General features: G+C 37.5%; 3 protein-coding genes across 27 annotated transcripts; 1 reads left to right on the top strand and 2 right to left on the bottom strand.

Moving 5' to 3' along the window:
* Window positions 1–9894: 9894 nt before the first annotated feature.
* On the bottom strand, window positions 9895–21475 carry LOC23687702 (protein SREK1IP1). Its single transcript, XM_011495173.2, has 2 exons — window positions 21184–21475; window positions 9895–10309 (listed from the first exon to the last, which is right to left on the bottom strand). The coding sequence occupies exons 1-2, from the start codon at window positions 21286–21288 to the stop codon at window positions 9965–9967; spliced, it is 450 nt and encodes a 149-aa protein (XP_011493475.2). The 5' UTR covers window positions 21289–21475; the 3' UTR covers window positions 9895–9964.
* A 34741-nt stretch (window positions 21476–56216) lies between these two features.
* On the bottom strand, window positions 56217–275618 carry LOC5571400 (PDF receptor). 25 transcript variants are annotated; one of them, XM_021855699.1, is made up of 13 exons: window positions 275228–275452; window positions 266720–267313; window positions 150749–150969; window positions 103080–103187; window positions 94846–95009; window positions 94627–94730; window positions 94285–94444; window positions 69768–69988; window positions 67542–67611; window positions 67209–67478; window positions 67001–67146; window positions 57156–57254; window positions 56220–56796 (listed from the first exon to the last, which is right to left on the bottom strand). In XM_021855699.1, exons 3-13 carry the CDS (start codon window positions 150852–150854, stop codon window positions 56784–56786), a joined length of 1461 nt encoding a protein of 486 aa, XP_021711391.1. In that variant the 5' UTR covers window positions 150855–150969; window positions 266720–267313; window positions 275228–275452; the 3' UTR covers window positions 56220–56783. The 25 variants fall into 25 exon arrangements, with proteins under 25 accessions (XP_021711390.1, XP_021711391.1, XP_021711371.1 ...); XM_021855698.1 differs by having other exon boundaries at window positions 56217–57254; window positions 94285–94441; window positions 275228–275453; XM_021855679.1 differs by lacking the exon at window positions 275228–275452 and adding an exon at window positions 275472–275618 and having other exon boundaries at window positions 56220–57254.
* Window positions 180866–182852, top strand: LOC5571402 (rRNA methyltransferase 3, mitochondrial). Its single transcript, XM_001653602.2, has 3 exons — window positions 180866–181746; window positions 182150–182582; window positions 182641–182852. Exons 1-3 carry the CDS (start codon window positions 180945–180947, stop codon window positions 182792–182794), a joined length of 1389 nt encoding a protein of 462 aa, XP_001653652.2. The 5' UTR covers window positions 180866–180944; the 3' UTR covers window positions 182795–182852.
* Window positions 275619–275883: the final 265 nt, after the last annotated feature.

Genomic DNA, 275883 nt, shown 5'->3' with positions numbered 1-275883 from the left:
AATTGCAGAGATTATGATTGAAAAATAATCTTTAACTTGTATATTTTGAATCACACGCTTAAGACCTGTGGATATTTTGCAGATCTAATTAAGAAAAATGTTTTGACATATTTAAGTCAAAAATTTCAAATTTCGAGTTATCTAGTTGTAGCATCAAGGGGACGATATGTGGAAGTGCTCAAAAGAAAAATAAGCTGAGAGGCTGGCTTTGTACCAGTTGGGACATAGTGTCAGAAAGAAGACGAAGAAGATCCGGGTATCGTGGTTCACTCGATTACTTTCCCTATATAAGATCTCTTCTTCATGAAAACCCATTTTTTAAGCTGTCACAAGATACTTATAAACCGGTTCAAAAAGTGCCTTATTTAAGCGCAACCGTAATCGAATTCAGAATATTTAAATGGGTCCAAATCCTCTGTTTGACATATGTCATCATGCCTCTTCAATGCAATATGGACCGATATTGGAACATCCTGATATGACCTGTTATTGGTCTATGGCACCATGTCTATTTATCTATAGATGAACAATCTTGAACTTTAAATCGTCGAACGCTATTAATATGAAAAATTCCTTAGGTGTTCCCTTGGATTCCCTATCGTACCAGATGATCATGTGGCCATAGTGGTCCTATATATGGTCTTCAACTGCTCAGGATAATATATTTATATCTAAATGTCCGTCATGTTTTACTCGAAGTTTTAGAGTGATTCAATGTATCTATTGTTGAGTATCCTGTTTTAGCTGCCTTAGTTACCCCACGAGCACTAGGGTAAATCGCCAAATGTTGAACGGTTAAGATAGACGTTTTCCTGCTATTTGATTTTAATGGAAATTCTGATAGAAAGGTTGCTAAAAAAAGCATTCAATACTGTAGGCGATCGTTTAACATTATTCCTGTTACATTTTTTGGCACTTTAATGTCCATTTTAAAATAAAAAAATATATATTTAGAAAGATAGTTCTATACCCAATTGTTGAACGCATACATAAACCATCTTATCCTAATGTTGAACGATTGTCGCCAAATGTTGACCGCTTTACTCCCGCATTCATTCAACTTGCAAGTTCGCGCTCCTCGTCGGTTGTGAGGACAGGGTAAGGTCTACTCTGGGCTGAGACGGAAGTGAATCGTCCCCTTCGGCACTCCATAGACTTTAGCGGCTTCTCCTAATGTACATTACCTTCGACATTACAGCCTCAATCGCGAGATTGAGGTTATACTCCGGATAAATCGGCATGCGATGCGTAATTTCAATCATGATGTAAACAAACAAACGGTGATGACATTGATGCCATAGTGAAGATAGTGAAATTCGAAAAAGATTCAGGATATAGCCAGGGATGCAATTAATTATACTTTACTGCATTGCGTTTTTCATCATTGAAACAGACACCTTTATAGGATTTTTTATAATAATTATTCAACAGATATTTAAAGCAATAAACAATAGTATATTGTGTAATGCAACATTCCATTTGAATATAGGTGTTTGCTACGAAAATTAAAAATCTGGCAATACTGTTGATGAAACCAAGACGGTCATGTCATGCTAGTGTTCAACAAATGGAAAATGTACGTGAAACGAAAGTGCAATTGAAAATGTTTTTATGTAATTAATAGGTACGAGTAAATTGTACGGATGTTTAGAAAATAACTAAAGTATACTTTTACTGATATCGTGAATAGGTGCTTAACCCAATAAACGTAGTATGTTTTACTACACAGCTTATTTCATAGCAGCCCCAGCTTAAGTTTTTTTCTAAGAGAATTGCAATTTTCGTTTCACCTACCGATAACAAAATTTCAATCAATATTTTGTTTAATAAATTAATGTGCTAATTAAATTTATTGTGTGCAATAGTACAGCTAACATACAAAATAATATGTATAATTTATTGAAACTGTTTGAAAATGGTTCAATTTCCTGTTTTAACATGTTTTTTACAGATCGTTCAACATTTGGGTACCGTTCAACAATTAGCGAATTACCCTATTTCAAAACTACGTCAGTTTCAAATATTACTAACAATTTTCTGAGAACTATATTAGATTTATTAACTTATTACGCGTAGTAACACACTTAGATCAAATCACCGAATTCGGTAATCCATTTGCCGAAATCTCAACAGCTGAACGGTCGGTAATCCGTTCGGTAAACGAATAAATTACGGACCTTTCGGTAATTCGCATTTTCGATCTCAGTTGTCAAAACAACAGATTGATCGGTAATAGTTTACCGAAGAATTGTAAACACGGTGCACCGATTTTTGTTCCTCGGAACCCATTTTTCAGATAAAAAAGAACAACGTTGGCAATTTTAGTGAATAAGTTATTGCTTTTTATAAATATTGAGAAATATGTTCCCGGATCCAGCATACTCAATATTTTGATGAGTCAACAGATGTGAGATATGACGTCGGGTATGATGTCACATTTTCAGTTTCCTGGATGCGCCTGGAACAGTGAGAGAGCAGCGGAGGCTGATGGCTGGACTGCAAATAATTATGTTATAGATAGATAAAAAAAATCAGTTCATATTACTCACCTTAATCATAACGAAGTGTCCCTAAAATCTATCGGATGCTGAGAATAATAATCAACCATACATTACAGATAATCGTTGCAACGGGGAAACAAAAATACACAATACGAATTCATGCTGCGCAGCATGTCATTCAGCCAAATTACAGAATTCGGTAACCTTGTAGTCCGTTTACCGAAACATCAGTAAAATGTTTTACAGTTTTCGGTAGCACTAACGATTCACAGATCTTTCGGTAATTTTTTTGACGGATATTCAACAGTTCACCGTAGTTCGGTAATTTTGTTTTTGGCGCGCTGTCAAAAACTGCTTGATTACCGATACATCGGTAATATCGTGAATTACCAATTCGTTTCGGTGATTTCATTTACCGAACTCGCATACTCTGTTTAAGTGTGAAAAATCGATAAATTATGCGTGAAATTATGAAAAAATCCACGTGCTCGGCTGGGATTCGAACCCAGGACTCTTGTATGCTAGACAAGCGCTTACTAACTAAGCTACCGAGCCAATGGTGACCCAATGACTCAGATAATTACAAGTTTCGAATTTGAATCCCCACAGATGACACATATCATTTTCATAACCTATATCCATCCATCTCATGTATACTACACACGCGCGCAGAGCGAGTGCGATTTATTTAGTATTAAAACTGTTTGCTTATCATACCTACATCGCTTCCACAACAACTGTATTGTGTAAGAGTACAGATGCGGAAGGCTATCAACGTGTTGTTCGCATCAGGGTGTCGACTCAATTTTTAAAATAAAATTCCCTGACTTTCCCTGACCTTCCAGACGTTTTCCAGAAAAAAATCCAGACCACTGAGTTGGTTAATTTGAACCGAAATAAGTACAATTTGTACAAGAAGATACATATTCGATGATTTGTATGATGTTTATGCTATAGGTCGTATGAATGAACTGAGCAAAAGCTTTAACTTCACTGAAATATATGTACCTGTCAGAGTCTATGAATGAAGAGTTGCGCGAAGAATGAAACCAAATCTACCTATCGAACTGTCAAACCGTCTACCTATCGAGCAGACCAGCAAAACAGATAGGGACTATTTTCGAAGACGAAGAAGAACAACCATTCAAAGAAGCCTCTTCGCGCAACTCTCCATTCATAGACTCTGGTACCTGTCAGATAACATTCCCAAGCGTTTATTCAAGTTGTTATGATAAAACTGAGCAATTGAAATCCTGTTTCTTGTCCAACTTGAAAATCAGTAAGAACAAAGATGTTCTAAGCTAGCGAACTACCTCTGATCTTATTTCACAAATTTCAAACATAAACGACAATTTTGGACTTCTTCCTGAATTGGATATTTCTTTTTTTCAGTTTAAATTCTAGCCAGAGTCTATGAATGAAGAGTTGCGCAAAGAGAACTGGCAACAAGTTCCCCCATCACAAATCATTTAATTATTCTGGCCACCTATTTTACTGTGTGCGCTTTCCAGTGACTTCACTCAAATGCACTCTCAATTCGAATGTTTTTTTTACAAAGTCGCAAAGAACAAAATTGAAATTGATCTCTGGTTTTGTAATTAAAAGTAATAACAATGAAGTGTTTAGTAGAGAATTGCAACAACACATACGACAAATAGCATGAACTCAAAAACTTGATCTTTTTCGGTTTCCGCGTGACGAGCAACTGAAAAAAAACAGTGAATTTCTTTTCGCCGTTCGCTTCCCCTCTGAGAATAGATCGAAAACAGCCGCATCTGTAGCGTATGTCTGGGTTGAATAAACGTAAACGTTTTCAAACTATCTAATCTTGTATAGTTTATTCAATTTCAGTTGCATTTCAACTATGAAACGGCGTTATATACTTCCACTGATTGAGGGTGATTACCTACATTTCCGTTACATAACATGTTACAAGAAGGGGGTTCATTCACAAATTATAGGCCTTAAAGAGCGATTATTTTGTTACATCATCGTATTACACCGTAACATAAACCGTAGCAGTTTTTTTAATTTCGTCAAAATAACAATAGGGGCGGTCCATTAATTACGTAAGACAAATTTCGGGGTTTTTCAACCCCCCCTCCACCCATGGTAAGATTTTTTGTATGAAAATCAAAAATAAATTGTATGGCGCGTAAGAAATCTCAGTCTGAGAAAGCTCCTGAAGAAAGGCATTATTATCATAATAAACTGTTTTCAGAAAAAAAACCTGAAAAAAATCAGGAAATATTCCATCCATACCCTCATATCTTAAAATTTTATATTTTTGATTTAGTTTCTCATGCTTTAATTTTACATCAAGTATAACAAGAGTGAAACTGTCCAACAATGAAAAAAAATCACCACCAAAAGCACAAATCTAGAAAACCAAACAGTGTTCAGACCTGAAAAAATGATCGATTGATCATCTCCAACGAGTAACCTATCAATCTTTTTTTTTTTTTTGATTCACCAGATGTTACTTTACTTTACTTTTGCTGGCTCTACGTCCTTCAAGACATGACCTGCGCCACAATGTTACGCCAATTAACTCGGTCCATAGCTGCTAACCTCCAATTTCTCGATCGCCCCACACTTCCAAGATCCTGCTCCACTTGGTCAAACCACCTAGCTCGTTGCGCTCCCCTTCGTCGGCCGGATTTGAGGTGAACATCATTTCATAGGGGCCCAGATAGCCGTAGCGGTAAACGCGCAGCTATTTAGCAAGACCAAGCTGAGGGTCGTGGGTTCGAATCCCACCGGTCGAGTATCTTTTCGGGCTGGAAATTTTCTCGACTTCCCAGGGCATAGAGTATCTTCGTACTTGCCACACGATATACGCATGCAAAAATGGTCATTGGCATAGTAAGCTCTCAGTTAATAACTGTGGAAGTGCTCATAAGAACACTAAGCTGAGAAGCAGGCTCTGTCCCAGTGGGGATGTAACGCCAGAAAGAAGAAGATTATTTTTGCGGGATTGTTGTCCGGCATTCTCACAACGTGTCCCGCTTATCGTACCCTTCCAGCTTTGGCGACTTTCTGGATACTGGGTTCACCGTAGAGTTGCGCAAGCTCGTGGTTCAATCTTCTCCTCCATACGCCGTTCTCACACACTCCGCCGAAGATCGTCCTAAGCACACGTCGTTCAAAAACTCCTAGCGCTTGCAGGTCCTCTTCGAGCATTGTCCACGTCTCATGCCCGTAGAGGACTACCGGTCTTATCAGCGTCTTGTACATGGTACACTTAGTACGGAAGTGAAGTTTACTAGACCGCAAGGTCTTGTGGAGTCCGTAGTAAGCACGACTTCCGGCAATGATACGTCTTTGAATTTCTCTGCTGCTGTTGTTATCCGACGTTATCAATGATCCATGGTAGACGAATTCGTCCACCACCTCGAACTCATCCCCGTCGATCATCACGCGTCTGCCAATACGAGCTCTATTGCGCTCGATTCCTCCAGCCAGCAGATATTTCGTCTTCGACGTATTCACCTTCAATCCAACCCGATCTGCTTCACGTTTCAGCCTGGTATACTGTTCAGAAACCACCTGGAACGTTCTTCCGACAATGTCCATGTCGTCAGCAAAGCAGATGAACTGTCTGGATTTATTGAAGATCGTGTCCCGCATGTTGAAGCCCGCCCGTTTCATAACTCCTTCTAGCGCAATATTGAACAGGAGGCAGGAAAGACAATCGCCTTGTCGAAGTCCTTTGCGTGTTTCAAACGGGTCCGACAATGCACCTGATATCTGCACACAGCACTGTACACTATCCATCGTTGCTTTGATCAGTCTAGTCAGTTTCCCGGGAAAACCATTCTCGTCCATAATCTTCCATAGCTCTTCGCGGTCGATGGTATCATAGGCCGCTTCGAAATCGATGAATAGGTGGTGCGTAGGGACTTGATATTCGCGACACTTTTGGAGGATCTGCCGCAACATAAAGATTTGGTCTGTCGTCGATCGCCCATCCACAAAACCGGCTTGATAACTTCCCACAAATCTGCTTGCCAGTGGCGATAGACGGCGGAAGATGATCTGGGAAAGCACTTTATAGGCTGCGTTAAGAATGGTGATCGCTCGATAGTTCTCACATTCTAGCTTGTCATCCTTTTTGTATATTGGGTATATTATTCCTTCCTTCCACTCCTCCGGTACTGATGAAGCCATTCCTCCTCTGCGCCGTTTAGGTGTTCATCGTTGTGCTGCTTCCACCTTTCAATCACCTCACGTTCGTCCGTCAAGATACCTCCATCCTTATCCCGGCACATTTCGGCTCGCGGCACAAAGCCTTTGCGGGATGCATTGAGTTTCTTGTAGAACTTTCGTGTTTCTTGAGAACGATACAGTTGCTCCATCTCTTCGCACTCCAACTCTTCCAGGTGGCGCTTTTTATCCTGGAATAGATGGGTTTGCTGTCTTCGCTTCTGTTTGTATCGTTCCACGTTTTGAAGGGTGCCTTGCTGCAGCATCATTGCCCGCGCTGCATTCTTCTCGTCCAAAACCGTCTGACACTCCTCGTCGAACCAACCGTTCTGTCGATTTCCTTCCACGAACCCAATGGCACGTTCCGCTGCGTTGTTAATGGCTGCTTTCACACTACTCCAGCAGCCCTCAAGAGGGGCTTCGGTGAGCTCTCCCTCTTCCGACAACGCTGCCTCAAGGCTTTGCGCGTATTCAGTTGCGACTTCGGGTAGCTTGAGTCGTTCCAGGTTGTACCGTGACGGGCGTCGGTACCGAATGTTGTTCACAACGAAGAGTCGCTGGCGCACTTTAACCATCACAAGGTAGTGGTCCGAATCGATGTTTGCGCCGCGATAGGTTCTGACGTCGATAATGTCCGAGAAGTGTCTTCCATCAATCAAAACGTGGTCGATTTGCGATTCAGTCTGTTGGGGTGATCTCCAGGTGTACCGATACGGGAGGCTGTGTTGGAAGTAGGGACTACGTATGGCCATGTTCTTGGAGGCGACGAAATCAATCAGTCTAAGGCCGTTTTCGTTCGTAAGCTGGTGAGCGCTGAACTTCCCTATAATCGGTCTAAATTCCTCCTCCTGGCCAACCTGAGCGTTGAGATCTCCGCTAACGATTTTGACATCATGGCTTGGGCAGCCGTCGTATTCACGTTCCAGCTGCGCGTAGAAATCGTCGTTATCGTCATCGTCACTTGCTAGGTGAGGGCTGTGCACGTTGATTATGCTGATATTGAAGAAACGGCCTTTGATCCTCAACTTGCACATTCTGTTGTCGATTGGCCACCACCCAATCACGCGCCTCTGCATTTCGTCCATCACGATAAAAGCTGTGCCCAGCTCATGTGTATTGCCGCAGCTCTGGTAGATGGTATAACCATCCCTATACGTATGTACCGTCGACCCTTTCCAGCAAACCTCTTGCAGCGCTACGCTGTCGAACTTGCGGTCCCTCAATAATTCGGAAAGAATGCGGGTACTTCCCAATAAATTGAGAGACTTACAGTTCCATGGTCCGAGTTTCCAATCGTTAGTCCGTTTTCGATGCCTGGGTCTATGCCGATTGTTCCGGTTCGAATTAACATTGTATGCTTCCTGTATTAATGATTTTTACGGCTGGCTTGTAAGGCCTGCACCAACACCCTGTCTCGCCGGAGGATCATCGTGCACAGCACTGTATAGAGTCCCACGCTGGCACTAGGACGATGATCAGCCGCTCCTAACATGGAGAACAGACGCTGTTTTGGGCCGCCCCTAACATGGAGAACAGACGCTCTGATAAGCTACACCCTCAGAAGAGAGGAGCCCCCTTCCTTGTCGGCATACGACCAAGGTCCCACCAGGGTTGGTTAACCGATCTTCCCTACGGTTACTCGTATCCCAGGCGGCACCACGGGGAGGTAGGGATAGGAGTTACTGGACCAGAGGCTAAGGACCACAAATGGGGTCTATTTTATACCTGCAGGTACGCGAAGTACCTATGGTACGCATTGTCCAGTCATTTATCACCAGATGTGTGCTCTTTAAATTTTGAGATATGGCATCTATTCATCTTCATATTTTAAGCAAACTTGTAAAGATTGGCATGAACTCCAAGTTTTCATGATTACCAAGCTCTGCATGAAAAATCCACGGAATGCGTTTATCTGAAAATATCGATGCACCGTCGCAGTGATAATAAAAATTACCAAATGATTCAGATTTAGCAAATTTGAAACGTTCAAAAGCCCACATAAAATTCACGTTGCATTTGAATTCCGCACATAGCGCGCGTTACCGCCGCTGCTAGATATGGATTTAAAATGAGCGCCGCAATAAAAATGTTGCAAAACAGGGCTAATGATCACTACTTTAAAGACTAGTGCTAGGGACAGTAGAGCTAAACCATAGTAAGAACTTTTCAAATCATGGTGGTTGGTGTTTTGAATTGGTCAAGAGTTTAATCCATTCAATCGAACGTTAAGAGTTTTGTTTTGAAAATATGTATCGCGATTTCGGGACCTTCCTCAACCGCCAGGACCATCTTTATGACATCAGTTTATTGTTTTTGAGCTATTAAATGGCATCTTCAACCTCCCTTAAACAGTGAGCTGGTAGGTTTTCATTATCGCAGTACTGACGTAGACATTTCTCAGCGCCATTCAGGTGTTCATCGAAGTACTGCTTCCACCTTTCGATTACTTTGCATTCGTCCGTTGCTCCCTCTTTTATTTCCGCACATTACGTCTTACGGCCTAACGGTCTTAGGAGCCTTCCTTAGTCGAGTGGTTAGAGTCGGCGGCTACAAAGCAAATTCATGTTGAAGGTGTCTGAGTTCGGCCAGTCCAGGATATTTTCGTAATGGAAATTTCCTTGACTTCCCAGGGCATAAAGTATCATCGTACTTGTCACTCGATTTACGAATTTAACAATGGCAACTTTGCCAAAGAAAGCTATCAGTTGACATCTGTGGAAGTGATCATAAGTACACTAAGCTGAGAAGCAGGCTCTGTCCCAGTTAGGATGTAATGCCAAAAAAGAAGAAGTATTTCGTTCGCTTGTCTATGTTTTTTTTCAAATGGCGCCCGACATAAGTCCAGTTTTGTTCTGTAAAATAAACACCAATCTTATTTTTGCAAAACAATTGAATAAAACGTAAATCCGATGATTTATTCTAGAGTTTAAATGTGCCATACAAAAACCATTTAATTTTTTTGTCTTCCCGTTTCTCAAAAGTTTTTGGCCAAATTTTCCACAGCTCGGAAAATATTTATCAAAGTCTGAATACCCTTTAAAAATGTCTCAGAAAACTTGGTGATTTTATTTTAATATTTTGGATATTTGTTCAATTTGTTAACCAAATGCCGGGAAAATATTTGTGTCGGCTTTATAGTTGTTCTGTTACATGTTTTGGGATAACAAGTCAAAAGATCAGAGGAAAATTACAAGTCTGCCTCAGAATTACATACTTACTTTTTATTTAAGAAAACAACCTTAAATATGTCATAAGAATCAATCACTACTGCTGGAATAAGATCTCCGAGATTTCTTCTTCTTGCTTTTGGTTTTTTTCTGCTTTTCTTTTTTATGCTTCTTAGAAGACTTTTTATGATGTCGACGTTCCGCCTCGGAGTCCTCGCTGGATGAAGTGGATGTTGAATGTTTGCGTTTCAATTTTTTCTTCAGTTTTTTGGCAGCCTTCCTGCGCTCCTTCTCGGCACGTTTTTCCGCTCGAGCGCTCTCTTCCTGCTCTTCTTGGCGTCTGAGTTCTTGCAATGGAGTCAAGTAGTTCAGCTCGGGAGATTCACTGCTGGATTTTTTTTCTTCGGGTACAATGGTTTGGCGGGTTTCATCGATCTGAAGGAAAATTACTAATGTTTTAGTACTTTCAGAATTTTCTGTTACAATGAGAAGTCCTAGGAACTAGATCCACGGATTTTTTTAACTGTTCATAAACTATAGTGTGTAGTGTTCCTACTGTAAAAAATGTGAAGCGTGGTGAAGCTGGCGTATTTCTCTATTCTCTATTAAAAAAAATGATTTTAAGGTGATTATATAATGAAGCCACACCTCAATTTCTTAAGAGCACAAGGCTTGAGAACCAAACAGCGCTCCGCGTTGAAAATTTATCCCATTGATCACCACCAGCAAGCAAGCATTTTGATTGATTTTCAACGCGAACTGTTGACAGATTCTCCAGTCTTGTGCTCTTGAAAATTCAAAGTTTGGCTTCGTTTTATAATCACCTTAAGGTGGGTAAACACTGATATTTCAATTCATATTGTGCATCCCGATAAAATTCAGAAAAAGAAATTTGCTCATTTTCCTCTTCTTTACCAACGAACTTGAGATAACACACGATAGACTCATCGTGGCATCCATGAACAATCTATGTTCAAACTATCGTTGAAAAGAAAATAGCTGTGTTCAACGAGCTGCTCGAACTTGGTTGCAACCACTTGCGAGTCAGCTTTTGGTGTTCATTGAGCCACTCCAACCTACTTCGAGTCGCTCGGGTTTGTGTTCATTGAGCCGAGTCCAACCAACTCCGAGTCACTCGAAACAGGTTGGAAGCTAGAGTCCGAGCTAGTTCAACCAGCTCGCAGTAGCTCGTGTTTTTGACGTTTAAAAACGTAAACATTGAGAAAAAAAGCAAAATTCCGAAGCGATACGGATTGTTAAGTGCACGAATTTTTTTTCACGTGGAATTCCGGTAAATTAGTAAAAATAGTAAAAAGAGCGTTCATTGAGAAAGCAGCTTGGAGTTGCTCGAAGTAGCTTTGACAGTTATTTGTTGACAAAAAATACGAGCTAGTACAACCAACCCCGAGCAAGTTCGATCAAAGTCATTGAACACAGCTAATATTTCTGTTTTATATCATATCGGTCATTCGGTGATCTATCGGATCATATGCTTGCTAACAACACTTTCAGTTCATCTCTGTCCGGTAGAACCGATAGGGTAACGGTCGTATTTTGGACCCCCTAAGGAAGTGATTTTAGTTTTTTGTTCCAATTAATTAATTGTACAGCGTAACCAAGTCAAAGAATACAGTGGGGCTTCGCTCGTTGGGGGTCCGCTACATGGAATGACTCGATGGTTGGATGTTCGCTGGTTGGAAAATATTTCAACTAAAGAGCACTCAAATGTCAACAGAAAATGTCTTTGACGTCTGAGTACTGTCGCATTGAAGTCTCCATATATAGAACTAATGCATATTTATATGCGCGTTTTGTGACGATTTGCTCTCCAGATGCGTTAGTATGGAGCATTTTCACCAGCTGTCAGTCGTTCCAATTAACGGGTCGGATTCGCTAGATGGAAGGCAGTCGTGTTCCAACCAGCGAATCCCCGCTGTATGCTAAAATGTAGAGAAAAACTTCCTCTATGAGATAAAAATGCCCATACGGTCATGGAAAAACCACAAAACATCGAAAATAGTTGAATTACATTACATACCAATACATTTTGGACCCTCAAAGTATATATTTTGGACCCCCGGCATTTTTTATCGTTTGGCGACAAAGTCCACGACACTGGTTGTATAATATGCTTCCCCGTAGTCTAATCAATCGATTGACAATGGAAAACCAAAGAAACTCTACGCTTTTAGTTCAGAAATTTGAAAACAGTTTTTGTTTACATTTGAAAAATTTCAGACGACTTCAATTTCTGTGTGTAACGTGTTGTAACGGTTGCATGGATGAACCGATTAAATTAAATTATTTTCAGATAAAATAAACACATTTTCCATGTACAAACGGTTGATGCAAGTACAGAATAGCCCTATCTTTCCAAATGGCATGCGAACTGAGTTTGTCTTTCGATTCAAACTGGGAAATTTGCAGGAAGACGGCCCAGAGGGTCCAAAATATATAGGGGTCCAAAATATATTGGTTACCCTATCACATCCCCAAAACTACAAAATTGATCATCATTTATGGATAGCAAATAAGCCATTTTACGAAGCCTGGTCAAATGACAGGTGACCTGGGATTTTTCAATCATCGGCGTCAGTTTTCGCGATGATGATGGTTGATGACTGTGCGCATTTCTAGCGTAGCTTTTCATCCAGGCGAAAACTTAAATGGAGAAAAATTATTAAAATATTTCTGATCACAAAAGTGCTTTTTTATGTGCAATATGGGTAACAAAGAGGTAGCTGATACAATAACTAGGTGTAATGTTGCAGTAACGAACACTTTTGGATCTCATTTTTGTCATTTTCTCCATGTCCTCGTTTGGTAAGATGAGGCGTTATTGAAAATCACGCTGGATTTAATCCCAGGTCTCCTGTCAATTGACGCCGTTGCGGCGATCAGCTGTTCCGAAACGTCTCGTAAAATGGCTCATAGTTGCACCTTAAGGCCGCACAGGACGTCATCATAATCACCCTATCCATTTCAAGAAGCAAATCCCAAGAACCACTTTATATATCGATGCGAAAATGTATCACTTGATTATGATTCTATATATGTAGTGCACAACCCAATAAATTCTCAGCTTCATCGGTTCACTAAAACTCGAGTTTGCTTCCACAAAGTTTTGATGATAATTGTTAGAGTGAGACGAAAGATAGGGAAAATAACACGGTCTCCCGTGTCACCTTAAGCACCGCCAACACATAGGCCAGAAGAAGTGGTTCACCCAGAGTGAATTTATAGCAGAGAAAAAGTAGATTTTGTATGAAAATTGACAGGAAAATGAATGACAAGTTCATCCACTTCTCCTGGCCTATCGGAAGGATTTTGGCGCGCTCGAACTGACAAATCCTCCGTTGTAGTGAAACTTCTTCCGTCGACGTTGAACTGTTTTCAAAAACAGTCGAGATAAAAGCCGAGCCGGCAGAGCAATGACCAGGTACATGGCACGGGACGACTTTTAGGACTTTTAGCGTAGTCAACATCTCCATGTGTTTACTCATTTTCGGATAATTTGAATCGAGAGTGTAATCAGAATGCGAAGTTTTGTTTAAGGCGAAGTAGGCCGTCATTGAAATTTGTTCGCGTCGTTGATGATTGTTGCTAATTCATCTCACGATTTGGAATCAAAGAAAATCAGTTAGTTTTGCACTGATACAGCTGAAAAAGTATCAGCATACTTTATGCATGTTAGCACGTACAGTGATACTTTTCAAAGTCAATGTAAACTATCAAGACTGAGTTTTATCACTTTGAAATTCAAGCTGAAAAGTCATCATTGTTGCCAAAACGAATGACGGGCTACTTATCCTTAACGATCAACGCTCCGTCATCGTAATCATCATCATCATCGAAACTTGAAAAGCAGTTTTTCTGTTCAAAACTAAAAACTATTCGATGAAAATGTGTTCACTGTGTTTCGGTAGGGGAACAGAATTCAGTGAACATATTTTCCTGTAAATTTTCTTGATTTTGAACGAAAAAACTGCTTTTGAAAATTTCGAAATCAATGACGGATCCTGCCCCCTTAATGTTTCCCAGGTAACCATAAGCCGTATATCGGGCCCAATCCCATTTATACGGCTCATATAGTGCTATTTAACGGCTTATTGGCATTATATCAGCCGTAAATCAACATTTTGGCCCAATATACGGCTTATTGGTTACCTGGGTTATGATCCATACTCGAGCAAGTGTCGCAATCAAATCACTGATTGCTTGCAGGATGCCTTTTAATGTTTGCTCTCCTTCCAAAACCATCGAAATGTTTAATGTGCTTCAACTTTTTGGCACATAATTAGCTCATTTAACAATATCAAAAATTGATAATTAAACCATAGCAAACAATTAAACAAAACAATGGTCTTTATTTTCACAGTTCTTACAACTGACAGTGGGCGATATTCACTTATCGCCCGGAACATCCTGGCTACGAAGAACATAGTGTATCGATATATGGTTGTCATGGGCCTGGCAATGACAGTGAGTTCGTTCAAAACTTCGCTTCGGAAGCAGGCTTCCCAAATGTACCGCCTCAGAACAGTATTTCGACGGCTGTCATCAACTGCTTCCCCCGACAGCCTTTTGAATGAACTATCTATGACAGCCTACCATAGGCCAGGAGAAGTGGATGAACTTGTCAATCATTTTCCTGTCAATTTTCATACAAAATCTACTTTTTCTCTGCTATAAATTCACTCTGGGTGAACCACTTCCCCTGGCCTATAGGCTAGGAGAAGTGGATGAACAAGGATGAATCTGTCATTCAAATACTTGTCAAATTTCATACAAAATCTACTTTTTCTCAGCGATAAGTTCATCCCTCATTCATGCTAGGTGAACCACTTCCCCTAGCCTATGGACTTATCCACGGTCTTCTTTTATCATTAACTTTCTTTTTCTTTTCTGCTCTAAATGCGGGCAATGTTTACATAAAATGACATCCGGACGACGAATGTTCACCGGATGAACATGAAGTGCAAGGAAATCGTTAATTTTTTGTAAACACGGCCCGCAGTAAAAGGTGCAGAAGCAGCATGACGTCATTGTAAATTAGTTCATGAGGTGGTCATGCGACATGCAACGATGCCGTCTTGTACAGCACACGACAGTTCGATCACATAGGCCTTTTCATGTGACAGGTCCGTCTATGCAGCGGGAAGAAAACCATTACTGCGGGCCGTGTTTACAAAAAATGAACGATTTCGTTGTGCATTCATCCACTTCGTGTTCATCCTGTGAACATTCGTTGTCCGGATGTCATTTAATGTAAACATTGCCCGCATTTAGAGTAGAAAAGAAAAAGAAAGTCGAGGATAAAAGAAGACCGTGGATAAGTTCATAGGCCAGGAGAAGTGGATGAACTTGTCATTCATTTTCCTGTCAAATTCCATACAAAATCGACTTTTTCTCTGCTATAAATTCACTCTAGGTGAACCACTTCCCCTGGCCTATGGACCAATGCACAAGTTCACTATTTGACGTTTGAGCGGTGCCGTGTTATTTATGTGACCATGGAAACGCGTGAACTTGGCACCGCTCAAACGTCAAAATAGTGAACTCATGCATTAGTCCATTGCTTGTTGTGTGTTCGTTTGCCGATGACAAGCTCGGTTGTTCATTCATAACTTGTCTCGTACACCCGAGCGTCACACTGGCAAAATGAATATGCAGTCGGAGCCTCTCGTGTTCTGTATTTCGGGCAATGTAATACGTCACGCTTAAACTGTTTCACACTTATTTTTTTGAATCTTCAAAACGTTTGCCATGCTTTCACTAGACTATGCACTCACAAGACGAACATAGTGTTAAAAATGATCATATTATAAATGCTTTTCAAATCATGCTACTTAAGTAACGTTCATAATCACACTTGTGTACAATATTGTAATCTTATGTGTAAAATGTTTAGCGTGAATTTCAAGTTTCATGACAGCATTTTCGCGACAGTTGGCTCGAGTAGCCGAAGACTGTTACTGCCGTTCGGTGGCTGTAATGTGAAACAGCCCGTTCGGCTCGCTACGGCATGATCACAAATGCTGTCAGCTGAGTTCGTTAGCCAGCGACTGTTCCAATACAGCCAACACATAGGGACTGTCGGTTCGGTATTTTCTGCTGCTGTCGTGTCGTGGCTGTACATTTGGAAAGCCTGTTCGGAAGTCCAACCGGCGAACTCCAGATTGGTGCTGCGAAGTCAATACAATAACAGCTCGTCCCGTAGTAAACTAGTGATCATTTATATGAGAGATTAGCGTAAATAAAATGGAATGATTTGGCAACAGGCCAGCAGTGCTGAGTTCGTTCGGCGTGACTTTCTCATTGCTAAAAAGTGTATTTTGTTTCGTTATAAATCTTTGAGCTACATTTCCAAACTAATAAACAGCAGAAAAAATCACCAACTAAATTTTGCATTGACAAACATTCAAAAAGGTAAGTACTGTTTCATATTTTTGGCTCTATGCAAAACAAACTCAAAAATAAGTTAAAAAAATACTCATATATGAGTTTTCCGTTTTCTCCATTTATAGTAGGTGCCATATGTCTTCAGTTACGGAAGATCACAAATTCAATTTTGTTAACCTGTCTTTCGTGACCATAATACCGGATCTGATGCGAGATAACATGATAGTGTCTAAAGTTTTTAAATGCATATTTTTACAGCATTACAGCATCGCAATAAATTATAACTTGCTTAACCACAACCACGTCCATAGGAAATAAAATGCCACCCATATGCCTAGAAGCGTTGATGCATTGTGGGGCATTGAAAACCATACCACAGTCATGAATCAAAGATAAGACGATTCCGAAAGAAACGCCAAAACGTATGCTTTCACTAACACATCATTCGTTTACCTCTAAGATAAATTGCTGTTATAGTGTTCTGATCCATAATATGAGTAGATTTTATCCATAATACAGAACCTCCTCTCCCACTGATCCACATCTGTGCGACGTTTGAAATTTCGATAGAAATCGACACATTTTGGTAAATAATCGTGAGTTTTGAGGTGTATTCCCAAAATCAACTATATTGTGCAGTGCCCGGTAGGGAATTTTGTTTTGTACAACGTTACTATTTATGATTTTTAACGTTTTTTTTTATTCTGAAAAATGACCCTTAATTGAACCATAATTGTGGGGTGACTGTTTATGTTTATGTAAAGATGTCTGTTTTTTACTTTAATGGTATTCCACATGATTCATAGTACATCACTGTTTAGGTTAATTTATTATTTACAGTCGACTCCCCATAACTCGATATTCAAGGGACCATCGACTTATAGAATTACGGAGTTATAGAATGTACACGGAAAAATATTCCGTGGTTAAAATTACTATTTTAGCTGACTACGCCCATTCTTGAAACTACCATGGAATTTCAGACCAACTTACTATGTTTACGGTACGTCCTACCACATTACTGGTACGTTTGACAGAAATAATTTACAACAATCTGATTTCGACTACAGACATGGTAAAATCAAACGCATTTCTGGTCTGCTGAAAATTGCCGGTGCGAGCGCTTGAGTTAACCTCCTAAAATTGTAGTTTTTACCGCACAATGTGCAAAGAAAAAAATTCTGTATTTCTATTACATAAATGATCACCTCTGCAAGAAAGTAATACAGTAAGGACCCGATTTTGTCAGCCCCTCGATGAATTTTAGGCTGACAAAATCGGGTCATTTTATTTTGTTCCTGTTTTTCAAATTTTTAACGTGTTTCATGGTTACATGGATTTTTAAGAGGGCAATGGACATGGACGTAGCCAGTTTTTTTTTTATCAGGGGCTCCCCCCTTCCTTATATTGGTAATATCGATTTTTTTCACTTTTAATAAAAGGCAGTGCCATTGCCTCCTCTGGCTACGCCCATGCGTGCATGACATCAAACATCATCATTAACTTTAATGTAAACGTTGTAAAACATGACGATTACATTTTTTTGACAAATTTAAAATAGGCTGACAAAATCGGGTCAAAAAGCTGACAAAATCGGGGGCAGACAAAATCGGGAGCTGACAAAACCGGGTCAGTACTGTATTATTTTGTTGATTGTACTCTACAAACTATTGTTTGGAAACTTTTTTCGAAATGCTCGAAAAATCACATTATTTTGACATGTTTTTTTAACTTTTATTAGAACTTGCAAGTATTTTTTCATCTCCAAACCAGAATCAGACCACGTTTCCCCAAATAGAAGAAAAATTTTAAAATAAATATCGAGTTATGGAGAGAAATTTCCCTCTCAAATGACATCGACTAGTGGAGATATCGAGTTATAGAAATATCGACTTATGGAGAGCACGATGTATGGAAATTTGAAGGGACCAAAAAACCATCGAGATATAGAACATCGAGTTGTGGAGAGTCGACTGTATTTCTAACAGTTTTTTTACCTTCCATACACTGAGGAAAGCAAACGTAAGAATGTCATAAGATTTGCTTATGGAATTACGACACAAGAAAAATCTTTGAAATTCATAAGACCATTGTATGGTTTTCGGCAGATGTTGTTTCCATAATACACCTCGAAGGAATTTCGTAAGATGATCTTATGAACCATCATTGACTTGATAACAAAATCCATAGATAGTCTTATGAATTACGTTCTGAACCATTCTTGGTTCCATAAGACTGTCTTGTGTAATTTGAGCTTTAGATTATAAATTTCAATGAATGAATAATACTAATCCGCGTTGAAAAATAGGTTAACCAAATTGGGAAAATCAAATTTTCATCCATTTTGTCACGCCGCAATTCGATCAAAGCACTTTACTGTAAGCATTAGAATCGATTTGCGATACGACAAAATGGATGAAAATTCGATTTTCTCTAGTTGGCTAATCTATTTTGAACGCAAAAAAGTATATCATAGCAGCGAAACATTAAAACAGATAAAAGAAAAGTTGTGAAGAACGCCTGAATTGTTTTTTTTTTTTTTTTTTGTCGGTAGCGATAGGGGTAGTACTGGCACTCTTAATCTGCCCTAAGCTCCTTCCCAGCATTTGCTTTTATAAGCCTCTATTGCGTTCATCACACAGACGTTCCTAAGCAATGTTGCTCAAATGGTCACTGTGTACGCTAGCAGCAATCAGCCCTTGCCGTAGTTTTACAGTCTAGTAGTTCAAAATACTATCAAACTATGATAAGGCCTGAAATGCTACTAGAGTGGTTAAAGTGAAGAACGAAATAGTTTTATTAAAAGGTCTTCATTCCCCATTTCATTTCATCACTCACTATCGTCACTTTTATTTTCGACACTATCACGTATATCATCGATTATCACTCATCAACTTTCGTAATACACTTCAGATATACTTTCTATTATATCACTTTTCACATCACACCATTTTCATATAAATCTGTTAGCATTACCATCTGTTAGCATTACTAAGTAATTTAAAAATATTCAATTTAAATGTATCATTATTTTTGTTGCTGTAGAGTCATTACTATTCAAACTACGATTTAGCACTATGATCAAGAAAGTTACATTAAAAAAATCAATTCGATCCATTCTTCTGCACTCGCTGTCATTATGTATTATACTTTTATCATGCACGTTTGAAGAACTAGGCAATTATGTTTATATTCAGAAAAATGATTGCACAATGTATTATGGCCATTATTAAATTAGTAGAGTTCACATCATTATTATTATATTTTTAACAAAACTATCAGAATCACTTCACCTTAATTTTCAAATTTTCATCACTATAGATTTAATTATAAAATCACTATTAGCACCAACACAATCACTAAATTTAATAACGACGAGTGTAACGCACAGTTCCATCAAACACCCATTCTTATGTTGCATTATAACACGATTGATCACACGTTAGCTTCGAAACTTAACAACCATTACTGATTAGTACAAAGGATGCTACAGCTCGTGGTAAACGAACTGAACCATCAACAACCAGCACTGGTTTATAAGTAACTAATGAGCCCTGGCGGTCCCTCCGTTCGAAGAGGACCTGATAATATGCCGAAACATATTAACAGATCCTCCGCCTGAATGCAGCCGTTTCATGATAGGGTGCCGGTGCCATTAGTGGACTACCTAAGCTATAAAAATCATAACAAAATAACGAAAAGCCCTAACAGAGATCTTTTGGCGTCAACAGAAAGATTTCAAGCTCTATTATATGGGAAAAATATAAAAAGAGTGATAAAACTATTTTTTCAACATAAAATCGCTTGAGCCACTATTGGTACACGTGTTCCAGTAGTTGCGCTAGTGCTCCAGTAGTAGACGTTCGGGAACGATACAAGGAATTTTTAACAAAATGATAAATTTTTACATTGGTTTAACATTTTTCCCTCGGAACAACAACTAATATCTTTCGAATGAATCATAAAGATCATCTCTGGGACTTTTCTTCATTTTTATACATCCATTTTAAAAACTGCTTCCAACCGTTGATCCATTACTGGAACAGGACGGCAACTATTGGTGCAAGGGAGCCAATTTTTTACGTAAACTTTATTATTTATATGACTTTTTGATAAAATAAAAAGCTGAAATTTGGCACATCAACTAAACTAGAGGCGATCTATCCACCAAAAATAGCGCATGCCGTTTTTATCGAAAAATGTACGTTTTATTCCATAGTCCAATCTACTGGTACATTACAACCATTGGTACCGGCACCCTAAATCATGAACCGTTGGAGGTGTGCCAAAGTATTGGGAAGGTGATATGTTTCACAGACGGGTATTATTATGGTGCACCTTCTACTTTGGCACCGTCAAACCCTGTGATCGTGGCCAGGGAGATAAAAGAAAAGTTGTGAAGAACGCCTGAATTGTTGCAGCTTTACGTTAGGGGAGGATTAATGGATGAGGGGGGGTTTGTGATTTCTTACGCGTCATACATATTGTATCGAATTTTCATTCACAAATCTTTTTTGTTTGAATCCAATTCCTTAATCTGTTCGAAAGAAAGTGTTAGTTACAGCGGAATTGATGATAAATAGAAAATATTTACCATTAGAAACGGAGTCAGCCAGCGACAAATCAGCAAACACGTCCATTTCGGAAGCCATATTGAATTTCTGATAGTGAAATGAGAAAATTTGCCTCACGTGGTTCTTCGCAATGATGAGCAATGGGATTCATAAGCGTTCTTATGACATTGACAATTGATTGTTATGAAAAAATTACACTTGTCTTATGAATCTCAATCTCGTCGAATGAAATACACAAGTGTCTTATGAACCAACAAAAAAATAATCAAAAACGCGTTCATTAGTGTGATCTTATGAAAATCATGCGAGATTTTTGCCTCAGTGATAGCTTACCTTCAGATAATTACGGCACTGATACGTCAAGTGACCGGCGTATCCGCACTTTTTGCATGCCGCTCGAACAGTGTTCTTTTGACCTCCCCCAGTGAGAAACTCCATTACATCAACAATACTACAGAGTAAACTATGCACTTTTGAACATTTAAAATTTATGTTTTAGCTTAAAGTTTCAGAGAAATTAAATCAACTTCGATCCCACGATGTTGTTTACAAACATCAAATAAAGCAATTCCAGGGATGTATTCAGTCATCGTTTTATACCAGTTTTGCAACCATAGTTGGTCCGTATACAAGTTGTTTGCTTTTAAATATTACACGGAGAAATATTTTTACCTAATTTTTGAGTTTACTTTACACTGAAATGAATTTTATTGTAGAAACTACTGAATCCATGGTAAAATTAAGAACTGCACCAACGATTTTCAACCGACTACATTAATCTGTTAACTCTACCAAAACATAGTCAACATCACTACACAAGAAAATTTCTTCTGTTGATTTAACCAGAGTTGTAGTATTTTTGACTAGAAACATTCTTGATTTGAGAAGTTTAGCATCATACTTTTGACCACACTGTGTTGTACGGTGGGTGTCACGGATTGAAATACAATGCTCTGTAGTGGATGCTACTATGGACATAGTCAAATTTACTGCATTGCTCAGTGATTTTCACCAGATTATAGCAAACTTAACAGATTTTTGTAGTCGGTTGAAAATCGTTGGTGCAGTTCTTAATTCTACCATGGATTCGGTAGATTATACAACAAAATTTGTTTGCGTGTACCCAAAATTAAGTATATCGATTATAGTTTCAACCCAAAATCTCTCGGTTTTCTCTTTCTCCCACACGAATGTTGTCAAAAATAGAGTGAGCTGCATCTACCCAATGGGGGTACTTTGGCCCAATAAGTCAAATTTGGGTAAATGCAACTTTTCTCATGTTTGGGTCGAAAGAACTCAATTTTGCGTTAAATCAACCCAGAATTGAGTTTATTTTTCTAATGGAATTAAAGCCAAACTACCTAGTGGGGACCTTGGAAAATTAGCCAAAATTGAGTTATTGGGCTCAACTACGGATTTGCGTTGAAACAACCCAAAATTGAGTTGAATTCCGTCTCCGTGTAAATACCTAATTCGTGATCTACACGCTACACGGGAAAAAATTCTGTGGTAAAAATAACTATTTTAGCTGACTACGCCCATTCTTAAAACTACCATGAAAATTCAGACCAATTTACTATACTACGGTACACCCCACCGCATTACTGGTACATTTGACAGAAATAATTTACAACAATCTGATTCCAACTACAGACATGGTAAAATCAAGCGCATTTCTGGTCTGCTGAAAATTGCCGGTGCGAGCGCTTAAGTTAACCCCCTAAAATGGTAGTTTTTACCGCACAATTTTTTTGCGTGTAAGAACAGTCTACCCAAATATGGGTAAAGTTAACCCATAATCGATGAAAAGTACACACACTCATTTTATGGGTAAAGTGGGTTCTACCCATAAATAAGTAAACTCCCAAAACCCATAAACGGGAAAATGATTATTAGCAAAATTATTGGAAAATTACCCAAATATGGGTACTTTATTTTACTTTTCTTTGACGATTTTCAATAATTATATCGATAAAACGAAATAAAATTGTTACAATCATACAAATACAAGTTGTACTGTTTTTATTAAAAATATTATTGTAATAGTTTCTGCATACACATTAAACAATATTCAAAAACGCGTTTTTTAAGTATTTAGGGTTTGTTCACAAATTTCATAACGCCAAAAATGACCATTTTCGACACCCACCCACCCCCTCGTAACGCATTTTGTATGAATATATTTCAGATTTTGCATGAGTTGTAACATCTTAAAGACACCCACCCACCCCCTTTAGCGTTATGAAATATGTGAATGGAGCCTTATATAAGCTGTTGGTGACACAGCCGTTGTTGTTGGTGCTGTTGGACTGCTCCCGTTGAGTGAAAATCACCTTCCAGAAGCTTTCGTTGAACCCCAAGTTGACTAAGTTCAACAATCCAGAATGTATCGTCATAATTAGGTCCTAAAATGTTTAATGAATTCTTGTTTTTATTTAATAATACGAAAGAGCATGTTATTGCAACTACTTTAGCAAGTTTTCCAGCTCAAATAACGGCTATAACATTTTTAAACTTCAATTTTAAAAATGGTTTCGAATATAAACCTTGACACTTGTGATCTTGTTTGACATTCACTTTTTCGACAAAAATGCCACAGGGCATATAGTTTGAACACTGGGGTTGTTCCTATCTGACATTTCGGAAGGGACACGGAAAACAAAATATACCCAACATTTGAGTTTAAACCAAAAGGTGTGACAAAATCATAAAAAAATGTTTTTTGTACTTAAACCAATGAAAATCAATTAAAAATAAACATGTGTTTCTGCCCTAAACTTAAGCGTTTGGTACTAAAATTGAGACAGGGCTTTAGGACCCTATTGTAAACTGAAATAATTAGTAATTTAAGAATAGTAATCCTTGTTCTGTATGTTTCTGTTTTCGCAATATAAATAAAAATATGTACCTACCTTAAACTTATTCAGTTCAATAGCTAAACAGTTGTTGGACAAAGATTTTAAAAAAAACAGCAGGCTATCGTCACGCCGATTATTGCCGATGTTTTATTTTTCATCCAAATATGGGTAAATGACAATACCCATATTTGAGTAAAGCGACTTTACTCAAAATATGAGTGAACTTTACCAATTTTTATTGGTAAATTCTACCCATATTATGGGTTATATATGAAAAACTCATATATGGGCGAATCAACTACCTATTTATGGGTAAACTGATCTTAGCGTGTAACGCAGAGTCTAATGCAGCCCACAGACGCTCAGACGGTTTGACCAACATTGACTCCGCCCCCAAGTTAGTCAAACCGATTTATTGTCGCACCGCCACCAAACCGGATCGCGCCAGTGAGACTCGCGACGCGCCTCAACTCGCGCGATTTTGAAATCAGTTTTTTAGTGTGGCGCTGCATTCTTACGATTTTTATGAACACAGCGCACTATTCACATATTAGCTGCGACGCAAGGGCCCGAGAAAACAATAATTATAAATAAATGTTGGTCTTGATTTCTACCGGATACATAATATGTTGCTGCAACCGTTTGACCAACTGTCAAAGTTTGTTGCAGCAACACCATATTTCTTCTCATGTTTTGAATGCTCTCGGCAAGCCTAGTGAATATGTGATTGTTATTTTTTTTCGATTTCTGTGGCTGTGGGTGAATATTTCTATGGCAATAATCGTTGTGCGAAAGAGCAGAACTTTCAGAATTTAAAAACCGGAAGAAATGGATATTGAGGAGAAATTACAATTACAATTCGCAGAAAGTATTCCGGCAGAACTCTAAAATATGAGGGATCTCTTTCGGTGTTATTCTGAGCAGTCATCGATATGAGAATGGCTAGGGTAATTTCTTAAAAGTTCCGGAGTCTTTAGCGGTTTCCTCTAGTTATTCTACTTTGAAGTCTTTCCAGAACTATTGATTATACTAGGGATTCCACCAGAACGTCTTCCTGAGTTTCTACTAGGAATTTCATCAACAATTCCTCTAGAAATTTATCCACAGATTTACACAGAAATTCCTCCGAGGAAAATTCTTCAGGCTGGCTTTCTTCCAGAGGTTCCTTCAAAGATTCCTCCGCTAATTATTCAGGGTTTCCTCTACTAATTCCTTCAAAGATCAAAAAAATCCTTAAGTGATTTCTTCAGTATTTTTTCAGAGTTTACGTCAAGGCTGACTTCAAGAATTCTTCCGGAGATCGCTATCACAATTTTTCAAAGATTCCTTTATTTTATCTAAAAGTTATATCATTATTCAGGAATCACATAACGAATTATTTCAGATACTTCTCAATAAATTTATAACCAGAAATTCCCATAAGGATTTCACCAGAACTTTTTTCAGGGCTTCTCCTAGGACTCCTCCTTAAATTCAACCATCAGGAATTTCTTCAGCGATTCTTTCTTGTAATTTTCTCTACAGAGTCCTCCAAAGATTTACACAAAAACTTCCGAGGGATTTATTAATTCAATGCTTCTTTCAAGAATTCCTTCAAAATATCCTCCACAGATGTATTTAGGAATTCCTCCATCGAAACTTCAAGAAATTCTATACAGATTATATAAGGTTTTTTTTCCCTGCGCTTTTACTAGGAATTCCTCACGAAATTTTTATAGAGATTGCTCAAGAAATTATTACAGGAATTCCATCAATAATTCCACCAGAAATTTCTCCTATGCATCAAAAACCTTTCCCTAGGAATACCTCCAAAAAATCCTTCAGTGATTAACCCAAACATTCTTCCAGAGATTCCTACGCGATTTTCGCTAGAAATTCTTCAAAAACTGTAGAGATTCACTTCAGGAACTCTTACAGTGATTCCACCCAAAATTTCTCCAAGGATTCATTAAGGAATTCATCTTGAGATTCCATCAGGAAGCTTTTGGGAATTCAGCAAGAAATACTGCAAAAGAATTCAAAACAAATTTCACACACGGGATTTCACCAGGAATTCCGCTTGCAATTTTTCGAGAGAGGAACCTCTTACTTTCAGGGGATTCTTTTAGGGAATCTTCAATAAATTATTTTATGAATTCTTCCAGTGTTTCCTTAAAAGATTTTTCTTTGGATCCCTTAAGGATACAAAGGCATTCGACCTCGGATTTTTGAAGGAATTACTTCAAGAATCTACCGGATATTTCTCCGAGGATTCCTAAAGGAATTTATCCATCAATTCCTTCCAGTATATCTTGGAGGATTTTTTTCCAAGCAATCCACCAGGAATTGCCTTAGAGAATCCTGTAGAAACTCCTTCAGGGATTGCTTTAAAAGTTCTTACGCAGATATATTAAGGAATTTCCCCAGTGAATTTCTCCAGTGTTTTCTTTGGTGATGCCTCCAATGATTTCAGTATAAACTATTCCATGATTTTTTCCAGAAATTTTTCAAAAAATCCTTCAAGGAATTCAACTAGAAATTCAACCCTTCGAGGAATAGCTGGTCGATTCTCTCGCGGTTTTCCAGAAAAAAAAGTCATTTGAACTTGTGGTTTTTTATTGATACCCTAGAGGAATTTCTGATAATCCCGAAAAATTCGAAGAAGGAAAATCCTAGTCAAATCATTGAAGTATTTTCTGGTAGAACTTCTGGCGAAGCTGTATTAGATTTTTCTGGTATAGAATTTCTAGCGAAACTCTATTGATATTCTTAACCCTGGAAGAACTCATGGCGAAATTTCTTAAAAAACACCATTCCGGAAGAAATAGTTAGATAAAATACTGGTGAAATCTCTGAAGGAACCGAAGGGTTTTTTCCAGAATGTTTTGGAAGAACTTTCAGAAGATTTTCTTGAATTTCCGGTGAAATCAACGGAAAAATATTGGCGAAGCTTCTAAAAGAATTTTTAGTGGAACCCCTATGAGAATTTCAGCTCATTCCTTGAAGATTTTCCTGATAGAAATCATGGAGAATTATCTGTGGGGAGGATTCCCTAATTACTTGTGAAATGTTTATAAGAAATTTTTGGTAAAATTGCTGAATTAATTTCTGAAAACCCCCCAGAATCTCTGAAGATATTATGTGAGAAATTCCTTGAGAAATTTCCGATGGAATCTGTAGAGTTATTCCGGTGATAAAATCCTGAGACATTTCCGGAAAAATCTTAGGAGGAATTCCTGATAACCTTTGAGTATCCTTGGAGATATTTATTCCTTGAAGAATTTTTGGAGGCTTTAGTGATTTAGTGGCTTGGAATGATTAGAGTCCGCGGCCACAAAGCAACGCCATGCTGAAGGTGTCTGGGTTCGATTCCTGGTCGGTCCAGGATCTTTTCATAAAGGAAATTTCCTTGACTTCTCTGGGCATAGAGTATAATCATACCTGCCACACGATATACGAATGCGAAAATGGCAACTTTGGAAAAGAAAGCTCTTAGTTAATAACTGTGGAAGTGCTCATAAGAACACTAAGCTGAGAAGCCGGCTACGTCCCAGTGGGGACGTTAATGCCAAGAAGATGAAGAATTCTTGCAGGAACTCCAGATGAAATCATAGGAGGAACTCCTGACGAAATCCCTTGAAGAATTCCCTATGGAATCACTTTAGGAACTCCTGATGAAATCCCTGGAGGAATTCCTGATATAATTCCTGCTGGAACTCCTGATAGAATGCCCAGAGAAATTCCTTATGATATCCCTAGAAGATCCTGATGTTAGTCGTAGGTGACCTCCTGATATAAACTCTGGAGAAACTCCTAATAGAATCTCGGAAGAAATGCTAGCTGGAATCTCTGAAGGAACTCTTGATGGAATTCCTGGATGAACTCGTGATGAAATCCTCAGAAGAACTCTAATGGTAGCCCTAAAGGTACTCCTAACAGAATCCCTATTGGAATTCCTGATAGAATCCCTAGAGGAACTCTTGATGGAATCCTTGGAGGAATCAGTGGCGAATCGTAACCTCATTTTCTACCTGTTCTATGATTCTAAAAATGACTATTTCGACAAATTTAGAATATAAATCAAAAAATAATCGAAGAGTAAATTATTGAAATTGTCCTTTCTAACAACTCTCTGCTCATTGCATGCAAATTTGTTGCTGAAATTCTAGAATTTATATTTGTGGGATAGGTAGATTTGAGGTTAGGGAATCGTTACTGGAGGAATATAAAGAAATTGTAAGAGGAACTCCTGATAGAATCAGGAGTCCCGATGAAATCTCTAGATGAACTCCACATGAAATTTCTGGAGGAATTCCTGATAAGTTTCCTGAAGGAATTCCTGATATAATCTATAGAGGAACTCCTGATAGAATCTCTTGAAGAATTCCGGGTGAAATCTCAGAAGAAACCCTGGAGGAATTTCTTGGAGGAAATCCTAAATATATTATTGAAGGAGCTCCTGATGGAAGAATTTCTGATGAAATTCATAGATTAACTAGTGATGGAATCCCTAGAGGAACCACTGATAGAATCTCTGGAAGAATACCAGGTGGAATCTCTGAAGGAACTGCTGATATAATTGCTGGAGAAACTTCTAATGGAATTGCTAGATATATTCCTGATGGAATCCCTGGAGAAGTTCCAGTTGCAATCGCTGAAGGAACTCCTAATAGAATTCCTGAAGAAATTTCTGATGAAACTCCTGTAAGGATCTAGAAGAATTCTTTATGATATCCCTAGAAGGAGTGGATGGAATTCCTCAAGGAATTCCTGATATAATCTCTGGAGGAAATCCTGATTAAATGTTTGGAGGCAATTCAGGTGGAATCTCTAAAAGAACTCTGGAGGAACTCCTGATGCAATCCCCAGAAGAACTCTGATGGAAGCCCTAAAGGTATTCCTGGTAGTATCCCTATAGGAACTCCTTGGAGGAACTCCTGATGGAATCCTTGGAAGAACTCCTATCTATAGATATTCTTGAAAACACTCCTAATCATTGGAAGGACTTCTGATGGAATCCCTTTAGGAACTCCTTATAAAATCCCTGGTAGAAATCTTGATAAGTTTCCAGATAGAACTCCTGATAGAATCCCTAGAGGAACTCCTCATAATATTTCTAGAAGAAACATTGATGGGATTCCTCGAGGAACATTTGATTTAATCTCTTGAAAAATTCCGGGTGAAATCTCAGAAGGAACTCTTGATGGAATCCCTGGAGGAACTCCCGAAGAAATCTCCAGAAGAACTCTGATGAAAGCCCTAAAGGTACTCCCGATAGAATCCAGATGCAGATACATAAATACAGATAATATAGATACAGGAGCCCCTGATGAAATCCCTGGGGGAACACCTGAAGGAATCCTTGGAAGAATTTGTAAAGATATTCTTGAAGGAACTTTGTATGGAATCTTTGAAGGAATTCCTGTTGAAACCCCGAGAAGAACTCCTAGAACTAGAGCAACGACGGATAGAGTCCATGGAGGAATTCCAGGTGGAATCTCTGAAATATCTCCTGATAGAATCCCTGGAGAAGCTTCTGATGAATAGTTGAGTTCTAGGTGCAACCCCTGAAAGAATTCCTGATCGAATCTCTGGAGGAATTCCAGATGGAATCCCTAAAAGAATTCCTGATGGAATCCCTAGCCGAACATCTGATGATACCCCCAGAAGAATTCTTGATGGTATTCCTACACGCAGAAAATTAAATATACTAGAAAGCTTAAATGTCATACTAAAACCATATTCGGTCTATTCACCCCTTGTAATGCATATATCTAAAATATGCTTTGCTAGTATAAAACTCATTTATATTTGATCATGCTTATTTGGGAATAATCTAAGTGATACATAAAGAGACGAAATTCAATTTATCCATTGAAATGTTTTTGTTTTCATTTTAAAAATAAAAGTAAAATTGAAATTTAATAGTTTCCATCAATTTATTGAAATTGTTACATTTTCACGAAAAACAAATATATGTTATACTCCCTGCAGGAAGATTATTTGCATGGTTGGTGTCTCAGCAGAATTTTTGTCAAACTCACTTGGTGCGGGGAAGACCATTGCAGATTGAAGATCTTCATTGGAAGTTGCGCTTGTAGATCAATAGTGGATCATAGCATGAAGTAGTGCACATTCTACCGGTGGCATTCCCGGAACAGTTTTAGTTTTCACGTTCACGATGGCCTCGGCGATGGTGCTCTTCTCACAAACGAGAACTCCATCAGAACGGGAATGTTTTCTGGGAGAAAATGATGTTGCAGTATTTGGTTCCGCAGCTGGGAAGTGCTATCTTGCGAATAAACTTACCAGGTGTTTTTTTACTTTATGAATTTGTCCGATATGCACAAAGAACTAAATGAATTCTTGACTCGTGCAAGATTTTTTACAATGGCCGACACGTAGCTCGCTACTGATAGAACACGCCTGCAAGTGAGTAACATGCAAAGTCCTCTGAGCAATTATGGATGATCAATATGCTCAGCTGAAAATATTTCTTAATTATGCATTGGAAAGCTTATAATGAATTTGATTTTTAAGCATTTCAATGAATAAAATATTGAAATGATTTCAATCGCATATAAAATATATTAACTAGAATTTTACATTCTCTCCGTGTACATAGTTTATCTTTACAATTTTACTTCTTGGACCATAGGATAAGCAATAGTAGTTTACGCAACAAGTTGCAGAATGACGATTTTTATAGCACGAGTCGTACATTTATTCAACGAGGCTTACCGAGTTGAATAATTACGACGAGTGCTGTAAAAATCGAGTTCTGCAACGAGATACGTACATTAAGGACTGTTCATTTTATAAAGTGGACACCTTGTACGTGCTATATCTTTTTAATTTATTAATAAAATCGCAATCGGTTTTCTGTACATCGTTTGACTTATATTGTACAATATTGTGATAATAAAAAAAGCCACCAAAATAATTAAATTTCACATGAATATGTCACAATGTTTAGAACGGTCGATTTTTGGATGTTATCAAAATCAATGATGATTATTAGAAATTTTCTGGAAAATTTGGCGATCTATATTCTTTATTTTCAAAAACGGCTTGTTCTTCGAAAACATCATCAATTGAAAGCCTGTTGCAAAATATCATTTTTGGAGCAATAATTCAATTTTTTACCGATTTTTTTGAAGAAAAATATTTTAAATTGAAAGGTTACTGGTATGAGTGAAATTTTTAGGTTCAAAGTAAGTTCTGACGGAAAAACAAATATAGTATTTATATGGAAAATAAACTATGCAATCGTACAGTTGTTTATTTAGTCCCCACCTTATATTTAAAGTACAATAGAAGAACAAATGTTTTATCTCCAGAAAACCTCTCAAAGCACAATGACAATCCTTAAAGTTGGCAACTCTGCTGCTAATAAATCGAATTTATTTTCCACGTATTATTTTCATAATATGTCAATCTGAGATTTCCAATAAAAATATTTAGAGAAAAACGCCTAAAATTTGCTGTAGATCGATAAATATGCGAAAATGATTTTAAAAGTATGACATTTTCGAATAAAGTGACTATAAAGAGTAAAATTTATACACAAGAATGCGATTATAACTCACGATTTAACTCTTATTTATACAAATATAGTTTGTTTAGTAAGCTAGGCCAAATTTTAACATGCTTTCTACTTTCCTTTTTTCTGGGAGTAAAAGGATGGTGTATCTGCAAATTTGACCATAAGGGATAAATCCCTAGAGCGATCTAGTGTCAGGGAATGGTGGAATATTTTTTATTTTTTTTTAAGCTCTACCTACATTAGAATAGTTAGGATACCAACACACAATTTGTTCTAAAAATAAGGATTTTTGTTATGCGAAAAACAATGCTTAACTTTGATGAACAGTTTTTCTTAGGAGGTTTTGGAAAAACTTTTCAGTTCTTCAACCAAAAGCATTTTGTGAGATTTTATATTTTCATAGCATTGTAGAATAATAGTTGAACGATGCACAGAAAACCGATTACTATTCTATCAATAAATGAAAAATATATAGCATAAACAAACTGTCCACTTTATAAAATGAACAGTCCTTATCATTATTATTATTGTACATTATCATTATCATTATTGTTTTATTAAAATTGTTATAAGAGGTTTGACTGTATTGTCCAAACCATTCCATATACGCTTTAAAACTATATATGGAGTAGCTAAATCACGACATAACAATAAATCCAATATAACCCAATAATTTAAAGCCTTTTACCCTACTGCACGGTAATAGGAACCATACATATTGAAAAGGGTCCATTCACCGTGCATTTCTGTTTCGAATGAATCATAATAAGGACTGTTCATTTCATAAAGTGGACACCTTGTTTATGCTATATATTTTTTTTATTAATTGATAAAATCGCAATCGGTTTTCTGTGCATCGGTCAACTTTTATTCTACAATCAGTTTAAGTTGGGCACTACTGTGAAACAGTCCTGATATTGTGTGGTGGTTCCGTGCTTCATGCTCTATTTCGTGCAATTATCACAATTTAATAGCAAAATGAAGAGTATTTGATTAAGACGTGTTCGTGGATAAAGAGGGAAGTGAAGGGCTAATGAATAGAGTGAAAATGATATGAAAATAGTGAACTTTTCAAGTGATTCATTTCTGCCTAGCAGCCATTTTTTCGCGTCCAAGTTTTGTGGGAGAGCATGTCGTTTGTGTGTGTGTTTAGTGCTACAGATAATGCCACGCCTTTACATGTATGTCCATTCAAACGAACAGCTGTTACTAAACAAGTGTAGCACAGTAATGCGAACATAAACAGTGCCATCGATCCATGCAACCAAATTACTCTTCATTTCAGTGCTATTCTCTGAATTTCACTGTGCAGTGCACTCTGTGCTAATGTCTCACTCTCAGGGATTGAATCCTGAGAAAATTGAGAGAATCTCTCACGTATCGCTCTCTGTAACTATCATAACATGCTGCACGTTATGAGAGACTGTTTATCGTATACTGCTACAACTTTGATCAGATTGGGGGGATAGTAGTGCATGATAAAACCCCTCTAAACATGCTCCAAGCCTGGGGGACACTATTGCTATTGGAAGTTCGTGGATTGTTTATCGTGCCAGTAAAGAAAAACACCTATCCCCAACGGTAAACAAGCGAGAAAAATGGATTTTATCATCGCTCTCTCGTTGGGGCTCTCGCTCGCTGCTTCCATTTATCAGACTTGTTACACCTTGCGATACAATGACGATCGTGGACCGCAACAGATGGGATGTTTTTCTTTGCTTGCTTTGATCGTGCTTCATACTCAAATGAGAGCGAATCCTGCAATGCCTGCTCACTCTCCTTCGCGTAGTATTTGAAAGCAAAACGCACAGCAAATGTCAACCATTTTATCTCGCGCAAAGCCTCAGTGACGCAACACACAAATATTTTCATCTGTCTCCATTCACACACAATACCTAGGGAGAGTGTACCAGTTATGGCTATGGAGATTCCCTATTTTGTCATATGTGTTTTCTCGAAAACTTTCACATTTGAAAATCTTTAAATGTTTTAACATCAAAGATATAATTGATATCAAAGTTCTTAAACACACCAAATGATTAAAAATTTGAATATAATCAAATCACGTATGGCGAAATAGAGAACCATTAGGTCCATAACTGGTACACTTACCCTACTGTGAAATTCTGCTGCTTTGGTCTCGAGAAATGACTGAATCTGACTTGGTTGTTTATTAGGTTTTGTTAATTGTTAAATGCAAGTAGGTTGTCGGTAGGCATTTGGAATTTTTCCTTAGGGCGAGGTGATTTTTAAGCAAGCGTAACTTCATGTTTGTTGTTTGATAGAGGTCTCCGATCAAGGGTCATTATGTTACATAACGCTTTTTATGCATTGACGTTTATGCACGGCCGTGTGAAATACATCATAGCAAAAGTAGAAAAAAAAATCGAATATTTTGCGTTATAGTATAGACAAACAGACGTAACACAAAAAAATAATCGTTCTGAAGGAAAACGCTTTGTTCCAATGTTTGGTGGTTGACCAACAACTCACGCGTATCGGTTTTATTAGAGTTTGGCATTAGTCCACAATCGCCACATAGTTTCCGGTATGGCAGACAAAATGGTGCTTAATGTCCATGTGCTTTGTTCGTGGATTGTATCCTTGGTTCCGTGCGATACAGATGGCTGATTGATTGTCGCACCGGATGGGAATCGCTCGCACGCCGAAAATCTGCGATTGGAAGTGGTGCCACCAAAGTGCTTCCTGGACCGTGCGAGAAAGCGCAACGTATTCCGCTTCGCACGAGGACAATGCAACTGTTGGTTGCCGTTTTACGTTCCACGACACAGCTCCTCCCATGAACGTGAAGACGTATCCGGTGGTGGACTTCCTGGAATCCGGCTCTCCTCCCCAATCGGCATCTGTGTAGCCAACCAAATCCGCGCAACGTTCCTTGGAGTACGTCAGTCGGCTCGATCGGGTGCCTCGCAGGTACCGCATAATGCGCTTGACAGCATTCCAGTGGGTACGTCCGGGATTCGCGTTGAATTGGCTAACTTGGTTGACCGCGAAACTGATATCCGGCCGCGTCGTTTGCGCCAGATACGTGAGACAGCCCACTGCCTCCTGGTAGGGTACCTCCTTCATTTCGCGCGTCTCTTCCGGTGTCGTCGGGGACATGGACTTGTCCAGCTTAACATTCGCCTCCGCTGGCGTGGAGACTGGGTGGCAGTTCGCCATGTTGAACCGCTGCAAAATGCTGTCGACGTAGTGCTCCTGATCTACCCACAGCTTGCCATTCTTCCTGTCCCGCGTGATCCTCAGTCCCAGGCAGAAATTCGCTTCGTCGAGGTCCTTCATCTTGAAGCAGTTGTGCAGAAACGATTTCAACTTCTGCTTCAGCTTGGCATTGTTGGTGAAGATCATGAAATCGTCCACGTAGATTGTGACGAAAATCATATTCTCACCGTCGATCCGGAAATACAGGCACGGGTCGACCTTCGATTGCTCCAGTCCGAATTTCTTCAAGGCCTGGTCCAGCTGGTTGTTCCAGACACGGCTCGACTGTTTGAGCCCGTAAAGTGCCTTTCGCAACCGACACACTTGCTTCGAGGTGCCAGCAAACCCTCTCGGTAGCTCCATGTAGATGACCTCGTCCGATAGTTCCCCTTGAAGGAACGCAGTGACGGCATCCATCTGCTCCACGTCAAGGTCGTGCTTCACTGCCAGCGCCAGAAGGTATCGAATGGTGGAATACCGTACCACCGGGGAATACACTTCGTCGAAGTCGATGCCTGGCCGTTGTGAGCACCCTTTCACCACCAAGCGCGCCTTGTACCGCTCGATGTCACCGGTTGGTCCTCGCTTCGTCTTGAAGACCCACTTGTTTCGGATGGCCTTCCTGTCACTAGGAAGACTGGTCAGTTCCCAAGTTTCGTTCTCCTCCAAGGCTGCAATCTCCTCACGCATGGCCGCGATCCACTTTTCGCGATCCGGTCCGTTGAGGGCTTCTTCGTAGCTTTGCGGGTTATCGAACGACGTCTTGGGGCACATCGGGGTGGACTGGGGGGAAACAACTTCGCCAGAAAACGAACTATACGTAACGTAATCAGAATACTTGCCTGGGGTTCGGCGCTCCCGGTCGCTGCGCCTAAGCCCTTGCTGCTCAACAGCTGGCCTACCAAGTTGCGACGGGAGCGCAGGCTCATTCTCGGAATCCAGGACGTCCATGAACTCAAGATCACTTGAGCCGCTATCGGATGCAGCCGACTCCTCAGAATCGTCTTCGTCGACATCGTCGTCGCCGACACTCGGTTCCACAACCGGGTGTTGTCCGCCACTTGCGTTCGGCTCGTCGACTGTGTACAGCTCCATGAACTGTATCTGCTGCTGTTCCTCGCTGATTCCGACCAAATTTTGCGGTTCTCCCTCTTGAACCACAATCACGTCACGGCTGATCTGGACTGAACGCTTGACCGGATCGTACACACGGTACCCCTTGGTACCATCGGCATATCCTACGAAAACGGCTTTCTGGGATTTGGCGTCGAACTTCTTCCTTCGTTGCTTCGGGACGTGGACTAGTGCTAGCGACCCGAAAATGCGCAAATGTTGCAAATCCGGCTTCTTACCGGTCCAAGCTTCTTCAGGAGTGGTCTGGAGTGACCTCGTCGGGCTTCGGTTGACGAGGTACGCCGCCGTTGAAACCGCCTCGGCCCAAAATTCTTTTGGCAGGCGCGAATCGTTTAGCATGCTTCTGGCCTTCTCGATGAGTGTCCGGTTCATTCTCTCCGCTACCCCGTTCTGCTCAGGGGTGTACGGACAAGTCTTCTCGTGCCGCACTCCATCTTTCGCCATGCTGGTCCTGAAGGTCTTGTTGACGTATTCGGTCCCGTTGTCCGTTCTCAGAACCTTCAACTTCCTCCCTGTCTGGCGCTCGGTCATGGCCTTGAAATTTTCGTAGGCCCCAAACGCTTCGTTCTTTCGTTCCAGGAAATAGAGGAACACCTTTCGACTCGCATCGTCGATGAACGTCATCACATAACGACTGCCACCGACAGATGGAACTTCGATGGGTCCGACCAGGTCCGAGTGGACTAAATCCAATAGCCCTTCGGCTCGCGACTCGCTGGAAGGAAAAGGATTACGTGCATGCTTACCCTCGATACAAGCGATGCACTCGGGGATGACGTCGTTTGCCAACTCGATGCCGTCTGCCATCGCCATCAGCTTCCGCAAGCTCTGACGATTGAGGTGACCAAGCCGTCGGTGCCAGATACCGGTGCTCGGTGTAAGCATTGCCTGCTCGTGCTTCCGGTTCAGCTTGTACAGGCCGCCTGACTGCGTACCGGATGCGATCACGATCCCATCGTGCTCACGAACCTCACACTTGTCCGCGTCGAAGACCACCTTCAGCCCCTTTTGGCAAATCTTGCTGATGGATAGGAGATTGGTGGCCAGTTCCGGAATCTGCAGCACTTCCTTCACTTCGATCGGGCCTTCCGAGAGATCCAACTTGACCAGACCCTTCGCGACTGACATCATGCTGCCGTTGTTCGCCGTTGCCACCGGGTGCGCCATGCGGTGTTGCTCGACGAAACCATCGCCACTCCGAGACATGTGGCACGTGGCGCCGGAATCGAAATACCACTCTTTATCGCTTACCTCGCCCATCGCAAAAACGCTGCACAAAGCTTTGCCAGCCGTTCTTGGTGAGTTTTGCTTCTGTGGACACTTGGCTGCAAAATGCCCCCGCTTCTTGCAGTTGTGGCACGTGTCATCCTTCTTCGTAGGACCATTGTTGCCACCACGCCGCCTCGATTTTGGGTTCGAGTACAACGCTCCGTCACCGCCGCTGGTCTTGGGTCCACTCGGTAGCTTCACGTCCTGCAAAATTTTTGCCTTCACCGCGTCCGACGTTAACGCAGTCCCCGACGCCTCAAGTCCCATAATCATGGGTTCGTAGTTCTCCGGAAGTCCCATCAGCAACAATGCAGCAAGCCATGTGTCGTCGACCCTGAAGCCGATTCCCACAAGTTTATGCGCTGTGGACATCAGCTCGTCGACGTACGATTCCACGCTGCCGCACTCGTCCAGCCGAATGGATGTGAGCTTCCTCAGCAACCCGATTCTCCTCGTCAGACCGTTGTCCTGGAAAGCGTTCCGCAGCTTATCCCAGGCCTCCTTGGCATCCTTTGCGTCCTGGACGAGACTGTAGTTCGTCGTCTCCAGGCTCAAGCAAATTGTGGCCAACGCACGCAAACTGACCTCATCATCGATAACCTGGCCTTGGGCTGGCGACACCGTGTACCAGGAACCTTCTCGAATGAGCGTCATCTTCATGGCGAACGCCCACGTGGTGTAGTTTTCACGCCCCTTCAGCTTCTCGATGATCGGTAGAGCGACCGCATTGATCCGACCGTTTCCTGCGGCCGGCACTCCGGCTCCGCCTCCAGCGGCCGGCAGTCCTCCGCTTCCAGTGCCCTGCGATCCAGCTCCGCTTCCGTTCACCTGCTGACCGTTCGTCATCTTGAACTAACTTCTTCCACGTGGCTTCACTTCTTGAGAAAAAAAATTTTTTTCTTCTTGGCTATGGCCAATCCTGGGCCCATAACCTCTTGCAGAGTAAAATAAAACTCGACTGTTCTGGTTGAATGTCTAACTAATAATGAAAATTTATTACTAATCAACAACCTACGTTGCTAAGTGTTGCTATGGTATTGCCTAGGAGGCTATGCTATAGTACATAAGAGAGTGGGTACATAAGAAGGTATTCGTTGGTTACAAATTCAAATAATCATGGATTGCTTCGATTGCAACACAAACATAATGTTTTTGGCATTGGGCGTGACTGTTCGATGATTGCGTGACTATTAGATTGATGCAAATTTTGAAGTTTTTGCTCCCCTGTGCTTAAACGATGCCAATTATGATGAGAATGATACTCCCGAGGTTTGGAGTGATTCGGAGGAAGTTTGGTTGTGCACACGCTCTTTGAGGTTTATATGGAGATTGCTATGGAAAGGAAATGCCCAATTAAAAAGAGTGCGGAAAGGATCATTTCAAAATAACAATGTTTCCTTTAAAATATGCATGTTCTTACCAAATAAAATTTTCTTCTAGCAAAAATAACAGAAGAGCAGAAACGGACCAAATCAGAGATATATTATAATGAATTGTGTTATGCTATATAAAATTATGTAATATTTTATTGGATTGTATCATGAAATAGTATATTATAATACATAGGTTATACTATTGTATGTTAAAATATGAAAATATGAAACTAGATCGTACGGTAAACTTTACACTGTTGCAGCGTTTGTGTGATTTTAAGTTCCATCTGTTTCTGTTCCTGCCAGTGTGAGGTCCCAAACATAATGTCAGAATGATTCTTTTTTTACTTTTCAGGTAAATTGACTTTACCAAATCGTTACATACAAAAAGTGTTTCATTATTATTTTACAGCATGATTGTAGTTTACTATATTATCTATTGTATTGTATTGTATTTTACTATATTATCCAACAAACATATTTGTTTTTTTTTCGAGCAGTGAACAGTAAATTATACATCTATTGCAGTTTAATCTGATGAAACTACAGAGTATACTGACCGATACATAACAGAATTCTATTAACACTTGTATGTAAAATTCCAATTTTCAATAAATTAAATTTCAATTCTATTAAACTTTTAGAGAACAAAGTAGGAACAATCGATGGATCGATGTTGGAGCTGAAAAGGGACTAAAGCTGCATATTGCACACGGCCCTCGATTAAGTTATATTTCATAATTTCTTCTCTCTAGGGTAGGTGTACCAGTTATGGACATAATGGTTCCCTATTGTTACTTTCCGCGTGTCTAATTTTACTAGTAATTTCAATATAAATTCAAGAAAAATAAGAAGAAGGAAACTAGACTAAGGAAACTAATACTAAGAAAAAACTTTAAAAAACTTCAATTCAAAACTTAAAAAAAAAACTAATTAACAAGCAAAATTTTCAAAACTATTTACATTTAAGCCCTCTCAGGGTCTATCCGGGAGAATCATTACTGGGGCGGACTCACAACCCACACTTGCTTCGCGACTTTAATTACCACCACGAAAGAGAGAGGAAAAGGGAATTGCGTGTGAAATAATTATGCTTTCAACACTGTATTTTCAGCAAAGAATTCATTTTAAAATTTTATTCAATTTGTTTAATGGTAACAGGGTTGAGGGATCAAGGAAGGAAAATTGAAAGGAAGTGCACTGTACTGCCCATACTCGCAATACAGTCCCATTAGGAAAATCATCATGTCGAGAAAAATGCATCTGAACATTATTGCAACAATTTTCACAACGCCGCTGCAGGCAGCAGAAAATTCTAATGGCACTACTCAACACATCATCACAAGAGTTGAAAAAAATGATCAACTACTGAAATATTGTTAATGCGATTGTTTTCTGTGTACAAATCAAAGATACTTGCAGATGGGACTCGTTATCCGAGTACTTTTCTCATCACATTCAAATATACTCGCATACCAGTCCCATTACTTGGGACTCGCTTACTTTGTTATTGCGCACCTTGACACATTAGTTGCCAAGTTTTTATAGATTCCAAAGCACTTTTCCTTTTCCTATTAGTGCTTTCATCTTTTAATTGCAATAGTATATAATAAAATACTACTTATAAAATATAAAACAATACGGTGCTGATAGTGACAACCCTGAGGACATTTCTGGGTTCGATGGAAGCGTTGCGACTGGTCAATAGAAATTGGATTCAACTAGGTCCGTCCCACTCGGGCTCAGATTGGGTACCACTTCTAGTACTGCATTTGGTCCCTCGGTAGTGCAAAAGGTACCCACGTTTGACAGATCGTAGTACACTTTGAACGGCATTCTAGATTACCTTATGAGCCATAAAATTTTGGGTAACTGCAAGGGACATGGGGGTCTTTAATTTGTCTTTGATTCAACTGCAGCACGTTTGTGTTGGATCTGAATCACATGTACTCAGGCTGGTAAGTTGTGGATAGTTTCGGCAGGGCTGTTGGACATTTTATAGATATCCATAATGCTGCCTTTTTATTTATCAGAATTTGAAGATACCAGTGAAGATGTGCCTTTTCCCATGTTAGCCCAAAAGCTTACCTCTCCATGTCGTTGAAAGCTAAACCTACCGGAGATTTAATTTAAAATTGGCCAGAAGTCGAAAGTTATGACAGCTATAGGTTTGACTTGGAGGGGAGCAGTTTACATTATTTTAAATTTAGACTCTTATAAGGATTAAACATGTTTCTACCACTTTTCTCACCAGAAGCATTGTGAAAAAAAATCAAGTTATGTCAAGCAGAACATATTTTTTATGAAATAAAAATGGTTTAAAACATTGTAATTTGTAGTATGTCTTTTTCTTATGGGATGAACACTATGATGCAAGATTAAATAAATCATAATAGGAATAGGGTTGCTTGAATTTCGTAGTAATCTTCTGGTGGGACTCTTATGCGAGTACTTTCAATATGGGACGCACATGATTTGGTATTTTTTTCGCATTTTGTCCATACAAAGATACAACTTTAAGTGTGATACCATGAAGTACACTAATAATAAACATGATTCATGAAGAAAACTCAAAAGTGATGAAAATTCAAATGGGACTGTTTTGCGAGTATGGGCAGTGTATATCACCTGAATACGCCAGTGGTTCCAACGAGCATTCCGAACTGGGATCGTTCGATCTCGTCGCGCTTCACCGTAGCTGGACTGGAAGCAACACGGTCGTCTGATGGAGTTTCAGCTTCCACTATCGTATCACTTCGACGACAGTTGGCCAATTCGAACGGCGGTTGAACTCCTGTTAGCACTTTAGCGATACTTCGATCCGCTGATCTACGGTGGCCACGGAATTCACTGGAGAACACCTAGTATCCGTACGCACAATCCAAAAGCGGTTTTAACTTGTCACACACGACTCAAGATTCCGTTACAAAAGATCTCTTTCCTTGGCCTGCATATCCTTTTTATACGCTTAGGATGATGCAGCAAAACCCATGGGTGGAACATTTCCCGGGAGGTATTTGTTTCCGCACAGTTGGTACAAGGCGCCATGATGCAGTGCATAAGGAAGGAATAATGGTGTAGGGTTTTATAGGACGGGGATTTGAATTCAAATATTTAAATTATTTTTATTTACAAATTGTTTTTATTTCATTTATTTTTTTAATTCATAGGGATAGGGGGGAAAGGGATTATATTTACATATTAGGATATTTACATTTAAACTAGGGTTAAAGCATAATTATTTACAAATTTACAAAATTATGAAAATATAAACAAAATATGAATATTTACAAAAAAAAAGAAGAAAAATATATATAAAAAAAACAAAAAGAAAAAATACAAAAAAGCAAATCTGAATTGTGACCTATCACATAGGTAACAATTATCCCGGATCGGGTGAAAAAAAAACGAAGTTTTTTTTTATTATTATGGAGTTCTCTATAATCGAGTTATCAGATTACGAAAAAAAAAAGTTCAAGCAAAAGTTCTCTCTTCTTCCAGATTTAATTGATTTGGAGCAATGATTGATCCTATGCGGCAAGTGCTGTTGCTCGAAATCACCTAAATTTGGAAGAATGAGCCTGCTTTTGCATGAATCCGGTTTTTGTTCTCTGCCTCCGACTATAGGATTCCCAGGCGTCCAACTATAAGTTTCGCTACACAACTCTCTGCTCTGCCAATTTTAGTTGATTCTTCGCAATGATTGATCCTGGACGGCAAGTGCTGTTCCGAGGAATCATATAAAATTGGAAGAGTGAGCCTGGTTGTCGCGGAAGTTGTCTTTGTCAAAACATACAATATCCGAATTTTTTTCTTAGAGCTACTATGTGGATAAAATTGCCGTTTATTCTGTACATAGTTCTCTTCTCTTCGAAATTCATATTGATTTGGAGCAATGATTGTTCCTTTGCGGCAAGTGCTGTTCCTCAAAGTCACTTGAATTTGGAAGAGTGAGCCTGCTATGAACAGAAATATAGCAATCCTTTCTGGTCGCTTGAAGGAAAAGAGCCGGAGCTTCCAAGGTCTTTCTTTTAGGTAGAGGGATCTGCGTGTCGAGATTTGGTCAACTATGAAGACCTATTCAACTAGTAGTTCTCTGCTATTTAAAATTCAATTTAATTGAAAGCAATGATTGTTCCTGAGCGTCAAGTGCTGTTGCTCTTAATTACGTGAATTTGAAATAGTGATGCTCACTATCTAGTTGAATACGTACTTCTATGTCGCCATGATCTGGACAGGTGATTTGTCCCGAGGATTAATTAGAATTATTAAATTGTGATCTACAAGCTGCAATTGAAATGCTAGAAATTACAAAACCATATTTCGTCAGAAAAGCTCGCATTTTGCCACTCACAGAACCCACTGAACAAGGCCTAAATTAATTATTTTCCTGTCAACATTGGTTGACAAAATAACTTAGACTATGACTTAGACTTAAACAATGATTACTTCTCTTTTTTTGTTTAATGACGTCACAAGATTTCTCTTGGACCAGATTTTGTTTTCACATACTCACATTCACACATCTTATTCAACAAACATTCATCAAGCCACTCAATCATTTCATTTCCACTCATTCCCATTCATAATTTTCCAGTTATTCATTCACACTTTCCCATTCAGTAATCACATTCATCCTACTTTATTACTACTAAAACATGATTCTAGGGCGCCCTTAATTAATGGTTGTTCCTTAGATAACTCAAGCATCTCTTATTCAAAGAGAACTGGTGATCTTTTTGCAAAACCTTAATTTAATGAACCGATCTCAATGCTGCTTCTTTACTCTCTCGCATGCGAGAAAAAAATGCAAGCAAACATAAAAGGCTTTTAATTACTACAGCGAATGTCGACCATACCAGGTTGAAAAAGCCTTTTACTCAGCCCTGTGTATGTCGACTAAATAAAGAAGGTTCTTGTGTGGGTGTGAAATGTCAAAGTATGTTCACATCTCTCACGAAACAGGAGTTGGATCTTCGTGAATCGGGAAAATATTTCACCTTTTCACGGTTTTCACCACGGTTTGCAGGTGAATATTGATCATACGTATCGCTGGTGCGAAGAAATAAGTTTGTTTTAATATTTTTCTTTCATTTCAGGTACATTGTTGATTTATATTTAAATCCAAAGACGGGAAAATAAAATTGAATGAAAAAGAAAATACGTTGAGTTATTTTGTTTGTGCAGAGAAATGCCTAATGTTTTAGGATTACCGTTCATACAAGTAATTGAAAATTAAGCGTATGATTAAGTTATTATACTGGACATAAAATTGAGTAGAGTAAGGTGGGGCAAAAGTTCGACCTTAGTGGTATAATCAAAGTTTCCTGGAAAACAATAGCAGTTAAAACAAAACAAATACCATACAGTGAACCTTCAACATATTGGCTATAATTTTGCTGAACAAACTTGTGTCAAAATATTTACTCATTTTTAGTTATAACAGTTTCAAAATTGATTGTCTTATTCGAACTTTTGCCCCACCGGTGGGGCAAGAGTTCGAATCTAGTGTGGGGTAAAAGTTCGCTGGCTAAAACACAAAATATTGATACTTTTATGACAGGCATACTTTATACCAGCCGTAAACTTAAGTTTAACGAAAAATACACACTAAATTTTCATCAAAAAATTGCCCAAAACCGGGTTAATTGTAATATACTCAAAAATAGCTGTTTTTCGCAAAACTAAGTGGAAATGTAAAATTTTGGTGACAATTTTCACACGATCAGACATATTTAACTAAATTTGAAGATAATATGTGGGTTTTAGGCAATTTGCAAATTTTTCCGTGATTTTATACGTGTGTCGAACTTTTGCCCCGCTGATTCGAACTTTTGCCCCACTATGGGCCAAAAATTGTTTTCAAGCATTTATGCAAAAACTAATACACCTCAAAGCAACCTTATTATAGGCCTAGAAACGCCCTTACATAAAATATTGAAAAAGATTTTATCTTCAATTGGTTCCATGCAACGAAAGTTTGACCAAAAATTACAATATTCATGTTGAAAAACAACAAATAGCCATAACTTTTGCAAATCTCAATCGATTTTTATGATATTTGGAGTGAAAGTCTCTTACTTAAATAGCATTCGAACCACCATGACATTCATAAGATTATTTTTGAATTGAGCTAGAAATCTTAAAAAGAAACTCTTACCCCACTCGAACTTTTGCCCCACTTTACTCTAAGCTCAAAAATGATTCATGGCTAGATGAATGATGTTATGTTTGTGTAGGTATTGGTTTGCTCTCATGATAAGTAAAGATATGATTTTATGCACTAATTGCGGATTGATGCCGTAGGGCGCTTCGTAGAGCCACAATCTGCACATAAAATGTAGGATGAGCGCTCGCAGTTTCCTACCGGGTGGCCAAAATTGCCACAACTAAAGCATCTGTCTTCAGGTGGGGGGTGGTACGAATCGAAACAGTACTCCTGGGCCGATGATATTTTCCTATGGCATTCAGGATTTGTTGGTTTCAAGGGTTGAAACTTTGAGTAGCATGAATGCAGTTTGGGTGATCGGGGATAATAGGAATATGTTGATTGCTGATTAGAAAATGGGTAGGATGACCGATGCAATAAATTGGACGGATAATCACTGTTCCATGATTTCGAAAAGCATTGTATATTAGGCATGTAAGTCTTGCAAGTCGTTGGTGATTGTGAATTGTCACATTTCAACTGTGATGAAACGTATGGTAGATTCTGGTGTTCATTTAAGTTCATTGTTCCGCTCAAAGAATTAGAATCTATCGCCGTCGGTGGATTCATGTCGGCTTTTTGCATGTCGATTACCGGTTCAGATTCAACAGAACTATATGTGGAATTGCTCGGTACACTGCCGTCGGCAACTGAAATTTGCACAGATGATTCTTCTTCGTTCATTTCGGCAAGTTTACTTTCCAGTTCTTTGACTCGAAATAACAAAGACTCCACAACAGCTTTGTCATCAGCGCTCAGATTCGGGTGTTTTGCAGATAACTGCATGTAGTCAGACAAGAATGTCGAAAACGTAGCCATTGCCATAAGATCAATTCACAAAATAATAAAAATCAAAATGCAGAAAAAGCAATTCACAAAAGAAAAAAATCACACAATAGATTCAATTCACTACACAATCAATTCACAAAAGAAATTCTATTCAATACAAAATCAATTCACTCGTCAGTAAAATGAAAATAATTCTATTCAGGACTGAAACAATGAGCTATAGAATGACACTTAATTGTTCAATGAACAAAGGAAAAAAAAAGCTATTATCATCATCCGAAATGGTTTTATTCTAACACAATCGATTTTGCAATTTGAAAGCACAATTTAGTAATTCTAATTTGAAAAAAATGGAACGAAATTGAAATTTTTCGATTTTGGATTCTCCCGGAGCACAATTCAAAAAAGGTTCTAATTTTGGATATATTAGAAACTTTTTTGTTCACACACTAATTGTGAAAAAAAAAAAATGTGAAATAATTATGCTTTCAACACTGTATTTTCAGCAAAGAATTCATTTTAAAATTTTATTCTATTTGTTTAATGGTAACAGGGTTGAGGGATCAAGGAAGGAAAATTGAAAGGAAGTGCACTGTATATCACCTGAATACGCCAGTGGTTCCAACGAGCATTCCGAACTGGGCTCGTTCGATCTCGTCGCGCTTCACCGTAGCTGGACTGGAAGCAACACGGTCGTCTGATGGAGTTTCAGCTTCCACTATCGTATCACTTCGACGACAGTTGGCCAATTCGAACGGCGGTTGAACTCCTGTTAGCACTTTAGCGATACTTCGATCCGCTGATCTACGGTGGCCACGGAATTCACTGGAGAACACCTAGTATCCGTACGCACAATCCAAAAGCGGTTTTAACTTGTCACACACGACTCAAGATTCCGTTACAAAAGATCTCTTTCCTTGGCCTGCATATCCTTTTTATACGCTTAGGATGATGCAGCAAAACCCATGGGTGGAACATTTCCCGGGAGGTATTTGTTTCCGCACAGTTGGTACAAGGCGCCATGATGCAGTGCATAAGGAAGGAATAATGATGTAGGGTTTTATAGGACGGGGATTTGAATTCAAATATTTAAATTATTTTTATTTACAAATTGTTTTTATTTCATTTATTTTTTTAATCCATTGATTTTATATTAAGGGTAAGTGGTATCGAAGGATAGGGGGGAAAGGGATTATATTTACATATTAGGATATTTACATTTAAACTAGGGTTAAAGCACAATTATTTACAAATTTACAAAATTATGAAAATATAAACAAAATATGAATATTTACAAAACAAAAAGAAGAAAAATATATATAAAAAAACAAAAAGAAAAAATACAAAAAAAGCAAATCTGAATTGTGACCTATCACATAGGTAACACTATTTAGCCATACAAGATAATTTGATTATTTTCATCATTCTGTGTGTTTAAGTAGTTTGATATCAAATGAAAATAATAATGAAAATAATAATTTTCAAATATTTTCATTCCTTATAGCAACTAGTCCAGTGGAGGTGCACGAATTACTTATTTATAATTGGTTTGTTATACTAATTCATTGGCATAATTTACAGAAGCATCATGGAGTCATCGGAGATACTAACATAATCACTGCTATTCATATTTCAGCATGTCGTTCTATTCCGAAAATTGTAATTCGTCCTTATTTTGGAGACTACCTAATGAGGTTAGTTCATCACATTCAAAGAATGGAAATTCTGAAACATCTATATTCATATCATATACAGCTATAAATTCCATTGGATATATTTTATTATAATTATTTCATTTATTATATGCTGGGTATTGGGAGGGTGCATTAGGGCATCAGAGAAGTCACAGATGGCCGGTGTAGTAAGGTGTCAGCCGGAGTATAGGGGAATGTGCCGTAACATCCTTACACTACATGCTGCTACTTGAAAATTAATTAAATGTAATTGTCCTTGTTTACTACAGTAGGCTACAGCGAATGAAACGAAGCGTCGGATGTAATATTATTTTGTTTGTCCTACTTAAACATATGGAAGCTGGAATTTTGTTTTTGATGTATCCGGAAACTTTATTTACACATCGCTGATTTTTTTTATTTTTATTCAAAGTATTTGTTTATTTTTATCAGTCTTCCTTCGACCAGCCTAATATCATCAGTAGGACAAATATTCAAAAGAAAAATATATGTCGGCCGATATAACACTACATGCATTTAGATGCTGTTTCACTGCGTCATATTTTATTGTTACTACCATTTTATTTTCATATTTTATTATCATATTATTATATATATTGTAATCTGTTCTACTATATAACATATCACTATAATTGAATTTATCATGTTTTTGTGAGGGAGGGAGCATCAGGGCATCATTGAATTTACAACTGGGCAATGAAGTGGAGTGCCAATCGGAGTCAGGAGAAAAAGTGTTAGTCGTTCGCGTCTAGTACTTTTCTCTCCAACAGTTGTAAAAGATTTGACGCGTCCTTCTTCTAACAAACCTTTCCGTGGAAAGCTCGACAAGTATTGCAAATTCTAATACTCAATCTGTTGGATCATATGGCTGGAAGGAGATTCTCTATTTCCCGCGGGTTTCGCGTAAGTGTTTCTACTTACGGGTCCGCCACCCCACTTTCGGCCCTTCATACAGCGATATGTTGAATGCAGATTGGTAATAAAATTTGACCTTACTGTTGAGTGGAGCCGCATGCAGAGCAAGACTCAAGCAAGGATTGGTGGCTACCTACATATATATATATATATACATACATCGGTCAACTTTTATTCTACAATGTAATGAAAATATTAAAATTTTCAATATGCTTTTGGTTGAAGAACCAAATAGTTTTTCCAAAAACTTCTAAGAAAAACTGTGCGTCAAAGTTATGCATCATTTTTTGCATGAGAATAATCCTAATTTTTATGAACAAATTGTAGGTTGGTATCCTTTACTTTTCTACTAAAGGTAGAGCATTAAAAACATCATTAATATTCCACCACTCTCTGACACTAGGTCACTTTAGTGATTTATTTATTTTAGTCAAATTTGCTGATACACCATCAATTTACTCTCAGCAAAAAAGTAAAGTTAAAAGCGTGTTAAAAATTGATTTAGATTACTAAAGAAACTATATTTGTATAGAAGAGAGCTAAATCTTGAGTTTTAATTGCATTCTTGGGTACAAATTTTAGTCTTTTTGATCGTTTAATTGAAAAATCTTATACTTTCAAAATCATTTACGCATAGTTATCGATCTACAGCAAAGTGTAGGTGCTTTTCTCATATATTTTTGATCGGATACCTTGGAATAACATATTATGAAAATAATACGTGGAAAATAAATTCAATTTCATTACACCAGTGTTGCCAATTTTGATTATTGTCATTGCGCTTTGAGAGGTATTCTGAAGATATTTTTTTTTTCTATTGTATTTTAAATGTGAGGTGGGGACAAAATAAACAACTCTTTGATGGCATAGATTATTTTCCATATAAATACTATATTTTTTTTATTTTTTTTTTTTATTTAATCATTTATTTAATAGGCTCATGCGCCATTAGGCATTACGGAGCCGAATTTTTTGAAATATATTTACAATTTCAAGCTTGCTTCTTAAGTATAGTGTTAGCTTTGGGGAACCGTAAAACTCGCGGTTTGGTCGAGGTTAGGGGTAACAATCATATATAGGAAGGGATAGGGTAATAGGGCTTGGCGTTGGCAGTCAGCAGCATGAAGTTGAGGCGTATTTGCTGCTGGCCTAACGATGGGTGGACTGTACAACCTGTAACGATGCAGAAGAAAAACAATTTTCAAAGGGGACACAAGGTGGACAAGTGGAACGACAAGACAAGAAATTAAACACTAATTTCAGCTTGCTTGATAAAAACATACACAAGCTTCATATACTCTAGGTCAAGTCTACCCAACACATCTCTAATGTCTTCCTTTTCTGGTTTCCCTTGGGCCCTGAGGGATACACGTAATTTGGATCTGGCAACACCGTGTTCAGGGCAATCCCAAACCACATGATTGGCATCTTGATAGCCTGCACCACAGCTGCAGTGATTGCTGTCTATGAGCCCTATTCTATAGAGATGCGAGCCTAGTGAATAGTGATTGGACATAAGACGACACATTACCTTGATAAAATCTCGGCTTATGTCCAAGTCATTAAACCACGGTTTCTTCGATACCTGCGGGAGAATGGAATGTAACCATCTGCCCATGTCTCCTGCATCCCATTTTTGTTGCCAACTGATCAAAGAGTGCTGACGAGCAATTGTAAAAAATTCATTGAAGGCGATTTGTCTGTCATAAATGTCACCTTCCATAGCGCCCACTTTGGCGAGCGAGTCCGCTTTCTCATTGCCCGGAATCGAGCAATGAGAGGGGACCCAAGCCAAAGTGATAGTATATGATTGATTCGATAAAGCACTCAGAATAGTTCGTATTTCACTAAGGAAATACGGAGAGTGCTTTACCGGCCTCATTGAACGAATAGCCTCTATGGAACTGAGGCTATCAGTAAAAATGAAGTATTGATCAGAGGGAAGAGAGGCAATTCGCTCTAATGCGTAATGTATAGCCGCTAATTCTGCGACATATACGGAACAAGGGTGTTGAAGTTTATGGGCGGCGCTATGAACCTCATTAAATACACCAAAACCAGTGGAATCATTTGTTTTTGACCCGTCGGTGTAAAACCTTTTATCGCAACTAACATGACCAAATTTGCTCGCAAAAATTTTTGGTATGTGCTCCGAGCGAAGCAGATCTGGCATTCCACGGATGTCTTGCCTCATGGACAGATCAAAAACTACAGTGTTATTCATGGAGGCTGGGAAACAACAACGATTGGAAACATTCGAAGAAGGGTTAACCTCCAGAGTCATGTACGAATAGTACAGAGTCATAAATCTTGTTTGAGGATTACGTTCGATTAGCTTTTCAAAATTCTCAATTACCAATGGGTTTGACACTTCACAGCGAATGAGGAACCTCAACGACAATTCCACGAAACGATCTGATAAAGGCATTACTCCTGCTAATACCTCTAAACTCATGGTATGAGTCGAGTTCATGCACCCTAGTGCTACCCGGAGACAGCGGTATTGGATACGCTGTAGCTTCAGGATGTGTGTATTCGCGGCGGATTGAAAACAAAAACTACCGTATTCAAGAACCGACAGAATCGTTGTTCGATAAAGCTTTATCAGATCTTCCGGATGGGCTCCCCACCATGTTCCTGTGAGTGTACGCATGAAGTTGATTCGTTGCTGGCACTTCTGGTACAGATACTTGATGTGCTTTCCCCAGGTGCATTTAGAGTCGAACCAGACCCCTAGATACATATGTGAAAGGCTTTGAGTGAGTTCCTTACCCATGAATTGAAGCTCGATCTCTGCAGGATCACGCTTCCTAGAAAAGACAACCAACTCAGTTTTCTCCGGAGAGAATTCGATACCCAGCTTTACAGCCCAAGTGGACAAATTGTCCAGAGTCTCTTGCAATGGTCCTTGCAGATCGTCCGCCTCTGGTCCTGTAACAGAAACAACGGCGTCATCCGCAAGCTGTCTTAGCGAGCAATTTCCCATGAGACAATCATCGATATCTCTAACGTAAAAGTTGTAAAGGAGGGGGCTTAAGCACGAGCCCTGGGGGAGACCCATGTAACTAATTCGTGAAGTTGTTGAGGTTCCATGAGAGAAATTCATGTGTTTCTCAGACAACAAGTTATACAAATAGTTATTAAGAATCGGGGAAAGACCACATTGGTGGAGTTTGTCTGAAAGGACATCTACGCAAACTGCATCAAAAGCCCCCTTAATATCCAAGAAAACTGAACCCATTTGTTCCTTTCGAGCGTAGGCCAGTTGAATTTCTGTAGAAAGCAGCGCAAGACAGTCGTTCGTTCCCTTGCCTCTGCGGAAACCAAATTGCGTATCTGAAAGAAGGCCATTCGATTCAACCCATTTGTCCAGTCGAAAGAGAATCATCTTCTCTAACAACTTTCGGAGACACGACAACATCGCAATTGGACGGTACGAGTTGTGGTCCGATGCAGGCTTTCCTGGCTTTTGGATAGCAATAACTCTCACTTGTCTCCAATCATCCGGAACAATATTGCTCTCCAAGAAAACATTGAATAAGTTCAACAGGTGCCTCTTCGCGACGTCTGGGAGGTTTTTGAGCAAGTTGAACTTAATCCTATCCAATCCTGGGGCAGAATTGTTACATGAAAGGAGAGCAAGTGAGAATTCTGCCATCGAAAAGGGTAGGTCCATTTCGTTTCGTTCAAGTGGATAGTCACGAATTATCGGTTGCACTTGGACGGAATCCGGGCAAACTTTCTTCGCGAAATCGAATATCCATCGAGAAGAGTTTTCGCGATCTTCATTTACCGGTACCGCGTTCCGCATTCTTCGGCCAACCGTCCAAAGGGTTCGCATCGAGGTTTCTCGTGATAGCCCGTTGACAAAATTTCTCCAATATCCGCGTTTTTTCGCCTTCACGAGATTCTTGAACTTGCGATCAAGAAAAGAATACCGCTCGAAATTATCCCGCGTGCCGCGTTTTCTGTAATCTTTAAACGCGATGGATCGTTCGTGATAGACTCTAGTGCATTCATCATCCCACCACGGAGTAGGAGATCGTCTTCGTACCGAAGACCCCGGGACCGGTTTACGCTGCGCTTGTAGAGCACTGTTTATGATCAACGCGGACCAAAACTGGTATTCTTCCTGCGGAGGAAGTGTACAAGCCGATTGTACACCTACTGAAATCGTTTCGGCATAAAGTTTCCAGTCGATATGCTTCGTAAGGTCATAGGCAACATCGATCTGGTGTGTCTGACGCGAGTTATTGGTAATTGAGATTCTGATAGGCAGGTGATCACTACCGTGGGGATCTTGAATAACTTTCCACATGCAATCCAATGATAGTGAATTCGAACAGATTGAGAGGTCTAACATGCTCGGAGGATCTGGAGGTTTAATTCGTGTTGCTTCCCCAGTGTTTAAAATAGTCAAATTGAAATAGTCACAGAGGTCATATATTAAGGTTGCGCGGTTGTCATCCCTCGGTGACCCCCAGGCTGTACCGTGAGAATTAAAATCTCCTAGGAGCAACCATGGCGCAGGCATAGCTTCGCATATAGCAGCAAGATCTTTGCGAGACATTCTAGCGTTTGGCGGAATGTATACGCTAGCTACGCTGAAGCCTTTACCTCGGACTGTAATATGACATGCAACTACTTCAATGCTTGTCATCGAGGGAAAGTCGATTCTATAAAAGGAGTGGAGCTTGTTGATCCCCAAGAGCACCCCTCCATAACCATCCCCTCGATCCAAACGAATAATATTAAAATCGTGGAAAGTGATATCTTTATCCGAAGTAAGCCATGTTTCACAAAGTGCAAATATATCACAGCTTGTGCTATGAACTAAAAATTTAAACGCCTCAATATTTTTTAGAATGCTTCTGCAATTCCACTGTAGCACTTCGATCATATCCCTGACCTCATTGGATTGATTATCCATCGAAAGATATGAAAGATTCAAGGATCGGCCATTTTGAAGTCAGTTGCTTCAAGAAAGGTTTTACCAAAGAAAGTGCCATATTTATAACATTTCTTGTAGCGGGGGAGACTTCTAACATTTCGAAGATGAAATCCACTAACCCAGAAAGAGTCAGTTTTCCAGTAGCATTAACATGCTCCTGCTGACGAGTTTGTTGATTTTCTGGGCGAGAAATTGGAACAACTGGGGTTTTAGATGTTCCTGGAAGCGACGGAAAGTCTTCTGATGAGAACTTAAAACCAGGAGGTGAAGCCTTTTTGGTGTTTCCGCCACTTCTTGATTTAGCCAGAGGGGTTGGATGATTTTGTTGACCAACAGGAACGTTATGTGAAGCATGCTGTTGCGAGTGCCGTTTTGCAACAGCTCGCTTCCTTTTCGTTCCTGTCTCAATGACGGTATACTCTTCTTCCCCCTCAGTGTCAGAGCCTTGATCCGGCAGGGATGTGAAGATGTTTTTGCTGATAATAGAATGGGTCGATGGAACAACCGTCGGAGCGATTTTTTTTAGCATTTCAGCATAAGATCGCTTCGACCGTTGCTTCAAAGAATTGATTGTATGTTTCTCCCGCTCTAAGTACTTCGGGCATGCGGTAAGCTCGTGAGGAGCCTGGCCACAAGAGATACACTTTGGTTCCGTATTGCAGGAACCACCAGCATGTTGATCACCGCATTTGCTACAACGTGGTTTGTTGCTACAGTAAAGTGCAGTGTGGCCCAACTGCTGACACTTTTCGCAGTGCATTACCGTCGGTACATAGAGACGAACAGGTAAACGAAGACGACCTATCACTAGTACACTTGGTAGAGCTGATCCGGCGAAAGTTACCCGAAAGGAATTTGACGGCTTTTTTGAGCCGTCAGGGAAAGTTTTGTTCATTTGACTAACTTCCAACACCGGAACAAGTGGAACGGCACGATTTTTAAATCCACCAGCTCCGGACATGATGTCAGCACGAGTTAAATTGTGTTCTGTGATCACACCATAGCATTCTACCACGTGACTTGGTATATAGACCTTGTACTCAAGCGAAAAGAGCTCAAAAGAGGCAATCTTGTTCGCCTGGTCGCGATCACTGACTGTGACTCGCAACTTATCACGGCTGGGTGAGTCTATCTCCAGGATGCCGTGAAACCATTTTGCCAGATCTTTCTCGATTTGAAGTTTATTCAATGGTTTTCCATTAGCTTTGGGCCGAAAGAAAACCAGAAAGGGACCCTTAGATCCGGGTGGATAAGCTTTTGGGCGGGGGTTCGCTGAGTTAGGAGATAGGCTGGTAGAAGGGAATGAGAGGGGTTCGTTTGAAAAAACAGGTCGACTACATTTGTCATCCGTTGGGGTTTGAGACGGGTGCCGAGTTTCATCAGTTTCATCAGCAAAAAGGACATCAAGGGGAAAGCCAGTGTCTACGGGCGCTTGGTTGGTCTCCATGATCTCAACAGATTGGGTTTGTAATGATTGCTTACGGGCCTGACCTGCCGTAACTTCATCATCTGATGAAATTAGGTACTCCGGCGAACCCCCGCCTGAATCATGCGGCTCCATTGCACAGCCACAATAAGGAGGCTGTTAGCTCGTGATTAACTAAACGAATTATTCACTTTTCCAATTTGGAGCAAAGAAGTTACTGTATTACAACTTATAAATTGACTACAAACTAAAAAAAAAAAAAATAAAAAAATAACAGTGTTGTCTCAAAAAAAAAAAAAAAAAAAAAGATATTTGCGAAAAAAACACTTAAGGAGAAAAAAAATATATACAAAAAAAAATTATAATAAAAAAAAAAAAAAAAACTTAAGCGTAGTCCTACGTCGAATTAAATTCAGTAGTGCTACTTAAACAACGGGAAAAAAAAATAGCACAAAAAAAAAAAAGCAAAAAAAAAAAAAAAAAATTGGGGACCACTGTAGTTTGTGGACCACTGAACAACGGGAGAGCGGCGAAGAGAGAGAGAGAGCGGATCAAAATAATTACCAACACTCAGCAGTACTATTCGATGACCTTGCCGCCTCTTACTTTCCGTCCTACACAATGCCTGGCTGCACGGCCGATAGGTACACCGATTGTTTGCTGTCCGTATCTGCTCGCCCTTCGAAAGTACGGTGCTTTGTTGGGTTGACTGCGGGTGATCACTTTAGGTGTGACTGCACTGCGCCGATGATGCCGATGACGGGGTGATTTGATGTGGCGTTGTTGGCAAAATGTTTGCACCGCGGATCCAATGGTGGTATAGTCTGATTATAGCTTTGCTATAACCAGCTACTTCCTCCACTAACGATCGATGCTTTGTGATACGCTACCGGTGGGATTTATTACCCGTACAAAAAAAAACTCACTAGGGAGAAAAAAAGAATACACTGTTTTAACTCTCGCGCAAAAAGCAACACGTCCGACTCTGACGAGTGATCGGTGAGGAATGGAAATACTATATTTGTACTTCCGTCAGGATGTATTTTTAACCTAAAAATTACACTCATATCAGTTACTTTTCAATTTAAAATATTTTTCTTCAAAAAAATCGTTGTAAAAATGATTTTATGATATCTGGTAAAATGTTGCTCCAAAAATAACTTGATATGTTCCAGTAGGCTTTTGATTGATGATGCTTTTGAAAAATAAGCCTTTTTTGAAAATAAAAAATATAGATTGTCGAATTTTCCAGAAAAATTCTAATAATCATTGATTTGGATAGCCTAAAAAGTCGACCATTTTGAACATTGTGCGTTATTCGTGTGAAATTTAATTATTTTGGTGGATTTTTTATTATCACAATACTGCACAACATACAGAAAACAGATTGCAATTTCATTAATAAAATAAAAAGATATTGCATGTACAAGGTGTCCACTTTATAAAATGAACAGTCCTTAAACAAAATCTTATTTGCATAAAATCTCATGGTTCATACGATGAAATACATCTTACTAGAAGTATCTACAGTGAAAACATATTGAAATTATGAAAAGTTTGATACTTTAACGTTAAAATGAAATATGTGACTTTTTGGCGTTTCTACTAAGTTTTTTTTTTTAAATCTCATTATTAAACAGAATTCACATGATTTTGATCACACAAACTAGGTTTTCCAAATTGCTTTGTGACAAGAACTACTTCAATTCACCAGTTTTATCTTATTTTGCGGACAAAAGAACAATTTGTGAAAATTGTATGAATATTCTGTAGGAATTTGTATATGTGCACTCAAAACAGTTGCATAATGAGAGAGCGTTGCGTAATGAATCATTACAGCACTAGTTTCAGTTACGTAACACTTCAGTGCAGGAATGTAGGTCGTTTCATGACAGATTGGCGTGTTAAAAACCAGCCTTTTTCGATGAGATATTGCAAAAAATTGCTTAACGATATTTTGCTTATGGCTTTCGGATGTTTGATAGGTAAAGAAAACAATTCATTATTAAAATTGAATGTAAACCTCTTGTAATGGATCAGTGATGAATCGTTGAATTGATCTGTCATTAGGCTAAGCTGAATTTGTCCGCGTTAGAACGATACATCACTGCAATTCCAATTCCAGGATATTTTTACATTTTAAAATATGTGTCCCACGTTTGCGATGCTTAGATTCTGTAAAAGTATGTACATCAAAGTCGACAATAAAGCGCTATAAAGTTATCGCCATAAGCAAATCTCATCATGGTTCGGGATAATTGAATTTACTTGCTGACATTTGGCGTATGTAAAATATACTTTATTAACTGTCCGTTATGTTTCGATTCTCCTATTTATTTAGTCTGCAATCACATTGAGTTGCTAAAAAAGCTACGCGTTCGTTTTTAGTTATTTGGCCTTACAAAAATAACACCTCTCTTACAATCTAACAAGTATAAATTCTCTGTTTTGCATCACGGTTCTTGTAATTACTGCTCTACGAAAGCTCGATGATGTGGTTTGACTGAGTTAGAATTTTGTTTGGTTCGGTAAAGCTATGAGTTAGTATGGGCCATAACCAAAGCAGACATCACACACTTGTCCTGGAACAAAACAATCATTAGTTTAATTTGATACAGCAAAATAAATAAAAAAATCACTCAGAAAACTAGAAGTTTGAACCCAAACAAAATAAAGGTATTAGTAATAAATTAAAGCAAACCAATATGCATTGGCTCTCATTGAATGAATGCCAAAATAATTAGAATACTAATTACTAGTTAAGTTAAATTTTCAAAAAAAAAGATCACATATTTCATCGAGTCCCGTTATTTTTCTTATGTTGGTATAGAATTTTCAGAAGCTTGTTCCAGTATGAGCTCTTTGAAATTGTGATTCTTCCAATTTGGTTCAAACCGAATAGTGTAACTTAAATTAATCTGAAATATCAAATATGACTGACTCGGGTGGTGCAGGCTCAGGTGCCGGTTGACTAGGATCTTTTTGTACTCTAAAGCAGAAGGTTATCCAATTTTTACTGTTGGTTCTGGTGTTGTTGTTTCTAAAAAAGAAAGAAAAAACATACAAGAGTTAGAAAAGAAGTCTAAATATTCAGAAATTTAGAGATTCCCTACTTAACCCAAGAGTGACCCCTACTTAATAAGACACGACTTATATTGCGTACAAGTTTCATGAGAAAGGCCGGATTGCTGTACATAGCGTGATCAAAGTATTTTGGACAGATCGTTATAATTTGGCCATTTGCGGCAAAATAAAATGGAAGTGGCCAAATTATATACGCACCCTAGTTCATTTTCCGTACCAAATGAGAAGCAAGCGATAAGACTCGAATTCACCCTTATGCAGCCCCCAACACGACCCACCCTACTGACGCCTCTGTAATGAAGAGTACCATCGGTAAAAATCAGCACGTTCGATTGAATAGGTTGATCACTTGACTCAATTCAAAACACCAACTTGGGCTTTGAGGCCGTGCGGTAAGCGGCGTCAGTCGTTCAAGCATATTGCGCCACAAAGCGTGGGTTCGATTCCCGCTACAGTCGATGGAAACTTTTCGTCAAACGAAAAATTCATCACTGGACTACTGGGTGTTCCATGTTGTCCATTGCCTAATGTTCGTGATTGTTCAGTCTGTGCAGCCTTTGGTTGAAGACGGATCAAATTGTGTTTATAACCATGATTTGAAAAGTTCTAACTTTGGGTGTGTTCTACTGTTTTTAGCACTAGACTCTGATGTGAAAAGTTGTTGATTTGGAACATCATGTCTTTTGTATGTAAGAAATCATATTGAGATCAATTCAACCACTTTCAAAAGATTTGAGTTGGTGTCGAAGTAAGATTCAGGACTTGCACTCCAAAAGTTGAAGGTTCAATCTTGGGTCAGGCGGAAACGTTTATATTATTTTATTTTTATTTCAAATCAAAACATGCAACATTGAATTTAAGTGCTGTTACCTTGATATTGTCAAGATTTGAGGTGAAGAAGAATCAAAGCCAAACCTCAAATTTTCAAGAGCACAAATCTTGAGAACCGAACACCCGTTTGAGCTGAAAACTTAAACGATTGGTCACAACAAGCAAGTGACCAATCGATTAAGTTTTCAGCTGAAACGGATGTTTGGTTCTCCAGATTTGTGCTCTTGAAAATATGAAGTTTGGCTTCGATTCATCTTCACCTTAACAGTACCGTAATCCGGGGTAACATTGATCAGCGGGGTAACTTTGATCGGTATGACCCATCTCGTGAAAAGGTCGAATCATCATTTATCGATGAGATATTTTCAAATCCTGATTGGTGCCTCTCTTTCTTACATACATAAGCTAATGAAAATTGAGGTTTTTGCGAAAATTGCGTTTCGTTTGTGCGTAATTTTGTCAACTTTTTGAATCAATGATTTTTATCATCATGGATGACACTACCGAAGATTCATGTCTCACACGAGTTCTGCAAATGGTATGAGCAAGCAAAATGCGATTGTTACTAAAAATGACATCGCCAAAAATGATTCCTATGTCAAATCTTTCATATGTTTGTTCAATTAAGCAATAAAAACGAAGTACTATTAAGAATGTAGGGTTTCCTTAGGAAATTGCCTAGCTTTGGGCGTATTGTGCGGTTCAAAGTGATTTTATTTTTGAAATATCTCAAAAAGTTAATGACTTGTAAGAGTTTGGACTTCATTTTCGGCTTCAGGGGCCATGATTTAAGTAAGCAACGATATTTTCAATATTACCGAACGTTATTAACATGGGTGATCAAAGTAACCCCATATCAGCTAAATCAAAAAATCACTTAAAACATTTATTTAAACATACTTAAATCTTTTAAAACCCGAAATACAGTATATAGTCACGAGCGGTGGGTGCCAGTACTTGTTTGAAAAATATAAAACTGGCGACATTTGCATTTTCAAATGAAAATTTTCAAAAATATCCCAAAAACCGATCAATGTTACCCCGGATTACGGTAGTGCAAATCCAAGGGCAGAACTTTTTTTACCCAAATCTGAATCGTTCGTTATGGCGGTACTACTCGGACTAGTTTCCTACGGTGGAACTAGTCTATACCGATGGCAAAATCCCGGCGTTGACAGATCCCTCCGTTATTCTTGCTTCGCTGGTAGCCGATGAAGTCCGAGATTTTTTTTTTAATTTTTTTATTAGTATCATTCCAAACATTACATTCATTTCTTATATCTAGGTGTTCTGTGTTATTAGACAACACTATCATCCTAATTTGGTAAAACAAATTTAAGATTTATTTAACATTTTGTTAACAACATATTACATTTCATTTGCCGTAGCAGTTCAGTTTTTTTACAGGTGAGTTGATTTCACCTGCTAATAAGAGAAAAAAAAAAAACGTTTTTAATATACTTAACCTAACTTAACCTAAACATATAACGCATTAATCGTGGCAATAGAAGATTGTAATGATTTTTGCCTGAAATTATTAATGATTGTATTTGACATTTGTTCCAATGTTTCAACATTGGATATTCTATGTAACTCATTGGTACTAGGGTAACGGTCGTATTTTGGACCCCTTAAGGAAGTCATTTTAGTTTTTTGTCACAATTGATTAATTGCACAGCGTAACCAGTTCAAAGAACATGCCAAAATGAAGAGAAAATCTTCCTCTACGAGATAAAAATACCCATACGGTCATGTAGGATCCAAAAAACGTCGAAAATAATTGAATTGGGAAGCCCTGTTTTTCATTATTTTGGACACACCAATACATTTTGGACCCTCAAAGTATATATTTTGGACCCCCGGCATTTTTTTGTGGTTTGGCGACAAAGTCCACGACACTGATTGTATAATATGCTTGCCCATAGTCTAATCAATCGATTGACAATGGAAAATCGAAGAAATTCTACGCTTTTAGTTTAGAAATTTGAAAAAAGTTTTTGTTTACATTTGAAAAATTTCTGACGCCTTCAATTTCTGTGTGTAACGTGTTGTAACGGTTGCATGGATGAACCGATTAAATTAAATTAATTTCAGACAAAATAAACACATTTTCTATGTACAAACGGTCGATGCATGTGCGGATTAGTCCTATCTATCCAAATGGCATGTGAATTGAGTTGATCTTTCGATTCAAACTGAGAAATTGGCAGGAAAATGGCTCAAAGGGTCCAAAATATATTGGGGTCCAAAATATATTGGTTACTCTATACCAGGGAGGAAGCCTCAGAATCATTTTCAAAATTTTATTTTGAATTCTCTGCAGAGCTTTCTTCCTGGTATTACAACAGCTAGTCCATATTGGTACAGCATACAACATGGCTGGCCTGAAAATTTGTTTGAATATCAAAAGCTTGTTCTTAAGACAAAGTTCTTTTAATAAGGGGATAGAGACATTTTACATATTTATTACATTTGGCTTGAATGCCCTCAATGTGATTTTTGAAAGTTAAATTCTTATCTAGCATGAGCCCTAGATACTTAACTTCATCTGACCAATTTATTGGAACCCCTCTCATCGTGACAACATGTCTACTTGAAGGTTTCAAATAAAGAGCTTTTGGTTTATGTGGGAATATTATTAGTTGAGTTTTGGAAGCATTAGGAGAAATCTTCCATTTTTGCAAGTATGAAGAAAAAATATTCAAACTTTTTTGCAATCGACTACAGATGACACGCAGGCTTCGTCCTTTGGCGGAGAGGCCTGTGTCATCCACAAACAAAGATTTTTGACATCCTTGAGGTAGCTCAGGTAAGTCAGATGTGAAAATATTGTATAATATTGGTCCCAAAATGCTGCCTTGAGGAACACCAGCTCTTACAGGAAGTCTTTCAGATCTGGAGTTCTGATAATTAACCTGAAGTGTACGATTTGACAGATAACTTTGAATTATTCTAACAATGTATGTTGGAAAATTAAAGTTTTTTAATTTTACAATCAAACCTTCATGCCAAACACTGTCGAATGCTTTTTCTATGTCTAGAAGAGCAAGACCAGTAGAATAGCCTTCAGATTTGTTGGAACGGATCAAATTTGTTACACGTAAAAGTTGATGAGTGGTCGAATGTCCATGGCGGAATCCGAACTGTTCATTGGCAAAAAATGAATTTTCGTTGATGTGGGCCATCATTCTGTTCAAAATAACCTTTTCAAAAAGTTTACTGGTGGAGGAAAGCAAACTGATTGGACGATAGCTAGAAGCTTCTGCAGGATTTTTGTCTGGTTTTAAAATTGGAACAACCTTAGCATTTTTCCATTTATCAGGAAAATATGCTAATTGAAAACATTTGTTAAATATACCAACTAAAAATGATAAGCTACTTTCTGGAAGTTTCTTGATGAGGATGTAGAAAATTCCATCATCGCCAGGAGCTTTCATGTTTTTGATTTTTTTAATAATAGTTCTCACTTCTTCCAAATCAGTCTCCCAGGCATTTCCGAAAACGTTCTCTTGATTGAAATATTTTCGAACTCCTGAGTAACTTCATTTTCAATTGGACTAGTAAGTCCTAAATTAAAATTGTGCGCACTTTCAAACTGCATAGCAAGTTTTTGAGTTTTTCGCAATTAGTTAGTAATAATTTGTTTTCCTCTTTCAATGCCGGTATTGGCTTCTGAGGTTTTTACAAGATTTTAGATAATTTCCAAAAGGGCTTAGAGCCAGGGTCCAATTGAGAAATTTTATATTCAAAATTCAATCAATCTTAACCTTTCCTAGTTAGTGCTCTCTTTTCCTTTGCTTCCATTCCTGATTGCTCCCGTGATTTCTTTCCTGAAAGTCAACAACATGATACCTACCCGGGTAGAGGAGAATAGCAAAAGAATAACAAAATTTACCATTAAAATAGAATGTTTGAATAGCAAAATTTGTTCTTTGTTTGTTTGAAATAAGAGATAAAATAACAAAAATAATAACTAAGTTTGTATGGCATAATAACTAAATAATAGCATATTTTGCCATTGTAATAACAAAATAATAGCAAAAATATAAGCAACCGTAAATAACAAAATATGTTATTATTTTGATATTGATAACAAAATAATAACTAAATAAGCTATTCACGAGTAGATCAAAATAACGATACTTTTAGTTATTTGACTTTAATATTTAAATTTAGCATGATTAAAAAATAAACTTTTAGCTCTCTTGCTAAAAAACTTTTGCTTTTTGAATCTTTAATGAATATCATATAAACAGTAAAACGAGCTATTATGGCAAAATTTGATATTGGTTTGTTTTCATAAATTATTTAAATAAAGTTTTCAAATATCAAAATAATGACATATTTTACTATGATGGCGATTTTTGTTATTCTTTAGATATTTAATGTTTTTTAGTATTTTTGTACAAATAACAAATTTTACCATGATAGTATATTTTGTTATTGATTAGTTATTGCATGAATTTCAAGTATAACATATCAATGACAAATTTTGCTATGATAGTATGTTTTGCTATTGATGAGATATTTAATGTCATATATTAATAACATAATAATGGTTAAACTAGATATGATAGCAAAATTTGTTCTTATTTTACCATTATTTTGTTATTCACCTCTACCCGGGTATCCAATAAGAGCTCTCTGTCCTTCCACTCCTTCCTGCAGTTACTCCTTGTATCCTCTCCTAAAAGTTATCAACGAAAAATTATCCATTATGTCTTTGAACGTTCAAAGTCTATGCGCTAGGGATATGACTAAGTTTGATGAACTGCGCCAAATTATGAGTGTATCCAACGTAGATGTTGCATGCGTGAACGAAACATGGTTGAATGACAGAACTGGTATGGGAACTATTAATATCGATGGATACAACATGATAAGGAATGATCGTTGTGGGAAAATTGGTGGTGGCTTTATAATATACTTGAAAAAGTGGTTGAAATACAAAACTATTGAAGCGCCGCAAGTTTTGATTGGAAACCATACCATCGAGTTTATTTTTTGTGAAGTTTTGTGCAACGGTAGTAAGTTATTAATTGGTAATTTTTATAACCATCCAGATTTGGAATGTTCCGATTTAATCAGCCATAAACTAACTGAATTTGGGATACTGTATGATGAAATTATACTGATGGGAGATTTTAACACCAATATTTTGAAACAGTGTGGAAAAACCGATCGGTTTTTGGATACTTTAAACGCGTTTGGTCTTCGGAATGTCGGTCAAGAACCAACTTTTTTTCATTCTCATGGAGCCTCACAGCTTGATTTAATTATCAGTAATAACCCAGATAAAATCCTTAAATTTGGACAAATTAGCGTCCCTCTTATCTCCCATCATGATCTCATCTATGCCTCTGTTGATTTTAACACAACTTCTGAAACAAATGAGTTCTACTATCGTGATTATAAAAATATCAATCCAAACATTGTGATTGCTGAATTCCATGAACTTAATTGGAATATTTTTTATTCGAATACAGATCCCATTACATTAATAAACATATTTAATCAGTACATTAAATCTTTGCACGACAAATGTGTTCCATTGAGACGTGTTAAAAATTCTGTTGCTAGGCACAATCCATGGTTCAATGCAGAAGTTCAAAGAGCAATGATTGATCGGGATCGACAATACAAGAAATGGAAGCGTACAAACGTTGAAGATGATTTTAAGCTATTCAAAAAACTAAGAAATGCTGCAAACACATTGATTTTAAGAGCTAAACGTAATTATTTTAAAAGTCAATTAAATTTTCATAGCAGGATCACGAGTCCGTTGAAATTGCCTTCTCCTCACGTTCTTAAGACGGATCAAGAGTTTAAGATCATCGTCTATAATCACGGATTCAAATTTTACTACACATTTTGGAATTGCAATGCTCCGGGCTTCAACAATGGAATTTGTTAAAGTTTCAAGAGCATTGTCAATATCAAGTTTAGTTTCTAAAGAAATGTTAACATCAAGATTAGAGTCAACATACGTTTCATATATATTCCAGTCGGCTCGTAAATAATTGAAAGTGGAGCTGATAGGATTGAGAATCGCTTCATGGGATTTTTTGAAATGTAACAGGGACATGATCAGAATCAAAATCAGCATGAGTAATCAGTTGGCTACAAAGATGACTAGAGTCGATTAAGACCAAATCAATCGTAGATGGATTTCTAGAAGAGGAAAAACATGTGGGGCTATCAGGGTATTGAATTGAGAAATATCCTGAAGAGCACTCATCAAATAAAATTCTGCCGTTGGAATTACTTTGAGAATTATTCCATGACCTATGTTTGGCATTAAAGTCACCAATGACAAAAAATTTTGACTTATTGCGAGTCAATTTACGCAAGTCAGTTTGGAGCAAATTAACTTGCTGTCCAGAGCATTGAAAAGGCAAATAGGCAGCTATGAAAGTATATTTACCAAACTGTGTTTCAACAGAAACACCTAAAGTTTCAAAAACTTTAGTTTCAAATGATGAAAACAGTTGATGTTTTATACGCCTATGAATGATGATTGCAACTCCCCCGCATGCCCCATCAAGTCGATCATTACGATAAACAAAAAAGTTAGGATCTCTTTTGAGTTTAGATCCAGGTTTTAAATACGTTTCGGTAATAACTGCTATATGCACGTTATTACCCGTAAGAAAATTAAACAGCTCGTCCTCTTTACCATTCAGAGAACGAGCATTCTAATTTAAAATATTTAAATTATTATTTGGATCCATTAGAAAAACGTAATCCAATAACAATTCGACTTGTAAATTTTACACCTACTTAGACTGCTTCAGTCATAGTGGTGGCTTTGAACATTGCATCAATCATTAGATTCAATTGTTCAGTTAGAAAATTAAAATCAGAGGCAGACGTCATGTGATTTTCCATTAGAATTTCCGGTAGACGAAGATGCGGAGTTACCTGTGGCGGTAGGGATTTTTTCCATTTGATTTGAAACAAGTAGAATGGGTACCCATGGATCGAACAGGGGAGGAGTTCGAATTTCCTGCTACGATATCGGCAAAGGGTTTACCGTGGGTAGATACATTCGAAATTGAAAGATTCGAACGGCTACCCGATGGATTAAAATTAGTTTGTGAATGAGCATGATTATGATCTTCCTGATGGGTATGATTCATGATCAATCGATCGTTAACTGAAAAATGAGCATTGTTCGATACTCTACCAGGCAAATTCCGGAAACGACCGTTATCGTAACGGATATTATCTTTCATCTGCCTGGCACGAGCCTCAATGACCCTTTTGCGTGAAGGACAATTCCAAAAATTGGACTTATGGTTAACCCCGCAATTACAGCATATGAATTTGGTGGTATCTTCCTTCACTGGACAGACGTCTTTGGCGTGAGAAGAACCTCCGCAAATCATGCATTTAGCATCCATGCGACAATTTTTTGTACCATGACCCCACTTTTGGCACCGAAGGCACTGAGTGGGGTTCTGGTGATTTCCTCCAGGTTTCTGGAAATGTTCCCATGTCACACGGACATCAAACAAAAGTTTTGATTTTTCTAAAGCTTTAATATTATTTAGTTCTTTTTTGTTATAGTGAACTAAATAAAATTCTTGAGAAAGCCCTTTCCGAACAATGCCAGATTGGGTTCTCTTTTTCATAATGATTACTTGGACTGGGGAAAATCCAAGTATATCATTTATTCCATTTTTGATCTCTTCAGGTGATTTATAGTCACTTGAGAGACCTTTCAAGACAACTTTGAACAAACGTTCAGTTTTGTCGTCATAAGTAAAAAAATTGTGCTTCTTCTCTTCAAGATGTTTGAGAAGAAGTTCGCGATCTTTAAGAGTTTCCGGCAAAACGCGACAGTCTCCTTTCTTTGCGATTTGGAAGGAAACCTTGATTCCCTAATGGAGTTCAAGATCTCCTGCCTAAATCCCGCAAATTCGGAACAACTGACCACGATAGGCGGCACTCTTTGCTTCCTCACTTGAATCAAAGAGCCTGGGCTAGAGGCTGCTTCAATTTGGTGTTCGGAAAATTTGTCTAGAGCATCGAACTGATTGCTCATTTCGATACACTTATTCATTTCACCCTTGGAAGAAAGTTCGCATACCGGGGAAGCGTCCTTTCTTCCATTCTTGCCACGTGTAGTGACAGTTTTAAAACCCACTTTTTTGGAAGGAAGTAGTGAATTCAGAGATTCACCCTTCCTTTTGTTAGTTGTTGATACCATGTTTAGTTAATAAACGAAAGAAGACGTGACCTTTGAGAGGTTTTTTTTCTCAAGACGGTGTCCAAGAAGGATTACCACCGCTAGCTTTCGCCAACGGGTCCAACGAAAAATCGAAGGCACGGGTCCAAACAAGGATCGTAAAGGGATCAATAGTAGAAAAAATAGTACTGAAAAGTACTGTTTTAGTAGCACTGAAAAGTACCGTTTTAATTTTAGCACTGAAAAGTACTGTTTTTGTAGCACTGAAAAGTACTGTTTTATTGCTTTAGGTAGTTTTTAAGAAAACTTCCAAGAGCAGAGATAATTCGTGTACGCACAGCACGAAGGTACGATGCGTACTGATGAAGTCCGAGATGATTTCCGTTTCCGACGGCTTATTACCGATACTACGTTATGCTCGGTCTAGTCTCCGTTGGTGGGCTTAAATTATTCCGATCGTGCACGATGGTCTCCTTTATTTTCTCTCTTCAACAGTCTAACTTGAAAAGCTCCGAGGTCCGTCGTTGGTATATTGTTTGACAAGTATTATGGAACACTATGCCCAAACAGTTTCAATGCAGTGGATCGTAAGCATTTGCCCCAACGGAGCATCTTGAATCAGGTTTTCCTCGAAAACCCCAGATATAGTCTAAAATGGCAATCAAACAAAACTTACTCACCGTTTCAAATCGACTGCATTGGGTCCTTCGGTTTCTGGTGCTGTGCCGTATGCAGCAGAAAACATTGAAGGCCTTCGGACGGGCCAATCATGGTGTCCCCTAATTGAGAGATATACGCTGAGACTTTTCATTAACGCTATTCGGACCTGCAATAGTGTTGTTGAGGTTTAAAATTTCGTAAGATTATTCAACTAGTTTTATATCCAACCTCTCCATTTAGGAAGCAATACAGCAGAGCAATAAAAAATCCCTGGAACGATGTTAGGAAGTGCGTCACGTACGACCAAAGGGCAAACTCCAGCGCTGTTCTATCCAACGGTGCCTCAGTCATGTTGAGTAAATTTGTTATCCCTAATAATGGCACTAGAACAACAGCCGCACGCACCGCTTTTCGCACTTGCTCCACATCGCTTGTGTGACTCTGACGCAGCTTAACGATTAACACTCTTATAATATTCAGTAAAAATATGAAGTTTAACTGGAATTGAAAAAGGAACATTGATCAATTAAAGTTTTGACAAAGAACAGGAGAATTACTAACCAGAACTACAGCTAATCTTGGACCTTCTAGAATCCAGTAATAAGGCGTTAGGTTGTATCCCCACCAGCATCTTTTAGGCCGCAACATCGTGGATGTAACATAATGAAATTAATTAGCTTTTTCAATATATTATTTGACTATTGATTAGATAGACTGAAGTGATGGTAAAATATAAGGCATCATACAAAAATTGTGCTATAAAAAGAATCGGCAAAACATTATTTATCTCATCCAGAAATCTTCAGGAATACCTCCATAAATTTCTTTAAGTAATTCTCTCAGGATATATTCCCTATTTTTTTCCTGAGAATCTTAAGAATTCTTCCAAAATTTTAAGAATAGAAAGTATCTGCAATTTCTATTCAGCGTCTTTAGTAATTCCTCTTGGAGCTTTCGAAGGAAATAGAAGTATTATTCCATAGATTAATATGAATGTTTTCCAGAATTCTTAATGATTTTTTTTTCTGAATAAAAAATGTTGTACACTTGTTGCAGAATTAGATTTTTACAGCACTACTACGAGTGTAAAATGTACGACTCGTGCTGTAAACATAATCATTTTGTTGAAAGCTATTATTCTGTTCACCATTATTTTGCAATCTCAAATTATTGTTGTATTGTAAAACAGTTGCGTAATGACTCTAACGATACTGAATAATTCAGTGCAGGAAAGTAGGCCATTTCATAATAGATTGGTGTGATAAAAAACAGCCTATTGCGATAACAAATGGCAAAAGGTTTTGTCATTAAATATAATGAGAAGCGGCAAACGAAATAACTTTTATTTGAAAGATATTGTTTTTGACTAACGGTCAAGCATTTCTTCAGTTGCATTCCGATGCTATTTAGGAACTGTTATGTATACCTTTCTCAAGTGATATTCCTTATGACTCTGGTACCTTTTACTTATTCGTACCTACGGGATTTCTAAGCTATAAATAATGGCTGCCGTAAGAGCAGAAATATAGACTTCCCGGACTGTGGACTGATTAAAATATTATTTTATTCTTTATTTCCAGGATATAAAAGGAACTATTATAAATGAGTTCATTTATAGTATGTATATATTTATAGCATATATACATAAGTTAATGTGCGTAGCGATTTTGTTTGCTTTTGCTATTTTCGAGAACTTTCTCCGTGTTGGTGATCATGGTTACATTATTGAATAACAACCATGATTTTGAATTTGGAACAAATTTGATTTTGTGTTAAAAGTAACATATTAATCATGGGTTGAAACGGTTACAACAATAATAATTCCCCTGTGTTTGCAATGACAATTTTTCTTGAGATTGTATCTCAATTCCCAAAAGTTGGGATAAACGATTATGAGCGCGCTTGCTTTGTTGGAAGGGATTCTAAAAATAAATAAGGAACAAAAAATTAAAAATGAAAAAAAGCTATTTTTTTGAATTTTTATTTTTAACGATAGTTGTTTAACTTTTCCAATCGTCATATGGATAATTATTTTACCCGGTTTTTACTCTAAAAATTAAAAAAAAACCTAACTGATGTCAAAAAAGTATGAATCTTTTTTTTTCTCCCCTTCAAAATTTTCGGATTTTTGAAGAGGGGGTGACATACAAGAAAATTAATATTTGTATCAGCCTTATATGGAACCGTCTAGCCTCGCTTCAAAATTATATTGATTTTTTTTTAATTATGAGGGTGCAGAAATTAATTATGAAGAACAGCCAATGTTTCAAAGAAGGAAAATCTCTAGAGAGTGGCTTTTTTTTTTGAACATTTTTCTGTTAATAAGAATAAAATAGTTTTTAGGGGTTTTATCTATATAAAGAAAAATGGAGTGGTGTTTGTATGTCATGAAATGGCTTGAAAATGGATGGACGGCCTGACGTAAGTTTTTCACTGATGCACTCGATAAGGGATGCCCGTGGTTGTGCGAGGCCCCTCAGGTGTAAATTTATAGTAAACGTCTCTTGGGCCGATTAAGTTCAGCATTATATTCTATAGAATGCTATATATGCTATTTCTTATTCTTACTATTGGTGGTAGATAATCAATATCAATGAAAACCCAGCATTAGAAAACCCCCTTCCTGACGCAAGGTTAACTATTAAAAAAACCTCAGACTGTAATAGACAGTATATGATGAATGAGCTACCGTGAAATAGTGATGTCGATGATTTTTGCGGTGCGATGATGATGAAGATGATGTGGTTTGTGATGATCCGATGCGGTACCGTTCCTCGTTCTACTCACTTCTGCTGGCCTACGTATTGTGCAGTGGTAACAGCCCAAATGGCGGTCAGTGCCACAGGACCTCCCCATCCGACCATCGCGTACAGTGTGTGTGGAAAGCGGCCCTGGAACACTGTCACGGTGACCACGTTGTGTAAATATAATCCTTCTATGAACATCCACATGAACATGCAGGTCCTGGCGTACTCCAACAATATATATGAGGCCTCGCAAAGGTAAGGCTGAAAGTTGGGAAAAAAGATGAGCATAAAAAAGATGCAGAACGACATTCTAGAGAGTAAAGCATACACATGTTTAGAATGCAATGCGTGAATAAATTTGCATCGGATATGCCGCCGACCGCCGTTGATAAAACGTTTCTTTGGTCTCGAGGGTGCACCATTTATTGGACTCATATCCGTCGTGCATCGATGTGTTTTCAATATTTCGTAAAGCCATAGATGGTGAGAAATGTAGAGCACGACCTACAGTGTTTTATGGGCTCAACATTTACTCAAGTTTTAAGATTTTGACCACTTTTTTCCTTAATGCTCTACCAATTTGACATATGTACCGTAATCCGGGGGCAAATTGATCACTATTTCACAACTTTTTGTCATGTTTTCTTTTGGAATTAAAAAATTGTCAAATTTATTTTGGTAAAATCAGTACTTCATTGATCTCTATTGGTTTATGTAATCGATTTCTTATTTAATAAAATTTAACATTTGAAAAAAATAGTTTTAATGCCAAAAAAATTAAAATGGCACATTGGGGTGAAATTGATCACTATATAATAAAGCATATTTTAGAATGTAAAATCACCCTGTCTACTAAATTTGGGTCTCCTGAATCTGAAAATGATGTCGAAATTCTTACAACTCGTGTATATCATCATTTTATTGCCAAATTAAACTATGTAAATTTGCATAATACGCCTAAATGAATGCAATTTCTCTTGAAATACGATTTCAAAAATGAGTTCAGAACTTCACACTGAAGTTTATATAACATTTTTGAACACTCAAAGGTTACATGCAGGCTTAGCACCAGCGGATTTGTTAGTACCGTCATTTCCAACAGTATTGTTAATACCTTTAAAAACTGTGAAAAAACTGCACACTGCAAACTGCAAAATGCAAAACTGACCTTAATAAAAACGAAATAGTTTAAAATCACCATTAGACATCTATAAACTAGAAAACATGGAATGTCCGTGATGGCAGCAAAGTATTAAGCATTTTTGAAAGGAAATGCTATTTGGTACCGACCTGATCAAATTCACCCCAGTGATCGATTTGCCCCCGAATTACGGTACAGGTATCTTTATATCACATTAATCGAATATTGATTTGTGTTTAGCACACATTGTAATTACATAAAACTGTATTTTGAGCATAGAAAAGGTAATCTCTAATGATAATTTCTAAAACTAATCTTTAAAAAAATATTCATCGAAGGCATGAGCGGCATTTCTAATAGATTTGAATTTATGGAGCCTTTGTTCATTGCCATAAAATGCAAACGGATTGAGCACAGTTGTTGATTTTTTTCACCAGTTTTCGAAAAACTTTCCTATTACAATCCGTGTCGATTGTGATCTTTGGTTAACTGGTTTAGAAGATATTCCGATGTTCATTGGGTCGAAGGATTGACATTTCCCATATAAAATTTTGTTGATTACCATTTTGGTTTAGTTAATTTATCTAGTAAATAAAATATAATTTAGGGTATTGATGAGCGAAAAAAATCGTCAGTCAGTTGAGTTGTGTCCGAGAAATCTGAATTCTAAGTTCCTATGACTCACATAGGGTGAAGCTAGTACCCTAGGGTCAAGATGAGTACCCTAAGGATAAACTCGATTTAAGCCTACTTAAACGTTATTATTTTGGTAATAATACATATCTTTGATATTATTACATTGACCTCCAACCATCAAAAGTTTTTGAAAGTGATAAAAAGATTTCCAAATAACACCTTAAAAATAGTTTTTTTTATCATCGATCAAAAAAATATTCCGGGACAAGATGGGAACCCGCATAAAAAGATAGTATTAGAAAAAAAAATACTTTTAATTAATTTCTGGGACTTATCTTAAACCCAAGGGTACAAACTTATTAATACATTCAAAACAGTTGAAATTATTTGTGAAATTCGGTACAAGTTTTGCTAAAAATTATCTACAAAAGATATCTATAAAATATCACATTTAAGGTTATTATAGAACGAAGCCACACCTCAAATTGTTAAGAGCACAAGACTTGAGAACCAAACCGCGCTTCGCGTTGAAAATCTATCCCATTGATCACCACCAGCAAACAAGTAATTTGATTGATTTTTAACGTGAACTGTCGTTAGATTCTCCAGTCTTCTACAATCACCTTAAATGATCAAATCTAATATGAAAAAATAATTTTTCAGACTACTATGTATTTTGAACAATATTTACATTGTGATCTTGAATCTTAGATGATTATTTGGCCATCATATCAATTTAATGTTATTCATGCATAAATATATGCATTGAAAAACTTCTTTGAGGTGGGGTGCTTACTAGGGCGGTTGAAATTTTAAAAATGTTTGAGAAACCTATCTCCCATATGCTCCTTACCATCCTTACCATAAAAATAGTGTTCTGTGAAATTTTCAGGTTTCTAGGTGGTGATTTAAGGTGATTATAGAACGAAGCCACACCTCAAATTTTCAAGAGCACAAGACTTGAGAACCAAACAGTGCTCCACGTTGAAAATTTATTCCATTGGTCACCACCAGCAAGCAAACAATTTGATTGATTTTCAACGTGAACTGTTGTCAGGTTCTCAAGTCTTGTGCACTTGAAAATTTAAAGTTTGGCTTCGTTTCATAATCACCTTAAAGGTGGCCCAAAGACAATGTAGGTTTATATGGAAATTACTATGGAGAAATGTTGAGAAATGTTCCAAACAAGCTAGTACTATAATGTAAGTACAAACTTTTTATCCCATATTGAAAACTCATTCTTCAAGAGTTTTGTTTGATGTTCCGACCTTGATGCTTGCTCCTGCGGGAGCGAGTGACGAGGGCAGGATCAAACATGTCGCGCGTCGGTCGAGTGAAGTGAAAAAGTGCAGCGATCGGTTAGTTCTATTTGATGTTTCGACCTTGACGCTTGCTTCTGCGAGAGCGGGTGACGAGGGCAGGATTAAACATGTCGTGCGTCGGTCGAGTGAAGTGATAAAGTTCCGCGATCGGTTAGTTCTGTTTGATCTTCGACCTTGACGCTTGCTCCTTGGCAGTGCGTCAAGAAAGCCCGAGCAGTCGTCAGTAGTTTTCCCTCTCGGGTCGTGCGCCTATTTTCTCTGAGTGCTTTTATATAGCCGAGCAAACGAGTTAAGCTGAAAGTGGATTGTTGTTGCTCAGTCAAGGATGACGGATCAATTGGTGACCTCGTTTCATGATACTATTTCTAATCTATAAAATATGTATGACTGCACATTTAATCGATACAACTGTAGGGCGTAAATATGATTTTTCATCAAACTATGAATGGTTCGTCACTGTGAGTGTCGACATAAACTCTAATTCATGAATTATTTATGTTTAACATTTTTTTGTTTTCAAAACACCCCTTTCTTTTTATATTTATTTTTGTAATTAAAAAAAAAACTTTGAATGGTTCGACACTACAAGTGTAGACTTGCGAAAGGTTCACTTTATTCAACAAACTTTGGATGGTTCGCCACAGTAAGTGTCGGCATAAGAATAAGAGTGTTCAATGATGTTCCAGCCAATCGAGTTTTTTGTTTCTTTTCAAATAAGTAAAATATAATAACACATGCTTTCGTCCTGACAGCTGTAGGAATGTTACATTTAGGTATTTGTTTAACAAACTTTGAATGGTTCGTCACCTCAAGTGTCGGCATAATTTTCCTCTACACAGAAATTGTTCATATCAAATGAAAATATTATATTTTCATAAAAGCATATTTATATTTGACAAATAACTATTTATCATGGCCTAATCACTTATCAAAGTGAATCCTGTGACCCAACGATCCTCCCCATTAACAAACATCCCTCCCAGTAACCTTTGTGGAGATGCAGAGGCAAACACGGTCTCCAAATAGCAAAGGTTACACACTAACATTCCTTCCCTCAATCCCACCTGACTGCAAGGACGTGGCCAGCGCCGTTATTGACCTTGTATAAATAGAGGCACTGAATTATGCACACTGAAGAAGATTATGGCTAATCCCAGCCGAACTTCTCGTTGATTCTTTGTGCATTTTCACTGACTTCGGTCGATCCCGGAATAGCAACCATTGATATGTGTAGTCAGTCTAAGCTAAGCATATTGAAAACTCATTCTTCAAACCATAATAAAGAAATTTCCTAAGGAAAAAAACCAATCCGACGGATAGCAGAAGAGACATTCATGAGTTTGTTTGCTATTATTTAGCTTAATATGGGATTATAGCGCAGCGAACATGTACAAAAATCCCAAACAAAATTAGCTCAAAAGGGATTTGTTTCTTCAGCAACACTCTTCATTAAGGTTTAAAGAATGAGTTTTCAATATGGGATGATTAGGTTCTACTTAAATTACAGTACGTGTTTGGAACATTTCTCAAAATTTCTCCATAGTAATTTCCATATAAACCTACATTGTCTTTGGGCCACCTTTAAATCACCACCTAGAAACCTGAAAATTTCGCAGAACACTATTTTAATGGTAAGGATGGTAAGAAGCATATGGGAGACAGGATTTTCAAACATGTTTAAAATTTTAATCGCCCTAGTACTCATCTTGCCCTGCCTACCCCTATATAGTCTGTTAAGAGAACTATAATTCGATTTATATTGTCAAAATTTATGTAATGTTGCATTAACTGATAGCTACTCTTGATTTTCCTAAATTTTGGTTTGACATTGAAGATAATAACGTTAATTTGGTTTATTCTTTAAAGTACAAAATAAAACTGTGGAATTCACCGATTTATCAAAAAAATGTAAGATTTTAAGCATTTGATTGACATTCAGTAAACCCTATCTGTTGCCACACTCCCTGGGCACAACGGTTTGGTGGAGATGACATCCAATACTCGCGATCAACATGACATGTGTCAGTGATGAATAGAACAAAAAAGTAAAATGAAAAGAAAACAAACTAAAACTTGAGCAAAACGTGAACTCCAAATTAAAATATTGATTCAGCATATTACATTATAAATTTGTTATCCTAGGCTAGTTTGTACTCATAGGTGAGTGAAAAAAAAATGAAATTTATTGAATTTGTTATTATAACTATTCCTATGTTTGTAGTAGCTGAACTGCGATCGGTGTCAGAAAACACCAAGAATTTTGTAACCTCAATTAGCGGAAATTGGATACTGAAAAAGTAAGCTATTATACTAAATCTATTACTACTTAAACTAATGGCCAAATAAAATTATAGCTTTGAAGCTGTCGAAACGTAGCTAACAAAACGGTGTCATCATCTTCCGCAACAAAATTCTTCAAAGTTTTTCATTGCAGTAGTATTGCATGAGAAACAGCACAGCGATATGAGTGCAAGTGGACAACACTCTTGTAAAAAATGCTCGAGGAGAGATTCGGCGGACAATATGGTCTGTTGTGACTGCTGCGATGGTTGGGAGCATTACGGATGTGCTGGCGTGACTGACTCTATCAGTGATACAAATCGATCGTTTGTATGCGTCCGTTGCATAGAGGAAGCCCGTGGAACTACGTTGAATACCATTCCCGAGGATGAAATGATGAAAGAGCGAATGGAAGACGTACCTTCAAAAGGAGCCATCCCGAAGAAAAGCGATAAGCAGAAGGGCGAAGAAGCTACAGGTTCTGTTGTCTCGGTAAGCACGTCAGCGTCTAGCAAAAGGTCTCAAAGAATCCAGATGTGTCTAAACCTACTATAAGAGACCAAGAAGGTGAAGATGCGAATGCTGGAAGAAGAGGAAAAATATTTGCAGGCGAAATTTGATTTGTTGTTGAGATTAGGAGATGAAGATGATAATGGAAGCAGGAAGAGTGTGGTGAGCGCACGCACTAAACGAACTAGGCTGGAAAAGTGGTTGAATGACGGTCAAGCAACGCAGGTAACTAATAAATCTGCTAATAGGCCGCCCAAAGAGTTCTCAGATGGCCAGGAGATTAAGGGTGACGCCAATGATTCTGCGCTGCGGGATAAAAAAATCTATGGTTCCTACTTCTAAAACTGAGTCGGTTTTGAAGAGTCTGGAACAAGTTACTCCCATTAGGCCAGCACAAGGAACCTCAACCCCACTGCAAACAGGTCGAGCTGCGATGACGGATTTAATCTCTCCTACTACCATCACATCAACACTTCTACCTAGCTCTATACAGAACCAGTATCCGCATATCTGGCCGCTATCAGAGGGTCACGCCAGGGCTCCAGAATATCTTCGATTAGGTAGGCAAACTGACGCAATACAGTCTAAGAGCAAACTGCTATTCTCTCCAGCGACAAGTGTCGTCGGCCCAGTCGACGAGTTAGCAGGATCTGGAGCCGTGAAAACACCAGCTACATCATACGTGTACTCACAGGTTCCTTTAGGTACAGTGACCGGTCCAGAAGGCGAACATCTAGCAAATACAGCACTTGCGTTTACTTCAAACAACACAGTACATTACCCCACAGCAAACCATCCGTTCAGTAGTCAGTATAATCCGCCTGTAGAGCGTGCAGCAAACTCAGCTCGTATGACGGCAACGAGCTCAGCATTCACATGGGACAACCGAGGTGCACCTTATAGAGATCTAAACGATGTTTGTGTGCGGCCTCAATCGCGATTAACCAGTTTGGCGTAGTGAGTCAAGCTGGCAACGAAACAAACCAGTTTCCCTCGGCAATGACGTCTCAGGTACCAGGCTCTTCGTATGTCACTACAATTGGCAGTAGCTCTAGTGCTCCACCACCGGCAAACAGTCTGTTCGGTGTTCCTAATTATATCCCATCACTACCAACGTTGGGTCCAACCGGATCACAAATGGCTGCTCGTCAAGTGATGCCCCGAGATTTGCCTACGTTTTCGGGAAACCCCGAAGATTGGCCAATCTTTTATAGCTCGTTTCGGAATACTACCGATGTGTGCGGCTACAACGACGCTGAAAACTTAGCCAGATTGCAGCGTTGTTTACGAGGAAGTGCTCTGGAAGCTGTCCGGAGTCGACTGTTACTGCCGGCGTCGGTTCCATTCGTAATTGAGACTCTTCGAAAACTTTATGGAAGACCTGAAGTGCTGATCAACTCGTTGCTGAAAAAGGTCCGTAACACTCCTTCACCGAAGGCCGACAATCTCAATTCGATTGTGACTTTCGGCCTAGCAGTTCAAAATCTCATCGATCACATGGTCATTTCCGACCAACAGTTTCACCTGGCCAATCCCATGCTTCTTCAGGAGCTCGTCGAAAAGTTACCCACAACTCTTAAAATGCAGTGGGGCTACTACAAAAGTGCAGTGCCGAATGCTAATCTGACAACATTTAATGCGTTTATGTCAGGTTTAGTTAATTTGGCTTCAGACCTTTCGTTTAACACAGAAATTAGTCATCGTAACACCGAGAAACGTGGGGATAAGCACAAAGAAAAGCTTTTCATCCACGCTCAAGAGCCACTCAAAGCAGCAGGTCCCTGTGGAATTTCGAAGAAAGACAGCGTCGACAAATCTATGGCTGCTAGAGGGTGTTCGTACTGCGAAAATACGAATCATCAAATATCTACTTGCCCAAAGTTCAATGAGTTGGATATCGACAGCCGTTGGAAAGCGATTCGTCAGAAAAACCTTTGTCGGTCTTGCCTAATACCACATCGTAAATGGCCATGCCGCTCAAATAAGGAATGTGGTAAAGATGATTGCCGTATACGCCACCATCCACTATTGCATACTGGTTCCGTAACGCCGGTAGTATCGTCGGCAAACTCCGCCAATCGTATAGAACATCAGAACCACCACTTCAACAAATCGTTTGCCCTCTTCCGTTATGTACCTGTAACTATTTTCGGCAACGGTAGACAGGTGAATTTATTTGCCTTCTTAGACGAGGGATCCAGTTCTACGCTGCTCGAAGCCAGTATTGCGAATCAGCTTGGAGTGGATGGACCAGTATCTTCTCTTTGGCTTTCATGGACTGGCAACATAAGCAGGGAGGAAAAAGAATCCAGATGTGTGGAAATAACTATTTGTGGCAGTCGACAAAATAAGAAGTTTGCTATCGGAAATGTACAAACGGTTGATGAGTTACAGCTTCCCAAGCAATCCTTCGACTACGAAAGCCTAGTCAAACGATTCCCCTATCTCAAAGGACTTCCTCTGGAAAGTTATTCAGAAGCTACGCCGCGAATGATTATCGGATTGGAGCATGTGCGTCTACTGACTACGTTGAAACTCCGTGAAGGTGGAGATACGGGACCAGTAGCTGTAAAAACGAGACTGGGGTGGTGTGCATATGGAAAGGGGTCAGATACCAACGATTCTAAGGTACAGCAATTGAACTTCCATGGTAGCCAGATTGTGACCAATCAATCGTTACACGATTTGATGAAACGTTTCTTCGTAGCAGAGGAAGCTACAGTCACTCGGAATCTGGAGTCAGACGACGATAGACGAGCTCTTGACATTCTTGAGAAAACAACTATACGCAAAGGAGATCGCTTCGAGACGGGCCTGCTTTGGCGAACCGATCATTTATCATTTCCAGACAGCCTTCCGATGGCTACCAAGAGGTTGCTATCACTGGAAAAACGCCTGGCACGTGATCCGGAACTCAATCAAAAGGTAAAAGAGCAGATAGCAGCGTACGAAGTTAAACAATATGCACACATAGCGTTGAGAGAAGAGTTGGAACAAGCAGATCCTCAACGCGTATGGTATCTTCCTCTTGGAGTGGTCACCAATGAGAAAAAACCCGACAAAATCCGATTGATTTGGGATGCGGCCGCCAAAGTTGGCGGAGTAAGTTTCAACGACTTTCTGCTTAAGGGACCAGATTTGCTTACCTCCTTACACGACGTCCTGCTTCGGTTTCGGGAAAGAAGCGTAGCGATCTGTGGAGACATATGTGAAATGTTCCACCAGATAAGGATTAGGGAACCGGACAAACAATCACAACGTTTTTTGTGGCGGAACAGTTCGGTCGAGCCCATACAGACCTACGTCATGGATGTATCAACCTTCGGCGCCACTTGCTCACCGTGCTCGGCGCAATTTATCAAAAACAAAAACGCTCGCGAATTCTCTGAGGTCTACCCACGTGCGGTGAACGCAATCATTTACAATCATTATGTGGATGATTTCCTCGACTGCACTGATACAGAAGAGGAAGCAATAGAACTAGTGCAAAACGTTAAGGCGATTCACGCCACAGCTGGGTTCGAAATCAGCAAATTCCGTTCGAATTCTGCAGAAGTACTCTCGGCTCTTGGGGAACATTATGGTGGTCAAAACAAACTATTATGCTCTGATAAGCAGGCAACGTCTGAACGCGTGTTAGGATTGACCTGGATTCCTTCCGCCGATGTATTCACGTTTGACACGACGGCCCTGATCCCTCCGCTGATGCAATCTGGAGGCAGTACGCCTACTAAACGACAGGTTCTCCAGACAATCATGAAGCTGTTTGATCCGCTGGGATTGATCTCCCACTTCATCGTCCATGGAAAGATCTTGATGCAGGAGATCTGGAGGTCCGGCACAAATTGGGACGAGCCTATAGCAGAACACTTGCTTGACCAATGGCATCGATGGATTGAGCTGCTTGGCCTTCTCTCTGAGGTAAAGGTGCCACGATGCTTTTTTAAAGGCCAGCCTTCCGATTCGCTTCAGGGTTTGCAATTACACGTGTTGGTTGACGCCAGTGAAGTTTCATACGCCTGCGTGGCGTACTTGCGTCTGAATACTACATACGGGGGACGATGTGTACTTGTCGCTTCGAAGACTAAGGTGGCACCCTTGAAGCCGTTATCAATACCCCGACTGGAACTGCAGGCTGCACTGATCGGAGCGCGCTTATCTCAAGGCATAAAATCTGCCCTTACCCTGTCGATTGAAAGGTCGGATAGGTTTTGTTGGTCGGATAGGTTTTGTTCTCGGTTTCGCGCGTGTTTTCATCGTCGATGGAGAAAAATTTTTCCCCTGTTTTCAAGCGTCTTGCTGGGTAGTGCTTCGTGAAGCCCAAGCAGGATGAATCGTTGTTGCGTCGTCGGATAGGTTTTGTTCTCGGTTTCGCGCGTGTTTTCGTCGATGGAGAATTTTTTTTCCCCTGTTTTCAAGCGTCTTGCTGGGTAGTGCTTCGTGAAGCCCAAGCAGAATGGATCGTTGTTGCGTCGTCGGATAGGTTTTGTTCTCGGTTTCGCGCGTGTTTTCGTCGTCGTCTGAGAAAATTTTTTCCCCTGTTTTCAAGCGTCTTGCTGGGTAGTGCTTCGTGAAGCCCAAGCAGGATGGATCGTTGTTGCGTCGTCGGATAGGTTTTGTTCTCGGTTTCGCGCGTGTTTTCGTCGATGGAGAATTTTTTTCCCCCTGTTTTCAAGCGTCTTGCTGGGTAGTGCTTCGTGAAGCCCAAGAAGGATGGATCGTTGTTGCGTCGTCGGATAGGTTTTGTTCTCGGTTTCGCGCGTGTTTTCGTCGATGGAGAATTTTTTTTCCCCTGTTTTCAAGCGTCTTGCTGGGTAGTGCTTCGTGAAGCCCAAGCAGGATGGATCGTTGTTGCGTCGTCGGATAGGTTTTGTTCTTGGTTTCGCGCGTGTTTTCGTCGATGGAGAATTTTTTTTTCCCCTGTTTTCAAGCGTCTTGCTGGGTAGTGCTTCGTGAAGCCCAAGAAGGATGGATCGTTGTTGCGTCGTCGGATAGGTTTTGTTCTCGGTTTCGCGCGTGTTTTCGTCGTCGTCTGAGAAAATTTTTTCCCCTGTTTTCAAGCGTCTTGCTGGGTAGTGCTTCGTGAAGCCCAAGCAGGATGGATCGTTGTTGCGTCGTCGGATAGGTTTTGTTCTCGGTTTCGCGCGTGTTTTCATCGTCGATGGAGAAAAATTTTTCCCCTGTTTTCAAGCGTCTTGCTGGGTAGTGCTTCGTGAAGCCCAAGCAGGATGAATCGTTGTTGCGTCGTCGGATAGGTTTTGTTCTCGGTTTCGCGCGTGTTTTCGTCGATGGAGAATTTTTTTTTCCCCTGTTTTCAAGCGTCTTGCTGGGTAGTGCTTCGTGAAGCCCAAGAAGGATGGATCGTTGTTGCGTCGTCGGATAGGTTTTGTTCTCGGTTTCGCGCGTGTTTTCGTCGTCGTCTGAGAAAATTTTTTCCCCTGTTTTCAAGCGTCTTGCTGGGTAGTGCTTCGTGAAGCCCAAGCAGGATGGATCGTTGTTGCGTCGTCGGATAGGTTTTGTTCTCGGTTTCGCGCGTGTTTTCGTCGATGGAGAATTTTTTTCCCCCTGTTTTCAAGCGTCTTGCTGGGTAGTGCTTCGTGAAGCCCAAGAAGGATGGATCGTTGTTGCGTCGTCGGATAGGTTTTGTTCTCGGTTTCGCGCGTGTTTTCGTCGATGGAGAATTTTTTTTCCCCTGTTTTCAAGCGTCTTGCTGGGTAGTGCTTCGTGAAGCCCAAGCAGAATGGATCGTTGTTGCGTCGTCGGATAGGTTTTGTTCTCGGTTTCGCGCGTGTTTTCGTCGTCGTCTGAGAAAATTTTTTCCCCTGTTTTCAAGCGTCTTGCTGGGTAGTGCTTCGTGAAGCCCAAGCAGGATGGATCGTTGTTGCGTCGTCGGATAGATTTTGTTCTCGGTTTCGCGCGTGTTTTCGTCGATGGAGAATTTTTTTCCCCCTGTTTTCAAGCGTCTTGCTGGGTAGTGCTTCGTGAAGCCCAAGAAGGATGGATCGTTGTTGCGTCGTCGGATAGGTTTTGTTCTCGGTTTCGCGCGTGTTTTCGTCGATGGAGAATTTTTTTTCCCCTGTTTTCAAGCGTCTTGCTGGGTAGTGCTTCGTGAAGCCCAAGCAGAATGGATCGTTGTTGCGTCGTCGGATAGGTTTTGTTCTCGGTTTCGCGCGTGTTTTCGTCGTCGTCTGAGAAAATTTTTTCCCCTGTTTTCAAGCGTCTTGCTGGGTAGTGCTTCGTGAAGCCCAAGCAGGATGGATCGTTGTTGCGTCGTCGGATAGATTTTGTTCTCGGTTTCGCGCGTGTTTTCGTCGATGGAGAATTTTTTTCCCCCTGTTTTCAAGCGTCTTGCTGGGTAGTGCTTCGTGAAGCCCAAGCAAGATGGATCGTTGTTGCGTCGTCGGATAGGTTTTGTTCTCGGTTTCGCGCGTGTTTTCGTCGATGGAGAATTTTTTTCCCCCTGTTTTCAAGCGTCTTGCTGGGTAGTGCTTCGTGAAGCCCAAGAAGGATGGATCGTTGTTGCGTCGTCGGATAGGTTTTGTTCTCGGTTTCGCGCGTGTTTTCGTCGATGGAGAATTTTTTTTCCCCTGTTTTCAAGCGTCTTGCTGGGTAGTGCTCCGTGAAGCCCAAGCAGGATGGATCGTTGTTGCGTCGACGGATAGGTTTTGTTCTCGGTTTCGCGCGTGTTTTCGTCGTCGGAGAACTTCTTTTTTCCCTGTTTTCGCGCGTCTTGCTGGATAGTGCTTCGTGAAAACGGTTTGTTTTCGGGACGCCAATAAGTTTTTCTGTTCGCACTGTGTTGCGAAGAGATATTTGTGTTCAGTCGAGGATGGATTACCAACTGGTGAGTTCGTTTCATGCTTATGATAACACATTTTTTCTTGAAAGTGTAACTTTTGTGTAATATTAAAACAAACTTTGTTTGGTTCGGCACTTTAAGTGTCGGCATTATGCTTGTTTTACACAATTTCAATATACATATATTTTTCTCTTTTTTACATTATTAAAAATATCTTTTGAAATGTTCGACATTGTGAATGTTGACGTATTTTTTAAAAATTCTACCATCTCGAGACAAAAATGCACAGTAATACTCATATGTAATTTTCAAACAAACTATGTATGGTTCGTCACTACAAGTGTCGGCATTATTGCTGTTTCATGCAGATGCAGAGGTATTCTCGGTCTCTAGAAGCAACAATCATTACACCCTAACATTCCTTCCCCATCCCAACTGACTGTAAGGACTTGGCCGGCGCCGTTATTGATCAATAATATTAGATCTGCTAAAATTGCACTTCGAGAGTAAGCGGAAACTCCCATCTCTTATTCATTTGGATCCCAGTGCAATTCTTACCAGTTACGATCAATCACGGAGTAGCAACCATTGACATGTACAGTCAGTCTATGCTATGCTATGCTATGCTTACCCTGTCGATTGAAAAATGTTATTATTGGTCAGATTCTTCAACAGTATTAGCATGGCTTCGTTCGGATACCAGGCGCTACCACCAATACGTAGCCTTTCGTATAGGTGAAATCCTTTCCATTACCAATGTAGACGACTGGAGATACGTCCCCACGAAGCTGAATGTAGCTGATGAGGCGACCAAATGGGGCCCCGGTCCAAGTTTCGACCCGGAGAGTAGATGGTTTCGCGGACCTTCGTTCTTGTGGGAATCAGAAGTACACTGGCCATCTGAATTGCAAAATTCGTCCACCACCCGCGAAGAATTACGAACCACCTGCCAACATCACAACTGTACTGTGAAGGATCCCCTGATTGATGCTTACCGTTTTTCAAATTGGAACCGCATGGTTAAAGCAATGGCTTACGTTCATCGAGCGGTCGAAATTTGGCGTAAAAGGCTGAACCAGAAACAACGGCACGTAGTTTTACAAAGCGAAGAAATATTGAATGCCGAGCAATCACTTTGTAGAGAAACTCAAGCGCAAGCATTCCCGAATGAATATTTGATTCTGAAAAGAGAAGGCGAGTGTTGTAATATACCGAAAAGCAGCCCATTATTCCGTCTAACTCCCTTCTTAGACGATCAAGGGATAATCCGTTTCCGAAGTAGAATTGAGGCAGCACCCTATGCAGCATATGAAACCAAATATCCCATAATTCTCCCCAACAAACATCGTATAACGTTCTTACTCGTTGATAGTTACCATCGGCGTTTTTTACATGCTAACAACGAGACCGTCTGCAATGAGATCAGACAACGATACTATATCCCGAAGTTACGCACGCTAATCAAATCAGTTTCCAGAAACTGTCAGGCTTGCAAAGTTAACAAGGCCGTTCCTAAACCACCGATTATGGCACCGTTGCCTAAGGTACGCCTGACTCCATTTATTCGTGCATTTACATATGTAGGCGTGGACTACTTTGGTCCACTAGAAGTGAAGGTAGGAAGAGGTGTGGCCAAAAGATGGGTGGCACTCTTCACATGTCTCACTGTCAGAGCTGTTCACCTCGAGCTGACCCACAGTCTGTCTACACAATCTTGTATCATGGCCATCCGGCGATTCGTGGCAAGACGAGGTGCTCCAAGAGAAGTGTATACAGACAATGGTACAAATTTCCATGGAGCTGGCCGACGACTAAATGAAGAGAAGCAGATGCTACAAAAACTTAGTGAACGATGTGCAACGACATTCACCAACGCCAACACTACATGGTACTACAATGTCCCAGCTGCCCCCCACATGGGAGGACCCTGGGAGCGTATGGTCCGCGCGGTTAAGACAGCGATGAAGGCGATCTCCGAATATCCTAGGCACACGAACGATGAGGTCCTGGAAACTGTGCTGTTGGAAGCTGAAAGCGTGGTGAATTCCCGACCACTCACTTACGTACCAGTGGAAGGGATCAATCAAGAATCATTAACCCCGAATCACTTCCTGCTCTATGGGTCAAGTGGGATTAAGCATCCAGCTGGTGCACCCATAGATGCACGTGGCGGTCTTCGTCATAGCTGGGCCATTGCGCAAGACATGATCAACGGCTTCTGGCGCAGATGGATATTAGAATACTTGCCCATGCTGACACGTCGGACAAAATGGTTTGAGAAAGTCAAACCACTTGAACCAGGTGATTTAGTGGTAGTGATCGACGAAAACATCAGAAATTCCTGGGAACGAGGACGAATCACTGAGGTCATTAAGGGCACGGATGGACAAGTACGTCGAGCAACTGTTCAGACTTCTCGAGGCGTTTACTCTAGACCGGCCGTGAAGCTGGCGTTGCTGGATGTGAGCGGAACGAATGAAGAAGCGACTGGTGACCGCGACGGAAATGGGTCATCCCACGGAAGGGGGGATGTTGCCACACTCCCTGGGCACAACGGTTTGGTGGAGATGACATCCAATACTCGCGATCAACATGACATGTGTCAGTGATGAATAGAACAAAAAAGTAAAATGAAAAGAAAACAAACTAAAACTTGAGCAAAACGTGAACTCCAAATTAAAATATTGATTCAGCATATTACATTATAAATTTGTTATCCTAGGCTAGTTTGTACTCATAGGTGAGTGAAAAAAAATGAAATTTATTGAATTTGTTATTATAACTATTCCTATGTTTGTAGTAGCTGAACTGCGATCGGTGTCAGAAAACACCAAGAATTTTGTAACCTCAATTAGTGGAAATTGGATACTGAAAAAGTAAGCTATTATACTAAATCTATTACTACTTAAACTAATGGCCAAATAAAATTATAGCTTTGAAGCTGTCGAAACGTAGCTAACAAAACGGTGTCATCATCTTCCGCAACAAAATTCATTCACATTCAGTTTGCTTTCCGTTGGGTACGCAGTATGTACACCATACGAGTTCTCTGTAGTAAAGAGAAATAGTTAAACTAGCGTAATAGAATTAGTTGGCGCAGGTTAAAAACTAAAAGTACACAGAAATGTAAGTAACCTGTACTACATAGGCTAATAATTTTATTATTAAGCAAATATATTTCCAGCTTTGAAGCTGCCCAGTTTGGCAACTACAGGACTGTGTTTTAATTCTCTAATCTACGCCAACATTCTTCAAAGATTTCTTGTCCAGAGTCGGACAGAAATAATACGACGGGATTCGGAATCATCAAGTCGTTCCAGTTGAGTGAAAACATCAACAAATCGGTGTAGTGAGTTTATTACTGAAGTTTATAAGACTCCGCTGCAGTATGGCCGCCGATAAAGTGAATAACAGTTTGCCGAGAAAACATCTGCCAATCAAATGAGCTTTACAGGGGATCGAAGTACAATACCAGCTACGGATGATGGAGATTAACTATGAGAAGAATTTCTACGCAAAGAAGTTCAAATTGCTTCGGCAGTTGGGAAACAGTAGATCCCGAATAAACCCACAGCGCATCATCAACAACGGATATAAGGTTGACAACAAAACTTTCTGTACTATCAAGTGATCGATCGTCGAAGCTATCCGAAACAGAAACCAAGATTTCGAGTACACAGTGGTCTACAGTGCTACCAAGAACAAAGGATTTATCGATGTATCCGAATGTTTACATCATAGGAATCAAAGTTACGTCTGTATCAAAGCTTGTTCCAAATACACCAACCAATAAGTTTTCGATTGCTAAACAAGATACACTCAACGAAAAACGTTTTTTGTTAAGGCTTGTCGCATCAATGTTCATCTCTTCTTTCAACTGTAATCTGTGGCTATCGACTTCTGCTGAACTATTTAAATTCAATATAGTTTCTCTAAGACAGTTGAAATTCTTATCTAAGATGAAGTACAAAAAAAGAAGGCTACGGTTTAAGAAATCTGTAAGCAGAAGAAAGAAAAGTGAATGGATAGTTCAGGCCGTTTATGGAATCAGAATTTGTCATCAGGATCAGGAGTCAGTAGAAAGCGCTGATTTAGTTGTTCACGGGGAAGGGAATGTTACCGCAACCACTGTGCGCAATAGATAGATGTGGTGAAGCAACCGAAATCAGTTAACTCTTTCTACATTTACATGTACAACTAAGATGGATCTCTCATTGTATCTGGTTGAGGATAGTTTAGAAGCGAAACATTTTGTCAGTATTGACACAGAAATGCATTCACATTCAGTTTGCTTTCCGTTGGGTACGCAGTATGTACACCATACGAGTTCTCTGTAGTAAAGAGAAATAGTTAAACTAGCGTAATAGAATTAGTTGGCGCAGGTTAAAAACTAAAAGTACACAGAAATGTAAGTAACCTGTACTACATAGGCTAATAATTTTATTATTAAGCAAATATATTTCCAGCTTTGAAGCTGCCCAGTTTGGCAACTACAGGACTGTGTTTTAATTCTCTAATCTACGCCAAAACTATCAATAAATATTATCATAAGATATACTAGTGTGACCTTATTTAGCTTAGAATTAAGATACGAATATACTAAACAAACAAGTTGAAGAGAATCTATGTTGCTGAAAATGTCACCAGCTGGTGGGATGCTTTCCTTGAAATTGTAACTATAACATGAAGAATATCGCCATTGGCGAATGCAGGGAAAGCTGAAGAAATCCAACGTAGAAAGAAACAGCAGTTTACTCCAAAACAATAAACAAATCGAAAAAGTGAAAACACATCTGTTTTATCAGTGGAATTGTTTTTTTTTCCTGAGAAAACTGCTTCTTCAGTTTAGTCATTTTCCCCATTTTGGCATGGACTTAAATAATTCAGTTAAAACAACTCCTCTAAGAAACTGGTGCTTCAGGTTACTCGGAGTTCATTATATAAATTTGTAAAACCAAGACAGAAGGGTTTATGTGGTTACGAAACCTACCAATTATCTTGATATTTCAATACAATCCAACGAAACATGTACTGAGAACTTTTAAATGACATTACCATTTTCAATTTGTAACTGCATTTTGAGTGAAATTCGTAAAGAAAATCACAAGCAATTTTCTTGGATGGTTCCTGAAAGAATGACCGCAAGACATTTTGGAAGAGTTTCAGGACAACTTTTTTGCAAAAATTCTTCGAAAGATGTTGTCATAATTTTGGACTCCTATAATAATTTCTGTTTGAATTTCTGGATAAAGAACCAAATTGCTTGGCACGTTATAGGTTGACATTTAAGAAGCAAACTAAGCGGAATTTTTATTAACTGTCAGAAAACGGTGTTAAAAATTAGCTTTACACAGATTTTTGAACAGCCATTACTCTAAAACTAGTCATTCGATTTCAAATTTTCTTTCACAGTCATAAAGCTTGACTGTTCAACTAATAAATAAAAATATTCTACATAGTCGTAGCAAGGGATAAACAGTCTAAAGGGGAGTATGAAAATATGTCTTCCTAAAAAAAGATCGTTAAAATGGTTCAGAGCTCATATCTCAGCAACCAGACAGAAATATTATAATTTTATTTCGCCGTTGGAAACATTCAGGACCAGCAATGCAGGGAAAAATATCAAACAGAGTCGTAGCAAGGCAAATGGAGAATGGGGGGCTCCCATTTGGAATGTATACCAAACCTATAAAAATATATTTTGATTCCACTTTGCAATTAATTTTTGATGATGTTTCACGATTCGACACTTCGAGTATAGATCTTCAATATAAAAATACTTAACATGGTCGTACCTAGAAAAAAAAACAGTAATAAGGGGTTCCATTAAAAAAATGCTCAAAATCTTCAAAAAATCATAACTGTATAATGAACAAACCGATTTTGGATTTTCTTTTATCATTTGAATGCCTAAAGTTACCGTTTTGTTTCAAATTCCGAACAGACTCATATTCCGAACACTCGGTTTTTGTATGGCGATTTGGTTGAAATGTTTCGCTGAAATATGTCACCAAATAACAAGAAAATGGCAGTCAATTGCAATTCAATTTTTATTAGTGATGATTCTCTAGTTTCAGACAAGAAGAACGAGCTTAAGTAAATTTATTTGCGAAATTGTTCATTTCAATACGATTTATTCGTGCTGTTCGGAATTTGAATCAAGGTGTTCGGAATATGAGACAGAATGAACACAGTGTTCGGCATTTGAATCAAAATGCTGTTCCGTACTGTAACGTAAAAAGAATATTAAAACTAATTAAATCAACATTATTATCGGTACACCCAACAGCAAACAGTTAGGTTTTGCGAGGGAATTGAAATTTACACAAATATCTGCCAATTTATGCCAATCAGATGCATTTGAAGTCACTGTTGGTCTTAAGTGTTCGGAATATGAGTCAAAACGGTATATGTATCAGAAAAAAGTAATACTACACATAGTCGTAGTGAGATGTAAGGTGTTTAAGAGGTATGCCTTATTTCTTGGTCCCGTTTGCCTGTAAATCAAAATTTAAAGCAATGACATGTAGTTGTTTCTCCATAAAATTGATTGTAGGAGTCAAATTAATAAATTTGAATAGAGATATACATATTTGAAAACACTCAAAATTTATTTTACCTTAAAACTATGGAAAGCCTCTTTTTTCACCTGTTTGTCTATAGCTCAAAATTCAAAGCAATAGCATGTAATTTTTTTCGACATAAAATTAATTGAAAAATTCAAATGAAGATGTATAAATAAAAAAAGAAACTTCTGATTACACTCAACATTTATTTTACCTAAGAAAGTGTTAAAAACCCATTTCATGAGTCTGTTTGTGTGTAAATCAAAATCCAAAGCAACGACTAGTAGTTATTTTCGGATTTAATTTGCTTATAGAAGTTAATTGAACATGTTTGAGAAGAAATAGGAATTTTCTTATAACACTTCAAATTTATTTAACCTAAGAAACTACGAAAAAAAACGATTTCATGAACTTGTTTGCTTGTAAATCTAAATTCAAAGCGATGGTGCGTAGCCTTTTTCAAATAAACTTACTTGGAGAAGTTTGGAGAACAAGTTAGAGCAGAAATATAAATTTTTGATTATATTCAAAATTTATTTTACCCAAGAAATTACGTAAAACCCTAATTCATGAACTTTGTTAGCTTAGCTTAGCTTAGACTGACTACACATATCAATGGTTGCTATTCCGTGATTGACCGAAGTCAGTGAAAATGCACAAAGAATCAACTAGAAGTTCGGCTGGGATTGGCCATAATCTTCTTCAATGTGCATAATTCAGTGCCTCTATTTATACAGGGTCAATAACGGCGCCGGCCACGTCCTTGCAGTCAGGTGGGATTGGGGGAAGGAATGTTAGTGTGTAACCTTTGCTACTTGGAGACCGTGTTTGCCTCTGCATCTCCACAAAGGTTACTGGGAGGGATGTTTGTTAATGGGGAAGATCGATTGGGTGATTAGGCCATGATAAATAGTTATTTTTCAAATATAAATATGCTTTTATGAAAATATAATATTTTCATTTGATATGAACAATTTCTGTGAAGAGGAAAATTATGCCGACACTTGAGGTGACGAACCATTCAAAGTTTGTTGAACAAATACCTAAATGTAACATTCCTACAGCTGTCAGGACGAAAGCATGTGTTATTATATTTTACTTATTTGAAAAGAAACAAAAAACTCGATTGGCTGGAACATCATTGAACACTCTTATTCTTATGCCGACACTTACTGTGGCGAACCATCCAAAGTTTGTTGAATAAAGTGAACCTTTCGCAAGTCTACACTTGTAGTGTCGAACCATTCAAAGTTTTTTTTTAATTACAAAAATAAAGGTAAAAAGGGGTGTTCTGTTCTGAAACGAGCTCACCAATTGATCCTTTATCCTTCACTGTGCAGCCACAATCCACTCTCAGCCTCACTCGTTTGCTCGGCCATATAAAAGCACTCAGAAAAAATAGGCGCGCGACCCGAAAAGGAAAAAAAAACTTGGCTTTCTTGACGCACTGCCCAGCAGCAAGCGTCAAGGTCAAAGGATCAAAAATCACTCGTAAACCCCTAATTCATGAACTTTGTGAATAAAAATTCAAAGCGATAGTATGTTAGTTTTTTCAACATTACATTGTTCATAGAAGTCAAGCAAATACGCAAATTTTTAATTACACTCAAAAATTATTTTGCCCAAGAAACTACGTAAAACCCTGTTAAACAAATATTTATGTTTGTGAATATATATTCGAAGCGATGATATATTGTTTTTCAAACATCAAATTGATTGTAGAAGTTAAGTTAATTTATGAGATAGGTAATATAAAGCGATGACACTAAGTTTTTCGACATAAATTTCTTTAGAGTCGTTAAATAAACATGTCTGAGGAAATAAATTGTTTTTTTTTTAATTACACTCAAAAATGATTCTACTGAAAAACAATGAAAATCCCAATTTCGTGCCTTACCCTGATATTAACATCTAAAGCAATACGCAGTTTTTTTTATATTGAATTGATTGTAGAAGCCAATTGGATATGTTTGAGTAGAAATAATATGTTTGATTACACTCACAATGTATTTCACTTTAAACTGTGATATTCATAATTTTAAAGTAAAATAATTTTTGTGTGTGATTGAAAATTCCTTTTCTTTTCTTAAACATGTTTCCTCAACTGATTCAAAGAAATTTATCTTGGAAAACCTCAACTTTGAATACATGCAAACAGTCTCATGAAATATTGTTGTTCGTAGTTTCCGAGATAATTTAAATTTTGAGTGTAATCTGTTATATAACTTCTCTTAATAAATTGATAACGAAATAATGTAAGGTGACGATGGATGGTTTTTCTTAGTTTTTTTTCAATGAAATAGTGTAATCACAAATTTCTATTAGTTATTTAACATATTTACTTAACTTCTACTATTAATTTGATGTTAAAAAATATTATTTTAATTATTTCTTTACAAGCAAAAATTGTCTATTGGACTAGGTTTCACATTGTTAACAAAAAATATTAACATTGATATCAACATTGAGTGTAATCAAACATTTGTACTACTTCTCAAACATATTTACTTCACTTCCACAATCAATTTTATGTTGAAAAAACCATGAACTATTGATTTGAGTTTTTACTTGCTAGCATATATGTTTATTTAACAGGGCTTAACGTGGTCTCTTAAGGAAAATAAATTTAGAGTGTAACCAGGAATCTCTATATCTACTTAAACATGTTCACCCAACTTCTATAAGCAAATTTATTCCAAAAAAGCTTCGTGTTATCGCTTTGACTTTTGATTTACAGGCAACCTAGCTCATTAGGGTTTCTCGAAGTTTCTTAGGTTAAATAAATTTGAAGTGTTATAAGACAATATATTATTTCTCAAACAATTCACTTAACTTTTATAAGCAATTTCATGTCAAAAAAAAAAAAACACTGGTCATTGCTGAAAATGTCGATTTACACACAAACAGTCTCATGAAATGAGGGTTTTTGCTGTATTTTAGGTAGTATAAATTTTGAGTGTTATCGAAAATTTATATTTCTACTCAATAATGCTTACATGACTTCTTCAATCAAATATATGTAAAAAATACATATAATTGCCTGAGATTTTTATTTATAGGTATATAATTTGAAAATATTTTTTTTAGAAATATAAGTACAGTTGAACCTCCATGAGTCGATGTTCCATTACTCGATATCGACTCATGGAATCATACTAAAAATCAAATTTCATGGTTACTATGATGGTCCCCTCAAAAGGGATCCCATAGCATTGCTGTTGCATTACTCGATATTTCCTTGAAATTGTTGACTGTATAATATATTTTGAGTGCATTCAAAAATTATATTTTAAACAAAACATGTTGATATAAGCTTTATAAATAAACTTATCACGAAAAAAATTATCAACGCCTTCAAATATGATGTACAGGTTAACAGGCAGATAGAGGGTATTTCTTAGTTTCTCGTGAGAAATACAATTCAAGTGTAATAAAATAATGCAAATATGTTCACTTACCTTGTATAATCAATTTGAAGTTGAAAACGAAAATATATTTTTGCTTTTATTATTTCTTTACAAGCATAAATGTCTATTGCACTAGGTGTCATGTTGTTTTTTAGGTAAATTAATTTTGAGTATAACATAAAAATGTGTATTACTTCTCAAAAATGTTAACTTCACTTCTACAATCAATTTTATGTTGGAATTTTCATTTACAAGCCTGTATATTTATTTAACAGAGTTTAACTAAGTTTCTTGGGTAAAATAATTTTGGGTGTTATCAGAAACTTCTATTACTATTTAAACATGTTCATCTAACTTCTATAAGCTAATTAAACTCAAAAGATCTACGTGTCATTGCTTTGAATTTTGATGTTCAAACTAACATGCTCATGAGGTAGGGTTTCTCATAGTTTGTTAGGTAAAATAAATTTGAAGTGTTATAAGAAAATGTCTATTTCTTCTCAAACCTATTCACTTAACTTCTATAAGCAATTTCGTGCCCAAAAAAATTACATGTCATCGCTTTGAATTTCGATTTACACACAAACAGACTCATGGAATAGGATTTTTAACACTTTCTTAGGTAAAATAAATTTTGAGTGTAATCAAAAGTTTCTTTTTTTATTCATACAGCTATATTTGGCTTCTACTGTTTATTTTATGTCGAAAAAAAAAACTATGTGTAGCTGCGTTGCATTTTGAGCTACAGACAAGCAGGTGAAAAAAAGGTTTTCCGTAGTTTTTAGGTGAAACAAATTTTGAGTGTATTCAAAAATGTAGGCCTCTATTCAAATTTAATAACTTGATGTCTACAACCAATTTTTGGAGAAAATATCTTATTGATATCGCTTTGATTTTTAGTTTATAGGTAAATGAGACCAAGACATAGAGCACACCCATTGAAAAACCTTATGTTTTACTACGTCTATGTGCATTTTTTTTTCTGAAATGCATTACTTTTAGCATTCAAATGGTAAAAAAAAATCCAAAATCGGGTTGTTCATCATAAAGTAATGGTTTTTTGAAAATGTAGGGTAATATTTCAATGAAAGCCCCTTGCTTCTGTTATTCCTAACTACGACCATGTTTAGTATTTTTCTATTAAAGATCTGCACTAGAAGTGTCGAATCATAAAAGAAAATCAAAATTAATTGCAAAGTGGCAACGAAATATTTTTTTATAGGTTTGGTATACATTCCAAATGGGAGCCCCCCATTCTCCATATGCCTTGCTACGACTCTGTTTGATATTTTTACCTGCAATGCTGGTCTTGAATGTTACCAACGGTGAAATGAAATTAGAATATTTCTGTCTGATGGCTAAGATATGAGCTCTGAACCATTGTAACGCTGTTTTTTCTGAGGTTGACCATCTTTGCTCAGCCCCCTACGGACCGCCTACCTTGCTACGACCCTGTGCGTTATTTTGATATAAGCGTTTAACCACAATGTTTTCGTCAGTGAAAAACTTTCAGCATTCGGACAAATATTTGTAAAGTTATGATTTTTTGAATAACCCGTGTAACGCTGTTTTGGGGTCACCATCGTCTACGGTTTTTTTTCTCACAGTAGCGTGACAGTTAATAAAGTTTTCTTAACAAAGTTGGTTAAGAAAATTAAGGAAATTGTTGAATATTTTTAAGAATAATCTATAGAGCAATTTTTAGAAACCGCCAGAATTTCAAATACATTACAAGAAAACTTCGTCCGAGAATTTTGTTGAAAATATTAATGTTAACATGAACTCTGCTGTCAGAAATACAAGCATAGTATACAAGGTATAAATTGACATATGCTTGGTCCACCCTAGCCCTGTACTGATTGTACATTTGGAAGCGGGATTTGCGGTGCAGCTTACCGTGTTGTCTATGCCATGACGGGAGCTTTCGTTGCCGTATCCTTTGCTTCCGCTTCGGATAATTGCTTGGTCGATGTACAACGTTAATCTAATTATCACCTGTATTACCATGGCCACGAAGAGGTTTTTGTGAATGCGCGTTCTGTTGTTGCGTAGACTTCTGAAATAAAACGGGCAAATGGAAAAGGGACATTTGGCTTGTGATTATTACGATTATTTAAAAAAATGTAGGGAGCAATGGACGTTCTGGTTCACCTTTTTCAGAATATCTTTAATCATCATGAACACGTATTATGATATGAACAGATTTTTTTTTAAGACTTGAAGATATTTTGTACGTACCTAAATCTACAGAATATCACCAACGATATAATAAGTGCTATCAATGAAAGACTAAACCCCACAATTTCCAGTGTTCGCGTTCGTTCGGCAATATCTATTTTGATCTGCGTAAGAAAGCATGGAAAATATTAACCAATCAATAGTAAATTATTTGACGACCAAGCAATTTACTTGTTCATAAAATGAGTGAAGTCCTTCTATTAAATTTTAAATACTTACATCAGCTTCGTCATTGCCACCGGTGCCGGAATAAAGTTTCCTAAATAATTGAATGACCTCGGGGCTATAGCATGGTGTGTAGTTGGTCCATCCAAGTGGAGTTGGTGTAGTTCCTGGTCTGCCCTCCCACCGGCCTTCAGCGCTACATCTTCTTTCGGCAAATTCTATACAAAGGAATATATTATTACTTTTTACAGTACTGGTAAAAATGAAGAAACTGCTAATTGTGCGATATTTATCTAAAATGACCAAATATGGAAACCTGTAGCGCACCTCCTTTACCTACACTCCCGTGCAAAAGTTTTGTTTTACCCCCTAGTTTTGTTCATATATGATTACACGACTAATTTAAAATCTCTATAGCGCATTTGAAAGTCAATATCTGTAAATTTAAATTTACAAATTCATTATTTTTGTAATCCAGTCAAAAGTCCTTCAAGAAGCCTAGCAAAAAAAATACAACGAATCCTTTGTTATTTTTTCACGATTTTTTCAGGTATTCAACCATGTGCTTTGAAGAGATTCCTCTTAGAATTCCTACAGGATTTCTTGAATTGAATTATTTTCGTACTTTTTAATGCTTCCTTCAAGAACCTTTACTAGTTTTCACGGAGTTCGTTCAGGGATTTCTATAGAAAATTATTCCCAGAGTGAGATAAGAAACACCAGAAAATGTCGCAAAGAATCTCTATCGAATTGCTTAAAAATCTCTTAAAGAATTCCACCTGATAATGCATTAGAAATTCTTTTATTTTTTTGTCCTGGAAAGTTCTTTTCGTACTTGTTACATTTTAATTCCAATTGATAGTTTAAGGTACCCTCCAGTTGTTCACTAATAATTTGTTTAAAATTATCAGGAATTAATGAGAATGTCTTAAAAAATAGCACAAAAAATTTTAGGCGTTTCACCACAAATGCCTCCAAGATTACCAAGAAAGGATTCATTCCACGAATTCTTCAGGACAGTTTGCTTTTAAAGTACCATAATCCGGGGGCAAATTGATCACTGTTTTACAACTTTTTGTAGTGTTATTCTTCTGAATTGAAATATTGTCTAATATATTTTGACAAAATCAGTACTCTATTGGTCTTTATCAGTTTATGTAATCGACTTTTCCTGAAATAATATTTAACATATTATAAAAATAGTCTTAATATAAAAAAAATACAATGACACGTTGGGGCGAAATTGATCTCCATATAACAAAGGTTTATGAATGAAAAATTTCCCTATCTACTAAATTTGGGTCTCCTGAATCTAAAAATGGTGTCATAATTCTTACAACTCGTGCATTTGGCAGTTTTACAGTATGGCCCATAAAAAAATGCGAAAATCGTCATATCATGTTTTATGATAGTTTTTACATAGAAAATGTGAATGAAACTAAATATTATTCATAAGTTGTATTGTTCAATCTATTTAGACTCAGTTTTTCGCTTTGGATATGATTTTTATCTGTTACTTTTACCTAACCAGAAAGGAATTGGAAGCATACCTTCAAATTTTATCATGCGGACGTCGAGTTCAATATCTGTGTGATGAAAGCTTCTAAAACATCAACGATGGCGAGGGATTCTTCACAGGCCTTGTCTCTAGCATACGCCCATATCAAATGATAGAATTGACTTATACCTGGGTAATTGGGCACTTAAACATATTTTCGAAAATACGGCTCATTTTGGAGAGCTTTGATTAAACCTTCGTATAAGTGTGATAAGTGGCTCCATCTTCCTCAAAACCTTTGAGCTAGTATTGATATTAGTTGTCTCTAACCGAAGGAACAAATTCCATTCTCAAAAATCTGATATAGGCCTCCGTATTTATTTTTTATTCAACCTTAACAAAAAATAAAGGCATATCAAACCTATAAGATGCAAATGCCCTCAAAACTATGACCCTGGCAAGAAATTCTATTGTGATCATGAAAACCACGTTCTCTAAGAACTCCTCCATCCTCTGATACCAAACAACATAAAATTTTCAACAATAAAGTGTGATTTTTGAAGGTGGAAAGTTTATCACCAGAGTATACGACAATCAGACGCTGTTTCTAGCTATTGACGGACAAAACCTTTGAACTTATTTGCTTTATTACATTATTTAGGACAGTAAGAAAAACATGACAAAAATTGTCCTGGATAGCGAAGTTGTGCCAGAATATACTACAATAATCAGAAATTACATTCACTATCAAAACAATGAAAACACGCTTGTGGATGCTTTATTCACGTTCAAACAATTTTCGCATTTTTTTATGGGACATACTGTATTGCAAAAATAAATATTGAAAATCCGCTATACGCCTAAATATAGGCAATTTCCCTTGAAATATGCACATTATTTGATAATAAACGGTTTAATAAGCAAAAAACTATACTTGCTATGCCTCATGATGAGCAGTTCATACTTAAGCTTACACAACATTTTAAGCACTCAAAGTTGATATGCAGTCATAGCACCGACATATCCAAGTATATTACTTACACCCTCAAAAAGGGTGAATAAGTCTATGTAAAACTGACCCTAACAAAAATAAAATAGTTCAAAATCATCATTAAACATCTATAAACTAGAAAACATGGAATGTCTGTGGTGCTAACCAAACCTTCAGCATCCTTTGGAAGAAATGTTTTTTGGAAACGACCTGATCAAATTCGCCCCAATGATCTATTTGCCCCCAGATTACGGTACTTCCTAAAGTTTTTCTACAGGATTTTTTGAAAAAATCACTGGAAGAATTATCCAGAAAAAAAGTGATTCTTCTAGTATTCCTCGTAATATTCCACAAAATTTCATGAGCAATTGGAAAAATGTTAGTCATGATTTCTCAAATATGTTCTCCGCAGATCTATCTGAATTGTTACACAAATCATTATTTTTTAAATTTCTCTAAAATGGAGAACGACATTCCTTCAAAACTCTCTCGATTAAAAAAAAAAGCCTAACTAAGAAATGTTTAAAGAATTCTAACATTCATATAAAGTTTCTAGCAGAATACGTTCAATTGTTCTTTCAAAAACTTTTTCACGAAAATACTTAAAGATTAAAAGTAATTTGTTCAGGAATTTCTTAGAAGATTTTATTATTGTTTCCCTTAGATTCCATCGAAAAATATACCAGAGATTCATCTTTGTATTTTTCAGAGATTTTTTTTAACTGCACTAACGACATTCCCAAAAAAAATCCCTCATCAATTCCCAAAACAATGATTTTTGAACAAATATTTCATCAGATTTACTAAGATTTTGCAATTCATTCTTGAACTTCTAAAAAAAATCTCGAGAAATTTCATCAAGTATTATTACAGGTTGGGGCCTTCCTTAGCCGAGTGGTAAGAGTCCATGGCTACAAAGCAAAGCCATGCTGAAGGTGTCTGGTTTCGATTCCCGGTCGGTCCAGGATGTTTTCATATAAGAAATTTCCTTGACTTCCCTGGGCATAGAGTATCATTGTACCTGCCACACGATATACAAATGCGAAAATGGCAACTTTGACAAAGAAAGCACTCAGTTAATAACTGTGGAAGTGCTCAATAAGAACATTACGCTGAGAAGCATGTTCTGTCCCAGTGAGAACGTAATGCCAAGAAGAAGAAAGTTATGTAAGCGGATGTTGATCTTAAATAGTGTTCGATTCCATTTTTGTAAAAAAAAAAATGGAAATCGTTTAGAATATGACGAAGATATGCATTGCCGAAGTTGGACTTTTTCTGGGCTCGGTGTAAATTTTCTTCCCCTTGATAGTGAAAGGGAATAACCATTAGAACTAAAAAAACATTTTTTTACAACACTCAGGTTTTTAAAGGATCAACTTCTATGAATTTGGCCCCAATAAAATTCTTGGCAAAATTAATTCTATGGACCCGTCAGATATCGACGACACACTTTCAAAACCTTTTGTAGATCCTCACCATAAACTTTAATTTATTTTTGCTGAAGCTGAGTTTATTTTAGGGGAACATAACTTTGGATAACAATTTCGGTATTACCTTGGGCGATTACGTGTTAATGGGAAGAAATTTTTGACCTACAAGAATTCACTTTAAAGCACTAAAAAAGTATTTTTTTGCCTTTTGGGTATTTGATGTTGCGTGTGTGTTTTATGTCTGATTGTAAATTCTTGCATGAATATTATTTGTATTCATTAAGATTATTTAAAAAAGTGGGGAGTCACTAATCACCATGAGTGAGGAGTCGTCGCTCACCTTAGCTTAGCTTAGCTTAGACTGACTACACATATCAATGGTTGCTATTCCGTGATTGACCGAAGTCAGTGAAAATGCACAAAGAATCAACTAGAAGTTCGGCTGGGATTAGCCATAATCTTCTTCAGTGTGCATAATTCAGTGCCTCTATTTATACAAGGTCAATAACGGCGCCGGCCACGTCCTTGCAGTCAGGTGGGATTGGAGGAAGGAATGTTAGTGTGTAACCTTTGCTATTTGGAGACCGTGTTTGCCTCTGCATCTCCACAAAGGTTACTGGGAGGGATGTTTGTTAATGGGGAGGATCGTTGGGTCACAGGATTCACTTTGATTAGCGATTAGACCATGATAAATAATTTGACGCGAGCAATGGATCAAACACTACTACTTGCTTCGCGATCCGCGCCACTAATTAATCATGCCACGCGAGCGAAGCGAGACACGATTGATCCTGCTCACATTACCCGCCCCCGCAGGAGCAAGTGACGCGAGCAAAGGATCAAACACTACTACCTGCTTCGCGATCCGCGCCACTAATTAATCATGCCACGCGAGCGACGCGCGACACGATTGATCCTGCTCACATCACCCGCCCCCGCAGGAGCAAGTGACGTTTTTCATCACGCCAATCTGTCATGAAACGGCCTACTTTCCTGCACTGAAGTATGCAGTGCGGGAATAGTCATTACTTAACTGAAACCAGTGCTGTAATGATTCATTACGCAACGCTTTCTCATTACGCAATTGTCTTGAGTTGCGTAATGAGTCATAACAAAACAATTTCTCAGAAATTGTAAAATGTTAGTGTATGCATTCCTATATAATTTCTGATACCCTCGAGTGGTCTTCAACGAAATTGCAAAAAGTGTTTTTTGCAATTTCTCATCGTAATAGGCTGTTTTTCATCACGCCAATCTGTCATGAAACGGCCTACTTTCCTGCACTGAAGTATGCAGTGCGGGAATAGTCATTACCTAACTGAAACCAGTGCTGTAATGATTCATTACGCAACGCTTTCTCGTTACGCAACTGTTTTGAGTTACGTAATGAATCATTATACAACAATTTTTCAGAAATTGTGAAATGATGGTGAATGCATTCCGATATAATTTCTGATACCCTCAAGTGGTCTTCTACGAAATTGCAAAAAATGTTGTACGTAACTCGTTGCAGAACTCGATTTTTACAGCATTCGTCGTAATTATCCTACTCGGCAAGCCTCGTAGGATAAATTTACGACTCGTGCTGTAAAAATCATTATTCTGCAACTTGTTCCGTAAACTACTAGTACGTAACTCGTTGCAGAACTCGATTTTTACAGCACTCGTCGTAGTTACTCTACTCGGCAAGCCTCGTAGGATAAATTTACGACTCGTGCTGTAAAAATCATCATTCTGCAACTTGTTCTGTAAACTACTATTATCTATCACAAAAAAAAAACAAATCTAGATTTCAAGTTACATTAGGCATGATATACCGTAATTTCGGCTGAAATTGATCATTTTTCACGGTTCTTCTAGTCTGTTTTCTAGAATGTTAACAATGCCAAACAACTAAATGCAGGAAAACAAGTACGAAGGTGAGCCTCATCGACTTATGTACCGACATTTTCTAACAAATGTCATTTTAGTGTTAACAAATACCTCTAAAATAAAAAATCAGAGGAACTCATTTCGGGGTGAAATTGATCACTTGTCAAAACCATTATTGTTAATTTCCAAAACAACTCTATATGATAAATTTGAGCTCCCTGAATCCGAATATACTTGTAAAATTCTTAACAATGCAATATTTATATAAATAACGAATAGTTAAATTTCAAGAATAACGCGGGAAACGCCTAAATGTATGCAATTTCCTAAGGAATTCAATGATATCTAACAGAAATTCAATTATTTCAACCATATGAGCAAATTGGTACGAGTTTTGGTGATGAAATCTGGTTTGGGGATATATCTTAAGCATCTTCACAAACTTTCAGGTTTATACCATGTTCAAATCCTTGCTTATAAATAGAAGTTCATAGGTGTTTTTTAATAACGCAACGTGCATGATTTTGGAATTTTACGTTATTTTTATAGTAATAAACATTATTTAACGCAAAAAACTTTACAACACACAATTCGACAATAGTTACGACAAGCAACGTTTATTTACTGCAACTTACATTGATATTTGTGCTCCATTACGAATAAATAAAATCGTGTGATACGATTATCAATTTCACCCTACTGATCAATTACACCCGATTTTACGGTACAAGATAATGGAAAAACTTTCAGATGAAATCGGTGAAAATACTCATAAAACAAGTGAGAAACATACTTTGTTCTATTGGATATTTAATGCCAAGAATAAACATGGTATTCCATTCTCAATTCGCTCTCGAGTTGTTCTAGACTACCACTTTCAATTTAATGTCATAGAACATTATTCTTTTCTCCAAACTGAATATGCTGTTTTCTACACTTTCTTAAAACGATACATTTCCAAATATGGAGATAATAATCCTAGAATCTCTTTAATAGTGAAACTTTAAAATCTGCTGAATTTTTCGCATAACAAAACCCATTCAAATTTTTTTGAATTTGAATCGTAAATTTAGTTTTCCAAAGTATTCTTGCCTATGCAAAACGACACTCCAAAGCTCACCTAATTATCAAGAAACGCATAACATTATTCAACCATGTCCGCCTTAATAGATTTCTTAAATTAAGATGATGAAAAATTGCTTTCAAGACTTTCCAATTCGTTACCCAAGACATAATGTTAGATCCACCTGGTTAGCTTTAGCCTTCAGGATCATTCGCCAAATTACAAGGAAGCTTTCAAACAGATGCAAAGTATGCACAGGATAGTCTTGCGGTATGCAATTCTCCGTTGGCAGAGCACATTGCGTCCTGTAAGCGGCATATTTGTGTCTGATGTGTATAACCATAGTATGCCACCATAGTTAGCTTTGCATTTAAGCAGCTCAGCTACGTTTCCCATTTATTTTAATACTGTTTTCTGGTTTTGTGCTTTGCTGGAGGGATACAAAACAGTGACAGCGGTTTAAAGAGCATTGTTACTTGTTGCACAATTAACGGGGTGGAAGCGATATTTTAATCCTTACATCATACAGTTCAGCTTCATGTTCAATTTGCTCGTTGCTTCGATCTGTTCGAGAGTATTGTTTCCGTGTGTTATACAACTACCACCGCCAGTAGTACCGATTGTAATAATAATTAAATCATAAATAAACGATGCGCTTGGGGAAATGGGTTGCTGAGGTTTGTAGCTCTGCTCTGAATTGCCCATAAAAGCATAATTATCCCAAATACAGTCGACTTTCCATATCTCGATGTTCTACATCTCGATATCTCTCCCTATGTCGATGTTTTTTTTCGGTCCCTTCATTCTGCATACATTTTCACTCTCCATATCTCGATATCCTCCTTATTTCGATATCTCCCTATCGCGATGTGATTTTCGTTCCACATTTGCTCTCCGTATGTCGATATGCCCATCATCAAAGGTTACTAGACTAGATTTTAGAGATTCAAAACAATTTGCGAAGACGAAATGACATCTGTTTGTTTTTGAATTTCCTGGCAACGGAGTGATTTTCAATCTAGTATTTGTTAAAAATTTGTTCTATGTCTCGATCTCTCCCTATTTCGATGGTCCCTTCGATATCGAGATGTGGAGAGGCGACTGTAGTAGAAGTAAGCATTGAGAGAATAACGCTTGAAGTTTGAAGTTTGTCGTCTCATACAAATAAATATTAATAATTTTTTAGCACCATCGCATATAAAAATGAGTTGCCTGCAAAATAATATAAACTTGAACATAATTCACATTTTGCAGTTGCTCTTTGGGTTGAAGTTCATATTGAAACTGTTATGACTTCATTTTCATATGCGTTGTAAAGTATATATTAAAACATGAATGTTGCGATGAAAAAAGATGTTGGTTAGAAAATCCATATGGGACACTTATGCTTTTATGGGCATTGCTATATTATGGAACGCCTACTGTGGTACTTACTGCTGGTATCTATACCATGCCCAGAGGGACACGGTTGCCGAATTGCCTTTCCCGCGGGGGTAGGAGGCCAACAAAGGACGTCGTCCCATGTCCAGTTGCAGTAAGGAACTGAAAATCAGAACAAAAATAGAAAATTTTGATTTAAAATGTTAATAAACAAGTAAACGTAGTTCAATTATAAATTGCAGTAATATGATTTTACAATTCCATTTATAAAGCAGTTTCTCGATTTTATCACTAGCCAAATTTATCTCGCTTGATAACACAACACCACAGTAATATTTCAAATTATGTGTCTGTACTTAGTAAATTTGGCATTGTTGAATCTGATGCTGCTTTCAGAAATGTAGTTTTGAACTACAGCTAAACGGATGTTTGGTTCTCCAGATCCGTGCTCTTGAAAATTTGAAGTTTGGCTTCGATGCATCTTCACCTTAATTTAGAATTGCTGAATCTATTACCGTTTTCAAAAATATCATAGCACGTCTAGTTTTTGAGATATTGGCAGTCTAACATTTCAAAATATCACGATTTCATCATTTTTACAAGCTTGTATGGCAATTTATTTGCTTCATGTGTAAAATAATTTTTATCAATAATGTTCATAACATTTTCGATGCTCTAGTTATTTATTTGTGATTTAGGAAAGTATTGTATTTTGTCATATAAGAGAAACGAAGATTTTTGTATGGAGACTGCAAGCATAAGCATAATGCATAAGCATAGATTACCGTACAATTCGTAGTTGCTGCTCCGAACCAGAACAATCGGAGTTGGATACACTGCGAAGAAATCTCCATTATTTTTTTCGTTCGAGGGCCTAAAATTTTAGTTTATGTGCAATATTTTATTTTCATTAGATTACATAAAATTAAATGTCATGAAATATATTTCTCACGTGCTACGCAATACAATACAAATGAAATGCATTCATGATTCAATTACGAGGAGACGAGACGAGGCTAAAAATGCCACAGATTCCTCAGCTCGCTACTCCCATCAGCATCAGAAATATTACGCACTTATTCAACTACTCATGTACGTGATACATAAATATTATTCAACATTATATAAACAGTTTAGAAGCTAAACTTACCTTTTGGCTTTTTTTTTGAGAAGAGTAAACAAAACAAAAAAAAAATCTAAAAGTAAGTCATTTGTTTACCATTTGTTTCCAAACATAAAACATAAAAGTAGACTAATATAAATTGAATTAGATCCAACTTTGTTTTGGATGTGAGTCGCACCTAAAAAATAAGGGTTACATAATTTCAGGTTCTATCTGCATCATTTTTAAAAATTTGCCACACATAAAATATAATGGAGATTTCATCTCAGTGCAGAGATTTAATTAATAGGGCTTGGGATTAGATTACTATCCTCAATGTGCATAAATCAAGAGCTCAAGTTTTAAAACTCAATAACGGCGCCAGCCACATCCTTACGGTCATCGGGGAAAGGAAAGGAATATTAGTTAGACACCCGTTGTTACTAGAGACCAAGATTACCTCTGCAGCAGAGATAATCTCGGTCTATAGTAACAACGGTTGTCTAACTAACATTCCTTCCTTTTCCCGATGACCGCATTTTAAACCCAATTATATTGAATGAAAGTTGAAGGCCTATTTTGCATGTTTAGTGGATAAGATCACTAAACAGTTTAGTAAATCATAAATTTAACATGTAAACATCAATGAAACAAGTGTTTTAAACAACTTTGGCGAGCTGTAGCATACAATTGTGACGTACTGGAATATTTCTGAGAACAGCATTTGATTCAGAAACCCTAAATCCATTAGAGACACATAATTTGATACTTGAGACACGTATAAATGTTATATTTGTTACGCTGTCTTATTGTTTGAATGAATGAATGAATTGGTTACTTTTTTTCTTCGTGTAGTAATATTTTCACCAAGTATGCAAAGCAGGACTCAAATACCCAAGTAGGATATAGTTAGGTTGAAATTATACGATTAAATTCAATTTTTCTACATGCTTGCAGTCTTTATACAGGGTGTCCGCAAATTATCCGTACATACTTTGAAGACATGGCTCTATACAATCAAGCATAATCAATTCAATATTCTTGCATGGTTTTAAACATTGGCTTATTATATTCTTAAGAAGTAAGTTTGACACATTTCCGATTTCAAATAATTGCAAGACCAACCCAAATGTATTGAGGTGTCTTAGAGGGAGCTGTTTTACGAGCTTTATGACGGAAGAGAAATGTCCATAGAACTCACTAGATTTGAACCGCACAATTTTCTATTTCCAGTCTAACTTGAAGCCACTAACCTGTAGATTGCTTTAAATAATAATAGGACATTTGGATTCATCTCTTTTAGGTTTTAGGGATAACACATCTCCAGTATGACTAGCGGCCCTCAGGAAAAACGTTTCCGAAAAATTTAAATTTGTCTATCTCAGTAACAAGCAATTATTTCGAATTTTTTTAAAGTTGTATGTTGTGTTAACATAAAGATATATTATAAAAGGTACATGGACATTGATTTTTCATTGTTTTCAATGCGAGATCATCTTTCCAATATTTTGCTGTTCGGATAATTTGCGGACACCCTGTACAAAATGTTTAGTTTTCTCTGTATTGTAAGATACAATACCTTTCTGAAGCTTTGAAAATAACTTTTAATCCTCGAAAATATAATGAATTTTATTGATAACTATTCATCAATGAAGAAATCCATGTAAATAGCAGCATTTTGATGCTTGGGACAAACAAATGTTCCACAAGGTTATGTAACGCTTAAGCACGGCTTTTAGTTGGATTTTATATCATGCTACGATAATGGATAATTAAATAATAACCAAAACGGCCGCTATTAAATGCATAGATAGCACCACCGTAGACTTGTGTTTTCTATAGAACAGCAATACTGTCACAATGTTAAGCCCTATATACAGTGACGTCGCTGTTTTGGAACGGTGAGTGCCGAAAGAGGTACCTTCAATGATGCATTTTTAGATTTTCATGCATTTTCATTAAATTATTCCTTATTAATCTGAGTACAATGTTTGAATTCCATGGAAAATGCTCTTTTTCCATATTGTTTTATGGATTTTTGCATTATCAACCGAGTATCAGTGATTTTTTTTATATTGGTAGTTTTCAAATAGCATGGAATGAGGTAAATTGTACGTGAGTAATTCGATCTCACCGAGACCATCGGTATGTATCGGGTGGCATCCACAAATTACGTAACGCTCTAGGATTAGGGGGGAGTAGGCTCAAGCGTTACGGCTCATACAAAAATTTGAAATTTTACTCACAAAAAGCGTTACGCAGGGGGGGGGAAGGATCAAAATTTTCCAATTTTAGCGTTACGTAATAAATGGACTCTGCCTTGTGAGAATTTCAATGTTTTGTTACACGCTTGAAGAAAGAACCAATCATGTGTAGTATTTCAACAAAAAAAAAAACTGCTCCATTGTAGATTTGATAGCTTTTCGCAAAGTAAATGACACATGAAGATGCTTCACAATATAAAATATCTCAATGTGATATGAATTTTCTGAAAATGAAGCATAAATCAGCACAAAATCAATTTTTCAGCATGTGTGAAAATTTCACACAGATGCGGTGTCCAGAAGAGTCCGATTTTAAGTAACTTTTCTAAGAGCATTTGATCGTAGGCAGTGCTGTTAAACGTCAAAATTTTGGAAAATTTTAAATGCTTATAGCACTCTCGAATGCGAAATATCGCACCAGCAAATATTGGCAACCGATAATCATTCGGGAAAGGTCACCGGGAAAAACATTTTCCGATGACTTTTTCCACTTGGAGCGATGGTATCAGCAATATTCAAATGTCAAAGTCACGTGAAATTCATGACATTTAACAGCTCTAATCGTAGGGGAAATAACGTAATCTCGGCAGTCTGAGCCGATGCCGCGTTTCTATTGCAATTATCTCTGAAGTAAGAAGATAAGTTATTTGTTTGCTTGTTTACAATTGTGCGCTAGCTAATCCTCTATAGATTCACATCGACAGAATTGTTGAAACCTGGTTTGAAACGTTTTACAATGCTGCGAAGTTTTCATGTGAGTGTGACTATTGTCGGCAGCCTTATTTTATTCGGCACCTCTTCCAATTAGAACTGCGAGTTGATCTGTTGTTCTATTATCGGTAACATGAAATCGACCGCGTATTTATTTCCATTAATGACAAAGTGGAAAAATTGTTTGCTCTAATAATTGTGGCAGAGTGAAACTAACAGTACAAAGCATCACCTGAATGTATACATTGGAGTGTTTTGATAGAAAAATAATTTGAATTTAATGATTCAATTTTGATTGCCGATAATAGTCGAAGGGTGCCGAAGCCGTAAATTACCCTTTATGCTAAAACTAGCAGAGGGTCTATTTTGTCAATTCAAATTGGTGGACCACCACCAGCTAGCCAATGAGTTTCCATTTTAATCCATAAATCTTAGGTATTTCCTCACGAAATATGTCTCATATTTCTTTTAGAACGCAGAGGAATCTTCGTGACGTTGTATACATGAAGGGTGTAGCTTTGTAGCTTTAATTTTAATTGGCCGAATTAAGATCGTCATCTATAATGACGGAATCGAATTTCAATTGCGAAAATCTGATACTGTTTGACAAGAAGTATACCTGAATTTCTTCTTTTCAACTGACAAAATTTGTTTCCAACTAAACTTGACTTGCTGCATTGAAATTGTGGAAATTTCGTAAAAGGTGATACACATTTTGTAATGCAAGATTTGTAAAAAAAACAAAATACAAACATGTTATCAAAAGTTAAAAAACTACCCTTATGGGGTTGTACGAACTGGTGACGTAGGACCACGATGGTTAATTTAACTGAATTTGATGTCGTTCTTGTTGCTCGTTTTGACTTCATACTGTTTTCAGTGCTCGAAACTTTCGTAAATATTTATGCATATAACGATTTGCAGCCAAGTGTACGTTTAATCATGTCCCAAATATACATTATCTCTATCCGATGAATTCGTCATATTTATCTATGAAAATGTGAAATTTCACTTCAGGTTGTATGATCATTTTGAAATTATATTAGTAACCTCCTATGAAATATAAGGTAGCATTGGAAAGAACAGTAGTGATTGAGGCTTGTTCAGCATGCTGAAGCAAAATCAAAGTAATTCTAATTAAAGAATATTTAACAGCAATGTGTTTATAGGAAGTTATTCGAGGGTTATAATGAAAGCTTCAGTCATCGCTTGGTTGATCCTATGGTTTGAGAGAAATATTATTCATTACTTGGCAATGTGATAAATAAAGTCTGAAATATCACTCTGTTAACTCTCTTACACACATTTGGTGGCCCTGAAAAGAGCCAAAGGCTTTGTTAGCTCGGATGCTGTCATAAATGAATCGCACTACAGGATGTTATCAGTTGATTGCCATGGTTAAACGAAGAATCCCCAACGCAAGTGTAGAAATTTGTATAAGTTCTCTGCTTATAAGACGAGCCAGGTGAATGTTTCGTGGTGTGGATGGCACACATCAGCAACAGGTATTAGATCACACGGCTGAAATCGAAATCTGAAAACGTAGCTTAAGTTTGAAATCTTGAGCGATACCACAAGCCGAAAGCTCGATTTGTCTAATAATAGTAGTAATGATGCCTAACGGGCTTGATTATTGACTGCACCACAGATGAGTTTATCACGAGCCGAAATCTCATAAACCAGATGCTGATCAACAGCTCAGCAGGCTTCTGGCTACGAGGTGCTCCTCGCTAAGCAGGTTCGGAGAAGCTCTTACCAGCTCGAAAGCAAAAATGGAACGAAACCGAATCCGGCGAAGGAAGCATGCTCTAATCCCTTAGATTAGCAGATGATGCTCCTCCCATTCGTGCTCTTTTCTTCTAGTCGTCCAATCTGGAAAATGGGTATGTGCCAATAATGTGTTGGGCTTAGAATTACTTGAAAATTGCGAAAAATGATAATGCGTGAGAAATTGATCAAACATGAATAGTTGGAAGGGTTGACATTTACTAAATATTCTATAGATAGCTATTGATAATCAACGCTGCACAGGATCGGAGGAGCTCGTGCCAGCTCGGAAGTCGAAACGGAATGAAACCGAATCCAACGAAGGGAGCATGCTATATACCCTTAGATTAGCAGATTATGCTCCTCCCCTTCGAGCTCTTTCTAATCGACCAATCTGGGAAATGCATATGTGCCAATAATGAGTTGGAATTAGAATTACTTGATAATTGCGAAAAATGATAATGCGTGAGAAGTTGGTCGAACATGAATGAAAGGGTTGACAATTACTAAATATTCAATAGTTCGCTATTGATAATCAATAGTTTTCTTTAATATGAAGGTAAATTTTTGATCCATGGTGCCAAAATTATGAAAATTGTTCAATGGGAATTTCTTTTCAAAAGCATTCTAAACATGTCGCAATTTTGTTACATGTAATCATTTTCGTAATCGAAGTGTTCTCATAAAATATGGCAAATCAAAGACACTGTCGGAAATTCCACTCTAGTTTACAATCGTTGTGAAATGTTGAGCACTCACCCCGACGGCATTGCAGCAGCGTCCACGAATAGTCTCAAATTGACGTGCCATCAATTATTCATAACAAATTAAATTTTGTACGAAGCTGCGAGATTGATTGAGGAATATAAGATGTAATAAGGTTGGAAATATTATTCCTTCAACTCTTTTCCACAAATATTATGGCCCTGACAAGGGCCGATGGCTTTCTTAGCCTCGATACGGTTACAGATAAATAGCACTACGGGATGTTATAAGTTGATTGCCATGGTCAAACGGGGAATTTGCTTATACGACGAACCAGCTGAATGATTCGTGACGTGGATGGCGCACAACAGCAACGGGTATTGGATCCCCGGGCACAAGTCGAAATCAGGACACGATGCTCACTCTTGAAAGCTTGCGCGATTTCACCAGTCCGACGCTCGATTAGCAGCATCTCCTCGGACAGCAACTCTGGGGGCTTCTGGTTTCTGGTTCCTAACGGGCTTGCTTCTGGACCACCGATCACGAGTCGAAATCTGGGAGCGCGGATAAATTTGCGGCGGCGATGACGATGGCTTGGACGCTTCTCCGAGCGGCAGTAGTTCGCCGCTCGGAGAAGCGCCCAAGCCATCGTCATCGCCACCGCAAATCAATATTGCGTCTTCCTCTTCCGACGACACAAATTGGACTGAGACGCGGGTGCAAACGCAAAGCGAGAATGACTTGCCCGGTCGTGTTCACAGTCCGACCGCAAAAAGAAGACTGAGGGAAGAAGCAGGGACCATTTGCTTTTATAGTGGGAACCCGAGCAAAGTCCAACATCAAAATGAAAGCAAGTTAAAAACATATATTGTTTTCAGCATCAAGTTGATATCATAATTTGATATCAATTTGTCAATGAAATATTCGATATTATATTTTTTTTTTTTTTCTGCTATCATTTTAAATTTTTACTTATATTTTCTTTTTATTTAATTATAAATTTATTAGTGCTACATGTTTAAATACTACGAGAATATAAAAATAAAGCGTTTATCTAGTCGCAGCCATGTTTCAATATCAATCCAAAATATGTATATCTCAGCGAGTTCTCAATTTGCTTTCAATGACAGCAGAAACTGTTTTCAATTTGCTTGCACTGACAGCAAACAGAGTTTTCAATTTGATTTCATGGGAACATTTTTCTGCTCTCAGTTTTGATATTTTAACCGTTAAAACGACCAAAATGACAACAAACTGAGTTATCAAAATCTGCGACAGCACAACATCAAAATTAGTTTTCAATATGATCTCAAGCTTTGCTCGGGAAGCGACACCGTCGAAAAGTGCTCCAACGTGATTGGTTGGATAAGAAAGGGGTCAAAATTTATCAAATTTTCAATAGTTTAACAACAAAATTCACTTATCGGATATATTACTAACAATGCGTAGATACATTTATGATCGAATGATACTAAAATCGTAATAATTGGTTCATAAACAACTGAGTTATTTCAAAATCTCCCCTAATTTCGTTACATGTCTCATTTTCCGTACTTTTAAAGTGAAATGTTGAGCACTCACCCCGACGGCACAGCAGCAGCGTCCACAAATAGTCAATTATTCATAACAAATTAAATTTTGTATGAAGCTGCGAGATTGATTGAGAAATATAAGATCTAATAAGGTCGGAAATATTATTCCTTCAACTCTTTTCCACAAATTTGATGGTCCTGACAAGGTCCGATGGTAGATATATAGCACTGCGGGATTGATCAGTTGATTGCCATGGTCAAACGGGAAATCCTCAACGCAAACAGCAACGGGTAGTGGATCCACGGGCACGTGTCGAAATCTGGAAACTCGAGCGATTCCGACGCTCGATTAGCAGCAGCTCCTCGGATCAGCAACTCTGTGAGCTTCTGGTATCTGGTTCCTATCGGGCTTGCTTCTTGACCACCGATGCTGAATTTATCACGGGTCGAAATCTGGGAGCGCGGATAAATTTGCGGCGGCGACGACGATGGCTTGGACGCTTCTCCGAGCAGCAGTAGTTTGCCGCTCAGAGAAGCGCCCAAGCCATCGTCATCGCCGCCGCAAATCAATCTTGCGTCTTCCTCTTCCGACGACACAAATTGGACTGAGACGCGGGTGCAAAAGCAAAGCGAGAATGACTCGCCCGACCGTGCTCACAGTCCGACCGCAAAAAGAAGACTGAGGTAAGAAGCAGGGACCCGTTTGCTTTTATAGTGGGAAGCGACACCGTCGAAAAGTGCTCGAACGTGATTGGTTGGATAAGAAAGGGGTCAACATTTATCAAATTTTCAATAGTTTAACAACAAAATTCACTTATCGGATATATTACTAACGATGCGTAGATACATTTCTGATCGAATGATGCTAAAATCGTAATAATTGGTTCATAAACAACTGAGTTATTAACGTTCAAAATCTCCCCTTATTTCGTTACATGTCTCATTTTCCGTACTTTTAAAGTGCACCCCAATATAGAAAACAAAGACGTAGTCCTACGTCAATAAAAAAAATCAATACTGGATACGGCTTTGAAAGAGGAAACCAATATATCATTAAACCAATAGCAACAAGCTCAAACACTTGCTGAGATTGAATAATTGAAACACTCACGACTCTAAAAAAAATCTTGAGAGTAAAGTAAGTAAAATAAAAAAATTGTGAAAGCCATAGCCGTATATCCGTATCAACTCATGAAAAGAGATTGATACTTTTAAATTTATTAGTTATTAACAGTATTACTTGCAACAGCCAGTCAAGCGATTAAACGAACCTATTATTAATAGTTGCGAATCAGCACTATCAATTACCTTAATTGTCAGTCAGTAAGAATCTTACAATCTTAATTGTGACGGGGAGAGGGGACTCATTTTTTAAAACCTTAAAAGTAATATATGTGGTCAACCAAAATTTAACATAGGATTGCATTTGCACTTCCATATTCGTACATTAAATTTATGCCGGCTTCTGAAAAGTGAACCCTTGTTAACTACCGTCTGCCTAGACCGACTCTGTGGAAAATAAATTCAGTTACTTTCATCCATCACCGTGAGCATGCAATCGAACGCGGAAAACAGGATAAGCTATTTATGTAATACCGTTCATCGAATGGTTATGAAACATGCTGCACCCTGTTATGACACATGCCAAAAAAATTGACGCACATTCCTGCCATGTATGAACCATGGCTACCTGTTTATTCAACTTCAAAAGCATATTTGTTGTCGCAATTTAGTGCATCCCATCTCTGAGAGCACGATGGAATACTGCTAACAATAGATGCAAAAAAGAGTAAGTTCCACAAAAAGGGATTTAGGGAACCAACAAATGATGAATTTGTGGTAGGACATTGAAAAGTTGTCTAGATAATAAACCAATAATTAAATTAGGAATAATCTTAACACTTTACGCGATCATAATACGCACCCCATTTTACGGTACATTAGTTCCAATAGGAGAAAACATGCAAGTACATCTTGCATAACATTATCGGTGAACAGATTGCTTCTGGAGTGTGTTATTGCAGTAATGACATCCTTTGTTGTGGCAAATCATGTTCCCACCTGTTACCATTACAGCTCTAAAAAGTCTTCCTGCTTTTAATATGCCTTTCCGAGAGAACAACGAAATACATTCTAAAGCTTTCTGAAGGACGCCAATATGATCCAGTCTTTGGCAGAATATGTCACAATTGAAATTGAATATACCATCTATTAGAAGTAAAACCTAAGCGAACGGCCACGGTGGTGACAAAAAGTGAAAACATTAGAAAGGTACTAGCAAAAATTTAAGTTCTGTAACAACTAGTTACTTTTAAGTTAATCACTGACAAAACGCGAAAATAACACCTTTTTCAATTGCCCACTTAGAGGTGTCATAGAAAATCACACTTTTAGAAAGATGAAAACATATTAAAAATTTCTTTTTGTATTTCTAATTGTTATATATAAGTAGTAGTAGTAGTAGTAGTAGCGATTCATCGGTTCTGTTTCAAGTGCGTCTCCCCAGATCACAAGATTTATGCAACAAACCAGTTGTTTTGATCTATTATCAACCCTGACGACGATTTCAAACTATATTTAATTAACCTCTGATATTAAAAATCTGTAAAAATATCATAAGTAATTGGTTTAAGCAAGTTTTAAACATTTGGGCTTCCAAACTTTCTATGGAAGACTCGGAATACCTACATAGCAAAGTTTGCCCAAATTTTGAATGCGCTCTTGTTTCAAAAGTAATTAGTAGTGCAGTAATATATTCTTATTTCTGGCATTACGGCTCACTGGAACAGATCCTGCTTATCAGCTATTTTATGAACCTTTCCACATTATACCGCTATTCATAATGATAGGATCACTCGTAATGTTTCGTATACAAGAAAATATAAATGCAGTAGAAAATATCTAATACCACCCAACGTAACAAGCACTCATTTAACAAACACCGTTATGGCAGTTTAATAACATTTACTAATTTTTAATTAATTTACGTTATAATTACGTTACAAGTTAGCTACAACTACGTTACTATTATGTCACAATAACGTTACAATTACGTTTTTATTATGTTTCAATTACGTTTTAATTACGTTACAATTACGTTATAATTACGTTTTAACTACGTTACAATTACTTTCAATTACGTTTTTATTACGTTATAATTACGTCACAATTATGTTACATTTACGTTATTTATTTATTTATTTATTTATTTCGTCAATCATTTGTAGACTACATAGTTACATAGTTTCTTATATTCTAAGATTTCCTAGTGAGTTAAAATATGATTTCAATTTGGTCCGGGGCATACTTAGATCAATTATTTCACAGTGCTCATTGTAAACAGACATCATTTGATTTAGAGGACTAAATTTGGCGTAGTTTGTAAGATAACGATCTAAAGTAAACAAATTTCTGTGACGCAATTGTCGATTAGGAGCATAAAAGTTTAATTTGGATAATAGCTTTGTTGAGTCAATACGTTGTGAAACGATATCGTTAACAAATGCGACCATGGCATATTCCCGTCGCTGTTTTAATGTCTGAATGTTTATCATATCTTTTCGTAAAGGAAATTTTCTCGATTCCCAGGGCATAAGAGTATCTTCGTACCTGCCACACGATATACACATGCAAAAATGGTCAATCGGCAAAGAAAGCTCTCAGTTAATAACTGTGGAAGTGCTCATAAGAACACTAATCTGAGAAGCAGGCTTTGTCCCAGTTGGGACGTAACGCCAGAAAGAAGAAGAAGACATTTATCTACAAAACCATGAAATATATTTGAGAAAAAATCGCGAGTAAGGTAGAAGATAAGGAAATTTAATTGAGATCATAGCGCAGACAAAAACTTCATAAAATTATGTCTGGGTTTCAATTTTTAGAAACTTTTATGAGAAAAGTCTCGTTTTGAAAATAAGTGCGGTGTTAAGGAATTATCTATTCTAACATTTCTAAGTAACTAAACTCATTAAATTTATGCCGTAATATATTTCAATATAGTTTTGAGTTGTTCCGTCAAGTTGAACTACAATGTAAAGTTAAGGGATCTATTTAGTAAGTCACTAAATAGTTTCAAAAATGACTTATTTCAAAATTTGGTAAAATTGGTAGGAAAACCTAAATAAAACTGATTAATGTGAATATGTTTTTTTATGATAATTTTTTCATAAGTTGTTCCATCACATTGGAGAAAAGTTTGCAAATAGGAATGATTATCTTATTTGAAATGGTTTTGGAGCTATTAATTCTTTTAAGTTTTGAGATTTATTGGCGTAATTTCGGTCCACGGGTTACATTAATAAACAATCCTTTTGATTAAAGCCGACGTTTCGAGCATTTATTTGCTCATCTTCAGGGCAAACTACAATTTACAAAAATATACTATTTGTCTGATCAAGTTCGAAATATTAATTAATACTACTTACATCATTGATTTGTTTTTAAGTCAAGTGGGTTTGGACAAACATTGATTGAACGGCTAACCACATTACCACATTTCGGACATAATAACTCAACTCACATAATTTTAATTTTAACGGAGCACAAACTTAAACTGCTTTCACCCGAGCACATCTAAACAGGTTTGACCTAAATTACGCCAATAAATCTCAAAATCAGTCTAGACGGTCGATATTCCATCAAATTCTTTTAAGTATTACCTAGGTCATAGATAAACAATTAAAGTATAAGATTCTTTCCGAGCTTTTTTTGGAAAATATATAGTGTGCGGTATAGTGTGAGCGATTCCGCTCTGTATTGGAAACTTTTCGTTAGGATTTTTCCCGATCATGCAACTGGGTGTTACATGCAAATCCGTTATTTGGTGTGGTGCTTTATTTAAAAGGCAAATTGGACACTTACCCTATTCACATTTAAAGCTTGTTGAAATTATCCATCTTTTGACAAGTCATGAAAAGATTGCTCTGCACTGTTCTAGAATACGAATACTGCATATAAGTATAAAAATCTTTTCAAGACAATTGTGCGATGCACTGATAGCTTGCTTGAAAATAGAATCAATAGGTATGAGAGATTTAGCAGTTAAAATAAAATGATTAGCGTTTTCAGGAGTTCCAACTTGAATTATATTGAAGTAATATCATCTTTAGATTTAACAAGACCTTTAGAGTTGAAGGGATACATCAACGATGTTGACCAAAACAATATTTTTTGAGCTTGAGCTTGAGCTTGATTGGCCGCCCGTGGATGCACTCCAGTATCGCCAGATCAGCTGCACCTACACAAGGAACCAACCGAATGACTGCTTGGGACTAACAGGCATCCTCAGTGTATAAGTGCTGGTGATCTTCTATTTTTAGGCAACAATGGCACCTGCCACGTCAGAATGCAGACCAATGAGGGGGAAGGGGGAGGAATTGATGATGCATTGAACTGACTCCCACGTAGACCGTATATTCCACTGCATCCACGCCAGTTCATGCGGGAGTGTATGGATTGGGGGAAAGGCATGGCAGAGAGGTTTGCTTTTGTGGTTAGCAGACTGCCTATGTATCAGGCGTAAGAAAGGCGTGCGCGTGGAAGTAGGAAGGTTAGGGAAACGGTTTCTTGTCCGTCTCTGGTTCTAGCGTTTGCTATGAACGAATAGTTTGAGCGTGATAGATTTAGAATGGAAGATAGAAGCAAGTGAGAGATATACAACTACAAAGTACGAGGAAAGGGACGGGCCTGGGATTGAACCCATGACCTTTTGCATATGAAGCAGAAGCGGTAGCCATCAGACCACCAACCCCGTCAAAAACAATATTTTTTTTTGCTGTTGGCAAAATATACTTTTATATACAAAGCTCAAATTCCTTAACACCCCATTTTACATTTTCGTTAAAAATCACACATTTTTATGATTATTTCAGAAATCTGCCATAGGATCATCTTCATTGTAATTGGCTTTTGATATATACGCCGGGAGAATGGTAGGACTGTATTTTGTTCAATTATTGGCATAATAGAAGTTGCTCGAATTTTAAGTGGAATTTTTTTTCATCCCTTAACACCCCATTTTACGGTATTTTATGTAACGGCGTTTCTAGGCATATCATAAGGATGCTTTGAGGTGTATTCATTTTTGCATCAATGCTTGGAAACAATTTTTAGCCCATAGTGGGGCAAAAGTTCGAATCAGCGGGGCAAAAGTTCGACCCATGTATAAACTCACGGAAAAATTTGCAAATTGCCTATATAATCCACATATTACCTCCAGATTTGTCAAAATTTGTTTGATCATGCGAAAAATGTCACAAAAATTTCACACTTGCACTTAGTTTTGCGAAAAACTGCTATTTTTAAGTATATTACAATTAACCCTGTATTGGGCATTTTTTTGGTGAAAATTTAGTGTGTATTTTTCAGTAAAGTTTAGTTAACGGCTGGTGTAAAGTATGCCTGTCATAAAAGTATCGATATTTTGTTTTTTACTCAGCGAACTTTTGCCCCACACTAGATTCGAACTCTTGCCTCACTGGTGGGGCAAAAGTTCGTTTAAGACAATCAATTTTGAAACTGTTTTGACTAAAAATGGCTAAATATTTTGACACAAGTTTGTTGTTCACTGTATGGTATTTGTTTTGTTTCAACTGCTATTGTTTTTCTGGAAACTTTGATTATACCACTAAGGTCGAACTTTTGCCCCACCTTACTCTACATGGATTTTTTTATTCCTTGATTAAGGTGAACTTTAGCACAATGACATATGGCTAGTTCTGCAACTGATTAAACATGGAAGTCACAAAGATTCAAAATGAGTAAGAAAACGTGGGCTTCGTAGCCGTGCGGTTAGCGGCGTCAGTCGTTTAGGCGTATTGTGCTACAGAGTGTGGGTTCGATTCCCGCCCCAGTCGGAGAAAACTTTTCGTCAAACGAAAAATTCTTCATTGGTCCACTGGTCGTTCCGTGTGTCCGTTGTCTAATGTAAGTTATGTTCAGTCTGTGCAGCCTATGGCTGAAGACGGTGTAAATTGTCTTTTAAAACGTATTATACAGGTAATACTTTTGATTCACTTCGGTCAAATCGTTTCACAAAAGCCGTGGCCATCAAAATGGGTCTTTTTTTTCAGCGTTTAAAAGTGCATTTAAACAATTCAAGATGACGCTATTGTCCTATGTCCATCTGTATCAAATCTAATCCTCGTATTCCAAATTCTTACCCTAAGTCACAAGGCCATTGGATAAATATCAACAGTTTTGTGTAAAGAACGATGATATTTTGAAAAAATAATGTTTTAAACAATGTTTTATATTCCAATAACTGACCGACAAAAAATGGAGGAGGTTTTTTACAAAGAATGATGATATTTTGAAAGAATATTAAATTCAACGTTCAGCACAATTAATTATGAACTTCTACAAAACTCGATAAAATAAAACGTACCGTTTTCCAATTCAAAAATGCTGAAGAATAATAACATTTTCAAGAATAATTTATCATATATAGACGCTAGTAGTATACTAGCGTGTACATATGATAAATTGTTCTTGAAAATGTTATTATTCTTCAGTCTTTTAGCCTCCACCACGTTGCAAAGCGTAGGTAATATTTATCATGTAGATTCGTGTTTGGCTTCAGATCATTAATTGAGCAACAATTTTAGATGGTTTCTATTTCTGCTAGACCAATCGATTTTTTGATGAATAATCTTTCAACAAAATGTTCTAAACTCATTCAACCAAATGTACTTTCGACCAAACGTCATTCGACCAAACGTCTTTCGACCAAATGTCCTAAAGCCTTATTATTGCGTTACAATTATGTTACCATTATGTTTCAATAACGTTTCAATTACGTTATAATTACGTTATAAGTTCGTTACAATTACGCTGCAATTATGTTCCAATTACGTTGCAATAACGGCACAATTACATTATAATTACGTTATTATTACGTTACAATTATGTTTCAATTATGTTACATTTACGTTATAATTACGTTACAAGTTCGTTACGTTACAATTATGTTACCATTACGTCACATTTTCGTTACACTAACGTTACAATTACATTTCAATTACGTTTTTATTACGTTTTTATTACGTTATAATTACGTAACATTTAAGTTACAATTATATTTCAATTACGTTACAATTACGTTGCATTAACGTTTTAAGTACGTTACACGTAAGTTACAAGTTCGTCATAATTACGTTTCAATTACATTTTATTAAGGTACAATTACGTTACAATAACGTTACAATTACGTTTTAATTACATTACAACCATTACCGGAAAAACATATATCTCCATTTCTCGACTTTTTTCATAAACGTCCTTTAAACCGTTTTATGGTCATTCATGTCAGTATGTTGACTTAAAAATATTTAAAATGACCACCAAGGATAAGGTTCTTAGTTAAAAATGCACCAGAGAGGATTCTAAGATATCTTTATACTTGATCATGTCAATATGCACCATCTTCATACATTTGCATTTCATAAATGATTCACCCTTCTTTTAAAAATAAGCTGTTCTTTCAACTTATCTTTTCAGCTTGTCTTGGCTGAACTGGCTTTATTTGGCTACAACTATGTAACTTGTTAATATATAAGCGATGATTAGAATTTTTAATACTTTTCGCCGAAGGGCATTTCCGCAAACGTCATTTAACCAATTGTAAATCCCCGGTATATTCCTTTTTCTGGTTCTTTCGAGTTCCACCGATCTCGGCATTTTTGGCAAAATGTGCTTAGTCGAAAATGACCAAATATCTTATTATTTTGATTGCTAATTGTTCTTTCTTGTTTATTACACTGGCATTGAATTCGGGGTACAGACATTCAGAGTTATAACATTTGGAGAAAATAGCCATCAAATTCAAAGAAAATGTAGATCTATTGAGGTTCCAAAGATGGACGTTACAATGGGCAATAGTGTCCCTCTCTCAATCACCAAGGCACTCTTAGTTTTTGTCTTGATTTTTGTAGCTTTCCCCAAACCATAAAGCTGACATGAGAATTGAACTGCTGTATGTTGCTTCCCTCGCAAGATAAGTGTTTTTTTTATATTTTGGTCAATATTAAAATTGGATTCTGATCTGTTCTAACGTAAAGGAATAAGAAAACTATCATAACTCCAAACATTTTTAAATGCTGAGATGTTCCATTTAATCAAATGGAACCTACCTTATTTGTTAGGCTTTTTTCGATTTCGATGTATAATGATGGTACCTTCCAAGTGGTCTCGGACATAAAAGAAAATTAATAATTATTTTCATTCTTTCTATCCTTGCCTGTAATATTTAGTTTTATAGCCTAAACTTGAAGACATAGTTTTCCGAACAATATAAGGCGATTCTTTTCTAATTAGGTCGCATGTTCAATCAAATTTTGGTATCGTGATATTCGTTCATAGTTTAAGGTTTACGATGCGGCATTCAGTAAGATCAAGCTGAGGTTGGTAGAATTGAATACCGCCGGTTCAAAATTATTTCTGGATGACAAATTTGACAACGTTTCAGAGCTAGAGTACTTACATACTTCTCAAACTGTGAACGAATGCAAAAATGGTCGGTTGGCTCTCAGCTATCAAAGAAATTTTCTTAGATAGAACAGCTGAGAAGCAGGTTTCGTCCCAGTTGAGTCGTAACGCTAGCAAGAAGAACAACATATTTGGTCCATAGCTGTTTGGAGATGTCTTTTGAAATAGTGTTTATGGAAACCGAGGGAGTCGAAAATTTCCATGGTTAGCATGACATAATTTGTGCTGCGCATCAATGAAAGATCGTCGAAAATGGAAGATTTGGCTTTCCGAGTAATGGTGCATTCCGGTAAATGGTTTTTCCGGGTAATGGTATATTCCGGTAAATGGTTTTCCGGTAAATTGCATTCTGGGTAATGGTATTCCGGGTAATGGTATAGAATCAAACTCATTTACCGGAATGAACTATTTACCGGAAAGCCATTACCCGGAAGGACCATTCACCGGAAAATTATGTCTCTACAATGTTTATTTTCTTCATTAACGTCCTTTTAACCGTTTTACGGCCATTGAGGTCAGTATGTTGACTTAAACATATTTGAAATGACCACCAAAGATATTGAACAGGGGATGTTTTTCCTTCAAAATAAATAAGCATCGAAGACTAGTCAAATATATATTTATACTTGAGCATGTCAATATGCACCATCTTTAAATATTTGCATTTTATAGATGATTCACAATTCTTTTAAAAATAAACTTTCAACTTATATCTGCAGCTTGCCTTGGCTGAGCTGGCTAAACTGGCTAAATATGGTATAGGCTACTATGTAATCTTACTTTTAACATTCGACCATTGCATTGGTTCTTCAAGTGTCCAATGATTCGGATTTTCAATACCATTGATTGTGCGACTTTTAACCGAGGGTCAATTTAACAAATGTCATTTCTGCAAACGTCAATCACCCGAGTGCAAATATCCCTTTTCCTAGAATGACCCATTTCTTTATTTGGTTGGCAGTTCTTTCGAGTTCCACCGGTCTCGGCATTTTTGGCAATATATGTTTAGTCGAAAATGACCAAATATCTTCTTCTTATGATGGCTTATTGCTCTTTTTAGTTTATTACCCTGGCACTGAATTCGGTGTACAGACTTTCAGAGATATGGAATTCAGAGAAAAATTACACAATTAAGCAAACTTAAGGGAACAGTAGGTTTAATGAGGTGCAATATCTTGGAATCCAAAAATGAACGTCACAATGGCGGATTGTGTCCCTACTCTCGATAACCAAGGTATCAAACTAATACTTTATTTTTTAACTTTCCTCAAATCATGAAGCTAAAATGGGAATCGCAGTGTTGTATGTCGCTTTCCTTGCAAGATTAGTGTTTTTCATGTTTTGATACAATTGAACTTTTTTTTCTTACGAGAATAAGAGAACCATCGTAATTCCAAAGATTTTTAGATGCTGATGAGTTCCATTCACTGAAATGCGCCATTACTTATTTGATAGGCGATTTCTTCGATTTATATCGACATTCTCTCTATCCTTGCATGTAATGTTTTATAGCCTAAATTTGAAGACATAGTTTTCCCGATCTATAGGGTGCAGAACTACTTCGGCACCTCCATGATTCACTTTGGCATGGGGGGTTTTTCACGGCAGAATTTTCTGAAACTTTGCAATAAGGAGCACTTCACTACGACGCATATTGTGGCCAAATATGAGCTTTGTCCCTTTTTATAAACCCCACTGCCGAAGTGAATCAAAAGTGCCAAGAATTGGGTCCGGCTCCCTATCAGGCGATACTTTTCTAATTCAATCACAAATGAATTATATGGTCAATCAAATTAGTAATATTCGTTCATAGCTAAGGGCCTGCGTTGCGGCAAAGTGAAGCTATTCAGAAAGATCAAGCTGAGGTTGATAGAATTGAATACCTTCGGTTCAAAATTATTTCTGGTTGGCAAATTTGATGACCCCCTAGAGCTAGAACACATAGGGGTCGTCCATAAATGACGTAGTATTTTGGGGGGAAGGGGGACTTCACGAATTTGTTACGATGTGTGACGAGGGGGGGCGGAGGGTTCTCAACCTGAGAGAGACTCGCGAAGAGAAAAATATCAACGTCATATGCAGCCCAAATTCCGCTGTCACGAAACGTCAAATGCAGCCCGCCGTTTTATGGCTGCAAAAGTGAAAAGTATTGTATTCACAATATACTGTTAATAAAAACCTCAGTCGGTGGAGCAGTTTTTTTCCAATGTTGCTGATCAATCTAAACACAAGATTTGTTGCGGCGTGCAACTGGGACTTTTGCTCAGATGAGCGGGAACGGAACGATCGGTTGATCGTCCGCCAACCTGTTGCCGGGAGCAACAGGGCACAGGACCGATAGCTCGACTGGAGGGGGGACTTAGCAACTCTAGCCTTGGAAAAGGCTGTTTGGTTTGCACTGGTGGAGGGAAAGGCGGTTTGTAACTTTAACTTAACTACTGTATTTCTCTACGAAGTGAATAGTACAAAGGTTGAAATAAACTGAATCATCTCCTTGCGCATGCAAGCTCCTTTTATAGGTGACAGGTAGCCAAGAACATTGCATGCGCAGCGGTGGGGTTGCGATGGAAACTTTCACTGCCTGCTATGTATTACTCGGTGATGCTGCAACAGGATCGATGCTGGATGAAGTGGTGGTAGTGCTTTCTTGTTCACGTTGTACATAGCTGGGCTGGATGGTTGGTCGGCTGGATTGCGTACAGGCTTGATCATGTCGGTCGGAATGATGGTAAAGGGAGGCAAGCAAAACTAACGACGTGGTGCGTGTGTGTGGGTTATTTGGGGTGGTTGTTAGTTGTCGGGATGAGAGGCCGAAATACTCGCGGCGGCTCGAGGTTAGATGGAACAGGGGTGGGAAGGACTCCTAGGCAAACTCATAGGAAACTTCGCGTTGGCGCGAACAAGATTAGTTATTTCTAATATCTACTTCGTTTGCTGGCATAAAATTTCACTCAGAAGGCTATTTATGATTTGGTGTGATGCAAACGCAATCATTTTTTGCTGAGAGGTTCATGTGAAGGTTTGAACGGTTTGCGCATGATTGGTATAAACACAAATTGGAATAAGAAAACACTCAGCAATCACAGAAAAAGAAGACCGTCCTGTCTCAGGCCCCAATTAATGGACGTAGCATTTTTAATAATTTCGGTAAAAAGCTGAAATAATTACAAATAGTTTTTTATCAAACGTTCTTGTCTGACTTATTAAACTTGGGTCATAAAATGGTGATTCAGCTTTAAAACACTATTATGATAAGATTAAACAGTTACTTAGAAATGTTATTATTTTTCTAATAAAAACAATCAAACAGCTTTAAATGGTTATGTGAATATTATATTGTGTTTGTGTCCAAGCTAGTGTATGTATACATAAACAGTTACAAAAAAGTTGAATAAATTGAGTAAAAATCAATGCTCTATCGCCTTGGAAAAATATTGGTTTTCATTTGGGAACAAGACAAAAAATCAACCGTTTCAGTTTCATTCATAATTTCTGTTGGAGTTTGAATTCTTCAAAAGAATACAATACGCTTGTTTAGGCACATATTAACGTTATTGTAGTAAAACAAGATATTCATTCAGTATGTTCAATGTTTCAGAAGATTTTCACTCAGTCAATTCATCGATTTGTTTTGATTTATCAATGCTCTTGATGGAACAGCCAGGATAATAATAAGGACATAAAATTCGAGTGATATCGAAATATTCCTACCAAGCAGTGTTCTTAATCTTTTGGTAATTTAGAGAAAGAGCTCTTTATCATTTCATTGTTTCATTATAAGTTGTGTAAAAAAATGTCAGTTTGGGGAGCGATTATGAAATTTATTTGAAATAACTCTACAGATTATTGTATAAAAATTGTTGATATTTGAAAGATTCCAAATATTACAACTGTTATGTTTTCTCTATCTGGCTACTGTTTGCTGAATGGATTCGAATTTAGAGAATAATGACGGAGATCCATTCCAAATTAAGCTATTTTGTTGAACATATTAACTGAAATCTGTATCTTAACCACGATTAATTTAAAAAAAATCCTCTAATATAACAAACTTTCTGTTTAAAATATTATATAATATGTTGAACCCTTACTCATTGCTGTTAGCTTTATCACAGATAAGCTTTATCAATCCGAATAATATTTTTCCCATTTTTCCACATTCTCAGCTGTTAACTTATTTAAGGTTTTAACAACAGCAAAAGTACTATGAATTAAATTTAACCTGTATAAACTGGAACCAAACTTATGTAACTTAAACAGTTTAAAACAAACTGATTTGGTTTTCCGGGTAATGGTGCATTGCGGTAAATGGTTTTTCCGGGTAATGGTACATTCTGGTAAATGGTATTCCGGTAAATTGCATTGCGGTTAATGGTATTCCGGATAATGGTATAGAATCTTACAATTACGTTACAATTAAGTTATAAGTTACAATTACCTTATTATTACGTTACAATTACGTTACAATTCCGTTATAATTACGTTACATTTACGTTACAATTATGTTTCAATTACGTTACAATTACGTTATAATTACGTTACAAGTTCGTTGTAACGTAATTACAATATTGAATAGTCGAATCTTTTGAAAATCTTTGGAAACCTTCAATAAGTGGGGATTCAACTTTTGTTCATCCCAATGCATACCGCTGAACATTGATCTAAGTTTGCATTTAAAGAGCAATTTCTCAGCTCCTTATAGGGCAAAATTTTCTTAAGCTGCCATCACCATTACTTTACAATAATTAAACATGTATGCTTATTTGTGGCTCTGAATTGTTAGTTGGGTAGTTATGCTTTTTAATTATGTTTTATTGTTTACGGCTAACCAGCCGAGTGTTTTCTTCAATTTTATTTAAATCAAGTGGAGCAGAAGCGAAGTGCTGACCATCAAAACGTGATATTGATTGGATTGACATGAGATACAATATATATAAAGATAATTTCAAAACTTTATTCCTGGAACTTCTGTGCCATAGCAAAATTTGTTGTATGCAGATCTAATGAATAGCTCACTACTATTGGTTAGATTTTACAAATGCTAAATATGATATTGTTATGGAATTCCAGGAGTAAATTTGAGATATCATTTTCAGATCTTTTCTCTTATATCTATCAAGTTAACATCACTTTCAGATATCCATATCTCGATATCTCTCCCTATGTCGATGATTTCGTCGGTCCCTTCGGTCTGCATACACTTTCTCTCTCCATATCTCGATATCCTGCTTATCTCGATATCCTCCTTATCTCGATATCTCAATATCTCGATGTGCTCCTGTTGATTTTTTGTTCCAATTTTTCTCTCCTTATGTCGATATGACCATAATCAAAGGTGATTAGACTAGATTTTAGTGATTCAAAACAATGTCAGAACGCGAGATGACGTCTGCTTCTTTATTATTTTTCTGGTAACGGAATGATTTTCAATCTAGTATTCATTAAAAATCTCTCCGTATCTCGATGGTCGCTTCGATATCGAGATGTGGAGAGGCGACTGTACTAAGCTCTTTTTTTGCCTACTCGAAGCATGTAAAATCAAAGTAAAACAATCTAAAATTGATCAAATTCAAGTGCAACATTTTTACAGGGTCCCTAAATTTTAAATATCCAGAACACAATTGGTTGACGTTCCTTTTTATTAATTTAATATGTTTGCTCAACAAAACCCGAGATAACGTTTAAAAATTTACTATATTTTTTGCAAAGTGAAGTGAAGGGTAAAAATTCAATTAGTTTTTTGTTTGAATATATTAATAATTCCTCCAAAGTGAATGTGTAATTAAAATTACAATTGAAAAACCTGAAAATTGTTCTTATGAAAAATGGAAGCATGACAAATTTTATGCAATCGATGTTAAAAAATAAAATGTGAACGTGATTATTGTTCAAAACATTTTGATTTGACAAGTATATGTGGCAAAAACATGCTGCAATGTGAGTAAAAAAATAATAAATTTACTTGAATTTACATTTTATTTTTTATTGCCCCACCCTCGACATATGTTGATGGAAGGTGAAAAAAAGAAGAATTCAAGATTTGTTCCGGCCCAATTCTATTTTATAAATTTTTAATCGCAATTCTATGAGATGCATCATACACATTTAATCGTAGAATTTTTTTTTCGGTAAACTTAAATGACGAATTCAGTCGGTAAACATATTTTTACGAAAATCGGTAGTTTACATAAATAACTGAGACTCGGTAATCTGTTTTTCCATGAAAATCAGTAAACAATTTTTACTGAATTTCGCCAAAGCGCATCTGTCAAAAACGAAAAATCAGAGCTGCAGATACCAACATGTGCTCGGAATATATTAAAACGTTCTTGGAAACGCACGTGCAGAGCGCCTACATGTAAATATTTACATAGTTTTTTGTATTATGGCATATAATAGGGCGTACAATTCATTCGATTCAGCAATAATTGAAGCCTTTTTTTTCATATTTTTAGGAATATTTCCCGGACCTTCCACTTCTCAGCATGAAATTGCAGCAAAAATGGTCATCGTGCTACTCGGAATTTGATTCAAACGTAAAAGCATAACATTTCTCAAAATGAGTAAAATGTGAGATGTTTATAGTGGTGGTGGTTTATACATTTGTAATGCAATAAAACATTTAGTTTTAACAAATTTGTTTTCATTATTAAAATTTATGAGCTGCGTTTTCTTCTTATTCTTCTTCCAATCAATAAATAATCATATGCCGAATTTCGGTAATAGTGAGCCGAGATTTTCGGCAATGGATTACCGACCTCTTCGTCGAATTTTGACAGCTGGGCTGATTTAACATTTTGCAGCACTATCGGCGCTTTAAGCTTTTACCGAGATTTTCACCGAAATCTCAGCTGTTGGGTTCTCGCAAATTATTTTTGCCGGCCTCGGCGAAACAAATTAAGTGTGTACGTGTGCGAGAGATTTACCGGTCCAAACACGTTTCGCTAAACAAAACAAAGAAAGTTGTACAAATTTCGAAGTTTTTGTCGCAAAATATGATGATTCTTTACAAAAAGATCAAAGACCGGCAAGATTCGAACCCACGTCCCTCACACACTTAAATTATTTCACCGACCTCAGCAAAATGTTTCGCCGAGAATCCAACAGTTGAGATTTCGGCAAACCTAGTTTTTTATATAGTCATGCTTTACTATTAGGGTAATAATCTAGACGAATGTTCGGCTGCTTGGGCACGTCAGGAGTTAATCATCAATATTAACCTCCTTTTCCCGAGCAGCCTAGATAGCCGCGTAGTGTCGGTAGCGGTTTTTTCAACTGGCTAAGAATTAGCACTACGAACTGCCTGTTCCGGTGGTAAAAGTCCACCTCACAGGTGACCCCTAATTTATGGTGTGATGCGTACCGTGCCTAGGAATGAATGGTTAGGGGGGTCTAAATAAAACCTAACCGCTAACGGAGCCTGTGGGGTACCAGGGCGCCCTCCACAGTATTGAGTCCTTCCTGTGCTACCCGGAGCAATGGTGCAGGTGACCTTGTGTTTCTCCGAGATAATCGGCTGCCCTTCTTCAGTCTCTATCCTGAGGCTTAATAAGGGTGGGATTATGAATATGTTGACATTTAATTTAAATTATCACCTATATGGATTCGCATTATGCGTTTTACACAGTGTATTCTGTGCTCTTTCGCCTTTGGCGACTTTAAATAGATACCGATCTGTTTTTTTCGTTGCTGGTCTTTTTCGTGCTGAGATTGCAAAAAGCTTTATCCTGCCTAGTTTGGGTAGTGGCTACGGTTAGGTTAGCTCAGATCAATCTTCAGCATAAAAGAACAGCAACGATCAATCTTTGCAGACTCATGCAAAATGGTGCAGCCCAAGTGGCGCTAGTTCAAGAACCCTACTTTCGTAGAGGGAACTTCTATCTAGGTAACCTTGTGGACCCAGTTTTTGCTACTTTCAGCAAACCTGAAATGGCAAACTCGCGCTCCATGCCCCGCGCATGTGTGCTCGTTAATAAAGCAATCGTTGCTACACTCATTTCTGAGTTAACTACCAGAGATGTATGTGCTGTCACAATCGATGTTTCTGTTGGTGACCTCAACAGGAAATACGTCTATTGTTCGGTATATTTACCACATGATGAACCATCCCCAACGGATGACTTCAAACGAGTTGTCGTACACTGCGTAACAAAAGGCCTTCCGCTGATTGTGGGCAGTGATGCTTATGCTCATCACATCATCTGGGGCAGCTCAGATATCAATTTGAGAGGCTCCAGTCTGATGGAATACTTAAGTAGTACAGACCTTGGATTACTTAACATAGGCAATCGCCCAACCTTCATAGTTTCTAATAGAGAAGAAGTGTTAGACATAACGCTCTGCTCGAATAGAATCAGTCACGAGTTGACGAATTGGCATGTATCAGATGAGGAATCATTATCTGATCATCGCTACATCTTCTTTGAACATTCAAATGTAACTGCACAGACTTTGCGTTTTAGGAATCCCCGGTCAACAAACTGGGAACTCTATATTGAATTGGTTGCGACCAAATTTCATGGATATTCTCCGTCCATTGAAAATCCAAGTGATCTGGATGATGCAGTTGATACTACAACATCCTACATTATGGAAGCTTTTGAAGAAGCATGTCCTCTGCGGTCTGTAAAGACTACAAGAGGGACCCCATGGTGGAATTCCGATCTGACTAGACTCAGGAAACAATGTAGAAGGGGTTGGAACAGACGCCGTTCAGCTGGATCAGAGTCGTTCAAGTCGGCTCGCAAGGCTTACAAGAAGGCTCTTCGTTCTGCTGAACGATTCGGCTGGAAAAACCTTTGTACAAATGTTTCCAGTTTGAGTGAAGTCAGTCGGCTGAACAAAATCCTTGCAAAATCTAAGGATTTCCAAGTGAACGAAATTCGCTTACCTAATGGTGACTTTACTTCTTCCGATGAAGAAGTTTTAGAATGTTTATTCAATACACACTTCCCCGGATGTGTGGACATAGCATCTACGGATGAACCAAATGTCTTTTCATGTAGTTACGAGTCTCTGGCCTCGGCTCGCAGTATCGTAACTACTGAATCGATTCAATGGGCACTTAATAGTTTTGCTCCTTTCAAATCTCCAGGAGCGGATGGGATTTATCCAGTTCTGCTCCAAAAGGGATTTGAATTTATCAAACATGTTTTGAAACAGCTACTTGTAAGCAGTTTTGCTACCGGGTACATTCCCAGATCCTGGCGTGATATTACTGTAAAGTTTATCCCGAAAGGAGGACGTGCGTCGTATGAAGAAGCGAGGAGTTTTAGACCAATCAGTCTGACCTCTTTTCTTCTGAAATTTCTGGAACGCATTATCGATCATCACATCCGTGATGTTTATTTGGCAAACATGCCTCTTCATGTGAATCAACATGCTTACTGTAGTGTATTAATAATATCTACCTTTCATATGTTGATTATCCTTGATCGCAAAGAGATGATACCTTACTTTATAAGAGCCTTGAACGTGGACGTGAAGGGGGAAGTTAGTTAGGTTGCAACGGGTGACAGAGACGGACGCAAATATTACAACTGGCGACGAGCGGTAAAAACAAACTTGGAAAATTCGAGATAAACGGAACGAAAAAAAAAACTGGTTAATGTTCGATGAATTGTGTTTTGCAAATGAAAGCAAACTGGCGATGACTGGAAAAATTGCAGACGCGAGAATTGTGCAGAATTCTCCGTGGATGACGAACTTTGGGAGAATTAGGAGGATTCTCATGGCGTGGGCGGAAATCGATTGGATTTCCCCCGTTTGATTTGGCGAGAATTTACAGAATTCTCCAGGAAACAAAGTTCGGGAGAATGAGGGCATTCTTCAGGAGTGGCGGAAATCTTTGGGATTTCCCAGAGCAATCTGAAAATTAAAGGAATTCTGGATATGAGATAAAAACCAATATAGTAGAGGTTATGTTGATATAACCTGAAACTGCGTAAGAATTCGTCTGTACCGTGGTTGACTGAAAAAGACTATAGCTTCATGCTCACGAGCTGTACAGCATTGCACACATACATCTTAGGCAATAAAATACGAACACAAAAAAAAATCGAATATAATTTACATTCTGGTATGGAACATAGAGTTAAGAGTCATCTCTGTATTTCAGATGGATGATTCACGAGCTGTTCCACCCTTCCGGTGCGATAGAATCGAGGCGAGTAAGCTTGCTCGCGAATGGAAAGCGTGGAAGGAATCATTGGAGTGCTACTTTGCGGCCTACGATATAACGGACCAGAAAGTCATGCGTGCGAAGATGTTGCATCTGGGTGGTCCGGCTCTGCAGACGGTTTTTAAAAACTTAGACGATTACGATTACGTCCCGCTGGTTGCTGTTTTTCCTCCGTGGTATGATGTTGCAGTTGAGAAGCTAGACGAGTTCTTCGAACCGAGGCACCAAAGTACTTCCGAACGTAGGAAACTCCGCCAAATGAAACAAAATACGGGTGAGAGATTTGCCGATTTTGTTATCCGACTGAAGCAACAAGCTGCCGAATGCGGCTTCGATAAATATGGACCTGGCATCGAGCATGTTTTGAAGGAAATCCATCTAACGGATGCCGTTGTTGAAGGGTGTTCTTCAAACGAAGTACGTCGGATGATACTGATGAAGGATTTGTCTTTCGCGGATATTGAAGTGCTTGGAGTTGCTCATGAAGGGGTCGATCAGCAATTGACCGAGATATCAACAGCTCAGTTTGGAACTCGTTCCGAGGGAAAAGTTTACAGTTCCTTCAAAGGCCGGGACCGGCGTGCTACGTTCAGAAACGATACGAGCAAGGTGTGGTTGGCGAAGTCGTGTTTCAATTGCGGTCGGCAAGGACATCTGTCAGCTTCGCCTGCGTGCCCAGCGCGTGGGAAGCAATGCCATAGCTGCAAAAACTACGGGCATTTCGAGAAGCTGTGCCGTAAACGAAAATCACCTCGAACAGAGCCATCGGGAAAGAAGCATATCCAAGCGATCGAAAGCGTCAACAATGAAAATATCGAAAATACGACAAAATGCGAAGAAAGCCCAATGCCGGATAAGGTTTATTACGCCTTCTACTCGGGTAACGAATCCAACACTCTTACCTGCATCGTAGGCGGCATTCCAACGGAGATGCTGATAGATTCGGGCGCTGATGCCAACTTAATCAGTGAGATCGTTTGGACGAGAATGAAAGAAAGCCGAGTTTCAGTCAAATCGTCGGCAAAAGGGAGTAACCGTGTACTTATGGCATATGGTAGTAATACTCCTTTGACCATTGCGGGATCTTTTGTTGCTGACATAACGGTTGGAGTGAAGACGATTCAAGCTGAGTTTCTTGTGGTCAAAGGTGGGCAGCGTTGTCTCCTCGGAGATCAAACAGCAAAGCTGCTGGGCGTTTTGCGGGTTGGGTTGCAGATCAACCGTGTCGAGAGCCCCCCACGACAGTTCAGCAAAATAAAAGGAATTAAGGCACATATCAACATCGACCCTGAGGCTATCCCTGTTTTTCAACCAATGCGACGCATCCCATTACCGTTAGAGGAAGCAGTTGCGAAGAAGATCGACGAACTTTTGAAGCGAGACATCATCGAACCCAAAACAGGTCCCACTAGCTGGGTATCACCACTAGTAGTCGTGGGAAAGGCGAACGGCGAGCCACGACTATGCCTAGACCTTCGACGTGTTAACGAGGCTGTTCTACGCGAACACCATCCGATGCCGATTGTGGACGATTACATCGCGCGGTTGGGAAGAGGAACCATTTGGAGCAAATTGGATATTCGCGAGGCATTTCTCCAGATTGAACTGGCGGCGGAATGTCGAGACGTGACGACCTTCATGACGAATCGTGGTCTCTTCCGCTTCAAGAGACTGCCATTTGGCTTAGTAACGGCACCGGAGCTTTTTCAAAAAGCTATGGATGAGATGTTGGTTGGATGTAGCGGCACCTACTGGTACCTCGACGATATAATTGTTGAAGGGAAGGACATCAACGAGCACGATCGTCATCTTGTATATTGAATTATCCAAAACTGTTACTGTTTTCTTGTCTTATTTTTAACAAATAAATTGAATTCCACAAATATAACTATTCGTATACCAATAATGTAAGAAAAGAAGCAGGTTAGTAAGTATATTTCTTATTTTGTTTTCAGGTTCTTTCAATTCTTAAGGATAGGGGAGTGGAACTCCGATGGGAAAAGTGTCAGATTCGTGTGACTGAATTAGAATTCTTGGGGCACCAAATTTCTGATCAGGGAATAAGTCCTTCTGAGTCAAAAGTAGCAGCGTTGATGTCGTTTCGAGAACCTCAGAACGAAGCAGAGGTTCGTAGCTTCCTTGGGTTGGCCAATTACCTTAACAAATTTATTCCACATCTTGCTACTATTGATGAACCACTGCATCGCCTTTTGGTAAAAGGCACCAAATTTGAATGGACAAAGAGAGAATCTGACTCCTTCCAGTCCATTAAATCCGCATTGAGTAATGTACACAATCTAGGGTTCTACAGGCTAGAGGATCGTGCAGCTGTTGTTGCTGATGCCAGCCCATCAGGGTTAGGAGCAGTTCTACTCCAGTTTGACAAAGAGAACAAGCCTCGTGTTATTAGCTTCGCTTCCAAATCGCTGACAGAAACCGAAAGGCGGTATTGTCAAACGGAGAAGGAGGCCCTAGCGGTTGTGTGGAGCGTGGAAAGGTTTCAATATTACCTTCTCGGTCGGAAGTTTGATATTCTGACTGACTGTAAAGTCCTTGAACTCCTATTTGCTAAACGGTCTAAACCATGTGCGCGCATCGAACGTTGGGTTCTGCGTTTGCAAACCTTCGATTACAATGTGATACACGTGGCTGGAAATGAAAACATAGCCGATACTCTTTCACGCTTATCGATTCAGGAGCCGAAAGCATTTGACCCTTCTGAAGAAATATTTGTCCGTGAAGTGGCCATGCAAGCAGCAAACTGCACAGCGCTCACGTGGGATGAAATTCTGAATGCTTCAAAAACAGACTCCGAAATTTTGAATGTGTTAGACATTCTGAAACACAATGACGTTAAGAGTTTGCCTGTGGAATACAGAGTTATCGCGAATGAGTTATGCGATTTCCAAGGTGTATTACTACGTGGTGATCGAATCGTAATACCCTCAGCATTGAGAGAGAAGGTTTTGAATACAGCTCACGAAGGTCATCCCGGTATCGTGATGATGAAAGGTCACTTAAGATCCAACGTTTGGTGGCCTAAAATGGATCTGGCAGTGGAAAAGTTTGTTAACCTTCCTGTTGCATTCAAAAAAAAGGTACACTTAAGGCATTCCGGGTCATATTGACCCGGATTTGGCACAGTAATATCGCAGGCATTTTTCAACCAAATTTCAATGTTTTTATACTCAAAATAATCGTTAGTTCATAAATTTTTTGAATCTGGGCCGGACACAAGGATTGACCGGGTTTGGCCGCTCAGAATCGACGCCAAACAGATCAAGGTTTGGCCATTTTTGAAAGGGCATGCTTTTCACGATAGGGGTCGTGAAGTTTATCTGTATTGGTTTACAAATGGATGCATATGTAGAAGCTTCCTATCAGAACTGAAATTATTGCTAGTATCAATCATTTGGAGCATCTAGAACTGTTTGGTGGCCACGGAACAGGACTCAGAGCCCCCAGACAGACACCAGAGATATCCGGATATGTGGTCAATTTACACTTCCCGCAGAACCCAAACATGCGACATATCAAAATTTGCAGAATTTTATGAATAAAAAACATCTAAGGGAATCTTAGCTGTCATAAGCCATATTGACCACGTTGTGGCCACAGAACCGGTTCCAGAGGCCCCAGCGAAGTGGCCAATTTTCGAATTATGTACAACCCAGCCATGTGACATATCAAAATTTGCAGAATTTCATGAAAAGAAAACTTCAAGCATTAATAGCTATCCTGAGCCAAAATGACCACCCTGTGGCCACGGAATCGGTTCCAGAGGCCCCGGTAAGCTGGCCAGCTTACGGATTATGTACAATCTAGCCATGCGACACATCAAAATTTGCAGATTTTCTCCTAAAATACACTACAGGTAATCCTAGCTGTTTTAAGCCAAAATGGCCACCCTGTAGTCACAGAACCGGTTCCAAAGGTTCCGGTAAAGTGGCCAGTTAACGGTTTATGTACAATCGAGCTATGCGACATATCAAAATTTACAGAATTTGGCAAGTTTGGAACTCGCTTGGCCAACGAGCGCCGGAGGTGTTCCCGGTTCCCTGAGGTCATTGCCAAATTACATTTTTCATGTCGGTTGTTATTTTTGTGTGGTGTGAAGTTCCCTAGAAACTAGAACATATAGAAAGTTAAATGCCAGCGGACGCATACGGATTCGTTGGAAATCTTCCGAAATATGACCATTTCCGTAAAACTTGTTCCGGAAAATATGGTCAGCCATGTATTTCCAATCATGTATATATTATCCGAAGCTTTATCCATGTAAGCATCAAGCTTCAAGATGATGCTCCCAGCAGCATATTCAGAACTTTTAGACGCACTGACTACTCTATAGTAGGTTCCGGGTGTCCTGGGGGAAGTGGTCAATTAGGAATATGAGCATCAAACTTCCGAAGGTATTTCAGAACCACCAACTGCCATGATCAATATATAGTAGGTTTCATGTGCCCCGAGTAATGTGGCCAAATATAAGTATAAGGTATCAATATTTTAGAAGGTGATGCTTCTGAAAACACTTCCAGAACCACTGGCTGCCATTGCCACTGTATAGTACGTTCGAGGTACCCCGATAGAAGTGGCCAATTCCACCCATGCACGGAATAATATCAAAATGGGTAACAAACTTGTATATTTTTAAAATTCATGCTTCCGGAAGCAGTTTTAGAATCACCGTCTACCATGAACAGTAGGTTCCATGTGACCACTATAATCCATAATAACCATTCTATAGTAGATTACAGAAGCTTCTACACAAATTTCCAATTCGGAACATGGTCAGATCCCCTGGGGCTCTTGTAACCTGCTATAAAGTGGTCTAGCAAGCTGTGATTTTGGAAATGCTCACCTTAAAAAATCTTGAAGTTTGATACCCACATTGATATGATTCCAGGTATATTCCAGGATATAGGTAGCTCCGGATAATATTTATATGATTGGAAATATAAACATCACTGACTATATTTTCCGTAATCAGTTTCACGGAAATTTTTGAATCACTCCCCTCCCGAATGAATGAATCCGTTTTTGGCAACATTTTCGAATGCCATTAAAATTTATATTTTTTGTAAATATTATTATGTCTTTTTATTTAGTCATTTGAAAAGCAAGCCAGCTTCACGCTTACCGCATTTCAGAGCTCAATTTCCGCCGATGTTCCCCCAAATATCACTAAACTTTTAGGAGTACCTTACGCGCCTATTTAATTTTAGATAGTCGTATGTTCGCAACGTTTCACGAACTCATTAATCTCTATGAGTATCTCAACTAGAGTTCCAACATCTTTACTCAGGCATTCACGCTGTATTACAAGCCCACTTGAGTATGCCGGTAGGTGATACAGTCATTGGCGTAAATACGGGGGGGCTAAAGGGGGCTTAGACCCCCCTAGAAAAGTTCAAGCCCTCCCTAGAAAATTTAAACTCTTATGCTAAGTATGTACCTTAGTTAAGGGATTTGTTTGATCAAAGGCGTCAAGCTCCCTCTAGATTTGAGTTCAAGGTACGCTAATGGATACAGTTAATATAAGAATGTTTTCTTCAGATTTGGAACAGCTCGTTTGAACGAAGCAGTATTGTCATAAGAGGAACAAAAAGTATAACTCACCACTTCAGCTCGCTGTTATTTTTATTGTGCAATGACATGTATTGCGTATGTAGAAGCATAACAGTCGTGTTTCTTAGCTTTCCATGGAATTTCATAAAATAAATTGCGTATTTCAAGAAGATTCGTTTTCAAGTATATTCCATTAGTGTCAATATACAGTATCGGACATATAAAATGCACCAAACCGTTATCACATACAAAATGGTCAACTTTAGAGGTCTATATCTCCGCTGTTTCTCAACCGATTCTTTTCATTTTTGTCTTTGACGAACTACAAATCATCCCAATTTTTGATAACTATTGAGAAAGTTTTGCGAAAACTATTTGCATAGCATAGCATAGCATAGACTGAAATTGAGAAAGTTGTGCGAAAACTATTGATTCAAAAGATACAGATAGGTTGAATTTTGACCTAAAAAATGCACCAAGACAAAAAGTGATGTAGCAGACAAACTACACGTCGCACCATTTTGCTGTCTTCGGCGCATTTGGTCCTTATCACTCAATGAACAAATGCGTCGAAGACACCAAGATGATTCGACCCATAGTTTTTTTTGCTACACCACGTTGTGCGTTGGTGCATTTTTTATGTAAAAATTCAACCTATCTGTAACTTTTGAATCAATAGTTTTCGCACAACTTTCTTAATAGTTATCAAAAATTGAGATGATTTGTAGTTCGTCAAAGAAAAAAATGGAAAGAATCGGTTGAGAAACGGCGGAGATATAGCCCTCTGAAGATGCCCATTTTCTAAGGGAAAACGGCTTTGGTGCATTTTATATGCCCGATACTGTATAATCCATAACTTTGACAATACCTAGAGCAATAAATGACTCACAAGAACAGGATTTACACTATACTTCATCCTCAATAAGGTCGATGCACGCTTCAATGAATACGATAGATACTCTGTTTGACGTTGGCCTTTTTAAGAAACGATCTAACATTCTATATCAGTGATGCTCAGGCTAGATTATACTGCGTAAGATATCAAGATTTTGCATGAATTTATCAAAATGTTCCTTATGATATCCTATCGACCGTTTGCTGGAGCTATGAGTTCTTTTACCCTAATGGAATCCTATGTTTTATGATGGGCTACTGAGAATATTGAAAGTACTGAGCGAAATCTGAGTATTTCTTGCGGGATCTTGAGAATGTATATTTAGTAATTGAGAATGCTGTGCAAAATCTGTTGGTTAATTGTAAACTCCTATGATTTCTAAGGCAGCATGTGAATTTCTAGCGGAATACTGTGGATGACTAGTTTTATTTTCAATATTTCTGACAAAATTTTGAGAATACTGAATACCCGACCAGACGGAAGAAACAAGATTATAACAGAATGTGTTTCCCTGATATGATTTTTTTACATCACCAGTTGTCATAAAACATGTGCCGTTTGTAGTTAAAATAATAAAAATTCTAACAAAATTTGCACCACAATAAACTAAAATATAACAAACTCTGTTACATTTATATCAAAATGATTACAGAATATGTTGCAAGGATAATACAAAGTAACAAAATTATTGCAAACTATATTACTGTTCATGACAACAAGCTGATAAATTCGATGTCAAAAATAAAAGAAATGTTGTTATAAATGTGTAACTTAAAATATAACAAGTTTAGAACAAAGCCAACTTGATAACACAATTTTATCAACTTCTATTACTTCTAACTGCTGCTGATACGAATGTGTTATAATCTTGTTATGTGGTTCTGGTCGTGTAGATTTACAGTGAAATTCAGAGATTGCTAGTGGCAGCCTGGAAAGTCCTTATGAATTTTTGAGACTTGAGAATTTTCCGCAAATTATAGTTTTTCTGTATTCTAACACAATTTTGACGATTTGTTCATTTCTTGAATAAAGATCACTTATGCGATTCTGGTTTCCACATGGTCCATATGTACAAATAGTATACATAAAGCTTATAAAACATCATTTAAGATATTTCAGCAATAAAAAGTGTATGGAACGCCTGTCACAATTACCTCTTACGTGACATCGACTTTTGGAGAAATCGATTTATAGAAATATCGACTTTTGGAGAGCACGATGTATGGAAATTTAAAGGGACTGAAAAGTCCATCGAGATATAGAGGATATCGAGTTAAAGAATATCGAGTTGTGGAGAGTGGACTGATTACATCAGGTGACTCTTTCATAAAATCCATCAAATATTGATATATCGCATGGGTGAATTCTATGGAAAGTATAAATTGACTACATTGCCGGGACCTCTTGAAAATACGGAACGAATTATATGGCCACAGAATGGCTGATACATGGCACATTACTGCTTAGATTAGCTTAGATGATTTCTTCATAAAATTCTGCAAATTTTGATATGTCGCATGGCAGGCTTCTTTGGAAATTTCAAATTGGCCACTTTACTGGGACTTTTGGAACCTACGGAACCGATTATTTGGCCGTCGCATGGCAAGCTTCTATGGAAATTTCAAATTGGCCACTTTACCGGGACCTCTCAAACCATCGGAACCGATTATTTGGCCACCGAGTAGCCAAACATGGCCTAGGGCTGCTCAGATTACCTCGGATGTTTTCTATATGAAATTCTGCAAATTTTGATATGTCGCATGGCAAGCTTCTATGGAAATTTCAAATTGACCACTTTACCGGGACCTCTCAAACCATCGGAACCGATTATTTGGCCACCGAGTAGCCAAACATGGCCTAGGGCTGCTCAGATTACCTCGGATGTTTTTTATATGAAATTCTGCAAATTTTGATATGTCGCATGGCAGGCTTCTATGGAAATTTCAAATTGACCACTTTACCGGGACCTCTCGAACCATCGGAACCGATTATTTGGCCACCGAGTAGCCAGAACATGGCCTAGGGCTGCTCAGATTACCTCGGATGTTTTTTATATGAAATTCTGCAAATTTTGATATGTCGCATGGCAGGCTTCTTTGGAAATTTCAAATTGGCCACTTTACTGGGACTTTTGGAACCTACGGAACCGATTATTTGGCCGTCGCATGGCAAGCTTCTATGGAAATTTCAAATTGGCCACTTTACCGGGACCTCTCAAACCATCGGAACCGATTATTTGGCCACCGAGTAGCCAAACATGGCCTAGGGCTGCTCAGATTACCTCGGATGTTTTCTATATGAAATTCTGCAAATTTTGATATGTCGCATGGCAAGCTTCTATGGAAATTTCAAATTGACCACTTTACCGGGACCTCTCAAACCATCGGAACCGATTATTTGGCCACCGAGTAGCCAAACATGGCCTAGGGCTGCTCAGATTACCTCGGATGTTTTTTATATGAAATTCTGCAAATTTTGATATGTCGCATGGCAGGCTTCTATGGAAATTTCAAATTGACCACTTTACCGGGACCTCTCGAACCATCGGAACCGATTATTTGGCCACCGAGTAGCCAGAACATGGCCTAGGGCTGCTCAGATTACCTCGGATGTTTTTTATATGAAATTCTGCAAATTTTGATATGTCGCATGGCAGGCTTCTATGGAAATTTCAAATTGACCACTTTACCGGGACCTCTCGAACCATCGGAACCGATTATTTGGCCACCGAGTAGCCAGAACATGGCCTAGGGCTGCTCAGATTACCTCGGATGTTTTTTATATGAAATTCTGCAAATTTTGATATGTCGCATGGCAAGCTTCTATGGAAATTTCAAATTGACCACTTTACCGGGACCTCTCAAACCATCGGAACCGATTATTTGGCCACCGAGTAGCCAAACATGGCCTAGGGCTGCTCAGATTACCTCGGATGTTTTTTATATGAAATTCTGCAAATTTTGATATGTCGCATGGCAAGCTTCTATGGAAATTTCAAATTGACCACTTTACCGGGACCTCTCGAACCATCGGAACCGATTATTTGGCCACCGAGTAGCCAGAACATGGCCTAGGGCTGCTCAGATTACCTCGGATGTTTTTTATATGAAATTCTGCAAATTTTGATATGTCGCATGGCAGGCTTCTTTGGAAATTTCAAATTGGCCACTTTACTGGGACCTCTGGAACCTACGGAACCAATTATTTGGCCACCGAGTAGCCAAAACATGTCCCAGGGCTGCTCAGATTACTTCGGATGTGTTTTTACATGAAATTCTGCAAATTTTGATATGTCGCATGGCAGGCTTCTTTGGAAATTTCAAATTGGCCGCTTTACTGGGACCTCTGAAACCTACGGAACCAATTATTTGGCCACCGAGTAGCCAAAACATGTCCCAGGGCTGCTCAGATTACCTCGGATGTATTTTACACGAAATTCTGCCAATTTTGATATGTCGCATGGCAGGATTCTATGTAAATTTCAAATTGACCACTTTACCGGGACCTCTCGAACCATCGGAACCGATTATTTGGCCACCGAGTAGTCGAATCATGGCCCACGGCTGCTTAGATTACCTCGGATATTTTTTACACGAAATTCTGCCAATTTTGATATGTCGCATGGCAGGCTTCTATGGAAATTTCAAATTGGCCACTTTACTGGGACTTTTGGAACCTACGGAACCAATTATTTGCACACCGAGTAGCCAAAGCGTGGCTCAGGGCTGCTCAGATTACCTCGGTTGTATCTTACACGAAATTCTGCAAAATTTGATATGTCGCATGGCAGGCTTCTATGGAAATTTCAAATTGGCCACTTTACTGGGACCTTTGGAACCTACGGAACCGATTATTTGGCCACCGAGTTGCCAAAACATGGCCCAGGGCTGCTCAGATTACCTCGGATGTTTTTTGTATGAAATTCTGCAAATTTTGATATGTCGCATGGCAGGGTTCTATGGAAATTTCAAATTGGCCACTTTACTGGGACCTCTGGAACCTTCGGAACCGATTATTTGGTCACGGAGTAGTCAAATCATGGCCCAGGGCTGCTCAGATTACCTCGGATGTATTTTACACGAAATTCTGCCAATTTTGATATGTCGCATGGCAGGATTCTATGTAAATTTCAAATTGACCACTTTACCGGGACCTCTCGAACCATCGGAACCGATTATTTGGCCACCGAGTAGTCGAATCATGGCCCACGGCTGCTTAGATTACCTCGGATATTTTTTACACGAAATTCTGCCAGTTTTGATATGTCGCATGGCAGGCTTCTATGGAAATTTCAAATTGGCCACTTTACTGGGACTTTTGGAACCTACGGAACCAATTAAGGCCCAAACGCAATGACAGCGGAACACCAACGGAAAGCGGTACCGGTTCGCCAGGATGAACTATAAAATGCTAGTCGACTCAGTGTTGGTTCACTTTCATTCGTTGACAGCTCAGTCGAGATGATGTGATTCATGCTGGCGAACCGGTTCCGCATTCCGTTGCCGTTCCGCTATCATTGCGTTTGGGCCTTTATTTGCACACCGAGTAGCCAAAGCGTGGCTCAGGGCTGCTCAAATTACCTCGGTTGTATCTTACACGAAATTCTGCAAAATTTGATATGTCGCATGGCAGGATTCTATGGAAATTTCAAATTGGCCACTTTACTGGGACCTCTGAAACCTACGGAACCAATTATTTGGCCACCGAGTAGCCAAAACATGTCCCAGGGCTGCTCAGATTACCTCGGATGTTTTTTACACGAAATTCTGCCAATTTTGATACGTCGCATGGCAGGGTTCTATGGAAATTTCAAATTGGCCACTTTACTGGGACCTCCGGAACCGGTTATTTGGCCACCGAGTAGCCAAAGCGTGAATCTGGGCTGCTCGAATTACCTTGGATGTTTCTTACACGAAATTCTGCAAATTTTGATATGTCGCATGGCAGGGTTCTATGGATATTTCAAATTGGTTACTTTACTGGGACCTCTGGAACCTACGGAACCGGTTATTTGGCCACCGAGTAGCCAAAGCGTGAATCTGGGCTGCTCGAATTACCTTGGATGTTTCTTACACGAAATTCTGCAAATTTTGATATGTCGCATGGCAGGGTTCTATGGAAATTTCAAATTGGCCACTTTACTGGGACCTCTGGAACCCACGGAACCGATTATTTGGCCACCGAGTAGCCAAAACATGTCCCAGGGCTGCTCAGATTACCTCGGATGTTTTTTACACGAAATTCTGCCAATTTTGATATGTCGCATGGCAGGCTTCTATGGAAATTTCAAATTGGCCACTTTACCGGGACCTCTGGAACCTACGGAACCGATTATTTGGCCACCGAGTAGTCAAATCATGACCCAAGGCTGCTCAGATTACCTCGGATGTTTTTTACACGAAATTCTGCCAATTTTGATACGTCGCATGGCAGGGTTCTATGGAAATTTCAAATTGACCACTTTACTGGGACCTCTAGAACCTACGGAACCGGTTATTTGGCCACCGAGTAGCCAAAGCGTGAATCTGGGCTGCTCGAATTACCTTGGATGTTTCTTACACGAAATTCTGCAAAATTTGATATGTCGCATGGCAGGATTCTATGGAAATTTCAAATTGGCCACTTTACTGGGACCTCTGAAACCTACGGAACCAATTATTTGGCCACCGAGTAGCCAAAACATGTCCCAGGGCTGCTCAGATTACCTCGGATGTTTTTTACACGAAATTCTGCCAATTTTGATACGTCGCATGGCAGGGTTCTATGGAAATTTCAAATTGGCCACTTTACTGGGACCTCTAGAACCTACGGAACCGGTTATTTGGCCACCGAGTAGCCAAAGCGTGAATCTGGGCTGCTCGAATTACCTTGGATGTTTCTTACACGAAATTCTGCAAAATTTGATATGTCGCATGGCAGGATTCTATGGAAATTTCAAATTGGCCACTTTACTGGGACCTCTGAAACCTACGGAACCAATTATTTGGCCACCGAGTAGCCAAAACATGTCCCAGGGCTGCTCAGATTACCTCGGATGTTTTTTACACGAAATTCTGCCAATTTTGATACGTCGCATGGCAGGGTTCTATGGAAATTTCAAATTGGCCACTTTACTGGGACCTCTAGAACCTACGGAACCGGTTATTTGGCCACCGAGTAGCCAAAGCGTGAATCTGGGCTGCTCGAATTACCTTGGATGTTTCTTACACGAAATTCTGCAAAATTTGATATGTCGCATGGCAGGGTTCTATGGATATTTCAAATTGGCCACTTTACTGGGACCTCTGGAACCCACGGAACCGATTATTTGGCCACCGAGTAGCCAAAACATGGCCCAAGGCTGCTCAGATTACCTCGGATGTGTTTTGTATGAAATTCTGCAAATTTTGATATGTCGCATGGCTGGTTTCAACGGGAATAGCAAATTGGCCACATTTCCGGGGTCTTCCAAGAATGGCTAAACCTTGATCCGTTTGTCGCCGATTCAAAGCCGTTAAACCCGGTCAATCTTAGTTTACCGCTCAAATTCATAAAATTCATGAACTGACGATTCTTTTGAGTATAAAAAGTTTGAAATTGGGCTGGAAAATACCTACAAAATTTCAATGTCAAATCCGGGTCAATATGACCCGAATGCCTTAAGTGTAACTTTTTTTGTGGCGCCCTTCAGAAACATGCTAGAAATTTGATTTTTTGCCTAAACACAGTTTTCCAGAAAATAGGAAATGTCACAAAGTTTCAAAGCGCTAGGTGGTTCCGTTTAAAAGTTACAAGTGCTCAAAAGTCGGTTTCGGGTCATATTGACCCGAATGCAACAGGAAGGTTAAACGATGTAGGGGCTGTGTATTAGTAGCCGCTCCTGAACCACCAGAACCGATGCATCGTAGTCGGCTTCCTTCATCGCCATGGCAAACGCTGGCGCTTGACTTCTTGGGACCACTTCCTGAAGGTCAACATTTATTGGTTGTAGTTGACTGCTACAGTCGTTATATGGAAGTCATTGAAATGGAAACAACAACCACGAAAGATGTTACTCGAGAGTTGATGATCATGTTCAGTCGGTACGGTATTCCATCGGTTTTGAAAGCCGACAATGCGCCACAGATTAGCTCAGATTGTGTAGAATTCCGAGAGTTTTGTTCGACTAATGGTATTAAGCTGCTGAATACAATTCCGTACTGGCCTCAATCCAACGGAGAGGTTGAACGCCAAAACCGTTCAATTTTAAAGCGATTGCGCATTTCACAGGAACTCGGGAAAGATTGGAGGAATGAACTGCGACTCTACTTACTAACATACCATTCTTCAAAGCATCCATCCACGGGAAAGTCACCCGGAGAATTGATGTTTGGACGTCAAATCAAAAGCAAGCTTCCAACAATTTCAAATTTCTTGGAAGATGATAGTGTTCGCGAAAGAGATGCTGTCATTAAAGAAAAGGGAAAGGAGTACAGCGATAGACGACGGCAGGCTAAGGAAAGCGAGATACAACAGGGTGATACCGTGCTCGCTAAACGCATGCGAAAATCAAACAAATTGGATACAGATTTCGCTAATGAAGAATTCGTTGTTCAGCGAAAAGAAGGAACGGATACCCTCATACAATCGAAAGTTACTGGTAAACAGTATAGGAGAAGTGCGTCGCATCTAAAGAAGATTGAGGATCACGAAACCCAAAACGAAACCTCCGATGAACTTCAAGATTATCAAGGTGTTCAAGATTCTACACCACCAGCGGTTCGAAGCGAAATAGAGTCTAGAATGGAATCAGATGACGCAAAAGCTTCGGCCACAACTTCACGCAGATCGCCAGCTATAAAACGGACTAGAAATGCACCGATGAAATATCAAGACTTCGTGTCGTATTGATGTACGAAGAAATACGATGAATTACATGAAATTGAACTCTTTAAACAAATTTGCATTTTTATTTCAAAGGAGGGGTTGTAGTGTATTAATAATATCTACCTTTCATATGTTGATTATCCTTGATCGCAAAGAGATGATACCTTACTTTATAAGAGCCTTGAACGTGGACGTGAAGGGGGAAGTTAGTTAGGTTGCAACGGGTGACAGAGACGGACGCAAATATTACACTTACCAATCTGGAAAGTCCACTGTGACTCTCTTACACAAAGTTGTATACGATATCGAGAAAGCATTCGCTCAGAAGCAATCCTGCTTGGGTGTTTTCTTAGATATTGAGGGTGCCTTTGATAACGTGTCTTTCGATGCCATATTGGAAGCCGCACGAAACCATGGGCTACCTACAATGATTACCAATTGGATTCATCAAATGCTCAAAAACCGACATCTCTTCTCGACATTGCGTCAAGCAGCGATTCGAAAATTGAGTGTTTGCGGATGCCCCCAAGGGGGAGTCTTATCACCACTTTTGTGGAATCTCGTAGCAGATACGCTATTGAGGCAACTCAATAATTGCGGTTTTCCAACTTATGGATTTGCCGACGACTATCTATCTTTGATAGTTGGTATGTGCATAAGCACCCTATTCGACCTGATGCAAAGTGCTCTTCAGGTAGTCGAGAGTTGGTGTCGCCAATATGGCCTTTCGGTTAACCCGAATAAAACTTCTATTGTTCTTTTTACGGAAAGACGAAACCGCGATGGAATTCGACCTTTGAGTCTTTTTGGCACTGAGATTAATGTGACTGATCAAGTAAAGTATGTCGGAGTCATTCTAGATTCCAAACTTTCATGGACACCTCACATTGATTTCAGAGTCAAAAAAGCTTGCATGGCCTTCGGTCAATGCCGGCGAACCTTTGGTAAAACTTGGGGCCTCAAACCCAAATATATCAAATGGATTTACACAACAGTTGTTCGACCAATATTGGCATATGGATGTCTTGTGTGGTGGCAATAGGGCGAAGTGAGAACAATCCAATCAAAATTGGACCATCTCCAAAGTATGTGCTTGATGGCGATGTCTGGTGCGTTCTCTACAACTCCCACAGCAGCGCTCGAGGCCCTTTTCGACGTTGCGCCACTACACATACACCTTAAACAAGAAGCACTTCCTTGCTCTTACCGTTTATGGGTACTGGATCTACTGGAGAAAAATCCAGTGAATCGTAGATCTACACACACTTCGTTGTTTCCACTTTTGGTGAATTGGGACAAAATTGTCCTTGCTCCAAGTGATCTCACAATTGCTTGTCACTTTCCTTACAGGACATTTACCTTACAATTCCCTTCACGGGAAGAGTGGACGTCTAGCTATTTGGAAAGAAGTATATCTAACAATATAGTATGTTACACTGATGGCTCCCTTCTTGAAGGTAGAGCTGGTGCAGGAGTATACTCCCGTGAGCTAAGGCTGAATCAGTTTTACTCACTTGGTAGAAACTGCACCGTTTTTCAGGCGGAAATATTTGCTCTTTTGTGTGGAGTGCAATCAGCACTTCAACAGCGCGTAATGGGTAAAGTCATATACTTCTGTTCAGATAGTCAGGCTGCTATAAAAGCTCTTGCTTCGACCAACTCAAGGTCGAAGCTTGTTATCGCATGTCGAACTCAAATTGAGGAACTGAATTCAGTCAACTCTGTAAACCTTGTATGGGTACCTGGCCATTCTTCCATCGCTGGAAATGAATTGGCTGATGAGCTAGCTCGCGATGGAGCATCACATGACTTCATTGGCCCTGAGCCAGCTATTCCAATTTCCAAGTGCTGGGTGAAGCTTCAGATAAACTCTTGGGCGGCAACTCAGCACAAGCAATATTGGAATAGTTTGGAGTCATGTCGTCAAACAAAATTGTACATTACTGAGCCATCTCCAAGGGTGGCGAAGTATTTAACAAATCTGTCAAAGCAGAATTGCAGTCTCTTGGTCAGAGCGTTGACAGGCCACTGCCGACTCAACTATCACATGGCAAATATTCAGCGTGCTGACTCATTTGTGTGTGATAGTTGTGACTCCGATTATGGAACTTCGTATCACCTGATATGTAACTGTCCAGTTTTTTCGCAAATGCGATTCCAATTACTTGGTAAACACTTATTAAATGAAACTGAATTCAGAGGCCTGAATCTTCAGGATATTCTGTTATTCTTAACCCGCTGTGGTAATGAGCTATAGGCTCTCTTTACGCTCATGCGTTCTGCAGTGTCCTTTTTAGGGCGCTGTTCGAACCCATTGTGGTATGGAGCTACATGCTCTCATTTCGCTTATGCGAGCTTCCCTCTTCAAGGGACCCCACTCCTATTTCCTCCCATCTTTCCCTTCCCTTTCCTCTCCCATCGGGTAGATGATGAAATAGGCTCAAATATGGCGATGGCACAAATCTCCCAACTGGTGGGGAACGTGCCTTTGGAGCCGGCCTTCTGATACCTGATACTCATTGCTGTCCACATTCTCAGCTGTTAACTTATTTAAGGTTTTAACAACAGCAAAAGTACTATGAATTAAATTTAACCTGTATAAACTGGAACCAAACTTATGTAACTTAAACAGTTTAAAACAAACTGATTTGGTTTTCCGGGTAATGGTGCATTGCGGTAAATGGTTTTTCCGGGTAATGGTACATTCTGGTAAATGGTATTCCGGTAAATTGCATTGCGTTTAATGGTATTCCGGATAATGGTATAGAATCTTACAATTACGTTACAATTACGTTACAATTAAGTTATAAGTTACAATTAAGTTATAAGTTACAATTACCTTATTATTACGTTACAATTCCGTTATAATTACGTTACATTTACGTTACAATTATGTTTCAATTACGTTACAATTACGTTATAATTACGTTACAAGTTCGTTACAATTACGTTACAATCTTGAATAGTCGAATCTTTTGAAAATCTTTGGAAACCTTCAATAAGTGGGGATTCAACTTTTGTTCATCCCAATGCATACCGCTGAACATTGATCTAAGTTTGCATTTAAAGAGCAATTTCTCAGCTCCTTATAGGGCAAAATTTTCTTAAGCTGCTATCACCATTACTTTACAATAATTAAACATGTATGCTTATTTGTGGCTCTGAATTGTTAGTTGGGTAGTTATGCTTTTTAATTATGTTTTATTGTTTACGGCTAACCAGCCGAGTGTTTTCTTCAATTTTATTTAAATCAAGTGGAGCAGAAGCGAAGTGCTGACCATCAAAACGTGATATTGATTGGATTGACATGAGATACAATATATATAAAGATAATTTCAAATCTTTATTCCTGGAACTTCTGTGCCATGGCAAAATTTGTTGTATGCAGATCTAATGAATAGCTCACTACTATTGGTTAGATTTTACAAATGCTAAATATGATATTGTTATGGAATTCCAGGAGTAAATTTGAGATATCATTTTCAGATCTTTTCTCTTATATCTATCAAGTTAACATCACTTTCAGATATCCATATCTCGATATCTCTCCCTATGTCGATGATTTCTTCGGTCCCTTCAGTCTGCATACATTTTCTCTCTCTCCATATCTCGATATCCTGCTTATCTCGATATCCTTCTTATCTCGATATCTCAATAACTCGATGTGCTCCTGTTGATTTTTTGTTCCAATTTTTCTCTCCTTATGTCGATATGACCATAATCAAAGGTGATTAGACTAGATTTTAGTGATTCAAAACAATGTCAGAACGCGAGATGACGTCTGCTTCTTTATTATTTTTCTGGTAACGGAATGATTTTCAATCTAGTATTCATTAAAAATCTCTCCGTATCTCGATGGTCGCTTCGATATCGAGATGTGGAGAGGCGACTGTACTAAGCTCTTTTTTTTTGCCTACTCGAAGCATGTAAAATCAAAGTAAAACAATCTAAAATTGATCAAATTCAAGTGCAACATTTTTACAGGGTCCCTAAATTTTAAATATCCAGAACACAATTGGTTGACGTTCCTTTTTATTAATTTAATATGTTTGCTCAACAAAACCCGAGATAACGTTTAAAAATTTACTATATTTTTTGCAAAGTGAAGTGAAGGGTAAAAATTCAATTAGTTTTTTATTTGAATATATTAATAATTCCTCCAAAGTGAATGTGTAATTAAAATTACAATTGAAAAACCTGAAAATTGTTCTTATGAAAAATGGAAGCATGACAAATTTTATGCAATCGATGTTAAAAAATAAAATGTGAACGTGATTATTGTTCAAAACATTTTGATTTGACAAGTATATGTGGCAAAAACATGCTGCAATGTGAGTAAAAAAATAATAAATTTACTTGAATTTACATTTTATTTTTTATTGCCCCACCCTCGACATATGTTGATGGAAGGTGAAAAAAAGAAGAATTCAAGATTTGTTCCGGCCCAATTCTATTTTATAAATTTTTAATCGCAATTCTATGAGATGCATCATACACATTTAATCGTAGAATTTTTTTTTCGGTAAACTTAAATGACGAATTCAGTCGGTAAACATATTTTTACGAAAATCGGTAGTTTACATAAATAACTGAGACTCGGTAATTTGTTTTTCCATGAAAATCAGTAAACAATTTTTACTGAATTTCGCCAAAGCGCATCTGTCAAAAACGAAAAATCAGAGCTGCAGATACCAACATGTGCTCGGAATATATTAAAACGTTCTTGGAAACGCACGTGCAGAGCGCCTACATGTAAATATTTACATAGTTTTTTGTATTATGGCATATAATAGGGCGTACAATTCATTCGATTCAGCAATAATTGAAGCCTTTTTTTTCATATTTTTAGGAATATTTCCCGGACCTTCCACTTCTCAGCATGAAATTGCAGCAAAAATGGTCATCGTGCTACTCGGAATTTGATTCAAACGTAAAAGCATAACATTTCTCAAAATGAGTAAAATGTGAGATGTTTATAGTGGTGGTGGTTTATACATTTGTAATGCAATAAAACATTTAGTTTTAACAAATTTGTTTTCATTATTAAAATTTATGAGCTGCGTTTTCTTCTTATTCTTCTTCCAATCAATAAATAATCATATGCCGAATTTCGGTAATAGTGAGCCGAGATTTTCGGCAAAGGATTACCGACCTCTTCGTCGAATTTTGACAGCTGGGCTGATTTAACATTTTGCAGCACTATCGGCGCTTTAAGCTTTTACCGAGATTTTCACCGAAATCTCAGCTGTTGGGTTCTCGCAAATTATTTTTGCCGGCCTCGGCGAAACAAATTAAGTGTGTACGTGTGCGAGAGATTTACCGGTCCAAACACGTTTCGCTAAACAAAACAAAGAAAGTTGTACAAATTTCGAAGTTTTTGTCGCAAAATATGATGATTCTTTACAAAAAGATCAAAGACCGGCAAGATTCGAACCCACGTCCCTCACACACTTAAATTATTTCACCGACCTCAGCAAAATGTTTCGCCGAGAATCCAACAGTTGAGATTTCGGCAAACCTAGTTTTTTATATAGTCATGCTTTACTATTAGGGTAATAATCTAGACGAATACCAAGAAACTTGCAATAATATTCGCTCCTTCATACAAAAAAGTTTGTATGAATGTGGATAACTAATGCAGGGCGAATACTAATACAATTTGTCAACTTACCTGTGGTTGGTATTACGAATTCGTCATATTTAAGTGCACATGAGTCGAGCGTTGTATTTAAATGTAACTGCGATACATCGGTGGATGGACTGGTTGTTGAGATCATGTCGAATCATTACTTTGGAAGGATAGTTGAATGTATTACTCTTTATTGGCTGAGTGCGTAGCTCTCCTTACTGATTGGACTGCTGCAATAGAACAACTCTGAATGTTTTGGTCGTCTGAAAATGAAACGAAGAGGACAAAATGAATGATTAGATTTGTCAAAGATTGCACCAGGAATTTATTATTAACAAGTGGTCCCGGCAAACTTCGTCTTGCCATCAAGTAGGCTGTTGAAAGCCGTTATGAATCGTCCCATACAAAATGACAGTTCCGTTCACTCTCGTTTTTCTGACCTTCCCGGTGAATATCCTGGAACTTTTATACACACAAACACGTCGGAATCCTTGACGAACAAAATGGAGAAAGAATCATCCAAACCCGTTGACCCGTTCGTAAGCCATTTCGTGACATACAAACACCACTCCATTTTTATTTATATAGATTATGTAGAAATTCGTGTTGTTTTTCAATGTATTTTTTCTTGAATTCAAATGGTAGGCAATTGTGAAAATTTCAGATTATTGCTTTTTCACTTGTCATTTTATGGGATATTTTAAATTGGCATCTTGTACCGATTTTATCCTGCTTGGGAACGAATGGATCCCTGCTGACCTGCTATCGGAATCAAATTAGTGCAACCCTACTCGATTAATTACGTGGTCGAATTTGTTCACCGTACACATTACTCTGTGCATGGGTAGTTTATTCAGTTGATGGCTATTTATACCAAGTTTTGCAAGATGTTTATGTATGGTGTTGCTAGCGTGGCCTTTTTTGAGATTACACCCAGTGACGGACTTGGGATCACGGAGAGGAGACAGTTTGTTATGCCACAGGCTGAATTATTAAACATTAACATTTCATGAAATATTCGGAATAAATACATACATGAGAAATTTCACCTTATTCACTCATAAAATTGTTCTCAGTTATGCCAAAAGGAAAAAAAATGCACTTGGTTATATCATATTGAACATGGTTGCTAACAGTTGGATGTGAACTATCTTTTTACCTCTTTTTAATGTGAACGAATCCAGTTGAGTGAGGTTTAGAGCTTTTTAAGTTGGATTTCACAAAGGTTTTATTAGGATTATATCTATTTTGTTTCACACGAGGTAAACCACTTTTCCATAAATTAGGTTTCCCAGAATAATATGTTTCCCCAATCAGCTCATTTGTAGGAAAGTTCCTGGTTCTTTTAGAAGTTAAATATGTTTTGACATGCAACACAAACCCGTGATATATTATGCATCCATTTCCGTTTGAAAGCATTTTTTCTCTTATGAGCAGGTGAAATCAACTCACCTGTAAAAAATCTGGACTGCTACGGCAAATGAACTGTAATATGCTGTTTACAAAATGTTTATTATTTATTTACTTGGTTTTACATCAATTAGCATGATAATACCTCACCAATAGTATTTCGCCAATTCACTCAGTTCATGGCCGCTTCTCTCCATCCTCGACTGCAATCCACGCTCTCCAAGTCCTGGTGCACCTGGTCAATCCACCTAACTCAATACGCCCCCGCCTTCTTGTTCCGACCGTATTACAGAGCTGTTGTGCGGCATTCTTGCAACATGCCCTGCCCAGCGTATCCTTCCAGCTTAAGCCACCTTCAGGATACAGGGTTCGCCGTAGAATTGAACAAACTCGTGGTTCATCCTTCGCCGCCACACGCCGTTCTCCTGCACGCCGCCGAAGATAGTCTTTAGCACTTGGCGTTCGAAAACCCCAAGAGCTTGCAAGTCCTCCTCGAACATAGTCCACGGCTCATGCCCGTAGAGGACTACCGGTCATATGAGCGTTTTGTACATCGTGCATTTGGTGCGGGGGTGAATCTTTCTTGATCGTAGTTTCTTCTGGAGCCCATAGAAGACCCAATTTCCACTGATGATGGCCTTCGGATTTCTCGACTATCATTGTTGTCAGCTGTCAGCAAGGATTCGAGGTAGACGAACTCGTCCACCACCTCGAAAGTATCACCGTCTATCGTGACACTTCCTAGGTGGGCCCTGTCGCGCTCAGTTCCGCCTACCAGCATTAGCCGCCATACACCATTAGCCCGACTCTTGTTGCTTCGCATTTAACCCTTCAGTTGTCGCGCGGTTTGCCACCATCAGAACCACCACGCTGATGTTGTGCTCGACAAGCGAGGTTTTTTCACCACTGTTGTACAAAATACGACAGCGCGACGACTGAAGTGTTAAGGCGGGTGAATCAGCCACCGTTTCAAATTTTCTCCCAATAATATCCATGTCGTCCGCGAAGTAAACAAATTGTCCGGATCTCGTGAAAATCGTGCCTCGGCTATTAATTCCGGCTCTCTGCATGACACTTTCAAGCGCAATATTGAACAACAGGCACGACAGTCCATCGCCCTGTCGTAGTCCCCGCCGAGACTCGAACGAAGTGGAGTGTTCGCACGAGATCTTCACGCAGTTTTACACACCGTTCATCGTTGCTCTAATCAATCTTGTGAGCTGTTCTCGTACATGATCTTCCATAGCTTCCATAGCATACTGTCGTATGCCGCCTTGAAATCGATGAACATATGGTGCGCAGGGACCTGGTACTCACGGCATTTTTGGAGGATTTGCCACACGGAAAAGATTTGGTCCGTTGTCGAGCGGCCGTCCATAAAATTTGCTTGATAACTTCCCACGAACTCGCTTGCTATAGGTAATAGACGGCGGAAGAGAATCTGGGATAGCACTTTGTAGGCTGCGTTTAGGATAGTGATTGTACGATAATTTTCACACTCCAGTTTGCCGCCCTTTTTGTAGATAGGGCATAAAACGCCTTGCTTCCACTCCTCCGGTAGCTGTTCCGTTTCCCATATTCTAACTATCAGTCGATGCAGACAAGCGGCTAACCTGTCCGGGCCCATCTTTATGAATTCAGCTCCGATACCATCCTTGCCAGCGACCTTATTGTTCTTGAGCTGTTGAATGGCATCCTTCCCTCATCGTGGGTACTGGTTGGTTTCCACTGTCCGCTGTGCTGACGTAGCCATCGCCTTCGCTCTCCTGACCTTCTGTGTCTTTCGATCACCTCGCGTCCGTCCGTCAAGATCCCATGCTACCATCCTTATTCCGGCACATTTCAGCTCGCGACACAAAGCCTTTGCGGGATGTGTTGAGCTTCTGATAGAACTTCCGCGTTTCTTGAGAACGATACAGAAACTCCATCTCTTGGCCATCATTTTATTTACTTAAGTTAAGGCTAAACTTAACCCATCAGTGATATCCATAGTATATCGCCATCAATGCACTAGTGATGGAATAGACAGCATGATGTTGATGTGATATAGATTGATCCGAATTGTATTGCAGTCGGTCTGTACAAATCAGCAAATTTTGAGCGTTGATAGTGACAGCGAACAACTCTGGTTTCACCATCACCAGGCACCCAAGCAGCACAATTTGTTTCAACTCAAGAATAAAATAATCTCTTGAAACTAATCCAAGTTGTCAATAGTTGAAAATATGACTTTCAATTGCACTGAATAGCAACGCAAAAAGCGCAAGAGGTGGAGTCTGTTTGCAACATATTTAAGTTATATCGAATTTGCTTATTTGTGGCAAAATACTTGAGAGAAAAAAAAATGAAAACAAAAATATGAACGAGAACCAAACTTCCGACCTCAAGATCACCAAACTTCTCCTCTATTCACTACTCCACCAGCTCTTGGAACAATTGCTTCGCCAATGCACTATAAAAGCGACCACATGACCCATTAATCAAAGCTTGTTGCTTATAACTTTACTGCATCCTTCGGAATACAAGTTCATTACTGTCGAAATTAGACCACGCCTGAAATAATCTAAACTTTTCGCAAAAACTTCCGCGCAACATATGAGATACACCATTCAAACAAACAAACTGTTGCTAGACCATGTTTTCGTTGTTAGATGATACGTAAGGTGCAACTCAACCATATTGAAACTCGATTCAAACAAACAAACTTCTAGCTGTCATACACGTAGTTTAGTGCAACTTGGTCGCAACTGGGATGAATCTTCTTGAGTTGTGGTATGGAAACGAAAATTGAATGCAAGTTGCGGATGCTTTAAATGAAAGTAATTTGAAACATAACATTAAAACCGGCATTTTGGGAGAAGTTTCATGAGTTTGTTTGAAAAGTTGCTGGAAACATCTTGACAAACTTGACTTCATTGCTATTTGCAAAGGATATTTGCAGCAAATCTTGTCGTTTCAAAAATGTTGAACGTCAAACAAAAAGTGAAATGCATGTTCATTGGAACGGAAATGAAACTTTATGAGCCTTGATATTGATATGCAACTGAACTAGAACCATGTAGGTTACAGATGTTTTTATTGATGCGCGATTGAAACCATTTTTGAAAAGCATCTCTTTGGAAGATGTTTCGTGTGCTACTTGGGTAGTGGTCGGAGTCAATGTTAGCGCCACCATAGATTCTGACGGCGGTTATGTCGGAGAAGTGCCGTCCATCGATCAAAACGTGGTCGATTTGCGATTCTGTCTGCTGAGGTGATCTCCAGGTGAATCGATACGGGAGGCTGTGCTGGAAATAGATTCTACGAATGGCCATATTCTTGAAGGCGGCAAAATCTATCAGTCGTAGGCCGTTCTCGTTCGTCAGCCGGTGGGCACTGAACTTTCCAATCGTCGGTCTGTACTCATTCTCCTGGCCAACCTGAGCGTTTAAATTTCCTATGATGATCTTGACGTTGTAGCTTGGGCAGCTGTCGTATTCGCGTTCGAGCTGCGCGTAAAATGCGTCCTTGTCATCATCAGTGCTTCCGGAGTGTGGGCATTTATGCTGAAGTATTGGTATTGGTATTGCATGGTATTTATGCTGAAGTTCAATAATCAACCTTTGATTCTTAACATGCACATTCGTTCATTGATCGGTCACCACCCGATCACGCGTTTTTGCATATCACCCATCACTATTAAAGCTGTTCCCAGCTCACGTGTGTAACCGCAGCAGTGGTAGATGATGATGATTACCTTTAAACGGTCGCACCATTGCTCCTGTCCAGCACACCTCCTGCAGCGCTACGATGCCAAAACCGCGGACCTTCAGTACATCGGAGAGTATGCGTGTGCTTCCAATGATGTTGAGAGATTTGCAGTTCCACGTACTGAGTTTCCAATCGTTAGTCCATTTCCGCCGCTATGGCCTTTGCCGATTGTTCTGGTCCGTATTCTCTCGTTGACACCAACCCTCTAGATTTCAGGAGGATTATTCCCGCTAAATGTTCGGAGAACCATAGTGCGCAGTTTAGCTTAGTGCCCTTCTCTGACATTCGGACGATGATCAGCCACCCCTGACATGGAAAACATACACTGATGTGAGCTGCTCCTAACATAGAGTACAGACACTCCAGGTTTGCAGAAGCAAAAGCTAAAGCAATAACAAATCCCTAACTTCCCTGTCAGCATACGACCAAAGTTCCCACTTACTTGGTTGGTTACTCGATCTTCCCTAAGGTTACACGTACCACGGCCAGTACCACGAGGAGATAGGGATAAGAGTTGCTGGGCAAGAGGCCAATGACCACACAAAGGGCTCTATTTTATTCCTGCAGGTACGAGAGGTACCAATGGTACGCCATGCCCAGCCATTTACCGTGCCACAAAATTGGATATACACTGGAAATTAAATTTTATACATGCCCCTTTTTCCAATGATCATATTTTTTACTGACAGGAAATAATAATTGCCCTGTAAATTTGGATTTTGAATCAATTTGGAACGTAGAATCTGAAAATGAAAAAATCACAACAGCTCTCAAAAACCAAATTGCACGTATTGACGCATATATTGAGCTGTTCGGTAATCCAAACCGCAAGGTTTTAAATTTATTAACTCATTAAACGTGATAAATATGGATAAAGCATGGGTGAACTTATGATGGGGATTTGAATTCGAAACTTGTTAGCTTCTGAGTTAGTGGATCACCAAGTGGCTCGGTAGCATAGTTGGTAAAGCGCTCGTCTAGCATACAAGAGTCCTCGGTTTGAATCCCAGCCGAGCACTTTTTTATTTTTTAAATAATTTAACCCATAATTTATCCATCTTTACCACGTGTAATGAGTTAATTAATTCAAATTGCACGATTTTCAGAAATAAAAAAGTAAGTATCTGCAAGGAAACATGTATTTCAAATGTCTTTATAACTTTGACGTACTTATTTTATGGATGTGGATTTGGTACAATTAATTTTGACTTGGAAGTCTAAATTGTGAATATGCTTCTTCATTATGTAAGCTTTGCACAATTGTATATGAATTTAGAGCTTCATAAGTAAAGAACATTTCGCAAGTGCAGGCATTTTTCAGAATATTTTACGTTTTCCATTGATTTTTTGAATTCTTTTCCCATAAGAAAGGTCTATTGCCCCTTTCCCACGTACGGGAAAAACTTTTTCCTAGCTTAATCCGCCTTCTGTTCGACCCAATGCCTTTCTACTCCACTACTCAAATTCCAGCGAAGTACAGTACTTCTACTTTCAGTGACACTGTTATGGCCACAGCCAGATCAATATGAGGACAAAGCTGATTTCAATAGCGTCTCATCTACTATGCATGCGTCCCAACTGTAAAGTGGCTTTTGTTCAATCCGCCGATGATGGTTTCCCTCCTACTCCCTCTGTAATCTTCTACAGAGCAACATATAGCTACAACAATATGCGCGAATCGCCAACATCATTGCCAGACAGAACCAGCCAGTGACAGCTAAGAAGTTGACGGGCAAAGAAATTGCGAAGAAAGCCACAAGTATTTTAAAGAGGATAATGAAAATGAAGCACAGTGACAGGAAAATGGCAAAATCAGGACTTTTGAAGTATTGTTTCAAGTAGCATGAACAGCTGCTAGTGTCATGAATGGCGGGAGTACTGCTGAGGGATATCGAATATTTTCTGTTTTCACTGAGAGATTGACAGTGAAACTTTCATTCATGCTTCATCTTCCATAAGATGTTCGGTGTCTTCACCTACCTGTTAGGCGTAATTACCGATATTGATATTGGTGGCTAGGGAAGAATTTCTGAACAATATAGATTTTATGCTAATTTGTTTATAAAGCAATAAAGGTATTTGAAAATTGAGTCATTGTCTGGATTTGAGATGGTTTATAAAAAGGTGTAATTATCAATCAAAATTGATAAATTTAAATCAGGTTTATCTGTTCTCTCGTCTCCCAATTGACCTCCGTCAGAAACAGCCTCACGCTGATGCTGTGTACAAAAAGCGAGGCTATGCAAGCTTTGTTGTACAAAATACACCAATGTCAAACAATGCTTAGATTAACAAGACTAATTTACTGATTGATGATGTTTTCAGTAATAAATACGAAAAATGTGTTCTTCTTGGAAACGGTCAGGCATCTTAATGTTAAGATGAAACAAAGCCAAATTTTCAAGAGCATGAATGTAAAGAACAAGACAATAGTTTAAGCTAAAAACTTAATCGATCGATCATTAACTTATGGTGACAAATTTATCATGTTTCTTTCCGAAAAAGGATGAAGCCTGTGATTTATTTGCAGTAGATTGCAAAAAAAAGTTTAGACACTTTTTCTTCATCCTTGCAATAATGAAGGTTTTCTCATAGTGTTCTCAAAACTCAATTTAAAGCGCTAAAAGCGCATAATATATATGTATGGTGAAATCCAAGATATGTGTGCAGAACTGTGAAAATTTTATTCAAATCTGGTCATAAATAACTCAGATGTAACTCTAAAGTAGACCATTTTGTACGAAAATCAAACAGTTGCAAAAGTTTTGTCCAATACTGTACATTAGAGAAATTAGAATAGCCATGTTTGTGTGAAGTCTTCTATTTCCGTTATCTACAGTTTTCGCAGGATGTAGACATCAGACTATTACGCCAGCATTTTCAGTTTTGATGCAAAAGAGAATATTTATATATTTTTCCCAAAACATATCCCTACCGCCACAACTATTTAGCGAAAACAAGCAGCATTGCAACCTGTAACATGTTATGCATAACATACCGCTCTTACGATGGCCGGCGGGGTCGGACTGCACAACGAGGCGTGTTGGATAACGAACTTTAAATTTAATTTTCGCACTTGCCTGCACCAGACCGACAGAGAAAGGCTTCCTGGATTGGGAAAAATATTTGACTATCATATAGCGATATACACGTGAGATATTTTATCACACAACAAAAAAAAATCGAATAACATATATGTTCTGGTATTTTTTTATGTTACTATGACAATATACTATTTTATTATTATAGTGCCTCTATCTAAACTTGTTATTTAAAAAACAGAATTTGACATTGTTATGGTATTCTGACTACAGTAGGATAAGGCAACAAATCTATTTTATATAAACCATGGCCTGTATTGCATGATTAATAAATTGAAAATTCAATAGAGAAACACCTGAGTGTTGAATTATTTCCAAGTAGCTTTCTAATGATTCAAACATAATTGAGGAGACCAGACGCAAAGGGGAGTAAGTTATATTTGTATCGATTTTCAGTTAAAAACATAACAATTCTTTTGTTTTTTACATGACATACATCTCGAGTTTGAGAGGACAGATGAAGTTTGAAAATTTGAAGGATTGTGCAACACATACGCAAATATATGATAGCAAAATTTCATCCATAATTCTTCAAAAGGGTTAAGACAATGTATGGACTTTTGCGACCAAGTTGCCTTATGTTTTAAAGGATTTGGATGTTAAATTGTTCGGCGTTAAGTTAGAGTGGACCAAATGACATTCTGAATATTTTGAGAAAAATGGGCTTAAAGTCTAACACTTTGTATTTTTTACTCATTGGAATTTTGATTCAATATTTCAACACATCTTTGTGTGAATGTGAAGTGATTCTTCTGAAACACACAATCCAAACTTCTAATTAAACGATTTTCGAATGGAGTATGTGCACTTGGTCCACTCTGACTGAACCAAAGATCAACGTTCAGTGATTTGGTTCACTCTGACTGAACAATTACTAGGAAAATTCCATTACAATTGCTTTAAAATTAAAGTTTTGCAGGGCCAGTGCATTGAAGACTTGGTTCGCTTTGTCTGCACAGAAATTTTTGCAATTGCAGACCACCCATCCAAATATGGTAAATGATCAAAAATCAAAATCAAATGCATCGAATTAAGTAATATTTATGAATTTCAATTGACGGATGAGAAGATGAATCATTCGATATGAAAAAATCTGACCAATCACTTGAAATTTCTTCCATTTTCTGGTATTCATCAGCACGCTGATAATTTTCGCTGTTATGGTAATGGAAATAAGCACGTAGTCCACTCTGACTGCATACTTCTATGGATTTTTATTGATCATCCAAAGTAAATTTGTTACATATCTTTCGCAGTTTACAACATTCATCAAATCTGATCAAAGTGATAAGGAGGTAAGGTAATTTCGCGTCTATTGAAAGAATAAACCAATTTTCCTTAGTCCACTCCGACTTAACGCCGACCAATTCTTAGAGAAGTCCTCAAACTATATTCACGTATATTTAGATTTTGTATTGCACACAAATCAACAAAGTTATAATGAACTTCGTACACTTAGATACATATAGTACATCTAGATAGATTTATTCGCAGGTGTTTGAAAGTAGTGTTTTTTGATTTTGAAATCAACCTTCAAAATATGTATATAGACAATTTTATTCGGATATGCGGACCAATATCACACAGAACAGTTAATCCAGTAGTCCTCAGGATGACTCATCATGTGGGCCAACCTGGTGCCCTCAGGACATCCCGCGGGCCGCAATGTATCCATCTTTTTACGCTAGCTTACCATAAATTTAGATTCACCTCCTTTTGACATTTCTTGCCTAAACTATAATTTTTATGGTTTAATCGAAGCAAGATTTGTGATGAACACAATTTTTGTTGTGGACAATTCATTGTCAGAATTTTTAAATTGTAGTTTAACAAAATCAAAATAAGGAATTTTATATTTATTTTATAATCTTTTCTCTATACATTTTGGCTTTACAAGGATCAGGAACTCATAGTAACCTGAAGTCCAAATTGAAGTCACTATATGCTTAAACAGCTTCCAAATCATCAACCTACTGATTAGTGTGTTAAAGACGCCTCTGGCTGGAAGGCAAACCGTTAATCTCTGTTCAACATTATGGCGATTGTGACAAGATTCTAAACGGTGTAGATAATAATATTGGACCATAATTATAGGTAACAAGTTTTATTTTTATTACCGTCGAATTTTCATGTCAATTATCGGCGTTGCCCCTGCCATAATCATTTTTCAGATTTTTAGAATTTGCGATTGTCGATTCAATCCTAGATTTAATCTATTGGTTTGGTTATCTGGAACATTCAAATGAATTTACAGCTCCTCTGGGATTCGAAGGGTGAACTTGAGAAACAATCAATAGACTTTATCAGCTTGTTCCAAAATTTAACATAGATCCGTAATACTATTCTGCAAGCTCGCAAAAATATGCTTCAGTTCATTGCCTCTGCGTTAAGAATACAACATTAGGACTAACATCATCAGCATTGTGTTGGAGGGATTTATAAAAACCAACAACAAAGTCAGCATATAAGGGTCTTCTGTATTAGTCTCCCAACTCCAGATATTCATTCAAATTTAAATAGTACATTTTCATAAATCTATCAACACCAGCCTGATATATTTCATCATCTGGATACCTAAAATATAAGAAATAGACATAACCAGAGTGGATCTAGATAAGAGTGGAGTCAATGTCAAAATTGGAACAGCGGCGAACTGTCATTTCCATACAAATCCGCGTTCCAATCGAGCAGGAGACCTGTCAAAACAGGAACATGACGTCACTCTTGTTAACAGGCACTCTAGACATAACATTCTTGAAATAGTGTAAGACTAAGAATAGTTGTAAAATTCTAATACGTAATAATTCATAACAAATGTGGTGAAAATTTTTGACAATTCAATCAACAATGTCAGATCACCGCCTGCTAAGACGTAGCCATGAAAAACGTAGGCAAGAAATGTCAAACAAAACTTCAGTGTAATTTCGAAGCTAAATCTTCTTGAAATCTGATGTCTCTCGAGCGTATAACACCCGCGGCATCATAGACATCAGTCAGGCAAGATAAACACAATGAAATCTGTGATGCTGTTTAAATTTCTTAATTTTTCTTCTCAATTTGGAGTAACAATTAAAATTTAATCTAAATTACGGTAATCCATTCGTTTATCGAACTGATTGCCGAACGTACAGCTATTGAGATTTCGGTAAATAAATTACCGACTTCGGTGATTTGATTTTGGTGTTCTACACCATGTAACAAAAATTAAACCTTTTCTGATCATATTTACATTTTTCCCGGTAAGGTATCCGAAATTTAAAGCAAATTGTGAAAGTTTCCTTTACATTTGAACATAATCCAATCTACTGGATTCTTAATTTATATGGGAAACGAGTTTGAAAATTTGTGGGGCTCAGATAGCCGTAGCGGTAAACGCGCAGCTATTCAGCAAGACCAAGCTGAGGGTCGTGGGTTCGAATCCCACCGGTCGAGGATCTTTTCGGGTTTGAAATTTTTCTCGACTTCCCAGGGCATAGAGTATCTTCGTACCTGCCACACGATATACGCATGCAAAAATGGTCATTGGCATAGTAAGCTCTCAGTTAATAACTGTGGAAGTGCTCATAAGAACACTAAGCTGAGAAGCAGGTTCTGTCCCAGTAGGGACGTAACGCCAGAAAGAAGAAGAAGAAGAGTTTGAAAATTTGTCAGCCCAATTAACCATTGCCTATTTTTTACAGATGGGACTGACTTGCGATTGACGGCAGTATAGCTGATCAAAAAGCATATAAGTAAAAAAAATGATTTGTATCGCGTTATCAAGCTTAATCAACATTCAATTGGTGAAGATTTGGTGGATGAAGATTTGGATTCAACAACTTGAATTACCTTTAAATAGGGTGCCGGTACCAATGGTTGTAATGTACCAGTAGATTGGACTAAAGAATAAAACGTACATTTTTTGATAAAAACGACATGTGCTATTTTTGGTGGATAGATCGCCTCTAGTTTAGTCGATTTGCCAAATTTCAGCATTTTATTTCATCAAAAAGTCATATAAATAATTAAGTTTACGCAAAAAATTTGCTCCCTTGCACCAATAGTTGCCGTCGTGTTCCAGTAGTGGATCAACGGATGGAAGCAGTTTTTAAAATGAATGTATAAAAATGAAGAAAAGACCCAGAGATGTTCTTAATGCTTCATTCGAAAGATATTAGTTGCTGTTCGAAGGGAAAAATGTTAAACCTGTGTAAAAATTTGCCTTTTTTAAAATTCCTTGTATAACTCCCAAACGTCTACTTCTGGAGCACTAGCGCAACTACTGGAACACGTGTACCAATAGTGGCTCAAGCGATTTTATGTTAAAAAATTAGTTTTATCACTCTTTTTATATTTTTCCCATATAGTAGAGGTTGAAATCTTTCTGTTGACGCCAAAAGATCTCTGCTTAGGCTTTTCGTTATTTCGTTATGTTTTTTTATAGCTTAGGTAGTCCACTAATGGCACCGGCACCCTATATAAAAATGTTTGTTTTTTTTTTTACTTTTCTTATTCCGGACACCGAACGTAATTTCATTTTTGCTCTACCTTTTGGACACTTTGATTCAATTTTCTGACAGCTCAAGAAAAGCAGAACTAGATTAGAATTTGTCCATTTAATCCAATTGCAAACTATATGTAATGTTCAGCTTTTCGCGGTACTTGGAAAAATGTTATTGTTAGAAATATGGTTTTGAAAGGTAATTCTTATAACTCAAAAAGTATAAGAGTTAGGAAAATCGTGCCTTTGATAAAACTGTTTCAAACAGACAGACACTTTCAATAAGACACCGTAAGTCAATCTGGAATAAATGAAATAGGGGGAAGTCCTCTATGGCCGGACAGCCTCTATGCCCGGGCAGTATGAATTTTCCAGAAACGAATAAAAATATCAAGATTTTAGTATTCCAGGAATATACCAAAACACATGTTTGCAGTGTATACAAACTATGATGTTTTCATGTCCAAACGTAAACAAACAGTAGCTGTTAAAAGTTTCACTCTGATACAATCTACCAAAAAAATATAAAACGATGTATGAAATTTACAAGTTTAGCCACAAATGTTTCTTATAATTTAAGCTGAATTGTCTCCGTACGTTGACTTCAATAAGTTTTGCATCAATCACAATGCAAAGTTTAATTAAAAATGTAGAATTTCAAAGAAAAGCAAACTTTTTTGTAAATCATTGCAAGTCCTCAACGGCCGGACAGTGAAAATGTTAACCTAATAACTGGGATCTAATTTATAATTCACTTTTTTCATAAATGTAGGGTACAAAATAACAAACAGCAACAAAAATAAAGCATAAACAACAAAATTTTCGGTCCTTGGAGGCCTTATAAAGTGCTGTAAACATAATGCTTTTAAGGCAAATGAGCGCACGAGAAGCAGCCACATGATATGATGTACAGTCATCTCTCCATAATTCGATAGTGAAGGGACCATCGAGTTAGGGAGATATCGTGTAACAGAATACTAAACCAGTGCAATCCAAGGGATCATCGATGTAGCCATGAACACCAAATTTTATTATGGTTCTCTTACTAGATATTCAGATATGGAGGCCGAGTAAGGGAGAGTTGACTGTACTTAAGATCACACTTCAACCTTCGAGCTGACAATGAAATTGTGAAGAACTATAAATGCATTGAATTCCCGAAGACATTTTCATCTGAATACGAGCAATCGCTAATGCAACATAGACTGATATAGCAAATCGATGTATGGCGCTGATCAAGAAGGAGTTTATGGAACTGACCTATAATCTCGCTAATATGCTTTATACGCTACGTACATCATGCAAAGATTGAACCCACAAGGCATGTGCAAGACATACGAAGCACCCCTTGGCCTTTATTAGGGTTTGGTGTAAACTTTGATGGTGAAAATCATAGTGTCCGGCCATAGAGGACACATTTCAGTGCACACCATTTTTGTTACATAATGTAATCCACCTTAAAAATGAATTGTAAAGGTTTATTTTTGTTCTCATGTGAGTTTTTACTTAATTAAAATAATGTGAATGTTTTTAACTGTACAAAAATTAACGGTAACACTAATGTAGATTTTGAAATATTACCAAAAAACAAAAAGTGTCCGGGCATAAAGGACTTCCCCCTACTGTTTTTTCTATCTCCATTCCTGGTATATTAATCACGAAAGTTTTTCGCAACAAAAGACGCACTTTAGTATATCAAGAAACTTCTCCGAATCTAGGTCTTAGCTCCGTACAAACTATATCGCTAAAATCAATGCAATGGCTTAGACCATAGGCTCCCAAACTTCTCGCATGTAGGACTTACATGTTACTCCAGAAGAAGATTAATAATTTGAAAATAGGTGTTTTAGAGATTTTTTGCTTTCATAAGAATCGTTTAACGGTGAACAATGTTTCCGCTTTTTCACTTGATGTTCTGACTATATTACATAAAGCTACCAGCAGACTGCTACGAGAACTGAGTTCTTCTGATTCAAATATCATTACCTGGATATAAACGAACAGTTGTGTGCAACATGTGGGTAAACCAATTACCGAATCAAAGATAAGCCAGAAAGTTATGGGTTTTTTGCCCATCATACGAATTCGATGAAATATGATTCTCTAAATTTGACGGAAACATTTAGCTACTATTGAAGTGTTGGCTTACTTTTTGGATTGTTAAATTGTTAGAAAAGCGAAGTTATGTCTTTGTAAGTATTCTATTTAGTGTTCATGTTTCTGTTTTTTTTTTGTTTCTGATGTGTCCCATAATTTGATAAATACAAGTGCTGAAAGTGAAAGTCGTTAAAACCAGCTGCTCACAAAAACCCTTTCTTCTGAGAAGTTGTTTCAATAATTAGAAGAAAACAAGATATTCTTACAAGTCGATGCTTTCTCCAATGTCGAGGTATCAAGAATCTATTATATTTAAACACTTAGGCTTCTAAACTTCTTATTGTCTGCTGAAATGTTCATCAACTGCATCGTCGGTAGTATACGATTGTTTCAAACACCAAGTCCAGTGCCTCTAGACCAGAACGGAGGAACGGTCAATTGCAGATGGGGAATGCAAAATTATCAGCCGTTATTTGCTCGCCCCTTCGCAAGTAGCTTCGAGTGGTACTTGTAACCGCCTAATTACTTCAACTCTGTTTGCCGACGTTTTTCAGCGTGGAGTTGCAGTGCTGATAGTGAATCTCATTATAGCAGACTATTTCTCTTAAATGTCTTTCCAGCTTCATTGATACGATTGTTGAAGGAACCCTTCTTCTTCTTCTTCTTCTTGGAATTAACGTCCCCACTGGGACAGAGCCTGCTTCTCAGCTTAGTGTTCTTATGAGTACTTCCACAGTTATTAACTGAGAGCTCTCTTTGCCAAAGTTGCCATTTTCACATTCGTATATCGTGTGGCAGGTACGATTATACTCTATGCCCAGGTAAGTCAAGGAAATTTCCATTACGAAAAGATCCTGGACCGACCGGGAATCGAACCCAGCCACCTTCAGCATGGCTTTGCTTTGTAGCCGCGGACTCTAACCGCACGGCTAAGGAAGGCCTCATTAACGGAGTAACTTACAACACTTTTCAACTTCAAAGCATAGCTATGTGTAGATATATGTAGATGAGTCAAAAATCATCTGGTATCCTAATCGCCACGTAAAGAATCATAATTTGATTTCGTAGGATCAGGCGATACGAAAATATACATTTCTCATGCTACCCCTGATGTGGATAGATAGATTGTTATTTTGATTAATTAATAATTTACTGCAGTAAAAACATTGCAATGATCAGAAACAGGTACCTTTCTCTTTGAAAACTCATTATTATTGATTGAATTGTGAGTATTAAACCTATTCGATTAAATGGTATTATATAGGGTGTCCATATGGAGAAATCATAAGTCTTGAGAGTTAGCGGAAAGCCATTAAAAAAATAGTGCAAGTTTTTCTACAAAAAAATGGTCTTCTATATTATACTTCAAACAAAGCGACTTACATATTTATATGCATTTTTGAAATGACCTCTGTTGGTCATTTAACTAATTGGTTGAGGTACACAAATTTTATAGATACTGTACAAATATATGTACAATTTAGCTTTTGCACATGTTTTTGATTACAAGTGGCAAGAAATATCGAGCATTTCAGATTAAAATTGATGTTGCAAATTATCCCAAAAGGGTAGTCAAAGATGTTTTTGATATTTTTTTAGTGTTTAACCCCTCTACCAGCAGCTTCAATTTTTTACGATTAAAAGTATTCAACTTCTCAAAAAGCTTTTTTTTTTGAGAATCTGTATCGATATTGATCATTGATCATCAGGTTTTCAAGATATTCCGATGCAGTGATGCATTTTGCATTACGAGCAAGAGCCTGCTGTTGCTCAAGAACGGCCCGTTCAGTTCGCAATTATGATTGGAGCTCACTTGGGAAATCAATATATTAATCGTCGTAAATTATCATGAACAGAAAAAAACATTCAGTCCTTGATATTATGCATATCAAAAATTTAACTTTGACAAAGATTTTTGTTGTACATCAGTCAAAACTAATTGGATTCAATTTTTGGCTCACATGGGTTCATGTTTTTGAACTGATCAATGTTCAAGCCTACTTGATCGCTGCGTTGAACTGGAACGCGAACTGAACGCGTTCAAATGCATCACTGTTTCGATGTTCCTTGGGGAACCGACATTCCCCATATTAAGTTTTTTTGAATATAGTTTCGAGGTGTTTTTATTAAATTTATCTAAAACAAAAAAATAATAATATATGGGCTATACAATGTTGGGTAATAAGCAGAGTCGTCGCGTGCCCAAACCAACCACCTGTTCAACATGTCCTATATGATATTATTCATATTACTTATTTAAACAGTAAATTGGTGAAAAAAAAACAGCTATAGAACTTATCATACATAACAAAATGTATCAATGCGTGCAAATATGCATTTTTGAATTTGTAGCTACCGTCGATGGGGGTGACAATGGGACTAAGGGGTGAGATTGGGTCAAAACGGAAAATTATGATGTATGAAATATTTCAGCTAATAACGCTGATATTACCAAAATTAATAGTTCATATGTTAGGGGACATATTATTACACGTAATTAATCACAATATACATTTTTAGAAATAGTAGTTTTTGTTTATTAAATAAATAAACTTGTATGTTGAAACTAGATAAAATTTACAACATTAAATTTCTCCTGTGCAAAGTATCACGCATGTACTTTAACCTCTATCGTTATATTAGTAGAAGATTGAAAGTCTTTTCATTACACTTCACACGTATTTTGCGGAATCTATTTGATTTTTCCACAAAAAATTCATTTTTTTCGGTACGGAGTGTAAAACATCAAAAATGAGATTGGGTCAAGCAAGAACGATAGTAAATGAAATTGCAAGTCCACTTTTTGACATTTTAAGGTGCCGGATGTTCTCTTTTTTCACTAAGAAGTGTTTATAATTTCTAAATACAGCATCTCTGAACCATCAAACAAGTCTAATTGAGTATTCCGTGCATTGAATAACAATGCAACGAATTTCGACAACTGCTCAAACCAGCAATTGTGTTTCGTGCGCAGCAACATTGTAAAACTTTATCAAATGGATTTTTTTGAAACTTAATTATTTATCAATGTTTTCATATTGTAGAAGTACAATCATCTCATGGAAGTACAAATGAGTTGGATCGCTGAAATACTAGGATTATGACGTCAACATCTGAAATATTTTGTTCGTGGAATGTCGCACGGAAATTTAACTATTTGCGAAGGTTTAAAATAACCACTGTTTCAGTACACCTTAGGGGAAACTCAATAGGTTTTATGGCAATGGGGATGAGACTTTGAAGACAATTTGAGGGGAAAAAAAAATTATGTAAACTTGACGATAAATGTTGGGTTAAGATATTTTTTCTCATAGTTCTTCAATTTTTTGGTATAATCGTTATTTTAAACCCATCTGTATGATAAACCCATACCTGTGAAACATCTTAGATATCTTTTCATCTTGTTTACATCGTATTTCATCAATATTTTACAGCTGGGAATGGTTTTGCTATCATATTCTCAAAAAAGGATATTTCAATTACAGTGACCCAATGTCACCCCCTCTATGGGGTGAGATTGGGTCATTTTTCAATCACGTGTTGTGCCGCTGTGAATAAATATTTTTTCTTTAATTTTTTGAACAGTTGTTGATGTACCATCCCACCATACCCACCAAATTTGAAGTTTATTGGAGTTAAATTACGATAGTTATTTAATACATATCCCTTTTTGACCCATTCTCACCCCCAACGACGGTATTGATTTTTTTACAATTTCCTGATATGTTTTACTTGACTTTGAAATATTTTGCGCTGCACTTTTTTTTGTGTATCCAGCAGAAATTAAGAAAGACATTATTTTCAAGTATATTTTTCAATTACAATTTACTATTACAAATCAAGGCAAATTCACGTGCACAATTCTGTTGGAAATGTTAACCCTTTTTCAATCAACAGCTTAGATCTCTCAATAATCTATAAATAAAATAAATAAAGGGCGAGTTAAATATCATACAAAACATGTTGACCGGAGCAGTGTGCGGAGAAAGCAAAAATGGCGCTACCCTATTAAATACATTCTTCCTGAGCTTTTATCATTTTGCTCAGCCTGTTCAAGTGGCTGGTTGAACGTGTTGAAAGAAACGAGAGAAACTGGCGTCGTATTACATGAAAGTTTGCATCATCCTTGCATGCTTAACACTCTCAGAACATTCCTTATTGGCTGCACTAACTTCACCAAAGACTAGAATTTGCTAGTGAATACAATTTACGTATGGGTACATGGCATGCATTTCTTCTTCTTTTCTGGCATTACGTCCCAACTGGGACAAAGATTAGTGTTCTTATGAGCACTTCCACAGTTATTAACTGAGAGCTTTTTTTCCGATTGACCATTGTTGCATGTGTATATCGTGTGGCAGGTACGAAGATACTCTATGCCCTGGGAATCGAGAAAATTTCCTTTACGAAAACATCCTCGACTAGTGGGATTCGAACCCACGACCCTCAGCATGGTCATGTTGAATAGCTGCGCGTTTACCGCTACGTCTATCTGGGCCCCATGCATTAATTTTATTTTAAATTTTGATTTTGATTATTAAAACCTCTCAATCTATGAAATGGATATACTTCTGAGTTGGTGGACGAACACTCGAGTAAAATACATTTTATTAGGAAACTTTTGAGCGTGCACGATTCAGACGTTGGGTCCACACATGTATGCTTCGGAGCGTATACGTATTACTAAGCTGTGAATGTATGTGAGAGCTTAGTTATATGGGATTTGGTTCAACAGGGGCAGTAGAACAGGTTGAACACACAGTAATGTTTTCCGACGTCATGGCTCTTCAGCTTTTTCGCTGCACCACGCTCGCGCTGTGGATGCAAAGCGAGCTTTTGTTTGTCATGGTGGATGTATATTTGACTGGCCCTTAAACAAAAAAGTTGTAAAACTCAACGAGGCACCCCCTAGATATGAGCCTTAGGGTAAGAAAAACGCTCTCTCAAAATTTCAACTCACTTGGTTGCTCCACCAGCTGGCGCATTCGATTTGAAGTTTGTATGGGATATTCGTCTCAAATATATTGAAAATTGATCCTATGCCACTGTTTCGTTCCGTATACTAATTTTTCGCGTTCAAATAAGCCCAAAATGACAAATACACTAGTTGACACCCTAATAAACATAATTGCAGAAGGTTGTATCTGAATTTAATCTCATTTTCATTACTCTTTTAGTTGTTGAAAGTTAGGCTTAGATCAGCACTCCCGTACAGTCACTTATATGCATGCGACATGTGCCTCAGCTCGCCCAGCGTCATAGGTGGCTATGATGCGCTTAGTGGCTACCTCCAAGCTATGTTGAAGAAATACAAGCAGAATTGCATGATATACTTCAGATGATTAAAACACCAACTTTATTAATTTTGATCATGGTACAATCTTCTACAATATTCTTCGCTATTACATCAAGTAGTGTTTTTGACATTCTGGGTCCAATTGAACGCGATCATCAATTTCCCTGAACCAAACAGTAGATGATGTGCTGTTGCTCATATGTTTGAGCTTAAAATCCCATATTAATTTCAATTCAAATGCGCCAGCCCATGGAACGACCAAATGAGCTGAATTTTTCAGAAATGCTTCCTCTAACCCCAAGAAATAATCCTGGGGGGTGCCCCGTGGAATCATACAACTTTATTTTTCTCCCATACTGAGCTGGGCCAGTCTAATGTATATGACCGGAAAAGTTTTGGCGTTTTGGGAAAATTGCTATGCTACTTTCCATCGAGGGCATATGAACCCACACTCTATTGAAAATTCTCATGTTATCTTCAGATTCTGTGTTGAATTTGTTTTGGTATTTTGAATATTTTTGTACAATTTCGATACAAATAATCTACCTTTTCTATGAACAGGTTGAACAGGCTGACGAGGCGCCTCTGGTAATAAGGAAAAATAGAACATTCAAATCGGTCAAGTTCATTCTCTCATTAATTGGTATTACATTGTTATTACAATAAAACCATGTCAACAATTTCACGCCATACAACTCGGTTCGCAGCTGCCTCCCTCCATTCTCGGCTGCGGCCCACACTCGCCAGATCTTGCAGTACCTGGTCAGCCCACTGTGCCCGCTGTGCTCCTCGCCTTCTCGTACCTGTCGCATCGGAAGCGAACACCATTTTTGCAGGGTTGTTGTCTGACATTCTTACAACATGCCCCGCCCAACGCATTCGTCCGGCTTTTGCTATCCTTGCCAGCGGCCTTGTTGCTTTTGGGCTGTTGAATGGCATCCTTAACTTCCCTCATCGTGGGAGCTGGTTGGTTTTCACTGTCCGCTGTGCTGGCGTAGCCATCGCCTCCGCTGTCTTGACCTTCTATGCCTATTAGGGTGCCAATGAAAATCGATTTTTCGAATTTCAAAAAAAGGTAGGGCTCAAAAGTTTTGTCTCCTCGAAAAAAGTCCCCATGCAAAATTTGAGCTCAATCGGACTTCATTAAGTGGACCCCCAAAGCGGTCAAAGTTTGGCTTTTTTGACCCATGAAAAATATCCAAAGGGGGGGGTACATGAAATTTCCGAAATCGAAATTTTTTTTTTGATGCCAGATGTCTTAGAAATGCATGAAACGTCGAGATCTGGTGTTATTTGGAAATTTTTTTTTTTGAAAAAATCGACCTTTTGGGACTTAGTAAATTTTTGAGTTGGGGGAGTGAATTGAATTTGAAATGAACGATTTGAATTCAATTGCTGAGAAATTCAAGGCAATAGTATTGAAGCATATCCTATATGATTGTTGGCCACTGAAAGCATATGATATGTGATATTTCATTAGGGTGGTTCATTTACTTTGCATTAGAGTGGTCCTTTTTGTTAAAAAATAAAAAAAAATAAAAAATAGAATTTTAATTGAATATTGAACACAATAGTATTGGAACATCTCTCACATTATCGTCAGCCATTTTCTACATTTAATATGTGGTATTTTATTAGGGTGGTTCACTTATTTTCCATTCGGGTAGGATTTTCTGTCGAAAAATCATAATTTGAATGGGATATTAAAAACAATAATATTTTATCACCTATTTCATCATCGTAGGGCATTTCCATCATTAGATTCGTGATATTTTTGTTTAGAGAGGCTTTAAATTCCTCTGAATTCATGCGCCTCTAGTTCCATTTGATATGCGACATCATCGTAGGATACTGTTAACATATTTCATTAGGGAGTTTCTCTTATTTTCCATTAGGGTGCATCATTTTTCGTACAGTTTGAAACCATGATTTCTCGAAAATGTCTCGTCCACTTTCCTTAATTATGGTATCATTGTAAAAATTTCAACCTTAATATCTACAGACCGAAAGATTATGGTGTGGACTACTACATAATATTTGCGTAATGTTCGACGAAAAATGTAAAGGTAACTTAGTTAACAACAAAAGAGTTTTCTAGAAAGCCTCTCATTGTTAGAAAGGTCTTTTGAAAAGTTTTGCGTGATTTTCATTCGGAATGCAACACTTCACTAAGCTGAACCAGTTTGGAGTCCTCGTCTCATACAAAATCCGCTTGCTACTTCGTGATTTCAGATGCACTCATCTCAGAGATCAAGCATTGAGCCTCGTGACTTTTCCAATTTAGTTTTGCGAATTCCAAAGGAAATTCTGCAGAAAATTCTGAAGGAAATTCTAGAGGAAATACTGAAGGAAATTCCAAAGGAAATTCCAACGGAAATTCCAGAGGGAATTACGAAGGAAATTCCAGTGGAAATTCCGAAGGAAATTCCAGTGGAAATTCCGAAAGAAATTCCAGAGAAAGTTCCGAAGGAAATTCCAGACGAAATTTCTCAGGAAATTCCAGAGGAAATTTCGCAGGAAATTCTAGAGGAAATTCCGAAGGAAATTCCAGAGGAAACTCTGAAAGAAATTCTAGAGAAAATTCTGAAGGAAATTCCAGAGAAAATCCCGAAAGAAATTCCAGAGATAATTTCGAAGAATATTCTAGGGGAAATACGGAAGGAAATTCCAAAGTAATTTCCGAATGAAATTCCAGAGGAAATTGCGAAGGAAATTCCAAAGGAAATTCCGAAGGTAATTCCAGAGGATATTCCGAAGGAAATTGCAGAGAAAATTCCGAAGGGAATTCCAGAGAAAATTCCGAAGGAAATACCGAAGAAAATTCCAGAGGAAACGAAAATTATAGAGGTACTTCCGAAGAAAATTCCGAAATAATTTCAAAGCTTCAAAAGAAATTCCAAATCAAATTCCGAATCAAATTTAGCATGAGACTCCAAAAGGAATTCCGAAGAAAACTCTAGAAGAAATTCCGAAGCAAATTGCAAAGTAAATTTCGACGAAAATAACGTAGACAATTTCAAATCAAATCCCGAAGGTAGCTCCAAATGAAATTCCAAAGCAAATCCCGAAAGAAATTCCAAAGCAAATTCAAAAGGAAATTCCAGAAAAATAAATCCGAATGGATTTTTGAAGGATGTTCCGAAGCAAATTCCAAAGAAAACTCGGACGAAAATTGCGCAGAAAATTCCAAATGAAATTCCGAAGCCAGCTCTAAAAGAAATTGCAAAGGAAATTCCATAAGAAATTTCAAAGGAACTTCCGAAGCGAATTCCAAAGGAAATTCCGAAGGCAATTCCAGAAGAAATTCCAAAGGAAACGCCGAAGAAAATTTTGAAGAACTGAAGAAGGAAATTCCGAAAGTAATTCCAAAGAAATCCAAAATAACTTCCTGAAGCAACTTACTGAAAGAAAATCATGAAGAAATTCCAAAGGAAATTCTGAAGTAAATGAAATATGAAGTTCCGAAGAATACAAAGAAATTTTAAAGGATACTCCTAAGAAAATTCCGAAAAAACAATACGAAGGAAATTCCAAAGTAAATTCCGCGAAAATTCAACGGAAAACAGTCCAAAGGAAACAATTCCAATCAATACTTCTAAATAAAATTTCGAAATCTCCATAGGAAATTCCAAAGGTTATTCCAAAGGAAATTCCGAGGAAACTCTATAACAAATTTGGAAGTAAACTTCAAACGAAATTCCGAAAGAAATTTCAAAGAGAATTTTGAAGGAAGTAATAAAGGAATTCCTAAGAAAATTCTGAAGAAAATTTGATAAGTAGCCCCAAAGAAAACTGCAAAGGAATTTTAAAGGATACTCCTAAGGGAATTTCGACGGAAATTCCAAAGTTAATTCCGAAGGAAACTAAAAAAAATCCAACGGAATTTCCGAAGCAAATTTCAGAAGAAATTCTGACGAAAATTGCGTAGAAAATTCCAAAGGAAATTCCGAAAAAAACCCAAGGGAATTCCGAAGAAAAATCCGTGGAAAATTCCAAAGGAATTTCCGAAAACTCCATAAAAATTCCATAAAAAAATTCAAAGCAAATTCCGAATGAAATTCAAAAAGGAATTTCTAAGGAAATTTCGAAGAAAAGATCACAGCTCCAAAAGAAATTCCAAAGGAAACTTCGATGGAATCTTTCGAAAATACAAGGGAAATCCCAAAAAAAAATTAAAAAAAAAATGAATAAAATTGCAAAAGAAATTCTGAAGCACATTCCAAAGGACATTCCGATGACAATTCTGAAAAATATCCAAAGCATATTCAAAAGGGAATTTCTAAGGAAATTCCAAAGAAAATTCCAAAGCAAATCCCGAAGCAAATTGCAATGAAAAAAGGAAGTTAAAAGGAAATTTCGTAGAAAATTTCTAAGGAATTTTCTATGGAATATCCAAAGCAAATTTGTAAGGAAATTCTCAAGAAAACTCTGTGGAAATTCCAAAGAAAATTGTAAAGGAAATTTCTAAGAATATTCCGCAGTAAATTTAAAAGGTCCAAAAGAAATCCCAAATGAAATTCCGAAGAAAGCTCCAAAGAAAATTTCGAAGGAATTTCCAAAGTAAATTCCAATGCTTCGAAAGAAATTCCAAATAATATTTCGAATACAATTCTGAAGGAAGCTCCAAAGATAATAACACAGGAAATTCCGAAACAAACTCTAGAAGAAATTCGGAAGGAAACTCCAAAGCAAATTTCGAAGGAAACTCAAAAAGAAACTCCGAAGTAAATTTCGAAGAAAATTCCAATGAAAAGTTCAGAATGAAATTCCGGAGGACACTTCATAGGAAATTTCGAAGGAAATACCACAGAAAATTTAAAAGGGCACTTCTAAAGATACCGAAGAAAATTCCACAGGATATTCCGAAGCAAATTCAGGATAAATTTCCGATTTTGATAAAAATTCCGTAGAAAAAAAAAGGAAATTTCGTAGAAAAGTCAAATAAAAATTTTTAAAAGGAATTTCGAAGGAAATTCCGATTAAAATTCAAAAGGAAACTCCAAAGAAAATTCCGTTGAACCAACGAAAAAATCCATATGAAATTCCGACGAAATTTCTTGAAGGAACTTTGTTACATCTTTGAAGAATAAACGAGAACTGATTGTCAAATCTTGAATTACCTACGTTGTCACAACCGAATCGCGTGTACTATAGCAAGCAGAAGGCAACGTACTTTTGTTTCTGGAATGAAGGAGCCCAAGGCTGAGAATCTCTTTTGAAAATATAAACTAAACACTTTTGTTGCCCTTCATCGTCGCTCATCAAGCTATTGTCATAATTTGTATACGTCAAAAATTATTTCATTCCTTTTTTATCTGTATTTTGATTATGGCAGTTAGAGTTGTGCTTCACTGAATTCACTGATGATTGGAACGTTTCATTTTAACTATTCAAAAGAAACCCTTAATGAAAATAGCTTAACGAAGAGTTGCATGCCAATGAAGAATCATGATTCAAAACTATACAAACAAAGTTGATTTGTTAGATCTATTGAGAATATTTTACAAATTAAATGATCACCCTTATGCAAAACTGAGGACAATAGCCCCAATGAAATATCACATATTATACATTAACAGTGGCCTACGATGACATAGGAGATGTTTAATTACTCTTGTATTTACTATTCCATTCAAATACTCAATTTTTTTTAAAGAATCACCGTAATTGAATATAGGTGAGCCTTCCCAATGAAATATCACGAATCTAATGAAGGAAATGGCCTACGATGATGAAATAGGTGATAAAATACTATTGTTTTTAATATCCCATTCAAATTATGATTTTTCGACAGAAAGGCCCACCGTAATGGAAAATAAGTGAACCACCCTAATAAAATACCACATATTAAATGTAGAAAATGGCTGACGATAATGTGAGAGATGTTCCAATACTATTGTGTTCAATATTCAATTAAAATTCTATTTTTTATTTTTTTTTATTTTTTAACAAAAAGGACCACCCTAATGGAAAGTAAATGAACCACCCTAATGAAATATCACATATCATATGCTTTCAGTGGCCAACAATCATATAGGATATGTTTCAATACTATTGCCTTGAATTTCTCAGCAATTGAATTCAAATCGTACATTTCAAATTCAATTCTCTCCCCCAACTCAAAAATTTACTAAGTCCCAAAAGGTCGATTTTTTCAAAAAAAAATTTTTCCAAATAACACCAGATCTCGACGTTTCATGCATTTCTAAGACATCTGGCATCAAAAAAAAAATTTCGATTTCGGAAATTTCATGGATATTTTTCATGGGTCAAAAAAGCCAAACTTTGACCGCTTTGGGGGTCCACTTAATGAAGTCCGATTGAGCTCAAATTTTGCATGGGGACTTTTTTCGAGGAGACAAAACTTTTGAGCCCTACCTTTTTTTGAAATTCGATGGCAAAATTTTTCCCATACATTCCATTGGCACCCTAATGCCTATGTTCTCTGCGCGATTCAGGTGTTCATTGTAGTGCTGATTCCACCTTTCAATCACCTCGCGTCTGTCCGTCAAGATGCTCCCATCCTTATCCCGGAATAGGCGGGTTGGTTGTTTCCGCTTCAGTCTGTATCGTTACACGTTTTGCCACGTACCATGCAGCCCGCGCTGTATTGTCAGAGTGGCGAATTGCCATTTTTTATTTGAAGAGTGTGATAAAAATGCCAAGTTGAGTTGAACCAACTCGTACTGTAGAGCTGACGAAATTTTGGTTTTTTGTAAACATAGTTGTTCTTTTGCATGCTGTATTGAGATGAACAAAATCCTGTTCTAAATCCAATGATTTGAATGTTTTGTTGTACACTCAAAATTAAGCTAGTAAGATAAAATTGTGTCTTTTTACAGATTAATTGGAAAGTTTCTAAAAGGGCAAGGACTGTTATGTCTACCTATCTTAAGCAGTGTGATGATGATTTTGGTACCTTTTACCAATTGGTACCTACGGATTTTCAGTACTACAAATTTGGGTTTCAGGATGTTTTTTTCTGGTCGACAACTCATTCTCATATAGATTCGGCATCCTCGAAAGAAAATTAATGTTCAAGTGTTGTTAATCTTAGTAAATTCACACTTTTTTAGTGTTTCAAATAATTAAAAAAGAGCTTATTTATACCGTACAAATCGCTCCCCGCCACTCCCCGCGGAGAAATCTTGCACAAACGTGCACAAGACAAGACTAAGGAATCAACTGAAGAAGATTTTTTTGCCTAATTTTGCCTAGACGATAGTTATTTGAAAAAGTAAAGAGCCAAAATATGTATGAAAAACAGCTTTTTTGTTAGAATTTTGCTCTATGAGAACCAAAAAATTGTGACTATGCCCAAAATATAGTCATCAACTTAAACCATATTCTCAAACACTTATAATGGCTAAAAATAGTAAAATATTGAACATGCGCAATTTCTGCCATGATTTTTCAAAACTGGACCACTGTGATAACGGATAGTTTTGGGCGCGCCATCACCAGGTAGTGGTCGGAGTCAATGTTAGCGCCACGATAGGTTCTGACGTCGGTTATATCGGAGAAGTGCCGTCCATCGATCAAAACGTGGTCGATTTACGATTCTGTCTGCTGAGGTGATCTTCAGATGCACCGATACGGGAGGCTGTGCTAGAAATAGTACGAATGGCCATATTCTTGAAGGCGGCAAAATCTATCAGTCATACGCCGTTCTTGTTCGTCAACATGCTGGTACATGTATCTAGGATAGATTTCGATGAGTTGGTTTTGTAAAATCGTGAAGCTCGTAAACTTTTGAAAAAAAAACTAGATTACGTCTCGCTGAAAAATTAATGAGCCATTTTACGAGACGTTTCGGAACAGCTGATCTGAGAACTGAGATTAAATCCTGCGTGATTTTTAATATCGGCTCATTTTACCAAACGGGTACATGGATAAAATGACAAAAAAGAGATCCAAAAATGTTCGTTACTGTAACATTACACCTAGTTATTGTATCAAATACCTCTTTGTTACCCATATTGCACATAAAAAGGCACTTTTGTGATCAGAAATATTTTAATAATTTCTCTCCATTTATGTTTTCGCCTGGACGAAAAGCTACGCTAGAAATGCGCACAGTCATCGATCGTCATCTTCGCGAAAGCTGATGACGATGATTGAATTCTCCCAGGTTTCCTGTCATTTGACCAGCTTCGTAAAATGGCTTATAGGGATTTTCCAGAAGATAATTTTTGAAGAATTACTGATTAAATTTTTGAAAATTTCTGGTGTGTTATGTGCTTAGAGGTATCCCAGAAACACATAAAATAATGGATTACCTGCTTTGCTCTTGTTCACAGTTGTCAGCAGAAGCCTTCTCATTTTATTTTGTATGCTTAGCGAAAGGCATCTAACTTCAAGTATCATGTGAATGGAAGGTTTAATCGAAAAAATATTTGGTTGGCGTGATATCCATCATCATTATGCACAACCGATGCCTAATTTTTCTTTTTTGAAAATAGTTCCTAATTTTTCCAAATAATTTGTCAAATGCATTCTGCCATACAAATATTTTGGCGTTACCTATTAGCCATTTTTCGTGCATAGACACTAGCGCATGTGCGTTACTATATGGCGAGTAGCGATTCAGGCGATGCATGTACCTCATTCCTGAAAAATATCATGGACGACGTTATGAATCAAATAATACAGGAATATTAACGGAATACATAGCGAAATTTTTTAAGGAACTGTTGGAGGAATTCTCCGAAGGAAATTCTTAATTACTCAAAGTTATTAACAAGCAACGTTCAAAATTGAAATCTGTCAAGACCGCTGCTAAGCAATTTGACACTTTTACATCCTCACACCTCACATCTGAATCTTGAAAAAGTACAATGACTAAAAAATTCCCTCCAGAAAAAAAAATCTAGCTACATTTATGGGTGAAATGAATGGGTTACATGCATGAGCTGATTCGCTACTCACTCACCACATAGTAACGCACACGCGCTAGTGTCTATGCACGAAAAATCGCTAAAAGTTATGCGAAAAATATTTGTATGGCGAAAAGCATCTAACGAGTATTTTCTAAAAAATGGGAACTATATTCGAAAAAAATATTTGGTACCGGTTGTACTCGATTATAATGACTATCACGCCTACCAAATATTTTTTCGATTGATGCTTTCATTAACGAGAAATTTGAAGTTAGATGCCTTTCTCCATACAAAATGTAACGAGCAAACTTCTGCTGATTAGCTGTGGACAAGAGCAAAGCAGGTAATCCATTGGTGGATAGGCGTCGCTAGGGAGTGAACAGATTGAAAGTAATTAAGTGATGAAAAGTGAGCAAACCATTGGGGAACCAGTTCTTACTAAGCGTTCTATACACCCGATTCTGTTTTTGCACGGGGGATGCATACCGTGCAAAAATGTTGTCAGTTCAATATTTCAAAAACCGCACAAAAAAAGTAACACAATTTCTCGACGTTTCATACAAATATAAGGTTTTGGTGGAAAAAAAAATGTATGGAAACTTTTTTTGCACGGCTCCGTGCAAAAACAGAATCGGGTGTATTTGAGTCGCATAACCAATATAGCCATAACAAAAAATAAGCAATAGTTAGATTGAGCTAGATTAAGTTAATCAAAAGGCTTTGTTTCTTCAATAACAAAATGTTAATAATAACTTAACTTAGTTTAAACAAGGATGATAGTGTTGCAACGTTTGCAATGATACTAAAATAAGAAATAAAAATAATGTAAGAGCCAACTTCTCCTTTATGATATTCTAGTTCATTTAAATTACCTATATTATTATTTCAAGTGAATCAACATATTTTACAACATATTTTACATTTACAAATGAAAAATTGGTAACTTCGCTTTATGTGTGATTTTTCCTCTTTGATTTTTCAAATAAATCCTTATTAGCTCTAAAGGGCAGGCCCACGTGGTCTCATCGTAGCTAAGGCGGAGAATACCACAGAAAATTGCGCGCTTGGTCACCATCGCAGCTAACTTCACACTGGTCTAAGCGCGTAGCCGGAGACGCCGGAGAGAAGCTGAGAGAATTAACTAATGTTTTGACATTTATTCCGCGTGTAAGTGTTGTTCAATCAGTTAAGCTTCATATCGACATCGGCTCCGGTCTCGTAAAACATGCAGTTCACGAATCGATTGAGAATTCTAGCGTTTAACATTGTCACTGGAACCGTGAATAGTGCTCGACATGTGCATAATGGAAACACTATATTGCAACGCATATCGCTACCTCTAAGGCATCCTCGCGGCAATTCTAGAACAACTTCACATCTTGATGTTCACATGCAGCCAGAACGAAATGGGGGTGGGGCGATAGGGCAGGAGAGAGAGCGGGTGAGTGATGTAAACAGAGCGGAATTCTCTGCGAATCGAGGGCGATCCGATGAAGCTGAGCTGGAAGAAATAGAAAATAATCTGTTTGATAATCGGCAGTCGAAAGATGATTTGCACCTGGGCGAGATTATGAAGAAGTATAAAAACGATTTCCGTCGAGAGGAAATCAACCGAAGCCAAAGTAAACCAAAGAAGTCTTCCAAACCGATTCGCCTGGGGGAAATGGATTTGGAGACCATGCATACGCTGAAACCGTACAAAAGGAAGGAAAAGTCTTTGGAGATCACTGATAAGCACAGTGGTATCAAATACCTCAAACTGCTTAAAAATGATCCCATGTTTGGAGATATGCAGTTGCTTATGACTTCTCGAAAACGAAGAGAGCTGAAAAGCAAACTTGTTGTGGAAGGGAAACGGCTGATAAACGATGCAATTGATGCTGGACTATTGTTGGAAACGGTCATCTTCTCCGAATCATGCCATTTGGATGACATACGTGCAGAACTGGCGACCCCTAAATTGATTCAACTGCCAAACCATGTGCTGCAAGAATGGTCGGACCTTGTCACTAGTCCTGGTGTAATTGGTAGGTTTAGTTCATAATTTCTCCAATTGATTATGGCGCCATAGGGTCCATAGGCCACATAGTCTTATTACACGATGTGTCTGAAATCGTTATTAAACAAAATGCAATTCAGTACTATTTCGGAATATGAGTCAAGTTCTGAATTTGAATCAATAATGATGGGCTGTTAGGCAATATTTTAAAGCATGCCTCAATTCCCTCGTTGTAATGTTATCAATTTCACAGAGAAGATGCTCTAATATTATTATAAGTCTTTCGAATGATTAGTGTCAAATTGTTGATATTTTTCGTTAATAACGGTTTTAGACTCCATAAATCACCACGTGGGTTATGGACGATTCCTATCTGGCAACAGGAGCAGATTTTTCCACTGTATACAAACTAATTCTTCAATTTTCTATAGGCATTTTCCAAAAACCCTCTGACATGAGCAAGATCGTTATACGAAACCGAACAGCAGAGTCCCTTCCAATTACTGTCGTTTGTGATAATGTACGGGAACCGAACAACTTGGGAAGCATTCTTCGAAGCTGCGCATCGATTCCCGTAGATCGTGTGATACTGTTGAAGGGTTGCACGCATCCATGGGACCCAAAGTGTCTGCGAGGGGGCGCTGGAGCTCATTTTCGAACCAGCATCGTCGGCCCGGTGGTGATGGACGAACTGGCGGAGCTTCTTCCCTCCAACCCGACCTTCCTGGTGGCGGATAATAGAAGCGAACGAGACGAAGAATCGTTTGTGTTGAGCCGTTATGATAAAGCCAATTATTTTGACATGGAACACATGGTGCTGGTTATTGGTGGTGAAACACACGGGGTTAGCAGTGATGTGCGAAGGTAAAAGTGACCATGATTTCATCTTGAGTTATGACAATGATTTGCCATTTCTTTTCAGATACATTAGACAGCTGCAGGAGGATTCCAACGTCGGAAAAAGCCTCTATCTGGTCCACATTCCACTGGAGAATGGTGTTGAAAGTTTGAATACCGCATCGGCAATTTCGGTCATTCTTTGCGAAATACGAAGACAATTAAATCCAAAGGAATGAAATCTGGTCTGTTAGCTTGTTGTATAATATATGTAGTTTAATTAAGAAAATCTCTAAATTTTGTTTTTTTTTTTGATTGTGAAAACATGTTGTTAAAGGAATTTCCAGGACTATTGATTGACTATTTTTTGGTGAGTAATTTTAAAAAGTTCGGCCGGGTCTCCTGACTAGTAAAAGGATAAATAATCTGACCTTCCAGCCAAAGATGTCTTCTTTCTTCTTTATGGTGATACGTCCCAACTGTTTCTTGTGGTGTACACATTTAGAGTGTAAGCGAATGGGCGAATTACCGAGCAAAAATCGTTTAACGGAATACGATGTATTCGGCAGTCGATCGGTTGATCTGCCATAGATAAATTAATCGAAAATACAACCATGAGTCAGTCTTGGCTAAAACCTCAACCTATCAACACCTTTATTTAAAACGCTTACCACAAGTTACCATTCTCCGAAGTTCTGGAGTGTTCTCATCGGCAAACACAAAAAGTGGCGACGAGCGATAAAAATTCACATAGTAATATTAAGATTCCGGCCTGAAAGTGCAGTGGTGAAAATATCTCTACATTGAGTTGGACGAGTTGGAGCAGACCGCACGAGTGAAGGTCACGTGCTGCTAAAAGCGCGAAAAGCTGTAGAAACGCGCAGTTTTTGGTTGGCATTTCATTGCATTGGGTGGTTTACGACTGTTGCCATTGTGTCATTGCTGGACGGATTAGTTTTGCTGCTTGACCGGGGATTGCCGGATATTCCGTATCCACATCTGGTTAGTTCGATAGCGCAAGTCGTGAGGTTGCCAACGGGCATAGCTGCGAGTATTAACAGAGGTCGGCAAAGACTGAAAGGACGGTTCTGGTGAGTTTGCATTTTCATTTTCTTTTGGGACGTGATTGTGAGCATAAGTTGAAATTTTCAGTGAACATTAAGTGAGTATTGTGCAATCAAGAAACTTCTTGCTTTCATTCCATACAAAATGGCCCAATCAAATTTCACGACTACTTTGGAGCCCACGGTGTGCTGGAACACACATATTATCGAATTTGCATGAACCTCCGATCTTTTTTCACTAAAAGTTAGCCTTGATAGTCAAAAGAAGCTTGCAGAATATTAAAAAATCTTTCATCGGCAAAAAATTGGAAAAAGACGATTTTTGTATTTTTACCCTTCTCCCATATATGAGTTCATAGGAGAATATTAGAGATACACTAATATGATGACTTTTAACGGCTTAATGATCAATTTGACATATCTTTAACATGAATGAATTCTTAGATGTTTTAAATTAAGCATCATTTCCTACATACACTCACACAATATGACCAGCCCATGGTGGTATGCCGTATTTTATATAATGGAAATTTCACTTTTCACTTCAGAAAAGCTCATACGAACGCTTTGTATTCTTCTTTCTGAATCAAATAAGTAATATTTTACGTATACGGTAAAGTTTTCTAATCAGAATAGGAATTCCCAGAAATGGATACACATGGCAGTATAGGCTGTATTCATGTGCTTATACGCGCAAAAGTCTTGAGAGAGGGTTCACTATAACATGATTAACAGTAAACGGCTAATATAGCCTTAATGTGGTCTCAAGCTCATCGTGATACAAGTTTTGTGCTGTCACGAATATACTCAAATGCAATGCGCACATTATATTTGGGGTTTGAAGTGCCATAGGATGAATAATAAATGTGGCGACGATGACAAATCGATCCAACGTAGTTCAGCACTTTTATTCAAGACTTCGCACTTATGGAGGGGGCAAATTTTGCGAAATAGACACAACAATTTCAGTATCCAACATGGACACATACATTTTAGTATCGTATAACGAGGTATCTTTGAAAATGCGGCTAACTTTGATAGTGCGGGATCAGCAACGTACTAAACAAAATAACAAAAATTATGTTATTCAGTTAAGCAAAACGAATACGAAACTAAGGGGTATCAGTGTGACACTTCACCTCTGAGCTGTTTTCGTGCCAATCGAGAGTATTTGAGGCTTTATATTCGAATATTTAAAAATGATGAGATTTTGGTACTTTCAAAACGCTCACAAACAATCTGTTTTACTATCACTATTTCATGAAACTATAATGAGTTCGGTACGTATGCTTGATGGCCTAGCTATAGTAGAACATTAATCCGGTATCAAACCTCATAGGGAAAAACAGTTTTACAATTTGGAATCATTTTCGTATTCAAAGTCACAAATTCCCATATAACATTAAAAGCCTAGAGGTATGCAACGCCTCATGTACTTTACGGGATTCATTCGATTTATACTCATTCATGTTCCAAAAACGATTGATTTATGGTGAATTCAATGTCGAAACATGATTATCGATAGATATCTATTCAGGGATATACTTTTATACCCTTCTTCTTTCTTCTTTTCTGGCGTTACGTCCCCACTGGGACAGAGCCTGCTTCTCAGCTTAGTGTTCTTATGAGCACTTCCACAGTTATTAACTGAGAGCTTACTATGCCAATGACCATTTTTGCATGCGTATATCGTGTGGCAGGTACGAAGATACTCTATGCCCTGGGAAGTCGAGAAAATTTCCAACCCGAAAAGATCCTCGACCGGTGGGATTCGAACCCACGACCCTCAGCTTGGTCTTGCTGAATAGCTGCGCGTTTACCGCTACGGCTATTTGGGCCCCTCTACTTTTATACCCATTATTATCAATTTATGATGGTGTTTATCATGTTTGTTTTGACTGAAAACCGTTTTAAAGATGTTTCTTGTTCAATAAATTCTGTACTTTAATTGATAAAATCTAATCCAGTTTCTCTTTTAACACTTCAGTCGTCGCGCTGTTGTATTCTGTACAACACTGGTGGAAAAACCTCGTTCTTCGTTCCCATCAGTAGCGTGGTGGTTCTGACGGTGGCAAACCGCGCGACGACTGGAAGGTGAACATTCTCCAATCCAATTCAAACTGTGATGATGTCAAACAATAGTTTGTTTTAGATTTTCATGTGCTTATCTACTCATTATCAATGTTACCCCATTACCAAAAAACTGACTTTCGATTATATGAAAAACTATAGATTCATTAAGATCGAACCGTTATGCAATCTTTCATGTGCAATCGATAACTAACAAACCAGTGCTTGTTTTACAAATAAAAAATAAAATATTTAGATTTTCTCTAAAATAAAACTATCAAAGTTACCCCGTTTGATGGTATGTATTTAGTTTTAAGTATATGAATGTAACTAGGGATACGTTAATGATGTGAGGTTTTAGCAAACGCACCCAACCAGCGGCTGCAAGATTTCCATTTAAATCTGCATGACAACTTTACAAATATTATATAGTACTGTTACTCATACAATAAATATAAGACTATCATAGTTTTTTTTTTATTTTCACATCTTACATTTTCTGTATAAACCCTGTATATGTAACGATATTTTACAATATTTGTATGCGTTCTTGTTTTGGATGTAGACATACCGTATACAGGTTTACGTAGAATCTTCCTCCATCTTTCAATCAAAACAAATGTGAATAACAAGACCAGCTAGATGTGAACACACCATACAAAATTTAAACAGTACATTGCCCTATATAATTGTATGGCGGTTTATTTTAATGGTTGCATGTAATTATACAATTGTCTGTTATCTTAAAAAAGCTTCATGTTCAATAACGAACTCCAATGATTTCAATTATTCTGTAGAATAGGAAACATTGATTGTAACTTGATAAGTTGTAGTATGTTTACCTTAATAAATTTATGTAAAAATGCGATGTCGTTAATAAACGGCATACCACCATGGGCTGGTCACCTTGTGTGAATGTAGGTAGAAATTATGCTAAATTTGAAACGTCTTGTAATCGATTCGTGATCAAGGTATATCAAATAAGTCTTTGAGCTATTGCAATGCATCAAAATTAGTGTAACTCTAATATTCGCCTATGAACTCATATATGGGAGAAGGGTAAAAATACAAAAATCGACTTTTTTCAATTTTTTGCCGATGAAAGATTTTTTAATATTCCGCAAGCTTTTCTTGACTATAAAGGCTAACTTTTAGTGAAAAAAGTTCGGAGGTTCATGCAAGTTCGACAATATGTGTGTTCCAGCACACCGTGGAGCCCTATCGTAGGGGTAGTTCGTTTACGGATTGGGTTGATAGACTTCGATTTTTCTTCAATATGAATAAAGTTGCGGATGATGCTAAAAGGGACCATTTCATTACATTGAGTGGACCAGTAATTTTCAAAGAATTGAAATTGTTGTGCCCTAATACTGACTTAGAAAAAGTTTCATATGATGAAATGGTTAAAAAGTTGAAAGCGCGCCTAGATAAGACGGAGTCTGATCTGGTGCAACGTTTGAAATTCAACATTAGGGTGCAACAGCCAGACGAATCTCTGGAAGATTTTGTACTTTCGGTTAAACTTCAAGCCGAATTTTGTAATTTTGAGACATTTAAAGAAATGGCAATAAGAGATCGGATTGTAGCGGGAATCCGTGACAAAGTTCTTCAACAAAGACTTTTGAACGAGGAGAAACTAACTTTAGATGGCGCTGAAAAAATGATTGCGACATGGGAAATTGCTAGAAATAATGCAAAAAATATGGATTGCGCTGGGGGTAGCTGTTTGGAGCATATCTCAGCATTGAAATCTATGGGGGGCTCATCTAGTTCAAGATTTAAGAAATTAGCAGCCACATTTGAATTGGCGGATAAGTCAAATAGGGGTGATGGTGGAATGGAGCGCGATAGAGGACCGGTAAAGAACAGATTGGGGTACTCTCCATACCAGAAAGAGCAATGGCGTAATCGACAATGGCAAAGTAAATCAACTCAAGCAAAGCAATGGCACAATCAAGGACGAGGCAATGAGGAAGCGAACCGTTCCTGGAATCGTCCTGATTATTCCCAAATGACGTGTAATTTTTGCGGATTGAAGGGTCATATTAAACGAAAGTGCTTCAAACTTAAAAACATGCAGAGGGATGCAGTGAACATGGTGGAAGCTAGCGGATCGAACCATAACCAGGAGGACGAGTATTTAAGCGATTTGGTCAACAGGATGCGGACGGAATCGGATAGCGAGAACGAAGTAGAGGATTCAAATTGGAAACGTGCCAACAGTGGCGCACCGAGGGCAGCTTCGTTTGAGTAAGAGCCAGAACGATCATACCAAACCGATAATACGTTGGGGTCGGCAACAGCCGCAGACAGCATCTAGAGCGACCAGCGAAGAGTACCACGGCCTTCCTGAAAGTGATACAAGGATAGGGAGAAAGCGTAAACATGCAGTCGAAAATTCGACGACAGAAGAAGAGTTGTCGCAGGAGTGCGCTCCGCGGCGTTCGAAGAGAATTAAAAAAGTTAAGATTGATAAAGATTTTGTATATTGATAATGACTAGGATTATGAATAACGATCTGAATTTGTAAGTTTGAATTATTGGAGCATTAATTTAAATCTAATGTAATAATGAAAAGTAGAGACATAAAGGATCTTTTTAAGGGAGAAGAGCTGTGGTGTACACATTTAGAGTGTAAGCGAATGGGCGAATTACCGAGCAAAAATCGTTTAACGGAATACGATGTATTCGGCAGTCGATCGGTTGATCTGCCATAGATAAATTAATCGAAAATACAACCATGAGTCAGTCTTGGCTAAAACCTCAACCTATCAACACCTTTATTTAAAACGCTTACCACAAGTTACCATTCTCCGAAGTTCTGGAGTGTTCTCATCGGCAAACACAAAATTTCTTAGCTTAGCGTTCTTATGAGCACTTCGACGGTTTTAACTAAGAGCTTCATTTGCCAATTAATTATTCTTTGCATGTGTATATCGTGTGGCAAGTACGAAGATACTGTATGCCCAGAGAAGTCGACAACATTTTCAACTAGAAAAGATCCTCTACCCAACAAAACTTTTGCTGAATAAGAATTGAATTGAAAGTCATTTTTAGCTGAGTAGCTCATGAATCAGCTGTACAGTAGTTTCTCGATTTTATCACTGCTTGTTTTAATATCGCCTCATTATATTTTTCTCGATTTTAACACGGTTTTCTGTTCGATTTTATCACGCTACAATAATTAAATGAATTTCATACATTTTACATTGATAAATAACTCCAAACATCCAACAAATATCTATTTGAACCATCTCTTACGTGCTTTTCATCTCATTTGCTCTATTTCTGCAACTTAAAGGTCAAATTTCGATGAAAATGGTATGATAGAAAAAACATTTTCATTTAATCACGTTTCGGTATATCACGCCAAAAATTTTTGGATCCGTGATATAATCGAGAAATTACTGTATTCAGATATCAATGTTACTTGAAATATACAGGGAATAGGCAGACCGATCGAGAATGGCAAAATTTTGCCTAATTTCAAATACTCATGACTTTTTGAAAAATTGTTTTAATTGGACGCATCCGGATGCATTCGACGGCAGATTTGGTCTAGTTTCAGTAATTTGTTTGGCCATGCATATTGGCCATCGGACATCGCAGTTGTTCCGGATTTTTCAAGGCCATGTCCAAATCACGCTTTTCTGTCGCTAGTATTTTTGTGTGGTGTGAAGTTTTAAAAAAGTGTAAATTTTTCCAAGAAATTAGATCCAATTGAAAATTGAATACCGATGGACGCATTAAGATTCATTGAAAATCGTCCGAGATATGGCCATTTCCGTAAACTGGTTCCTGAAATTACGATCAGTCATGTTTGCATTTCCAATCATGTATATATTACCCGGAATCATATCCACCTGGGCATCAGACGTGTACCTGAAAAGGCAGCTAGACGTGTACCTGAAAATTGATTTCAAATTATTATTAAAAATATTAAAAATATTTACATACAATCTTCAAAGAATGTCACTAAATATTCCTTCAGGAAACCTATTAGTTTATTTTTCTATGATGCCCGCCTAGTACTCCTCTACCAGAGCTAGTAGCTTTCTACCGGAGGTTCCAATATGAGTTTTTCTATATTTTTAGAAAGAAAACATCTACATTAAAAATCCACCAAAAAATTATCTAATGTTCAATAATAAATGAGGTACTCAGGCGCTCAGGTGCTGTCGGTTCAATCGAAGATGGCGTCGAAATAGCAGGCACTCCGTGAGCGTATTGTACGGTTTTACGTACGTGCCGAAAGAGAGGAACCCAACTAACTTGCCCCAGTGCCGTCTGATTAAGGATTTTTTCGGTTCACTCAGTGCCCTAGTTATTATTATTGTGTTATTTAATGATGAAAAAGTTACAGTTTTATCGTAGCTTTATAGAAAAAGCACTTCATTCCAAATATATCAAAGATTTATAGCGCTTTAATATCTTAATTTTGACATTAAAATGATAATTAAAATTTTAAATCTGTAGACTCAATGACATTTCAATTGACATAATGACAGCTCGTCCCGAATAAAAAATTTCGAGAGGTGATTAAAAAATGATTTGCAAACTAACTCCAAACGTGTTTTAAAAATAGTTCCAGAGTACGGAAAATTATTGGGTATTGTTAAAACCAATTACCCCTAAATAAGCCAATAAACGGGTCATGGATACGAAGTAGTACGAGGATCTGGAATTGTATCCGGAAGATGGTGCCATTAGTGCCGTTCAGCACTCTTGCGAGAACATCTAAACTGCGTCGTACGGCTGATCAGGTCTCCTTTCCCAATATTCATTGACGTTTTTTTTAAGAATAAACATTATGTTTTTAAGAAAATATACTGAATTCACTGAAAAGATTTTTTTACCATGTGGCATAAAAAATCTCATTTATTATTGAACACCCGTTTAAAATCCAAAATACTTTGCTTATTCAATACAATCTTAAAGGAATTCATGGAGAAATATTTGAAAATCATTTTAGAAAATGCCCTTGATACATCTGTTAAGCCAGAATTTTCATTTTGTGTTGCAAAAAAGATAATTAAAGCTTCTCCAAGTTCGAACACTCAAAGTTCCACTGATCAAATCCCATGATCAAATGCAGAAGCTTGCCGAAGACGCCATCTTTCTAAGTGGTCAAGCTACTGAGCTATCCGCAAAACAAAAAGTCTATACTCACTAGCACCGCCTGGTGGCGTGATTCCGTATCAGAATGACCAACGTATGTTAGCCCTTGTGCTACTGAACAACTCTTCCGAAGACACCAACCTTTCAAACCATCAGCATCCAGAGATGTCATATATGTTAAAAAGTTTGCATTCTTATCTCTCAATGATCATACAGTGCAAATCAGAAAAAGTGCCCCTACCAGCCAAGTTCTCAACTAATAAAAATGACCCTCAACTCCTAAAGGTAGATCGTACTTAGCACTGAAACTTCACCGAAGACAGTACTGTGCTTTTTACGCATACGAGATATTCAACAACACCCCAAAGTGATGAAATTCCATGAGCCCTGGGTCTCCTCTAACGCGGATTCCTATAACGCCTCCCAACCATGTGTCTTATAGGACACCTGACTGTACCGTACAATAGGGTGTTGAGGGGTAAAAAAAATTCCAACTCAAATTTGAAGCAACTTCTTAGATTGTCAATAATTGAACCAGGGCCGGATTTACAAATGTGGAGGCCTTTTTCCCAAAAAAAAAAATGTTTCAGTAGTTTCTCTTTGGTAATTTCCCTTTTAAGTTTCATGCTCAATGTTCTGGATAAAGTTTTAATTACCAGAAATTAGGTTTGAACCGCTTTAAAACCTTCAGAAGCGCAAGTTGGGATCAATGGATGCAAGCGACCAAAACATGCTTTCCAGGAAATCAGTTTCAAAGTTTTTCAGCAATATTTTATTTTGTTCAAATTGTATGAGATCTGTAAAAAAAGTCAATCTTCTACGATTTATGATATATTTTGAAATGGAAACATCACCCAAAATGACTGTTGGAAAGCTTGAAAAAAGTACAATATTGCTGTTTGCGTTTGAGATGCAAATCTTGACTAAGAGTCCTCCAAATGCGGTAACACAAAACAATCAAAGCACACCTAGCAACGGTTATAAAAATCACCGCCGTCCTAGCAAGAAAAATTGATCTTTGACACCGCATTTCTTGGGAATAATCTTACCGCATTTGGTGTTCCCGCATTTGATATTTGCATTTCAAACGCACACAGCAATATTTCATTACACCTAACTTAAAATCTATCAAAATCTAACTTTTACTAACATTGGTCTCCTCATTTGTAATTCAATGTTACTTATTTGCTGTATATCAAATAAATGTTGGATTTCCTGTTTTATTTCACAACGTTACATTATGTTTTACTCCGTTCCACCAGCTGAATGACGTTTGAACCATTTTTAATTTGTGCAGACTAGCGGGGTTCAAATGAAAAAGTGTTCAAATTAAAAGTGGTCAAACCACTTGCCCTGTATCTGTTCTCTACAATTCAAGAAATGGGTTAACGCAGTGATCCAACATTATTTTTATTTACATTTATTTTCAGATACATTTAAAAAAAGTACCAGACAAATCAATTAGAAACAAACAATAACTGAAACTTAAATCCAAAACAATAGGGCGAATGTACTGCACACTTCAGACAAGCCCAAAAACCATTTAGATTGCAAGTCAAAGTATTATACTGTAATTTAAAATTAGAAACTTCGAAAGTTTTCAAATCTTTCGACGTGATTTAAAATATAGGCACCATTCATCGCTTTCTATAATTATTCTTAAATGTTCAATAGTTATCAATTCAGTCGTATTTTGTGGGGGCCCCTTAAATGTGGGGGCCCGGGGGCCATGGCCCCCTTGGACCCCCCGTTAATGCGGCCATGAATTGAAAAAAAAATTCTTTCGTCGTGTATCTCTAAAGCCAAATACAATGATGGGAATCCTATGACAGATTTCTGAGATAATCACGAAAATGTGTGATTTTTTACGGAAATTTTAAAAGGGGTTGTTAAGGAATTTGAGTTCCGTAAATTAAACCATATTTTGCCAACAACAAAACATAATCTTTTTGGTCAATAAATTTGATGCTTTCATTCAATTTCATAGGTTATGTTCAACCTGTATCAGATCAATATTATTGAACTTGCAGCTCCTGCAAACGCAAACCGTTTTATTTTAACTGCTAAGTGATTAATAGTTGTAAATCCTATTTGGGAACTATAATTACATCGTAAAATTGCCTTGAAATGATTTTTATACTTATATGCAACTGAATCATAACCAATATATTTGCAGTTCACGAATCCTAGAAGCTGTGTAGAGCAACTCCGTAAATAACCTATCGTTTAAGGATAAGTTCAACAAGCTTTTAGTGAAAATACCTGAAGGTCGTAGACACAAAAGTCAATTTGGACAAATTGAGATGAAAGATTGTGAAAAATAATAGAATCGCTCTGGTGGGCTTCGATCCCACGACTCCCAATACGCTAGACTGGGCGCGTTAACCAACTAGGCCACAGAACGGGTAACGATTCTGCAGCGCAATCGGCCAACCTGAAACCAAAGTCCGTCACGACCCCATTTTCTCCTTCCCAACCCTACACCTCCTTCGGCTCACTGAGATGCCCAATTCGACTCTCCTAAGCGTGCCTACGAACAACAGTAAGAGATTTTATTTTTAGCGTCGCATTAATATTTTTGACCTACAGACACGAATGCACTGAATAGGGTAAAGTGTCTTTAATAAGTAAATAAAAAAACTACTGAGAGAAACTTTTTTTTATTTAACGAAATTATTGATTAATTAGGTACTTATTTTACGTCAAACGAAAGCGTTTGATCCACACGTTGAAAGAAAAATATAAAAGTTTTGTAAAAATACGGTTTTGATTTATATTTTGCCAACGCCGTGATACTAGTGCTACTATAGGAACAGAAATTAGAAATAGTGCTACTATAGGCACAAGTGTTCCTATAGTGGCACAAGCGATAATAAATACAAACGTATGAGTTTTCGTAATTTTCATATTTTTCCTACAAAACCAAGATAAGCTTTCAGGTATTGTAAAAAAAAAATGACACTAGCGTTATTTTTCGATTTTTTACGAATATTTGTTCATAGACACACTTGGTACATCGACCCTACTTTCTCATTACTCATGAAACCACAACTAATAGTGAAACAATCCTCAAAATTTCATTGAAAAATATTGAGTTATGCTTCAATACGAGCAATTTGAATTTTGTATGTCAGCCCCGTAGCCAACAACGGGTACAATAGAAAGCGTTATGTTTGGATGAGCATTTAATTTTTCTGCAAGAGATGCGCTTTGCGCAAGTGGACCACGTTATTATTGGGTTGAAATCGAATTCATGTTAGCTTCTGCGTTCATAGGTACTCGTGGTAGTTGGTAAAACTTCCACTTGGCTGATAAACTGTGAACAATGAAACTTAATTAAAAAAGTATTAAATAATGTGCAAATTTTCGTCAAACTTGAAGGTTAAATATTTATTTTCTCAAAAACAACGAACTACATATTCTATTGACAATGGCTTTTATGGCGAGATGATAAGTTATGTGAGAATTTTAAGGTGAAGATGAATCGAAGCCAAACTTCAAATTTTTAAAAGCACGGATCTGGAGAACCAAACACCTGATTGAGCTGAAAACCTAATCGATTGGTCACCACCAGCTAGTGATTAATTGATTAAGTTTTCAGCTTAAACGGATCTGGTGAACCAAAGATCCAAACGGAGCTTAAACGGATCTTTGGTTCTCCAGATCCGTGCTCTTGAAAATTTGAATTTTGGCTTCCATTCATCTTCACCTTAATATCTGAAAGGCCGAATTTCTAAAAGTAGAGCTATTCCGTAATCATTTCAATATAAACTTCAAATGACGAAAGCTTTAATGAATTTCTTACAAGTAATTTTAATCTACTTTACCGTAAATGAGGAAACATCAAAAGAAAAAAAGGCTTGAATATTATTCTTTTCCACTATCACATGCTTCTGAACTTTAACATTACTTACCAAAACAAATATCTACATCACCAGCATGCATTCCAGGCGATCTCGTGCGACAGTAATGAGAAATTCGAAAGACCCATGCATTATTTCGGCCCATCCTGCGACAGAATCGATACAAAATGAACACGTAGACAATGCATTAGAAGATTAAACTCCATCGATAATTTGGCACGCCAAGGAATTCGTCGGTTCACTTGATGCCTCTGCGAAAGATGCTCGTTTCGCTGATTGCTGTGCCGAAAAGGTGCAGAGCACATCATTACGTTTATGATGAAATCAAACATTAGGATCGTTTCAATCCTTTTTAGCGGGAGATTATACATTCAATCAAAAAAAGTTTGCGTGCGTGTGCTCTGAGGCTTTGAGATAGAAAAAAAAATGAATTAACAAGCATGGTCAGACGGGTGGATTCCATTTTCATAATTGAAGAAAGCGCTGAATCTGCAATCATAATCAGCGGTATGTAGGATGAAAACGTAGAATAAAATATCACAACCAAGAGCATAACTTATGAACTACTTAGACACAGTAGCAAAGGGTGCGATTAGTTCTTACTCAAATACACGACCGCTAATGGCATTATACTCGTCATCGTTGTGCAAGATGAAAAAGGCAATCAGGAAACATACTAATCCGTGAGGATCTATTTCTATAAAGCGAAAATGCATAACTTAGGTTCTCATTTGTCGTACTCTCCAACTGTAACTGTAGGGTAAGGGTGTCAGGGGAATTTTTTATGTAGAACCGTTTAATAAGATAACAAATATGTAGGTTCAGTCATCGTCGGTAACGTTTTATAGTATAACACAAAATCAGTGCAACTGCTATCTTAGGAATCATCTAGGTAGCCATGAAAACCATCTTTTACTATGGTTCTTTAATTTGATATCAAGGTCCTGTTTTCCATAGAAAAATTGATTATTTTGACTCAAGAATAACTTCTGAAAATATCCTTTACATTTTTGCATTCAACTTATTTGAAAAATTCTAAAAAAAAATTACACTGAAAACATATTTTATTTATTTTCATGAAAAAATAAAACTTAAATTTTAAATTACACGAAAACCCCTTTTTCAGTATATTTTTATTTTCACCATAGAATCTTGATAGTAAACATATATTTCGGAAAAAGTTTCATGATGGAGAAATTAAAAAAAAAAGTTTTTCTAAGAACAACTTTTGGCCCATTTTCAAAATTTTGATTTATTGCCAAAATAAATACGTTCTGATTATACAATTAGAATCTTGAAATTATTCTAAACCATGATAATTATATGGATAATTAATATAGGAGTAGTTATTTTCGAATTATATCGAGTTTAATGCAAAAAAATATTATTCAAATATTAAAATAGGCCATTTTTGTTAGTTATTCGCGATTCTCCATCCAGGAAAATGAGAAAGTGGAAAGACATATGGTCAGTACTGTCGAAAACGTATTATTATTGATGAAAAATCGCGAATAATTAATACGAAGTAGGGTGCAGAGCTACTTGGGCACTTCCATGATTCACTTTGGCGTAGGGGTTTTTCTCGGCCAAAATGTCTGAAACTTTGCAAAGAGAAGCATTTCAATACGACGCATATTCTGGCCAAATAGGAGTTACGTAGCTCTCGAAAACCCCCACTGCCGAAGTGAAGCAAAAGTGTCAAGAATAGGATCCGGCTCCCTACCTGGAAATATCATGAAGAAAAAGATCGCAGCAAGCCATGCGCGCGGCCGACTGCGTTTTGAATTTTGTGTCACGTTTATCTCGCTCCGAATTTTTCTTTTTTTTTTTTCAATTCGGTTTGTGGAAATTAGATTTGGCAGATGGTGCTATGCCACGTGCTCTATGGAAACATATTTTTCAAAGTGATAAAAGTGTTTTTTATTTGGAAGATGATTTGCTTGTGTTTTGCTCGAAAGGGCTCTGTGATGGCTCCAGCAATTGAATTCGTTTCGCGCGTCTCTTTTTTATCTTCTAAGTGTGTTAAGCTCGTTGATTTAAAAAATAAATGCGGTTCGTGCATTATGATGGACAGTGCCAAGTTAGGAGCGACGGATTGCAGAGGAGTTTCGAAAAAGGAATTTGGTAAGTTTGTTCTGATCAGCAGCGCATGATCACAATGCGTAAATATTAATCATTTGTCGGCCAGAACGTCTACCGAACGTATCCTATGGCACTACCCTTTACATCAACATTCCACAACATCCCGTAACACCTATGAGAGGTCGTAGAGTTCTCTGCATCTTTCTTAAGTAGCTGTTCAATCAATCATCCTTTCCTATTCCCTAGCTTTTGCAAGGACATGGCCAGGACAGATCTCGATTATTGGAGGATGCGTCAATCTTGTCTAAGAGTTAGAGGTTAGTCCTAAATTTCTGACTTTGGTAACGGACGGGAAGGGAGCATCCCTCATACAATGGTCTAGGACTGTACCACCTACGAATTTGTACGAAATGCTTAATGCTAATGCTAAGAATCGCGAATAATTAATAAAAATGGCCTTTTTTTAATATGCAATTAATATTTTTTGCATTAAACTGGATATAATTTGAAAATGGCTACTTCTAGAGAAATTATTAATATAAGCATTATGGTTTAGAATCATTTTAAAATTAAGTAGATGAAAAAAACAAATTTAGTACCCCCGATTCTGTTTTTGCACGGGGGATGCGTACCGTGCAAAAAAAAGTTTTCAGTTCAAAATTTCAAAAACCGTGTAAAAAAAGTAACACCATTTCTCGACGTTTCATGCAAAAATAAGATTTTGGCGGAAAAATTTGTCTGAAAACTTGTTTTGCACGGCCGTTTTAAAAAATCCGTGCAAAAACAGAATCGGCTGTACTATACCATTTAATTCCACTAGAGTTTATATCCTTTGACAGATACGCGTATTTCGACCTCAACTGTAAGGCCGTCTTCAGGACGGGGTTGGTGGTCTGATGGCTACCGCTTCTGCTTCATAAGCAGAAGATCATGGGTTAAATCCCAGGCCCGTCCCTTTCCTCATACTTTGTAAGTTGTATATCTCTCACTTGCTTCTATCTTCCATTCTAAATCTATCACACTCAAACTATTCGTTCATAGCAAACGCTAGAACCAGAGACGGACAAGAAACCCTAACGCTTCCATTCTTCCACGCGCATGCCTTTCCTTACGCCTGATTCATAAGCAGCCTGCTAACCACAAACGTAAACCTCTCTGCCATGCCTTTCCCTTAATCCATAAACTCCCGCATGAACTGGCGTAGATGCAGTCGGACTCCACGGTCTACAGTGGGCCAGTATAAGTGCAACATCATATTCTCCCCCTTCCCCACATTGGTCTGCATCCTGACGTGGCAGGCACCATTGTCGCCTAAAAATAAAAGATCACCAGCACTTATACACAAAGGATGCCTGTTAGTCCCAAGCAGTCATTCGGTTGGTTTCTTGTGTAAGTGCAGCTGATCTGGCGATACTGGAGTAGCATCCACGGGCGGCCAATCAAGCTCAAGCTCAACTGTAAGGCCGTCTTCAGTGTCGTGTACTAGAGTCGAGTCTAATCATTATCAGAACGTATTTATTTTGACGAAAAAAAAACTTTGAAAATCGACAAAAAGTTGGTCTTAGAAAAACTGTTTTAATTAAAATTTCTCCATCATGAAACTTTGTCCCAAACATCTGTTTACTATCAAGATTCTATGGCTAAAATTTAAAAAATATTAAAAATGATGTGACTTAAAATTAAAGTTTTAATTTTGAATTTTTCATAAAAAACATAAAATATTCAGTGTGTATTTTTACTTGTAGGCCAAACGATTCACTAAAATTTCTTCATAGAACATTTTTCTCTAAAATTAACAGTTTCGGAGTTAGAATTTTTCAAATATGATGCATGCAAAAATTTAAAGGTCATTTTCAAAAATTGAAAAGGGTCTGGGTGATCTGTTGGGATTTGAATTCGAAACTTGTAACCTTCTGAGTGATTGGATCACCAAGTGATTCGGTATCTTAGTTGGTAAAGGACTCATCTAGCATACAAGAGTCGTGAGGTTGAATCCCACTTGAGCAAGTGTTATTTTTTTCCTAATTCTATTCTTAATTTATCCGAATCAAATTGTCAATAAAACAGACGAAAAACAAACAACAAATCAGGCTCGCTCACAACTGTTTGTCCTAACTTTTGCGGATAAGGATACAATCATGTCATGACAATCACAGGGTGCAACATTGTTGCAACTTTTTCAACTCGCGATTAAACAGTTATTTTAAATACAAAACCAAATTTGGTTTAAGTATCTGTTAGATAATGTGTCAATGTTCACTAACACGGTGAAAGTTCTCGAAAATCGCATTGCGAAGCCCAGAAAATTGCTGTGCAGGTGATGATCGATCATTGTCATATTCTGTTCAAGTGGTGATAAACTGATGTTGCAGAATGAAATTGTTGCAACAAGAACAGGAGATTGTACCCCGTTTGGCATAAAGTCGTTTGGCATAAGGTCGTTTGGCATGAAGCCGTTTGGCATAAAGTCGTTTGGCATAATGGTCGTTTGGCATAATGGCCGTTTGGCATAATGGCCGTTTTGCATAATGATTGACTTAGAATGAATATCGGCATTTTCGAATCTTTTACCAAGATCAACACCACCGAGAACAAGCGTGGTGTTCGTTCAGAGATTTTCCAAGCTATGAATGTCAAGATTGTTGTGACATTAGAGAGCATAACTAAATAAAACTCGTACACATCCCAGAACATGGAGTACTTTGAGCTTGTTACGATCTACATATTTGAAAATAGTAAATAGGCAAAGAAAGCTCGCAGTGATTAATGAAGGGAACGCTCAAAGAATATTTCGCCTGCCGATCAAGCTCTGTTCCAGTTTGGACAGTATTTGAAATTACTTGGTAAAAGAAGTGAAAACATACTTACAAAATATTTAAGGCTCTTATCCAAAGCTGAATTATTGCAGCAAAAATTGCCTATATACGAGAGCAGATTATTTTTAGTTTAAAATGGTTAAGGCTCTAACGCAAAACAAAATCTTCTCACAGCGTAACTCAAAGAAACAACACATTTAAAAATGAAAATATTTATGGAAAAACTTTGGAACGGTTTAATATTAATTTTAATTTTGGAAGTATAAATCAAAAACACCGTCTGTTATCAAAAGAAGTGAAATTTTGTGATCGAAATATATTTTTTTTCCAGCATATCTCGAAAAAAGATCATGTTTTTGCAAAAAGAAATAGTTGAATATTGGCAGGTTCTAAAGGAATTATCATTCTAGAAGCACGTCTTCCAAAAAATGATAAAACAGCAAAATAGAGAAATGGTTAAAACTCAACTTTACTAAATAATAAAATTTAAAATAGTATAAACATAAAGAACAGCCTATTTTTAAAAGAAGACAAAATTTATGATTGAATCAATAGAAGACTAGACGCCAGAAACTAATGCGGCATAATAAAACGAATAGACATCAAAACTTGCATTCAGAATCAAGGAAGTGATTGTGCTATTTTTCCCCAAATGTCGGTTCCCCGAATGACCCTTTTCCCTGAAAGCCATTTCCCTGAATGAACCGTTTCTCCGAAAAGTGGTGCAGTTTAAATAGATGCTATAATAGTCTTCAGTGGTTGGATGGTGAACAAGAAAGAACGATAAGCAATCGAAAGAAGGAGGTATTCTGTCATTCTCGGCTGTACACATGTTGGCAAAAATGCTGAGGACGGTAAAACTCGAAAGAACCGCCAATTAAATAAAGAAGGGTGCATAATAGATGGCCAGTTTGTTCACCACCCTGAAATTTATGAAGTTACGGCATTTAAGAGTGCCAAAATCTTTTCGAGGAAGTAGGCTATTCGGGGAAACGGGATATATTGGGAACTTGCATTCGGGGAACTGGCGTTCAGTGAAACGACATTCGGAGAACCGACTTTCGGGGAAAAGTAGCACAACCCATAGAAATACCTGCAGTAATCGACATCTTTTTTGCTGATATTTAGAACAGATCAATGCCGCCCTTTTGTCACAAAAGAAATATCTCAAAAATATAGCTCCAAAGAACAGCCTATGTATAAAAGAAGGTGAAATTTATTCAACAGTTTTTACACATCATATTCAGTTTTTATACCTATAATTACATTATATATAAAAACCATAGAAAATTTAAAAGAAGGGTAAATTTGTGCTAAATATAGCGAAAACTTCAGTGCCAAAAATATTTCAAAAGCAAATCTCAAAAGAAGAATTAATATTTGGAAGAACGGTAATTTCGGGATAAATAATAAAATACCATTGACAATAACTTTTCTCATATGCGTCAGTTTATTCAAGAACATATGATTGTAGAATAAAGTTTCATTTTGTATCAATTGACTCCAAAACAAGCCTGATGTCATCAGAAAGATTTAATATAAACGTATAAACGAATGTCATCTTCAAAAATACTTGATTTCACACTCATTATGCCAAATGGCTATTATGCCAAACGACCATTATGCCACACGACCATTATGCCAAACGACTTTATGCCAAATGACCATTATGCCAAACGGCTTTATGCAAAACGGCTTTATGCCAAAAGGCTTTATGCCAAACGACTTTATGCCAAATGACCTACCACCGAACAGGAGATGACAATGGGTGATATGAATAAAAAACGTTGAACTTTACTACATGTAGCATCTACTCAAAAACAAAATCCACAAAGTTTACTACACTTTTGGTATGAATAAAAAACTTTTCGAACATGTAGTACTTACTACTTTCGAACATGAGCAGTGACTGAAGCTGCACGTTAAGAAATTTCCATTCAGAGTGCAGAGTGATTCTGCACGTAAAGAGACGCTTAAAATTAATACAATCATGCATATGAAGGAAATGCATGGAATCTAATCGATTACGCGACAATTTGCACAAAACCATGAAGGTGCTGTAATTTGACAAGATTTGTAGTGTAATTTTGCGATAAGTCTAGTATTCTCTTTATGTCTATGATTTCATGATGATGGTACATCAAAGAATTTTCTGGGTGGTTTTCGGTCTTCGCCAACGCCAGTGATTGATGATTTTTTTAACATTAGCTTAACATCTATGAAGAGATCTTGAGATTACAGCTATCAAATTAGGAACCACATATTTTCTAGCACCAGTACTGAGATTCTGGTGAAATTGGGTCCTAAAATGTTTAATGAATTCTTGTTTTTATTTAATAATACGAAAGAGCATGTTTTTGAAACTACTTTAGCATTTTTTCTAACTCAAATAACGGCTATAACATTTTTAAACTTCAATTTTAAAAATGATTCCAAATATGAACCTTGACGCTTGTGATCAAGTTTGACATTCACAGTTTCGACAAAAATGCCACAGGGCATATAGTTTTAACACTGGGGTTGTTCCTATCTGACATTTCAGCAGGGACACGGAAAACAAAATATACCCAAAATTTGAGTTTAAACCAAAAGGTGGGACAAAATCTCAAAAATCATGAAAAAATGTTTTTTGGACTTAAACAAATGAAAATCATTTAAAAATTGAGTAAACATGTGTTTTTGCCCTAAACTTAAGCGTTTGATACTAAAATTGGGACAGGGCTTTAGGACCCAATTGCGGTAGAATTTTGATGCTCCCCGTGTGTCTTGTTAACAACATGTTGAATTCCGGAAGTTCTAAGTGTTTCTATGATATTCTCGTTATTTTGGTGGGGTTTCTGATAGTATCCTTGGAATTTCTAGAACTTAGAATGTAGAGATTTTTATGAGAATTGTAGTTATTCCATTGGTAGTCGTTAGAATTCAATGAGGATCTCCCCTAAAATACTAGGGTTTCCTTTGAAATTATTAAAATTCTTATGGATTTCACAAAAAATCCCATTGAAATCAATAAAATATTTACCGACATTCAAAATGTTTATAATAAAGCTTTGCTTTGAAATTCCAACGAAACTGGAGATCAACGGAATCTTAAAGGTTTTTACAATAATTACTAAGATTGATTTTCAGAATTACAAACATTCACACAATAATTCGCAGGAATCCCACCGCAATCTCATAGATTCTTACAGAAATACCGTCTCAAAGATACCCACAGAATTCCAAAAGATTGATATCCGGAATCCCATTCTCACCCCAATTCTAGAGTTTTTACCAGATTTCTAATATTTCCGCAATATTCCTAGAATGGTATTTAAACTTCCAGAATTATCATAAAAAATCCGACATCCCTATCGGAATCCCAAAGTTCCTACAGGAATTCCGGAATTCCAAAGGAAATCTTAGAATCTGAGATGTCAGAATTTACACGTAAAATTCAGAATTACATTATAAATTTATGCATTCCTACCGACATCCTAAAATTCCTAGAAAATAACATAAATATCGTAATGCCAGAATTCACACGGATATTGTATAATATAAATTGCTGCTGCCGGTAATCTTACCGGAATAACAGAATTGGCGGGGTGAATGTTTTCGTAACTCAGAATTCCAAAGCAAAACTCAAAATACCTTCCGAAATATCAACACTCATATCGTTTTCCCATGATTTTTACTCAAAAGTAAATTACTCCATTCAATTCTGCAATCTCAAAGCATGTGTAGCAACCTCTGAAGCTAACTACCAGTAGCTTTGTAGTAAATGCTACCTTTATTCATAGCAATGCGTTGTTTGTAGTATGTTCGAAAAGTGTAGAAAGGAAAATGACACAAACATGTTCCACTCGTGTTCCACATATAGCGTTTACTACCGAGAATGTTGTAAACTCTACTTTACTACTATTCATACGGCCCAATGTCTTTGTTGTTGCGTATTTGGTGACAATTGATTCACTGTTTTAAACCCATTCGGATTCCATTACCGAGCAACTCAATATATGTGTCAATTTAATTTATTTTTGTCCCAATTTGACCAAATTGAGCGAAAAAAAGACTTAAATTTCATGTTAACTTGTTTTTTTTTAATACAATTAGTTTTAGATATAATAATCCTGTTTTGGGCAATTATTGGTGAACATTTAGTGTAAAGTATCTCTGTCATTAAAGTATCGATATTTTGTTTTGTGACTTGTCCCACTAGGGCTGTTGAAAATTTTAAAAAGGTTTAAAAATACAGTCTTCTACACCTTTCTTATCATTGTTATGACAAAAAATAGTATTCAGTGAAATTTTCAACTTTGGAAAAAATTTTTCAGCGTGTATGGACTATTTTTCAAAATTTCTACATAGTAAACCCCATATAAGCCAACATCGTCTTTGGGTCATCTTTCAATTATCACCTAAAAAGCGAAAATTCCACAAAATACTATTTTCATCGTAAGGAAAGTGAGTAAGATATGAGAGATTTGATTTTCATATTTGTTTTGTATTCTGAACCGCACACAAAAGCCACACTTATTTAAATCTCTTACCCAACCGGTCGAGCATGATGATACAGGGGATAGGAAAAATGATTGAGATAGGCAAAATTTTACCTTAAGGTGAAGATTAATCGAAGCCAAACCTCAAATTTTCAAGAGCACAAATCTGGAGAACCGAATACCCGTTTGAGCTGAAAACTTAATCGATTGGTCACCACCAGCGAGTGAACAATCGATTAAGTTTTCAGCTTAAACGGATATTTGGTTCTCTAGATTCGTGCTCTTGAAAATTTGAGGTTTGGCTTCGATTCACCTTCACCTTAATGCAAATGCTTATAACTTTATGAAAAATTAATGAATTGGTTGCATTTGGAAGCAGTCGACGGCAGATTTGGTCTAGTTTCAGGAACTTGCTTGGATACACATATTGGCCACCGGAAACTGGAGATGTTCCGGATTTTCCGAGGTCATGTCCAAATGGCATTTTTTCTGCCGCTTGTACAGGGTGTCCGCATATTATCCGTACAAACTTTACAGGCATGCCTCTATGAAACCAAAATAAACCAAAACCAAATTTATATTCATGAGGAATAAATTTGACACATTTCTGATGTCAACTATTTGTAAAACAAAGCCAAATGTGTTGAGCGGTCTTATCGAACGCCGTTTTTCGATCTTTATGACTGAAGTCCTTTGAACACACAGGATTTGTGCCGAATAATTCTCAACTTCCAGTTTATACTAAAGCCAAAATCCTAGATAACCTCAAACAACAATTTGACTCTTAAATTCATCTCTTTTAGAATTGGGTCCTAAAATGTTTAATGAAATCTTGTTTTTATTTAATGACACGAAAGAGCATGTTACTGCAAATATTTTAGCAATTTTTCCCGCTCAAATAACGGCTACATCATATTTAAAATTTAATTTAAAAATTGGGTCCATAAATGAACCTTGACATTTTTGATCATGTTTGACGTTCGCTTAATCGACAAAAACACCACAGGGCATTTAGTTTTAACACAGGGGTTGTTCTTATCTGACATTTCGGTAGGGACACGGAAAGCAAGATACACCCAAAATTTGAGTTTAAGCTAAGGAGTGTGACAAAATCTGAAAAAATGTTTTTTGAACTTAAACAAAAGAAAAACATTAAAAAATTGAGTAAACATGTGTTTTTAGCCTAAACTTAAGCGTTTGGCATTAAAATTGGGACAGGCCTTTAGGACCCTATTCGGGGAGAAATTATCTTTGAGGACTAGCGGCCTTGGGAAAAAAAACTTTCCGATAAAATGTCACATAAAAAGTTCAGCACGAAGCAATCATTTTGAAATTATTAGAAATTATAGATTTTGTTAACATACAGATGTATCAATAAAGGTGCATTGACATTGATTTTTTGTTGCTTTCAATGAGAGATAATCTTCCCCATATTTTGTAGTTCGGGTAATTTTTGGACACCCTGTATTTGTGTGCGGTGTGAAGTAGTCATGTAAATATTATGCGCAACTATATCCAAGTGGCATCAATCTTCAAAATTATGCTTTCAGCAGCATATTCAGAAACATAAGATGCACTGACCTCTCTATGGTAGGTTCCCGGTGCCCTAAGGGAAGTGGCCAATTAGTAACACCTGGAGCCATATCAATATGGGCATCAAACTTAAAAGATTTCAAAGGTCTCTGCAAGTATTGTCTTCTGGTAGCATTTTCCGAAGCATTTTCTGGCTTTTTCTGGAAGCGTTATATTTTCCGGAACCAGTTTTACGGAAATGGTCATATTTCTGAAGATTTTCAACGAATCTCAATGCGTCCACCGGCATTCAACTTCCTATTAGTTATAGTTTCTAGGAAAATTGTAAACATCTTTACAACTTCACACCGCACACATTTGTGTCATTGTATTTACAAGCGACAGAAAAAAATGCCATTTGGATATGACCTCGGAAAATCCGGTATATCTCCGGTGTCCGATGGGCAATATGCATGACCAACCAAGTTCCTGAAACTAGACCAAATTTGCCGTTTACTGCTTTCAGATGCATCCAATCTCATCATTTTTTCATAAAGTTATAGGGTGATCAACCCCGGGAAGGTCCATAATAGGCATTCGGACAACAGTATTCCAAATGCATATTTCGCTGGAAAAATCAAATGATTTTGTATGATTCATAGGCGTACTATGAAGTAAAGACATTGAACTTGTTATTAGACTCCACAAAACGTATATCCGTCTGAGACATCATTGCGGAAAAACGTCGAGAATGAATTTCTGCTACTAAGGGGTCCATTACTAGCATTGAAACCCTAATTTGGCGAAATCAAATGGAAGTGGCCAAATTATATACGCGTAACGCTCTGTCCAAATTACATAAAACACCCTAAGCATATGGATTTAGGAGACAAATTCCTTTTAGAATGAGCCAAAAAAAAAATCGTGCTCGATAGTCTTTGATTTGGATTAAATTTTTTACATGTTTTTAATATGGTAGAATAAGTGTTTTCCATAGAAAAATTGATCATTTTGACTCAAGAATAACTTTTGGAAATGGCCTATAGATTTTTAAATGCAACTTATTCGAAAAATTCTAACTACGAAACAATTGATATTAGAGAAAAATGTTCTATGAAGAAGTTGCAGTGAACCGATTGAGTTATTAGAAAAAAATACACTGAGAAAATATTTTATTTATTTTTATATAAAAATCAAAAATAAAACTTAAATTTTAAATTACACAAAAATCCCATTTTTAATATTTTTAAATTTTCACCATAGAATCTTGATAGTTAATAGATGTTTTGGACAAAGTTTCATGATGGAGAAATTTTTATAAAAAAAGTTTTTCTAAGATTAACTTTTGGTCGATTTTCAAAATTTTGATTTTTTTTTCAAAATAAATACGTTTTGATGATACAATAAGAATCTTGAAATTATTGTGAACCATAATGATCATATGAATCATTTCTCTAGAAGTAGCCATTTTCGAATTATATCGAGTTTAATGCAAAAAATATTATTTAAACTTAAAAATATGCCATTTTCATGAGTTATTCGCGATTTTCCATTGAAGAAAATAAGCAAGCGAAAAGAAATATGGTCTTTACTCTCGAAAACGTAGTACTATTGATGGAGAATCGCGAATTATTAATGAAAATGGCCTATTTTAACATTTAAATAATGTTTTTTGCATTAAACTTTATATAATTCAAAAATGACTACTTCTAGAAAATTATTCTTATAATCATTATTGTTTTGAACAATTTCAATATTCTTATTGTATAATCAGAATATTTTGACAAAAATATTAAAATTTTTGAAATTGACCAAAAGTTGTTCTAAGAAAAACTTTTTTTATTAAAAATGTCTCCATCATGAAGCTTTGTCCCAAACATCTGTTCACTATCAAGATTCTAGGGTGAAAATTAAAAAATAATAAAAAAGGGGTTTTTGTGTAATTTAAAATAAAAAATAACAACATTAAAATTTAAGTTTTATTTTTGGATTTTTCATGAAAAAAACATAAAATAGTTTTTCAGTTTGTATTATTGTGTTGTAGGGCAAACGGTTCACTACAACTTCTTTATAGAACATTTTTCTCTAAAATGAACAGTTTCGGGGTTACCAAAAACATATGCAAAATTTACTGCAAATCGAAGATGGTCGAGTTCTGTGACTGACCGATTTGACATGGAATTCGTCAGGAAAAAAATTTGCCTATCTCAATCATTTTGCTAATCCCCTGTATTTTATGCCCAGGACAGCCAAGATTATTTCCAATACGAAAAGATCGGGAAATCGTACCTATGGGAACCGGGAAACATATGCTTGAAACTCGATAAAAAAATGACGTGTCAACTTTGAATTGCCCACTAATAACTTTTCTTGAAGTGGAAGTATTCAATGAGTCACAAATACAGTCAAAGCGCATTATAACGACATCGCAAGGGGCCGTCCCAATAGAGAAAAGTCGTTATAGAGAATAGTTATAACATCGAAATGTTTTTCATGGGACTGAAAAATGTCGCTATAGAGAGCTTTTGTCGTTATAAAAGTTGCAAGCTTCGACTGTATAGTAATAATAAATTGTGTACTAAAATGCCGAAACTGGTATTGATATTTCCTAATCTATTCTTGTACGAAACTAAATGATCATACTTACTAGAATTTTTTTTTTATTAGTATCATTCCAAACATTACATTCATTTCTTATATCTAGGTGTTCTGTGTTATTAGACAACACTATCATCCTAATTTGGTAAAACAAATTTAAGATTTAATTAACATTTTGTTAACAACATATTACATTTCATTTCATTTGCCGTAGCAGTTCAGTTTTTTTTACAGGTGAGTTGATTTCACCTGCTTATAAGAGAAAAAAAAAACGTTTTTAATATACTTAACCTAACTTAACCTAAACATATAACTCATTAATCGTGGCAATAGAAGATTGTACCGATTTTTGCCTGAAATTATTAATGATTGTATTTGACATTTGTTCCAATGTTTCAACATTGGATATGCTATGTAACTCATTGGTACTATACTAGGGAGGAAGCCTCAGAATCATTTTCAAAATTTTATTTTGAATTCTCAGCAGAGCTTTCTTCCTGGTATTACAACAGCTAGTCCATATTGGTACAGCATACAACATGGCTGGCCTGAGAATTTGTTTGAATATCAAAAGCTTGTTCTTAAGACAAAGTTTTGATTTTCTATTAATAAGGGGATAGAGACATTTTACATATTTATTACATTTGGCTTGAATGCCCTCAATGTGATTTTTGAAAGTAAAAATTTTATCTAGCATGAGCCCTAGATACTTAACTTCATCTGACCAATTTATTGGAACCCCTCTCATCGTGACAACATGTCTACTTGAAGGTTTCAAATAAAGAGCTTTTGGTTTATGTGGGAATATTATTAGTTGAGTTTTGGAAGCATTAGGAGAAATCTTCCATTTTTGCAAGTATGAAGAAAAAATATCCAAACTTTTTTGCAATCGACTACAGATGACACGCAGGCTTCGTCCTTTGGCGGAGAGGCCTGTGTCGTCCGTAAACAAAGATTTTTGACATCCCTGAGGTAGCTCAGGTAAGTCAGATGTGAAAATATTGTATAATATTGGTCCCAAAATGCTGCCTTGAGGAACACCAGCTCTTACAGGAAGTCTTTCAGATCTGGAGTTCTGATAATTAACCTGAAGTGTACGATTTGACAGATAACTTTGAATTATTCTAACAATGTATGTTGGAAAATTAAAGTTTTTTTAATTTTACAATCAAACCTTCATGCCAAACACTGTCGAATGCTTTTTCTTTGTCTAGAAGAGCAAGACCAGTAGAATAGCCTTCAGATTTGTTGGAACGGATCAAATTTGTTACACGTAAAAGTTGATGAGTGGTCGAATGTCCATGGCGGAATCCGAACTGTTCATTGGCAAAAATTGAATTTTCGTTGATGTGGGTCATCATTCTGTTCAAAATAACCTTTTCAAAAAGTTTACTGATGGAGGAAAGCAAACTGATTGGACGATAGCTAGAAGCTTCTGCAGGATTTTTGTCTGGTTTTAAAATTGGAACAACCTTAGCATTTTTCCATTTGTCAGGAAAATATGCTAATTGAAAACATTTGTTGAATATATCAACTAAAAATGATAAGCTACTTTCTGGAAGTTTCTTGATGAGGATGTAGAAAATTCCATCATCGCCAGGAGCTTTCATGTTTTTGAATTTTTTAATACTAGTTCTAACTTCTTCCAAATTAGTCTCCCAGGCATTTTCGAAAACGTTCTCTTGATTGAGAATATTTTCGAACTCCTGAGTAACTTCATTTTCAATTGGACTAGTAAGTCCTAAATTAAAATTGTGCGCACTTTCAAACTGCATAGCAAGTTTTTGAGCTTTTTCGCAATTAGTTAGTAATAATTTATTTTCCTCTTTCAATGCCGGTATTGGCTTCTGAGGTTTTTTCAAGATTTTAGATAATTCCCAAAAGAACTTAGAGCCAGGGTCCAATTGAGAAATTTTAATTTCAAAATTTTTGTTTCTTACTTGAGCAAAACGTTTCTTGATTTCTTTCTGCAAATCCTGCCATATAATTTTCATAGCAGGATCGCGAGTGCGTTGAAATTGCCTTCTCCTCACGTTTTTAAGACGGATCAAGAGTTTAAGATCATCGTCTATAATCACGGATTCAAATTTTACTTCACATTTTGGAATTGCAATGCTCCTGGCTTCAACAATGGAATTTGTTAAAGTTTCAAGAGCATTGTCAATATCAAGTTTAGTTTCTAAAGAAATGTTAACATCAAGATTACAGTCAACATACGTTTCATATGTATTCCAGTCAGCTCGTAAATAATTGAAAGTGGAGCTGATAGGATTGAGAATCGCTTCTTGGGATATTTGAAATGTAACAGGGACATGATCAGAATCAAAATCAGCATGAGTAATCAGTTGGGCCCACATAGCCGTAGCGGTAAACGCGCAGCTATTCAGCATGACCATGCTGAGGGTCGGGGGTCGAATCCCGCTGGTCGAGGATCTCTTCGTAAAGGAAATTTTCTCGATTCCCAGGGCATAGAGTATCTTCGTACCTGCCACACGATTATACACATGCAAAAATTGTCATTCGGCAAAGAAAGCTCTCAGTTAATAACTGTGGAAGTGCTCATAAAAGAACACTAATCTGAGAAGCAGGCTTTGTCCCAGTTGGGACGTAACACCAGATAGAAGAAGAATCAGTTGGCTACAAAGATGACTAGAGTCGGTTAAGACCAAATCAATCGTAGATGGATTTCTAGAAGAGGAAAAACATGTGAGGCTATCAGGGTATTGAATTGAGAAATATTCTGAAGAGCACTCATCAAATAAAATTCTGCCGTTGGAATTACTTTGAGAATTATTCCATGACCGATGTTTGGCATTAAAGTCACCAATGACAAAAAATTTTGACTTATTGCGAGTCAATTTACGCAAGTCAGTTTGGAGCAAATTAACTTGCTGCCCAGAGCATTGAAAAGGCAAACAGGCAGCTATGAAAGTATATTTACCAAACTGTGTTTCAACAGAAACACCTAAAGTTTCAAAAACTTTAGTTTCAAATGATGAAAACAGTTGATGTTTTATACGCCTATGAATGATGATTGCAACTCCCCCACATGCCCCATCAAGTCGATCATTACGATAAACAAAAAAGTTAGGATCCCTTTTGAGTTTAGATCCAGGTTTTAAATACGTTTCGGTAATAACTGCTATATGCACGTTATTAACCGTAAGAAAATTAAACAGCTCGTCCTCTTTACCATTCAGAGAACGAGCATTCTAATTTAAAATATTTAAATTATTATTTGGATCCATTAGAAAAACGTAATCCATTAACAATTTGATTTGTAAATTTTACACCTACTTGGACTGCTTCAGTCATAGTGGTGGCTTTGAACATTGCATCAATCATTAGATTCAATTGTTCAGTTAGAAAATTAAAATCAGAGGCAGACATGTCATGTGATTTCCCATTAGAATTTCCGGTAGACGAAGAAGCGGAATTACCTGTGGCGGTAGGGTTTTTTCCATTTGATTTAAAACAAGTAGAATGGGTACCCATGGATCGAACAGGGGAGGAGTTCGAATTTCCTGCTACGATATCGGCAAAGGATTTACCGTGGGTAGATACATTCGAAATTGAAAGATTCGAACGGCTACCCGACGGATTAAAATGAAATGCGAATGAGCATGATTATGATCTTCCTGATGGGTATAAATTCATGATCAAGCGATCGTTAACTGAAAAATGAGCATTGTTCGATACTCTACCAGGCAAATTCCGGAAACGACCGTTATCGTAACGGATATTATCCTTCATCTGCCTGGCACGAGCCTCAATGACCCTTTTGCGTGAAGGACAATTCCAAAAATTGGACTTATGGTTAACCCCGCAATTACAGCATATGAATTTGGTGGTATCTTCCTTCACTGGACAGACGTCCTTAGCGTGAGAAGAACCTCCGCAAATCATGCATTTAGCATCCATGCGACAATTTTTTGTACCATGACCCCACTTTTGGCACCGACGGCACTGAGTGGGGTTCTGGTAATTTCCTCCAGGTTTCTGGAAATGTTCCCATGTCACACGGACATCAAACAAAAGTTTTGCTTTTTCTAAAGCTTTAATATTATTTAGTTCTTTTTTGTTAAAGTGAACTAAATAAAACTCTTGAGAAAGCCCTTTCCGAACAATGCCAGATTGGGTGCTCTTTTTCATAATGATTACTTGGACTGGAGAAAATCCAAGTATATCATTTATTCCATTTTTTATCTCTTCAGGTGATTCATAGTCACTTGAGAGACCTTTCAAGACAACATTGAACAAACGTTCAGTTTTGTCGTCATAAGTAAAAAAATTGTGCTTCTTCTCTTCAAGATGTTTGAGAAGAAGTTCAAGATCTTTAAGAGTTTCCGGCAAAACGCGACAGTCTCCTTTCTTTGCGATTTGGAAGGAAACCTTGATTCCCCTAATGGAGTTAAAGATCTCCTGCCTAAATCCCCCAAATTCGGAACAACTGATCACGATAGGCGGCACTCTTTGCTTCCTCACTTGAATCAAAGAGCCTGGGCTAGAGGCTGCTTCGATTTGGTGTTCGGAAAATTTGTCTAGAGCATCGAACTGATTGCTCATTTCGATACAATTATTCATTTCACCCTTGGAAGAAAGTTCGCATTTCGGGGAAACGTTCTTTCTTCCATTCTTGCCACGTGTAGTGACAGTTTTAAAACCCACTTTTTTGGAAGGAAGTAGTGAATTCAGAGATTCACCCTTCCTTTTGTTAGTTGTTGATACCATGTTTAGTTAATAAACGAAAGAAGACGTGACCTTCGAGAGGTTTTTTCCCAAGACGGTGTCCAAGGAGGATTACCACCGCCAGCTTTCGCCAACGGGTCCAACGAAAAATCGAAAGCACGGGTCCAAACAAGGATCGTAAAGGGATCAATAGTAGAAAAAATAGTACTGAAAAGTACTGTTTTGGTAGCACTGAAAAGTACCGTTTTTAATTTTAGCACTGAAAAGTACTGTTTTTGTAGCACTGAAAAGTACTGTTTTATTGCCTTAGGTAGTTTTTAAGAAAACTTCCAAGAGCAGAGAGAATCCGTGTACGCACAGCACGAAGGTACGATGCGCACTGCGGACTTACTAGAAATGAGTTACAAGATTGCATAAGCCCAATAATTTTTAAGTTTAAAATTTATTGGCTAAGGTGCCCGGTACCGAAGGATTCCCCCTAAAGCCCTCTACCGTTAGCTTCATTTTTTCACCACATAAAAAAATATTCTAATCGCGATAACGTTTTTTTTTCTCAATATTTTTGCACCATTTTTTCACAAGTTCTCAAAAATCTCTTCTATTTTTTGAATCTGTGTCGGCATTAACCATTGGTCATCTGGTTTTAAAGATATTCCGGTATTCTTTGGGGGACCGACAGTTCCCATATAAAATTTCTTTGGCCACCATTCTGTTTTTACTCATTTTATAAAAAAAATGGGTTATATTAGGTGGTAATGAGTTTCTCTGAAAAAAATCATACATATCGGTGGATTTGTCTCCAAAAAAAAAACTTAAAATTATAATATGATGTTTTTTTCAAGTTTTCAAGATCTGGTGAGGGCGGAGTGGCACCAAAACATAGAAGCTCATTGCTTAAAAACGGCTGCACCGATTTGTTTCATTCTTTTATTCACAATAAACTATAATCAAAGTTTAGTTTTGAAAAGCTAAAAAGCGAATATGAGAAAAAATCTGTAGCCTGAGATAGTTACGAGGATAATGGCGTCAGCCCCCCAGAAATTCTCGAATATCTCCGGGAATAGATAACCAATGATCAAAGCTGATACAGATTCTGAAAATAGAAGAGTTGTTTGAGAAGTTGTCAAAAAAATGTAAAAAAGTATTGAGATAAAAAAAGTGATCACGATTTGAATATTTTGTTTTGGTGAAATTGAAGCTGCCGTTACCCCTCTAGTGGATAAAATATGAGTTACCCCTCTAGTGGATAAAATATACAGTTATGACAAATGTTCTAACACCACTTAAATCATAACTCCGCATGAAGCTGCAACTCGGTTAGGAAAACTACAATTTTCGTTCAAAGGCTCTCTACATTCTCGAGTAAGAGTAAACATCTGCTTACTTAAGTAGCTGGTTTTAGTGTGCCCCATTCGGAGTGAAGCGTGCAACTGAATAAACATGGTTTGATATTTAATTTATCTTTTGGAGAGAATTAGCACTTTCATCTTTTCCGGGTTTACCTTTGCGAATACTAATGACTTGTTTTCCTTCGCAGGCAATAAACGGAAATGCTTCAATCGAACGGTAACAGCTGTTGACCCGACTGATTTATTTCATACTGCCGTATACGACTTAGGTTTTTTGTCCTGCTGAGCTACATATAGGACACACAGAACTAAATTTGAAGGAGGGGTTAGCAAAGTCGGCCATTCGGCGAACAGTTAGACTGAATGCTCCTAATGTGTGGAATCTTTACATTGAGAATAGGGTCCTAAAGCCAAGTACCAATTTTAGTACCAAACGCTTATGTTTAGGATAGAAATACATGTTTACTAAATTTTTCACTGATTTTCTTTGGTTTAAGTCCAAAAAACATTTTTTACGTTATTTTAGATTTTGTCACACCCCTTGGTTTAAATTCATTTTTTGGGTATATTTTGTTCTCCGTGTCCCTTCTGAAATGTCAGATACGAACAACCTCAGAGTTAAAACTAAAACCATTTTTTAAATTAAATTTTAAATATGTTATAGCCATTATTTGAGCTGGAAAAATTGCTAAAGTATTTGTAATAACATACTATTTCGTATTATTAGATAAAAGCAATAATTTCTTTAAAATTTTTTTTACCCAATTGACAGTAGTTGAGTGCAATCTAGTTCGGTTTGGAGACTACAATTAAAGTATATTCCGGTAGAAATTTATTGGAATTTTCAATCCATTTACATACACAAAATTTTGGAGCATTCGCAACTTTTCTCAATATAGAAACAGGTTTGTGTTCATCATGCACGGTGCTAACATATTGATTTCCTCATGTATGCCTGTGCCCTTATTGCCATGCAAGTATTCGCCGTAGTACTACATCCACCTTTCAATCACCCAACGTTTGTCCGTCAAGATGTTTCTTAATTCCTACATATTTCAGATCGTGGCATGGAGCTTTTACGGGATGCATTGAGTTCTTCGTAGAACTTAACATTTGGCATCCAGTGGCTGTATAAAATGGTTAAATTTTAGACGCTGTACCTAAGAAAATTGATCGCAGTATTTTCTGCTAGAAGGAATATATGCACGGAAAATTAAACATAAACGGAATAAAACGGAATTTCGCGAAATTTTGAGTTTATTTCGAGCTAAAATGGCATAGCGCTCCTATATCGCCCACACGTACTGCACACAAATGTCAAATAATCTTCAAGAGCACAAATCTAGGATACCAAACGTTCATTCAAGCTGAAATTAACAAAGATTGACTGGACTTTGATGATGATAATTGGATTTCGGCTTTCAATGCTTGCGTTGGCAATGATTTAAAATAATCAACGCTTAATTCGTGACTGGAAGCCGAAATCCAATTATCATCATTCAAGCTGAAAACTTGATCGATAAGTAACTCGCTGGCCAATTATACGAATTTTCAGCTTGATCACTTATTATCACTAGTATCGGTTTACAAAAGCCTCAAGGCAGTGGTTTTAACCTTTACAGTACTGGGTATCGACATCAAAATTCTCTAGTTTCGCAATCGATTGATCGTTTTCGATGATTTTTTAGAAAAAAGGGTCACAAATAAGTTATATTTTTGATTCATGCATTGGTTATTTTGAATTCGATGACGGCTTCGGATTACGGGCCAAATTTTGTTAGGATAACTATGATATTTCAAAATCAAAATCGCGAGAAACTTATAAATAAGGCAAACATAAATTTCGCTAATTGAAAGACGGATTGTCTAAACGAACATGTATGAACTTTTCTATCTTATTTGCAGGTCCTCAATTCTATGTTGTCCAAGTTCAAATATATTTCTAAACTCCCAAATATTTTTTATAGTACTTTCGAGGCTCAAAATTTATTAAAATTTTGATTTTGTGGTAGGTTTCAAAGCAAGAATCTGAAAATGAAATACTCGCAGCACTCCTCAAAACCCCAATTCTTCCAGAAATCGTCTAGGATTTTTTTCACAGACTTTCGCATAGAACCATTTCTCCAGTATTTGCTAAAAAATAATAACAATGAAATAAAACAAACGGAATTTTCACATGCATTACTTCAAAAATTTAAATTCCTTCAAATTTTTACATTTATTCTTCTAATTATAGAGTTATTTCAAAATGAAACAATCAAACCACTGCACAGTGGACTTTTTTGCAAACGAATGTCTTTAAATTCAGCATCTCTGGATACCGCTAAGATAGAATTGATCTTTTTTATCGCAAACGATCGCGAAACGCTTGTGGTCAAAACCGTACGAAAAAATCATGTGCCGTGAATAATCAGTTCACTATCGTTTTGCCTATGAAAAAATGCCACTGGGCGTTGCATGCTAGCCCGTTGTCTAGTGTGATGCTTCCTTCAAAGAACAAAAATACCCACTGGGAGTATTAACGTGTCAGTGTCTTAAAAAAAAGTTCAATATGCTATTTCTCCGTCGTTTCTCAACCGATTCCTTTCATTTTTCTTGAATTTGAATGACTTATGAACGGGTCAGCGGATTTGAACGATTCTTTCTCAGGTTTGTTTGTCACGGGTTCCGATGTGTTTGTGTGTATAAAAATCCCAGGATTTTCGCCGGGAAAGTCGAAAAAACGAGAGTGAACGGAACTGTCATTCTGTATAGGACGAACCATGGACCGATGTACGATTTCACTATTTGACGTTTGAGCGGTGCCGTGTTATTTGCGTGACCATGGCAACGAGTGAATTCGGTAGCGCTCAAACGACAAATTAGTGAACTCGTGCAATGGACCAATGCACAAGTTCACTAATTTGACGTTTGAGGGGTGCCAAATTCACTCGTTTCCATGGTCACGTAAATAATACGGCACCGCTCAAATGTCAACGGAAGAATTCGTGTATTTGTCCATGATCCATAGCGTTTTTCAACAGCCTACTTGATGGCAAGACGAAGTTTGCCGGGACCACTTGTCAAAAATATAAAAAGTCACCACCAAAACTATAACTCTACAAAAATAAAAAAAAATAGTAAAATTTGATTTCAAAATCAATTTAACAGTCAGGTTCAAATTTAAGATAGCATAGCATTCAGCATTTAGCATGGCGTGCATATTTTGATGGAAATATTTACATCTACAATTCCAATAACTATTAAAACAGCAAGAATCCACAAACAGCATGGAAGAAGGTTCCTTCCCAGACAACCAGAAATCGCATGAAAGTTCACGTTACCCGCAAAACACCGTGAATAAACTCGTCAGATTGATGAGCTTCCTCGCATAAAACACTTTTTTCTGATTTAATTTGTACATTTTGTTTCGTCCCGTACACTCGTACAAAGTAAGTCGAATCAATCCGTAGCAGCTGTCAACTCAACATTTGTTATCATAAGTTAAGTCGCATAAGATAACAGGTTAGTTCGGTAGAATAATTATTCACTCGCATTGTATGTTATTATTCATCACATAATATATGCACGCATATCGCCTCCACTTTTATTTGTAGAAGGCCTTTTCGCGACATCTTATGAGTGAAATTTTGCACATACAAAGCCGCCAGGTGATTTCGTTGTACGTACATTTTGGTTGTGTTTTCGACAATATCGACCGATTGAAACGAAACAAAAAATCCCATTTTGTGGAAGATTTTGTGTTTTAATGTTGGATAAATAATTTTATATTCATATTGAAACTGCATAATTTTCAATGTCTTATTCGTTTCTTAAATATTTGATGAAATAATGAAAATTTGATTGAAAAAAATATTTAAAAAAGATCAACTCTCGCATAATTTATGATCTCGTCTTAAAAGCCATTGGTAACCAAGTGTGTAGCTTGTTGTTACTGAGGCAACCAATGGATTTTCAGGTTATTAACTACGACAGAAAGAAGATCATCATCCTTCTCACAGTGGTAATAGTTTTTATATTTGTTCATTCATTTGCTTTAAAACAACGAGCTGCACACCTGGTTACCATTGGCTTTTAGGGCTAGACTATAAGTTATGCGAGAACTGTGCTCAGAGATATGTTGTTTGTGACTACTTTTAGATACACTCCTTATGTCTCTTTCATCTATGAAGACAGTTTTAGTTCCAAGCGCTGCCCAGTGCGTTGCTCCATAGACAAAAATAAAAAATCTTCCTTTTTGTATTCGGCGACTAAAAGTATCCAGATGTGTTTATAGATAGCATCCACTATTGAAACAAGTATTGGTTAGCAATACAAAGCATCAAAACTACTACAAAATGCGTCGAAAGTGCCAGTTGTCGGAGTAGCTAAAAAACTTAATTTTGCCGCATGTTTTAAACATTCTTTTCTTTTCTAATATGAAGAATGTTGGATTCTATTCAATCAAAATCTATAAAAAACATGGCTGAAGGTTGGAAAGGAATATTTCATGGGATAAGAACACCAATTTTAACTTCGAATCTGAAGAATCGACATGTTGAGTAAGCATTGGCATTAGCATTAAGCGTTTCGCACAAATTCGTAGGTGGTACAGTTCTAGACCATTGTATGAGGGTTGCCTCCTTCCCGTCTGTTATCAAAGTTTGAAATTTGGGACTAACCTCTAACTCTTAGACAAGATTGACGCATCTTCCAGTAATCAAGAGCTTTCCTGGCCACGCCCTTGCGAAAGCTGGGGAATTGGAAAGGATGATTGATTGAACACCTACTCAAGAAAGATGCAGAGAACTCTACGACCTCTCATAGGTGTTACGGGATGTATTGCATTTGCCAGCCGAATAAAAAAAAAAGGAGCGAACGAGGTAAACGTGACACAAAACTCAAATGTTGACATGTTGAGTTGGCTAGGAAATCAAAGTTATGAAATACTAATATGCAACTTTGATTATCGATTCAAAAAAAGTTCCGCCGTGTTCCACCCTAAATCATGAACCGACATGTTTCTTAAAGTCTCGTCTAAAAGGCGTGACAGATACAGCTGAAACTCCCTGCAATCCTTCGAGATTTTTGACTGTTTTGAGGTATATTCCTTCACCAATACAATTATAAAATTTCGCAACGCTATGTGCTTTTGACGAAACCAGACATTGCGCCAGAGCAAGTTTATGTTTAAAACAATATATTTCAAGTGTAGAGTAGTGTTTGATCCTTCGACCTTGACGCTTGCTCCTGCGGGGGCGGGCGATGAGGGCAGAATCAAACATGTCGCGCGGCGGTAGTGAATGTGTGAAAAAGTGATCGGTTCTTTAGTAGTGTTTGATCTTACGACCTTGACGGTAGCTCCTGCGGGGGCGAGCAATGAGGGCAGGATTAAACTTGTCGCGCGTCGTTCGCTCAGAGAAACGAGAAAGCGCCGCGGATCGTTAGTAGTGTTTTATCTATTGATCGCGTCGCTTGCTCTTGCGTGGGCGAGTGACGAACACTTGTTCGGCGTACAATGTGATTATCGAATTATTTCGCGAATCCGGTTGGGCGTGATTATATCATGGATCGCATCACCAAATATTGTTGACTCCCAGATCTCTACCTTATCCCACTAACCCAATATCCTTTCCATGACAACCGTGGAGATGCAGAGGTGATCTCGGTCTCTAGTAACAACGGTAGTCACACTAACATTTCTACCCTTCCCCGATGATCGTAAGGACGTGGCCGGCGCCGTTATTGACTTTTAAATTTGAGCTCTCGATTTGTGCATATTAAAGAATGGTAAGCTAATCCCAAGTCCCATTCATTAACTCCCTGCGCAACTTCGATTGTTTTGGTCAATCACGGAGTATCAACTACGAATTGTACGGTAATCTATGCTTATGCTTTATGCTAAATAATATATTTCAAATGTAGTTTCCAAAATGTCATTCAAATTTTATATTAAAAGCTGTAAAATAAAGATAAAGACAATTTATATGCACAAATGCGTAAAAGTCACATTTACAAATGCTAGTAATGTTTGATCCTTTGATTGCGTTGCTTGCTCCTGCGGGGGCGGGTGATGCAGTTGAGATCAATCGTGTTGCGCGTCGCTCGCGTAACGCGGTGGAATAGTTTCGTTGTTCGCAAATCGCGTTAGAAGTGTTAGATCCTTTGTTGTCCGCTTGCTCCTGCGAGGACGAACGATGAACATTTGTTCGGCGTACAATGCATTTATCGAATAATATTGCGAATCCGGTTAGGCGTGAATATAACATGGATCGCATCACCAACTAAAGATGACTCCCAGATCCTTACCTTATCTCACTAACCCAATATCCTTTCCATGACAACGACAACTATGTAGATACAGAAGATTCTTCAGTCTCTAGTACCAACGGTAGTCATACTAACATTCCTTCCCTTCCCCGATGACCGTAAGGACGTGGCCGGCGCCGTTACTGACTTTTAAAGTTTGAGCTCTTGATTTGGGCACATTGAAGAATGGTAAGCTAATCCCAACCTCCATTCACTAAATCTCTGTGTAATTTCGATTGCTCTGGTCAATCACGGAGTATCAACTACGAATTGTACGGTCATCTATGCTCATGCTCATGCTCATGCTTAAATGCGTATTAGCCACATTTGCAGTACGAGTAAGAAAAAAAAAATATTTTTAAATAACTTCTTACATAATTATGAGCGAGTTCCCTGCCCCTGGGTGATGGGATTGACGGTGATTTATCAAGTGAATACATATTGTTGATATTGTGAAATTACTCTAATGCTAATATATTGATCGCGAAAATTAATCGTAATTATAACTTATAAAATGTAAGCTAGTCTAATAGTTTTAAGTTATATAATGACATGTGTTTCAATGCTTTAATATATTTTACACTTGATTTATCACACCTTCAGCATGAGTTTAGTTACTGTCGCATGATCTAACACCAGATAACTACGCGTAATACTGGAGGGACCGGCAGGGCCTACTACCAGTCTCTACTAACACTCAAATCACTAACAAGACTGGGAAACCAACGATCACCTTCATCAGTAGCACTATTTCTAATAGTATTATTAGTTCAATATACATCTTTTTCAGTGGACCACGAGGCGCAAGAGTGGGTGCGAGTGGTCTCTGCGTCTCACAGGTCATTGAAAATAGACTTTTATGTTAGGTTTACTAACAATATAGTATTTACTACCTTAGTAATACCGTAAGGTACCGTAATTCAGCGCATCGCCTAAATCCGCGTATTTGGTTCGATATTTGTCGAAATTTAAAAAAAAATTGAAATTTGCCCATACTGCTATTTGTATATGATGGTAATGCATCAAAATTCCAATTCAAATTTTCATTAATAATAATACTAATAATACGAATTTTGAGAAATATTCCAAAATGTGAATTACGACATTCTACGGTATTGCGTTATCTAGTAAAAGGTAGGTTGTAGCGGTATTAGAGATAGTTTAGAAGTGTTATTGATATATGTATAATATTTAGAAAACTGATGACGCTGTTGTTACTGAAATGTTTATTTTTTTACTGTCTTTTATAATATGATATAATATTGTTGAACAAAATGCTTTAATTTATAACTTATTTAATTCTCTAAACATTTTTGCACTACTTTGCATTTATCACACCAACACTGGCGACATTAGCGTTCTTTTGGTAGTATTTCTGTTATGTAGTAGTAACCTCTATCGTTTTTATTCTAACGATCATAACATAATTATCGTGAGCGTAGTAGAGATGGGCAAAATCGTCAAATTCTGGGAGTGAATCGTAGGTGAGTCACTCACAAAAGTGAATCGACTCTTTTGATCGATTCGGTGACTCATTTCATAAAATCAAAAATGAATCATGTATTTCACATAATGAATGAAAAATATAACAATTTTTAAATGAGAACATTTTTAGTAGAAGTACTTTAAATATTCATACATGTCCGAATTGTTTGGCTACGATAAGTTGAATTTGAAAACATTATTCCAAGTAAAATCCTCTTCCAAAATTGTCGATAAAAAGGAATCGTGACTCTTTTGAAAAGAATCGTGATTCGTTCACTCATTTTCGAGAGTCGACTCTTTTGGATGATTCGTGAGTGAGTCACCCATCTCTAGAGCGTAGTAGTAGAAATAACATAGAAGTAGCTTTTAGATTTGTAGTTAAGGTATTATGGTATTAGTTGAAATGTGACACTTTGTTAGTGTCTATGAATATACCGCTTTGATGATATCACATATATTTTCTAATTCTCTATTTCTCGGTACACCGGCCACGGGAACGTCCCTTGGACTCAACGGACCAGCGATGGACCGCATCTCAAGCTAAGTAGAAAAATTATACTGCATTCTATTTTTGTTTAAACTGAAACAACAACTTAACTTTTCGATCCCTACATATTCACCCGCCTGATAATACAGCCTTTCCAATCTGGAAACTAACTTGAGACATTATTCAATTGAATTCTCATTTTGAGAAGACCTCAGAACAATAGCAACGAACATAAAACACATAGCTGACCATACCGAACACATTTACAGTACATTTCGATTTGATACTTTTTCTCATAATTATCTATAACTTGGAATCGGTACTACAAGTTATCAACATAGATAGTCATCTCTCCTAGAAATTGTAATGGTTAGCATTCCAGCGCGACCTTTGGAACATAAGACTTTTTAACTTGACTCATATTTTGGGATAGATCAGAACAATAGATTGGAATAGATTGGAACACATCATTGACATTGTTTCAGACTAGTAGCATAAACGACTAAAATACAGGAGAATACATGACATACAAGACCTGAAAAATGACGAGACACTTCAGATAGTTCTTGTTCGCGTATAGATGGAAGCACATTTCATGTTTTTCACTTCTATAACGTTCATTCGGGAAAACGGATCTTCCATCAAATCGCTATCATTTTTAAATTCGACCGCAATCTATATAATTAACATTCTCATTGTCAAAAGATGCTTGGAGATGACATTTGGGCTGCAATTTGTCAACATAGACTACAACATGGGACTATTCACATGACGTTCTAAAACAGCTGATCGGGAAGCTCTTTGGCAGTTCTTCTATGAAAATGACAGCCTCGTGTATGCACCGGTCCTCCACCGATGTAAACAAATGCATAGACGGACCTGTCACATGAAAAGGCCTATAGCTCTGTATGTTATTTTCAAGAAGTGCATTCATTTACAACCTATATTTTCATGTCGCTTCTCCATGCGTAAACAAGAATCCGAATTGCTCAGGACTAAAGGCTGACTATACAAACACGACAACGGGAGGGAAACTGAAGCAAAAACAATTTAATAAAACTACTTCTGCACAATATTCAAACAAAATAGTGTTAAAGCGGGCAACATAGCCTATTCCGTCTAAATATTGGCAAAAGTAGAGGTAAAAATTTGCACTACGGGGTCCAGCACAGACAACGAAGCTGTCATGCAGCTCCAGCTGAGTACACCATAAAAAAAAAAAAACTTCTTACATAATTATGAGCGAGTTAAGTACAATCACAAGGTTTTCTTCATGGAAAATATAGAAATTGGCACTTGAGACACTTTTGCGATTATGCGTATATCATATGTCATTTATGCAAATTGTTACCTTGCATACCAAGGTGCTCAAATGGCTTGATCTTCCAGTTTTATTTTTGTACCGCAATGCACTGTGCGCTGTTCTAATAAATGACGAGAAGTATAATTTGTTTTAAAGTGAAGATACGATGGTACATATGAAATTAATGAGCTGTTAAAAATTGTTAGGGCTACCATTATTTTAAAAGTAATTATAACTACAATCAATCAAACAAGACACGGTTTAAAATTAAGTATAAGAAATAGAATAATAATCGGGAATTGCCTTAGTGTACATATGATTGGCGAAACTCTAAAGCAACACAGTTCAACCGTATTTTATCTTACATTAAAATGTCGTTAATACAAAGTGCTCAGTAATATTGATTGAATAGCTCAAATCTTGAATTATTATTTTCAATGCAAATAAAGCGAAACGTGCCAAAACACTATACAAAACCGAACCGAAGAATCTACATACGTACACTCCCGTGCATAAGTTTGGGTTCACCCCCTAAAGAACATGCAAAAGTGTTCAGTCCATATCTCTGCGATTACACGTCCAATTCAAACTCTTTAAGCCACATTCGAAAGGCAAAGAGTGATTATTACTTCGTATGCATTTTTTCAAAAACATTCTTCGAACTTTGTAGACTAAATTTGTACTTAAAGTTGTGTCATTTTTCAAAAAACACTCTGAAAAAACATTTCTAGTTTCCTCACCATTGGATCGACCAAAATTTTAAAACAAGGTGTCATTAGAACTCATGAAATTTTTGCGGAAAAATCTGAAAAGTATTCAAAATCAATGAAACAGTCAGTCAAGTCATCGTGCACAAGTTCGGGTTCCCTCAGTATGATGCAAATCGTGCAAAAGTTTGAGTTCACCTGAACTTACTTGAATCTATAAAATCTCAAAACAATCATGTACGCGCCATTATTTACGCTCAAAAAAGCTTCAAACTATTAAAATCTGTTGGAAAATGACAGAGATATTGACAAAAATGATGTGCGTGCGGCTCAGGTGAACCCAAACTTTTGCACGATTTGCATCATACTGAGTGGTGAACCCAAACTTTGACACGGTGACTTGAATGACTATCTAATTGATTTTGAATAGTTTTCAGATTTTACCGCCAAAATTTCGTGAGCGCCCTTCAAAGTACAAAAGATTACGAATCTTATGACACATTGATTTAAAATTTTGGTCGATCCAATGCTGAGGAAATTGGCCATGTTTTTTTCAGAATGTTTTTTTTAAATGTCACAACTTCAAATCAAAATTTAGTATACAACATTCATAAACTGTTTTCTTTTTGTTAATTACCTACGAAGTAAGAATAACTCATTGGCTTGCGAATGCGCCATAAAGAGTTTTAATTGGACGTGTAGTCACAGAGATATGGACAAAACACGGGAGAGTACGTATCTCTAAATTTTCCATACGTAGAATTTAAGTTGAATTAAAAAAATGTTTTCCATTCGCACGTGTTTCTACCATTAAAAGCTCTTATTGGAAAAACAAATATTCCAAATCTGATCAAAACAGCTAAACAAATAATTTCTGATATGTACTGATTGATTATCGTGAACAAATATTGCTTGGATAGGATTTGACATCATGAACTTGAAAAGTCGCAATTAGCTGCTCACTGCTTTTGCTATTGATGACTGCGAGAGGAAAAAGGTGCTTTTTTATTTCGAAGGTTATCGAGAAAAAAAAAACAATCCTTCTATATTAGTTGCACGTGCTGACATGCATGATCCTTTGGCGATGCATTTACCTTCTCTTGTCGTCCGTTCTATCGGTGGTGTTTCTTAATTGGCCAACATTGTTGTTTTCTTGCATATCGTTTGTATTGAATGCTTAAATTAGCTTAGCATATTGATTAGCTTATAACAATCACATGTACAATTTCCCATGATGGAAGAGTAAACATTTGATTAACTATAATCTCCAATTACATATTCAAAAAGTTATTACTTCTGATATCGGCAGAAGACAAACACTCACCTAGATGAAGGAATTAATTTGAAGCATTATCAATAGATTCAAATTCAATCAATATGGGCGCCGATGCCAATAGTGCACTACCTAGCCGAAAACAAATCATAACATAACAACGAAAAGTCCTTTTGGCACTAATCTTACGATTTCAACTTTTAGGTAAGAGCGCCCGCCGGGGTAAAACGGACTACATCCAATTTCCGCAAAATTATGCAAAAAAATGTGTTGGTCGGTTTTACCCCGTCGCTAAAAATAATCGTTATAAGTAATCACTTTTACAAGTCTCATAAAATAAATAAATTTTCACAAATACAATACCTGTGATAATTTTTTTATAATGTCCAAGGCTTCAAAAAGCAATTTATGCTGCGTCGAAAAAGTATTTATTTGTGCTCGATTTTGACACATGGATCAAATTGTTCAAGCGGGTGGTCTTACCTTAGCGAAAAATTACTGTTTTGCAATTTTTTATCGTAATAGGCTGTTTTTCATTACACCAATATGTCATGAAACGGCCTACTTTCAAGCACTGAATTATGCAGTGCGGAAAAAGTTATTATGCGTCTGAAACCTATTACGACTATTACGTAACGTTTTCTCATTACGCAACTCATTTGAGTTACGTGATGAATCGTTACACAACATTTTTTCAGGAATTGTAAGATAATGGTGAATGCTTCCGACATGATTTCTGATACTTTCAAGTGGTGTTCTACGAGATTACAATAAATGTTGTACGCAACTTGTTGCAGACCTGGATTTTACAGCACTTGTCGTAATTCACCAACTGGGCAAGCTTCGTTTAATAAATGTACGATTCTTGCCGTAAAAATTATCATTCTGCAGCTTGTTGCGTAAACTACTATTAAATCATAAAATCGCTTGAGCCACTAATAGTACACGTGTTCAAGTAGTTGCCGTTTGGTAATGATGCAAGGAATTAAAAAAAAAATAGTTAAATTTTCCATACGTTCAACATCTTTCCCTCGGAGCTGCAATGAAGCATAAAAAATATCCGGGACATTAAATTTAAATTTTTGTTATTTTTATACAAACGTCTATTAAAAAAAAACTGCTCCATCAGTTAATCCACTACTGGAACAAGACGGCAACTACTTGTGCAAGCGAGCTAAATTTTCGCGAAACTCGATTATTAATATGTTTTTTTGATAAGATAGAAATTGGAATTTGGCAAATCTATTAAACTAGAGCCGATCTATCCATAAAAAGCGCGTTTCGTTTCAATCTCCAAAATATACGTTTTATTTCAAAGTTCCATTCCAAGACTGATAACTTCACAACCATTGGTACCAGCCCGCTATATGTCCAACTGTGAACTTCATAACCGTTTGTTAAGTGTCGTTAAACTTTAAGGCACATTAGCTGTGGTTTCGAACCTCGCTTCATTTGAGAATATTTTGTGAGCAAACCATTCCGAGTGTTCCACTGTGCACAGTATTCTAGTTTATGGTTTAATGTAATGCTTCTTTTACAGAAAAAATATTATCCTCTGGAAGCATAAGGCCTGTACTTGAAAGAAAAATGCACCAGGCAAAAGTGTTCACCAAAAATTTATTTTAAGTCGGATTTTCTTGAAATTTTCAGGGAATAAACTAATACATGTGGATTATGTTTCGGCATAATTACTTTATTCAATGTACTTTCCTTCGCCTGCACCTTTCCCTTAAGACCCCTCATTACATTTTGTGCAATGGTGAAGCCAACATTTTTGTTCATGTTCATCCATGCTTTCTTCAACTCCACCTTGGACGATTTTCGAACTATGGCCTTCATTAGCGGACTTTGGGGCAAGTGTGCCATAGGGGCAAGTGTGCCATAGGGGCAAGTGTGCCACCCCTGCTTTTTATAAAAACTACATTATATATTTTCTCTTTGAGCTTAACAATATGTTCTCTTATAGCTCACAATACAATGATCAAAATATGATGAAAATTGCTCTATTTTTCACGTATTTACATCGACTTGTGCAAAGACAACCAAATTTGAGTGGATTTTTATAAGATTTCGTTGTTTCTAAATAGCATGGTGTAAGGTAAATTATTACCAGATTTTTCAAACGTACTGAACATCGTGAAACTTTTCAAATGTGTAAGTTATTGTGGCATTTGAACGAAAAAACTATTTAGATTTACATACGAAATCCAGTTTGGTTGAATTGTATACTTATTGGGGCAAGTATGCCACCTATTTGGTAAACAAAAATTGTTGGAGAGAAATTTATAAACAGGTAAACATCATCAACAAAATCATAACAATAAACCAAAATGAGGCACCAGAAGTAGTTTCTGAAGTATAGTAGGGGAATAATTGACATTTTTGCCCCCCAAAGTGATTTTTTCACAAAATATTCAATATTAACATGTTTTTCGGCTTATTAAGTACCGTTTTACATATATACATCAATATTTTACCGTTATTTAGAGCTGATCTAGTTTAATATTATACATATTCGCCGTAATATAAGGGTAATGCATATATTGTAATGAATGGAGACAAAAATAACCATTTTAGTTATTCGAATTGAGTAAAAGAGAGTTACGCATGTTTTGAACCTTGTTATAAAGCATCCCCTTATTACGGTAAACTTAAAATTATTTTTTAAATTACCGATCAGCGTCTGCTTTGTAAGTAATATTGATAAAAAAAATAAAGAAAGTTCTATAACAAGTAGAATTACATGCGATGTTCATTCGGTGGCCGTCTTGCCCCATATGGGTGGCACACTTGCCCCATAGTGTCGAAAAATAGGTTATTTTGGATGATATTGGAGAAGCTCCAAAACTATTACTTTTTGAAATTATTTTCTTTTTAAATGGCCTAATGGTTATGAAAAGATGTAAAACTAACCTCATGAGGCTAAATTGGTAGATTTTATAAGCTTTAAGCAAAGTTAGAGAACAATTTGCTTAAGGTGGCACACTTGCCCCAAATTCCGCTATAGCCCCACATCTTTCCACCGGACGAATTTCTGGTGAATTTGACGGGTTGGCGGTTTTTAGTACAAAAACAACGTTATTGTCTCTGTACCAATCCAACGTCGATCGCGCGTAATGGCATGATGGCAAAAGACGCTTCTGGAAGCACTCGGTGCGGTAAATTTCGCTTTTGACGGTACCCGTTGTAATGTACGGTTTACTCAGTTTACGGCATTGGCATATGGTCTGCCAGAGCCAGTATCAAACCGTGATTTGGCAACGTAGAACTCCAGAATCTGTTTTGCTTCTGCCCTGATGTAGGTTTCGTCATCCATAACCACACATTTTGGTTTCGTTGACCACTCTTGATACAGCTTCCTTGTGCGGGATTTGGCCGCCTTGTTTTGCTAATCACGCCGGTTCGGTGCCTTTTTTTAATTTCTTTATTAGTATCATTCCAAACATTACATTCATTTGTTATATCTAGGTGTTCTGTGTTATTAGACAACACTATCATCATAATTTGGTAAAACAAATTTAAGATTTAATTAACATTTTGTTAACAACATATTACATTTCATTTGCCGTAGCAGTTCAGATTTTTTGCAGGTGAGTAGATTTCACCTGTTTATAAGAGAAAAAAAAAAACGCTTTGAATATACTTAACCTAACTTAACCTAAACATATAACGCATTAATCGTGGCAATAGATGATTGTAATGATTTTTGCCTGAAATTATTTATTATTTTATTTGACATTTGTTCCAATGTTTCAACATTTGATATTCTATGGAGGAAGCCTCAGAATCATTTTCTGCAGAGCTTTCTTCCTGGTATTACAACAGCTAGTCCATATTGGTACAGCATACAACATGGCTGGCCTGAAAATTTGTTTGAATATCAAAAGCTTGTTCTTAAGACAAAGTTTTGATTTTATATTAATAAGGGGATAGAGACATTTTACATATTTATTACATTTGGCTTGAATGCCCTCAATGTGATTTTTGAAAGTTAAATTCTTATCTAGCATGAGCCCTAGATACTTAACTTCATCTGACCAATTTATTGGAACCCCTCTCATCGTGACAACATGTCTACTTGAAGGTTTCAAATAAAAAGCTTTTGGTTTATGAGGGAATATTATTAGTTGAGTTTTGGAAGCATTAGGAGAAATCTTCCATTTTTGCAAGTATGAAGAAAAAATATCCAAACTTTTTTGCAATCGACTACAGATGACACGCAGGCTTCGTCCTTTGGCGGAGAGGCCTGTGTCATCCGCAAACAAAGATTTTTGACATCCCTGAGGTAACTCAGGTAAGTCAGATGTGAAAATATTGTATAATATTGGTCCCAAAATGCTGCCTTGAGGAACACCAGCTCTTACAGGAAGTCTTTCAGATCTGGAGTTCTGATAATTAACCTGAAGTGTACGATTTGACAGATAACTTTGAATTATTCTAACAATGTATGTTGGAAAATTAAAGTTTTTTAATTTTACAATCAAACCTTCATGCCAAACACTGTCGAATGCTTTTTCTATGTCTAGAAGAGCAAGACCAGTAGAATAGCCTTCAGATTTGTTGGAACGGATCAAATTTGTTACACGTAAAAGTTGATGAGTGGTCGAATGTCCATGGCGGAATCCGAACTGTTCATTGGCAAAAATTGAATTTTCGTTGATGTGGGCCATCATTCTGTTCAAAATAACCTTTTCAAAAAGTTTACTGATGGAGAAAAGCAAACTGATTGGACGATAGCTAGAAGCTTCTGCAGGATTTTTGTCTGGTTTTAAAATTGGAACAACCTTAGCATTTTTCCATTTATCAGGAAAATATGCTAATTGAAAACATTGGTTAAAAATATCAACTAAAAATGATAAGCTACTTTCTGGAAGTTTCTTGATGAGGATGTAGAAAATTCCATCATCGCCAGGAGCTTTCATGTTTTTGAATTTTTTAATAATAGTTCTCACTTCTTCCAAATCAGTCTTCCAGGCATTTTCGAAAACACTCTCTTGATTGAGAATATTTTCGAATTCCTGAGTAACTTCATTTTCAATTGGACTAGTAAGTCCCAAAATCAAATTTTGCGCACTTTCAAACTGCATAGCAAGTTTTTGAGCTTTTTCGCAATTAGTAAGTAATAATTTGTTTTCCTCTTTCAATGCCGGTATTGGCTTCTGAGATTTTTTCAAGATTTTAGATAATTTCCAAAAGGGCTTAGAGCCAGGGTCCAATTGAGAAATCATATTTTCAAAATTTTTGTTTCTTGATTGAGCAAAACGTTTCTTGATTTCTTTCTGCAAATCCTGCCATATAATTTTCATAGCAGGATCGCGAGTGCGTTGAAATTGCCTTCTCCTCACGTTCTTAAGACGGATCAAGAGTTTAAGATCATCGTCTATAATCACGGATTCAAATTTCACTTCACATTTTGGAATTGCAATGCTCCTGGCTTCAACAATGGAATTTGTTAAAGTTTCAAGAGCATTGTCAATATCAAGTTTAGTTTCTAAAGAAATGCCCAGCTGCACCGCAGGTATCAAGAACTGATACTGCGGGCTTCGCAATTTGACCTACTGAAGGCTCAGGCCCTATCAGCTAGCACCAGCTGGGATTGCTGACGAAGGGGCCTCCACCTGCCCCGAACAACCAGAGGCTCGTATCCACCCAGTAGGCCGGCGCCACGACAGCAGCGCTACCAGGATGTTCTCCCCGCGGCCACTTAATCGCTGTAAGGGTCGATCTCGACCGTAGGGCACCGGTATGACCTACGTAGCCGACTGCGAACCCTTGGACCACCTGTTGATTAGCGTCTGCACTAGTCACTCCTCGAGTCTACACGCCACCTCCTTTGGAGTTCCGAGACGATGTGGGTGATAGCCGATGAAACGGCATTCCAGCCAAACTCGTCTGCACACATCCTCTGAACCAAATTGTCCGGAGTCGTGTCCTGACCGCATGTGGCAAACATGCGGTTACGCATTGTGCGGAAACGCGGGCACACGAACAAAACGTGTTCCGCCGTTTCCTCTAAACCTGCACAAACTGGACATTCGGGAGAACCCGCATGACCGAAACGGTGTAAATATTGTCTAAAGCATCCATGACCCGAAAGGACCTGTGTTAGGTGGAATGTTAGTTCCCCATGGCGCCTATTGACCCAGATATCTAACCTCGGAATCAACCTGTGAGTCCACACTCCCTTGGTGGAACTGTCCCACGCACGCTGCCATTTGACCATGGAGGTCGTTCTGGCAGTCCTGCGTATGCCTCTTGTGCCGCGCCTTTCGAAGCACTCTATGTCTTCCATGATAAGGATACCAATAGGCATCATACCGGTGATGACACAAAGTGCATCGTGTGACACGGTATGGTACGCGCTCGCAACCCTCAGGCACATTAGCCTATAAGTACTCTCTAGCTTGCTACGGTAGCTATCGGTACTCAAAGCCGTGCCCCAAGCCGGGCCACCATACCTCAGTATGGACGAGGCGACACTGGCCAGAAGCTTACGCTTGCTGGCGTACACCGCAGAGCTATTGGACATCATCCGGGACAGTGCCACAATAGCTGTGGAGGCTCTCTTGCAGGCATAATCGACATGGCTACCGAAGGTAAGCTTGTCGTCGATCATCACCCCCAAGTGTTTGACGGAGCGCTTCGAAGTGATTGTGCAGTCGCCTACACTGATCACCGCTTGCTGCACCGACTTTCGGTTGTTGACAACAACAGCCTCCGTTTTGTGGTGAGCCAATTCCAGTTTCCTGGAGCTCATCCACTCCTCCACAATTGCGATCGAGTGGGCTGCAGTCAATTCCACTTCTTCGATCGATTCACCGTAGACCTCCAGCGTAATATCGTCGGCAAAGCCAACGATGACCACACCCGCCGCGAATTTTAATCTCAACACCTCGTCGTACATGACATTCCATAACACCGGACCCAGGATGGAACCTTACGGGACTCCTGAGGTTATGTGAAAGCACTTCCGACCCACCTCTGTGTCATAGACTAATACCCGATTCTGGAAGTAACTTCCGAGAATCTTGTACAGGTACTCGGGTATCCCCAGACGCAGGAGCGCATCAGCAATAGCCGCCCAACTGGCACCATTAAATGCATTCCTTACATCCAGAGTCACTACTGCGCAGTAGCGAATACCCCTCCTCTTACGCTGGAGTGCTATCTCAGCGGTTTTCTTAACCGTCAGAATAGCGTCTACAGTGGACCTCCCTTTCCGGAAGCCGAACTGGTTGCCTGAGAGACCATTTACACCCTCGGTGTACCTCGACAGTCTGTTGAGGATGATCTTCTCGAGCACTTTCCCCACCGTGTCAATCAAGCATATTGGTCTATACGCCGACGGGTCACCGGGTGGTTTCCCCGCCTTTGGCAATAGTACCAGGCTCTGCCTCTTCCACGCATCTGGAAATACTCCCTCGTCCAGGCATATCTGCATAGCAGATCTGAACATACCAGGAGCCTCCAAGATTGCGACTTTGAGGGCCAGGTTTGGAACTCCGTCCGGACCTGGTGCCTTCCCCATGCTTAGGGATTTTGCAATCCCTACAAGTTCCTCATCAGTTACTCTATCCTCATCGCCAGCCCCAATCCCCGGCTGTCCTACAAAAGGAGGCCATGGGCTAGGGTTGTGGCGCGGGAAGAGCCCCTCGATGATCCCCTCCAGCATCTGTGGAGATTGCTCCGTAGGAGCAATTGCACCTCTTGTCTTCGCCATTACGATCCTGTAGGCATCACCCCACGGGTTCGCGTTGGCACTCTGACAGAGTCCCTCGAAGCAGGCCTTTTTGATTGCCCTTATCTCAGACTTCAGCGCGACTTTGGCAGCGGTGAACACCGCCCGTCGTTCTTCACGCTCCTGCTCGGTACGTGCTCGCTGCATCCGTCTCCTGGCCCGTAGGCAAGCACGGCGCAGGTTCGCAATAGCTTGAGTCCACCAGTATGTCGGTGGTCTCCCATTCCTAGGGTGGACTTTTCTAGGCATGGTCGCATCGCATGCACGCGTAAGCACCGCTACCAGTTCGTCCCCGCTTAGGCCGAGTAGGTTACGCTCACGGCGGAGCGCCTCCCTAAGTACTTCATCATTGAAGTACGATGTCTTCCACCTACGAGGGCTTGGCCTTGACCTAGCCGCTTCCTCAACCCGCTGCCTGCTGTTGTTGTAGTCGATACTGTAGCGAACCGCCAGGTGGTCGCTGTGAGTGTAGGCATCGTCTACCCTCCAGTTCGAACTTCTCGTTAGGCCAGGACTACAAAAAGTAACGTCGATAATCGACTCCACTCCGTTACGGCTGAAGGTACTTTTGGCACCAACATTAGCCAGATCGACATCTAGCACGGCCAGTGCCTCTAGCAGGATTTGACCTCGCTGGTTCGTGTTACGGCTTCCCCATTCCACGGCCCAGGCATTGAAGTCACCCGCTATTACAACTGGCCTTCGCCCTGTCAGCGCGGTCGTCATACAGTCCAGCATCTGCGTGAACCGCTCGGTCGACCAACTCGGAGGCGCATAGCAGCTACAGAAGAGGACCCCGTTTACTTTGGCGATCACGAAGCCCTCGTAGGTAGTAGACACCAACTGCTGGACAGGGTATTTACCCGTTGTCCATATCGCCGCCATTTTTCCGGATCCATCCACGACCCAGTTGCCGTTGCCGGCGGGTACTCGGTATGCGTCCGATATGATGGCGATGTCCGTCCCCCACTCAGCAACTGACTGGTACAGCAGTTGCTGAGCAGTTGCTGAGCAGCGTCACAGTGGTTCAGGTTCAGCTGCGTTACCTGCACTGTGACTTTTCGTTGATGGCTCGTTTGAAGGTCGGGCACCTTGAGCCTCCCGTTGGGTGATTGTTGTTCACGGACTTGCCGGAACAAATCAAGCACTTGGGAGGGTTCTTGCAGCCTAGTGCCTTATGACCTTCCTCACCACAACGCCTGCACAACTTAGTCCTATCAGGGCCTTTACAGCCCCAGGACTTGTGTCCAGGTTCCCTGCACCTAAAGCAGATCACTGGTTGCTCATGTATGTTCAGTGAACATACTGACCAACCAACCTTGATCTTACCTACCTTAGCGGACTTATTTGCGTCTGCCACAGGTAGGTGTACTAAGGCCACCTGAGTACCTGCCGGACCTTTCCGTAGCTGAACGGCGGTGGTGGGCACCTGCACTTCGCACTGTTGCCGCAGTGCCGTGACGAGCTCTTCTGCGTTAGTGATCTCGTCAAGGTTCATCACCTTCAGAGTCACTGACTGCGTCAGAGCCCTCACTTCAACAATAGCGCCAAGGACCTCTTCCGCCAAACTTTTGTAGGCGGCGCCCTTGCGCTCCTTGTCGCGCTTGAGCTCGAGGATCATTTCACCTGTACGAGTGCGTCTGACACTGCGTACGTCGGCTCCTAGATCCGCAAGCTTCGCGTCACTGCGCATCGCCTTCAGGACTTCCGAGTACTTGGACTGTTCCGTCTTGATGATGATCGCATCACCCTTTTCGCGCTTGGCACCTACCCTCCTACCTTTCTTAGGTCTGGTATCCCTGCGCTCCTGATTCTCCTGTTTCTTCTTCTTCTTCTTCTTCCTCACTACGGTTGTCCAGGGGGCGTCCCCCCCCCTGCTCCGCCCTGACCTGTGGTGATGGAGGACCTCTCAAAGGTCGCAACCCCCTGTTCCCATCACTCCGTGAGGGGCCAGCCTTTTCGGGCCCACCCTTCTCGGCTTTCCGGGACGCCTGGCTGGGGTCCGATTTTCCGGCACTTCTGCCGGTTTTCGGGGTCAGTATCCACCTGGCCTTACGAGCGCCGCCGGGTAGCTCCTCCCCTGACGGCTGCCTCGCGCGCTTCTGCGATTGCTTGCTGTAAGCATTCGCTTCCACGCTTTTGGGGCTGCCCGCGAAAACGAAGGGTTCCGTCTGGGTAGACTTCGGCACCTTCAGTTCCACGGGTTCTGCCGCAGCCACAGAAGAATTGAGAATCGCTTCTTGGGATATTTGAAATGTAACAGAGACATGATCAGAATCAAAATCAACATGAGTAATCAGTTGGCTACAAAGATGACTAGAGTCGGTTAAGACCAAATCAATCGTAGGTGGATTTCTAGAAGAGGAAAAACATGTGGGGCTATCGGGGTATTTAAATGAGAAATATTCTGAAGAGCACTCATCAAATAAAATTCTGCCGTTGGAATTACTTTGAGAATTATTCCATGACCGATGTTTGGCATTAAAGTCACCAATGACAAAACATTTTGACTTATTGCGAGTCAATTTACGCAAGTCAGTTTGGAGCAAATTAACTTGCTGTCCAGAGCATTGAAAAGGCAAATAGGCAGCTATGAAAGTATATTTACCAAACTGTGTTTCAACAGAAACACCTAAAGCTTCAAAAACTTTAGTTTCAAATGATGAAAACAGTTGATGTTTTATACGCCTATGAATGATGATTGCAACTCCCCCACATGCCCCATCAAGTCGATCATTACGATAAACAAAAAAGTTAGGATCTCTTTTGAGTTTAGATCCAGGTTTTAAATACGTTTCGGTAATAACTGCTATATGCACGTTATTAACCGTAAGAAAATTAAACAGCTCGTCCTCTTTACCATTCAGAGAACGAGCATTCTAATTTAAAATATTTAAATTATTAATTACTGAAAATGAGCATTGTTCGATACTCTACCAGGCAAATTCCGGAAACGACCGTTATCGTAACGGATATTATCTTTCATCTGCCTGGCACGAGTCTCAACGACTCTCTTGCGTGAAGGGTATTCCCAAAAGTTAACTTTATGAGGGCCCTTGCAATTGGCGCATTCAAACTTTCTGGTATCTTCTTTCACAGGACAGACGTCCTTAGCGTGAGAAGAACCTCCGCGAATCATGCATTTAGCATCCATGCGACAATTTTTTGTACCATGACCCCACTTTTGGCACCGACGGCACTGAGTGGGGTTCTGGTAATTTCCTCCAGGTTTCAGGAAATGTTCCCATGTCACACGGACATCAAACAAAAGTTTTGCTTTTTCTAAAGCTTTAATATTATTTAGTTCTTTTTTGTTAAAGTGAACTAAATAAAATTCTTGAGAAAGCCCTTTCCGAACAATGCCAGATTGGGTTCTCTTTTTCATAATGATTACTTGAACTGGGAAAAATCCAAGTAAATCATTTATTCCATTTTTGATCTCTTCAGGTGACTTATAGTCACTTGAGAGACCTTTCAAGACAACTTTGAACAAACGTTCAGTTTTGTCGTCATAAGTAAAAAATTTGTGTCAAGATGTTAGAGAAGAAGTTCGCGATCTTTAAGAGTTTCCGGAAAAACGCGACAGTCACCTTTCTTTGCGATTTGGAAGGAAACCTTGATTCCCGTAATGGAGTTCAAGATCTCCTGCCTAAATCCCGCAAATTCGGAACAACTGACCACGATAGGCGGCACTCTTTGCTTCCTCACTTAAATCAAAGAGCCTGGGCTAGAGGCTGCTTCGATTTGGTGTTCGGAAAATTTGTCTAGAGCATCGAACTGATTGCTCATTTCTATACAATTATTCATTTCACCCTTGGAAGAAAGTTCGCATTCCGGAGAAACGTTCTTTCTTCCATTCTTACCACGTTTAGTGACAGTTTAAAATCCCACTTTTTTGGAAATAAGTTGTGAATTCAGAGATTCACCCTGTAGGATCTAAGTAGTCCATGATGTATGTAGTTAGACAAGAGACTCTAATAAATAATCATAATAAGCTTAACTACCAATCAAACAAGTCTACAAAATGGCGACGAAGATTGAAACCTTTTCCAGTTTGGCATCACATTGGCATCACAGGCTAAATCAGTACAATCCGCCCAACGAAGAAATATGCATTTTTTTTATTTTCAAGGAATCAAGCCTATTCAGTATTGAAATTTCACCCAAACCTCCTAGGCCATTACGTCTAGCGAAGAGACGCTGTATCAAGTTTTCGAGAGGCATATGGAAAGTTACAGTTCAGCAGCGGCAGTTCGAAATAAGAAATTTCGGAATTACAATCGAGTGTAATCAACATATAATAATCGAGGAGAACCAACGCAATTACATGTACTTTGCTGTAAACGTTATCTGATTGAAGGTAGTATACTATATTTGTATGGTGGGTACACAACTCTAAAGTTTCGTTATATGTTACTCAAAACGACATATCAGTTAAGTTGATTAATTTCATATAGGTATTATAAATATTGGAGTTTGCACATAATTCAACAAATCAATGAATTTTTCATTGTGAAAATATTTGGAAAGTTAAAACTGCAACAACTGTTGTTCAAGTATTTATATTTATTTATCTTATAAAAAGGATAAAGGTCGAGTCTAGTACACGACACTGAAGACGGCCTTACAGTTGAGGTCGAAATACGCGTATCTGTCAAAAGATACAAATTCTAGTAGAATTTAACAATGCGAGTTATTCTGAAATTTACCACACACATTTTTTATTATTGTTAGTTTATAAGGGAGACATTAGGTTGATAGCTGGTTCATCTCCAACTTAACAAGTTTTCACCGAAGCTGCCACAATGCGGCATAAGTATCAATTGTTATCTGGAACACACGCCTGATAAAACAAACTTGATTGAATAAAATCAAACTCATATTGTGGATACCTCCGTAAACAAGAAACAAATTATGTAACTTTGTAGTAGAACACTGATCTTTTAAGCAATAAAATTGATAAAAAAAAATCTTATTGCAAACTTTATTTGATTCAAAGAGTTTTGAAAATTCCAAAGATATAATTGATTTTTAATCTGTTGCAAATGGGTTTCTTATGGTCTATAAACACTTTGGCAAAAGAAGATATTGTAAGAGTTAATTGAAGTGGGTTTTAACATAATTATAGTCACATTTGTACGATAAAATATGTAGGTAAAAACAAATATTGTGACATCGACATATCTGATAATCGAAAATAAAATGTATCGGAATTTTAATAGTAATAAAAATTGCAAGTTATGGTTGGTATGAAAAGCTACAGCAAAAATAATGAATTCTTCTGATTACATTTCAGAAATAATAATATTGTTAATATGATTTGCCTGATAAATAAAAGAAGTCTTTTCAAAAGCCATCACCAAATTATTGTTTTGTATGCCTCTTTATTACCTGTAATTAGCATTTTAAACATGTGATTTTATTTTCAATGGAATTTGATGAAATAAAACGTTAGCGATGAATGTTTGTGGTCGTTTAGTATTTATCATTCAATTGAACTGTGATGAAGTTACACTTTTAATGAGAGACATGGTAGGATTTCATTGATTGAAATTTAGACTTATAAAAAAAAACAATGTAATGCAATGGAGGGTACTAGAACATGGCTCAGGCTAGTTTAATAAAATATTGTTAACAAAAATGATTTAACCGGAAACCCGTCAAAACCTAATTTTGTTGATTACGTCGGAATGGGAAAGGTTTGTTATAATTTTACCAGACAAACAAACAATTACTACCGTATGTGAGAAAACTATTAAATACAAATTATTCGCATGGCGTGGAGAACTTATGATTAAAAAAATCCCATCCATGAAATATGAGAAATGTAGGTTTTCCCAAAACTGGGAATCATACAAATATTGTAAATGTGAATCTATCAAAAAAAAAACAGTACTTGAGATCTATAAAATTGTAACCTGAGATGCACCCCTAAAACCTAATATTTTGGTATCTATTGACGATTTTCGAGATGCAGTGGAAAATTTGCAATCTAGGGCGATCCCTGAGATTATGGCAGATTCTGTAATCGGGGAAGGAGTATGCCAAACCATCCGTAGGCGAACCTTGGATGTAGAAAAACCTGGAGGCGATCCTCGGGTTATCATAACTAAAAAATAACTTTGAGGCGATCCTCAGATCAAAGTAACATTAAAGAAAAACCTGCTGGCGATCCTCAGGTAGAACCCAGACAAAGATACGTTGAATCCCGGAGGCGATCCTTGCGGGAAATCAATAAGCTCTAAGAGTCCTGGAGGCGAACCTCAGGATGACTCTTAAGAGAAGGTGATGAAAATACACCATTGCGAGACCCGGAGGCGATCCTCGCGGAAAGAATCTCTATTACCAGATTGAGACCTAGAGGCGATCCTCAGGATACATCTCAATAGCTGGATTGGAGACATTATATAAAATAAATAATATATATTTCATTGACTTCCACAGAAATGGAAAAAAGGAAAAAAAAACTGATGCTATCGACATGTAACGTTTAGGAATAGAAGAAGACAATTGAAACAAAAAAAATAAACCATTGGAAACGAAATGAGTAGGATATTACCAGAACATCTATACAAAAAGTGAAGCAAGAAAAAACTAAATATAGACTACAACTACTATGTCTCATGTGAAGGTATTCAAACGGAGAATTAGAGGATGGACAACAAGAAAATAGCAATGATCTGAAATATTATGTATATTAATACTAAGAACTCCTTTAGACTCACGTCTTATCCTCTTTCAGACTACCTAACTACAATCAAAGAGAAAACAAACAATAGGAAGCCTGGCTCGCAAACTTATAAACTAGTTTTATCAAACGTGAATCACATACTAACAAATAAGAAACAAAATGATTTGTAAACCATAAATGAAGGGAGAGATGTAGGATCTAAGTAGTCCATGATGTATGTAGTTAGACAAGAGACTCTAATAAATAATCATAATAAGCTTAACTACCAATCAAACAAGTCTACACACCCTTCCTTTTATTTGTTGTTGCAACCATGTTTAGTGAATAAGAAGACGTGACCTTCGAGAGGTTTTTCCCAAGACGGTGTCCAAGAAGGATTACCACCGCCAGCTTTCGCCAACGGGTCCAACGAAAAATCGAAGGCACGGGTCCAAACAAGGATCGTAAAGGGATCAATAGTAGAAAAAATAGTACTGAAAAGTACTGTTTTGGTAGCACTGAAAAGTACCGTTTTTAATTTTAGCACTGAAAAGTACTGTTTTTGTAGCACTGAAAAGTACTGTTTTATTGCTTTAGGTAGTTTTTAAGAAAACTTCCAAGAGCAGAGAGAATCCGTGTACGCACAGCACGAAGGTACGATGCGCACTGGCGGTTCGGTGCCTTCCGGAACTTGAATACACGATGCCCAGCTCGTTTTATGGTTCGCCTTTAGAGCCGCGTCGCGAATCGAAAGGTTCAGATTACGCTTAAAATAATCCAACACCTTCCGGGCCTCAGGGCCACAGGGTCAGCTGTCTTCGATTTTCTTCCACTTCCACGCTCGATCGTCTGGGACTCTTTGAAATATTTAACTACCCGAGAGACAGTTGTATGGGTGATTCCCAGTTGTCTTCCGATCCATCTCATGCTCTCAGTCGGATTTACCATGACGGCGTTCAAAATTTTCCGGCGATTTCTTCTTGTCGAAACAAGTAAATCATTTATTCCATTTTTGATCTCTTCAGGTGACTTATAGTCACTTGAGAGACCTTTCAAGACAACTTTGAACAAACGTTCAGTTTTGTCGTCATAAGTAAAAAATTTGCGCTTCTTCTCTTCAAGATGTTTGAGAAGAAGTTCGCGATCTTTAAGAGTTTCCGGAAAAACGCGACAGTCACCTTTCTTTGCGATTTGGAAGGAAACCTTGATTCCCCTAATGGAGTTCAAGATCTCCTGCCTAAATCCCGCAAATTCGGAACAACTGACCACGATAGGCGGCACTCTTTGCTTCCTCATTTAAATCAAAGAGCCTGGGCTAGAGCCTGCAAAATTTCATTACAATCGGTTCGAATAATCGAAATTATTCGAACCGATTGTAATGAAATTTTGCACATGTGAACAATACATTTCAATCTAGTTATCCCAGATTTTCACCACGAAAAAAAAAGTTACGTACGGATAAAAATGGTGCAATTTTTTCGAGTACAGGCCTTTTCAATTCTTGGCTCACTAAAACTGCTATAACTCAGAAATTCATTAAACAACCCCTTCACAATTACATGGTTTTGGAAAGAGAAAACATAGGAGCTTCATTTGCAAAAATAAAAATATAAGACGGGCATCTCGGATTTGGACGCCATATTGGATTTTATCGGAAAAACTAAATTTTCATGGTGCTCGCAACCACCGATTTTAAAAGCATAATTGGAAAGGTGTGCTGGTTTTACATACAATATGAAAAAAATCAGAGGTGTATGTTTTTTATGATCAAACGGTATGTACGATTTTGTAAATCATTTCTTTTCGCGCTGGTGCAATTTGCTGTCAAATAATGGTGCTATTTTGTTTTACGATCGCTGTGTTGTTGTTGTAAAAAAGTTATCTCTACATTGTTTTAGGAGAATTCGGAGTAAAACCGATACCCTAAGCTTATTGATGAAATTTGTGTACTTTCGTTTGTTAAACGAACCTAAAATTGTTGCAGAATCACATATTAGTTATAAATCTATCAATCCTTGCGGCCGCTGGATGATATATTAAGGTGATAAGTGATTAGTGATTTAAATCAAATTGATATTTCATCATTTAAGGTGAAACAATTGAGAGTGCGGGTAAGATCGACACCCTGTTGGGATAAAACTGATACATGCACTTTGAGTAGAATTTATACGTTGTGAACCTGTGGCATATTAAAACGAATGGTTTAAACATGACTTTTGACTTTTATGATCCCTTCCTCTGAAGGATTATTAATTAGACACTTTACACCGTCTTCAGCCAAAGGCTGCACAGACTGAACAATCACGAACATTAGGCAACGGACAACACGGAACACCCAGTAGCCCAAGGATGATTTTTTCGTTTGACGAAAAGTTTTTGAAAACTAAACCGACTGGAGCGGGAATCGAACCCACGCTTCGTGACACAATACGCCTAAACGACTGACGCCGCTAACCGTACGGTCACAAAGCCCACATACTCATATTACGTATATTTTTGAGGAGAGGGCAAAGATCCACTAAATATATTTGAAAATTTCAAATGTCCCATGCTAAGATTATAAAGTTGGGGTGAATACAGATGGATATGATTAATTTTTGTTCATGGAATGTTTACGAAGATGAAGTGGTGGCGAATGATTGGTTTTAAAAATAAATACTTTTTTATTTAAACAAGACAGAAAAGTGTTATTATTTTTAGTTATTGAAAACTGTCGAACCTCATGGTTTGTAAATAAACAATAAGATTAATTTTTGTGAAAACTTTTCAAATTCTATTAATTCTTCAATTTCAAATCAGAAAAATTTCTTCAAGCCTCATCCAATAAGTTTGAACGTGAAACATAGAAATATTTTTTTTAATACTTAATGATAGCTTGTGGCTAGTCATATTCTACATGTTAACTAGTTCGCCATCCATAAACTTCACTGGAATTCGAAAATAAAGACTCATATAAACTACAGAGGAAGTCTTCCGACAAGAAAGATTCCCTGAAGTTAGATTATGAAGCAAAGAAAGGTGTCGATTTTACCCCAAATTAAAGTGTCGATTTTACCCCAAGTGGACATTTATTTTTCAATAGTGTTTTCAGCTGTCGAAAAACCAAATATTAAATTCTTCTTCATGATGTATGAACGTAATAATAGTAAATATTGCTGTTTGCATTTGAGATGCAAATCTTGGCCAAACGTCCTCCAAATGCGGTAACACAAAACAATCAAAGGACACCTAGCAACGATTCTATAAATCATCGCCGCCCTAGCAAGAACAATCTATCTTTGACATCGCATTTCTTGTGAAAAATCTTACCGCGTTTGGTGTTCCCGCATTTGATATTTGCATTTCAAACGCACACAGCAATAATGATGTAGACGCAGAACAAATAATGACATTTTAAAAATTTCACATGCAAAATAGTTAAAGGATAACAGCGAAATATAGCAACTGCTGTTACTTCTATGTTATCCAATATGATTTTGTTGTTTATTTTGGCAGTTTATTGGTAACGTCAGTTGTAATGTCATCCGAAACACAACATTTCACAAGTAAAGATAGAGCGTGATGGAAACTGCATGAAAATCTGCTCAAAACATGAAAAATGAAAGGGTGTCGATCTTACCCACAGTGTCGGTTTTACCCTGATTTCCCCTACATGAGATATTATAAACATTGACTCAAGGGGTCATCCAAAAATCACGGCCTTGATTGGGGGGTGTTTCAATGAAAGTTGGGCAGTGAATGTATCAGGTATTGGAATAAGCCGGAAGAGAGGGGGGGATGTCTATAGGATAGGGTTCTCCTATATTGACACCCTCCCTCTCGAGTACCCCCCTTCTTTCTAGAGGATGATTCAAATACGACGTCCATTGTTTTCCGGAATATCTAGAGCCCCCTCCCCCTTCTCTCATGCTTTCTCCAGTACTCGATACAACCCCTCCTCACCCAAATAATGGAAATCATTTATGGATGACCCCTAGCATCAATGTTCATAATGTCTCATGTGAAACATCGTAGAGATACTTTTTTTACAATTCAAATACATCACAGCGAGCTTAAATCGCTATAGCACCATTATTTGATCGCAAATTGCACCAGTGCGATAAGAAATGATTTACAAAATCGCACATAACTTTTGATCTAAAAAACATACACCTCTGGTTTTTTCATATTTTGTGTACAACTAGCTCATCTTTCAAATGATGCAAAAACTTTCAAAATCGGTGGTTGCGAGCAACATAAAAATGTAGTTTTTCCGATAAAATCAAATATGGCGGCCAAATCCAATTAAATTAAAAACATACCGCAACTATAGAAACAGTGTATCAATAGTGGAGATATTATTTTCATGGGCATGCCGTTTGTTACTGGGATGAAATTATTTTTCTCATTAAACTGAATTTTCAAGAGCACAAATCTAGAGAACCTGACAACCGTTCGTGGTGAAAATTTGATAGATTGACCACCATTGAGTGATGAGTGAGTTGAATTTTCAGCACAAACGGTTGTCTGGTTCTCTAGATTTGAGCTCTTGAAAACACGGGGTATGGCTTCGATGCATCTTCACCTTAAGTAAGTGGTCGTTACTTATTGTTACAACAATAATATGTGCATTCATTGCGTACCTGGTGTAGTGGTTAGAACACACGCCTCTCACGCCGAGGACCTGGGATCAAATCCCATCCCCGAGATAGTCACGAAAAAAAATACTTCGGAAGGGAAGTAAAGCCGTTGGTCCCGAGATGAACTAGCCCAGGGCTAAAAATCTCGTTAATAAAGATAGAAAAAAAATTTGTTCAACGATTGTATAAACGTGAACCACTATTGGAACATTTACCCTACATTTGTGCTCATCAACATCCATAAATTTTGATAATTCGTGAAACATAATTATTAAAACTATCTATCAAGCATTTCTGTCATTTTAAAGCATTTGGCAAAGATGTTGAAAGGTAATCAATGTTGAGTGGGTTAGAATGTTCTTTATTCTAAATTATTCTCTATGCTCTTACCCTTTTGCAACAGAATCGGCTCTTAACTTTTGCTAGAGATTGCTTAGCAACATCATCATGGCATACTTGTGTGTGCAGGATGCCAATTATACGTTTCATAGCACTAAATGCCGTGAAAGTATTATTTTAGAATCTACATTAAGATGACATCGGCCATACATAATGCATTTGGATTCAGGTTTCTCTGTTTATTTTGGGTCCCTGACCGACGGCACAGAAACGTGACCCAACCGAGACGTTTGAAAAGCTTCGCCAAGCCAAGAAGAAAACATACTTCAATACATTTGATCTCATTACACATAAGACATAGGTTATGAAAGTATACAGTCAGTGACATAAGTTTGTAATTAAATGCTGTTCACCATACAAAACGCCCAAGTTTGGGGTGCTGCATCTCAGCTTCTGGTTGTCCGAATTGGCTGAAATTTAGATGACGAACTACAAATGACTTGAAATTTTGCCTGTAAGGGAATTATTACATTGCAGTCATTTTACATACAGTTTCAGAGGGTTGTTCAAAGACAAAAGTAAGTAACCGAGAAACTTATCAATTTAATTTGAAAACGGTTAGTCGTGGAAAGTTGGTGTGTTCTGCAAATTTGTGTGACTTCTGAAATCGAACAACTTTGTGAAACAGATCAACAACCCACAACTTACCGTTTTAGAATTAAATTACAAAGTCTCTCGGTTACTTACTTTTGCCTTTGAACAACTCTCTGAAACTCTATGTAAAATGACAGCAATGTAATAATTCCCTCACAGGCAAAACTTTAAGTTGTTTGTAGTTCCTCGTCCAAATTTCAGCCAATTCGGACTACCAAAAGCTGAGATACAGCACCCCAAACTTGGGCATTTTGTATGGAAAAATAGCATTTGGTTACTAATTTATGTCACTGACTGTAGGGGATATGCTGACAAACAAGAGTAAAGTGAGTAGTGGAGTGAAGTTGGTCATTATAGAAACAAATTGTTTTTCCTTTCAAGAATGCTGGCATTGTGTTTGGCACTATGGATTTTCAGTGATAGTTTTGTTGCTGTGTTTCAAATCTGATGCCCATGCGTTTTATAAGAAGATAGCTTTGTTTAATAATATTTCATTATCCAATACTCGAGAGAGCATACGAATCTATTAGTCCTGGCATGAAATAATTTGTTGTTATCTAACATTGTGTAATGGACTAAGATTTATCCATGGAAATTTTAATCAATTAAGATACAACTTAAAAGCAGTAGTTTTTTCTCCGAAATTTGATGCTTAGTAGGGTGAGCGTATCAATTTTCGGTATATCACTTGTTGTCGACCCATTTATACCATAATGTGCTACATTGTATAAGAAAGTTAGCACAAAAATCTTGTTTGTCAAAAAATAATGCTCCCGCCCCATTTGCAGCAGTCCATTGAAGATGTACCGGTCTCCATGTTTATGTCAAAAATCTTTATTTTGATGCAAGGATAAAACAGGGTTTAGTGCGTATCGTACTCTTGTGACGCAAATTATTCCTGATGACGGAGGTTTAATACTATTTAAACCTAATACAGTCATTTTCAATGTCCTGTTTCACGAGGGTCTTAGAAAACTAACTCTCAGATTCTGAATATGATTGCTAGTACGAAAAGGAAGTGTAAATATCTGACCTCGCAATCTCCTTCCAAGAAAGTGGGTTTTGAAACTGTCGCTTAACCCTCTACCGGCAGTTTCTTTTTTTAACGCAATAAAAATATTCAAACCTTGAAAACTTTTTTGTTTCTCGATAGTTTTGCACCATTATTTCACAAGGTCTCAAAAACTCTTAAGGACTGTTCATTTTATAAAGTGGACACTTTGTTTATGCCATATCTTTTTTATTTATTGATAAAATCATAACCGGTTTTCTGTGCATCTTCAACTATTATTCTACAATGCTATGAAAATATAAGATCTTACAAAATGCTTTTGGTTGAAGAGCTAAACAGTTTTTTCAAGAACTCCCAAGAAAAGCTGTTCGTCAAAGTTTAACATTATTTTTCGTAAAGCAAAAATCCTCATTTTTATGATCAAATTGTATGTTTGTATCCTTTACTATTCTACAAAAGAAATAGCTTTAAAATATCAATTATATTCCACTATTCTCTGACATTAGGTAACTTAAGTGATTTATCCATTTATGGCCAAATTTGCTGATACACAATCCTTTCACTCCCAGCAAAAGAGAAAAGTAAAAAGCGTGTTCAAAACTAGTTTAGATTACCAAAGAAACTATATTTGTGTAAGCAAGAGCTAAATCGTGGGTTTAAACCACAGTCTAAAGTATAAATTTTACTCTTAATGATCGTTTTACTAAAAACTCTCATACTTTTAAAATCATGTACGCATATTTATCGATCTACAGCTAATTGTAAACGTTTTTCTCTGAATATTTCAATTGGTAATCTCAGAATAACATATTATGAAAATAATATGTGGAAAATAAAATCGTTTTTGTCAGAGCAGTGTTGCCAATTCCGATGATTGGCATTGTGCTTTGAAAGATCTTCTTAAAATAAAACAATTGTTTTTCTATTGTGCTTCAAATGTGACGTGGGGACTAAATAAGTAACTATATGAAGGCGTAAGTTATATTTTAGATTATTACTATATTAGTACTTCCGCCAGGACGTACTTTAAATCAGGGCTGTTAAATGTCATGAATTTCACTTGACTTTGACATTTGAATATTGCTAATATCATCGCTCCTAGTGGAAAAAGTCATCGGAAAATTTTTTCCCGGTGACCTTTTTCAAATTACTATCGATTGCCAATATTTGCTTATGCGATATTTCGCATGCGAGGATGCTATAAGCATTTTAATTTTTCCAAAATTTTGACATTTAACAGCACTGCTTTAAATCAAAAAAATCTACTCATATCAGTACCCTTCAAATTTGAAATATTTTTGTCTAAAAATATCGGGGAAAAATGATTTTATTATATCTGTAAAATTGTTGCTCCAAAACTAACCTGATTTTATCAATCAGGCTTCTGATTGATGCTGCTTTCGAAGAACAAGCCTTTTTTGAAAATAAAAAATATAGTTTGGTGAATTTTCCAGCCAAAATCTAACAATCATTGGTTTTGATAACCTCCAAAAATCGACCGTTCGAAACGTTGTTTCATATTCGTGTGAAATTTATTTATTGTGGAGAATATTTTATTATTACAACATTGTACAATATTAGTCGAACGATGTACCGAAAACCGATTGATATTTAATTGAATAATTAAAAAGATACAGCATGCACAAGGTGTCCACTTTATAAAATGAACAGTCCTTAGTGAAGGGCGTTTCTTCGGAATGCGTACTTCCTTCGAAGGATAAAATGGATAATGTTGAAAATTGCATCGGAATGAACAATCAATGGATCATTGAAGGTAGTTTTTGTCAGTGCTCACCGCATCAAAACAAAGGCGCCACTGTATATGGGATTTAACGTTGTGACAGCATTGCAGTTCTGTCAAACACACAAGGCTACGGTGGCGCTATCTATGCTTTCTATAGCGGCCGTTTCGGTTATTTTAATGATCCATTCGATGCATTAGACACATTTTTCGAGCAGCAAATCCAAGCAGCATTTAGCTCCGACTCTTCGATTCAAGTGAGGAAGCAAAGGGTGCCACCAATCGTGATCAGTATTTCAAAACTTTATCGATCGACTTTAAATCCCTTTATACATCACTTTTTCATAACGTTCCAAGCTACTTTAAATCCCTTTATATTTCACATGTTTACAGGTTGAATTCATTGTCTTTTAGGGCTTATTCGTCAACAACAAAGTCCATTTGATGATACCCTTCTTATTGGTACATTTATTCAAATTATGCTTTTGCATCAGAGAAGTCACAGATGGACGATGTAGTAGGGTGTCAGCCGGAATCTAGGAGAATGTGCCGTAACATCCTTGCACTACATGCTGCTACTTAAAAATGACTCTAATGTAATTGTCTCTGTTTACTAAAGTACAGCGAATGAAACGAAGCGTCGGATGTAATATTATTTTGTTTGTCCTCTCTAAACATATGGAAGCTGGAATTTTGTTTTTGATGTACCCGGAAACATTATTAACAAATCGCTGATTTTTTATTTTTATTCAAAATATTTGGTTATTTTTATCATTCTTCCCTCGAACAGCCTAACATCATCAATAGTAGGACAAATAGTCAACAGAAAAATATATGTCGGACGATATAATACTGCATGCATTCAGATGCTGTTTTACTGCGTCATATTTTATTGCTACTACCATTTTATTTTCATAATTTATTATCATATTATTATATATATTATAATCTTATCTACTATATAACATATCACTATAATTGTATTTATCATGTTTCGGGGAGGGAGGGAGCATCAGGGCATCATTGAATTTACAACTGGACAATGAAGTGGAGTGCCAATCGGAGTCAGGAGGAAAAGTGTTAGTCGTTCGCGTCTAGTACTTTTCTCTCCAACAGTTGTAAAAGATTTGACGCGCCCTTCTTCAAACAAACCTTTCCGTGGAAAGCTCGACAAGTATTGCAAATTCTAATACTCAATCTGTTGGATCATATGGCTGGAAGGAGATTCTCTATTTCCCGCGGGTTTCGCGTAAGTGTTTCTACTTACGGGTCTGCCACCCCCCTTTTGGCCCTTCATACAGCGATATGTTGAATGCAGATTGGTAATACAATTTGACCTTACTGTTGAGCGGAGCCGCATGCAGAGCAAGACTCAAGCAAGGATTGGTGGCTACCTACATACATACATACATTTATTCAAATTATGCTTTTATATTCATATTTTAATGTTTAAAGTTGAAGACATTTGTAAAGAACTGGTAGCAGATTGCAGAGGCTTAGTATCTATTTTAATGCAAGTCTCTAAAATGTCTATTTTTTGAACGGAAGGTCTCTAAAGTCAATTTTAACCAAACTTGGCTTGATTTTCCTTATTCTGATTGCAGTAAATCCTGGTGCAAAATTGAACAGGCTTCAGAGAAAAAATATATATTATAATGCAGCTATTGAGCTGGTTCTTCAAGATGTTCATCTCAAATTCTTCGAGGAAAACCTTCATGAAAATTCAGGAGTTTTTTTTTCAGAGATCGCATCAGGAATGCTTTAGGGGACAACTACAAGAATCTCTCCAGAAATTATTTTACAGATTCATCTACCATTTGTCCCAGAAATTCTTCCAGTGATTTTCTAAAGGATGCTTAGAGAATAGTCTTCAGAATTTTCTACAGGAAATCATTGAGCAGTCCAACGAAACTGCCTTTAGTAATTTTCTCAGAAATTATTTCATTTATTTTTTTTTTCCAAAATATTATACTAAGAGTTTTTTTTCATACATTTCTCTACTAATCCTTCAACCGAATTCTCAGTTGTTTCTCTAGGAGATCCTACATTTTTATTGAAGATGATCTTAACGGAAATCTTGGAGGATATACTAAGAAAATCGATGAAAGAATCACTTGATAAAATCATAGTTGACTCAGTACTTCCTAGAGAAATATCTAAAAGGATCTTTGGAGAAAATCCAAATAATATCTTTTAGGTTATTTTTGTGATTATCTTTGGAAAAATGCAGGTTACATCTCAAGATAACCGAAACCAAATTCTTGGAGGAATTCCTTAGGAAAATTCTTGGCGGAATAAACGGGAAATAATCACTTAATTAGCTCCTTGTTAAATGTTCGGAATAATCGGAATTTTTGGAATTATATCTGTTTCCTGCTTGGTCCATTTTCATTCTCTTTTTGGTTCCTATCTGGTCGGCGTCAGATGGGACCAAGTACAAAACTTGGGGAAATTGGATTATTCTCTCATTAGAAGCGAAATTATCTTACCTCCGTTTCACTTTGACGAGATTTTATGAAAGCTGTAAACTGCGAGAGATATGTAACAAATTTACTTTGGATGATCAATAAAAATCAATAAAAGTGTGCAGTCAGAGTGGACCAAGTGTTTATTGTCATAATAGCGAAAATGATCATCGCGCTGAAGGAAAAGAAAAACATTTCAAGAGATTTGTCAGATTTTTCGATTCTTATATTTATCCATAAATAGAAATTTATAAATATTACTAAATTCGATGCATTTGATTTTGATATTTGACCATTTACCACATTTGGATGTGTGATCAAAAATTTCAACAATTTCTGTGCAGACAGAGCAGACCAAGTGTAGAAAAGCAATAAACTGATTGATTATTGCAATTTTTTAGTCGATTTCAGAGTCCGATACTATGGTGTAGGGGAAGACGGGGTAAGACCGCCCGCCTAAGCAATTTAATTCATATGTCAAAATAAAAAATCATCAAAAACTTTTTCAACGCAGCATGTCGTTTTTTGAAGCATTAGGCATGATCAAAAAATATCACAGGTGTTGTATTTGTAAAAAAATATTTGGTTCTTGAAGCTTAAAGACGGGGTAAAACCGCCCACCCACGGGGTAAAAGCGACCATCACGATTTTCATACACAGTTTTGCGAAAACATGTATCAGTTCTCTGTGATTTTAAAAAGTATAATGTTTTACGAATTCTACATTGATTGACGAGGATATTGGATTACTTTTAGGTTCAATTTATTCAAAAAACTTAGATATATACTTATTATCACATTGAATCACCCATATTTTGGAAAAGTTTGCGGATTTGGCTTGTATTTTTTACAAAATTGGTTTCATTTTACTTGAATAGTAATGTACAATGTAGCTATAACATTTAAAATGTTTAGACATTTTATTTGGTATAAATTAGGGATGGCGGTCTTACCCCATCAACAGTGGTCGGTTTTACCCCGCTTGCGCTATTTTTACAACTATGGCTTTATTTCAAAGCTAAATATTTACAATTCATATGTCACTTCACCGAAGCATATTTTACATTTCTGTTAAAGCATAGACAGGTAATTTTCTATGTTTTTAGAAAAATATACCTTCTGAAATCCTTAAGAGAGCATCTGTTAAAATTAGATCAAATTCAATATCGATGAGCAGAAACTTTGTTTTTGATATTTGTTATGGAAAATTTTATATAAATGTCACCCAAAATGATTCGGAATGTTGAAAATCTTGTGTTTATGGAAAGTGCTTTGTGAACTTTTAAGGAGAATGCCATTTTCATGCCAAACTGAAGGTGGTCCGTCTTACCCCGGCGGGCGCTCTTACCCCGTCTTCCCCTAGGTATGGAATGTGCAAGAACCCACTTACTGGTCCAGTATACTTTGGTCGGTACTCAAGATTTTCACTTGGTCCACTATGACTGAACACATATTTGAATATTTCTGGTCTTAAATGCCCTGACCCTGCAAAAATTTAATTTTCAAGCTATCGTAATGTCACTGATTTCGGTATTGACGAATGGATTTTTGAAGAATTTATGATACTGGTGTCGAAGGGTCTTGATAATCTGCTAATCTTAGAGATATGCGCCCAGTTTAACCATGCAAGCATTAAATGATTGTTGTTTTCCTAGAAATTGTTCAGTCAGAGTGGACCAAGTACACATTGTCCATCAAAAAATCGTTCTATCAGAGGCTTAGTTATGATTTTTCATGATTCACTTCACATTATATTGTTTGGAAGTAACATAAAGATGGGTATAAATATTGAACCAAAATTTAAACGAGTTCAAAAATTACAGAGCGTTAGACTTTAAATCCATTTTTCTCGAAATATGAAAAATGTCACTTGGTCCACTCTGACTTAACGCCGACCATCTGGTCTTTTTTACAGTCTAGAGGTATCTAATGTTCCTATTTTGAAGGCATTTAAACACTACCAGCCCAGTGTGATCAACAGAGTAATTTTCAAAATAAAAATTTAAATAATTCTGAACAATTATTTGCTCCACAGATATATAAATTGCATTCGAAGCTAGCTAAAATTCATTGAGAAAGCTTTCGTGCAAGTTGGAAGAGTTGCTTTAGTAAATCGTTAGAAAATTGAGCGAAAGGATGGCATACTTATCCTGATCGTTTTTGAATCTTACTTAGTCTTCTTGTTTCTCGTGGAGTCAACAAAACCCCAGCCTAAATATTCTAATATTTCGTTTTAATAATATTATTTGAGTCTATTTGCATAAATTTGGCCCATTATTCCGGATTTTTAGAATATTTCAAATCATATGATGTGATTCCAAAATGTATGTACCATTGCATTGATTCTAATTATTTGGAAACGTTTAAATATAAATATACTTGTCGAGATTTGTGGGGGCCTCTAAAATGTGAGGGCCCGGGGGCCATGACCTCCTCGCCAAACCCCCCCGTAAATGCGGCCCTGGCACTAGCAGAAAGCTTAAAACAAAAAAGTTCGGTCAGTTAATCTACTATTTATTCAGTTAGGTGCCTTTAAAACGGTAATTGGGGCAGATTTCGACCATAATTGGTCGGCGTGAAGTCAGAGTGGACCAAGTGACATTTTTCATATTTCGAGAAAAATGGGTTTAAAGTCTAACGCTCTGTAATTTTTGAACTCGTTTAAATTTTTGTTCAATATTTCTACACATCTTTGTAATACTTTCAAACAATATAATGTGAAGCGATAATCATGTAAAATCATTATCCAATCCTCTAATAGAACGATTTTTTGATGGACTATGTGCACTTGGTCCACTCTGACTGAACTAAAGACCACCGTTCAGTGAGTTGGTTCACTCTGACTGAATAATTTCTGTGAAAATAACAATCATTGATTGCTTGCATGGTCAAACTGGATGCATATCTTTAAGATAAGCAGATTATCAAGACCCTTCGACACCAGTATTTTCAATTCTTCAATGATCCATTCGTCTATACCGAAATCAGTGGCATTACGATATATTGAAAATTAAGGATTTGCAGGGTCAGGGCATTGAAGACCAGAAATATTCAAATATATGTTCAGTCAGAGTGGACCATGTGAAAATGTTGAGTACCGTCCAAAATATACTGGTCCAATAAGCGGTTTTTGCACATTCCATAAATACACCATAGAACTACCATAAAATTCTATCGGACTCTGGAATTGACTCGAAAAATGCAATAATCAATCAGTTTATTGCTTTTCAACACTTGGTCCGCTCTGTCTGCACAAAATTTGTTGCAATTTCTGACCACCCATCCAAATATGGTAAATGGTCAAAAATCAAAATCAAATGCATCGTATTAAGTAATATTTTTAAATTCCTATTGATAGATAAGTAGAAGGATCATTCGATTTCGAAAAATCTGACAAATCTCTTGATATGTTTTTCATTTTCTCGCATTCCTCAGCGCGCTGATCATTTTCGCTGTTATGGTAATAAGCACTTGGTCCACTCTGACTGCACACTTTTAAAGATTTTTATTGATCATCCAGAGTAAATTTGTTACATATCTCTCGCAGTTTACAGCATTCATCAAATCTGATTAGAGTGAAACGGAGGTAAGGCAATTTCGCATCTAATGAGAAAATAATCCAATTTTCCCAAGTTTTGTACTTGGTCCCCTCTGACTTAACACCGACCAATTGAATTCCGACCTGATTCACATTGAAGCAGTCGGATTCCACATAATTATTACTGATATTCTCACACAAACCAGGACATAATGTCCATTACAAAATATTGGTTAAAATTTCCGCATAGTTATATGTGGGATTTTGACAGAATACCATGCAAGTTTTTGATAACATTTAAAATAGGATACCTTGTTAGTTTTGGAGGGTGTCCTCACATGACTCTGGGTCGAATAGCATCCTATTCAAGAATCAGATCGAATATTCAGAACAATTCTCACATTATTCTTGGTTCTTAGAGAATTATTTGACATTGAAATGAAAACAGGAGTGAAAAGCCATAATACTAAGTTTTACTCGTAACATGAGCAATATTTTCAACATTTCAAAAGAATGTTAAATAAAGTGAAAAAATGAAAACGAACTTTTAATAACATTTTAAGGAACCATTAATTAAATAATGATATAATTTACCAATTAGTTCCATGTTGTATTTTTTATAGAGATTTAAAGCGATATCTTAGTAAAATTTACTTTTAAGTGGGCTTTTTATCACTCTTAGAATATTCTTCAAATTTTCTGCAGTTGTATCGATAGAATTAATTCAAAAACCTTGGAGAAGAATGTAAGAAATTTATGCAAAAATATATGAGTCAGCAATTTTCTACAAGTATTTCTTTGGGAATTTACACTATACTGATATTTCAATAGATTCCAGAGGTTTCTGCAGATTCAAATCTAGCCATATAACAGGAAATGTATTAGCAAATTTAATAACTTCCGGGCTATCAGACAGTCCTCCCAAGAATAAAATTTGGAATAGTGTATATGACTTCTTATAGAATTTTATCCAATAATTCAATGTCTGTATTCAAAGTTTTGTTACACAGAATTATCATGACCCTTGAGGATTTTGATGAACCATTTTTTCAAATGTCGCGCTAGAATTTCGAGTATTATACGTTTATATTATATTGCATTCTTAATACAGTCAACTCTGCATAACTTGATATTCAAGGGACCATAGAGTTAGGGCGGTATCGAGTTACAGAACACAAAACCAATGCAAATGCGATACAAGGGACCATCGAGGTAGCCAAGAAAACCAACTTTTACTAGGGTTCTCTAACTCGATATCGAGATACGAAATATCGAGTAAGGGAGAGTTGACTGTATATTAAAAAAAAAACTTGAGCCTCAAACAAGGGGCGCTAAAATGTTGGATTGCAACAGGGCACTTTGCTGCTAGCCCGGCCGTGTTTCTAGTTCATTAGTTAAAGTTTCTATCATAAGTTTGAAAATGCTCCATGAAATCTTTTTGCTACAAATCAAGCTAAATTCGATGTTAGGTTTACCGCATGTGCTCCTACAATACTAAAATAAATCAGAAATGCTTAATTGAGTGCAGTATAATACAGTTAACTCTCCCTTACTCGATATTCCGTATCTCGATATCGAGTTAAAGAACCATAGTAAAAATTGGTTTTCATGGCTAACTCGATGGTCCCTTGGAATGCAGTTGCACTGCTTTTGTGTTCTGTAACTCGATACCTCCCTAACTCGATGGTCCCTTCAATATCGAGTAAGGGAGATATGACTGTATAAATTGTATCAATTTTCTCTAGAAATATCGCCGGTTTTGAATATTAACTTAATTAAAAAAAAGCTAGCATTCGCTATTGCGCTAAATGAATGAAGCATGCAAGAAACAACCAAATTGTGAGCCTTGATGCTTGAATTTTTTCAATTGATTTGCTTAGAAAGGATACTGATAGCACTGGCTTTTGTATCGTCAAGGTTATAGATTGAAAAACAACGGGGCAGTCCTTTTTGAGCTGTCACGTCCTGTCCTAGACTTAGTGTGGAGCTCGCAACATACTAACAAAGCAACTTAGTTCAGCAAAACTATTACAAAAGTAAACAGTATTTGTATGACACTTCATGTCAGAATTATTTTCGTTGGAAGCAATAACATTTGAAGCTTTATATTCGAATTTTAACTCCTCAGAGGCACGAAGGCTTTCTCCGCTGACCTGCGGTCAATTCCAATAAAGTTGATTTCGTCCGCAGAGCCAAAGAGCATATGCAATCGTATGATGTTAGTGCCGTTTTTCTGTACACCAGATCTCCTAATAGCAATCTCGTGTGCAATGTTGCGCAGCAAATTCGAAAGTGCGTCTCCTTGGTTCAATCCTTCTAACGTCACACTGAACTGAATCTTACACCATCTTGAAATCAACAGATGATGAGTCTGCAATACTTTCGAAATTTATCTAATATCATTCGCAAGGTGAACATTTGGTGCGTTGTCGAACGACATTTACGAAAACCAGCCTGATACTCGCCAACGAAGGATTCCCCGAGCTGTCAGTCATACGTGTCAGTATTTTGTACGCCGAATTCAGTAGAGTAATGCCTTAAGAATTGATGCACTCCAATCTATGCCCTTCCTTGTAGATGATATGGTATGAGGCCAGTTTGATTGTCGATTTTTATGTGTTTACATACCCACTATCAAAGTTACCCAAAACCGAAAAAAGAACTTAGAACACTCAGAAAAATATTGAATCACCCTCAAAAGTTAGGCATCACCTAAACACCGTAATATTCACGACACTATATCTCGATATGCTGATGATCTATAATGGTGCGGTCTTCAGCAAAGAGGTTCAGCAGATCAAGCACATTCGGAAATCAAAAAGGTTGGTTCGCAATTTTGCCGCTAGGTGTGAAATTGAACATTTTAAGGATGATCTATCTTTATATTCACATGAGATAGAAAGTTTGAGTCTTCGGCACAGTTGTACAGAAACACAAGGACACCCGGAAGGTATACAAACTTTTAAGTTTTGGTTCGGCGCTAGTGAGCATATAAAAAATAGCATCATTCTCATGATCCTGAAAAGATAGAAAATTCGAGTCTTCGACAAAGTTCTTCAGGAGGTTAAATACACCCAAAATGCGCACTAGTGAACATATTAAATTAAACACATGAAACAATTTTTATCTTGTTAACTACGTAAGATAGATAGTTCGAATTTTCGGCAAAGTTGTTCAAAAAGTCAATGGTAAATAGCCGAAAAGCAGACAGTTTGATTTACAATTTTGCCGTCGGGAGGCGCATTTGATACATATTGAATATGTGAAACTACATTTTTAAGTTGGTTTTGTATTGTGATTCAGATGAAATATCAATTTTGACTTTTCGGCAATGTCGTTCAGACAATCTAAGTAATCTGGAAGGCAAACATTTTAATTCGTTATTATTCCACTGGTTGGAATTGAGCATTTATAGCTTGAAATTAAAGACATCCTCCCATTATAAAGCGTTTTATCAGTGAAAATGCGGTCCAACGTTACCATGAAAACCTACTTTCACTCTGGTTCTTCAACTCGATATCGAGGTATGGATTTTGCAAATGGAAGTGATTAAGGTTAGAATCATGTCATATTCAAGTGATTCATATATAGACAATTTAAGGGGGAGGAGCTGAAACTTCGTGCTACAATATCGGCCATAGGAGTTTCCCTGCGTAAATCCATTCGAAATTAAAAGATTCGAACGGCTACCCGACGGTAGAAAATTAGCTAGTGAATGAGCATGATTTTAATTTACCTGATGGGTATAATTCTTAAACAAGCGATCTTTAATTAAAAATGAGCATTGTTGGAGATACTACCTGGAAAATTCCGGAAACGAAAAATGATACCGTTCATCACGAGCCTCGACGATTCGTTTGCGAGGAGGGCAATCCCAAAAATTAAACTTTTGGTTGCCCCTGCAACCTTGCTATCTTCCTTCACAAGCCAGACGTCCTTAACGTGAGAAGAACCTCCGCAAATCATGCATTTAGCATCCATGCGGCAATGATTGGTACCATGACACCACTTTTGGCACCGACGGCATTGAGTGGGGTGCAATTCACTTTTGTAAAAGTGAACTCAATAATATTCTTGAGAAAGTCCTTTCCGAAGAATTCCATATTGGGTTCTCTTTTTCATAATGATTACTTGGACTTGAGAAAATCCAAGTAAATCATTTATCCCCTTTTTGATCGCTTCAGGTGACTTATAGTCACTTGACAGACCTTTCAACACGACTTTGAACAAACGTTCAGTTTTGTATTCGTAAATAAAAAACTATGCTTCTTCTTTTCAAGATGTTTGAAAAGAAGTTCGCGATTAAGAGTTTCCGGTAAAATGCGACAGTCTCCTTTCTTTGCGATTTGGAAGGAAACCGTGATTCCCCTAATGGAGTTCAAGATCTCCTACCTAAATACTCCAAATTAGGAACAACTGACCACGATACGTGGCACGATACTGTTTCCTCACTTAAAAGTGCGCATTCCGAAAAAAAACGTCCTTTCTTCCATTTTTGCCGCTTTTAGTGACAGTTTAAATCCCGCTTTTTTTGGGAGGATGTTGGGAATTCAGAGATTCACTTTTCCTTTTGCTTGTGGTTGCAACCATTTTGAGTGACTAAACGAAAGAAGAAGAGACATTCTAAGAAGTTTTTTTCCAAGAAGGTGTCCACGAAGGGTTGCCACCGATAGCTTTCACTATCGGGTTCAACGAAAAATCGAAGACACGTGTCCTAACAAGGATCCTAAAAGGGTACTACTTTTCAAATTTTTCATAGAGCAGTTCCGAATCCTCTCAGTTTTACTTTTACAACCATCGATCTTGATGTAATCTTAATATAAGCAATGCTTTTGCAACTTTAACGTATTGTATTGTTGGTAGAGAATTTGTTTCCCCCTGTTTTGGAGCGTCTTGCTGGGTAGTGCTTTGTGAAGCCCAAGCAGGACAGTTCGGTTTTGCGTCGTCCGATAGATTTTGCTGACGGTTTCGCGCGTGTTTTCGTTGCCGGAGATTTTTTTTTCTGTTTTGGAGCGTCTTGCTGGGTACGTATTTGGGAAGGCCCAAGCAAGACGGTTTGTTATCGGGACGCCAAGAAGTTTTGCTGTCAGTGTCAGTTTTGTGTTCAGTCGAGAATGAATTATCAACTGGTGAGTTCGTTTCATGCTTATGATAACACATTTTTTCTTGAAAGCGTAACTTTTATGTAATATTAAAACATACTCTGTATGGTTTGTCACTATAAGTGTCGGCATTATGCTTTTTTCTTATACAATTTCAATATACATATATTTTTCTCTATTTGACATTATTAAAAATAATCTTTTGAATTGTTCGACATTGTGAATGTTGTATTTTCTAAAACTTCTACCATATCGAGACAAAATGCACAGTAATACTCATATGTAATTTTCAAACAAACTATGTATGGTTCGTCACTACAAGTGTCGGCATTATTCGTGTTTCATATAAGTTAAAATATATACATGCAATTTTCAGTTTTCGTCATTAATAAAAACGTTTTTTGAATTGTTCGACATTATAGATGTTGACGTATTTTTTCCAAAAACTTTTCGAGACAAAAATACAAAACTAGCTTTAAATACAAGTCGTATATTTCCCCATTGTCCATGGATCGCATCACCGACCAGAGGTGACTCCCAGATCTTTTCCTCCCTCACTAATAAACACCCTTCCCGTGGTGATTGTGGAGATGCAGAGGTATTCTCGGTCTCTAGAAGCAACAATCATTACACCCTAACATTCCTTCCCCATCCCAACTGACTGTAAGGACTTGGCCGGCGCCGTTATTGATCAATAATATTAGATCTGCTAAAATTGCACTTCGAGAGTAAGCGGAAACTCCCATCCCTTATTCATTTGGATCGTAGTGCAATTCTTACCAGTTCCGATCAATCACGGAGTAGCAACCATTGACATGTACAGTCAGCCTATGCTATGCTATGCTATTTGACGTATTCTATTGTTGGTGCATTAGCAAAATGTGTTGTGAAATTCGATTCTGTGTGTCGATCTTAAACTAAAATATAGTCACTGTGTTTTACGGTACGTACTTGAAAAATATATGTGACTCACAAACACTTGCTGCCTTGAAAATTAATCTTTATTCCGGGTTTATAAGACCAAATAGAAAGCCTTCCTGTTTAGTGACATTTTGTGTACACTATTGATATATCAGCAAACAAAACATGTGACAGTTGATTTAGCATTTTCGACGAATCAATAGCAGCAATCGGAGCAACACTCTCGCTCGACTATAATATTGAATATAAAAATTCCACTCTAATGGGAAGGGAAAAACTCATGGATGGGAGATAGATTCATTGATATTTATCATCCCGCATGGCATTCGCCACGAGATATGCAGTCTGCAGTTTAGTCGGTACATGATTTAGCAGCGTGGGACGATGAAAATTTTCGGTACCAATAGAAAGTCACGTTTCTCATTTAAACGCAAACATCAGTTCTGTGAAATGCAATCTTTTAACTTTTGACGCAATTCTGATTATGATGTAAAAAATCGTACCAATAAGTGATGGAATTTTTCAAGAAATGTTTTATAATGTTTTATTTGAGGGATCCAGAATAAAATGGGTGTAAGTGACATGGTTGGTTTTAGGTTAAGTACATTGGAACATTCTACTGTTTCCAAGATTTTAAACGTGGAAGCGCTCTTAGAACGATTTATGAACATAAGGACGAAAGGACATATGATCAAACGACAAATGCTCGTAAATGATGGGAAATTTTACCTTCTTTGAAAATTTGTTTTAACCTTTTTTACTTTCTTTTTTGTTCTGTATAGTTTTGTCATACTTCCTTCTCCTTTCGACCTATAGTCGTAGATTCTATAAGCAAAAATACATTTTTCTTAAAAATGAGTAATTTAGGGACATTGGAAACGATCAACGATTTTTAAATCAATGGAAAATTAAAAAATGCTGCAATTTTGACTATTATTGAGGGATTTCTTTCGTTTAAGTTTCTATGGTATCGTATGGATGCTCAATAAGACAAAACTAGTTTTTTTTAAGATCAATGGAAGTTTTGAAAATGTCCACCGGAGTTATTTCGGTGGCTTACTGGGTCAGAACGGGTAAAAATCACACCAAATTCCTTTGCGTCAACTTTTACCCGAATAATTGGTATAAATCTGACTCCAGCTCATTTTTTTGTATACTTTTAATTACGAATGCCAAGTGAAAGCTAATTTTTTTAATGGGATCAGCTTTGGTCTTGGGTAATTTTTCTTTATCGGGCCTCCTTGAGACAAATAAGCGAATAAGTATGTAAGATTTGTAGTTGATCATCAAACGAACTATTAATCAATTCCACTTTTTCTGTATTGAGCATCGGACAACTCCGCTTATTTCGAGATTCTTAGCATTTATAACAGAACAAAATCATAATGCACCGGCTCAAAATTCAAACAGACACATATTCGGAACACCCGAGTTTTGTATGCTGGTATTGTAAAAGCATTCAATTGAAATGTGTCTTTTAATTTCCAGGAAAAGACGGTTGTTTACATCTCAACTCTAATGCTTTTAACGCTAATTTGAACTTCAGAAGTTGTAACATTTTATTTGCGATTATAGATAGGAAAATATGAAATTTTACTTCCGTCATCACCTCTCAAATTTAGCACAATCCCCAGAAGAAGAGAATAATGAAAGTGACTTATTTTCAGTGTAGTTTGATATGACTTTTCTTGCATTTGCTAGTTTTATAGTCTAAAGCGAAAACCAATTCATAAATGAAAATTAGCTTTAAGAATTAACCTTCGGGCTGTCGCGCTGTTGAACTTTGTACAACAGTTGTGATTTATATGCTGATTTTGCAACAAAGATATCTATCGACACCAAATCAAAATGTATTCCTCAAGAATCTTCCTAAGAACAATAATCGACAGTTTTTATTTACAGTATGGCCCTTTATAATATGATAAAATCAACAAATGTACATGAAAGTCGCATAATAATGAACGCACTATGTACGCTTCGAGAAAACCACAGTTTGAAATCGTCCTATCTTAAAATCCAGATAATATAGAAACTTGGGGTCTTTAGTAAAGTTGTTCTGGAGGTGAAGCGCTATCTGATGGTACCTCATTTAATTCGGAATTTGACCGCTAGGTGGCACTAGTGGGCATGGAAGTGTTACTTTTGTTTTGTAGATATTTCAGGATCCTGACCATTTAGAAAGATGTCGTCTTCGGCAAAGTTGTTTAGTAAGTAAAGGACTATTATTGTTTGAGCTAGTTGATTCAAAATGTTGCCACTAGGCGGCGCTAGTGAGCATGAAACTTTTGTTTGCAGATATCTCAGGAGCCTGACCACTTAGAAAGATAGTGTCTTCGGCAAAGTAGTAACGTAAAACGCGCGACTACTCGCGTTACAAAAATTCGCGCGACGACCGAAAGGTTAAATATGTTTCAAGAAATAACTGAAAATAAGCACTTAATTTTTAGATATTTTTCAAAGAACAACACAATATTGGGGAAGAAAACTTCTCATCACAGAATCTAGACAGAACCAGGTGATGTATGTGTCAAACGCACATGAATAGGGACAAATAAAATACCGTAATCCAGGGTATCATTGATTAGCGGGGTAACATCTCAGGTAACCATAAGCCGTAAATCGGGCCATATACGGCTTATATAGTGCTATTTAACGGCTCATTAACATTATATCAGCCGTAAAACAACATTTTGGCCCAATATATGGCTTATTGGTTACCTGGGATTGATTGGAATGACTCATCTCGTAAAATGTTCGTATAATCATTTATTGATGGAACATTTCCAAACCATGAATTGTGCTTCTCTTTCTTATATTCATGAGCTAATGAAAGCGAAGATTTTTGCAAAAATTGCGTTTACCTTATGCGTAAATTTGTCAACTTTTCGAAACAAAGATTCCAATGGGTAAGGATGACACTACCAAACATTCATGTCTCACATAAGTTCAGCAAACGATATTAGCAAGGAAAATGAGGTTCTTACTAAAAATGGCATCGCCGAGAACGATTTCGTTGTCAAAACTTTCATAAGTATGCTCAATTAGACAACATTAACGAATTACTATAAACAATATAGAATTCCCTTAGGAAATTGCTTACGTTTAGGCGTGTTTCGGGGTTCGGAGTATTTTTATTTTTAAAATAACTCAAAACGTAAATGACTTGTAAGCGTTTGACCTTCATATTCGGCTTCGGGGGCCATGATTTAAGTAAGTAACGACGTTTTCAATATTATCGAATGTTGTTTACATAGGTGATCAATGTAACCCCATATCAGCATAATCAAAAAGTCACATAAAACATTTTTTTTAAACATGCTTAAATCTTCCAAAAAACAAAATTCAGTGATTGGCAGTACTTGTTTTAAAAATATAGAACTTGCAACATTTGCATTTTCAAACGAAATATTTAAGAAATATTCAAAAAAATGATCAATGTTACCCCGGATTACGGTAATAAAGATTGGATTCGGAAAAAATGCGACACTTTGTATTGGGTGCAACTTTTCATCGCGTGGGTAAAAATTAATGAAATTTTGAGTAATACTAGTTTTATGTTTATGTGTGTTAAATTTTATCGCGATCTGTCAAGTAGTTTTCAAGATGCATTCGAAACAAGAAGAGCTACGCCAGCAAATCCTGGTCATGCGCACAGATGAATCGGCAAAAGGCTTGGAATCCACCATTCCACTGTGTCCCGCGTTGTGAAGATGTTCCAGGAGACGAAGACCACCGAGCAACGCGCTGGAACCGGCCGAAAACCGAAAACGGAATACCCAGAGAAGGTAGTACTATGTGTTTTTAAGGTCAGGAAAGCGCCAAACCGGACTGACAAGCAAAACACGGTGGTCAAATTGCGTGCGCGGAAGCTTTACCGTGAGTGGTTGGTCAAGCCAGGCTGTCTTGGACTCATGGACGCAGCCCTTCCTCGGCTCTCACCTGTAATCGTTTGGTTACAAATTGTAGATTCTTGTTTTGTATTTGTTGATGTTTGTCGGACCCTTCACGTTTCTTGTTTAAAAACAGAAGGAAAATATCATAGGAGTGATAGGGTTCAGTATCGCTGTAAATGTCTTTGTCCGCTACCAATTATCAATCATGGCGGAACGATTATTCATATATGAAGCGAGATGGCATGTTAAGACGGTAAAATAAGACGGAATGTGGGAAAACATGAAACTCAGCAGCCATTGCCCAAATTAGGCAGCTATTTCAATCAGGCGTCCGTGTGCTAAAGACGTGGTTCCCCCTCTAGCCCTTAGCAGGAGCTAAGTGGGTGTTAGGGAAAGTCACCGCTCAGGACCTCTTGTTCTTGTTTCGTCATTGTTTCCATCCAGCACACGGCCCGCGAAGGCGTCAGGTTCCCGTGTCTAACTGTTAAGGATTTTCGCCGTCCATCATTGGACAAATCCTCAGGCCAAGGAGGATTTCCCTTGTCGGCCGTCCAAGGTGGCCATACCACGGCCGGTCGATTGTGTCTACGAGGGAAGACACCTGTGAACTCCACCATCCAGCAACGACCTTTGGCCCTTCAACATACCTGAATACCCGTCCAAACATCGCCGCTTCGCCATTCCGGCCGCACAGCAGGATTGGTGTCGCTGTGTCGGCCATTCTTCCAATCATCAACCAACGGCAGCGGTATGTACCGGTACAAATACTAAATTGGATAATACAGAACAACACGCACACGCCACAATTAGGAAATTTTAATAAATGTACTAGCAACATGAAAGTTTCCTGGAGTTTTTGTATTCGCGAAAAGCTCCTGAGTGTCTTGAGTTGGCCTGGCACCATATAATATTACCGCTTAGTTTCACACCGTGGTCCCACGCTGTTCTGGCTGGATCTCGCTTCGTGCCATTACGCCAAGCCCGTAATGGATTGATATGAAGCGAAAGGCATTAATATGGTCTCAAAGAAGGCGAACCCGCCAAATACACCAGAACTTCGTCCAATCGAAAAGTTTTGGGTGATAATGAAGAAGAAGTTGGAGAAAAGCGGAAAACATTCAAAACCGATAAAGCTTTGGAGAAAAACGGGGAGATATTGTGTAAGAAAGATGTACAAAGCCTCGCTCAAGATCTTATGAGCAGTGTTAAGAGAAATGTACGAGCATTCAGCTTGGATGAGGAAATTCAATAAATAATTTATGCCAAAACATAGCTAATATATATGTAGTTATTTAATCTCTGAAAATTTGAGTATCTGATTTAAAAAAAAATTGATGATCATTTTTGTGTGTCTCATTTTTTCCGAGTGCAGTCTTTAAATAAAATGTAACAATTACTAGTCTCATTGAAAAAAAAAAATGAATTTAGTGGAAAGGCGATACTGGGTTCTTTTTGAGAGCTGCAAGCAAATCCCAACACAGTGATAGACTTTATAAATTGAGTTTCGAGGGAAGAATATTCTATTTAATATGAATCACGATTGAAATAAATAAAACCAGAATAACTTAAACGTGGTTTTCAGTCCATATTCTGCCGTGAATCGCAAGTCAGTCCCATCTGTAAAATGTAGGCATTGAGAAAATGGGCTGTGAAGTTTCCAAACTCGATTTCTATACGAATATTCCAAAAATTCCAACAGTATTCGAAAATTTTCAAATCTTAATAAAACTTTCACATTTTGATTTTCACTGCGATTTCTTCTGTGAAGAAAGATAATCAAAACGCGGTTCATTTTTGTGTTACACGTTGCGAAAACCTGTAGTGGGACTGATAAGCAATTACTTTTCATTATAGAACAATTTGAATTGCTTTTTTTTCCTACTTTTTCCGAACAAATCTTATTATTATCTTATTAGGGCAGCTGAAAGAGCATCGGAAGATATGTTGAAAACTGTAATTAATCCAATTTTGACGAAAATGCAGATGGGACTGACTTGCGATTCACGTCAGTATATAGGCTGGAAGGATTGACCTGTAAATTTTCGATAGCTCACTGGAGTCCGCGCGGTTTTCCCAATTTTTCCCTAGCTTGTGTCGATTAATCCGAAATTCTCATATGACCACTCTGCTAGTTCATTTATAGACAAATGAACTGCGCTTATGTGTTATATTTTTAACACAAAGATGAATTGAACTCTTAAAGTGAAATCATGTGACGATTAAATTGTTATTATTTTCGCAATTGTCACACGTCGAACTTGCTATGCAGCATGCCCATATTGACTTACCTCTCGGCAGCGCTTTACGCGTACTTAACTAGTTTGTCCTTCACCACGAACATCAAACAATAGCGTGGATCATCTTTCAATCGTGGCAAATACGCTTAGCTATAGCACGTAGTTTATTTGAATTTATCTGTTTGACTTGCTGCTTAACGATGCATTAGTTGGTTATAGTTCTTTTCACCGATGCCGGCTGAAACTCAATCACTGAATGTATGGAACGACGTAACCGAACACGACACACACATTTTCCAGTGTTTTTTATTTCTTCTCGAAACGTAACCGCAGGATTTTATATTACACAATCATAACACTCTCTCCTCTACCACTTATTCACTTGCGGTTAAGTCCGATCTTACAGTGCAGCTCTTTTTTGCAGATGTTTTGTGCTACACGCTCCAAGAATTTCCTTTGTATTTGATTCGACGACGTAAGGTAAACTCCTGTCGGCCTGAGCCAACTTCCTTGGAAGGGCAGACGGTTTGCTTCCTCTCTCTCGCTATTGTGAATATTGTGATGATTATGCACTAAACTGCACCGATTAAACGAGATGTCCTTTGTTTTTCAACGGCACGAAACAATTGCCCGATACTAGAAGTACTTATACAGTGCAAAGTGGTTAACGATTGATATTGCAATTCAGGGTTAAAGTTGAGTAGTGGTTTAATCCAACGACTTCGATGGAATCATTAATTAGTGCATTTCGATCGCCTATTTGCAGATATTTTGAATAAGTAGCAGCAAAACGAATTTACATCTACACCCAACGGTTTCAGTAATATATTTTTTTCAAGGACTAGAAGCTTGCTATTTTGTGCAATTCCCTGTATTGCTCTACGTACGATTGTTCACATTCTAAAAAACATAAACTCATTGTTCGTTACCATCGTTCGTTTAGAGCAATTTCAAAAATAAAAAATCGGCATGTCTGAAATTTTGACACAAGGGGACATATCATTTGCAACCAAAAAGAAAATAATTGGTCGGGGCAATATATTTTTTTTTTTTTTTTCAATTATTTACGGAATATATATTCCATAAGATTGAAACTGGAATTATAAATTATAAAGTTGAGGTGCATGTAAAATTGTGAAAAAAAATCCAATTAATTCATAAAACTGGCCAAGTGGGCTTCATGCCCGTGTAATTAGTGTCTCCAGGAAGGTGGGTTCGATTCTCGCTTCAGACCGTGTTTGCCGACTGTGCCAATGGACGTTGCAAACAGGTCCGTTTTTATTTCCTTTAAGGGGCAAAATATCAACTGGAAGCATTAAGGTGTAGGTGTTTTTAAAAATAAATTAAAATAAAAACATTGTTGCATGAAATATTGGTATTCGGCGCTTCTATAGTAGACATGTCTAGTTTTCGATTCTTTTGCGACTTTTGCGGCAACAGATTTTCTGCAAAAAACCTTTCGATATCTGACCGAACACTATGGCGGCCGAATATTCGGTATGTCAGTAGTCAGAACCGTAACAAAATGTACAAGATCATGTAGAAAGTGAAGAAGAGTTTTAAAAGTCATACTGTAAAACACAAAGAGGAAAATCAGGGTAACTGGATTCAGTGATATATAAATTGCGAAAAATCTCATAATAGATTTAGTTAAACAACTGTAAGTATTTGTAAATTAGGGGTTGGAACTCATTTCATTCTCTTGATCAATAATACAAGTAAAAGACAATCAACAAAATTTTGAAACATTTACAATTTTTTCTAATTTCCTTTTCTTTTTCATAGATATTATTTTCCAGGAGATTTGAAATTGCCATTCATTATTAAACGACTCTGGAGGAATTTGATTGATACGCGTAGAATTGTTTCATAAATCGAGTCAAATACACAAAGTGGGCAAATTTTATTAAACAGCTCAAAAATGTTAAATATAGTATAAAATTTAAATGAGCATCGTTTATTTATTTTTTTATATAGTTCGACTTTTTGTAATCATTTAACATAATTCATTCGAAATAATGAAGTGCAAATAGTGCATAAAAAACTCATTATTTTTCTACAATGCAATTAAAGTTATTGAATTTAATAGCAAAGTTGGAGCTAAATAAAATAAAATAAATACAGTTCTACTTTCCTCGTGGATTTAGACTTAAACTGATTTTAATTTTGTTTTCAATAAGCCTAATCTTTCTTAAAAAGACGTTCGAGTTGGCGCATTAAAAAGTTTTGAACGGAACATAGCTATACGAAACATAGTACTTCAGATCTGCTGGATATAAAGGTCAAACAAGTTTGTATGCACTAAAGTTCACCGTTTTTGGCTCCTTTCTGGTGTTTTGTAAATTCTAACAACAAATAAATGGACAATAGTGTCAACATTGCACTGCTATTGCAATTCGGTTAAAATATTGGATTTATAAAATGTTATATTTCGTCTGTCATTGATACAAATGTGAACTTGTTAATATTCTGGAATCTATGACAAAAGGTCGCAAGGGCAAAAGGTAGAAGAGGAAGAATAAGAGGACAAAAGGTCAACAATATTCTTTCAAAGATGATTAAATTTCCCATAATACAAATCATTTACGACCTTTTGCATTTTCGACCATTTGTCTTCCAACCTTTTGTCTTTCGATCGTTTGTCCCTGTACCAAGTCAGAAAGATTAATGACATACTTGTTTGACATACTTAGTTGTAAAAGTAATACAAATTTCAACAATGGTTGAAAGCAAAGGAGAGGTGGGCAGCTCGGACCCATGCCTGTGAATTTTCAAGTGTAGGGTATGGTCTACGAGATTTTGACACTAGATTTTAGCATCATTTTCATCTAAATCCGTTTCAATAGTTCACCTCACCAAAACTTATAAATTTACGGTGCATATAATATGATATTACAAACAAAAACAAAAAATTACACTAAACCCCTCGATACATTATTTTGATTTTAGCAGTAAATGAAAGAGGAAGGTCTTGGTTTTTTTTAAACATGCCGATTTTTTTGTTATAAAGTTACATGAAAAAGACACCGTAATTTATTTGAATCTGTGAAGTTTTACGAAATTACTTCACGATATGCTATTGAGATGCAATTATTAATAATTGCATCTCTACAGCGACGGACAAAACTTTAAAACCATCTCAATAAGAAAAAAATATCGTGAATTTATGTTTTCTTGACAGTTCACTGTTGTTAGTTTGCGTTTACAATTTTATTTTATCGTTTGATTTTACGATTAACTCATATGCAGAACATTACTAGAGTATATGAAGTAGCAGGAACGTATGAACATAAAGAGGTTGAACAAATGCGTGACAAAATTATAAGATTACAACTGGAAAAATAGTTTTCTTTTTAAAACTGTATGGAATGGCTTTGTTTCGTTCAATGATTATTAGTAATACTTTTTAAGAACCTTGCAACGGTTTTTGTCTAAAATTAATAATAACTTTATTCGACATTTGTTCTATACCAGGGAGGAAGCTTCAAAATTCTATTTTGAATCCTCTGCAGAGCTTTTTTCCTGGTATTACAACAGCTTGTCCATATTGGTTCAGCATACATCATGGCTGGCCTGAAAATTAGTTTGAAGCTCAAAAGCTTGTTCTTAAGGCAAAGTTTTGATTTTATATTAATAAGGGGCTTGAGACATTTTACATATTTGTTACATTTGGCTTGAATACCTTCGCGCAAACAATCTATGATCCCGTTTGCCTACGCCTTGTCAGGTGAGCAACTGCAACGCGAATCGACTATCAAGGATTTGGGAATTATGATAGATTCCAAGCTGACTTTTAAGGACCATGTTTCATACATTGTGTCGAAGGCTTCTGCACAGCTAGGTTTCGTGTTTCGATTCGCCAAAAAAATCAAGGATATCTACTGTCTGAAATCATTATATTGCTCAATAGTACGCCCTATTTTAGAGTATTCTTCGGTTGTCTGGTCACCGTATTATCAAAATGAAATTCAGCGCATCGAAACTGTTCAACGAAAATTCATCCGTTTCGCTTTACGTCATCTCAGATGGAGGGACCCGTTGAACCTGCCTAGTTATAGCAGCCGCTGTCAATTGATTAACCTCGACTCTCTCGAAGCAAGGCGCAACGTTGCCAAGGCCTGTTTTATTGGCGATCTTCTGCAAGGCAACATGGATTGCCCTGCGTTGCTCAACTTGCTAGACATCAATACACGGCGCCGCAATCTCCGAACGCACTCGTTTTTCAACCTTTCTGTCACTCGTACTAATTATAGCCTTCACGAACCAGTCCGAAGCATGTCGCGTTTATTCAATCAGTGTTATTTTGTATTTGACTTTAATGTATCGCGTGAAAGAAATAAGTGTAATTTTAGACGTGTCTTATGTTAGTATAAATTTGACCACTTTATGTCTTAGTTTTAAGAATTTTGTCATTGGGGTGACCATTTTACCTGTTGACTAATAATAAATAAATAAGTATAAATTTGTTTGTGGAAAGTTGATTTTTTATCTCGCATGAGCCCTAGATACTTACTTTCATCTGACCAATTTATTGGAACCCCTCTCATCGTGACAACATGTCTACTTGAAGGTTTCAAATAAAGAGCTTTTGGTTTATGTGGAAATATTATTAGTTGAGAATTGGAAGCATTTCCATTTTTACAAGAATTAAAAAAAATATCCAAACTCTTTCGCATTCTTCTAAGATGACACGCAGACTTCGTCCTTTGGCAGAGAGGCCTGTGTCATCCGTAAACAAAGATTTTTGACATCCTTGAGGTAACTCAGGTAAGTCAGATGTGAAAATATTGTATAATATTGGTCCCAAAATGCTGCCTTCAGGAACACCAGCCCTTACAGGAAGTCTTTCAGATCTGGAGTTCTGATAATTAACCTGAACTGTACGATTTGACAGATAACTCAAGATTATTCTAACAATGTATGTTGGAAAATAAAAGTTTTTGTTATTTTTTTAATCAAACCTTCATGCCAAACACTGTTGAATACTTTTTACATGTCTAGAAGAGCAAGACCAGTAGAATAGCCTTCAAATTAATTGGAACGATTCAAATTTAAGTAGATGATAAAACCAAATTTAGTACTATACCATTTAATTCCACTAGAGTTGTATCCTTTGACAGATACGCGTATTTCGACCTCAACTGTAAGGCCGTCTTCAGTGTCGTATACTAGACTCGACTTTCACGACACTGAAGACGGCTTTACAGTTGAGGTCGAAATACGCGTATCTGTCAAAGGATACAACTCTAGTGGAGTTAAATGGTATAGTACTAAATACGGTTTTTCATCTACTTATAGATATTCTACTAAACAGCTCGAAGATTTATTAGAATCAAATTTGTTACACGTAAAAGTTGATGAGTGGTTGAATGTCCATGGCGGAATCCGAACTGTTCATTGGCAAAAAAATGAATTTTCGTTGATGTGGACCATCTTCTTCTTCTTGGCATTAACGTCCCCACTGAGACATAGCCTGCTTCTCAGCTTAGTGTTCTTATGAGCACTTCCACAGTTATTAACTGAGAGCTTTCTTTGCCAAAGTTGCCATTTTCGCATTCGTATATCGTGTGGCAGGTTCGATTATACTCTATGCCCAGGGAAGTCAAGGAAATTTCCATTACGAAAAGATCCTGGACCGACCGGGAATTGAACCCAGACACCTTCAGCATGGATTTGCTTTGTAGCCGCGGACTCTAACCGCTCGGCTAAGAAAGGCCCCGACTGGACAATCATTCTATTCAAAATGACCTTTTCAAATAGTTTACTGATGAAGGAAAGCAAACTGATTGTACGATAGCTGGAAGCTGCTGGGTGCTGCTTATTTTTCAAAAGTTCTCAAAACCAAAAATTCTGTGTTCTTATGAATTTAAATCACATTAAAAGAGAAACCTCAAAGTTTGAGCTGAAAATATTAAGATCTACAGGTGGCGCAAGCGTCTTGAGGGTGAATTTACAAGTCATCAAAAATTGCCTTCAGTGATGTCACCATAACTTCGTTATTTTCCAACCAATTTTGTGGAACACCAAATTTGTCTAGATTCCAAACTAGTTTAGTTAAAATTTTTCCTCATTTTAATAAAAAAATATCTCTGTTTGACCTTAATTTCATGAATACACAACCAATTCCAAATAATTTTGCATGCTTTTGAAACAAGCAATTAAATAGTTTTCAATATGTTCATAAAATACATTTCACTAAAGAAATATTTTGACAATGTTATTCAACAAAAACCTGATTTTTCAACAAAAAATGATAGTTTTTTTTAATTTATGCTAGTTAAACTATATATCGAAAGCTGAAACTGAGTTTTCTCATTTGTTAAACCTTTGAAGAAGACTTTGCAACAATTTAAATAATTTTGAAATAAAAATATCTATGCACAAAAATGTATGCACTATTCAATTCGTAATTAAAACAAGATGCTTTGTAAACTTAAGTTTCATAGGAAAAATGCAATTTTCGGCAAAAATTCTCAATCATCCAAACATTTTTGACTTTTTAATTAAAAGATCAAGTTTTTAGGTAGTTTTTGTTCAATAACTAAGTCAAAACCATGTTTTTTTTCAGATGTGTTTTGTGTTTGTGAACAGTTTGAAAACAATTTCATTTGCATCAAAACATGTTAAAAGACTTGGAATCGGTTGAGTAATAATGAAGTTATGGTCAAATAAATATGATTTTTTAGTAAAATTAGGAAAAATTAAAAAAAAACTATTTTTAACTAAGACTAGTTTCGATTTTAGACAAATTTGACATCCAACAAAGTTTTCAGTAATTTAATTTTGAAGATAATAGTGCTAAAAGTTTCAAAATTGGTTAGAAAATAACGAAGTTATGGAGATTTCACTAAAGGCCGTTTTTACAACTTGGAAATTCACCTTCAAGACGCAAGCGCCACCTCTAAATCTTAATATTTTTTAGCTCAAACTTTGAGGTTTCTCTTTTCATGTGGTTTGAATTCATAAGAGCACACGAATTTTTGATTTTGATAACTTTTAAAAAATAAGCAGCACCCTACGGCATAGGCAAAAAATCGCGTGTCTACCCGACGGAAGTAAATTAGCTTGTGAATGAGCATGATTATAATTTTCCTGATGGGTATGATTCGATCGATCGATAACTGAAAAATGAGCATTGTCGGAGATTCTGCCAGTGGAATTCTGGAAACGAAAGACGTTTATTTGCCTGGTACGCGCCTACATGAAGGGCAATCCCAAATGTTAGAATTATGGTTGCCTCTCGTAATTTACGCATACACATTTTTTGGTACCATTTTGCACAGGAAAAATATCCTTAGCGTGAGAAAAACCTCCGAAAATCATGCATTTAGCATTCATGTGACATGTTGCAACAGGCCAAAGTTGAGCATTTTATATGAAAATCAGCTTTCATTCCACCACTGTATACTTTTTTTTATTATAATTTATCGTTTACGGCTGAGTGCACGTTTCAAAAACTACCGAAAAACTAAACATTAAATACACTTTGCAATTGTATTAAATGGCTAAAATAAAATGAAACTTGCGAAAAAGTTTCTAGCGAACAGAGTGCCGTGAGTCCGATTCTTACAGAGAAGACGTGTAACTTTTTTGCAAAATTCACTCCGATTTGTCCATTTACACCAATTGCAAAGTATATGTAATGTTTAGTTTTTCGGCACCACTGCATAACCAAGTAAAAATGTCGCGTTCGGTTCCATAAGAGCGTAAATGCAGTGATCGATTACTCTTCTGCTAATTACTTGGCCGGCTAACTGTTTTCGACTGCTTTTTTCGATTAGTCCTTCTTCATGATACGAAAATTGAGCCTTGTAAAAACAGAGCAAAAACAAAGTGATGCAAAAAAAAGCAACATATTTTTAATAAAGTTTTTCAAAGCTTTACACTACATTAAGAATATATATATGCTGAGAAAAAGATTAGCATATATACGTCATTCATAATATTGTTTTCTGAATGCTTTGGAATGAACACTTTTCAATGACACGCATAATAAGACAAATAAACATAAATCAACCTAGGTTTTTAATTTAAACACCTTTTCGAATTATTTGAATTCTCCATGACATAGAGTTTATAAAGGCTCTATTTTCTTCCGAACAAACACTGTCTCTATCTTTTCATTTGAACCGTCAATTTACTAAAAATAATTATTTTTTTACTTGAACACTTTTTCTGGCAGTACTGTATGTTTCTGCAAATACTATTTACTATTGTTTTGTTCTTTAAGTGCGTTATTTTTAAAAATAAAAAAATGGAATTATAGACGCAAAATTAAAAATATATCAATTCACCAATTATGGAAAACTTGAGTGAAATAGTCCTGAGGTTTTGTTTGTCACTGTATATGAAAAAATCGCCGTTTGTATTATCAGAATTATTGTTTCTTCGGTAAGCAGTTGGACAAAAATATCAGATCTCCGAAACATTGACGGATAACTCTCAACCACTATGATTTTCCAATATCCAATCCTCAACCACTTTACACTGCTATCGATGGCAACGACGGCGAAGATGCTGATGGTAATCATCACTAGGGTGATAGGTAGCGATAAGTACTATAATAAATGGTTGTTACACTTGCACCACACAAACCGTAACCGAACTGAGTTTGGCACAGAATCCGAAGCGGATGCGCTCTTAGTAGCTTTTGCACGTCCGACACCGTCAACACTCGAGAATCTAATGGCAACTCCCTCGTCAGTCACTACTCGAGAGATGGATACCATTGATGCTGCCGTCGATGGAAAGCGCTGCCGGCTGACTATATGGGATGTAAGGGAAAAGCCGAATAAGAGGTTACTCTTCACACTGCTGATCCTGGGGGAGGGCAACACAGAGACCGGACGGGAACAGGAAGTTTACATCGACGAACGACGAGAGCAAACGATGCAGTGCCCTGCTGCTGCTGGAAAATCGAGAGGTATTTCGCGTTCGACTGTCCGACCGGCACTGACGAAGGCGCGCATCGTTCAAACCGTTGATATAGTGAAAATGATGGTGGAAATTTTTCCATAATTTTTCGGATTTCAAAGCGTGCTTTTATTTGCAGTGCTGCTAGAATTCCATATGTGTGCATCGTGAAGCAAAACACCGCATTATTTCGTTGAATTTTGAAACATTTATAGATAAAAATATATTCTTCCAACACTCCTACGTGTTAAAAATATATATTAGCAAAAATCGTTTGCAACATTTTTCAAATGTAACCATTT

Source organism: Aedes aegypti, chromosome 3 (assembly GCF_002204515.2).
Source record: "Aedes aegypti strain LVP_AGWG chromosome 3, AaegL5.0 Primary Assembly, whole genome shotgun sequence".
Classification (NCBI taxonomy): Eukaryota; Metazoa; Arthropoda; class Insecta; order Diptera; family Culicidae; genus Aedes; species Aedes aegypti.
Note: the sequence above shows the minus strand (reverse complement) of the source record. Positions and strands in the feature narration are given on the sequence as shown.

Coding starts and splice junctions, on each gene's coding strand:
- LOC23687702 (XM_011495173.2), bottom strand. CDS start 21,288: ATGGAGTTTCTCACTGGGGGAGGTCAAAAGAACACTGTTCGAGCGGCA. Junction 10,310..21,183: donor AGTGCCGTAATTATCTGAAG/GTAAGCTATCAC, acceptor ATTTTCCTTCAG/ATCGATGAAACCCGCCAAAC.
- LOC5571400 (XM_021855679.1), bottom strand. CDS start 150,854: ATGATCTCAACAACCAGTCCATCCACCGATGTATCGCAGTTACATTTA. Junction 103,188..150,748: donor ATTCGTAATACCAACCACAG/GTAAGTTGACAA, acceptor TCTGATTTTCAG/TTCCTTACTGCAACTGGACA. Junction 67,479..67,541: donor CAAGATTAGCTGTAGTTCTG/GTTAGTAATTCT, acceptor TTTCAATTCCAG/TTAAACTTCATATTTTTACT.
- LOC5571402 (XM_001653602.2), top strand. CDS start 180,945: ATGCAGTTCACGAATCGATTGAGAATTCTAGCGTTTAACATTGTCACT. Junction 181,747..182,149: donor CACTAGTCCTGGTGTAATTG/GTAGGTTTAGTT, acceptor AATTTTCTATAG/GCATTTTCCAAAAACCCTCT. Junction 182,583..182,640: donor GTTAGCAGTGATGTGCGAAG/GTAAAAGTGACC, acceptor ATTTCTTTTCAG/ATACATTAGACAGCTGCAGG.